Source organism: Haliotis rufescens, unplaced genomic scaffold, assembly GCF_023055435.1.
Source record: "Haliotis rufescens isolate VD_foot unplaced genomic scaffold, xgHalRufe1.0.p SCAF_16, whole genome shotgun sequence".
NCBI classification, from domain to species: Eukaryota; Metazoa; Mollusca; class Gastropoda; order Lepetellida; family Haliotidae; genus Haliotis; species Haliotis rufescens.
Genome location: NW_025963846.1, coordinates 16,248,435 through 16,499,612, shown reverse-complemented (window position 1 = coordinate 16,499,612; position 251,178 = coordinate 16,248,435). Strand labels below are relative to the sequence as shown.

At 40.7% G+C, this 251,178-nt stretch overlaps 5 protein-coding genes and 1 non-coding gene across 11 annotated transcripts; 4 read left to right on the top strand and 2 right to left on the bottom strand.

Annotated features, from left to right (window-relative positions):
• The first annotated feature begins 33,645 nt into the window (after positions 1–33,645).
• Positions 33,646–56,258, top strand: LOC124120987 (inner nuclear membrane protein Man1-like). 3 transcript variants are annotated; one of them, XR_006858952.2, is made up of 15 exons: positions 33,646–34,551; positions 35,569–35,609; positions 38,860–38,938; positions 40,014–40,123; positions 42,105–42,169; positions 43,031–43,173; positions 43,657–43,758; positions 45,635–45,740; positions 46,262–46,382; positions 46,925–46,961; positions 47,209–47,299; positions 48,754–48,862; positions 51,419–51,497; positions 53,169–55,904; positions 55,948–56,258. XR_006858952.2 is itself a non-coding variant. In XM_046483937.2 (14 exons), exons 1-14 carry the CDS (start codon positions 33,660–33,662, stop codon positions 53,318–53,320), a joined length of 2,112 nt encoding a protein of 703 aa, XP_046339893.2. In that variant the 5' UTR covers positions 33,646–33,659; the 3' UTR covers positions 53,321–56,258. The 3 variants fall into 3 exon arrangements, 2 of the variants coding, with proteins under 2 accessions (XP_046339893.2, XP_046339883.2); XM_046483937.2 differs by having other exon boundaries at positions 40,014–40,108; positions 53,169–56,258; XM_046483927.2 differs by having other exon boundaries at positions 53,169–56,258.
• An 11,149-nt stretch (positions 56,259–67,407) lies between these two features.
• LOC124120976 (pyruvate dehydrogenase E1 component subunit beta, mitochondrial-like) lies at positions 67,408–92,042 on the bottom strand. The gene is made up of 11 exons (XM_046483917.2): positions 91,960–92,042; positions 91,779–91,841; positions 91,254–91,361; positions 79,009–79,071; positions 75,525–75,560; positions 74,954–75,016; positions 73,905–73,949; positions 73,038–73,215; positions 72,116–72,226; positions 70,663–70,896; positions 67,408–69,808 (listed from the first exon to the last, which is right to left on the bottom strand). The coding sequence occupies exons 1-11, from the start codon at positions 92,029–92,031 to the stop codon at positions 69,660–69,662; spliced, it is 1,122 nt and encodes a 373-aa protein (XP_046339873.1). The 5' UTR covers positions 92,032–92,042; the 3' UTR covers positions 67,408–69,659.
• A 3,542-nt stretch (positions 92,043–95,584) lies between these two features.
• LOC124120963 (phosphate carrier protein, mitochondrial-like) lies at positions 95,585–101,837 on the top strand. Its single transcript, XM_046483900.2, has 7 exons — positions 95,585–95,725; positions 95,858–95,977; positions 97,276–97,580; positions 97,887–98,068; positions 99,850–100,022; positions 100,180–100,290; positions 101,350–101,837. Exons 2-7 carry the CDS (start codon positions 95,863–95,865, stop codon positions 101,508–101,510), a joined length of 1,047 nt encoding a protein of 348 aa, XP_046339856.1. The 5' UTR covers positions 95,585–95,725; positions 95,858–95,862; the 3' UTR covers positions 101,511–101,837.
• LOC124122691 lies at positions 100,827–101,030 on the top strand. The gene has a single exon (XR_006859202.1). It is a non-coding gene; the product is annotated as a small nucleolar RNA SNORA53 (small nucleolar RNA).
• Positions 101,838–104,237: 2,400 nt separating the features above from the next.
• Positions 104,238–176,198, bottom strand: LOC124120935 (laminin subunit beta-1-like). Of its 2 annotated transcripts, none has more exons than XM_046483849.2 (31): positions 176,113–176,198; positions 175,600–175,808; positions 137,867–138,420; positions 136,969–137,086; positions 135,839–135,984; positions 135,191–135,311; positions 133,924–134,112; positions 128,615–128,794; positions 127,472–127,581; positions 125,828–126,043; positions 124,980–125,138; positions 124,678–124,798; positions 124,066–124,193; positions 122,665–122,854; positions 121,688–121,831; positions 121,001–121,232; positions 120,204–120,367; positions 119,370–119,594; positions 118,572–118,771; positions 116,949–117,045; positions 116,386–116,577; positions 114,862–115,042; positions 114,552–114,736; positions 112,668–112,903; positions 111,717–111,899; positions 110,780–110,956; positions 109,730–109,905; positions 108,792–108,933; positions 107,828–108,004; positions 106,980–107,136; positions 104,238–106,240 (listed from the first exon to the last, which is right to left on the bottom strand). In XM_046483849.2, the coding sequence occupies exons 2-31, from the start codon at positions 175,646–175,648 to the stop codon at positions 106,107–106,109; spliced, it is 5,283 nt and encodes a 1,760-aa protein (XP_046339805.1). In that variant the 5' UTR covers positions 175,649–175,808; positions 176,113–176,198; the 3' UTR covers positions 104,238–106,106. The 2 variants fall into 2 exon arrangements, with proteins under 2 accessions (XP_046339805.1, XP_046339813.1); XM_046483857.2 differs by lacking the exon at positions 176,113–176,198 and adding an exon at positions 176,077–176,095.
• Positions 176,199–176,847: 649 nt separating this feature from the next.
• On the top strand, positions 176,848–234,142 carry LOC124120949 (5-aminolevulinate synthase, erythroid-specific, mitochondrial-like). Of its 3 annotated transcripts, none has more exons than XM_046483879.2 (13): positions 176,848–176,921; positions 215,735–215,805; positions 218,107–218,148; positions 221,300–221,462; positions 221,783–221,887; positions 222,892–223,104; positions 223,880–224,099; positions 224,671–224,855; positions 225,544–225,723; positions 226,512–226,676; positions 227,131–227,270; positions 227,849–227,977; positions 229,827–234,142. In XM_046483879.2, the coding sequence occupies exons 4-13, from the start codon at positions 221,300–221,302 to the stop codon at positions 230,160–230,162; spliced, it is 1,836 nt and encodes a 611-aa protein (XP_046339835.1). In that variant the 5' UTR covers positions 176,848–176,921; positions 215,735–215,805; positions 218,107–218,148; the 3' UTR covers positions 230,163–234,142. The 3 variants fall into 3 exon arrangements, with proteins under 3 accessions (XP_046339835.1, XP_046339826.1, XP_046339843.1); XM_046483870.2 differs by lacking the exon at positions 176,848–176,921 and adding an exon at positions 205,588–205,660; XM_046483887.2 differs by lacking the exon at positions 176,848–176,921 and adding an exon at positions 212,531–212,576.
• The last annotated feature ends 17,036 nt before the right edge of the window (positions 234,143–251,178 follow it).

The following is a 251,178-nucleotide window of genomic DNA, read 5'->3' as shown; positions in this document are numbered from 1 at the left end:
AGAGAAATAGAGTACTGTTTCTCGTCACTTTCTAAAAGATTTCGTAGATTTCTAATTATGATCGGAATGGAAACTTTCAAAAGCGGAATCTGAACCAATTTAGCATGCTAGGCATGTGCAAGCTTATTTGACGATGTTGGACCACATCAATGAATATCCATCAAAAGTATAAACAAATTATCACGCGCGTTTGTTTGGGGATGGTAAATATCCTGTATTAGGAATGCAAATTGTATTTAGCGAGCATTGGCTTAGTGTTTATTCCTCGTACAGGATATATGCCATTTCAAAACACAAGCGTGATAACCTCTTTATCATATAATGTCATGCTCGAAAAATCTCTCACAAACATTAACTAACATTTGCAAGCTTTACATGAATGTGCTCATTCATATATATTACGTCAGATGGTAAGTGACGTATCTTAGGACAGTGACAACAGTCAGTATTGTTCCAACTGAAGTCTGTTTCTTATACCGTGGCGTAACTACGTTTAGGCAAAACAACAATTGCTTACACAAATTGTTTCTACTTGCCTTTCGCGGCAATCCATCGCGTCAGTCCGCTAGAGTAACTGCCCTTATCAAAGGGAAGCTACTCTAACCCTAGTCTATGAGACGATTCGTCACCACTCGCCCCTTTCTGTAACCTGCAAGAAAACTCGTCCCCCTATCGATGAATGTTATGTGCGAAAATACGACAAACCGATCAGATTGCGCGTATGATTTCAAGTTCTTCGTCAAAGAATCCCTCAGAAACAATTTTTGATTTTACATATGTCTTGCATCTAAAAATATACCCAAGACACAGTAAAATGTGTTCAATCATACTGTATAAATCCGCATGTCCCGATGTGCTATAAATTGCATCTGAAATATATATAATATATGGGGAAATATTTGTGAACCATTGCGCAACGAGTTGACAATTGATTTAGGTATGCCCGTTTGCGCTAAGACGGAACCCGGTCGCACAAATGGCCATGAGAGGGGCACGAGTCGCTATTCGGCTTGTCCCGGAATATAACACGAGTTGGTCACGAATGCTATGAGACGTCACGTTTGTTGACCGAGTTTGCCTGTCCTGTCGTAACGTTACGACGTGCAGTTAGATGTACACATATCAACAAAACGAAACAAAGTAACACGTCGGACATATATGGGCCAAATCCAACTGTTTAAATCTGGGGAAAAGGTTCCGCAATTTATATCTCCAAAGTTGCCAAAACTTGTAAGTTAGCTACGCCACAGTTAGACACTGATTCTCAGTATATTAGACTATTCTTTTGATAATGATAGCAATTATCCCAGAAGTTTCTCCAGACTCCCGATGGTTAATTCAGACTCGATCCACGCCATGTTTTGGGGGTTGTTTTTTTTTTGGGGGGGGGGGGGGGGGGTTCAAACAATGAAAGTAGTCTCTACTTGACCTTTAATGTTTGCATCTCTATCCGCATATGACCCAAACGGATATCGTGTTTATCCGTTGGCTTTATCCTGCCGAGGAACCTACACATTGTATGATAAAGACAAGTATCAATCCCTGTTATGTGTACACCACATACATGTCTATCTGAAAACATCTTATTCTTAATAATTTATACATCCGACAAAAAATAAAGAACTGATGAAATCATAGTGAATGTGTAATGGCGATAAATGTCTGTAACATTAATTTCGGGCGTGTAGATCAATTTTTGGCGTGTCCACCATTTTTGGCGATCTTGCAAGACATCTTGATGACATACTGTTGATTAACTTGCATTTGGGTGCCCTTGGTATTGCCCGTCATTCCTCCTGAAGAGCTAATCCAAGCTGGGCCATGTTGGCAGGTGCTTGGTCTCTGGGGTACACACTTCGACCGAAAACATCCCACAGATGCTCCATTGGGGACATGTGAGGGAACTCAACAGGCAAGACCGTGTGCCTTTCCATCAGAGATAATCGGTGACGACCTGGGTGCCGTTGTACACTTAGCCTTAAGGTGATCGTAACTCACATACCTTAACATAGACCTACGACTGTCGTAGGTTGTTTTGTACAACGGCAACCTTGGCACGGTTTGGTCTGTCATTGTTATCTTGCAGTTCAGAATTTCTACCGACAATTCTAGCGAATGGTTGGTTGGTTGGTTTGTTGTTTAACGCCGCACTCAGCAATATTCCAGCTATATGACGGCGGTCTGTAAATAATCGAGTCTGGACCAGACAATCCAGTGATTAATATCATGAACATCGATCCACGCAATTGGGATCGATGACATGTATCAACCAAGTCAGCGAGCCTGACCACCCGATCCCGTTAGTCGCCTTTTACGACAAGCATAGTCGCCTTTTACGGCAAGTATGGGTTGCATTAAAATTGAGTCGCATTTTTGGATAAGGGTCAGCAGTCGTATTAATTTGGAGGCGCATTAATTGCAGGATTTACAGTATATATCAAGCATACGTTCAAGTATCAACAAAAGCCCGCTAAGTGTACACCACATTGTATACACAAAGAAAAAAGTTAAGCACACCCTAATATATTTCATTATTGTTTGCTCATGAAACATATAATTACGGGAAGAATTACGTTTTCTCGAGATGATGTAATCAGCCATGCGTGACGAAAGCTCACGTGCAATGCACGGTTTGCCCGTGCAGCATGCTACCCTCGAATATCTCTAAAAGCAGTATATCCAAACATTAAAATTGCTTTCTTAATCTCGGCTTATAAACAGTTATTCCGTGACATTGTGTGACCATGGCACGAAGGCGATTATCAAACGCCACAAGATGGCAAATAATCGGCATGCATAACGCAGGAATGTCTTGTAATGTCATTGGTCGGAATTTGGGGTATCATCACACTGTCGTAACCGTTTAGTCGAGACACATCCTCAGACCGGTGATGTACAGGACCGTCCCAGATCCGGAAGAGGTGGTGTGGTGAGGTGAAATGGGTTTTAAGTCGCGTCCAAGATTTTTGCACTTATATAGCGACGTGCATGCACGTGTATGTGTGTGTGTATGTGTGTGTGGCTGCTTGTACTAGATGCCGATTTATAGTGCTAGGTCACTGAGATACCATGCCGCAGTTTAACATGAATACATACCCCACTCAGACACAGTATACTGACTCCGAGCCGACCAGTCCTTGTTTTAGCCCCTTAATGCCGAGCGCCAGACAGGGTAACAACAAGTACCGTCTTTTAACGTCTTTTGGTATGACGCCGCCGGGGATCGAACCCCGGACCTTCCGCTCTCCGGGCGGACGCCCTACCTCTAGACCACGGAGGCGGCTAGATCCGGAAGACCTCCTGTGACAACACAACGCGAAGACAGGGACCTTCTTCGTCTCATTCGCCGAGAACCCTTTTTAAGAAGTTGCCCAATCGTCGTTTCAGCACCAGAACATTCAATCTTTTTTTTTTTGTCAAATGTTTGTTCTATCCGATGACATTGATATCGCCAAGTTCCTGTGGCCAGTCATCCCATGCCATGATTTTTTGCCATTTGTCATGGTTCAGTAATAGGTTGGCTTTTTTCTTTTTGTATAACTGAAAACATCTTCCTGATCTGAATAATACTTGACGTTTCCTTTAGCAAGATTGCCTGATAAACACTCAGAGTGGCATCTCTATTCGTGCTTGTTCTTATGGACCCGAGTTTTAGCGTAGATCGGGCATGAGAAACAATACAATATGTGTACGTGGCCTAATTAGTTTCAAAGTAGGGCTTGTACTGTAAAGTCGGCCATGTCAGTCAGTGAAGCCATCCTTCAGTTTAACCAAGTACACGCGTACGACCGTGCTTTGTAATAGATATATTAGTCGTACAACTTAATTTACGGATAACAACGTCTGGTTTATTGCATATAGCGACATTTCGATGTAGATTCTTACACCCTTTATCAGGCTCGGGTGACAACAACCAAGTCATGAGAGGTATTACAGAGCTACAGATAAGCAGCGTATTTGCGTAAAATTAAGAACTAATTTACTTTCCGAGTCAAGCCTATAGATTTAGAACAGTTATCATGGTTATATACATCTTAAACATTATTTCATTTTTTTTAAATCTTAAAATGGAATAGATGAGTGAAAAAATATTGGCTACCCAATGAAAAATGTAATAACCCAATTAATATAGAAACCCTAGAGTAAAGACGCAATTGCTCAAAAAGTTATCTGGAGCTCAGTATCCGTGTTACATCACGGCGTGTCAGCTCAAAGTTGGCGGAGAGTCCCAATTGAATGTAGGTTGTAGGTCCATGAGTATGTGTTTGGTTCAGACAGACCAGAGATCACAGAGATCAAGACACATCTTGGAATCGCACCACGGAAAATCCACCCCAGCAGATAAGGGATGCTTATGTGGGATACTCTGCTTCTTTATCAACATGACGTCGTGACTACTTTCGCCTTATGCCCGTGACGCCCGTGACGATCCGGGGTAGAATAGGTATTCAGGAACCCATGCTTGCCGTGAAAGGCGACTATGCTTGTCGTAAGAGTCGACTAAGGGTGATAAGGCTCGCAACCGCCGTCTTAGAAAACCGCAATTGTCGAATGATGTCAACAATCTTTAGTTATGAGTTGTTGCTATTGTGACGCCATTCTTACCTAAGTCACATTAAGATTCGAATGACGTCAACAATGCCATCCGGATGACGTAAACAATACACTGTTGCGCGTGAAGTTATTTTTATGAACTCGGTTATTACTAAAACTATGGGTAATAAAAAGTAGTACTGTCACTGCGGATGAATACAACAAGTACCCGTGTACCGGATATCACATGACAGTATATAAAGGAACAAGTGTTAAACATCATGCACCTGTGAATTATACTAGAGCGTCATTTACGTCAAACCACGACCCACATCCACATCTACAACCAAGACATCACCCTCAACCACGATCCACATCCACGTCCACATCCACATCTAAAACCAAGACATCATTCTCAATCACCTCTACATCTACAACCACATCAACATCTACTACCCCAAACATTCGAGGACCACTTATACAACACATTCACCCCTTCACCCCAAGATGACGGCTATATTCAAATACAGATACCAGAATTAGTACGTATATGGAATGTAAACAATCAACATAATTGCAATATCACAATGCGGTTAATGACAGTGACATTTCTTTGCAAAGGTCAAAAATTAATTTCAATAGCATTGCATATCATAAACCAGAAAACAATAATATAATAAAAAATATAGTTCCTTACATAAGTAAACAGTAACATTCTTCGTTATGCATCAGTGTAACACATATTTGTACTATCGTATCTGTGTACTGCCCAGCTTTTTCTTTCGGAGGCCAGTGTAAAAGCAGCGAATAATGCGATAATCTTGAACGCGGCGTTAATCCACATTTCACTTCACCTCACCTACCATTATGTATTGTGGATCTATGTCGTGGCGACCTGTAGATGTCAGTTACAAAAAAACGGAGCAATTTATACCTACGATATCCCAACTATCTAATACATAGCAACCCTAACCGCAGTAGGCTAAACCGAGATACGTGTACTGTTGTGACCGACTTAAAAGCAAAGCACAGTGTTGTCGTTAGACGATTTAAAAGCCGAATCTCGGTCAGTCGAGGCCATCCCATCATACCCCTATACATATTATAGTCTGCCCCGGAAGCTTGCGCAGGTTTTGCCTCATATCCGGTAAGTCGCATTGTTTTGATTTGGGACGATAACAGTGGGTATTGGTTAATAAACCTGTCGACCGACTTTCGCGGCTCGGCCCGAAAAACGGTCATTGTGTGGTAAAATAAAGCTGTGACCTCGCATCAGGGTTGAAACTGAGTTTAAAGGCTACGTCAGACAGTATGTGTACGTATTCATATTTATCATATAATTGGTAGGTTTCTCGGCAGGATAAAGCCAACGGATAAAAACGATATCCGTTGGGGTCATATGCGGATAGAGATGCAAATGTCAAAGGTCAAGTAGGGACTACTTTCACTGTTTCTAAACAAACATGGCGTCGCCCTCGTCATTCGGCGATCGAGTCTGAATTAACCATCGGGAATCTGGATAAACTACAGGGATAATTGGTATCATTATCAAAAGAACAGTCTAATATACTGAAAATCAGTGTCTAACTGTGACGTAGCTAAGGCATTTTATAAGTTTTGGCAACGTTGGATATATAAATTTCGAAACAATTTTGCGAGGGCACGAGGCCTAGCCAAGCGGGATCAGTAGCCATATCTGTGCTTGTAGACCTCTGCGGCTTGAAACCTTCTCCACAAATTAAAATAGTTGGATTTGGCCGAAATATGTTTGAATTGTTACCTTGTTTCGCTTTGTCGCTGTGTGTACATTTGACTGCACTTCTTAACGTTATGACAGGACAGACCGACTGTCAACAACGTCTGACTGTGGCCGCGACGTCTCATAGACTAGGGTTAGAGTAGCTTCCCTTTGACAAAGGGCAGTTACTCTAGCGGACAGACCAATGGATTGCCGCGAAAGGCAATTAAAAACAATTGTTGTTTTGCGTATATGTTGCTTCGCCACTGTATAAGAAACAGATTTCAGTTGGAACTATATTGGCTACTGTCATTGTCCGACTGACACAGCACTTACCCTGTGACGTAATAAATATTAATGCGCGCATTCTAGGAAATGTTTCGGTAATGTTTGTGAGAGAGGGAAAGCGATTTTCAAGCACAGAATTAAAGAATGACATTATATGATAAAGAGGTTATCACGCTTGTGTGTTTGGGGATGGTAAATATCCCGTATTAGGAATAAACACTATGTATTTAGCTCGCCAAGGCTCGCTAAATACAATGTTTATTCCTAATGCAGGATATTTACCATCCCCAAACACACTCGCGCGATAACCTCTATATACGTATACGCACGACTTTTATGAATAAGTGAGAAACGAGATTTTCATTGTGATAGTTTTGTTTCAGACAAGTTTCGATTCCAGAAATGGTTCGGTATAAGGGTCTACGGTGAGTTTTCTGAAGAAACTACATGATTTATGGAAAACAGCAACTTTATATTATCAGTTTACTTTGCAATACAACCCCCAGCTTATAATATTGTCTTCAAGCTTCGTAAATACTGTTTCCATGTACCAATGACTGTGCTGCTTGCAAATGTACCCGCGTGTCAATATACATGTCAATAATAATGTATATACTGCCGAGAAAAAGAAAGTATACACCAATGTTTGATAGTTCATGGCATGAAACAAACAAGAAATGGTTATTTAGTGGGGATGTATTTAATACTTGATATTTGAGACCTTATTATAAGTTTTCATCCTAGTAACGTTTTGATAACATTTGTAATGTTTTGGTCAAATCCTATTTCAAGTGTATGCTTTCTTTTGCCCGGAAGTTTATGTTCCCAGCCTTCGTTTTCCAAAATATAACTCCTAGTTAAACGAATGGATTTGTGATGAAAGTGAGTGAGTGAGTATGGTTTTACGCCGCTTTTAGCAATATTCCAGCAATATCACGGCGGGGGACACCAGAAATGGGCTTCACACATTGTACCCGTGTCGGGAATCGAACCCGGGTCTTCGGCGTGACGAGCGAACGCTTTAACCACTAGGCTACCCGACCGCCCCTGTGATGAAAGATTTGTATTATGTTTACATATATTCGGTTGCTCAATTTTATGTAAACGTAATTTAACGGTACTAGAAACGTTCGCACCCCTAGCTCAGAAACATCATATGGGTAGGGATGCGTGCGGTGCTCACAATCCGCAAGGGGGCGGTCGGGTAGCCTAGTGGTTAAAGCGTTCGCTCGTCACGCCGAAGACCCGGGTTCGATTCCCGACATGGGTACAATGTGTGAAGCCCATTTCTGTTGTCCCCCGCCGTGATATTGCTGGAATATTGCTAAAAGCGGCGTAAAACCATACTCACTCACTCACTCACTCACTCACTCACTCACAATCCGCAAGCAATTTGCGTTTACCGGATTACATATATTACTAGCATTGTTATTATATAAATGTCATGTCTTGTTACATTATATTAAACTTCTCTGATTTCTTGTACCCGAGTATATATGTACCTGTCAGTAAATTATGGTATGTTTAAAGCTTCCAAGAAAATGTTCCACATATGCTTCAAGAGGGTGGGTGGGTCACCCATCCCCCATCACTACGGAAAGGCGCCGGTTGTGAAACCACAAACCGCCAGTAGATAGAGCACGTCATGTTTTCCCACAGCGTATGCTAGTGTTATTACGCCCAACGCACTCAACATTGAAGGTTGTTTACAGTGAGCGGTGCGCCTGTGACGTCAAAGATCTGCTGACGAGACAGCCATCGCGCTTCTGTTGGTAACTTGATATGATGTAAATAACAAATCCTTGAGGACGATTTTGTTTATGTCGGATGTTCAAACGTGTTTATCTTTTCACGTGGTTGTTTGAAAACAAACTCGAGTTCTTATGAAATACTCGGGATATTAGTTGACATAGTGGCATGTTTACAAGACAATAATTAAATTTTCCTTGTGTTCATTGTGTTCCTGCTACGCGGATTCATACAGTTTGCACATCGGATTTTCGATTCATACCTCAATGAACCGAAAGAAATACACAGTCAATCCTTAAATTGTTTTTGGTTTTTTTGTTGCTTAAAAAACACACTCAGCAATATTCCAGCTATATGACGGCGATCTGTAAATAATCGTGTCTGGACCACACAATTCAGTGACTGACATCATGAGAATCGATCTGAATAATTGGGATACGATGACATGCATCAACCAAGTCAGCGAGCCTGACCACCCGATCCCCTTATTCGCCTCTTTAATACATCAAGCATTGGTTGCTGAAGATCAGGTCTAACCTGGATGTTTGATATATTCTGTACAATTTAAGTCGTGAATATATCGCTATAAATGTAAGCATCGTATACATCAGATTTACAGGTTGCTTCTGATGAAGCAAAACGACAAGTTTATGAATCAGTTTGTTTTCAAAGAAATGTACTAGGAGTCTATTTGAGATTTATTTACCTGATTAAGCTGAGACCATATCAAACCAACCATACGGTGAAGTTAAATGGGTTTTAACGTCGCGTTCAAGGTTATTACACTCACAGCGTCTTGCGCTTGGGTAAATATGTGTGTGTGTGTGTGTGTGTGTGTGTGTGTGTGTGTGTGTGTCCGGAAATTGCCAGGTTTATAGTTCTAAGTCTTATTATTATTATTGTTGTTGTTGTTGTTGTCCTACTGACATACTTCTGTCTCGGTCCTCATTCAATATCGTGGCCTTGATTTCGCAGTTTTACGTACTTCCGATATTACTCCATCAAAGCGATGACTATGCATACCACCGAAAAAAATTGATAAAATTGACAGTTACACCCGAGTCCCGTATTTTAAACCGTACGCGGGTCTAGAGGGGAGCATGCCGGTAGCCGGGGGTAATTGACTAATCTTCTCGCCACCAAACGCCATGTTTTCCCGAAGTATGTGCACTCATTCAGCATGTTGTTTATGCTAGGTGCACCCGAACTCTTCCCATGAGCTATATCCTCACTTGGTGAAGTGCATCGTCCCAGCACAGTGCACGCATCTCACATTTCAACAGAACATTGCTAATGTTTATGTTTGTCCGTTGTTGGTGTCATATTTCAGTGTGATCTTTCATCTCGGCGAACACTCCGTTGAGATCGTTTGAGTGCAAAAGGATAAATCATTCGTGACCAACTCGTGTTATTCCGGGACAAGCCGAATAGCGACTCGTGTCCCTCTCGTGGCCATTTTTGCGACCGGGTTCCGTCTTAGCGCAAACGGGCATACCTAAAACAATTGTCAACTCTTTGCGTAATGGTTCACATATATTTCCCCATATATTATATATATTTCAGATGCAATTTAAAGGACATGGGGACGTGCGGAATTATACAGTATGATTGAACAAATTTAACTGTGTCTTGGGTATATTTTTAGATGCAAGACATATGTAAAATCAAAAATTATTTCTGAGGGATTATTTGACAAAGAACTCGAAATCATACGCGCATTCTGATTGGTTTGTCGTATTTTCGCACATAACATTCACCGATAGGGGGACGAGTCTTCTTGCAGGTTACGGAAAGGGGCGAGTGGTGACGAATGAAGGATAAATGTGACGCATGTGCACTTCGGAAAGACTCGTTTCATTCCGTCGATACACGAAGGCCATTCCGACAGTTCCAGAATGCCAAATATTCACATGAATCGTTTTCCTTCATCCCTCATTTGGCTCCCATTGTTGTTTGTTATTTACCGTCTCTCGGCAATATTCCAGCGGCCGTCTGTAAATAACCGAGTCTGGACCACACGATCCAGTGACTGACGTCAATAGAATCGATCTACGCAACTGGGATGCGATGACATACATCAACCAAGTCAGCGAGCCTGACCACCCGGTCCCGTTAGTCGCCTCTTACGACATTAGTATAGTCGCCTTTTACGGCAAGCATGAGTTGCTGAAGACATATTCTACCCCGGATCTTCACGGGTACTAACCGAAGTAGGTCCTGTCCATTTAGGTCGAGGTCGAGGTCGAGGTCGAGGTCGGAGTGGAGAGATAACCAGTTTGAATATGTATTACAAATACTAGGGAGTTATTTCAAACCAACTGGTGTAGATGTTCAACCTCACAATAACTAGAATAATGTTATTTCATAAAGTTTGATAAATATATTTGTTCAGCTTTTTACACTATTTCTACAACCCGTCACCCTGTCATGGTGATTTAAAAGAAAGGTCTTAGTTGAATCCAAGAAGTGTAATATATGCAACAGGTTGCGGTGATAATATGAATAATATGTATTTGGTCTTTTTGAAAACATGTGTATTTTGTAACCATTATTTTTAACCAGTCAAGAATATAAATTATTTTGTAATTAATCTTGAACTAGATTGATATTTGTTACTTTAGGGAATGTTCTAAGATAGCTGACCTATTTACCCATGTCAAATTATGCTGTCCAAAAGAGTAACATTTATATAAGCGTTCTTATCGGCACGTAGACTGACATCGCGTCTCTGAAATGAACATATCTTACAGAAAAAATAGTTGTTAAATTATCTTGATAAAAATATACTAAAATGGAGCCCAGAGACTCTCTTCATTTTCAGATACTGATACTGCAGTAATTTAGACTTGCCAAACATTACAGACTTGCATAGGCTGTATTGGATATATTTGTTTCAGGGTCTGCATGACAGACTGATCGTTACGATAAAATGGAGATATAAGTAGCGTGAAATTTCAAAGTAAAATAAGTGTTATCTAAACTACAGTTACACAACGACAAAACTCTTATTATCTCCTACATGCAACGACCGCCTCCGTGGTCTAGTGGTAGAGCGTCTGCCCGGAGAGTGGAAGGTCCGGGCTTTGATCCCAGCCGCGTCATACCAAAAGACGTTAAAGGATGGTCAAGCTACTACTTGTTGTTGGTAAGTTGTTACCCTGTCTGGTGCTCGGCTACAACAAGGACTGGTCGGCTCGGAGTCAGTATACTGTGTCTGAGTGGGGTGTTAATGTTAAACTGTGGGGTGGTATCTCAGTGGGCTGGCACTTATGAATCGGCATCAGTCCGGACTAGTACATATATATATAGTTCAAGAGACTTCGCTTCGCAAGGGCGTAGAACAAATCGCACATTTTCAAAATATCTGTTTGAACGCCTTACACTTTATATATATAAGCGCAATAATCTTGGACGCGACGATAAACCCCATTTCACCTCACCTCCTACATGTAACACCGTATGGAATCGCTGACCGGCAGATGTGAATTACACCCTCCGTTTTTAACGGATTGCACCCGAAAAGAAGCAAACACGTGCGCACGTTAAGAGAAAATGTCATGGTTTTAGTATAAAAATGGCAGAATATACCAACTAAAATGTGCACGCTATAGATGCATATATATACGTAATGTACAACTGGTAATACCGACAATTCACTACGATGTTTACTTCAATAAATTCAACAATTTGTTGTTTTGACAATATCACAGTCAAATTACATTTTTAACATGCATTCTTCATTTAGATAGTTTCTATGATGTTTACTGCATTGATTAAACTAATTATTTTACCTGGATTATCCTTAACGTTGGAAGGAGGGACACCGAAAGTCAGCAACCCTGTGATCCTGTTGAATGGACTGCGCTGCGCAAGGGCGCAGATCCGCACATATTTCAAAATATCTGTTTGAACGCCTTACACTTTTGAGTAATTGCTTTTTATACACTATTTTGTACATAATTAATAAAGAAATAGAATCGAATTCATCCCTATACGTTCTTGAGAGTGTGGTTATCATGTCTCGTCTCGAGTTGGGATATCTTAAGGGTGTGGATAATTCGAGTTCCAATGTATATGACTTTCCAAACGGTAGCAGGTAATGAAATACATCTTGTCAGATGAAAAATCAGCTTTGAAAAATGATGCCGGTGATAGAACGTTTTCGGAAGCAAAACCTAACACGCACCCTAACGCACCCGAAACATGGCACGCACCCTAACACACCCGAAACATGGCACGCACCCTAACACCTCGAAAACGTGGCACGCACCCTAACACACCCGAAACATGGCACGCACCCTAACACACCCGAAACATGGCACGTACCCTTACACACCCGAAACATGACACGCACCCTAACACCTCCAAAACATGGCACGCACCCTAACACACCCGAAACATGGCACGCACCCTAACACACCCGAAACATGGCACGCACCCTAACACTCCCGAAACATGGCACGCACCCTAACACACCCGAAACATGGCACGCACCCTAACACACCCGAAACATGGCACGCACCCTAACACACCCGAAACATGGCACGCACCCTAACACACCCGAAACATGGCACGCACCCTAACACACCCGAAACATGGCACGCACCCTATCACACCCGAAACATGGCACGCACCCTAACACACCCGAAACATGGCACGTTGCCTAACACACCCGAAACATGGCACGTACCCTAACACACCCGAAACATGGCACGCACCCTAACACACCCGAAACATTGCACGCACCCTAACACAACCGAAACATGGCACGCACCCTAACACACCCGAAAAATGGCACGCACCCTAAGACTCCCAAAACATGGCACGTGCACCATGCACTTCCTCATTCTTGATGTTGACACTTTGGTGAAAGGTCGTGAAATACATTAGCATTATTGATTTTCAATATCCACGGTACCACGTAAGATTTCTACTGTTGCTTAAATGCAGTATTTGAAGCAAAACATAACACGCACCCTAACGCACCCGAAACATGGCACGTACCCTAACACACCCGAACACATGGCACGCACCCTAACACACCCGAAACATGACACGCACCCTAACGCACCCGAAACATGGCACGCACCCTAACACACCCGAAACATGGCACGTACCCTAACACACCCGAAACATGGCACGCACCCTAACACACCCGAAACATGGCACGCACCCTAACACACCCGAAACATGGCACGTGCACCATGCACTTCCCCATTCTTGATGTTGACACTTTGGTGAAAGGTCGTGAAATAAATTAGTATTGTTGATTTTCATTATCCACAGCACCACGTAAGATCTCTACTGTTGCTTAAATGCAGTATTTGTGATCAGATTGGGAATGTATCTTCTACAACGTGATGACTGCCTAAGGGCTATTGGTCTGCCTCATATGGTAGAACTCAGCGAGACGAAGCCAATATGTTGAATGAGTCTCAGTCAGTGATTTGCAGACTTTAGAACAGGTTTCGGCAGACACATCATGTTAATGATCGGCCCCGCACAGGGCGCCAAAGGTCAACAACACAAGTCAGGATCGATTAATTAGAAACCAGGCTATAAGAAATCGAACCCAAACAGCCAATCAAATCGCTGTTCACTTGCGCTAGGCCACCGGAGTTTAAGTTGATCAGACAATTAGAAATCGTCTGCATGAAGCCCTGACCTTTCCCTCATAGAGCAGACCTGGGTCATCATCGGGGGACGCCAAAGGCCACCAAAGGCCACCCGAACTTGGCCATAGAAGTTCAAATGTTGTCACTTGGAGATTGATTCGGACCATGCCACGCCGTGTAAACGAATGTTTGACCAATCGTGTGTGCATGACAAATTACTAATCAAGTCATCTCTAACACTATTTTTATTGTACTACACGCTCAAGTCGTCTGTCTTGGTTATTTGCACCCTTTCAGTACACCGCCATGTTCCGTTGATTGTCATTTTACACCTAGTCCTTCCCTTTTCTTGCCCATCCATTGCCATCACTGATACTCTTTGAATTTCTGTACTCATCTGTTATCGGGGTATATCCCCAAGGTTATTTTGACAGTATATAACATTTACTCTCTTTCCATACGGGATTCTTAATATTCCCTCATGAATATTCATGAGGGAATCGAAAACGAGGCTGACCCGGCGGGTACGCGGAAGTAAATTGTTCAAAATATGGCGCGCTCGCAATCGGACATGAACGATTTACGGCATCTTCCAAAGCCGACGTTCTCCTTCGTGGATTCAGTGGGCGGAGTTATGCATAAATATTGAGAGCTCCGTATAACTCAGATGTATTATCATTTGTTCACATCTTTTCTCAGAGATGGAAATCATTGGCATCACCTTCAAGTGCGTTAGACATGAGTTTTGAAACCGAAGTCAGCCCATAGATTGATTCAGCGCCTGATCACCGTGTTTATCTTGGTCACGGGTTTATTTTCTTTTGCAACTACAGTAAAGTACGGTTATAACGAACTCAAAGGGACTACTAATTTTAGTTCGTTATAACCGTAGTTCGTTATAAGCATATATACAGCATAACTACAGCAACTAGTCGGGACCAAAAAGTAAGTTCGTTATATCCGTAAGTTCGTTATAACCGTGTTCGTTATAACCGTAGTTTACTGTATAATACTTATCTTTTTGCTTATTTTCGCTTCATATTCTTTGTATGACTAACAGTGATGTTAATTACCATCAAAATTGAAATATTGTTGTACGAAATCGTTACAAATTGTCCTTGTACTGTCAGTGTTTGTACCATTTATAAATGATGTAATTCGTTCAGCACGTTTTTAAGTTTAAACCATCCCTATAGTTACTTGATGAGAACGAATTGAATTTTCTTACTTCAACATCTCTTTTAGCTTTGAATAAGGATTGTTTTTATGAAGAAAATATATGTTATTATTAGCAGTATCATTCTCATTTCCTGTTGTAAATATGACAACTTTCAGTGTATATTTTGCTCAGTTGTACTGGTCACTGTACCTTTATATTACACAAAATTGATAGAGTTCGTTACATTAGACAGTCAAGTACATATTTTAAGTCACATATAAGAAAAAGTTAACATGACATACCTGTGGGCCGAATTATTTACCCTGCAAGCATGTCATGCAAACTGCCGCGGTTTTCTTATGTAATCCGTTCATAATGGGACCCGTGAAGATTCCGGAGTAGAATAGGTCTTCAGCAACCCATGCTTGCCGTAAAAGGCGACAGTGCTTGTCGTAATAGGCGACTAACGGGATCGGGTGGTCAGGCTCGCTGACTTGGTTGATGCACGGTCATCGATCCCAATTGTTCAGATCGATGCTCATGATGTCAATCACTGGATTGTCTGGTTCAGACTCGATTATTTACAGACCGCCGTCATATGGATGGAATACTGCTGAGTGCGGCGTTAAACAACAAACAACCAACCAACCAACGTTCATAATTAATGGAGGGTGTAATTCAAATTTGCCGTTCAGCGATTATATAGCGTTTGTAAATGCCATAGCCCTCATACTAGTCGTAAGAGGCTACCAAATGGATCGGGTAGTTGATAACGCGTCATCGTACTTCGACGGCGTGGATCGGTGCTCATGATATCAATCACTGGATTGTTTGATCCAGACTCGGTTATTTAAAGGGCAATTGGTCACTTGGTCATGTCGTATGGCTGGAATATTGAGCATCGTTAACCAACAAACAAACAAACAAATCTAATTGCTTGGCATAGATTTACGCAATGCACACAATTGACACTTATCGTGAAGGACGTGGTGTACTCGTTTCATTATTTCAATGGCCGATGGTCATTGTCCTCATCTACTGATCCGGTGTGTGTGGTTATGGTGACCTGTGTCCGCTTTGTGTATAACATTATTCCACGGTCCAGTTTTGACCTCACCGAGTTCGCTGACCGCGGGAACTACGCATGTATATTACAGGTCAATATGCACACATATATTTTCTTGACTACCCCCAGGGCTGGATGATGGGGTATGGTTTTGTGATGGGGTGCGGCTGGGTGATGGGGTGTGGCTTGGTGATGGGATGAGGCTGGGTGATGGAGTGCGGCTGGGTGATGGGATGTGGCTTTGTGATGGAATGTGGCTGGGTGATGGGATGCGGCTGGGTGATTGGATGTTGCTGGGTGATGGGATGCGGCTGGGTGATGGGGTGTGGCTGGGTGATGGGATGTGGCTGGGTGAGGGGGTGTGGCTTGGTGATGGTGTACATTGCGGCTGGGTGATGTGATGTGGCTGGGTGATGTGATGTGGCTGGGTGATGGGATGAGGCTGGGTGATGGGTAGTGTCTGGGTGATGGGGTGTGGCTGGGTGATGGGATGCGGCTGGGTGATGGGGTGTTGCTGGGTGATGGGTAGTGTCTGGGTGATGGGATGTGGCTGGGTGATCGGATGCGGCTGGGTGTTGGGATGTGGCTGGGTGATGGAGTGCGGCTGGGTGATGGGGTGCGGCTGGGTGATGGGGTGCGGCTGGGTGATGGGATGCGGCTGGGTGATGGGATGTGGCTGGGTGATGGGGTGCGGCTGGGTGATGGAGTGCGGCTGGGTGATGGGATGTGGCTTTTTGATGGAATGTGGCTCGGTGATGGGATGCGGCTGGGTGATGGGATGTGGCTGGGTGATGGGATGCGGCTGGGTGATAGGGTGTGGCTGGGTCATGGGATATGGATGGATGATGGGGTGTGGCTGGGTGATGGGATGCGACTGGGTGAAGGAGTGCGGCTGGGTGATGGGATGTGGCTGGGTGATGGGGTGCGGCTGGGTGATGGAGTGCGCCTGGGTGATGGGATGCGGCTGATTGATGGGGTGTAGCTGGGTGATGGGATGTGGCTGGGTGATGGATAGTGTCTGGGTGATGGAATGTGGCTGGGTGATGGGGTACGGCTGGGTGATTGGATGTGGCTGGGTGATGGAATGTGGCTGGATGATGGGGTGCGGATGGGTGATGGGGTGCGGCTGGATGATGGGGTGCGGCTGGGTGATGGGGTGTGGCTGGGTGATGGAGTGTGGCCTTTTGATGGGGTGTGACTGGGTGATTGAGTGTGGCTTTGTGATGGGGTGTGGCTTTGTGATGGGGTGCGGCTGGTTGATTGAGTGTGGCTGGGTGATTGAGTGTGGCGTTTTGATGGAGTGTGGCTTTATGATGTGGTGCGACTGGGTGATAGGGTGTGGCTTTGTGATGGGGTGCGACTTGGTGATGGGGTGTGGTTTCTTGATGGGATGTGGCTGGGTGATGGAGTGTGGCTTTAAGATGGAGTGTGGCTTTGTGATGGGGTGCGACTGGGTGATGGGGTGTGGTTTTGTGATGGGGTGTGGCTGGGTGATGCAGTGTGGCTTTTAGGATGGAGTATGGCTTCATGATGGGGTGCGACTGGGTGATGGGGTGTGACTTTATGATGGGGTGTGGCTTTGTGATCGGATGCGACTTGGTGATGGGGTGTGGCTGGGTGATGGGGTGTGGCTTTTTGATGGGGTGTGGCTTTGTGATGGGGTGTGGCTGGGTGATGGGTTGTGGTTTTGTGATGGGGTGCGACTGGGTGATTGGGTGTGGCTTTGTAATGGGGTGCGACTGGGTGATGGGGTGTGGCTGGGTGATGGGGTGCGACTCGGTGATGGGATGTGGCTTTGTGATGGGGTGTGGCTGGGTGATGGGGTGTGGTTTTGTGATGGGGTGCGACTGGGTGATTGGGTGTGGCTTTGTAATGGGGTGCGACTGGGTGATGGGGTGTGGCTGGGTGATGGGGTGTGGCTTTGTGATGGGGTGCGACTGGGTGATGGAGTGTGGCTTTCTGATGGGGTGCGACTGGGTGATTGGGTGTGGCTTTGTAATGGGGTGCGACTGGGTGATGGGGTGTGGCTAGGTGATGGGGTGCGACTTGGTGATGGGGTGTGGCTTTGTGATGGGGTGCGACTGGGTGATGGGGTGTGGCTTTATGATGGGGTGCGACTGGGTGATGGGGTTCGACTGGGTGATGGGGTGCGACTGGGTGATGGGGCGTGGCTTTGTGATGGGGTGCGACTGGGTGATGGGGTGTGGCTTTGTAATGGGGTGCGACTGGGTGATGGGATGTGGCTGGATGATGGGGTGTGGCTGGTCGCGGCTGTCCATTGACTGTATACGTTGAACATTCTTCACTTTTATTACAATCAGATCGTTTAGAGCATGACACAATACTTCGCATGACAGAGTAAAGAATAACGAAACACAATAAAACAATATTAACACAACTTGTTTATGTTTCTATTTATTCTTTTAGATATAGATTAGGTCTTCAGCAACCCATGCTTACCGAAGCGACTAACGGGATAGGGTGGTCAGGCTCGCTGACTTGGTTGACGCATATCATCGTATCCCAATTGCGAAGACCGATGATATGATGACAAGCACTGGATTGTCTGGTCAAAACTCGATTATTCACAGACCGTCGTCATATAGCGGGAATAGTGATGAGTGCGGCCTTAAACAACAAACTTTAAGATATATTCACCAAACGGTTTCTCACATTAAGAATAAGTGGGTAATTTGTTGCGGCCCTATCGTAACACGAGGCCTGCAGCAGGCGATATGTGAAGAGAGAAGGGAAGTGAAAATGTCGCACTGGTAGCCACATCGAGGGTACAATACCGTCGAAACCAGCTAGTCCCAATAACCCCCCTCCCCCCTCCCCTGTACTCGAGCTCAGAATTCGGTTAATCATGACGCTACTCGAAGGCTCTCATTTACCGCGACCTGATTGACCCTAGAGAGCAGTGGCCATGACCTTCAACCCCTGAGCACCTGTAAGTCCGAGATGACCAATCGACTAAGACTTCATAACTTTTGGTTGGCCTGTCTAAAATAAGAAAAACAAAATGTTATGCATGCAATAAATCAAATATCTGATGCAATGAATGTCTTCAAATAAAAACGTGTTGAAACATACCCAACAAATATAAATGAAACAATACGATGCACTCAGATATAACACGCATGTATCTATTCATGCATCAGTGCAATATCCGAAAAAAGTGCCGTGCAATGACTGCAAAGGCTCAAAACATCGAATGAGAAACACAACGATGTAACAACTTAATAATCTAGTGACGTGCATGTCCCAGCAGCTATTGTTGGTGCTAAACTTTTCACAGGGTATAAGAAATGTTTTTGAAAAAAAGTTCACGAGGGAAAAAAGTCATTTCTATTTGGGGATTTATGTTATCATGGCTCCCCTCACCTAGATTTCACTGTGCACATAGGTACGACTGTGCCTTGGACCCACACCTGAGCTGAATATCGGTTAATGTAATAACGTTATCTTGCCGTGACATTTGTCCTCCGACAAACAGCTGATCACCAGCTGATCGCAGGACACGCGTTTTGGCTACACAATTTGTGTTCATGGACGTGCTTCTGGAAGCACAATTGCATCCGTATATTTTGCTTGTTTGTTTGTTTAACGCCGCACTCAGCAATATTCCAGCTATATGACGGGGGTCTGTAAATAATCGTGTCTGGACCAGACAATCCAGTGATTGACATCATGAGCATCGATCCACGCAATTGGGATACGATGACATGCATCATCCGAGTCAGGGGGCCTGACCACCCGATCCCGTTAGTCGCCTCTTACGACAAGCATAGTCGCCTGCATCCGTATACACCAGACATGAACGTACGTATTGGGTTGGAAGGGCTCTGATTAGCACACATATATCAAAAGGTGACCGACCCCGGGTTTTAGATCACTAGCAAGTACATTACACGATAACCCGGCCGTGACGGTTAGAGCATTCGGTACCAATCGGTAAGGTGGAATTTCTAGGTATGCGCTGAGCTGGGAATCTAAATTGTATACGAGTATGTGGCGACAGCCGGTGTCTGCTCATTTATTTGGGGAAAACGGTAGTCCGGTGGTTTGGGTGTTACAGCTATCAGTTGTGTCATTTAGCTGCAAGGGTCGGTGGGTTACGAGTTCGAATCCCAGATTTGGCGAGATTAGACCCTTGGTATGAAAGAACCATGCCTGTGGTTGCGGGTGTCATTTCACATGGAACCAAGTTCCTTTGCGTGACGCACGAACGCATGAACGCACTTACTAGAGGGCTACCGTGCCACACACATGGTCCAGCGAGTGACAGATCATTCTATCTTTATCTTACATAAGAGTGTTGTTGTCCTTGGAAAAGGTGTCGGACGTATTAATCTTTTCTGTGCAGTCATGTCTCAGGGGTTGAATACTGCAGAGCTCACCTCAAAACCTACCTGTTTACTAGCTGCGATGTCTAAAACGCCATTTCTCTTTCCTTTCGTAATTTGGCATACTCAAATTCAATGCATTTTCAATAATTGTTCATGAATTATTTTCATTATTCTTCCTTGTAGCGCTTTGAGCGGCCATCTCGTCTGGATTAAGGGCAACGTAATTTATTCTTTGTAGTAGTAGTAGTAGTAGTAGTAGTAGTAGTGCACACACATTGGGTGGGTCGTTTGGTTTGCGAATACGAATACTTTATCGCGGACGTCCCTCCATTTAAAAGCATTTAAGTGGACATTTGGTCCAGTTACGACGACATACTGACGTGCGTGACGCATTCGCCATACCTGAGTGGTTACATAATAATGCACTAATTGATGAAAAATATAAAACAAAAACTTAATTTTATTGCAATTTGCATTTTGTATACGCGGCCCATATATCGCATATGGCAAAATATCTAAACATAAAAAGGATAAAATAATGTCGGATATCTTGGGTCATGACTTCGGTGAGTGAGTTAAATGTGACAGCAATGGAAGAGAAAATCGAGACCACCAATACGTGAATACGAATTAAGAAGACAATCTTATCGAATGCGTACACATTTTACGGACGCTTCAAATAGTCCCGACGTGAAGCTTTACATATCATCACAGTGACCTGTATCCGAGTCTTAACCCGGCGAACACGTGACATTCATTTTAAAAATGAATAAAAGCACGTCCTTCTTCCTCATAGAAAACAACACATTTCATATTCAACGGCCATATTTAATACTGTTAATGATATTCACAATATGGAACGGGGCGGTCGGGTAGCCTAGTGGTTAAAGCGTTCACTCGTCACGCCGAAGACCCGGGTTCGATTCGCGACATGGGTACAATGTGTGAAGCCCATTTCTGGTGTCCCCCGCCGTGATATTGCTGGAATATTGCTAAAAGTGGCGTAAAACAATCCTCACTCTCTCACTCACAATATGGCCGAACTAATGCCGACGTGACGTAAATGTTAACTCACTCACTTGCTCACTCACTTTGGTTTCTTTTTGTTGGGTTTTGGTTTTTTTTCTTGTTTGTTGTTTGTTGTGTGTGAGTGTGGACACAGTTTCTACCAAACAATGCAAAATGTAATAAATGTATATACCAGTTCTCTACTTGTTTCTATCGGCATTAATCTTCGCATTTTAATAACTTTTAAAAGTAAATATGAGTTCAATCGCATATTTTGTATTTTAATAAGGTGCGACGGTCGGTGTTTTGTAGTGCATATTCGAACATAGTGCAGAAATCAACCCAGAAATATAACAGGTATATATTTATTAAATTACATTTTTTTTTTTAAATCTGTGTTCAATACCCATGAAATCGCCTTTGTTTCTGTGTTATTTACGTGAAGCATATTGAGGTTTCAGTATTTCTTTATGGTTCCAAACCTGTACGAAGATTCATTCAACATCACGGCAAAATTTGTTTGTTATTTGGAAAGTAAAGGCATGGAAAAACAAACCTGCACACGCGAAAGCCATGCATGCACTACACACGCGCTGGACATGCGGCAGTCATTTGACTTCCAGCCACGACATATATGACTGCATGGTAAAACTCTTGATTACAAACAATAAATGTTACGTCGGTAAATATCATAGAAAGCTGTGGAGTTTCACAGCACATCCATGCATTTATAGCCGTTTCACTTCACATTTTGTAATATCACCTGGTTAAAGTGAACATGACTGACATTTTAACAGAAATCTGTTCCAAAACGTTGATTTAAGGATCGAGGCAGGTCAGAAACTAGAATGAATATCCTCAGTTGGGGCTTATAATGACTACGTAACAGCCCGGTTGAGCCCATCAGACATCCACTGTGGTGGCGCGTGGTCACCACTGGCTTACCACGACTAGTGCACGTGAAGCACGCGCGGCTGGTGCACAGAGCAGACGATAATATCGTGGTCTGGGCAAAGTCTATTTCATGTCGTTTCTAATTTTGGTTTTACTACCACAGTTAAAACGTGACTCATGCTGCTTCCATAACCGGATCGTACATCTGTTACTGGCAAAATCTGGGTCTTTCTTGAATGTGTGGGATTCAGTACATTGGCATAGCCAGTGTATTTGAATCACAAAATGTCTCACTATGAACGTGAATGCAAACTGCGGTTTGAAAACAGGAGATCCTTGCAGATTGGCCATCATGTGTCGAACTGGATCCAATATGTCCTAAGACATACATCTCGGATCTCGGAAAGGTATCAGGTTCAGAAGACATTGGGAATATTTGTATTTATTTTGTTAACTTTGAATTTCCGTTCAACGTTATTCTGAAACCGAAATGTAGGCGCGTATTGTACAATAGATAGGTGTTGCACTTCAAGCTTGTAATTTCAAGAAAACTTAATATTAATGTAGTTAAATCGTGGTACTTGTTGTTACCCTGCCTGGTGCTCGGCAAAACAAGGACTGGTCGTCTCGGAGTCCGTATACTGTTTTTGAGTGTGGGGTATTCATGTTAAACTGTCATGGTATCTCAGTGGGCTAGCATTTAAAACCGACATTAGTCCGGACTAGTGCAAGCATGAAGTACGAACAACGTTTTCACATTATACAAGACCCGTGAAGATCCGGGGTAGAATAGGTTTTCAGCAACCCATGCTTGCCGTAAAAGGCGATTTTGCTTGTCGTAAGAGGCGATCAACGGGATCGGGTGACTTGGTTGATGCATGTCATCGTATCCCAATTGCGAGAATCGATGGTCTTGATATCAATCACTGGATTGTCTGGTCCAGACTCGATCATTTGCAGACCGCAAACAAACAAACAAACAAAACAGTATAAATAAGCGAGGACTGAGAACGTTCCAGTTGTTCCCGTCCACACGCTGTTGACACGTGCCAACATAGCCGCATTAACAGTAAAACCTGGCACCAACTGAACTGACTTGGTTGATACGTGTCATCGTATCTCAATTGCGTGGATCGATGTTCATGATGTCAGTCACTGGATTGTCTGGTCCAGACTCGATTATTTACAGACCGCCGTCATATAGCTGGAATATTGCTGAGTGCGTCGTTAAACAAACAAACAAACAAACAAACAAGACTATGGATCAGTCTCCATTATATTAGTATTACTTAGATAAAGGCTCAAATAACTTTAAAGCAAGCAAACAAACAAACTGTAAGCAAATACAATGGTTCCAAAAAGTGAGCTTTAATCGGAACACGCCAAGGGAGAGGAAGAAAGAACAGTAAACTACGGTCATAACGAACTCAAATACTACTAATTTTAGTTCGTTATAACTGTAGTTCGTTATAAGCATATATACAGCATAACTACAGCAAATAGTTGGGACCAAAACGTAAGTTCGTTATATCCGTCAGTTCGTTATAAGCGTGTTCGATTTGCCCGTGGTTTACAGTACATGTATATTTGGATTTTTTTTTTTTTAAATCTTATTGGAAACAAGGATTGCAAGTTCACAATGAAAGGTTCAGATATTAGGCTGATCCGGATATTGTTGAGGGTATAACTTCTTCAGTGGATGTTACTTTGTCTCATAAACAATGAATTTTCAAACCTTATCCGCAATGTAGCCGTTAGAATAGCAAATTCGCCTTGATTTGGGACCGGGAATTTGATAATCGAGGAACCGCCTGTGCATCTGTGTCACGTGATTGTGCTTATAAATGGCCTCAAATCCAGACAACCCGATGGGGAGAGTCGGGAAGGGTTAATCCGCCCACTCTGCATGTTTGTGTGTTTGTTGTATTCCATCTATAAATAATCGAATCTGGCCAGGACAATCCAGTGATTGACATCATGAGCATCGATCTGCATAACTGGGGAACGATGGGATGCATGAACCAAGTCAGCGAGGCTGACCACCCGATAGAGATAGGAGATATGGGCAGCTCTGACAGGGGATTAATTATGGGTCAAGGATCTCCCAGTAGGAGGCTGACGGGGAGGGAGAGAAGGACATGTAATGAGTGACAGAAGAGGCAAGTGGAGAAAGGGGAGGGTAGTTGTTGGGAATTGATTTATTCATTATGGATAGGGATATTATTATCAGGCTAGTACAACGTTGATTGAGAATGTGGCTATTGCTGCCTATGTGCATTTATGTCCAAATCAATAGTTCATGTGTTGGAAAGTCGCTGTGATAGAAACTGATTCAATGGTTCAGTTGATACTCCACTTACAGTGTCACAATATCTCCATAGTTAATTGCTGATTTCCTAAGAGACCCACTTGGCGAGGAGGGGCCCAGATGTCAAAGTTCAAGGGGAACCTGATCACGAGGTCAACAGCTGTCAGGAAAGAAGAGAATGAGTGAGTTAAACTTTAAAGTCACGTGTGTGTGTGTGTCTGTGTGTGTGTGTGTGTGTGTGTGTCTGTCTGTCTGTCTGTGTGTGTCTGTGTCTGTGTCTGTGTCTGTGTATATGTATTCAAACAAGTTTAAGTTTTAAGGGACCTATGTGAATACTTCGATTTAAGTTCGACACATCAAAGCTCGACACAACGGTGTTTGTCTGTATATATTATGTTAACTGGTGTGCGACAGTGAATCAATTCTTAACACCACGTACAAATGTGATTGATCACCAATAAGAAAGTATTGATCTGAAACAAGCTGTATAGATACAGGTGGTAGATAAAAGATACACTGTCAATGATGAGATACAATGACACGAACTTACACAACCATTTGGTAGATAATATACAATCGTTTTATTTGTCGACAAAACCTTTGCAATATTTAGATTTGCTATAAAATTATCACGATATGGAATTACATAAAACTACATTATCGTGTAGATTGTTTGTTGTTTAAGCACTATTCCAGCTGTAAGGCGGAGGTCTCTAAATAAATCGAGTCAAGTCCTGACAATCTTGTGACTGACATTATGAGCATGGATCCACGCAATACTGGGATACAACGACATGCTAAGTCACCGAACCTGGGCCCCGTTCCTCAAAGCGATCTTAGCACTAAGGTGATCGTAAGTCCCATACTTTAACATAGGCTTACGATCATCGTAGCGCTAAGATCGCTTTGAGGAACGGGGCCCTGACCATCCAATCCATTCATTCACCTCTGTCGGTCAACACAGGTTGCAGGGGACCTATATACTTTCCGGGATTCTCCACGAGGCTATCGTATATAAAGGGATGTACTACAAATGTAAGTCATCTTTATAAAACAAAAAAGAAACAGAACCATTAATTGATTCTTTTAGATAGCGAGCACCATTTTGAGTAATATAGAAGGAGGTTGGGAAAATATCAGTCACGCACTCAAAACAATGTGCTCTTCTCCCAGTGTTATTTATACGCAGAACATTACAGAAAGTTGGTTGGTTGGTTGGTTTGTTGTTTAACGCCGCACCCAGCAATATCCCAGCTAAATGACGGCGGTCTGTCAAGTAATCGAGTCTGGGCCAGACAATCCAGTGATTGATATCATGAGCATCGATCCACGCAATTGGGATCGATGGCATGCATCAAGTCAGCGAGCCTGACCACCCATCCCGTTAGTCGCCTTTTACGGCAAACATGGGTTGCTGAAGACCTATTCTACCCCGGAATCTACAGAAAATAAATGTGTTAAGGTTAATTCTCAAAAAAGGTTCTTTTTAACTCAGTGTGTACAGATTTCAATGGACCGTATGGCGTTCATTTAGAGGACAGAACTTGTTGGAACATGGTAACTTTAGATATTTTATGCAAGACTTTCATTGTTTATTCCAATGTCCTAGTCATGGCTTGTTTTGTGTTTCAATTAGTCAGCGAAGCAGTCGTAAAAGCATCATGACACAGTGAGGGCTGCATATGTTGTATCGTTGGTTGTACATGTTCCTGTCTATTTACATACCGGTAACGTGGTTATTTTTTCAGCAACAAAAATCCATACATATTATTGACAAAGGAAACACTGTCTTCACATCTATCTCACTTAAATGACCCGTGAAGATCCTGGGTATTATAGGTCTTCAGTAACCCATGCTTGCCGTAAAAGGCGACTATGCTTGTCGTAAAAGGCGACTAACGGGATCGGGTGATCAGGCTCGCTGATTTGGTTGATGCATGTCATCATATCCTAATTATGTGGATCGATGTCAATCACTGGATTGTGTGGTCCAGACTCGATTATTTACAGACCGCCGTCATATAGCTGGAATATTGCTGAGTGCGACCTTAAACAAAAAACAAAACACACCCTTCACAACCTTTAAATAAAACTGAATTTCATAGGTAACCTAAAATAGAATGGATAGCAAAGAAGCATTACTTATGTGTAAAAAGGTGGGGTTGTTTTTTAAAAAGTATACTATATTACAAAAGTCCAGTTCCCACCCTTGCCGAACTGGGCTGGAATTTCCAGGCTCGATCGTAGCGCCACCAGTGGCTATTTCGAGTTATGTACATTTCATGTCCTTCCATTGACTTAAAAGATTCCACCACTCATATCACTTGTATTTGCTTCAAGCAAATGACGGCGCCTGTCAAAACGATCTGATCGATAATCAAGATCTATATTGTAATAAAACGGGCCTTACCCTGCGAAGTGCATCAAATCACTTGAGCACCTTGATTTTTTAATCACATGAAAAGGTTTGCAAAATACCTGTCGAGGCCCAATTTGCAGTACTAATTGGGTTTGCAAATCCTGCAGCCGAGCGAAATCGGCAGGTTGAAATCCATGTAGTTCGTTGCGCGATTTTGATTGGACTATGCGTAGACTCGTTAGTCCAGCCAAAATGTAACTCCGGAATACCAGCCTAGTTCGGCAAGGGTGGGAACTGGACTTTTATAGTCAGTGAACGCGCTTGCCTCGAGAAGATGGGAATGAGGGGGATCAGGTCAACAATGACCAACGAGAGAATGAGCTCTTTGGCACTCCTCCACATCCACAAGGACATTGACAAAGTGACTGAAGACTTGGCTGGAGGAGTGAGTGAGTGAGTGAGTGAGTATGGTTTTGCGCCGCTTTTAGCAATATTCCAGCAATATCACGGCGGGGGACACCAGAAATGGGCTTCACACATTGTACCCATGTCGGGAATCGAACCCGGGTCTTCGGCGTGACGACTTGGCTGGAGGACGGAACCGCCGATTTGGCCTAATCATTGAATTATAACTGATTTGTCACAAACAGTTCAACGATAATCCAAAAATAAAGATTCTTCGATTCTGTCGATGACTTGGTGACTTTATATTAAGTGTGTAATTCATTCTTGTGTTCTAAGACATCGCGGTTCGCTGGGGCACGCCAGAAACCTATGATTGTGGGCTCAAATCCAGGTTCGCCCAAATTATGTTTCTAGGTTTGTCAGCACCATACCCGTGCTCGTGGGTTACATCGAAGTGGTAAACGTCTGAGACCTGCATCACTTCGGGCTTTCCTCCCACATTAAGCTGACACTCCGCAATATAATTGGAATACTGTTAAAAGCGTCGTTAAACCCAACACACTCACTCACTCATTGTTGTGTTCAAGGTCAAAAGGTGTGTTCACGCAGTGTTCATTTCAAAGTTGAATAAAAAAAAACATTTGTTGTTTTTTTAAGTTCATCTTTCATTAAGATATCAGTAATGAAGTAACGAAACCCTTGGGAAATAATTTGAATAAATACTAGATAGTATAGTTATATGAAAATTTCATACAACTATACTTACTAGTATTTTACTCAGGCTAGCAGACAGCCCTTTACACTAATTAAGTGTTTCACAAAATAAACGTACTTTGTGACGTAAGCAAACCGCGCTCTCACAATTATTTTCATTATAATGATAGGTAGGCTCGCGTAATATTTAGAAGATAAACCTACTGTGTTTTGAAATTTGATGTAGTCCCATCGTAGAGTAGATACCTCTTCATTTTAATTTGGAACCGAGCGCCCGAGGTATCTACTCTACAATGGGACTACGGCAAATTTTAAAATACACTATGGTTTAACTCCATTCTACCATGACGGCAACAACGGTTTAAAAAAGGGCGCTCTCTTGCAACGCGTAACAACACAGGTACACAGGTCCGCAATCTTAGAACATTCCGAAAAGTGGTCACAGGTAGTTATATATGTAACAATTATTACTAAAGTTCAAGATTAAAAACCCCATAGTCTTAAGTAGTTCAAAACACATAGTATTTTTCAAAAAGAAGTGGGGCGGTCGGGTAGCCTAATGGTTGAAGCGTTCGCTCGTCACGCCGAAGACCGACATGGGTACAATAAGTGAAGCCCATTTCTGGTGTCCCCCGCTGTGAATATTGCTAAAAGCGGCGTAAAACCATACTCACTCATTCACTCAAAAAGAAGTTGACAGAAAACTCTCCAAACTTAGTCCAAAGACAGATGTTTTAATTTCTACCATAATTGTATGGTCGCTGCTGCCAAGCACGTCTAGTTCAGTGTAGACAGCATCTAAGATTCAGAAGACAAGTCTGGGACAGTATACTGTTCATAGACGATTCCATGTTTCATCTGGACAGCTCTGGTGGTCGTGCGAGGGTCTACAGGGGTTAAGGAGAACGTTTACGTTGTGCAACGTTGTCAGTTTGGGGGTGAAAGTGTAATGGGCGTGGCATCATGGAGAACACAACTCATGAGTATTAATGACAATTTGAATATCGTACGCTACCGGGACGACTTCGTTCGAGATGTTCTACCGTTTGTGCACCTCCAAGGACGTAACGTCACGTTGCAGCAGGGTGATGTCCGCCCACACGTTGCACGTGTTGTGAGAGGCCTTTTGAGGCAGCATATAAGATACCAACGAGGAAAATCACAAAGAACAAAGAAGAACGAAGTGTTGATTAATTGATTGATTGATCATTTAAAGTTTTATAGGTGCTCGGGCAACTAGGCCCATTTACACCTTGCCCATAATAAAGCCCAAAGGTTTGCTAAGTTCCTAGATATTTTATAAAGTAGTAAAACTACCACACGCTTTAATATAAGCAAGAGTGCCATTCTGAGCGCCATGGCGAACGAAGTTCCGAGAACATAAAAGTCCAGCCAGTGTGAGGTCAATATCGAGATCTGTCAGAGACTCCATCATTGCCTTACGCTGATTGACCTACTTATGACAATGCAGTAAATAATGAGCCACATTACCAAGCTGATTACACACAGTACACTGTGCAGAAATGCCTTTATTAACAACATTGAGATATCCACCAGACCACAATGCCAAAGACGAAGTCTGGTTAAGAGAACCTCCTCTCTTCGGTTGTTTCTAGATGTTAAGTAATAAAAGGATCGATTCCATACTATTAGAGATGACGCCCTTTTAAGGATGTGCCCATCTCTGCTGCCATTTTGTTTTAGCATGGATCATACTGACGGTGCCCAATTCTTCAGAAGGTAAAATTGTCTCATCCTGTTCTGATTCATCAAATTCTAATGCAGCTCTTGCCAATTAATCAGCTTCCTCATGTCCAAGTAATCCAACATAAGCAGGGATCCATGAACATTCAACATCTAAAGGATCTCTACTTAATGCATTACAAAGGTCGAGAATAATGTTGATCAAGTCCTGCGTCGCTGAGGAAGAACCTACCTGAATTGCTTGTACTGACAGAGTCACGGGAAATTACCGCTGATACAGGCCTTAAAAATGAATCCAACGCAATGCTTCAGTGATTGCTCCACGTGCAGCAGAAAATGTTACAGACAGGTGATCAGCCAATCAGATAGAAAGTTCTCTCTCATTATTAACAATAAAGATGCCAGCACCAACACGATCGGACACTGGGCACTTAGATCCATCAGTGTACAGTAGTTACTAAGGCGACTAACGGGAGTGGGTGGTCAGGTGAATAAAAGTTTTCAAAGCCAACTTTGTCAAATTACTGCTACAGTCTTACAAGAATCTAGCACTGAATGAATGACCCAGCCGATTCATGCACTTACCATAACGTCTGAAGTTAGAGTGACCCTCGTGAAGATCCGGGTTAGGGTTGGTCCCTAGCAACCCATACTTGCAGGTAGAGGTGACTAACGGGATCGGGTGGTCAGGCTCATTGACTTGGTTGATGCATGTCATCGTATCCCAACTGCATAGATCGATGCTCCTGATGCCAATCACTGGATTATCTGGTTCAGACTCGATTATTTTCAGACCGCCGTAATATAGCTGGAATATTGCTGAGTGCGGCGTTAAACAACAAACAAACAAACAAATCGATGTCTCGCCAGGCCACACTTTGTTGGCTCCCTAGATTATTTGAAGATAACGTTTTGTGTGTGGGATTTTATGTACACTTCGGGCAGTCTTGTTCTTCCTCACCATAACTTAACAACTTACATTTGTCCAGTTTTGTCTATATGTAGCATCAAAAGGCTTCTAATAACCTTGTCCATCCTAAAGGGACCTGACGCCTGAAAGTTTATATGTGGCAGCACGCTTAAGGTTTTTTTCCAAATATAAAAGCGAAATTTCTTTAATGTTCGAAAAAAGTTTGATTTTTTTTTTCGACTGAAACAAAAATCACGTTTTATTGTAATAAGTGTATCTTTACATACAGTTGAAAGAACACTGTGGAACAGTTAAAAATGCTAAAATCGCTTGTTAATGAAACGTCAGCTTTGCATGTTATGTTAGTGAGTGATTGAGTTGGGTTTAACGCCGCTTTTAACAGTATTCCCGTTATTTCGCGGCGTGTCAGCTAAATGTGGGAGGAAAGCCCGAAGTGATGCAGGTCTCAGACGTTTACCACTTCGGTGAAACCCACGAGCACGGGTATGGTGCTGACAAACCTAGAAACATAATCGGGGCGAACCGGGATTCGAACCCACTATCATAGGTTTCTGGTGTGCCCAAGGGACGCAACAATGTACAGCGCCTTTGACGACTGGGCCACCCGTGCCCCCGCATGTTATATGAATATGTCATCGTATACTGAGTATCCTACCAGCGCACACCATGTGCAATGAAATATAACAAAAACAAAACGAAATTCTTTCAAACCAGTTCCCATACTTTTACAGGTATAGTTATTCACAATATTTCTACTTGATGATCCACCATGATCCGTAGCGGTCAAGTGGTCCAGTGACTGAAGCGTTCGCTCGTCACGCCGAAGACCCGTTCATTCCCTACATACCTGATGAAGGCACCCACTACAAAATGCAATAGAAATTATTTTTACTGATTTACTATTTTGAACCTATCGCTTTATAATATCTAAAGAACTTTTTTACCAAAATAGGAATGGTGGAACACGAACCCAAAACGCCTGGGGAGTTATGTGAGATAATGATTTTATTTCTTTTTTGTGTCTAGTTGTGTCATGTTGCACATCAAATGAAAGTTCTTATCATCTGCGTTTCAGAAATGTGTAACGTGCCAATGTCAGATATATAATATACATACATGTGTGAAGCATCTCTGACATCCCCCCTCCCTGATATTGCTGGAATATTGGTACAAGCTGCGTAACCATAATCCCTCACCAATGTCTCAGACCACAAAGCGATCTTGGGACTCTCGACTTTAGTAAAGTTTAGTTGTAGCCGGTTCCTGAAATGGTACTAAGATAATGGCATTTAGTTGTAACCGGTTCCTGGAATGGTGCATATTCTTTCCAGAAATGTGTCCGATCCGATTACTGCATATTGTCAGAACAAACAATACCCATGCGCATCAGGAGATAACATCATGCCATCATTATTTGGATTTGAAATCTCTGGACATCCACAAAGCGTATTTTGATCAGCACTGAATGGAATTGTTGTTTGGGGGTTTTGTTAAACGTGCTCAAAGAATTATCAATAAAGATATATTTCAAAAATGAAAAAGAATATTTCTCCTTTCTAGCACGTTTAGTGACATACAGACAAAAATGCGTGTCTAGAGTATTGTTCGAAACTGAAAGTATTGTTTTGGTCAGTCTGGAACTCAAGAGAAGTGCGAACATTTTAGATAAATGTTCTCGAAATAGAAAAATCTATTTTATAGAACATGTAGGAGCTTTTCCAACAGCTTATATGTACGTGTGCTTTGATAATATATGTATGCATGTTCTTGTCATGAATACAGTGAAGACTGCATATCTAAAAATACAAGCATTTAAATTTTCGCCTAAACTCTTAAGATGAATTTTTGGAGTTGGAACAACCTGGTTTTCAGGACACAAACAAGAATCCCGGAGCAAACTTTCCACTGAACCTATTGTTAGTTGTTTATCGCCGCACTCAGCAATATTCCACCTATATGACGCCAGACTGTAAATAATAGAGTCAGGACAGGATAATCCAGTGATTGGCACCATGAGCATCGATCTATGCAGTTGGGATACGATGACATGCATCAACCAAGCCAGTGAGCCTGACCACCCGATCCCGTTAGTCACCTCTACCTGCAAGTATGGGTTGCTAGGGACCAACCCTAACCCTGATCTTCACGAGGGTCACTCTAACTCCAGACGTTATGGTAAGTGCATGGATCTGCTGGGGCATTCATTAAGGGCTAGATTCATGTAAGACTGTAGCAGTAATTCAATTGATTTATTTGACAAAGTTGGCTTTGAAAACCTTATTTCACTTAGGTCAAACTTACTAGGACTGCGAATTGGCCCGATTTGATGCTAGTTCCTCCTTTAAATGAAACCATTTGTTAACAATTAATGAATGTGAAAGTCTGGATAACATACTTGTATGGTATTTATAGTCTACTTGTTTGTGAGATAATCGAACGAGTTGAAGACATAGAGGGAGAACAAGCTTGCTGTAAGATAGCAATGTGGGTTTATCGAAAAGACGAAAACGGTTGAAATCAATTGAATATCCTAATCAGTGAAGTATTATCAAATAGAAGTGAGCTTCTGTATCTTACATTTTCAATTCTGGTTTCGTTTATGGAAGGGTCAGCGTTTGCGCACACTTACTGACACTAATCATACAATCTTACTTTCATTGCTGTATATTCTATAACATTCGTTATTTTAATATCATATTTACTTCAGTTCATTGCCTATTTCAATAGGTTTTGTCAGACGGAAGATCTCCATTCTTCCGTTGCGAAAAAAATGTGCCCCAACCGGCATTGTCGCGCACGCGCACCTGCGGCATCCGGGCCGAGTCGGTCATCGATCAACATGGCGGAGAAGATAACGGACCGAGAACTCGTGGAGGAACTGAAGCGGTTTGGAGAAACAGTGAGTCTGCCATTTAAGCTGGGCAAGCGGCAGATATACATTAAAAAGCTGAATCATCACAAATCTAAGGCAAATAGTGGAGATCAGACAACCAGGAAGTCCTCAAAGCGTGCACACCTCGATGTTTTGAGCTCCGATGATAGCGACTTCGAAAGCGCGGGTCAGACTGACCGACAGAGATCCAAGATCGTTAGTGGAGTATCCAAGTCACTTAGACGCAGATCTACGGCAAACACACCCATCACACCCCCAAAACCTAAACCATCTAGCAACAGAGTGTCGTTAGGACGGCCAAGTTTGCGGTCCAGGAAATCCGAACAACAAACAGACGACTCGCCTCGTATCACGAAATTAGAAGCACGTCAATCTACATCACGATTGTATCCCGATTTGAGTGACCTGAACGCATCTGGCAGCCTTGGAAACAGATCCAGAATAAACGAGACATTTGAGTCGTCTGACTCCGATCTGGAAGAAAGTACATACGAGGTTGAGAACAAGTCTGTGAACACGACATTTACCATTGAAAGCAACAACAGTTTAAATGATGGCAGGTCGCCGAATAGGTCGCATCAGACAAAGTCCAACACAACTTACTCAAATCATGTCACCCCAGTCACACATGCTAACTCCAAACGTCACACAACAAATCATACATCATCCAAGCATGTGAATGACTCGAAGAAAAATTACAAACTCTACCCTGAGCATGTGTCTGGAGGTTTGCTAGTTATTGTTGGAGGGTTCTTCCTGGTCCTGGCTGTCAGTTACCTCTTTGTAAGGAAAGATGTCATCTTAGCATGGTACAGCGGGATCGGAGATGTGAAAGCAGGTACATATGTTTCAGTGTCTTTAAATGTGAACCTGCTTAATAATATGCATTGTTAGTTTCCCTTGGATATTTCAGAACGTCAACTGTTGAAAATTGAATTACAGATCCTTGGGTGTTATTGCTCTCATGTTTTTGGTTGTCATGCATTCCACAAAGAGGTGCCCTCTGGTGATTCCGTGTTTGAATCAGTCCCCAGCAACCTATGTTGGCTGTAAGTGGTGACCAAGTGGATCGGGTGGTCACACTCAGTGACATGGTTGATTGGGTGTCATTGTACCCCGAAGGCATTGATTGTTGCTCACAATATCAATCACTTGATTGTCTGGTCAAGACTCAAATGTTTATAGACCACTGCCGTATAGCTGGAATACTGCTGAGAGTGGAAGTGGTGCTTTTTGGAAGAACTTCCATATCTAAAACACAGATGAAAAATATGAGATTAGTTTTCATTTGCTACATCAATGTAAAAAAACAATGGCTGTGCTTATGCTGCTGTATAATTTGTACAGCCCCTTCTGTATTCTGCAATACTGTGGTCGCATAATATTTTGCAGAAATTCCCATGCACTCTGTGCAGAAATGTACCTATTTTGCAAAATGTTGCAGAAAATCACATTGTGTGTTATTTCATCATGTTCATAGCATAAGTGCATGTCTGTGTCACTTAAATAAGCTATTCTGGATGTGGATAAGTTTATCATTAAAATGCCTGTCACAAATCAACAGTCTGATGAAGTTCACGAAAAGTGAGCTTAAAAGTTTGCAGGATTGTGTGCAGAATTATCAAAATTTGGTTACAGAATTTTATACAATTTATGATAGAATTTATATCTTTTTGTCTGCAGTGGGCACTGATTGTAGTATTTGTTAGCTGTTTCTTTATCCTAATATATACCATTATTCGACAAGTAAGTTAAATCACAGATGCAGTTAAAATATCTAAAAGTTTGAGAGAAAGTTACTAATAAAGAAATTATTAAGATTGTTAATTTAATGTATGTTCTGTGTTTGTTTCAGCTCCAAAGAGTACTTATCTTCTTTGTCTGGACACAACTGAGGTGATTTTCATCGATAGCTCTGACATACTGTTGTTATTATTTTTAATCCCTTGCTGAAAAAAAGATTGCAGATAGTTTGTATGTGACCATGGTGACAAACACTAGCCATGCTAGCCCGAACTGTTGAATTCTGCAAACATGGCAAGAATAGCCAAGTCAAGTGAGCATCCACATGGAGTTGTTTCCCTTAGCTGCCTGGAATCCCAATCATTGGTTTGAATATCCAGAGCCACAGATAAGCTGGTTATTTACGTAAAATACCTCCCAAAACTATTCAAAACCAAATTACTTTCAATTAACTTGCGTACAGAAACACATGCATTAAATTGAAAACTCAATTGTTTGAAAACAGCACACGTAAACACCCAGTGTTCCCGTTTACTGGTAATTGCCAGTTTTTTTACTGGTAAAATTAGGCTTGGACCGGTAATTCATGTGACTGCCAGTCCCTGTGGACCGGCAAATAAAGTACCTTATAAATCTGTGTTGTTGAACAAAACATTGGTGATATTCATATAAGTATATTTTTCGAACAAAGTCAGCTTGTATGTTACCATCAGGGTTTCCTCTTGTCTATTTCTAGGTTAAATATCCATTTGTAGTGACTTGGTTTCAAAATATTAAAGAGGGAGAGAGAGAGAGTTGTGACTGAAGTTTGTGTAAATGACGTAAAGATCTAACTAAGTTACTTCAGAGATGAAATCTTTGCACTGAACATTATGTTGAAAGAATTAAAACCAAATAATTTTCATACATTTTTATATTTGTTGAAAGTTGGGACTGGCAAAAGTTAGGGGGGGTACTGGTAATTGTTAGAGTTGCCAGTCCACAAGGACTGGCAGTTTCAAAAGCCAGCGGGAACTCTGAACACCCATTGAAGCTTTTTCAGCACGCATACAACGGAGCTAATTTCTGAAACACAATTACGAGCTAATTTACTTTCCGGGTCAAGCATATATTTAGAACCGTTGTATTACATCTAAAACATCATTTTACTTTTATTTTTTTTACTCATTTCGTGAAAAAAACAATAGAGTGATGAATTGATGAGTGAAAAAATATTGGTTACCCAATGAAAAATGTAATAACCTAATTATAATAGAAACCTTTGAGTAAAATCTCAATTGCTCAAAAGTTATCTGGAGCTCTGAATATCAGATCGTATTCCAGTTATAATCCTTTGTCCATGTCAGTGCTCATGTGTCTCACAAAGTTGGGTGTCTAGGAGTGTACGACGTGTCTTTCTCGGCTTGCCGCCAACATAGATGCCAAGTGCAAGCTATATCTTTCTCACCTGTGGGAAGTCGTGGTTAGAATATGATCCCAGCAACTGATTCTCGTCATAAGTGGCGACTAGATGCTTCTGGTGTCAACTCGGTGACTTTGTTGTTAGCGTCCTAGCATACCCCAACAGCATGGGATGTTGCTCATGTCACTGGCGACTGCTGCGTTAGTCTAGTGGATAGAGCGTCTGCCCGGAGAGTGGTAGGTCAGTGGTTCGATCCCGGGCCATGTAATACAGTAAGACTTGTTGGTACCCTACCATTCCTTTGAAGTTAAGGGAATAAAAAAAGGACTTGTCGGCTCGAAGACAGTATACTGTGTCTGACTGGGATATCTTTGTTACACTCCCGCAAGTCTTCATCAGTCTTTCCTAAATTCTGCTGCCAAAAACCTATTCTGCTGAAACTTTTCACGAATTTCGCACAGTTCTGCTATCTTTTAATTTATTTTTTGTGAATTAAGGCCTTTTTTGGACACATTTATATATGATTTGTGAACTGACAGTCACAAAATGAAATCATAAGAAATCCATCCTGTAATCACAATGCAAAAGTTGGATTCCCTTCGAAACAAAACGGAAATTGTTTTTGACACTTTCATATGTTACATATTCAAAAGGATACAATGTAGAAGTCACAGCAGAAACCAATGACTGTTGATTGGAATCCAAGTTCAGCCAGATTATGTTTCTAGGTTTGTCAGTACCATACCCGTGCTTGTGGCATTCACGAAAGTGGTAAAAATCTGAGACCTGCATCATTTCGGGCTTTCCTCCCACATTAAGCTGACACGCCGTGACATAACTGGAATACTATCAAAGCGGCATTAAACCCAACTCACTCTCTCACTTAAAGAAGGTTATAGTAGTTGTATCTATTGAATGTGTTGGCCATGTACATGATATATGCTGTAGTTGATTTTTGGGGTTGGTTTGGTTTGTTGTTTTACGCCGCACTCAGCAATATTTCAGCTATATGACGGCGGTCTGTAAAATAATTGAGTCTGGACCAGACAATCCAGTGATTTACATCATGAACATCGATCCACCCAATTGGGATCGATGACATGCATCAACCAAGTCAGCGAGCCTGACCACCCGATCCCGTTTGTCGCCTTTTACGACAAGCATAGTCGCCTTGTACGGCAAGCATGGGTTGCTGAAGACCTATTTTATCCCGGAATCTTCACGGGTCTGCTGTAGTTGATGGTGACCCTGACCATTCAACATGATTCAGGTGTGATACTCCAGACTTTCATATGTAACACTGTTGCCTTGTATTGATAAGAATATCCTGTATCTTACAGGGCTCAATTTAAGGTACTTGATTTAACTTGCACCAGGTGCATGTTGACATGAAAACCTTGTTGCACCAGACGAAACAAGTTTGCACCCTGAACCGATATATGTATCAAACATAGATGCATAAACTAGACTAGTTGGAAAATATAATACCAAATCTCTGATGACTGTCCTGAGTTTACTCAAAGTAAACAAACAGTTTGATGATGTCAAGGCCAAGAAATCCTAACAAATTTCACATAACACAGGGATTAGTGATGTAATATGATAGATAAAACTCACAGGTATTGAGTGTGTTCAACATATTCAAAGGTCAATGTTGGGAGGAAAATTAAGGATTACAGCGTTAGAAACTGGCACTAGTCCTGTAGTCCTTGCCAAACTGCCTAATAGATAAGATATCATAAGGATAAGTAGAAATTTGCCATTATTAAGGGTTTGCTATATGTTGTCATTATAAGGACTAGTGGACTAAAACTGTTAGTTTCTACCGCTGGATTAGTCACAAGCTTGAGTTTTTCTTTGTCATGCACTTGGTGCATGTAGTCATTAATATTAGATTGCACTTTTCAATGATAGGTTGCACTGGTGTGTGTTTTGTATAACTAAATCGAGGCCTGTATCTGCATAATCACTTAAGATAAGAATTGGCGTTCTATTTTGCAGGGTTGTTATGGAGAGCCGGTTGTGGAGAAGACGATGATTGTCATTCGGGATTTGTATGACGTGTTAAGCAGTAAGAAAGGTGAAAATATTTGCTTCACATTTGTCATGGTTTTTTTTGTTTAAGACCATGCTTTTGAATTGGATCTGATCTTCATTAAGTATGTGTGAGACTGAGAGTAGTTGTGAGAAACATGTTTGAGAATTCTGTGGTTTATATTTGTGAGCCCTGCCAATACATTTTGCAAGAAACTTTCTAAACATATGCTTAGGAAAATATATTTCTGAAATTGATATATTGCAGGGGTTTGCAATAAAGGACTCTCATGCTTAAAGGGTTATAGCTGCAATTACCTTATCCTCACGTCCGTTTATCGGTTATACTCATATAAAACTATGGAACCGATACACACACGTTGTCCCGAGGGATGGACAATAATACTGATTGTACCTACAGCACATCAGGGGCGATTCTCTACTTGGGCACAGTGTGTGAAGCCCATTTCTGGTGCCCCCTGCCGTGATATGCTGGAATAATGCTAAAAGAGGCATAAAAAACATACTCACTCACTCACTCACTCACTCACTCACTCACTCACTCACTCACTCACTCACTCACTCACTCACTCACTCACTCATTACAGCACATCAAGATGAGTTATGGCGTCTTTCATTTCATCCATCAATCACTGTCCACATGATCATTGATTCATTCCAGGCTCTAAAGTGATTATCGAAACAGTACACCAACCATTTCATTACTTCACAGGACCCTCATATTGTCTGCAAGGGCCCCCAAAATTAATCAATAGGGGGCCTTTTTTGTAAGTCAAGGTAAAACCTGAAAACATCGCATCCAGACACATTCTACAGGCATACCAATGAATAAATCTTTAGATGTGTCCAACGTGTCTCTGAAAAGATAGAAGTGGATATATATATTATTTCTCTAAATTTTCAAACAAAAAGACCAAATAGCTGAAATATTCATCAAATTCTGACACAGACTGATGTGTCTGTTATGAAATAACAACACTCTTGGAAAATCAACAAACAAGCGCTCAGAAAGCTATGTATTTTACTGTTAATTGGTGTGCAAGTTTGACAAGTAGACTATGCATTTCTATCTCTTTTGAGACTGTTTAATCTCCCTACAGGGTTAGTAGTGTGTGGCTCTGCTGAGGAGTGGGAGAAGAACATGTCTGTGGAACAGTTCAGAACTTACGTGAAGAACATCAAGAACAATGATGTGGTACGTAAAGGCGAGGTGGGTATGGGATGAACGTGTGAGCGAATGTTCTTAAAGCAATATTAAACCTATTGTCATAGCAGCTTGTAAATAATCAAGTCTGTGCAAGATAAATTGTGCTTGATAAATATGCAGTAAATAACAGTCCATCAGTAATGATCAGGGTACCACATTTAAGCCACTGGATCCAAATTTTAGTCAGAAAGTAAACTGAAAATATAATTGTTATTTTGTTGTGCATATCAGTTTCCTAGATGAGAGAAAAAATCACAATATTCATAGAAAATATGTAAATGTCCAAGGGAGGGTGCTGAAATTTGGATTTTGCCTGTCATTATTAAACAAATCCAATTTGTGAAGGAAATAATGTATTTTTCCAAATTGCCTGCCAAGCACACTTAGTTTAGATACCTAAATAATTCCTTGATAGGATTGCTCCTAATAGGTATATCCAGGTAAACCTTGGATTATTTGTAGACCATGCATGTCAAAGTATACAACTTAGTCAAATTGTTATAGAGGAGGTACCTGTATGCATCCAAAGGATTAATTAAATATAATCCATTGTCAATACTTTATGGGTGTATACGCTGTTTCTCCATCATCTGTGAATAAAGATGCCTTTGCGGTATAGTTTCCATTTTTATCCAACAAATCCACAAGAGGTATACCAGTAAGTCCTCAGGCCAGTGATTTCTCAGATTACTGCGCACAAATGACAATATTTCTCAGCCATTGCCTTAGCCTTGTAGACATCTAGTGTGCACGTTATACCAATATGGAGTAAAACGGGGGGATACAGCAAACAGTAGAACTCCAATACCATTGAATATTTCTAGGTGAAACTTGCTGTACAGATCAGTCTAGTGGTGAACTGGTGCCTTTTGTTGATTTGGGATATTTGTTATTTTGTTGATATGTGATATTGAAAAATATTGAACAGTATTATTTTTTGTCTTTATTGAACTGGAGGTATCCAATGGCAATGAACCAAAAGTGGGGTATAAGTGGCCTAACTCCATTTCCGAATTGTACCAGACTGGGTAGGGGGGATATATCTTCTGATGACTCTTGTTTAATATCGGGTTGCACTTGTGCATCTATTATTTGGTTAAATCAAGCCCTGAAGACTGATTGAAATTCAGAAATTAGTAACTGATTCCTGTGAAGGGGAAAGAGAAACTAATCATGACCAGCTTCCTTTATATAATGTGTCTGTTGTCCATGAGGTGTGATCATAGCAACATCCAACAAAATGTCCGACGACTTCAAAGTTGTCAAAACTGTGCAGAGGAAGTCTTAGTTATTTTTATTTTGAAACAAATTACGCATTCAATATATCATAGTTCTTATCACAATGGAGTAAAGTCTGGCCAATACACATCACCACGGAATAGTGCTCTTTATATGACTTCATTTCTTTATATTCCCCGCCACAAAGTGGGATGGGGGATATAGTAACGGCGTTACTTAAAGCCAAAAGGGGCCTTTTGTATGTATTAATTTCACATTTAATCATTTTTTCGTATGACATTAAGTGACCCTAGTTCCTATCTCTTCTTAAGGCTTTATAGGACTCTTTCTTTAAAGTTTATATCCAAACAAATTTCTAATGTGGCAGGGCAGGGGATAATGATACGCTGTTATCTTGTTTGACATTAAATAGACTTCTTTACACCTCATATCATGCACATATTGTAGTGTCTACTAACCCGTGAACACGTCGCTATATAAGTGCAATAATCTTGGACGCGACGTTCAACCCCATATCACCTCACCTCACTAACCCGTGAAGTGTTGATTACATGGACAGAGGCTGTTGTTATGCTTCTAGGAAATAACTTGTAAATGGACAAAGCAAGGAGATGTTTCCTAACCCTTATTTTTGTTCCTGAATGTCATATGTTTCAGTATCTGGTTTATGTTTTGATGGCAGGAGCTGACATCATCCTTGGTTGTTTTACAAGGATTTCTGTAATGTTTCTTGTGACCTTTTCAGAATATTGAGGAGTTGGTGAAGTCCTGCCTGGATCACATTGTGTTGAATCCACACTGGAACATTAGGTATGTACACCTGGTGACTTTACTCACAGTATCAACCCGTGAAGATCCGGGGTAGAACAGGTCTTCAACAACCCATGCTTGCCGTAAAAAGCGACTATGTTTGTAGTAAGATGTGACTAATGGAATCGGGTGGCCAGGCTCAGTGACTTTGTTGATGCATGTCATCGTATCCCAATTGCGTGGATTGATGCTCATGATGTCACTCACTGGGTTGTCTTGTCCATACTTGATTTTTTACAGAACATGTCATATGCATATAGCTTGAATATTGCTAAGAGCGGCGTTAAACAACATCAAACAAACAAACAAAATTTACAGTATCATCATAAGACTCTGTGTGCCAGCTTTGGACTGGGAAATAGGACCTGGAAATTTCAGATGCTGTGACCGGCATGAATACCGTTGAACTCAGACTCATGGTTGATTTGAGGATCTTGATTTAACTTGCACCAGTGGCATGTTGACATATAAACCTAGTTGCACAAGAAAAAAACAGGTTGCACGCTGATCCTATGAATACATCATTGTTGAAATGTGCACAAATTCTTGAACTTCCCACAGTCTGATGACATCAAGCCACAAGAAGAATGACAAATGACACATAGCACAGATCATAACAGGACCATACAGATTATTTATGTTGTTTGGTAAATAAAGCTTAGAGGTGTGGATATGTAACGGTAAGACACAAATTTGAAAGACATACATCAATAATAGGTCAATAATAGGTTCTTCTGGTGCATTTTCTATATAGATATATCGAGCCCTGTCGAACACAACACAACATTCTAATAACCAGGAAGTCTTTTATTTCAAGGAAGGAAACAGTGAAAAAGCTATTTGATTGTTTCTGTGTTACAGAGCAGTGGACAAGGAAGGAGAAGACACCAGGACACGACAGTACATCAAGCACTTGGAATCAAATGTTGCCTCCATGGCGCTCCTATGTCGCCTTCAGAGGTCCTTCTACCGGGTCACAGGGGCTCTCACCATCTTAATCATTGGTCAGTGTTGTCATCCCAAGATAATAGCCAAGGAAACAAGAAAGTTAATGTTGTTATTTTGAGTGTCCTAATGCTTCCTACTTTGTTGCATGTATATTATGGACTCGTGAAGATCCGGGGTAGAATAGGTCTTCAGTAACCCACGCTTGCCGTGAAAGGCGACGGTGCTTGTGGTAAGAGGCGACTAACGGGATCGGGTGGTCAGGCTCACTGACTTAGCTGATGCATGTCCTCATATCCCAATTGCGATGATTGATGCTCATGATATCAATCACTGGATTGTCTGGTCCAGACGCGATTATTTTCAGACAGCCGTCATATAGCTGGAATATTGCAGAGAGCGGCGTTAAACAACCAACAAACAAACAAAGCATTATCTCATGACCTTTACGGTAGTGGAGTCCCTTAGTTACACCACAATCTGTCCCTAAAGAATCTCTAGAAAGAGTCCGACGATGATGTTGCTGCTGGTGTTTGTTGCAGGCTGTGTGCTGGTGTTCATGCTGCTGAAGTACCTCAAGTGGCGGAGTCTGGCGAAGGAGCAGGAACTGAGACATGTGTATGCCATGGTGGATGAGATCATAGGTGAGACAGCTGCCAGTGGCATGCATTTGTACACTCATAATGGCCGCTTGTCTCATGCCTGAGAGAGGAATATTTTTTAATTTTAATTTTTATTACTTTATTACTATCATGTCTATCTGAGTGTGTCTACTTGTTCTGAGGAGTCACTGCAGTTAGTAGGGTGATGGATGCCATGATTGATTGCCAAGATGCCACACAAGAATCCATGGCATTATGGCAATAACATGAAACACAAACATAGTTTCAGTTGGTATAACACTAGTCACAAGTTAATTTATATACTTTCAGTATAACACTAATCTCAAGTTAACATATATAGTTTCAGTTGGTATAACACTAGTCACAAGTTAATGTATATACTCTCAGTATAACACTAATCTCAAGTTAACATATATAGTTTCAGTTGGTATAACACTAGTCACAAGTTAATTTATGCCAATCTCAAGTTAACATATATAGTTTCAGTGTGGTATAACACTAGTCACAAGTTAATTTATATACTTTCAGTATAACACTAATCTCAAGTTAACATATATAGTTTCAGTTGGTATAACACTAGTCACAAGTTAATGTATATACTTTCAGTATAACACTAATCTCAAGTTAACATATATAGTTTCAGTTGGTATAACACTAGTCACAAGTTAATTTATGCCAATCTCAAGTTAACATATATAGTTTCAGTGTGGTATAACACTAGTCACAAGTTAATTTATAAAGTTTCAGTTGGTATACACAGATACATGGTAACCAATTTCAGTTGGTATAAGACCAATCTCAAGTTTAGATGATTGGTTTCAGTTGGTTTAACCCTGATCACAAGTTAACATATATACTTTCAGTTGGTATAACACCAATCACATGTTAACATATATGGTTTCAGTTGGTATAACACCAATCATATGTTAACGTATATACTTTCAGTTGGTATAACACCAATCACATGTCAACGTATATACTTTCAGTTGGTATAACACCAATCACATGTTAACGTATATACTTTCAGTTGGTATAACACCAATCACATGTTAACGTATATACTTTCAGTTGGTATAACACCAATCACATGTCAACGTATATACTTTCAGTTGGTATAACACCAATCACATGTCAACGTATATACTTTCAGTTGGTATAACACCAATCACATGTCAACGTATATACTTTCAGTTGGTATAACACCAATCACATGTCAACGTATATACTTTCAGTTGGTATAACACCAATCACATGTCAACGTATATACTTTCAGTTGGTATAACACCAATCACATGTCAACGTATATACTTTCAGTTGGTATAACACCAATCACATGTTAACGTATTTACTTTCAGTTGGTATAATGCCAATCACATGTTAACGTATATACTTTCAGTTGGTATAACACCAATCACATGTTAACGTATATACTTTCAGTTGGTATAACACCTATTGCATGTTAACGTATATACTTTCAGTTGGTATAACACCAATCACAGGTTAACGTATATGGTTTCAGTTGATAGTATGTACATGATGTAGAGCTCATGTTAGTTCAATCAATTGAATAAAATTTCAAAATACTAATAATCATCAATTCATTACAATCCTAAATAAGCATTATCACTCTATTATAGCTACCTGTCAACTAAAATGAGTACAGTGTTATACACTTTGTTTATCAATACAGATGGTCACTCATGCTGTCAGACACTAGTTAGTCAGAATTGGATGATTATTTACAGGTATTGTGATATGATTGGAATATTCTTGACTGCAGTGTAAAAACAACATTCAGCCACTAGTTAGTCAGAATTGGATGATTATTTGCAGGTATTGTGATATGATTGGAATATTCTTGACTGCAGTGTAAAAACAACATTCTCTCTTCCCACAGATATTCTCAAAAGACACCATGATGTGACACAAGGGGAGAACGGGAGTCACAATCAGTTTCTGGCCGTGCAGCACGTGCGAGACCAGTTGCTGCCTCCGTCTCGGAGGTAAGAGGATGTCAAGTGCTTTAAACACTCACTTATCTCTTTTTAAGATCGGGGCGGTCGGGTAGCCTAGTGGTTAAAAGCGTTCGCTCATCACGCCGAAGACCCGGGTTCGATTCCCGACATGGGTACAATATGTGAAGCCCATTTCTGGTGTCCCCCGCCGTGATATTGCTGTGATATTGCTGGAATATTGCTGGAATATTGCTAAAAGCGGCGTAAAACCATAGTCACTCACTCACTCACTCACTCACTCACTCACTCACTCACTCACTCACTCTTGTGTCCTCCGCCGTGATATTGCTGGAATATTGAAACCGTACACATTCACTCACTCACTCACTATGATACACAGTGTTTGTTTGCCGATGTGCCGTTAATGCACATACAAGATGTATTTAACATATATGATGAATGTGGAAACTTGTTTACTTGATCTGGAAATGTTAGATGGTGATGGTTATTATTAATATCACCGGGTATTATGCTGATGATTGTAAAGATGTAAGTGGTGTTGGCTACAGGAAGGAGCTGCAGCCTGTCTGGGATAAGGCGGTCCTGTTCATTGAGAAGAATGAATCTCGCATCCGTCTAGAAGAACAAACCATTGAGGGAGAGGAGTTCCGAGTCTGGAGATGGATACATGTAGGTTGCGGGGAAAGGCTGTTAGCCCAAATAAGAACATATTGCGAATTTGAAAATAAGCTATTCCATCACAAATAAACCTACTAGCACTGATGATACCTTTAACATTAAGTTACAGTAAACTATGTTTATTACGAACACGCTTATAAGAAACTGATGGATATAACAAATTGTTTCAGCCATTTGCTGTATATATGCTGTATATATGCTTATAACGAACAAGGGTTATAACAAACTAAAATTAGTGGTCCCTTTGAGTTCGTTATAACCGTAGTTTACTGTAATTTGTATTCCTAGCTCTAGGTATTGTTTGTCTAGGGTAACAGTTTTAAGAGATATTTTAACATAAAAAGACCAAGCGTAAATACATTTAGATATTTGGCCCATGTGCATTCAGCATTTTTAGTGGCTTTTATGCCACGTAAGATTGCATACTTTAATGTATGGTTTTGAAAAACCTGTGTCCCTCAACCAACCAATACTAAACTAAAACTAGACCAGAAAATTAAAACGAAAGCCTGATATTTTTTTCTCATCTTCAGAATTCTCCAAATGGCGGCAAAGTTTGGCAAGGTCAAGGTAGGTCAAGAGTAAATCCTAAGAAAATGTTCAACATGATATCCAGATGTTTTTGATCTGTGTTTTTGTAATCATGGTAATGTTACCTTGGTTACCAGATAAAATGAGTACAGTAGTGCTTAGTTCATCTATGTTGTTGTGCAATGGAGGGCATTATTATCGTTGTCAATATTTTAATACTGTTATAAACAAGATAACCCCACATTTGTAAACACTTCGGTTAGTTGTGAAATGGTTTTGTTCCCAGCCTTTGGTGAACACAATGACGACAGCTCCAACACTGTGATGTATTGTCCAACGCCATGTCTGAAGATCCGCAACATGTTTGATGCCGACGTGTAAGTCTTATAAATGTTAATTACAGTTTTTTCCCTGTTATCCTGTTCTCTGAAATTGCCGGACTGAGCAAGCTGAACTTGGGTTTGCATGTTCCTCCTGATGACATAATTTTTTGATCAAATCATTATGATTTTACTGAGGTTTTTTTTTTGAACAATTGGAAAAATTGTATGACTTTAGAAAAGGTATTCAACTTTGAAGGTTAATGGGGCTCACTGTTGAACGTTTGTGCAAAGTAAAATAGTACATTCTAGGGCTGGGACGAGTCAAGATTTACTTGCCGGGAACCCATCCCCCTATTTACCCTACCCTACCCAGGTACCTGCTGTAAGTCTCAAGAGATAGGTATAAAATGTACCATTAGGACTAGTTCGACCGTAGCCCAAGCAAAATGCACTTAGATACAGATATAGAACGATCTGGTCATGCATACACTTCAGTTGACTGAAGTTTTATCTTTATTCAAACATATGAAAGTCAGAAGGAATGGGTGCATAGTCAGAAAGAAATGCAAACATTAGAGACTTGTAGTGTAGCCATGAAGTTCTAGATAACTTTTGTCATTAAACAATATAGCACGTGACTAACCATGGGTCCAGGTAGTCCTGTGGGTACCCGGGTTCTACTCTGTACCAACCCGACCCGAGTACCCAAGTTACCCGTCCCAGCCCTAGTACATTCATTCTTGCAGATTTAGGAACATTGTGGATAGATATCTACACAATGATGAATGTGACCCTTTAGTTTATATGATGTAGGGGGCACGGGTGGCCCAATCGTCTTAGGTGCCGCGATTCGCTGTGCAGAGTTTTGTCCCGTGGGTTCGAATCCCGGTTCAGCCAAATTATTTTTCTAGGTTTGTCAGCACCATACGCATGCTCGTGGGTTTTACTGAAGACCTGCATCACTTGGGGCTTTCCTCCCACATTAAGCTGACACGCCGTAATAAACTGGAATACTGTTAAAAGCGGTGTTAAATCCAACTCACTCACTCACTTATATGATGTAAGGTTTAGGACATGCTTTTATCACCCAAGACTGGCTTCCACGGGACGTATATCCTAGGAGATATCGTTTCAATTAATTGTATCGCAATGCTTTGCAGACCATTGTGACATCAGTTACTGTGACATCTCTTAGCCACTGAAGCTGATTAGCTCGACTTTTTACACGCAAGACACTGGTTGTTTTTGGAGGATAAATATACTACTCAAAAGAAGTTAAGGATCACCTGATTCTTTCATATTACAATAGTTAATCTCTCATGCCATGACAGATTAACATTACCAATATGAAAGAATCGGGTGATCCTTAACTTCTTTTGGGTAGTATATAATCTCACTCCATCATCCTCATGGCTATTGATATCAAGCATATCGATTCATGTTAATATAATTGATATCAAAAGGCTTTTGGAAGAAATTCTCTCTAACTTATTGATGCTGGTGTTCAGTGAGGGCGAGGATCCTGCATGGGAGGTCAATATTCAGGACGCCCTGCTGGAGAAGTGCAAGAACATTGACAGCATCTTTCACATCTTTGTCGACAAGGAATCAAGGGAGGTAAGTCATTCACCTGCTTTAATTCATTGTTTATTATCGGGCGGTCGGGTAGCCTAGTGGTTAAAGCGTTCGCTCGTCACGCCGAAGACCCGGGTTCGATTCCCGACATGGGTAGAATGTGTGAAGCCCATTTCTGGTGTCCCCCGCCGTGATATTGCTGGAATATTGCTTAAAGCGGCGTAAAATCAAACTCACTCACTCACTCATTGTTTTTTATCATGTTTTATAGACATTAGTTAATTGTAAATGGAACACGTTATATGCCATGGGAAACTTTCCATATCATCTGCACCTACGCCCATATGATTAAATGCAAGCAGAGAAAGAGGGGAAAGATAAACCAATTTTTTCACCCCGGGCTTCAGTTTGTGTTTGTTCTGGAGTAAGTTGGCTTCTCAAAATCATGCACAGGGTATTTACGCACATGGTGTCATGCACAGGGTATTCACGCACACGGTATCATGCACAGGGTATTTACGCACACGGTATCATGCACAGGGTATTCACGCACACGGTATCATGCACAGGGTATTCACGCACACATTATCATGCACAGGGTATTCACGCACACAGTATCATGCACAGGGTATTTACGCACATGGTATCATGCACAGGGTATTTACGCACACGGTATCATGCACAGGGTATTCACGCACACATTATCATGCACAGGGTATTTACGCACACATTATCATGCACAGGGTATTTACGAACACATTATCATGCACAGGGTATTCACGCACACATTGTCATGCACAGGGTATTCACGCACACATTATCATGCACAGGGTATTCACGCACACATCATGCACAGGGTATTTACGCACACGTTATCATGCACAGGGTATTCACGCACACATTATCATGCACAGGGTATTCACGCACACATTATCATGCACAGGGTATTCACGCACATTATGCACAGGGTTTTTACGCACACATTATCATGTACAGGGTATTAACGCACATGGGATCATGCACAGGGTATTTACACACACATTATCATGCACAGGGTATTCATGCACACATCATGCACAGGGTATTCATGCACAGGGTATTCACGCACACATTATGCACAGGGTATTTACGCACACATTATCATGTACAGGGTATTTACTCACACATTATCATGCACAGGGTATTTACGCACACGTTATCATGCACAGGGTATTTAGGCACACATTATCATGCACAGGGAATTCATGCACACATTATCATGCACAGGGTATTCACTCACATTATGCACAGGGTATTTACGCACACATTATCATGTACAGGGTATTAACGCACATGGGATCATGCACAGGGTATTTACACACACATTATCATGCACAGGGTATTCACGCACACATTATCATGCACAGGGTATTTACGCACACGTTATCATGCACATGGTATTCATGCACACATCATGCACAGGGTATTCACGCACACATTATCATGCACAGGGTATTCACGCACACATTATGCACAGGGTATTTACGCACACATTATCATGTACAGGGTATTTACCCACACATTATCATGCACAGGGTATTTACGCACACGTTATCATGCACAGGGTATTTACGCACAAATTATCATGCACAGGGATTTCATGACACATTATCATGCACAGGGTATTCACACACATTATCGTGCACAGGTTATTTACGCACACATTATCATGCACAGGGTATTCACGCACACATTATCATGCACAGGTTATTTACGCACACGGTATCATGCACAGGGTATTTACGCACACATTATCATGCACAGGGTATTTACGCACACATTATAATGCACAGGGTATTTACGCACACATTATCATGCACAGGTTATTTACACACACATTATCATGCACAGGTTATTTACGCACACGTTATCATGCACAGGGTATTCACGCACACATCATGCACAGGGTATTCACGCACACATTATCATGCACAGGGTATTCACGCACACGGTATCATGCACAGGGTATTCACGCACATATCATGCACAGGGTATTCTCCCACACATTATCATGCACAGGGTATTCACGCACACATTATCATGCACAGGGTATTCACGCACACATCATGCACAGGGTATTCACGCACACGTTATCATGTAGAGAGTATTCACGCACACGTTATCATGCACAGGGTATTCACGCACACATTATCATGCACAGGGTATTCACGCAAACATTATCATGCACAGGGTCTTCACGCACACGTTATCATGCCCAACGGTCACCAGACAGAGGGCACCTCATGGGGATTCCGGGTTACAACTGGTCCCCAGCAACCTATACTACTGGCCATAAGAGGCAACGTAATGGATCTGGTTGTCAAGGATCTTGTAACTTGGTTGATTGCGTGTGATCGTACCCCAATGGCATGGATCATAGCTCACAATATCAATCACTGAATTGTGTGGTCCAGAGTCGACTATTTACAGTCCGCTGCCATATAGCTGGAATAGTGTAGAGTAAGACATGAAACTACAGGCATGCACGCGCGCCGCGTCTCCATTGTCACAATGCGCCATTAGAGGCTGTTTTCAGTGATGTGTGTGTTGGTATTGCAGGGCTGTGTCTACATGAAGTGTTCCTGTTGTGAGGCTGCTGGCCGGGCAAGACAGGCTCTGCATGGATGGTGGTTTGACCGTAAGCATTCCCTCAGTTAATCACAACCACAGTTTTTGTGTCCCTGGCATAGTGTACAAGACAGTGAGAGCCTGGTTGTCTGGTAGACCCTTCCAGTGACACACATGGCCCTTTTGGGGTTCATGAGTTACAAAGATTCTTCAATGAACTAGTTGGCAATCAGATCTATCTTGTGATCTGATAGTGATGAACAATGTATAACTATTTGGCTATGCCCTGTGGGCTTGCAAGGTTGTCTGTCCAAACCAAGCTTGTTTCTAGGTTACCTTCTCAGCTATGTCCAGTAAGGCCATATATAGTCATGTTGCTGGGTTACCCTCTCAACTAAGGCCTAGTATAGCTATATCTAGTCACGTTGCTAGGTTACCTTCTCAGCTATGTCCAGTAAGGCTATATCTAGTCATGTTGCTAGGTTACCCTCTCAACTTTGTCCAGTAAGGCTATATCTAGTCATGTTGCTAGGTTACCCTCTCAAGGAAGGCCTAGTATAGCTATATCTAGTCCTGTTGCTAAGTTACCCTCTCAACTAAGGCCTAGTATAGCTATATTTAGTCATGTTGCTAGGTTACCTTCTCAACTATGTCCAGTAAGGCTATATCTAGTCATGTTGCTAGGTTACCTTCTCAACTATGTCCAGTAAGGCTATATCTAGTCATGTTACAAGGTTACCTTCTCAACTATGTCCAGTATAGCTATATCTAGTCATGTTGCTAGGTTACCTTCTCAACTATGTCCAATAAGGCTATATCTAGTCATGTTCCTAGGTTACCTTCTCAACTATGTCCAGTATAGCTATATCTAGTCATGTTTCTAGCTTACTTTCTCAACTATGTCCAGTAAGGCTATATCTACTCATGTTGCTTGGTTACCCTCTCAACTAAGGCCTAGTATAGCTATATCTAGTCATAATGCTAGGTTACCTTCTCAACTATGTCCAGTAAGGCTATATCTAGTCATGTTGCTAGGTTACCCTCTCAAGGAAGGCCTAGTATAGCTATATCTAGTCCTGTTGCTAAGTTACTCTCTCAACTAAGGCCTAGTATAGCTATATCTAGTCATGTTGCTAGGTTACCTTCTCAACTATGTCCAGTAAGGCTATATCTAGTCATGTTGCAAGGTTACCTTCTCAACTATGTCCAGTAAGGCTATATCTAGTCATGTTGCAAGGTTACCTTCTCAACTATGTCCAGTAAGGCTATATCTAGTCATGTTGCTAGGTTACCTTCTCAACTAAGGCCTAGTATAGCTATATCTAGTCATGTTGCTAGGTTACCTTCTCAACTATGTCCAGTAAGGCTATATCTACTCATGTTGCTTGGTTACCCTCTCAACTAAGGCTTAGTATAGCTATATCTAGTCATGTTGCTAGATTACCTTCACAGCTGTGTCCAGTATAGCTATATCTAGTCATGTTGCTAGATTACCTTCTCAGCTGTGACCAGTATAGCTATATCTAGTCATGTTGCTAGATTACCTTCTCAGCTGTGTCCAGTATAGCTATATCTAGTCATGTTGCTAGATTACCTTCTCAGCTGTGTCCAGTATAGATATATCTAGTCATGTTGCTAGATTACCTTCACAGCTGTGTCCAGTATAGCTATATCTAGTCATGTTGCTAGACTACCTTCTCACATTTCTTCCTGTTATAACCACATCTCATTGTGTTGGTAGGTCGCCTTGTGACTGTCCGGTACCTGAAGTTGGATTACTACCATAACAGATTTCCAGACTCGGTCAACATGAAGAATCCACTCCTCCCATCAACCAATCAGATGTCCTCACTCTCTCAACCATTTTACAGATCTTCTCTTGAAATGACCTAATAAGGTCATTTTAGTGTCATGTGATCAACTGAAGTGTGCCTTCTGGGTTATTCAATGTGGTTTGGCAGTTGTGATTGGTTGACAGTCCATGTCTTATGTAAACAATTGGCCCAGTAATTTTCACAACATAAATTTATGGCCATTCATGGATCTTTGTGACATAGATGGATGTCTGGTCCAGTCTAAAGATCCGGACATGGTTGCCGGTTGCCAAGCAACCAATGAATCCCCGCCTATACAGGTCAAACACACTGATGTAGTTGTCGGAGGCAGAACATTTATCTATCTCTCCTTGTTACCATGGTTACCGTTAGAACGCACATTGTTTCCAATAAGAACTTTAAGGGGGACTAAGCTCGGGCAAACTAGCAGTCCTCATTTAATTCAAGTCAATTAAACACCATTCTAGTTATATGCTAACCCCAAGTGTATGATGTACATCAAGCTTGCAGTTAATGGGTACTTTAAATGCCCTCACAAGCACTGGTTACTTCGAGACCTAGAACATGGGTCCCAAGCCGTGGAGCATCGTCCCCATCTTAAGCCAAATACCATGATAGCTTAAATTCTGTGGATAGCTTATTTAATAGTGCCCTGGATTCTTACTGTCACAATATGGCTGGAATTGTAACTCACTCACCCTAGATTCTACCATGACAACGTGATTTCTTAGTGATTGTGATGCCGTGATATAACAGGAATACTGTTCCAAGCGGTGTTAAACATGATTTCTTAGTGATTATGACTCCGTGATATAACAGGAATACTGTTCCAAGCGGTGTTAAACATGATTTCTTAGTGATTATGATGCCGTGATATGACAGGAATACTGTTCAAGGCGGTGTTAAACATGATTTCTTAGTGATTATGACGCCGTGATATAACAGGAATACTGTTCCAAGCGGTGTTAAACATGATTTCTTAGTGATTATGACGCCGTTATATGACAGGAATACTGTTCAAGGCGGTGTTAAACATGATTTCTTAGTGATTATGACACCGTGATATGACAGGAATACTGTTCAAGGCGGTGTTGAACCCAACTCACATTCTCACTTTAGTGATTACGTTTCAATCATCATGTCAGGACCTCACTGTAGCTTGTATAATCCTGGAATATTTATCAGAATGTATATGTGAGTTTTTACGTGATTAATGCAAACGTGTATGCGAGGCAAATCGTCATCTGGTGTTGAGCCCTGTTTATTACAGCCATTTTAGGCGGCAACTGTTAAAGACCTGTGTTATAAAAGGATCATAGCTTGAAAACTGCTGGGGGTATGGGTGACCCAGTCATCTAAGGCATCACAATTCGCTGTGCAGAGTTCTGTCCCTTAGGCATGCCAGAAAAATGTGATTGTGGGTTTCGAATCCCGGTTCGTCTTTCTAGGTTTGTCAGCCCATATACCTACTGGTGGGTTTCACCAAAGTCGTAGACGTTTGAGACCTGCCTCTTTAAAGGCTTTTCTCCCACATTAAGCTGACACGCCGTGATGTAACTGGAATACTGTTCAAAGCCAACAGATTAACTTACTAAGATTGATTTCTTAAACAGAGCCTTCATTAACTGGGGTCAGCAGGTTTGTTAATATTGCACTAAGGGAGACAACTCACTTTACTGGGTAAAATTTGGCTGCAGGTGAAAGTGTGCAGGGTCTGAAATACTTCAATGCAATTTGTTTGCTTTGTCAGTAGCTGGTGTGTCAGTGTCTTGAGAGCATTCAAGGGTTCACGAAGAGTTCAAGACCAGTAGGGTTGACAGAAGTCAAGTCTAGTGGGGTTGACCATGAGGCCAGACCAGTGGGGTTGACTGAGAAATTAAGTCTAGTGGGGTTGACAGAGAAGTCAGTCTAGTGGGGTTGACCATGAGGCCAGACCAGTGGGGTTGACCGAGAAGTCAGTCTAGGGGGGTTGACAGAGAAGTCAAGTTAAGTGGGGTTGACCAAGAGGCCAGACTAGGGGGGTTGACCAAGAGGCCAGACCAGTGGGGTTGACTGAGAAATCAAGTCTAGTGGGGTTGACCAAGAGGCCAGACTAGGGGGGTTGACCAAGAGGCCAGACTAGGGGGGTTGACCAAGAGGCCAGACCAGTGGGGTTGACTGAGAAATCAAGTCTAGTGGGGTTGACAGAGAAGTCAGTCTAGTGGGGTTGACCATGAGGCCAGACCAGTGGGGTTGACTGAGAAATCAAGTCTAGTGGGGTTGACCAAGGATCCAAGTCCAGATTGCCCACAGCTGCAGTTATTGTGAAGTTAAAAACAACAAATACTGTTTCCTGAAATACAAGGTTGACAATAAAAACACTTTTCCAGTAATTATTCAACATGTTGAATCATTGGACAGAAAAATCAGATGTAATTGTAATTTCTAATTGAGACAGTAGTGAAATCTGATGAGGAACTGGTGAAGTTACATCAATTCCAAGATAAGCAGACGCCTTCAGTAAAATTGACCTTGAAAGATGAACAGGTTTAATACTTTAGCCTGCCTGGAGTCCCACCATGCAGTATGTCTCAAGGCGTGATACGCATGGCTGGGGCTATGTGAATAGAAGACCCCCTAGCCACCGCAAGACCCAACTCGCGGTTCCAATACTGTTGTGTCCGTCGTAAGACAAGTCTTGAGCAGGTTCCAATACTGTTGTGTCCGTCGTAAGACAAGTCTTGAGCAGGTTCCAATACTGTTGTGTCCATCGTAAAACAAGTCTTGAGCAGGTTCCAATACTGTTGTGTCCGTCGTAAGACAAGTCTTGAGCAGGTTCCAATATTTATTCAGGAATCGTGCACAGCATCTGAGATGGCTGACCCCGGCGAGCACATGTTTTGGTTTGGTTTGTTGTTTTACGCCACACTCAGCAATATTGCAGCTATATGACGGCGGTCTGTAAAATAATCGAGTCTGGACCAGACAATCCAGTGATTGACATCATGAACATCGATCCACGCAATTGGGATCGATGACATGTATCAACCAAGTCAGCGAGCCTGACCACCCGATTCCGTAAGTCGCCTTTTACGACAAGCATAGTCGCCTTTTAGGGCAAGTATAGGTTGCTAAAGACCTATTCTAACCCGGAATCTTCATGGGTAGCTTGAAGTTCCATACACATGACGCAGCTCGCACGTGTAGAGTTACCCAACAGAATATATTTTTCAGATGAATTTACTTTGTTGTTTGTATAATCAGATTGGTTCGAGATTGCAGACTAACGGAAAATCAATCAACTTCTCCCTTACATTCTTACTATATCAATTACATGATAGTTTTAATGACATAAAAATTCAAATTTACAAACAAAGAAAGTAATTCAGCAGGGGTAAGTGTATTTGGCGTCACGACAGTCGTCACTTGTTTGTAAACATAACGGTTATTCGGTTGCGAGTTCAACTCCAAATATGGTTGTGGTCTTCTATCACTGGGAAGATTTGACAGGTGGCAGCGATAGTATAGAGAGCTCTGCAAATGGGATATCACTGTGAGGAGCTTGACTATGTGCCCACATAGCACATATACCACCACTACACTCACCAGAGTCATGATGAGATCCTGACAAATCCAGGGTATAGTCTACTTGTAGCATGGGCAGATTGTGGTGGGTGACAGGGTGAGATCTTCCCTCCTTAGGCCATACGGATTCTTGCCGCTTCAGCAAAACACATGGTGTGAATCTGGGAAAAACATGGACAGTGGAACTCTAATATAATATTTCCAACTTGACTTGTTTAATAGGCATTTCTTAGAAGTTGACGGGTGACCAAGTAGACACAATTTATGGATAACAGCATCTATTTACGACTTCAGTAAATAAAGAAGTTGTCATAAATTGTGTTTAATTTGTTATTTCCAACTTGCTACAAGATCCTGGCATGACCTAGATTTATCAGTATTTGCCCCAAAGTTGGTCAGATGTGTCCATTGACGCGTTAATTAATGTGGTTTTCTAGCATCCCAACAGAAAACTACCGGTATGATGAATTGGCAAAACATCCCTTGCATCAGCTCTTGCTGGGTTTTACCGAGTACCATGTAGTAGGGCTGGGACGGGTAACTTGGGTACCGGGGTCGGGTGGGTACTGAGTAGGACCCATAGTTAGTCACGTGATATATTGTTTATTGACAAAAATTATCTAGAACTCTATGGTTACTCTAAAAGTCACTAATGTTCGCATTTCTTTCTGACTATCCACCCATTCCTTCTGATTTTTCATATGGTTGAATAAAGATATAACTTAATTCAACTTCAGTGTATGAATGACCAGGTTGTTTAGTACATGTTTCCAAATAAGTTTTTCCAAGGCTATTCTCAAAATGTTCCCAATCGGACATTTTGAGAAATCACCTGATACCTACAGTGGGTACCCGGGTAGGGTCGGTAATAGGGGGTTAGGTCCCCGGTTAGTAAATTTGGACTCGTCCCTGCCCTACCAAGTAGTACGTCCTATATGCATAAAACTTATGAATGGTAACTGTGAGTCCCCCTATCAACGCAAAACTGTATCAATATTGAAGTGAAACTACCGGTATATACGTGTTCTCAATGCAAATACAGTGTTCCCCCAGTCGGTTAGAGTTTTGTTTCAAATAAGGAAATTCCCATCTTACTTAAGCATAAGGCATCACACATACTTTGTATTTACCGTAACTGTGTTGGGTAAAGTGATCAACCTGGAACCCTCCCATTTAATGGCAAGGACCCCAAAATATAGTACCAAGAGTGCCCAGAACAGCAAATGTTCTATTCAAAAGAGCTTACAAAACATTTTTATTTTCAAATGACTATACTTAATCAGCGATGGCATCACAGATTAACTGTAGTCATGTGATAATATCTGATGTTCTATAACTTGTTTTGACTAGTATATGCTGTAGTATATAAACCCTGCATAGTGTTGAGGGTGACGGCTAGACTTGACTGGAGTATTGGTCATGATATACAGGCTCCTCTGGGCAACTGACCGACAGATGAACTCTTGTGACTGCTGTGTGAGCCCTGGTCATCTCTGGTGATGCTAGAAACAGAAATCCCCACTGGTCCTGAACTCAACCTTACACTACTGGCATTGGGACATTCTAGGACATTCTTGATTTTTTTCTCAGTTTGTAATGGGATATTGTATACAAGTATGAGTTTGGAAAGCAGTGTTCAGGACTTTTGGAATAACAATTGGTCCTGGAATGTCGAATTTGAACCAATCAGAAATCCAGCACAACAAATTTTGATATCCAGTGGTTTTCAAGTTGACACTGTTTTTCTGGAGTGAAACCTTGGTAACTTGAAGTCAAGATGACATTTACCAGATTCTGAGACAACCCGGTTTTACTGTACTTCTGTTTTGAGACAAGAAATGAGTTAGAAGTGGCACTGTAGTTACTTTTTCAATACCAAATAAATTCTGACCTGTTTCATTAGTTGGAGGATATCTGTTTATTTCTTAACCTGAGCTGCTTGTTTTTAAATCGTACTTAGGTGTACTTGTACAATATAGGTTCTTTCTTTTTCATGTTTGATAACAATTGTGCCATAAGAGAAAAATCAGATTTGCTTGATATATTCATATGTAGCTATCTTCTTTTCACCATACCAGCCCTGATAGTGGATTGTCATCAAATGTTTCCTTTGTTACCTGTGAAGGAGCAGCTGGTCTAGCAGATGATCCTTGTTAATCATGTTTATTTTTATAAAGTAATTATGATGTTGAACTGCTCAAGGAGTGTAGTGGTACCAAAGGTATACAAGTGCTTAACAAACAATACAAATCTATAGTCTATGCGATGTATATTATATTTTGTTCCTGAAGTTTATTTCCTCACAATTTGAAAGAGTTGCCTTGGTGACAAGGTAAGGCTACTTATGGGTGGATGGTGAACACATCTTGGTGCATGAACTGACCTGAGGATCAGACTATCACCACTCTCTGTCTTCATACACAGACTGGGGGGCACGGGTGGCCAAGCTGTCTAAGGCGCCGCGATTCGCTGTGCAGACTTGCGTCCCTTGGGCACGCCAGAAACCTATGATTGCTGGTTCAAATCCCGGTTCGCCCCAATTATGTTTCTAGGTTTGTCAGCACCGTACCCTTCTCATGGGTTTCACCGAAGTGGTAATCGTCTGAGGCCTGCATCACTTCGGGCTTTCCTCCCACATTAAGCTGACACGCCGTGATATGACTGGAATACTGTTAAAAGCGGCGTTAAACCCAACTCACTCACTCACTCACTCACTCACTCACTCACTCACTCACTCACTCATACACAGACTATGTGGATCAGAATATCAATCAGACTCAATTACTCACCAACTGCTGTGATATAGCTGGAATATTGCTGAATGTGGCATAAAAACAACATTCACTTATTGGTCCTCCCCTGAGCACCTATGTGGTGTCAAATACCTGTAATTTGCTGCCAAGCAGATTTGACTCCGTAACAAATAGGATACAAGCCAGTTCTAACCCAGAGGCCCCCATGAGTGGGATTATACACAGATTCCCCTGTAGAAACACATTTATTTTCCAGGATTTTCTAGAGTATTGCGGAGAACGCTTCCATTTCATACTTATTCCGATAAGTTTTTGATAACAAAATCTTATCCAGAAAGAAACTGAAAATTATTATTTTTGCATCATGTCAAGAACACATTTAATGTGGAATTCTACAAATGTTGTAAATAATTTGCTGTAGTGCGGAACCTTCCACCCTAAAGTGGTGTTGTAGCATTACACTCCTTGATGCAGACCTGTTTAGACCACACTTTGTTTTCTTGTTTTCAGAGTTCATTGGCAAACAGTAGGATAAAAAACTTACAAATATCACTCTTGGTTTAAGATATATTTTCTTTATAATTGTACCCACTTGAAATAAAAGTTATAAATAAAATTATGTTGAAATGTATAATTGAAAAGGAATTTAAATAATTAAGGTTTGCAAAACTTAGGGCAGAGTCATCTGAAAACAAGAAAAACTTGTCTGGCCTTAGTTAGAATAAACTGTTATCTTTTATAAGATCTCCGACCTGTGGTTCAAACTCAGTATAGGGCATATTGTTTGACATGGATGGATGTACAGACTCGTCTGGAATAGATTTGGATGACACATACCTTGAATCAAATATTTCTTTCAGCTTTACTGTTGTTAGTTATTTTATTTTGTATTGTACACTTCATGTCGATCATGCTTCATTCGACAGCAGTACTGTAGCAGATTGTGTTAGTATTGATTACCCAGGCGGATCCAGAGGGGGATGAAAGTAATATTCCTAACTGGAGAAGATCATAAAAAAACATTTTATAATAAAATATAAAGTGCTTTTGCATGTTGTCTTTCGGGGGAGGGTCATCAAAAATTTTACAATGACCAGGGCTGTCATCCAAAATTATGACAAGCATTAGGGGAGTGTTGTTATTTTCAGTACATCGGTGCATCAAAAACCTCTGAACACTGACCGTTATAACCAAAAGACATTGGTTTGCCATTCCACGTTAGGTTATGTGTCATTATATATCGTATTCGATGTAATAAGCGCCCTGCTCTAATAAGCGCCCACGGCGATATTTACTAATATATTCGCTAGTGAACAATACCAATTAGCACCCCTTCCGACTGATCAATGTACACAACACTTATTTATTCGTGTATGATACGCACTCGGGTGTTATATACAACCTTAATTATGGGCAATTAAATTCTCGAAAATATATCTATTGTGTATAATACGCACAGATTCTTCTTTTATATCATTTCAGGCTGTCAGCATAAACCACAAAATTTACAATCTTTCAACTCTGTTTTTTATCTCACCAAAATTATATTCTAATGAGAGCCCTCTATTTCTAAGTTTGAGAGCGCCCTTGGCGCTTATTACGTCGAATACGGTAACTGAAATATTGTTCAAAGCAGAGTTGAACCCAACTCCCTGAATCAGTTTTGGTTTTGTTTGACACCGCTGTCAACTATATACCAGTCAGAACACAGTTGTGTGTAAACAATAGAGTCTAGGTCTGCCAAACTAGTGGTTGATATAGTAAGAGGGCCCACCGTTGGTGTATGATGACACAATCACCGAGTCTGACCAGCCAAGCAACAAGCAGTGCAGGGGCCTATTTTAACGGGAGACCCTGGGGTAGCAGTAGCTCTAGTGTCTGCTTGTTCTGAAGGTATGTGTCATTTAGATGGATTTGTTTTCATGTTATTCTTTTAATGTTGCCTTGTCCGGGAAACATTGTGATATATTAGAAATATTTCAGAATGCTCATTTATTTGAAGGGAACGATGCATGTGTTGAGGAAATGACAGTGACAGTATGTTTTGACTCTGATTTGGGTTAATTTACCTCTGTTTTATGAGAGTGATATATAGCCGAAGATAAGACAAACATTAGCTATTACTTGTGAAGAAAGTTTGTGGATGACATTATCTTAACTACTGGTAACAATATCAAAATGCAGTTTGTGAACCGTGCAATGTTTTTTAATTATTATTCTATTGTATACTAGTGCTAATATAATCATGTTACTGTGCAGATGATGTGAATTAATGTGGAAATAGCAAAGATCAAATTAAGGACATTTCGTGCCAGTTCATGTACAGTTAAAATACTGATGTAGAATTAGAAGCAAATACTGTCTTGCAGAAGATAATTGCTCCAAATATATATTTTCTAAACTTGAATTTTTTTATGAGGTTTTTCGAAACCAAATGTGCTCATTCATCTTGGAAGTAAGTCATTGTTTCTCTGAAGTGTGTTGAGATAATTATCATTTAACCTTACAACTATTGGGACACTTGCAATATTTTCTACTATGGGTCTGTCAGTATCGTCTCCCTTTGGTGCCACTATTTGGAAATTCAACTGTCTATTGTTTATTCTTTAGAACCTTACAGACTTGGATTCATCAAATTTGATATGTCAAAATCAAACAATGATGAAAAGAAATATATCAAAAATGGAACTTACATAATATTTTGATCGAAGTGATTATTTGAAATCTGACCTAAAATATTTCTTTATCTCAAAATTAATTTCAAAAGTAGCATAAATCATTACAAAAGGCAGGAAATATCAAGTAAAAGAATTTCTATTTTTAAAATTTAATTAATACTGATTTTTATCATATACCTGGTATATTTTTATCTGTAAATTAAGTTAGTTTTGCATAATTGGTTAAAATTCACCTCGCCCTAGTTGTAAGGTTGTGTATGTTTGTGTATTTGCATAATGTTCACATAGGCAGCATTTCTGTATTCACCAAGTGAACATATGGCAATTTCATTTTATTTTCTCAAATGTATATGACTATAGAAGTTATAGCTGCTCTTAAATTATCCTTCTAACATCTAAGAGTAATTGCTTTGTAATGATATAATCAATCTCTTATGAAAGTTTGTCTGAAAATATGTTGTGTGGAAAAAAATATGGTATTATTTATTCTATTGTCTGATGCAAATTGCAACCTCCTCATACCCAATTTTGCACATTGATCAGCCATGTTTTATCGTTACATAGTTTTATTGTAAAGGGATGACTTATGAACATATTTGCTATTATGCTACTTAAGCTGTTTCACCCATCATAGTCTTTTTGAATTCAGTGAAATACTTCAGCCAGCCATCAATTTATCAAATAACTCCTCAGTTCGATTAATATCCTGGAACTTATGAATAAATCATTAAATAACTCACCATCAGCCAATCAAATTTCATGCACCGACACTCTGTTGCCCATTCATAATGTACCAGTGGACACGTTTTTAGAAGTTTTTGTGATGAAAACAAGATTTGATATTGGTAACATGATGTGTAGTTGATCCAGGGTATTAATCCCACTATTGATGAGATAACCTGCCCTTGATTACAGAGGATGAGGTTGAGTAGTGGTACAATGTGTACATATTGGCAATCATATACTCCACTGATTCACCAAGCCGTGAGGACTATACACCATGAAATGATGGGGTCTTCAGGAATAAAACAATTCAATTTCGGTCTCTTTTTTGTTCTTTGTTAACTGGTGGTTGCAGTGTGTAACCTGACTGACAGTGTCACCAATACACACCAGTGGCGTGGATCGTTCCTCATGCTGCCAACCTCTAGCCTGACCCAGACATAACTGTTTCCAACCAGTGAAGACCCAGGTTAGAATAGGTCTTCAGTAACATTTATTATTAAAAAGAGAGTGAGTTGGGTTTAATGCCACTTTTAACATTATTTCAGTTATATCACGGCATGTCAGCTTAATGTGGGAGGAAAGCCCGAAGTGATGCAGGTCTCAGACGTTTACCACTTTGGTGAAACCCACGAGCTCGGGTATGGTGCTGACAAACCTTGAAACATAATCGGGGCGAACCAGGATTCAAACCCACAATCATAGGTTTCTGGCGTGCCCAAGGGACACAACTCCGGACTGCGTATCGTGGCGCCTTAGACGACTTGGCCACCCTCGCCCCCCTATTATTAAAAGAAACATTCAAGATTGAAATGCATTGTGACAACTTCAACCACCTGGATCTCATACAAAGTAAAATAAGAAGGCATACAAAAGTCACGGAGAGAAGTTAGTTTATTGTAATCTTATATCAACATGACATGCCAGAAACTGTCATATAATACATGGACACGTCCGCCAGTGTCTCAACATACAGCCTCCACACACTCCAGGCTTACAAAAGCAGCAAATCCAAATTATACATAAGTGAGTGAGTACGGTTATTACGCCGCTTTTAGCAATATTCCAGCAATATCACGGCGGGGGACACCAGAAATGGGCTTCACACATTGTACCCATGTCAGGAATCGAACCCGGGTCTTCGGCGTGAAAGCGAACGCTTCAACCACTAGGCTACCCGACCACCCCAAATTATACATAACTATAACTATATATAGCTAATGTAGTTACGGTTCTTTTGATACTTGTGAATAGAGGAAGCACAACTAGTTTAGTTCATTTCAAATGGCAACATGAATTGTTTTCTCTTGGAAATCGAAAGAAGGATTTGTATATTTTTGTCAATAATATGCATCTGATAGAATAATGATGAAAAATATTGATCTTTATTCACTTTTACTGAACCTTAGCAGTGTTCCTTCTGCATCCCCAGTTTAAGAGCTGTATTCTAGTGAAATATAGCAACATGTTCCTAATAAGAATATCGCTGTAAGAAAGTGTCAACAAAGAATCAACTTGTGTGTGCGTAAAAGTAAGTAGAAAATAATCATAATCTTCAAAACAGTTGACCCACAATAAGGAGCTGTGAATGTATACTTCTCCACTTTAGATAGGGATTGTCAGATGTGGAGACAAAACTGTCCCTATCAAATGTTGCGTAGCATCATAAGTTTTCATGTGACAATACGATACACGATACGTTTTTCTCTGTATCGATACAAGACATAAACTCACTGAAATAAATTACTTGCTACTCGTTTAATGACCCCTGGTATTTTTATCAGTCCGATATATAGGAAAATGTTGTACTTAGCTTTCAAGTTCACCTCTAAAAATAGCCATTATGAACATGTGTCTACAGCTTGCTTTTCCTTTTAAACCTGCTCTCAAATATTTATTGTCAAAAAGTTTCCATGTGATATGACATAAATATGTGTATCGTATCGTATCGTGACTATTTACTGCTACTGTGATTCTGTTTGGGAGTAATCACTGCCACGTGTGTGAACACGGCCGACCTTGTGGTCTAGGGCTGGGACGAGTCCAAATTTACTACCTGGGTACCCCAAACCCTATTACATGACCCTACCCAGGTACACACTGCACGTCACGAGAAGGGAACAAAATGTCTGATTTGTAAATGTTTTACCGCAGCCCCGGCTGAAACTATTAGGTTACATGTATCAAACAATCAGATCATGCGTTCACTGAAGTTGACTGAAGCTTTATCTTTACTCAAACATTTACAAGTCAAAGGGAATGTGTGCATCGTCAGAAAGAAGTGGGAACATAAGTGACTTGTAGTGTAACCATGGTAACCACTGAGCTATAAGTTTTTGTCATCAAACAATATATCACGTGACTAACCACGGGTCCGGGTAGTCCTGTGGGTACCCGGGTCTTACTCAGGACCCACCTGACCCGAGTACCCGAGTTATCTGTCCCAGCCCTATTGTGGTCACAAATGATCAATGCTAACATTAGGACAACTGTCAGAATCTTACAAGACTTCTCAAAAGGAGTAACAATCACAAACAGCAAGGAAAACAGTGACAAGTTTAACGTAAACCTCCAAAAATTGTAGCATACACAAAATGTATTAGTAAGTAGATAGGCTGATATTGTTCTCTGATCATGTGTATTGTTTCTCAAGTTTTTAATAGATACATACTGATAATAAATATATCATGAGATGTTCGTTTCTATCCACTTCATCCAAAACATGTCCACTCTGACTGATAACATTAGCCATAGTCGGTGTGTACAACTTGAATGTTTAGGAACAATAGTACACCTTGGCCTAGAACGACACTGTCAGTTCAACAAACAAAATATGCCTCCCACATCAGTTTTGAAAGTCTAATAATTAATTCATTAAGAACAAAATGGATTGACAACTTTTATACATAACAGAACAGCCTTTCCACAAAGCGATCTTGGTGCTAAGACGATCGTAACTCCCATACTTTAACAGACTTAAGACAACCTGGAGACACCCTTTGTGGTCATCACAAAATGAGTGAAGCTACTGACTGGCATTCATATCTTAGAGTCTGCTTCAAATAAACATCATCATCATCATCATGACACAAAAATATTGAAAAAACAAACAAGGAAAATACGTTTCTGTCTATCCACTAAACTTGGAATTTGTCACTCGGGAAATACAGCAAATGAACAAACAAAAAAATAAATAATTACCGTATTCAACGTAATAAGCGCCCCGCTCTAATAAGCGCCCACGGCGATATTTGCTAACATATTGGCTAGTGAACAATCCCAATTAGCACCCCTTCCGATTGATCAATGTACACAAAACTTATTTATTCGCGTATAATACGCACTCGTGTGTTATATGCACCCTTAATTATGGGCAGTTAAATTCTGGAAAAATATATCCGACGTATATAAACATTTCAGGCTGTCAGCATAAACCACGAAAATTCATCCTTTAACTCTGTTTTTTTTCACCAAAATAATATTCTAATAAGAGCCCCCTATTTCTAATTTTGAGAGCGCCCTGGGCGCTTATTACGTCGAATACGGTACCTTGCATCTAGTTCACGGGTAGATTAACAGAGCAATCCTATCTACATTATCTTAACATGGCACACAACAGTAGGAGACTGGGGATGAAGGCTGTGACAACATGTAGTATAGAAACTACTCCAAAGAACACCAGATTCTTCAATGATACGGTAGTTAATCTGTCATATAATATATGAAGTAACTCGGTGTTCTTTAACTTCTTTTGAGTAGTATAGTGAGGTAGCAATGCCATACATGAAGCAACAAGAGACATCTCCACACTTGGCCATACTCTATCGTCACAGGGAATGGACACTGGGCCAACCACTTACTGAGATCACTTGTTTATATTGCCAGAAGGAATTTTACACAATCTCATCAAAATCGGATTTTAGTTTTCGCCAACCCTTAACAAAAATCTGAGGACATCCCATTAGGTTCATGTCAGAACGACCTCTCGCGAACTTTGACCGATCAATGAAATGACTGAAAAGAAATCGACATTAGCCAATCAGAAGGCAGCTTTCTCGAGCTTTACGATACTAGTTTCAAACTGGTGACTACACTTTGAAACATATTTTGACGTATTCTCGGTTAAAAAATTTAAAACTTATAAAAAGAACATTCTGAAATGGCTTACAGATGGCCTAGATTGTATGGATATAATCATAAAACCCGTAAGTGTCGTTCGGAATACCCTCTGTGAAATATTTCGAGGTTGTGTGATCAAAAAACAAATTCCGTCTGTCACTTTCATGATCTAGTAAGCAACGCTCTGATTGGTTGGATGAAAGGTCGTTCTGACGTGACCCGTAATGGGATGTCCTCATATCTTTGTTTAGCGATAGCAAGAACTAAGATCTGATTTTAATGAGATTGGAATTTTCCATTTCATTTTTCCTTATGCACACTACTATAATGAACACCTGATTCTTTCATATTACTCTCAATATCATGGCATGACAGATTAGCTGTAGTAACAGGAAAGTGTCAGGAGTTCCTAAACTTGTTTTGAGTAGTAGATACTGCTTTGTTTGGATACACAACTTTATTGTTTGATCCTCATCGTTGACATACAGTACCACAATGAGCTCTTACTTCGTCACAGCCCTACTAGTGGGAATGCCAACCCCCAATCCTTGAAATTAGAGACTGAAAATCAGGACAAGAAGACAATTTGAAACATATGAGTTTTGTTGTTGATCATATTAAAACGCTAACAGCCGGTATCCCAATAACAAATGATGACAACAAATTAGGACCAGATTCTATTTATTTGTTTCAAACTGTATATCAGTTGACTCAATCTGCCATGAAAAAGTCTCATGTGACACATTCAAGAAGTATTTCTCTGAATGGTACTAAATACATGAAAGGAAAGCCGTCATTGTGTCTGCTGCTGACTTAGAATCAAACCTGTTTGGTCATCAATTTCTTAATAAATATGTCATTTAAGATAGCAAATTCACTTTTTTGCTGCAGCATCAAAGAAGACAGGGTTGGCATGGATGTTCTTTCTTTGTTATTTTCATGTGATGTTTCAGTACAGGTGCCTGAACCAGTAGCTCTATCAAGCAAGTGATGTAGAAACCAACAGTGATCACTCCTTTGTGAAAGATACTAGCACCTCTATCGAAGCACTGCATTCAAATCACAAAGAAGTAGAAATCCAGAAGCTAACTGGGTCTTCATCTCTGAAATGTCTGTCTGACAGCGTTAGAAACTAACAGTTTTTGTCCAATTGTCCTCATAATGATAATATACATCAAAAACCCTTATAATACCTTAACTATTGGGCAGTCTGGCAAGGACTACAGGACTAGTGTCAAGTTCTAGCGCTGTCTGACATTACCTTACTGGAGTGTTATTACTACAAGAACTACCTCTAACACTTTACGCTTGGGGGTTTGTAACTGAGTATTTGGCAAGGCATCATTAAATATCAACTCATGACACAGGTACTGCTCACCCACATCAGGACGTTTCAAAATCCAACAATATTTTTAACAATGGGGCTACTTCATAACCAATCATGGCAACGAAATTAGAGAAAATGCATCAGTGAGATTCAATGTTTTTGTCTCAGTCAGTTCATATTATTGCCACTATGTTGTCTCTGATTAATATAATTTTGTTCATTATCAATACTGTTCGTAGTGTGGTGATTAGTTTCGGCTATAATTCTCCAGGATATATGTCGCCTGTGGTACTGTGGACCCACACACTCCATAACAAATGAGGTTTTCCTAATGATCAAATATCACCCGATATTCCCAGTTCAGGAAAATTCACTTCATGTCATGCCAGTCAAACTGGTAGTGTAACTATGTCGTAAAATAAACATCAACAACCATTTGGAACAAAAGAACTGTTTCACATTTACATATTCATGTTAGGAAAAAGTTATCTTGCCTCTTGAATTCATTGTAACTGAATTGTTATTCAATCAAGAAAATAAATTAATGACAATTATGTTTGATTTTGTCATTTTATAGACAAAGAATACTACTCAACTTTTGATAGGGATATTCTGAGTTCATAGTGAGTGAGTATGGTTTTCCGCCGCTTTTAGCAGTATTCCAGCAATATCACGGCGGGGGACACCAGAAATGGGCTTCATACATTGTACCAATGTCGGGAATCGAACCTGTGTCTTCGGCGTGACAAGCAAACGCTTTAACCACAAGGCTAACCGACCACCCCTCGGAGTTCATAAGGAGATTATATGACATACAGTTTGGAAATGTGTATGTATCTTTTGATAATTATTAGTTTAATTTCAAGTTATGATAAATATGTATATCCATAAGTTTTCTGATTTTCCAGGACAGTTCGAAAAATGTCTGTCTGATTTTCCAGGACAGTTAGAAAAATGTCTGTCTGATTTTCCAGGACAGTTCGAAAAATGTCTGTATCCTTATCAAAAGTTGAGTTGTATATATGTTCTCTGGGAGTGATAACAAATGCACATGACCACACAAATACTGAACACCCACTTTCAGCACACCGGCCACCTCCTCGATCGAGACACCAACTAACTAGCACTTTTTGAGCCTATACACAGTCTTTCATTGTATACACCAGACCTACGACCCTCGTTCTATTAAAATGGTAAAAGAACTGGTAATATCTGAACAGTTTCTGGAAAACATCAAGGGATGTTCAGACTCTTTTTGACAGCTCTTATAACATTGATGGGCTGAGGGAAGGCGCAGTCTTCGAGGGTCTTGGCATACGGTGTGGGGACATCGGCGCCAGACACACGCAGGATTGGTGCGTCAAGGTAGTTAAAGGCAGGACCTGAACAAAAGACCATTTAGTGAGTGAGTGAGTTAGTGAGCTGGATTTAAAGCCTATTTTAGCAGTATTTCAGTTATATCATGCTGCATTAGCATAATGTGGGCGGAAAGCCTAAAGTGTAATATACAGATTTCAGCCACTTTGGTGATACCAATGAGTACTATTTGGTGCTGACAACCTACAAGCACATGTTTGGTACAGACAAACCTTGGATGATGATAAAGGCAAATCTGGGATTTGAACCTAAAGAGAGCAGATTCAGGTAGGACAAGCCTTGACGTCCTACATTTCTACAAAGCATTTGTTCCTAGTCGTCAGACTGGAAGGCATCACTCCCATCCACTGTGCAGTTCTACTGGCAAGCCCCAAGGGTCTAATAAGACTCAGCTGACCAAACTTCACAAGGACATCACAAGACCTTGTATCTATTTACACCAAAATATAGATTCTCTGTGTTGCAGGAATCATAAAGACTAATACCTTCACTAATGCTCCAAAAGGTCAAAGTGAAGAAAATCATTTTTGGTTTAAAGATGGGAACTGCTCATACAAAACAGTGTTCAGGAAAATGTGTATTTCAAAAGTCTTTGAAGAATAATATAAAAAATCAAACACTTTTAATCCTTTCAGCCGATTTTCAAGGAAGACAAACCTCTTATTTCAAATCTTTTCCATGAATTGCTCAAAGTGTTTACGAGGGATGCAACTTAACCCGAAAACTTTACCAGCCCAAACAGTGAGGACAAATAACAACCCTAAAAAGCATGATGTTCTACTCACTCGGCCCAGAGGGCGAGTGGCAAGTTTTAAATTTGTATGCAACTTTCAAAGAGTTGCGTGAAAAGTGAACTTACTTTCTATCAAACGAGCACATATCTCAGATCCTACACCAGACTGGGGCCAGCCTCCCTCCACTGTCACCAGGTGGTTGGTCTTCATTACTGACTGGATAACTGTCTCCTCGTCCAGCGGCCGAATTGACCTCAAGTTGACCACCTCACACTCAACACCCTGCCCGGCAAGCTCCTCTGCTGCCTGTAGACAGGTACCCACACATCGGGAGTGGCTCACTAGGGTCACGTGACTTCCTGGCAATCAAACAATCGGAAGATACGTGAGAGGAGTCGGTGACTTAAGTCATTAGTCCGAAGTCAACTTTAGTAAAATTCGGTTCCGTCTTGTAATCTCAGCTAATAACCATCCATATCATAACATTAAAATTTACTGAAAATAAAGCAAAGAGCCAAGTTCCGACTCGTAGACTCAAAAGCATTTTGCACAGACAGTGTTTAGGGAGAATATTTTTTCAAGCCAGGGCCTCAACAAATACATTTTTCACTTTTACTTAAGGAGGAGCCTAAAACGATTGGGGAGATCCACATCACATTATGTTTCAGAACACCCAACATGTCAAGTTAATATCTTTTATCATTTATATATCTATTTGTTTTGTTTTTTTTGTTTTTTTTTGCTTTTAGGGTTTTTTTTGGTGTGTGTGTGTGTATGTGTTGATAAAACCGAGGACAATTGTTTTTTCTTATAAACACTACTGGCTGTTGTACCACTATTGCTAGGTTTCTTTGTTTCATGCCACATTCAGCAATACTCAAATCTTAGTGCCTTAATGTAATTGTCTAAATGATAACAGAAACAGTCAATCACACTCTATTGCACCACAGGCACTTGTTAAGACTTCAGTCAAATTCACTTATGTTTGTGTGCATTTTCTTCGCAAATGGACAAAAATACCTGCACATTTATATATTTGTTGCAAAACCTAACACACAGCGACGTTCCACTAATAATGGCAACAAATGCTGTGTCGTGAGTGAGTGAGTATGGTTTTACGCCGCTTTTAGCAATATTCCAGCAATATAACGGTGGGGGACACCAGAAAATGGGCTTCACACATTGTACCCATGTGGGGAATCGAACCCGGGTCCCTTGAGTGAACGCATGAACCACTAGGCTACCCCGCCGCCACTCAAGCAACATGACTACAATGCAGGGATGTAGCAGTAAAGAATGTTGGAAGGCTTCTCCTTCATGTAACAAATACAGGAATGAGGTCATACATCACTCCTAATCTTTAACAAATTGTCTCTTTGTCTATGACTCTGGGCTGCATCGCTTTGTATCAACAAGAAACTGACTTAAACCATGAAGCTGGAACATGGAACATCCACGACATAATTGCACGGTGATTACAAAAAGCATACCATCAGAATGCTTACTAAAAGACTCATGGCCTCAGTAGCGGTTGAGTGTAGGAACTGAAAACAGTTTCAATTAAACAAAATTACAAACCTGTTCTTTCGATTTTAGCTTTTCCTACAGGCAGGATGAAATCGGGAGATAATGCTTCATCGGAGATCTCGAAAGACGTGCCATACATCAGCTCGTTCTCCAAGAATACAACTACAAAATGAACAGAGTGACCAGGCAGACTTGTTGAAAGGTAATGCTGATGTTTGTCAGCGGCAGCAAATGACAGATGCTCATATATATATATATAAAGAGAGAGAGAGAGAGGGAGAGAGAGAGAGAGAGTGCTGTAGTGGCCTATCAGCACTGGAAGAGTGAAGAGTTGCCTCCCCTGGAGGAGTTTCATGATTTGACAAGTTCCAGAGACGAGGGCGATTCGAGGCCCTGAACCTGACTTGCTATATATCTGTTTGTTTTTTGTTGTTTTTACGCCGCACTCAACAATATTCCAGCTATATGACGGCGCTCTGTAAATAATCAAGTCTGGATAACACAATCCAGTGATTAATGTCATGAGCATCGATCTACGAAATTGGGATACGATGCCATGCATCAACTAAGTCAGTGAGTCTGACCACAAGATCCCTTATTGCCTCTTATCACAAGCATGGGCTGCTGAAGACCAATTCTAACCCGGAATCTAACTGCTATAAATCTTGTTGCCCAGTGCAAACGTTAAACCTATCTGAAAACACATTCCTGTCAGCTTCCAATATTATTCCAGATTCAAGAACAGAGCATGAAAGTGAAAACGCCACTTTGAAACTTGTTTCAATCATCATGGCATGTCTGCCTCATGTGGCAAGTAATGCAGATCCTAGACATTGACCACTTTGGTGTAACCATGAACATCAGCATAGTGCTGACAAACTTAGGAACAAAATCAGCTCAAATTGGGATTCAAACCCAAGACCAATGTTTCTCGGCCACCTGTGACCCCCAGAGTACAATGATGCTACCCTACCTGGGTTGGGGTCCCTGATAGCAGCCTTGAGCAGCCCCCTAGCATCTTCTGAGGAATAAGGGGAGAGAACTTTGAGTCCTGGACAGTGACTGTACCAGGCAGCGAAACACTGGGAGTGTTGGGCAGCCACGCCCATGGCAGCACCATTGGGGCCTCGGAACACAATCGGCACTTGCACCTTGAGAAAGAAAACGTGCAGAGTCACTTAAAGATGTAGCCTTTGTTTTACCATATTTAAAAACTACAGCTAGATTGTTCTCGTGGGTCACTGGAGACGTGATGTCAGATGACAACCCCCAAATTCAACTTAAAGTAACATGACTCAATTTCAACATGTTGAAAATATATACAAAATTTGCATACATTTCACCAAATCTATACTTGCAACAGGTATGACATAGTGAGTGAGTATGGTTTTCCGCCGCTTTTAGCAATATTCCAGCAATATCATGGCGGGGGACACCAGAAATGGGCTTCACACATTGTACCCATGTCGGGAATTGAACCTGGGTCTTCGGCGTGACGAGCAAACGCTTTAACCACAAGGATACCCGACCGCCCCATATTCAACAAGTAGATAACCAGATGTCCTAAGATTGCATAAGGACTCATTTCTCATTCAGGCCTTTAATCATTGTGATTATGTCAAATGCAATTTGCTCCAAATGTCTCAGATCAGGGAATGTAAGTAAATGCATGTTTTAATAGCTTGTATAATTTACCTGATATATCCCATCCTTAGAATATTGGACGTAAAATCAAAGAACAAACAGAAGCTGTGATATGATATTCATATTTCCAAAGTTTACTCTAAGGCTCAGATTTATTTTCCTCATTAATCTCAGCATGTTTTTCAGTCCTACTCACAGTGCCGGCAGACATGTAGAAAGTCTTTGCAGCAGAATTGATAACCTGAAACAGGAAGAACATCATATCTGTGTCAGAAGCCAGTGTTTTGTTGAAGAAAGACGAGTTCTATGGATGAACAACTTCTTTATTACAATTAGTGCGACGTTTCGGTGTAGATCCTAACACCTTTATCAAGCAAGTGATGAACAACTTCATTACAATTAGTGCAACGTTTCAGTGTAGATCCTAACACCTTTATCAAGCAAGTGATGAACAACTTCTTTATTACAATTAGTGCGACGTTTCGGTGTAGATCCTAACACCTTTATCAAGCAAGTGATGAACAACTTCATTACAATTAGTGCAACGTTTCAGTGTAGATCCTAACACCTTTATCAAGCAAGTGATGAACAACTTCTTTATTACAATTAGTGCGACGTTTCGGTGTAGATCCTAACACCTTTATCAAGCAAGTGATGAACAACTTCTTTATTACAATTAGTGCGACGTTTCGGTGTAGATCCTAACAACTTTATCAAGCAAGTGATGAACAACTTCTTTATTACAATTAGTGCGACGTTTCGGTGTAGATCCTAACACCTTTATCAAGCAAGTGATGAACAACTTCTTTATTACAATTAGTGCGACGTTTGGGTGTAGATCCTAACACCTTTATCAAGCAAGTGATTTGTTGTTTACAAGTTCCTGGACAGTCCAATGCACCACTATTTGTTTGGATGTCTCATGGGTCATGAGGTACGTCCTTCAAAAACTTGCAAAGACAAGTTAATAGATATCAGGACCATCTCATTTAACAATATCAAACCAACCAAATCAGGCAAATCTGTTTTCCAACGGGGATATTGAATTGTTTTCTTTCAAATGTGCTGCAGAACACTGACGAAGATGCTTGATGTAACCTTGTTAATTTAGCCTGCAAACAATACGTTTCATCTGTCTTTGACCTATCAAGATCTAAGCCTTGTCAAAAAGAAAAGCAATGTTCAACTATTAAACCTAATCTCCACAAGTTCACCTAAAGACATCATTACTTGGGCAGTACCTACCTGATCTATGGCTTGCATGGAGAAGTTGAAGGTCATGAATTCACACACCGGCTTCAGTCCAGCCTGCAAATCAAGGCAACCTTCATGCAACTCAACTCCACAAACAAATCAACCAATGTTCTTTGTAGATGTTAACAGTAATATTTCACCACAGCTCTTTCCAGACAGCAGTTCATGACATAAGAAACCAGAGCTAGCCCAAAGCTAGTAAACATCATTAATGAGCCTACATATCCTACAGGAAATAAAGCCAGTAAAATAAGGTTTTCAAAACCGACCCAGTGAGTTCGGCTTAATGCCACTTTGAACAATACTTTTGTTATATCTGGGAGGAAACAATACATATATATGTGTGAGGAAAGCCTTAAGTAATGTATGTCTAATACATTTATCACTTTGAGAAACCCATTAGCATGGGTACTGTGCTGACAAACTTATGATCACGATCATAAGTTTCTGGGTTTTGGACGCTGTCTCAATAAAAGTGTGTTACATTAATCTGCATCAACCAGTGTTTAAGTGCATCAAGCATGAGCTTGCATGAACATATTGTCCATACATCAACACCTACCATGGCAGCTCCTACAGCAATACCAGCAAAGCCCAACTGCAAGACAAGCAGGGCATGTATTAATAAGACAGCATCATGGACACCACATAACAGTGGACATGTACATCAACATATACCACTTAGAAGAAACCACCAGGAAAAGAAACAGTTTGCCTCATACAAAAGGTATCCAACATTGTGAAAGACATTTTGAGATGTTATTATCATTCACTGTCATACTTTCACTAGTTTCAGGTTAATGATTATTCTCCACATAGTGATAGCAATCCATTGACATTATGATAATCATACATTCACATAACAATCATCCGTTCACATTATCATAACGATGTACTAACATTTTGATAACCATCCATTCCTATACAGCCTCTGGTTGGGCCACTACAATCATACCCTGTGTCTAGACTCTCTGCCAGGAGGGACACTACAATCATACCGTGTCTAGACTCTCTGCTAGGACGGCCACTACAATCATACCCTGTGTCTAGACTCTCTGCCAGGAGGGCCACTACAATCACACCCTGTGTCTAGACTCTCTGCTAGGAGGGCCACTACAATCACGCCCTGTGTCTAGACTATCTGCTAGGAGGGACACTACAATCATACCCTGTGTCTAGACTCTCTGCTAGGAGGGTCACTACAATCACACCATGTGTCTAGACTCTCTGCTAGGAGGGCCACTACAATCATACCTTGTGTCTAGACTCTCTGCTAGGAGGGCCACTACAATCATACCTTGTGTCTAGACTCTCTGCCAGGAGGGCCACTACAATCATACCCTGTATCTAGACTCTCTGCCAGGAGGGCCACTACAATCATACCCTGTATCTAGACTCTCTGCTAGGAGGGCCACTACAATCATACCCTGTGTCTAGACTCTCTGCTAGGAGGGCCACTACAATCATACCATGTGTCTAGACTCTCTGCTTGGAGGGCCACTACAATCATACCCTGTGTCTAGACTCTCTGCTTGGAGGGACACTACAATCATACCCTGTGTCTAGACTCTCTGCTAGGAGGGCCACTACAATCATACCCTGTGTCTAGACTCTCTGCTAGGAGGGCCACTACAATCATACCTTGTGTCTAGACTCTCTGCTAGGAGGGCCACTACAATCATACCCTGTGTCTAGACTCTCTGCCTGGAGGGCCACTACAATCATACCCTGTGTCTAGACTCTCTGCTAGGAGGGCCACTACAATCATACCTTGTGTCTAGACTCTCTGCTAGGAGGGCCACTACAATCACACCCTGTATCTAGACTCTCTGCTAGGAGGGCCACTACAATCATACCCTGTATCTAGACTCTCTGCCAGGAGGGCCACTACAATCATACCCTGTGTCTAGACTCTCTGCTAGGAGGGCCACTACAATCATACCCTGTGTCTAGACTCTCTGCTAGGACGGCCACTACAATCATACCCTGTGTCTAGACTCTCTGCTAGGAGGGTCACTACAATCACACCCTGTGTCTAGACTCTCTGCTAGGGGGGCCACTACAATCACGCCCTGTATCTAGACTCTCTGCTAGGAGGGCCACTACAATCACACCCTGTATCTAAACTCTCTGCTAGGAGGGCCACTACAATCATACCCTGTATCTAGACTCTCTGCTAGGAGGGCCACTACAATCATACCCTGTGTCTAGACTCTCTGCTAGGAGGGCCACTACAATCATACCATGTGTCTAGACTATCTGCTTGGAGGGCCACTACATTCATACCCTGTGTCTAGACTCTCTGCTTGGAGGGCCACTACAATCATACCCTGTGTCTAGACTCTCTGCTAGGAGGGCCACTACAATCATACCCTGTGTCTAGACTCTCTGCTAGGAGGGCCACTACAATCACACCTTGTGTCTAGACTCTCTGCTAGGGGGGCCACTACAATCACGCCCTGTATCTAGACTCTCTGCTAGGAGGGCCACTACAATCATACCCTGTGTCTAGACTCTCTGCTAGGAGGGCCACTACAATCATACCCTGTGTCTAGACTCTCTGCTAGGAGGGCCACTACAATCACACCATGTGTCTAGACTCTCTGCTAGGGGGGGCACTACAATCACGCCCTGTATCTAGACTCTCTGCTAGGAGGGCCACTACAATCATACCCTGTGTCTAGACTCTCTGCTAGGAGGGCCACTACAATCATACCCTGTGTCTAGACTCTCTGCTAGGAGGGCCACTACAATCACACCCTGTGTCTAGACTCTCTGCTAGGGGGGCCACTACAATCATACCCTGTATCTAGACTCTCTGCTAGGAGGGCCACTACAATCATACCCTGTGTCTAGACTCTCTGCTAGGACGGCCACTACAATCATACCCTGTGTCTAGACTCTCTGCCAGGAGGGCCACTACAATCACACCCTGTGTCTAGACTCTCTGCTAGGAGGGCCACTACAATCACGCCCTGTGTCTAGACTATCTGCTAGGAGGGACACTACAATCATACCCTGTGTCTAGACTCTCTGCTAGGAGGGCCACTACAATCATACCATGTGTCTAGACTCTCTGCTTGGAGGGCCACTACAATCATACCCTGTGTCTAGACTCTCTGCTTGGAGGGACACTACAATCATACCCTGTGTCTAGACTCTCTGCTAGGAGGGCCACTACAATCATACCCTGTGTCTAGACTCTCTGCTAGGAGGGCCACTACAATCATACCTTGTGTCTAGACTCTCTGCTAGGAGGGCCACTACAATCATACCCTGTGTCTAGACTCTCTGCCAGGAGGGCCACTACAATCATACCCTGTGTCTAGACTCTTTGCTTGGAGGGCCACTACAATCACACCTTGTGTCTAGACTCTCTGCCAGGAGGGCCACTACAATCATACCATGTGTCTAGACTCTCTGCCAGGAGGGCCACTACAATCATACCCTGTGTCTAGACTCTCTGCTGGGAGGGCCACTACAATCACACCCTGTGTCTAGACTCTCTGCTAGGAGGGCCACTACAATCACACCCTGTGTCTAGACTCTCTGCTAGGAGGGCCACTACAATCATACCATGTGTCTAGACTCTCTGCCAGGAGGGCCACTACAATCATACCCTGTATCTAGACTTTCTCTAGGAGGGCCACTACAATCATACCCTGTATCAAGACTCTCTGCTAGGAGGGCCACTACAATCATACCCTGTGTCTAGACTCTCTGCTTTGACGGCTACTACAATCACACCCTGTGTCTAGACTCTCTGCTAGGAGGGCCACTACAATCATACCCTGTGTCCAGACTCTCTGCTAGGAGGGCCACTACAATCATACCTTGTGTCTAGACTCTCTGCCTGGAGGGCCACTACAATCACACCCTGTATCTAGACTCTCTGCTAGGAGGGCCACTACAATCACACCCTGTATCTAGACTCTCTGCTAGGAGGGCCACTACAATCACACCCTGTATCTAGACTCTCTGCTAGGAGGGCCACTACAATCATACCCTGTGTCTAGACTCTCTGCTAGGAGGGTCACTAGTCATACCTCAGTGATGGGTGTGTCAATGACACGCTTGTCCCCATATTTTTTCCACAGTCCACGTGTCACCTGTAAGTGAAGAAAACAGAGCGGTCATGACAAAGTGAATACATAGTTAAAACTACATGATGACTAGTTTCCAACACCATACAAACTCATCTACATCACTTACACCTTCATATGCAACATTTCTTACAGGTAAGATCCGTAACTTTTATCATATGCATTCCTGTCATTTTCTGCAAGCCGTCTGTTTGGCGTTTTTAAGAATCATCTTATCCTAACAACACCCATGTCCATTCACACATGTTCCAAAGACAGGTGTATGTGCCCTGGATCCCTTGCCTCTGTCATCTGTCAACACCATATTTCATCACTTGGGAATATGTATAGTCTAAATGATTTAGGTCAATACAATACCATTGCTCTCAATACAATACCACTGCTCTCAATACAATACCATTTCTCTCAATACAATGCCCTCTAAGCTGGTTTGAGTGAGTGAGTGAGTATGGTTTTACGCCGCTTTTAGCAATATTCCAGCAATATCACGGCGGGGGACACCAGAAATGGGCTTCACACATTGTACCCATGTCGGGAATCGAACCCGGGTTTTCGGCGTGACGAGCGAACACATTAACAACTAGGCTACCTGACCGCCCCTCTAAGCTGGTTTGAGAAACTGAATATTGTTTTACACCAGAGTCAGCAATATTATAGCTACATCACTGTGGTGTGAAGTCCCGACCACACAAACAAGTGGTCGGCAAGAATGATGATGACATACATTGTAACCAGAGCTAATTCAGCTCTTATGAACAGGGGGAGGGGGGTCGATTCTTCCTTGGCATCCTAATGGGCACATGAAAGTAGGTGCCAGTTTGAGTCCGACCATTTAATATTTGGAGGGGTTTCTGTTAGAGTAGTAGTAGTAAGTATGGTTTGACGCCGAGTTTAGCAATATTCCAGCAATATCACGGCGGGCGACACCAGAAATGGGCTTCACACATTGTACCCATGTCGGGAATTGAACCCGATTTGGCGTGACGAGCAAACGCTTTAACCACTAGACTACCCGACCGCCACTTCTGTTAGAGAATATGAGATTATTTTTTCCATCAAGACATGGAGTTTATCTCTCGAAACTCAGAACAATCTTCTTTTTTTTCTTTTTTTTCTCTTGATAGCATATTTTTTCCCATGACATGTCAAAAAAACATGTTTCTGTGGTGTCAAACCAGAGGCAATCATATACTTCCAGCATATCAAATGGTCGGCCCCATAACAGCTCCTGTATAATATATCTTGCAATTTGCATCAAGAAAATACTTTCATTGTCATATATTGTTTATCATTATAAGAAATATCTCAAGGCCAAAAGGTTTTCTTTATTCTTATTTGCCAGATATGTTCTATGTCAAAAAGCAACATTTCATCCATGATTGTCTAAGAAATATGACCCTTGTCAAAATTGAATGTCAATACTTGCAACCAATACAAAATACTTCAGCAATGAAGTTGAAGGAAATACTTACTTGTGAAATTGATGGGCCATGTATCAGAAATATGGGGCAAAGGGAAGCCATTTTATGGTGCTCAAGAATGAATGGTCTTTTGCTGGGCAATCAGAATCAAATGACCCATACTGAAGATTATCCCATGGCCAGTGCTATTTACATCACCTTCCCTGCACACAATTCACTGGCCACTGCTATTTACATACCTTCCCTGCAGTCTATTCACTGGCCACTGCTATTTACATACCTTCCCTGCAGTCTATCCACTGGCCACTGCTATTTACATACCTTCCCTGCAGTCTATTCACTGGCCACTGCTATTTACATACCTTCCCTGCAGTCTATCCACTGGCCACTGCTATTTACATCACCTTCTCTGCACACTATTCACTGGCCACTGCTATTTACATCACCTTCCCTGCAGTCTATCCCATGGCCAGTAATATTTCATATCAGCTTCCCCCTTTCCCTACAGACTATCCCATGGCCAGTAATATTTACATCACCTTACCTACAGACAATCCCATGGCCAGTGCTATTTACATCACCTTCCCTGCACACTATTCACTGGCCACTGCTATTTACATCACCTTCCCTGCAGTCTATCCCATGGCCAGTAATATTTCATATCAGCTTCCCCCTTTCCCTACAGACTATCCCATGGCCAGTAATATTTACATCACCTTACCTACAGACAATCCCATGGCCAGTGCTATTTACATCACCTTCCCTGCACACTATTCACTGGCCACTGCTATTTACATCACCTTCCCTGCAGTCTATCCCATGGCCAGTAATATTTCATATCAGCTTCCCCCTTTCCCTACAGACTATCCCATGGCCAGTAACATTTACATCACCTTCCCTACAGACTATCCCATGGCCAGTAATATTTAAATCGCCTTCCCTACAGACTATCCCATGGCCAGTAATATTTACATCACCTTCCCTACAGACTATCCCATGGCCAGTAATATTTACATCACCTTCCCTACAGACTATCCCATGGCCAGTAATATTTACATCACCTTCCCTACAGACTATCCCATGGCCAGTAATATTTACATCGCCTTCCCTACAGACTATCCCATGGCCAGTAATATTTACATCACCTTCCCTACAGACTATCCCATGGCCAGTAATATTTACATCACCTTCCCTACAGACTATCCAATGGCCAGTAATATTTACATCACCTTCCCTACAGACTATCCCATGGCCAGTAATATTTACATCACCTTCCCTACAGACTATCCCATGGCCAGTAATATTTACATCACCTTCCCTACAGACTATCCCATGCCCAGTAATATTTACATCACATTCCCTACAGACTATCCCATGGCCAGTAATATTTACATCACCTTCCTTACAGACTATCCCATGGCCAGTAATATTTACATCACCTTCCCTACAGACTATCCCATGGCCAGTAATATTTACATCACCTTCCCTGCAGTCTATCCCATGGCCAGTAATATTTCATATCAGCTTCCCCCTTTCCCTACAGACTATCCCATGGCCAGTAATATTTACATCACCTTCCCTACAGACTATCCCATGGCCAGTAATATTTACATCACCTTCCCTACAGACTATCCTACGGCCAGTAATATTTACATCACATTCCCTACAGACTATCCCAAGGCCAGTAATATTTACATCACCATCCCTACAGACTATCCCATGGCCAGTAATATTTACATCACCTTCCCTACAGACTATCCCATGGCCAGTAATATTTACATCATCTTTCCCACAGACTATCCCATGGCCAGTGATATTTACATCATCTTTCCTACAGACTATCCCATGGCCAGTGATATTTACATCATCTTTCCTACAGACTATCCCATGGCCAGTAATATTTACATCAGTAGAAATATATCAGTTGGTTTGGCAAGTCACATGCTTTAGAAAGTTCTGGCTGCATTTTAGCCTTGTTCAGGATGTAAAGTGTAATCTTTGAAAATACTTCCAATAATTTTAAAAAAGCATCTCCATACAACAAATATATTTCACCAATATTTGATTGTCTGACAACATCAACATGATCAATGACGCTTGTTAGCGGTCATGATTTTGTCTTGTCTCAATCATTCACAACATCGTTTGCTGCTTCACGCTGTACACCAGTATTCCAGCCATATCACAGAAGCCAGTAATGAAGTCAGTCCTGACCAAACGAACCAGTGACTAATTGTATGAACATGACTTGGTCATCACATCCTGATGACATGGATCTTTGTTCACAATATCAATCACTGGATTGTGTGGTCCAGACTAGATTAATTACAGGTCACAATCATATAGCTGTAATATTGCTGAGTGCAGCATTAAACAACAAACAAACAGACAAAATCAAGCAGGTCAAGGTCATAGAATGATGACAGACCATTTGGCCATTATGTGGTGCACGTTCCATGCCCCTGGGTTAATACATCCATTAAAGGGACAGAAATTATGTGTTTTCAAGTATGCCCCATGGCACTCTTAAAGAAGATTAGGTGTTCCCTATGGAATAAAGTGTGCCAACTAGAAGAACACTTTTGATCTATCCTAGAGTGAGTGAGTGAGTGAGTATGGTTTTACGCCGCTTTTAGCAATATTCCAGCAAATCACTGCGGGGGACACCACAAATGGGCTACACACATTGTACCCATGTCGGGAATCGAACCCGGGTCTTCGGCGTGACGAGCGAACGCTTTAACCACTAGGCTACCCGACCGCCCCGATCTATCCTAGAACCTGGTGATGTTATTTCACCAAGGCTAAGCAATAAGCAGTTGTACTGTAAGCGCTAAGCTTGTCCTATTCCTTTTCTTTGAGGCTGACAAAATCCTTTTCGTTCCTGAATACCCAAATATATCTTGTAAATCATAATCTTCATTAAACATGTTCATATGTTCATTAAGTGCGTTCATATGTTCATTATAGTGTGTTCATAAGTTCACTGAGTGTGTTCATATGTTCATCAAGTGTGTTCATATGTTCGTTAATATGTTCATTAAGTGTGTTCAAATGTCCATTAAGTGTGTTCACGTGTTCATTAAGTGTGTTCCTATGTTCATCGGTTTTCATGTGATTGTCATGTTTGATGAAAACTTAACATATATGATTTCCAAGATTCACAACCAGGCCATTTGTATTATAACCATATTGTCTGCATGAACTTATTGTCTGTTTTTCCATAGTTATTTTAAGGGCCATTTTTGGCTAAGTTTCTCATTTCTCGAAAGCCTGCACCTCAGGGTATAATTGGATGGTCTCCAGAAATCACTGTTAAAGATTCTTGTTTGTATTGGAAGCATGTGTAAAATCTTCTCCAAAACAACAAACATGTACAACATTGGCATGTTGAGGGTGTCGGTGTATTATGTGCAAACATTGGGACTGACAGTTTTAAGCATAAGCGGCCCGGGACTACACTATTGTTCTATATTTCTCACTAATAAGTATTTACCTAAACATAGTGACAGACAATATATGTTTTATTGCATAATATTGCATATCACAAATAATATGTCTTCATCTGCATAACAATATTTTTGGGATTTAAATAAGTGTAGTGTTGACAGTTGCCATCTCTCAAGACAGTCAGTCTCTAATCTGTGATGTAAATAGGTGCATTGTTAAAGTAATTCCAATACAATGCCATTTCTAATCAACTAAGATACAACCATTAGTCCAATACATTGTATTTACCCAATGAACACAGATATATAACCTTAAGTTCAGGTGAGTTGATAATTGGTCTATCCTAAATGCATATGTTAAGATAAATGTTTAATTACTACTACTAATTGCAGCGATGGAACTTGGCACTAGTCCTACAGTCCTTGCCAAACAGTCCAATAGTTAAGATATAGGACTAGTAGAAATTTGGCACTTTAAGGGTTTTGCTAAGGACTGAAAGCACTGAAAATGTTAGTTTCTATCGCTGTAATTGTATAAATAGTAATGTTTTTAAGCCAAAACCAAATATAAATGTAGTTCAACACATTTTAATACAATGATAAATACAGTGTTCAAAAATACACATGAAAGTCAAGGATCCATGTCATAGCACTAGTGTTAAATCTTAGAGGGTCCCTAGATTCAAGTACAACAGGAGAAAACCTCAAGAACCCAAGGACCCCCTCAATTGTGAACAAATAAATATACATCTAATCAGCGTTAGAAATTGGCACTAGTCATATAGTCCTTACCAAACTGCCCAATAGTAAAGGTATCCTAAGGACTAGTAGAAATTGGCCCATTTTAAGGGTTTTGCTATATGTTATCCTTATAAGGACTAGTGGACAAAAACTGTTAGTTTCTAACCCTGATTTAATACATGTTCATTAATAGAGTACACAATAAACAAACATGCAAGATAATAATATGGGCCGAGTGTTGACCAAGGACACCACACAGAAAAGTATTGTCAGATCATAGGTTTTTCGACATCATACGTTTTCAGACGGCCATGGTTATCGCGATTACTCGCAATATAACAGAATGTAGCATCACAGAGACATTGTAAATATTCAGATGATGGCTTGTTTTTAAGAGAAAGTTGTCTTTTATGAGTGAATGAGATGTCTTACTGTTGTTCATGGGATTAGAGAGAAAACTATGAATGTTTTTAAAGCGTCCTGGAAACCCATAACACTGGGACATATACACAACACTTTTGCAATATCTCAGACGTTTGCAGTTCAAAAGTTTGATGTCGGATAAAAATGCTAACATGTATACAAAGCAATTAAGTTTTATTTTCCAACATCAAACTCATCAACAGCTCCCTCTTTGATAATATCTGAAATAATAGGTAACTTCTGTGAAACTGTTAACATTTACAAGAGGGGTCTGAACAGGGGTGGACCTCTGCCCATGGAGTAGTGGCGCCATAGACAACCAGGCTGCCTGAGCTCCCTACAGTGCCTTGGAGTTCACTTTAGCCTGCTGTCTAAGTTGCCAGTAGATGCAGCCATTCCTTAATTTGGGTCAACAAGATAACATGTATTTTCAAAAATAGAAAATTAAAAAAAATATGTTTGTGCTCTCTTGAAGAAGAGAAGAAAATTGAAATGAAAGGAATGTTTCATTGTTTCTAGGATTGTATAAATGACAGTGGAGTTTTTCTATAACTTATATTAACGAGGCCCACCGGACACATGCTGGAAATGTTGAACTTCAATGTTACAAAAACAGTTTGAAATATTGTTATTTAAATAATTAAACATGTTCATATGACTGCCAACTAGACTTTTTTCTTTCTCACACTTGCAAGTTCTGGATGTTTGACATGACAAGTGTAGCTGACATGAGTGAAAAATGCCAATTTTTCCACAATCTTGGAGCAAAGACTAAGATAGTTTTTTTACAATACGACTGTTCCGTCCTTACCTAGACCACTTAACAAAATCAAAGACTTGTCAAACATGAGAATAAACTTCCTGAAAACCTCTAATATTAGCCTTTTTGACACCCTATATTCGGTTTTGTTATATGCAAAATAGGAGTTGAAAAGAAAAAAGTCTTAATTCTCATTCCTATGAACGGAAATGTGATAAATTTCATAACAATCTTCAAACAGTAGGATCTCCAATATTGAAGAAACGAGTAAACATTTTAGAAATTGTTATGAAGTCTTTGAATGGTTTGTTTGTTTGTTGTTTAACGCCGCACTCAGCAATATTCCAGCTATTTGAATGGCATTTAGAAGTGATACACATCAGGAAGAGAATTTATGGATGTCAACTTTGTTGTGGTCCTCATAATAAAATAGTTAACTTCCATATATTCTCTTCTCATGTGTATCACTTCTAAATGCCATTCAAAGACTTCATAACAATTTCTAAAAGGTTTGCTCATTTCTTCCATCTTGAAGATCCTGCTGTCCCAAGACGGACCACATCATACTGTTTCTTTTGCTTACATTTTGGCTCAGGAGAAAAACAAGCCAAGTAACAAAAAGAGGCCTAAAACTGTCCATTTCATTTTCTCAAAATTCAAACCATTCATTACGTTCAGTTAGTCTATACACATGCTACTTAACACAACATTTCCAATTCAAATACATGTTTACCAACATGCCATAGAAGCTGTACATTGGTAATGATTTCTGAATTTTTAAATGCAAGCTACAGGAAGCTGAGTTTTCATTCTTGTTGCAAGTTGTGCAAGGACATGTAAGAAGGAGCATGCAAAATTATCAACAAGTATTTGCCTACTTTCATTTATATAGGTCCAGAACGTCTTGATCTCCGATTGGAATTTATTCAAACCCCGTCCTGAAGAAAAATCTTGTTCATTTGATTAGTCTTCAACTGGTCCTTCTTTGGGCACATGAGGTAACATAAACTGTACATCTTCTGACTTGACACAGGAAGAATGTGATCAACCTTCTGACTCGATACAGGAAGTGTGTGATCCACCTTCTGACTTGACACAGGAAGTGTGTGATCAACCTTCTGACTCGACATAAGAAGTGTGTGATCCACCTACTGACTTGACACAGGAAGTGTGTGATCCAACTTCTGACTTGACACAGGAAGTGTGTGATCCACCTCCTGACTTGACACAGGAAGTGTGTGATCCACCTTCTGACTCGATACAGGAAGTGTGTGATCCACCTTCTGACTTGACACGGGAAGTGTGTGATCGACCTTCTGACTTGACACGGGAAGTGTGTGATAAACCTTTTGACTTGACATAAGAAGTGTGTGATCCACCTTCTGACTCAACACAGGAAGTGTGTGATTAACCTTCTGACTCGATACAGGAAGTGTGTGATCCACCTTCTGACTCGATACAGGAAGTGTGTGATCCACCTTCTGACTTGACACAGGAAGTGTGTGATTAACCTTCTGACTCGATACAGGAAGTGTGTGATCCACCTTCTGACTTGACACAGGAAGTGTGTGATCCACCTTGTGAGTCGACACAGAAAGTATGTGATCCACCTTCTGACTTGACACAGGAAGTGTGTGATTCAACTTCTGACTCGACACAGTGTGTGATCCACCTTCTGACTCGACACAGGAAGTGTGTGATCCACCTTCTCATTTGACACTGGAAGTGTGTGATCCACCTTCTGACTCAACACAGGAAGTGTATGATCCATGTTCTGACTCGACACAGGAAGTGTGTGATCCACCTTCTGATTCATCACAGGAAGTGAGTGCATGTGATCCACGTTCTGACAACAGAAAGTGTGTGATCCACCTTCTGACTCGACACAGTGTGTGATCCACCTTCTGACTCGATACAGGACGGGTGTGATTCACCTTCTGACTTGATGCAAAAAATGTGTGATCCACCTTCTGACTTGACACAGGAAGTGTGTGATCCATGTTCTGATTCAACACAGGAAGTGTGTGATCCACCTTCTGACTTGACACAGGAAGTGTGTGATCCATGTTCTGATTCAACACAGGAAGTGTGTGATCCACCTTCTGACTCGACACAGGAAGTGTGTGATCCACCTTCTGATTTGAAACAGGAAGTTAGTGGTTCATCCTCTTGAATGACGCAGAGAACTTTTGAGATTTTGTTTTACCAATAGGTGGTATAAAATAAGGATAAAAATAAAAATAAATACAAAATTCTTATTTAATGTGACCTCTTAAAACCAGCGAAGGACAGGCTCAATCATTATAAGGAAAGAAAAGGAAAGTTGATGTCATTTGTTATGTGTTCAATCCTCCCTCAGTGACCCATCTTGAAGAAGTCTTTTACCCTACTCAACAAAAGTAAGATAATTTGAATTTTATTCCACAAAGATGAATTATAGGTTGGAGGATCAGCAACCCAAGTAACAATAAAAAAAATAGTGCCACACCACAGAAGCTTACCTGGATATTTAGTCAACAGTTTAAAATGTTAATAAAAAAATGTACAACTTTGTGGATAACATCTTCTGATTTATTGCACATAGCGCTGTTTCGATGTAGATTCTTACACTGTTATCAAGCTAGAGTGATAAGCTTGATAACAGTGTAAGAAACTACATCAAAACATCACGATATGCAATAAATCAGAAGTTGTTATCCAAAAAGTTGTATGTTTTTTATTTCCTATTCAACTTCTAGAATGACAATCAAAAGCTAATTCAAAATTTTGCCAGCCACTGAAGAAAATGTAATGTCAGCTTTGCTCTTCAAATATATTCTACATAAATACGAAGGCCAAAAGTATGAACAAATATGAAACCAGTAACTTTGCAAATCTGCAAGAATGAATGTACTATTGTTGAACATTGTAACAATACTCAACAGTCAAATTTACAGTAAAACTCTGAGCCTTCAAGTCTTTAGCAACCCATGCTTACCGTTACAGACGGGATCGGGTGGTCAGGCTCGCTGACTTGGTTGAAGCATGTCATTGTATCCCAATTGCGTGGATCGATGCTAATGATATCACTGGATTGTCCGGCCCAGACTTGATTATTTACAGACCGCCGTCATATAGCTGGAATATTGCTGCGTGAGGCGTAAAACAACCAACCAACCAACCGAGCCTTCAATACCTTCTATTAGGTGAAAAATGTTTCTAAAGCTATATATATTTTTTCCAGTTGTATTGTTTGATAGGCATTTTTTAGAAGCTGACGGATGACAAAGCAGATAAAATTTGTGGATAACAACTTCTTTATTATACTGTAATAGCAACGTTTAGGTATCGATCCATGTTCATTGCTTAACAAGCATATAAGGAACTATGACGAAATGTCAGAACTACAGTAAAATAAAAAAAGTTGTTATCCAAAATTGTGTCAACTTTGTTTCGAACTGTATCACAAAAAACCCCACCAAAATCCAAATAATTTAAACAAAATATGTCATCATAAGATATACATGCCAAAGTTCATTATCATCAGTCTGCTCATATCAGAAATGTTGTTAAATGCATTTTGAGAGAAATTAAGAGCCTAACACTACATTTTAAACAGGAATGAGTGAGTGAGTGAGTGAGTATGGTTTTGCGCCGCTTTTAGCAATATTCCAGCAATATCACGGCGGGGGACACCAGAAATGGGCTACACACATTGTACCCATGTCGGGAATCGAACCCGGGTCTTCGGCGTGACGAGCGAACGCTTTAACCACTAGGCTACCCGACCGCCCCTAAACAGGAATGAAGGAACAGAGCCCAAAAAGGCTTTTTCAATACTGGTGCCAAGGTGGCCACATTTACTTCAGGTCGTGTGAAAAGTTAACTCAAAGAAAGATATAAGTTGATTGTCTCGATAGAATGACAACCGGCTGCTATTTTGTAATGTTGTGTACAACAACATCTTTATTGCTCATAAAAAGCCACAAAATGTGGTGATTTATTTTAGCAATCATATTGTCTTGCATTGATACAGAAAAAAAAGTTTCATATCATCGCATGAAAAATTACAATGCACCAGTGCACTGATGTATGGTTTCCCCCCTATTGTGTACAGACGCTGACAACAGAAGCAAGAAAGCCAGGCCATGAATTCAGCTCACTTGACTTTTAGTCAGGTGAGCCAAAACTGTGAATGAAGAATGTTTACTATTCTTCTTTATCAAAAAAGGATTGTTTCTGTCAGGGATGGGTATGCTCTCTTCATTAAATGTTTTCTGATGATATCATACATTCCATCAGAAATTACAGTACTATTAGGATTTCCTTTCTGTTTCATTTTCATATTTGTTTACTTCATCAAAAACAGCATACAGGCAAATAACAATAAATTATGTTTTAGTATGTTTTCACTTTGTTTTGTTTTTATTCTGGTCGGTTGAAGAGGTGAAGAGACACATCATGTGAGTGCTTGGTGGTCTTTTAACATTGTTTAACAGACAAGTATTTTATAGACAAATAAGTTGGGTTTAATTATGCTTCTTAAATATTCCTGCATCATCACAGTGAGGGATACCAGAAATGAACTTCTGTGGAGAATAGAACCTGAGCCATTGGCATGACAAGAGAACGCTTTGACCACCTGGCTACCCTACTGCCCTCATGGCATAGGTCATCGATAAGGGCCACTGGTTTGCCAAGTCCACTCAATGTATGTTGTGCATATCTGTAATACTGTTGAATGGCCTAAAATGTATTGCCATAATCTGCACCAGTCAACACTGTCAACTCCTTCTATTCAAATTTCAGTGATCCAACCATGTATGTTGTGGTTTGTACAAGAAAGTAGGTACTGTCACACATCAGCTGCATCAAGATAGCACCCATATCCACTGTGAAGCTTTTCTTAGTCAAATCAATGACAACTTAACAAAAAGCAAAACTGAGGCTTGAGGATGTTTTTGTTGTCACTTAAGTTGCATCTGGCACCACGTAACAAAGACAACATTTAACAGAGCATGCTGATTTCACACAAGCACACAACAGAAAAACATGTTCCCAAGAGTAAGGGTTACCGCCAAAAGCAAACAAAAGCCAAAGGCAGGCAAAAGCCAAAGGCAGGCAAAAGCCAAAGGCAGGCAAAAGCCAAAGGCAGGCAAAAGCCAAAGGCAGGCAAAAGGTTTCAAACAGAAAAATACTTGATGAAGCAGATTGTTACCTTTAGGGGAAAGACTACTTTCTACCATTGGTTGAAGGTCTCCAAATAACACTGAAGACTCAGCAACACAGCTTTCTTTACTGATACATTATTGCCATAAATCAATTTACTGGGTTGTCAAGACGATCCTATGGTTTGGCAAGCATATTTCTTATTCCCCTAAACACAACAGTGCAGGCAAAGATCTGTTGATTCACCTTGTATGCTCCATCATACTGCGCAACTTCTTCTCCCAACAGAAACACTTTGTCGTCGCGAGCTATCTCTTCATCAATTGCACTGTTTAAGGCATCTCGAACTGTCATCTATGAAAAACAAAACAGAAGAATTGTTTTAACTTCATCATATTATTAAACTACAATTCTCCCTAAACCACTGTTACAAAATTTCATTTCGAATTTGGTTAACTGTAGAGTGTAATTACTTTCAATACATAACTTTTACTTAGTCGTTGGTAAATAGGGCCTATATTCCGTAAGCTGTGAGGCGCCAGAGAGGCGATTCTTCGACTGACACTGTAAGAAGTTTGCGGGCCATTCGTCCCAAATTGAGAATCCAAGGTCAAATGCACATTTACAATACATATTCTATGCAGATATGTTCGTTAGATGCAGGCGCTTTTAACAAAAGTGAGACAAAGTGGAATTGCAAAACGGCAATTAAAACCCATAAAACAGAGGTTATTTCATTTTGACAGATAACACTAAGCGAACCCTACCAACCTGAGTTCCAGAGCGTGGAGCACTCAAACTTAGGTGTCGCCTCAAGACGCACCATGCCGTGTTCTGGAATGAAAGAGAAGCATGTGCATAGTGATGCATCATTCGAAAATGTAAATATCCATTTACCGTTATATTAAAAACATAACTTGTAAAAAAATATGACAATGAAACAAATGATTACTTTCAGCAGTCGACTGCTTGTGATAGCTGCCATGTTGATGGCCGTGCCGGACGCGATGTACCCCAAACACATTTACTGTTAGGAATCCGTAGTGATCTCCCCTTTATTTTAGTGTGTTCGGTTAGATTAACTAAGTGATAACCTGTTCCGGATAGGCGTCATTTATCACTAAATCCAAGCCACACAGGAAGGACAAGAATTTAGTTTACCAAAAAGGAGAATGTAAAAATATGCACCCATTTTATATTTTCTTTAAAGGGTGTTTAAAACTGGGAAAAGAAGTACCTACAAGTGGCGTTTTGTGCGAAGTTTGCCGTTAAAATATTTTTATAAACTATTTTAGTCGGTGTTTAAAGTATTGATGTTGACTTATTCGTATGAATCCTAAGCCTTACTCCATGCCTGTTATAAAACGTAAAATCATAGGGTACGATTGGGGCTTTAAATTGGGTTTCACACGTCAGGATGTTATTATTTCAAACAGTTTTTGCTTATGTCTGGATTGCACAGGGTTGTAGAGACACTGGGGGTTCCATAGCTATGTTTAATCAGATATGTGTAGATATTGAGATACAGAAACGGTTAAAAAAGATTACCAACTCAGATTTCCTGTCACATTATTATTCATACAAGTCATTACTAGAGCAGAGATGAATATCACATCAAGTGCTTTAGAGAAAGATTTAATCTGCGTTTGGAACTCTTCTCGTAGTTCAAAAATACAAAAACCGCGTTATAGCAAAACTAATGCGAAAACTAATGTAATTCTAACTGAATATTCATCTTATAAGAACCTTGATTGTCATGAATCGCGACCTAAGTATCTACCTACTCAACACAACTCGCCCCTATTGTATATTTAGATACAGGGGTTGGTTATAGCTGAAAAGGCGTTTGGCCACAAGCTAAAATGAGACTAATTGGGGAAAACGGCACCACCTTCATTAGATGTTTAAACGATTTTGAGTAAATAAATATAAACCATTAAGAAAGTTGTGTCACAGTCTAATTAAGTTCTTGAAATTCAGTAAGTTTCCAAGAGAGAGTATGATATATTCACTCTGCTCCCATTCCAATTATTGAACTCATATCTTCCGAACCTTACATTATTTATAGCGCCGTTTTCGCCAATATGGTTGACGCCAGGCAATTTTGGAGAGTTGCTGCTGACAGCCGTTTTAGCCTGATCCCAGACAGACATCGACAAATTGAAACTATGACCAGGTACAGATAACAGGGTAAAATCCATACCTTACTCTTTGATGACAGTTGAAATTATTCTTGTTGGACTGAAATAAGAGAAGTTGTATGGGATTTCGAAGAAGCTGTATCCGCCGTATGTATGCATATGAAAAGGACTGGCTGGATGGGAGGCAATATACTGTGTCTTTGTTGGGTATGGATGTTAAGCTGCGGCATGGTATATGGGGGAGCTAGATTGCCTAAGCTCTGAAATTAAGCATTGGTCTAGGCTCCAATTAGATTTTATCATTTCATTTTTGTAGATATGTATCTTTAAATAAGAAAACTTCTGTGACTAAATGTTAGGCCAGCACTTAGAGTACACTATGAAACAGGCTTGTATAAGCCTGCACGTCGCTGTTTGAGTGCAATAATATTGAACGCGACGTGTGATGAATAGGGGAGATAGTTCTATGGATATACAACTTCCTTATTACAATGACGTTTCGGTATAGATTAACACCGTTATCAAGCAAGTGGTGTCTGTAAATCTACACAGAAACGGCAGTTATTGTAATAGAACTATCTCCCTTGTCTCAAACAGCGACGTGCAGGCTTATTCAAGCCGGTTTCGGGGCACGGGTGGCCCAGTCGTCTAAGGCGCTGCGATTCGCTGTGCAGGTTTGCGTCCCTTGGGCACGCCAGAAACCTATGATTGTGGGTTCGAATCCCGGTTCGCCCCAATTATGTTTCTAGGTTTGTCAGCACCATACCCGTGCTCGCGGGTTTCACCGAAGTGGTAAACGTCTGAGACCTGCATCACTTCGGGCTTTCCTCCCACATTAAGCTGACACGCCGTGATATAACTGGAATAATGTTAAAAGCGGCGTTAAGCCCAACTCACTCACTCAAGCCAGTTTCATAGTGTACTCTAAGTGCTAGCATTTCCAGGTAAGATAATATATATATCATAAAATGTTAACGTGCCAGATTTACATAACATCGGTGTCGGCCACTTCGTCGGTGATCCTTTTCATTTCATGACTTATGTTGATACCAATACCTATTTGTCTGTAGTCTTTCTATATGACCTCTCTGAGTGTGACACTGACCCGGTCACAGGTCATTGACCCCAGTGTCGTCCAGACATTATGCAACTCTGAAAATCGCTGGCGGGCGTTGTACGTAACTGTTACGACCGTTGCCTACAACGGAAACTGAGTAGTTAAGGCAGGTGAGAATAATTCCCACTTTGCATGTGGCAGTTGGTCAGTTGAGATAGTCCAGTGGGTTGGTAGACACAGAGGTCTGGGAAAACTTAGTCGGGTGAGTGGTTTTCTTTTGAAAGTATGCATTGTACAGGCCTTTTTAACTCACAAGGTCATTTGATTTGGATCGGGAGGTGATAAAAAGCTGGCCTGGTTTGGGTCCATATAAATATTCTGAATGTAAATCTTACTTGTAATAGCGATTTAAAAATTCCGTTTTAGTAATAAAACATCCCTTGGAAATTTTTTATTTTCAAAGCGATTCTTTTCGTCGGCGGTACAAAAATACACAATTCATGTTCTGATTATATGTTTCTGTATTTTCTGTAATGTCGGCGGATCCGTAAACCAAACAAAAAACTATTTAGGCCTGTGTGGCATTCTTTAGCTGTAATATCATAAAAGAGTCGACTTGTAAATTCCAACTTCTGTCGCTTTGAAATAATAAAGAAGTCACTCGTTTCATCACAGTGGTAATTGTACAAAAATACATAGGTAAGTCAGGGAATTATATATCTCACTGGATAATCCAGGATTTACCTGTTCGAATATATAAAGTTTGAAACTGAAGATTACACGAACATCATTGAAATACACATGATGAAGTGGTAAGTTTAGTGAATAACTACTGATACGGAGTTGTGTAGACGAACTATTGTAACAGCTAATATAAGAGTAAAATATGTTTGTCATGTAAAACGGTTTGTGATGTTGATGACAATATTGTGAACTGTTAATATTACTTATTATTCCTTTAATATGTTTAAGGGAGTAAAACAAATGATTACCTTCCTAACTGTTCTAAATAACGAGTGTTGTCTATTTTGCACCTTCACGGCCCTGCTACATCACGAGTGGGAAAAGATGTACAGACACGTATTTTAAAAATAATTACCCTTAAACACTCACTGTAATGGTCTTATGTCGTTTTTGGCGTTTTCGTGGAGGTTTTATGAATAGATATAGATATGGACATTAGGTGTTTCTTCATGTAAAATCATAAATGTTACCTCGTATAAAGTATAAAGAATGCTGAAGACAGTGTTAACCGGTTTATACGTGTAACTCTAATCGAAAAGGCACATCTATTTTTGTCTTGGTACATCACGGAAATGTTTTTACAATAATTAGTTTTATTAGACAAATATCTTTTAAGTTAGCACTTCAGATTCCATGACTTATTAGGCTGAAAGAATGCCTGGTGCACTGGTGAAAATTAATCGAGTAACATTGGAAATGGTGAAATAATATGACGTCACAATGTTAGAAACACGTGACTTCCACCCGGTCTCTTTACGCCGAGCACGCCATTTTCGGTAGGTGTGAAGGACAAACGTGTCAAAGATTTCCATGAACTTCGTCTATAGTTGTTGCATCATCACCGAATTTCTTCACGACGTCCAAGGGTTCACTGCATTTGTAATACACATTTCTTGATTTCTTTTCAGGAAGGATGTTCAAATCATTTCTATCGTCCGCCCAGAGCGGCACTTTCAATAATCCGTTCCACGCGAAATGTGAGGGGTTGAAAGTCAACGAAGACCGAACAATTGCTGCAGCCAGTACCGGTAGGATAATATGTCAATTTGATAACTCTAGGGTTTGTTGTACATAATGCATTTGTGATAATGCTTTATGCATGTCTAAGCTATCTATACGTTTAGTTTACTTTATGATCAGCTGATGACAGTTCAATGTCAAATTGTATCACGAATATGGAAAGATGAAACATTGTCGACATATGATCTCTGTTTCTACGAGAATAAATGAGTATAAATGAAGAAATTCTTTTCTAAATGTCTTGATTGCAAACGCACCGTCTTTAGTTTAGTAGGCAGGCTGGGTTTGCCATGTAATGTAGCCTGAAGTGATCTTTTTCACATTTGATACGAAAGATTGTAGCCTATGGTAACAATGACCTGACTATACCTTTTTACACTCTATGCCGTGTATGCCTGGCTCATTCATGGGTAACTCAACAATAAGCTGAGATTGACATTTTGACTTGGACGTCTTTGTCCTTGAATGAGTGTAAGGTCCTGCCATGGCAAGGTTAAGTTGGGATGACAGTATTTGTCAGTTTTCTCCCCTTTCTTCCTTTGACTGTGGTAGAGTTGCATGCATAAACCATCTAATCTTACTTCCAATTATTTTAATGTTATTGCTTAGCCTGATGTCCAAGGATGTATGTTTAGTGTTGGAAATTTCACTAGTCTGCAATAGTGATCTGATGCAGAGTTGCCATCTTCCTAATGGTAAAGATGATGATATGCCCAAAATAAATGTCACAAGGGGCCTAGTCCTTAGTGAATTTTTATTAGTCGCGGACTTAAGTTAATTTTGAACCCTGATGTTTTGATGAAGGTAAGTTGATAAGTACCTGACCTGTATGATTTTATAGAAGCAAATGTAAAACTATTACGAATGAACTACAAATACTGACACCTTTATGGTATAGAGAGTTGCCATCAAAATAATTGTTATTAATATTACACACATAAAAATGCCCCTGTATGGATGCCAGGCTAGAAAAGTTTGTATGAAGTGTTTGAAAGAGGCTACAGACATGACAATGTGGCTCAGTTTTGGTGACTTAATCGATTGTGTGTAATCATACCCCAATTGCACAAGATGTTACTAGATTTGATTATTTACAGTCTGCCATGTTATAGCTGGAATATTGCTGATGCGATGTTAAACAGTTGATATTGTAATCATGGTAGCTAAATTGATATCTTTATATTGAATGCAGGGAAAAATTACAGACAGATGAGGGTTTAAATCAGCACAAAATGTGCATTCTGTGCATATATACACTTAGAATGGATGTGAATAGTGACTGAATTGTCTGTTAAAATCCTTTCAGATGAGACCAGCTGTGAGTTTGGCTCAGGCAAGTACTATGCCCTTTGTGGGTTTGGAGGTATCTTGAGCTGTGGTATTACACATACGGCTGTTGTGCCATTGGACTTGGTGAAATGCAGAATTCAGGTGGACCCAGAGAAATATGGAAGCGTCGTCAAAGGATTCCGTGTCACATTGGCAGAAGGAGGAACAAGGGCCCTTGGAAAAGGATGGGCACCAACATTTATAGGATATTCCATGCAGGGACTCTGCAAATTTGGCTTCTATGAAGTTTTCAAAATTTTCTACTCTGGACTCATGGGAGAGGTAATCTATGACATATACTAATAGCTTGTAAAAATGCCATCTGGAAGTGTTCACAGTTAAAATAAGAAGCTAGGTTAATACACATTGTAAATTTGTTCTTTCTATTATAGTAAACCATCCCTTAAGCATGTTATGAATTTAATGAATAACTGTACACGTATTCTTATGAACAACTGATAAAGTAGATCGAATAGTCATGAAAGGTATTGAGATTCAACATCAAACGTATTTTGTTGTGTAGTAGTGTATTTCTGTGCTTGAGTTTTCAAAACGGACATTTATATATTAATGTTTATCATCCTGCAGGAAAACACCTACTTGTGGCGTACCTCCTTGTATCTGGCTGCTAGTGCATCGGCAGAATTCTTTGCCGACATTGCTCTCTGCCCCATGGAAGCAGTGAAGGTCAGGATTCAAACTCAGCCAGGATGGAGCAACACACTGAGAGAGGGTTTCCCACGTATTCTTCGGGAAGAGGGTGTTGGCGGGTAAGCATGGTAGATTTAACAACATATTCGTATGTAGCCAGCAGGGATTGCTCCTTTCAACATGTTCAAAAGTTACTGACCCTTTTCCAAACTAGCTGACCCAAAACAAAATGTTGGGAGGCCATTACCCAGGGGCCTGGGAAAATTTTAGAACTCCCCACCAATAACACATCTATAACTGCACTCTGAGATCTAATCTTGGGCTTCCATTTTCCTCATTTTGCGGTGATTTTATGAGTAAATAAAGATGTTGTTGTACAGAACATTTCAAAATGGCTACCAGTTGTCATTCTGCCGAGATGATCTTTGAGTTAACCATTTACACGACGTCATCCCCCCCCCCTCCCCCTAAATGTGCAATTAAAATAATTAAACAGACGAACAAATGTTCACTAGCCAGACGAGCCATCTGCTTTGTTTCAGCAAGCTGTTCATAATTTTAACGGGTCAGCAGTTATCATGGTTATATCGACCCCAGTTAAGGACAGGGTTTTACCTCTCAAGCTTTAAGACTAAAGGAGAAACAAGAAATAACATCATGAAAATATTTTTGACATCCATTATACATGATATAATGAAAAAAGTTAAGAATTTCTGTTAGTCCCTGGGTTGTGTTTTTTATGATAGTACTGAGTGTTAAGGATGTTGTCATCGAAAATAGGATCAGGACAATTTTGGATGAAAATTACACCAAACATGCAAGATTCCTTTGTCAATTGAGACTCTAACATGTCTAAAGTGACAAAATATTTATCATTTCATTTCCCCGATATACCCAGATTAACTCATTTGTACATGTTGTATAATCACTGAACATTCTTTAAAACAACTTGCACACACATCACTTTGTAGAGAGCTGTTTTACTATTACTGGGCAACTTATTTGTGGCATTTGAAAGTTAGATTCAAAGCACATTAAACAAAGGAAACAACTGACAATAACTAAATCTTGCAAGGTCATTTAGAACTCTTGAGGAAATATACACAACTATCAAAATGTATCTGTGGGCATTCAGGGATATAATTGGTCCCCAGTTACCATGTAACCTATGCCAGTCATAAGAGGTGACAAAATGGATTGGTAGTCAGTTTTTGTAACTTGTTTTATCATGATGCCCCGACAGTGTGGGACATCGCTTATTGTATCAATCACTGGTTTGTCTGTTTTGTGTTGATTTTATTTACATGCCGTGGATTGTAACATAAGCAACCAACTGTGGAAATTGACATTAACGATAGTTATATTTGATTATCCTTTTCAACAATCATAAGTATGTGAAGGCTTGGCAAACAACTGAATAAAGTGCAGAGTGGAGCCATCATTTTATGTTTAGGAAAAAAGGAGGAATGGAAAGGGTATCATTGTACTAACAAACACACCAGCAGATACCTTCATGTTCAGTGTGCAGCATGGCATAGGTTCAGGTATTGATGTTTTCTTATTCTGGAATTCATCTCGCCTAACATGCAGTATGTAAGAGAAATCTCCCAACTGATACATGAGTTTATTACGTGTCCATTCCAACAATTACCTTGCCTCCCAATGTTTGAAATTTAGCTTGAAAGTTAAGGGGTCCATGTCATAACCCTAATGTTGAACGTAAGAGATTGAGGGAGTTAAGTGTTTAAATACATGTACTATAGGAGCAAACATCAAGGACCCCAGTCCTACCTTAATTTCAAACAGCTTGTGTTAAACACCAACATTCTTTAACACACACATAATGCATGCAGAGAAAAGTTATTGTTCTGTTACTTCCACATGTTCACTTGTTTTTCAGACTCTACAAGGGTCTTGTGCCACTGTGGGCCCGACAGATCCCATACACCATGATGAAGTTTGCCTGCTTTGAACGTACAGTAGAAGCTCTGTACAAGTATGTCGTTCCTAGACCAAGAGCTGAATGCTCCAAGAGTGAACAGCTTATTGTGACATTTGCTGCCGGTTATATTGGTAAGCTACTTTTTATTTTAAATACCACATTTCTAAATTGGAAAATGAATACCCTGATTATGTGGGAATAATCATGCTAATTGTGTGATGGATGTTGATAAGTTAACTTCTTTGTTGACATGTTTTCCCCTACTGTAGTGTTCTTAATGTTTTTCAGCTGGTGTTTTCTGTGCCATTGTTTCTCACCCCGCTGACACAATTGTGTCAAAGCTGAATCAGGATGCAGGTAGCAACTTTGTTGATGCAGCAAAGAAACTTGGATTGGGAGGTATGTCGTTTGTTTATCAGCTTATGCAGGTTAGAACTGAACTTAAAAGCTTCACTAGCTTGGGTAAAGATAAATGCCCTTGTAATGTTAAAACAATTTGAACATTTGTACTAGCCCACAGGAATTTGTAGTAGCCCTGGTTCCAGGCTGGTGTTAATCTCTAACCCTGGGCTAAGTCAGGGTTAAAACTAAGCTCAAATGCTTTACTAGCTCGGGTAAAATGCCCTTGTAATGTTAAAACAATAGGGGAATTTGGAAGTTTGTACTAACTTTCTTTGTGTGGTGATTCAGGGACAGAATAGGTTCACAGTACCATGAGTGTAAGAAACTAAGGATTGGGTCATTGTTCCATGGTGTAAGCATTGCTACTCATGCTATTAGCCACTGCCATGCAACTTATTAATGTATTATTGACAATTTTACTTTTCTGCTGCAGGTCATACAACTATGATTGACTATATACATGAGATAGTTTAATTAAATCTTGAATGTTTTGAAATGATTAAAAGTTAAAAAATTAAAACTCAAGCTGAATTTGCACACTCCTTAGATCCACTCTCGGGGCAGTGTACTACAGGCTCGTGTGTAGTGTCGGACCCAGCAACCTTGTGTTGTACAGTCGAGAGTGCTTGAGTCATTGGTGTGCTAGATCAGTATACCTGACATGGCAGACTTTGGATCTGGACTGTGCCGACAGTCATGTCGGTTTGTGCCACGATCAGGCTGTCACTTCGGACACATCAAGTGTTTATACGTCAGTATCTAAATAAAACATTTGGAAAGTAACTTACATTTTTAGTTTTAACTAAGATATAGTATTACAAATTACAAAGGTTATACATACAGTCAACCCCTTCCTCTAAGAATATAGTTTACAAACACCAGATCAGTGACGGTTGTGTAGATGAGATTCAAATTTGTAAATGCAAGTTTTATTTCTGAAGTAATGGCAGGCAAATATCATTATCAAGTAGTGTAGTTTTGACTGACATGCCATAATGTTTATCAGATATTTTTGTGACACTGTTTTATTCACACTGATCAATGCTGTTTTGTCAGGTATGTGGAAGGGCCTGTTCCCCAGAATCATCATGATCGGCACACTGACAGCCCTGCAGTGGTTCATCTACGACTCTGTCAAGGTGTACTTCCGTTTGCCACGACCACCACCACCAGAGATGCCAGAATCACTGAAACGTAAGCTGGGCATTACCCAGTGATGATGGCTGCAATTTAGAATGAGAGCTTGGACATTTAGAAGATCTGTTTACTGAACACACAATAGATACATATTGATAATGCCGTTGTTTTGTATTTGCCAAGATGGAAAATATTTATTCCATGTCTTGATCTTCAAAAATGTTTTGTTGTTAATCTACTTCATGGCTTTAACTGATTTTGGTCATGACTTTGGTCATCTGAGTATGTGTGCCATTTGAAGGGGAACCTGATAAAGCCATCTTGACACTATGTACAATACAGTGTGAATATTTATGAGGAATCATCTAGCATCGCAATGCAAGAGTGAATAAAAAATATTAAACCTTGGACACTTTTGTTTTCTGTGTGTTGGAATGTGACATCTCAAGACGTCACAGTTCAATAAGCATGTTATGTTGAGACACATGCCCTATCTGTGGGGAATAATGCCAAGTTATATACCGGTAACCCAAGCAGTTACAGGGAGTACTTCCAACTGGTTACAGCAGGGTCTGTAAAGTACCGGGGTATGCTTCTCCACTTTCGAAGGGATACTTTTATCTGTCCATGATACACAAAACTGATTCTCGTGTCAAGTGTTTATTGAAGTAGAGTGATGCCTGATTATCCCTATCAAGCTTAGTAGTATATTTTACAGTTTCAGAATCAAATCAATGACCTGGTTGAATTTGGTTAGAACATTGGACATTCTTTGAATCAATTGTCAACCCATTTCTTACACTAGCCAAATTCAGACGCTGTAATTCAGAATGGTCTGCACAAGGTATGAAATATTACTTTTTCTATCAATACTAAAGGTAGACACAATTTTATGGATAAGATAAGCATAAAGTGTGTCTACCTTGTCATCTGTCAACTTCTAAGTAATGCCTATCAAACAATTTATCAATACTAAAATTATTCAATATTAGTTCCAAACTTCAGTGGAATCAAAACCATTCACACTTACTCACTTGATGGGTAGCCCAGTGATTGTTAGCTTGTCATGCCCGGTGTTGATCATCACATGGGTACCATTTATGGTGTCCAATGCCTCGATATTGCTGCAATATTGTTTAAAATGGTGTAAAACTCCCTCCCACCAGGTTTTTATTGTTTCCACATCAGTAGTGTTAAAAGGCGACTGCTTGTTGTAAGAGGCGACTGATGGGATCGGGTGGTCAGGCCCGCTGACTTGGTTGATGCATGTCATCGATCCCAATTGTGTGGATCGATGCTCGTGATATCAATCACTGGATTGTCTGGTCCAGACTCGATTATTTACAGACTGCCGTCATAAAGCTGGAATATTGCTGAGTGCGGCATTTTACAACCAACAAACAAACATATGGTTATCTTCTCGAGAAGCTGAGTTATGGATTTTCCTTTCATATGACTAGACTAACAAAGTTGGAAAGTTAGTTTGATGAAAACTCTTGGACAGAATAGTTCCTCAGTACCACAGGCTTGCCTTAAGTAAGGGTACCCTCTGGCGATTCCAGGTCAGAGAGGTCCCCCGTACCTTGTGTCAAGGTATATGGGGATTAGGAAGTCAGACTTGCTTTGCCTGTGGGGATTCTTTGTTAGTTGGCCCTCAGCAACATATGCTGGTCGGAAGAGGCAACTTATTTGGTGGTATGGCTTGGTGAGTGGGATCATTGCTCATTTTGTTTTTAATGATATTTATTTCCACCTGGTACAGTGAAAGGGGATTGATAAACGGGCAGAACCTATATAAATATTGCTCATATCATTGGATTGTCTTGCCCAGACTCAAATATTTATAGTCTGCTGGAATTAAGCTGAGTTTCATTTTAACACAAGACAAACATACACACACCATTATATTACTCGCTTCAACAGACTACAGTATCAGTCTACCAATAGTACCGCCTCCGTGGTCTAGTGATAGAGCGTCCGCCCAGAGAGCGGAAGGTCCGGAGTTCGATCCCCGGTCGCGTCATACCAAAAGACGTTAAAAGATGGTACTTGTTACCGTCTGGCGCTCGACATTAAGGGGCTAAAACACACACGTCGCTATATAAGTGCAATAATCTTGGACGCGACGTTAAACCCCATTCCACCTCACCTACCAATAGTTAAGAAATGTCTCATTACACAAACAAGTCCTTTAGTTTGGAAGCCAAATACAGTCAAGTCTTGTTAATCCGCACGTTGGGTTTATCCGACACCAATGATGGGAACCGACTAAATCAGTGCTATTTAGACCCGCACTCCAACTACCTCAATCTCATTAAAATCAGATACAAGTTCTCACTATCACCGAGAACATCCTAATGATCTTTGCGAAAACAAGCTGAGATGCCATTATCCATTAGAGCTTGATGGCCTGCTGATATCTATGAAGTTGTACTATGAGCCTCTCTGGAGATTCCAGGGCAGGAGAGCATCTCTAGCACCTCATTTATAGTGAGTGAGTGAGTATGGTTTTACGCCGCTTTTAGCAATATTCCATCAATATCACGGCGGGGAAGCACCTCATTTATAGAGCAGACTGAAATTAGGACCGTCTTGTATTTCAACGTCCCTGTTGTTGCCCTCAGTTGCTGTGGTACCTGGCCTAGACTCAATTATCTGCAGGCAGCTACGACGCAACTTGAATATTCACTCACTCACTCATTCGATGTAAGTCAAGTCCTGTTAACAATGATCAACTTTGTTCTCATGGAACATGTTTGGAAGTTGGTCTTGTACAGGTTTTCAAATTATCAACACAACCAGTATAATATCAGAAATAGAAGTTTATTGACTTGTGATATAAAAATTACAAAATGGTGTAAGTCTGCTTTGGATATTCTACTTTTGATCACTACATGTCATTGGTTTGATGCAGTTGAGCAGTTGTCTCCCCTGGAAGGGAGGTGACTGGTCGACCTGAATAGTAAGGGAATTATGCAAGTAATAACTGAGACAACTTGTAAATGAACATGACAGACAAGCCACTGTTCATGACTAATATCAAAATACCAGCACGTACGACAAAATCCCAAACAGATGACAATATCCTTGCTACCCAAATAAACTTTTTGAAGATGACTGATTTGGGATTAGAATTGGTCATATCTGCTCCTTATTTGAAAAGTGTTCTTGCACAATTGGATACTTTTTGGCACTAAGATGCTTAGGGGCAGATGATACAGCTAATTCTATCTTGTATCTCGTAGACTGATAAAAACTTATGTACTGGTACAAATAACTTCACCTTTGGAAGTACCCAACAAACGAATCATTGAGTAAGGTGTTAATTTTACCTTGCATAAATATCCTTGAATATCAAATTGAAACTTCAGATCTTACATGAAAAATATAATAACCAATGCCCTAAAATACATATGTATCACTAACTGATCAAAGATCGCTTGGAGCCTGGTCAGAGAAAGTAACAGACAGCAGCATGAATATTGATATTCTACTTTTATATAAGTGAAATGCCTACTTGTCTAGTGTATTCTACATGGCATAAATATACACGCTGTACAGAGTATTGGTTCACACAGCACCATGGTAGTTTTTTTGCCAGCTGGGTTACCTCCCTTGCCTAGAAAACCCTGGATATCTCCCTTGCCTAGGCAGATAACGCCATATCTAAATTATCATGAATAACCAAAATGTAACAGTGATGGCATTTATATATAGGTGAAGATATTACAACATTTTAACCAATCATCAAGTCAAACTTGAAACAAATCCTGTATAAAAAATAGTTTTGGCACTTGTCTCTAAACTTGAAAATCAGACACCTCTTGAAAATTGATTTAGCTTGTGGTAAAAAATTTAATAATATACCAGCATTTACTTGTGAAAACTGTATCCCAGACATTTTCACCTGTAAGATATGCGGTAGCCTTATACAGGTAAACTTAATGTAAGGCATGGTTGATAGACCAGCTGGCAGGAAAGGAAGTAATTTGAACTTGTTCTTAACGACTGAATGATACTTGCTAATGAATATAATCAGATCATTGTCATAGCTGAGCAAAGTGAATCATGATTTTTTTTTTACTTTTTCATATGAAATACATGATCATATCAAAATACATCTACCATTAACATTAAAATGTTTATCTAAAATATCTCAGATCATTCTAAAAAAATATGTTTACATCAATTGGCAAAAATTCATGGTCGAGCGATTAACCTTAAAAAAGATCACGGATGAAAATTGCCATTATCAAAACTGATTAAAAACAGACACGTCTACAGGACTGGGTAGGTATGTACAATACAAAAATACAATTTCACATACAAAGATATAAAATGGAGTAAAATCACATGATATCAAACATTAAATATAGTACAGAGACCAGCGGACGATTGCATGCAGGGAATCTAGTCTACAGTAGGAGTGGAAGGGAGGCAACTCTTTCTTCCCTCACAGAAACAAAGATTGTCCCATACTGACTGAAGCACTGCTATTGGCAAAACAAGGACGATGGTTGTCCAGGGTAATGCTGCAAGCCTGATGAAGACAATCCAATCCTTGTATTGTTCCTTAGGGCTGCATCTACTTGAGAGATGACACCCTGTTAGTCAGCTAGTGGGTAACAAGCATGGCTTACGAGAAACTGAGTGACACGGATTGATAAATGATACAATTAACAGTTACGATAATATTTTGATTTCTCTTGTATTTTGTCCAGGTACTCCTGCATACGTCTATTCAGCTCGTCAATCATGTCTGACAGCTCGTTCAGTGTCTTGTTATTGTCCTCAAAATCTTGCTGCATTCCTGGAAACAAGAGGAATACCTAATTATGTAGAGGAAATAAATGGCATGACAAAAGGAATTGGTTCTCAGGCAATGTTTTTGAAAATATTGAGCGGGCGGGCGTCTTCCTTTTTTTTTGGTTGTTCAAACAAGTATGTAACCAAATAAACAGTTGCGTAAACAAATAAAAAGTTGTGTACAATCAACCTGGGAATACAGTAATTGACTACCGTTAGGCTTCAAATATTTAAGGATTTTTAGTATTTTTTAAAAATGGAGAAAAAAAACTAAACGTGCGGCAGACTTTGTGATGATGAGGGCGGTGCCTGAGAACCAATATTATTATTTTTTTAAGCCTAATGTGTAACAAATTTTTCTTTAGTAAACTACTTACACGTTAAAATGTTACGTGTGAACAAAACTAAAACATACCCAATTGAAAGCCTGTCAGTCACAGGGGTCCTTTTCAGATTAATGTTAAACTGGGATCCTGATCGCTTTTATTGTGACTCAAGGAATATACAGTAGATTTAGTTCTATCTTTATCTAATTATGTGGTCGTACTGCAGCGTTCTAAATTAAGTGGGTCCTGGAGTCCTTCAGATATTCTCTGGTGGTATTTGAATCTAGGGATCAAATAAATCTTTAACTTTTAACCTTAAGGTCATGACAAGGACCATTTTCACTGCATTCTATGTTACTGTGTGCCAAATTTGTACAGCAAAGCCTGTTTAATGTGAGATAAGGTTGTTTGACCTACGCTTCAAGTTCTGATATTTCTCCTGTGTGCCGGCAGCTAGTTCATCTGCTCGCTTCTTCAGTCGTGTTGCACGCTCGTTTGCATCAGACGTCATATTGAACTTGTTGTTCAACCGACCAGCTGCACTTTGATATTTGTTATCAAGGTCATTTGCATCCTGAAACAAGGCTAATATATTTATCAATAGGTCTATACAGGAAGTCTGAAAAACTTTTCCCAAGATAAAATATATATGTAGAGGGTGCCATTGCCCTTGTGTTAAGAATCTAAAATCACACAATTGGTAAAATGATGTATGTTTGTTTGTAGTATAACACTGCACTCAGCAATATTACAGCTATATGAGCGCGGTCTGTAAATAATCTAGTCTGGACGAGCCAATCTAGTGACGGATGTCGAGTATTGATCTACACATTTTGGATATGATGACATGCATCAACCAAGTCAGCAAGCCTGACCACCCGATCCCTTAAGTTGCCTCTTACAACAAGCATAGTCGCCTCTTATGGCAAGCATGGGTTGCTGAAGGCCTACTCTACCCCGGATCTTCGTGGGGCGGTCAAATGATGAGTGACACTGAGTCTATACAGTGGCACCTCACACAACCCTCTGTTACCATGGTTACTGAGTATATATAAAGCCCGAAGTGATGCAGGTCTCAGACGTTTACTACGGTGAAACCTACAAGTACGGGTATGGTGCTGACAAACCTAGAAACAAAATCAGGGCGAACCCACAATTATAGTTTTCTGGCGTGCCCATGGGACGCAACTCTGCACAGCGAATTGCGGTGCCTTAGACGACTGGGCCACCCGTGCCCCCAGGAATCCTGTGACACATGTACATACCCTCTCTGCCTGGTTGGCAAGATCCGTGGCTTCTCTGGACGCTTTCTCTGCTTCTTCTACTTCAAATTTGTTCTGGTTGTATTTCTTGCGGAGATCACTCAGACGTGCCTTCAGCCTGTCCAAGATAGTCATACTCCTGTTGGACGTATCTGCTGCTGAAGTTGTTTCCGACTCAATCTAGAAAACACAACATACTTCTTACAATGACTGTCCTGAACATCCGTGATGAGGTAGAAAGTAGGCAGATCAGCATCAGTGCAGGTCGTCGGAGTCTGATAACGTCAGTGTCTGTTAACGTCATGCCTGAGAGTTGGTAAGCCTTATGACCAGACCCAATGCCTCTTACCACAACAGTCTGTGCCCAAAACTTTTGAGTCCACTAGCCCAAACGTTGCTCTTAACATCATTTTCATTAGCTTTTAGTGTTGTCATATAGACTATTATTAGCTGAGCTTACTAGACTGAATAGAATTTAACTTTTGACTCAGGCTTCGGACTATTGGTTCATGTCGCAGACTGCTACATTAGGAACTAAGAACTGCCGGTGTCCTATCAGATTGTGTATTGTTTGTTTTGTAAGCTTGTGGATTTTTGCCTAACTCAGCAATATTCCTGTAATATGACTGTGGGCTGTAAATAATCAAATCTGGATCAGACATTCCATTGATTGATATTGTGAGCAACGATCCACACCATCAGGGAACAATGACACATCATCAACAAAGTCACTGAGTCTGACCACCTGATGTATTTGGTTGTGTCTTACGACCAGACCTTATAACACAACCTGTTCCAATCCGGAATCCCCAGTGATCCGACCATGTAACCTACTTGCAATCACTAGCCTACACTTGCCTGTGTTTAGGATGAAGCTGTTGCAATAAGACTACAACAGTTTATATCCTGGTATGTATGTGACAATGTAGGGGGATAATTATATCTTGACATCTGCAAGGTTTCCTACCATGGCCAGATCATCATTAGCATCGCGGATGTTATTCTCAGCGGTGATGATCTCCCTCTCAGCTTCTTCCTGGGCCTTCTTAGCTCCATCCAGGGCACTGAGAACATCCTCGGCTGTTTTCTGGATAGCCGAAGCATCCCCTCTGCAACATCAATGCCAGTTGGCGTTTGTCAGTGCATGTTACTGTGGCTAGTAGCAGAGGAACATACTGTGGTTTCACTGCAGACCTAGGTTATCTGTAGATTTAACCTCACTAAACTGAAACTTGAATCAAACATGCAGCTGCCAAATCAGAGGTGATTATTGTCATGTGAGCAGTGAATATTGTTATTTGAGGGTTGGATATTGTCACGCGATAGTACGATATTGTTACGTGAGAGTTGAATATTGTTACTCGAGAGATGGATATTGTTACGTGGATATTGTTACGTGAGAGGTGGATATTGTTACGTGATAGTTGGATATTGTTACGTGATAGTTGGATATTGTTACTTGACAGTTGCATATTGTCACATGACAGTTGGATATTGTTACTTGACAGTTGCATATTGTCACATGACAGTTGCATATTGTCACATGACAGTTGGATATTGTTACATGAGAGGTGGATATTGTTACTAGAGAGTTGCATATTGTCACATGACAGTTGGATATTGTTACATGAGAGGTGGATATTGTTACTTGAGAGTTGCATATTGTCACATGACAGTTGGATATTGTCACGCGATAGTACGATATTGTTACGTGAGAGTTGAATATTGTTACGTGAGAGGTGGATATTGTTTTATATGTACGTAAGCTCAATCCATTATGCTGTAACTACCAACTTTTGGCCTACCTCAATGACACTTGGGTTTTCAGAATAAGACAATGGAGAACAGCAAGAAAATACATCACCAATAGAACATTTATCAACTACTAGCACTTTGATAACTCACGATGCATCGTCCGCTCTCTGCTTGAGTCTCTTGGCCTTCGCCAAATCATCCCTTGTGTCATCCAGGATAGAGTCAATGTTTTGTAAACCTTGGATGGTTCTGTTGATCTTATCTGCCAGCTCCTCGATCTGAGCCGGAGTCAGAGATATGCTCATAGCCAGCACCTCCTGCGCCACCTTGACACAGAAAAGAGTGAGTGAGTGAGTTGGGTTTAATGCGGATTTGAACTATGACTCTACGCTATGTCTGGGTTGTAGGGTGGGTGATTTAACTGTACAGCCCAGACTTAGCCCCCAGTGACTATTTCCTGTTCCGGCAAATGAAATCTGCCCTACATGAAAGACACTTCCAGGATGACGAGGACATAAAGGCTGCCACAGAGGCGTGGTTAGAGGGCCAATCTGCGGATTTCCATAAAAGTGGCATTAAAAGCTTGAAGGAGAAATGGAATAAGTGTATTGAGGTGAATAGAGATTATATTGAAAAATAAAAGTGCAAAAGATATTCTGCGACTTGGTCTTATATTGAAGTTGCAAAACTTATTGAACGCCCCTCGTATATATTTTTTTGCAACCAACTGTGATCCCCATAATGCAGAAATGTTTGGTAGAACTATGTATATGGTGGATTTCATCAAATAAAAGAAATAAACACAATAAAATGATGTAAGTCGTGGGTGGAGTCTAATAATTAATTCATAATGGCCTTAATACGGTATACAATTAATTTGTAGGATCCTTATTTCCCTCTAGCTGAAATAGTATGTAGGTAACAACAATTTTCCTTTTGTATAGACACAGTATACTGACTCTGAGCCGACAAGTCCTTGTTTTAGCCCCTTAATGCTGAGCGCCAGACAGGGTAACAACAAGTACCATCTTTTAACGTCTTTTGGTATGACCAGCCAGGAGTCGAACCCCGGACCTTCCTCTCTCCGGGCGGACGCTCTAGCACTAGACCACCACAGCGGTCCAAAGAAATAAAGACCTGTCTGCCCAATGTCAAATACTCCAGAATATCCTGGACACCCTTGGACCAGCTGTAAGCTACCTTCTCAATGCTCTCTGGTGTCGCAGCCTCCTCAAGGAAGAACTGTCGGACCCTGTGGAGAAGGTCCTCGAGGTCTTCCCTGGCTGATTCTGATTGGTTCTTGGCAAGCAGGGCCTGGTCATACGCCATCTTGGCGTCCGCCTTAGCTTGCTCCGCATCCTGCTTGGCAGACTCCAGCTAGGAAGGAAATGAAAATTTGCGTAAATCTAAAAGTTGACAGTTTGTTTAGGCAACATTTCTTTTATTTCTTGGTTTACGGATTTCAAACTCTTTTCAAAAGTGAGGTAGGCAAAACAAAAACACGAAAAACCAAGCTCTCAAATCTGTTTTCCTTGACTTTTGTCCTAAAACGTTAGGTAGGTATAAATAAATATATAGTGGAGTAACAAAAGTAAAACAATTTTTCAAGAACATTAAATTATATCCCTTGCACAAATGGCAATATAACAATATTCATGTCATGGTGAAATGCATGAAAGACGCCACCATTTTGGCAGCATTGGAGACGATCAAACTGTGCTTTTTGTTGACCAGCTCTGATGGTATTAGAGAAAGATCCCTGCGAGAAATATCAGAGGGACCTCCCTTTGTTTTACGATCGACGAGTAAACAAAAAATATTTTGTTTGAACTTTTTATGCATTTTTTAAAGTAAAGATCGACGGCTGGGCCACCCATGCCCCAGAGAAACCAAGAAGTTATCATGAATTTTTGTCATTAAACAAAAAATGTTACCCGTCTCTCAGCACAATTTTGAGTTGAAGTTTCCTTCATTTAGTTTGCTTCTATCCATTTCAATAGTTATATGATACCCCTAAATAGTGTATTTCTTCTCAAAGTGTTATGTGAAAAGAGGAAAGTAAACATCTGTGCAGGGCCCTCAGTATGGTATGCTTTACATCAGTGACTTGTCGTGTCCTACTTCTCCATATACTCACATTGGTCACTTTGCTGTATGCTTCTGTTTGCTTCGAGTCCAAGATGTCGGCAGCTTGCTGGGCATACCGCAGAGCCTTGTTGGCCTTGGTGACTGCACCTGCTCCACAGCTGGCTCCTCCACAACGCCCACAGCCGCCACCCCCACACAGATTGTCACAGGGAGCTGCTTGACTGCCACACACCTACAACAGCCATAGTTAGACATGACTTGTCCTGTTTGTCAGCTATATATTGGAGTCAATTTCGGGATGGAGCAGAGATAAAGACTGTTGTATTCGGTTGCGCTTAAAGATGCGTTTGTTTGCTGTTCTTTGCACCACTCTGTAATATTCCAGCCATATGACAACAATATGTTAATAATAAAGTTTGGACCAGGCAATCCAGTGATTGTCAGGGTAAGTCACTGAGTCTGACCACCCAATCTATAAGGTCGCCTCTTCCGGCAAGCATAGGTTGCTGGGGCCTCCCTCTAAACTGGAATCCACCCAGGGTTGTGCTCCGAGAGCTATCGAGACATTGTGACGGTGCCATATCAAGAAAGGTCTGTTTTTTTGCTTAACGCCACACCCAGCAATATTCCAGCTATATGACGGCCTGTAAATAATCAAGTCTGGACAAGACAATCCAGTGACTGACATCACAAGAATCGATCTACACAAATGCATCAACCAAGTCAGCGAGCCTGACCACCTGATCCCGTCAGTAACCTCTTACGACATGCAGGGGTTGCATAAGACCAATTCTAACCTGGATTTTCATGGGTTACAATGTGCTGTGTCATAAAGTGAGATTATATTGCGCAGAGTTCAAATACATCCAGAACAAGCATGGACATATAGGGAACTAGTCTTCCTTGTATTGTACTTAGTGACACAATTGAATCTGATAATGAAGACTCAACTGATATTAATGACCGAGGAGAGAATCAACCGAAGCCAGTGTCTACCAACCTGCTCATTAAGATTAGAAAGCCTGCCTCCCAATGTTGACACCTTGCCATCCAGCTCATCAAGTGAAGCCTTGTTTTCTTTGAGGCGGTTGTTGAAGTCATCTCTTCTCTGGTCAATGAGGGCATCCACCCGTTGCCTGGTACTCTTTGAATCCTCAACAGTCCTCTGTGTTTCATCAACCTTCCGCTGGGCATCACGAGAACGACGCTCAGCCTCACGAGTGATGTTGAAGGCACCTATAGATGAAACATTCACACCACAATTGTAACAACTGGGGTAGCTCCTTGAAGAAACAATTTACATCAACAAGGGAACAACTCACACTCCACATCAGCACACCAACAAGGGGAATAACTCACTCTCCACATCAGCACACAAACAAGGGGAATAACTCACTCTCCACATCAGCACACCAACAAGGGGAACAACTCACTCTCCACACCAGTACACCAACAAGGGAAACAACTCCTTCTCCACATCAGCACACCAACAAGGGGAATAACTCACACTCCACATCAGCACACCCCCAAGGGGAATAACTCACTCTCGACATCAGCACACTAACAAGGGGAACAACTCACTCTCCACATCAGCACACCAACAGAGGAACAACTCACCCTCCACGTCAGCACACCAAGAAGGGGAATAACTCACTCTCCTCATTAGCACACCAACAAGGGGAATAACTCACTCTCCACATCAGCACACCAACAAGGGGAATAACTCACTCTCCTCATTAGCACACCAACAAGGGGAACAACTCACTCTCCACATCAGCACACCAACAGGTAACTCTCCACATCAGCACACCAACAAGGGGAATAACTCACCCTCCACATCAGCACACAAACAGAGGAATAACTCACCCTCCACATCAGCACACCAACAGATAACTCTCCAGATCAGCACACCAACAAGGGGAATAACTCACCCTCCACATCAGCACACTAACAGATAACTCTCCACATCAGCACACAAACAGAGGAATAACTCACCCTCCACATCAGCACACCAACAGATAACTCTCCACATCGGCACACCAACAAGGGGAACAACTCACCCTCCACATCCGCACACCAACAAGGGGAATAACTCACTCTCCACATCAGCACACCAACAGATAACTCTCCAGATCAGCACACCAACAAGGGGAATAACTCACCCTCCACATCAGCACACTAACAGATAACTCTCCACATCAGCACACAAACAGAGGAATAACTCACCCTCCACATCAGCACACCAACAGATAACTCTCCACATCGGCACACCAACAAGGGGAACAACTCACTCTCCACATCAGCACACCAACAAGGGGAACAACTCACCCTCCACATCCGCACACCAACAAGGGGAATAACTCACTCTCCACGTCAGCACACAAACAGAGGAATAACTCACTCTCCACATCAGCACACCAACAAGGGGAATAACTCACCCTCCACATCCGCACACCAACAAGGGGAATAACTCACTCTCCACATCAGCACACCAACAGATAACTCTCCAGATCAGCACACCAACAAGGGGACTAACTCACTCTCCACGTCAGCACACCAACAGATAACTCTCCACATCAGCACACCAACAGATAACTCTCCACATCAGCACACCAACAGATAACTCTCCACATCAGCACACCAACAAGGGGAATAACTCATCCTCCACATCAGCACACCAACAGATAACTCTCCACATCAGCACACCAACAGATAACTCTCCACATCAGCACACCAACAAGGGGAATAACTCATCCTCCACATCAGCACACCAACAGATAACTCTCCACATCAGCACACAAACAGATAACTCTCCACATCAGCACACCAACAAGGGGAACAACTCACTCTCCACATCAGCAAACCAGCAAGAGGAACAACTCACCCTCCACATCTCGGGCCTGAATGTCTGTGGCGTTTCCTCTCAGCTCCTCAGCCAGGTTCTTCAAGTCCTCCACGCGGCGCTGCAAGATAGCGATCTGGTTGTTCCCGCTCTGTACACGAGCTGTCGTGTTACTCAGCTCCCTGTCGACATTGTTCAGGGCCTTGTTGCTCTCGGTCAAGTTACGCCTGCAGAGACCAATCGTTAGATAAAAAATGTGTCTGATTATATTCTTGATTATCCAACTATGTATCTACATGTATTTACAAAGGGGAGCAGCACTGCTACATTACACGAGATTTGGGTCAGTCACCTGATTGTGTCCAACATGTTCTGGATGTCCTGCACGTCCACTCGTGTGACGTTGGCTGTGGACAGGATGCGACGGATCTCGTCAATGTTGTTCTGCATGTGCTTGAATTCATCATCAAATGCCTTGATGGCTCCCGTCACTGAGATATTGTTGCCTGTCTCCACCAAGCTGTGAGTCTGGTCTGGAACAGAAACATGAGTCTCACACAAATCCTTATCAACTCTGGTCTGGAACAGAAACATGAGTCTCACACAAACCCTTATCAACTCTGGTCTGGAACAGAAACATGAGTCTCACACAAATTCTAATCAACTCTGGTCTGGAACAGAAACATGAGTCTCACACAAATCCTTATCAACTCTGGTCTGGAACAGAAACATGAGTCTCACACAAACCCTTATCAACTCTGGTCTGGAACAGAAACATGAGTCTCACACAAATTCTAATCAACTCTAGTCTGGAATAGAAACATGAGTCTCACACAAGTCCTTATCAACTCTGGTCTGGAATAGTAACATGAGTCTCACACAAATTCTAATCAACTCTAGTCTGGAATAGAAACATGAGTCTCACACAAATTCTAATCAACTCTGGTCTGGAACAGAAACATGAGTCTCACACAAATCCTTATCAACTCTGGTCTGGAACAGAAACATGAGTCTCACACAAATCCTTATCAACTCTGGTCTGGAACAGAAACATGAGTCTCACACAAATCCTTATCAACTCTGGTCTGGAACAGAAACATGAGTCTCACACAAATCCTTATCAACTCTGGTCTGGAATAGTAACATGAGTCTCACACAAATTCTAATCAACTCTGGTCTGGAATAGAAACATGAGTCTCACACAAATTCTAATCAACTCTAGTCTGGAATAGAAACATGAGTCTCACACAAATCCTTATCAACTCTGGTCTGGAATAGAAACATGAGTCTCACACAAGTCCTTATCAACTGTGGTCTGGAATAGAAACATGATTCTCACACAAGTCTTTATCAACTCTGGTCTGGAACAGAAACATGATTCTCACACAAGTCCTTATCAACTCTGGTCTGGAACAGAAACATGAGTCTCACACAAGTCCTTATCAACTCTGGTCTGGAACAGAAACATGAGTCTCACACAAGTCCTTATCAACTCTGGTCTGGAATAGAAACATGCGTCTCACACAAGTCCTTATCAACTTAGGTCTGGAATAGAAACATGTCTAACCCAAGTCCTTATAAACTTAATGTTTCGAACTATTAACTAAAGGTGAGGTGAAATTGGGTTTAACGTCGCGTCCAAGCTTATTGCACTTATATAGCGACGTAACTATTAACTAAAGCATGCGATATATTGTGGTACGTATCACAATACATGAATCGTTATTACAATAAATTGCAATTAGAAAGTCAGGTCAATACCCATCAATACCATCAACAAAACCTAGAGGACATTGCTGGGGAATTCTTTCAGTCCTGGAATACCCCTAGGGTCCAAATGCTGCTACGTCGTATGTGTTGCTAAGCATGAACTCACCTCTGAGGTCACGGATGATTCTATCCCAGTTGTCGAAGCACTCGCCACATGGCACACAGTTGGGCAGATCTCCGGTTGTTCCACGGGCACATCGGTCGCACTTGTAGCCTGTGACACCCTGTTCGCACACACACTGACCGGTGCGGCGGTCACACTGCATGGAGGTAGATCCCTGGGGGTCGCAGTCACATGCTGCAAGGTACAAGCTGGGTTAACATTCTCACGTACGGATGGAAACAAGTGAGTGAAAGAGTGAGTGAGTGAGTGAGTGAGTGAGGTTTAACACAGCAATGAACAGTATTTACAGTCACATAATGGCATATGATTTTGATTGTTTAACACCGCACTCAGCAATATTACAGCTATATGACAGCGGTCTGTAAATAATCGAGTCTGGACCAGACAACCCAGTGATTGATATCATGAGCATCGATCCATGCAATTGGGATCTCCATCATGGCACTGTACAAAAAGACATCTAACTGTAATGATTCTACCAATTATAACAGAATCCTCTTTACATTTGTAATATTAAATGATTTCAACATATGACTGGTACTCACGGAAGCACTGGTCGAGGGGGTCTCCCCAGAAGAAGTCCTCACAGTCACCACAAGTCTGTCCCCCTCGCCCGGCTCGACACTCACACTGGCCTTCCAGCTGGGAACACACACATGGCACATTAACAGATGTAGGGAACACATACATGGCACATGAACAGATGTAGGGAACACACACGTGGCACATGAACAGATGTAGGGAACACATACGAGGCACATGAACAGATGTAGGGCACACATACGTGACACATTAACAGATGTAGGGAACACACACGTGGCACATGAACAGATGTAGGGCACACATACGTGGCACATTAACAGATGTAGGGAACACATACGTGGCACATGAACAGATGTAGGGAACACATACGTGGCACATGAACAGATGTAGGGAACACATACGTGGCACATTAACAGATGTAGGGAACACATACGTGGCACATGAACAGATGTAGGGAACACATACGTGGCACATGAACTGATGTAGGGAACACATACGTGGCACATGAACAGATGTAGGGAACACATACGTGGCACATGAACAGATGTAGGGAACACACACATGACACATTAACAGATATAGGGCACACATACGTGGCACATGAACAGATGTAGGGAACACACACATGACACATTAACAGATATAGGGCACACATACGTGGCACATGAACAGATGTAGGGAACACACACACATTGTAACCTGGCAACTCTCATGCATCTGGGACCAGACTCACTCTCTCACGCAATGCCTCAGAAACCTCACACCTATTCGCTCAAAACAACCTTAAAAAACAATCATAGTTTAACTTTTTGTCGATTTGCCTTGTTTCTCATCACAACTGTCGAAGAGCTTTTTTCATTATTTCTACATCTCTCTGTTAAGAAAATTTACTAAAAATAGAAAAACCAGATAGGGCAGATAGATAGAGAGCTCCAATATACTGGGCAAAAGAGTTTGGATTGGGGGTTTCGTCCCCCGCCCCAGCCCCCACTTCACCCTGGACCTGACCAGGACCTGCAGCCCTGTACCCTGGTCAATACACATCTCAGTCATTGAATACATTTAGGGTTGACATGGGAGGTCAGTTGATGTTGGGATAACAAATGGCAGATCAATAGACGTCATACACATCATGAGAGTCCTACAAGATTATTAAAATCATGGAACTAAATTTCTGAATTTAACTTTCTTTTGTACAATCAACATACTTCTATACCGATTAAAGAATGTTAATATTGGGTATTCATTTCTGTATAACAGCAAAGTCTAAACCAAAAGAACAGAAAGTTCCTGATAACATTATGAGTGAGTGAGTGAGTGATTGAGTGAGTGAGTTGGGTTTAACGCCGCTTTTAACAGTATTCCAGTCATATCGCGGCGTGTCAGCTTAATGTGGGAGGAAAGCCCGAAGTGATGCAGGTCTCAGACATTTACCACTTCGGTGAAACCCACAAGCACGGGTATGGTGCTGACAAACCTAGAAACATAATTGGGGCGAACCGGGATTCGAACCCACAATCATAGGTTTCTGGCGTTCCCAAGGGACGCAACTCTGCACAGCGAATCGCGTTGCCTTAGACGACTGGGCCACCCGTGCCCCCTAACCTGAAAGGAGAATTGTTTACCTGAGTGCACTCAGTGGAGAGAGATCCCTGGGGGTCACAGTTGCAGGCATCACATCCCTTCCCACTCTGCAGGTTGTAGTGGCCCGGGGCACACTGGTCACATCGGAGACCCACCACGTTAGGCAGACAGGGGCACTGACCATTGCGACGGTCACACTGACCACCATCAGCGTCTGTACCCAGTGAGAAGCAAACGCAACCTGGCAGAAGACAAGTCTGACATCTTAAAAATACTTATTACCTACGAGGGCAAACATATCGGAGTTCATAAAATTCAAATGTGACCTAGGGTCATATCACGTCACGAGACATCAGGGTATTGTTTTCGTAATCCGGACGGCATTTTTGACGGCAATCGAATCTTGTTGTGATGCGAGGTTGGAATGACGACACACTAGAAATGATGTCATAACTGAAGATTGTAAATTCCGGTATTTCCCTCACTTTGGCTTTGGAAATACCGGAATTTAGACACTCGTGCCGTAAACATAGTATGACATAAACACTCATATAATATCCTCTATATATTCTTATTTGAAAATGTATTGATGCTATCTTATTAATTCTGATGAACAAATGACCATTGCAATGGTCACACTGACCCCCCCCCCCCCCCCCCCCCCAGGTGTCTGCACCCAGTGAGACGCAACCTGGCAGAAGACAAATCTAACTTTTGTAAAAATAAATATCTATATTTGACAATGTATTTCTGCCGCCTCATCTCTTAGAACAATCAATTCTGATGAAAAAAAATTCATTTTGTTGTATAAAGTATATTCTCTAAAAGCTCCTTCTTACTCTTGCAGTCTTGAGTGGTGGCATCACCATAGTAGCCAGGTGTACAGTGTTCACAGCTGAAGCCCTCACTATTGAACAGACACTTGAGGCACTCGCCACTCTCGCGGTCACAGCTGCCCGCGACGTCGGGGTCAATGTTGTTGTTGCACATGCACTGCTCACAACTGCCACCAGGTGACAGAGGGTTGCCAAAATAGTTCTCGGAACACCGGTCACACGTGGGTCCTGCAAATATAACTCAAGGCGTGAGTGAGTGAGTCGGGTTTAACCTCGCTTGGATCAGTATTCCACTTCATGGCGTGTCAGCTTAATGTTGGAGGAAAGACTGAACAGATGCAGGTCTCGGACATTTCCCACTTGAAACCTACCAGTATGGGTATGGTGCTGACAAACCTAGAAACATAATCAGGGCAAACCAAAAACCTAAGGAATTATGAATGCACATTGTCATGTTACTGAAAACCCTCCTACTCATTTTATTATCAACTCTATTTAACCTTTGGTTTGTGTAATTGGAGTGAATACTATGCCATTTCAGATAGAACGTTCTTAAATCTCAATCCAAGTCCATGAACGATATATCTGTTGTCTAAATGACCTGCCAGTACAAAAATAAAAACAAAAGGTATCAAAACCTTATCATACAATGTTTTTCAACATATTTCTTTGTATTTTTGTTGAAGCATGAGTTTCAGTTGAAAACTATTCTCATATCAACTGGGATATTTATTTGAACTTTGAGTTGTGGCTCACCGACCAACAAAAGGGAAATGGATCTGACACAAGTCTGCCATCTATCATAAATCTTAACACAATTGAGTTATCCCCCCTTACTTTCGTATCCAGGGTAACAGTCACATGTTACAGAGCTGCTCCTTGGATCGAGAGTGCAGGTGTCGGCGTGCTGGTTCTCGGAACCTGGTCCACCGGGGCAGAGACAGGGGCGGCAGGGAATACGCACACCAACACGGGGGTCGCCATAGTAACCATTCATACACCTGCAACAGGGACATCAATATTCAAGGAGCAGTCCATTAAATTTTGAAGTCTATGTAATTTCAGTCCATCTGTCACAAATCCAGTCTCATTTTTCAGGCAATATGTATAATATGTACATTGCCTGAGTGAACCAGTCAATATACATGCTGACTGACATTTTCAGTCAATATACATATTGCCTGTTCATAGACATTGACTAACATATACACAGAGGTTATCATGCAAGTGTGTTTCGGGATGGTAAATATCCTGTAATAGTTATAAACATTGTATTTAGCGAGCCTTGGCTGAGAAACCTATCCATTATATACTACTCAAAAGAAGTTAAGGATCACCCGATTCTTTCATATTGGTAATGTTAATCTGTCATGGCATGAGAGATTAACTATTGAAATATGGAAGATTCAGGTGATCCTTAACTTCTTTTGAGTAGTATATGATCAAGACAAAGACAAAGTTGAACACTTTGATGAATGTTTTTCATTCAAGTGCACGATGTTTAATTATGAAATTAAATAATTGAAATAATGGCAGCTATGTCACAAAATGGCACCCTGAACACTGGTTCCAAGACATCCTGGCAACAGCCAGCAACTTTCCGTCATCAAATAAGTCATTGCGTACTCCCATACCTATCACAGTACTGTCCATCGGTGAAGTTCCTGCATGAAATACAGCGTCCGTCAAGGTTGTCACAGGTGTCGGCGTTGCCGTTGCACTGACACTGTCGACACTGGGGGAAGCCCCAGAACCCCACGCGGCAACTGTCGCAGGCACGTCCGTAGGCGTTCTGGATACACGTACACTGCCCGGTCTGCTCATTACAGAAGTTGTCCCGGGCACCGATGTTGTGGCAGTTGCAAGCTGGTGGCAGAAAAAATAAAACATCTTGAATCTCTTCTGGCGAATTGCATATTTTTAGCAATGAAAATACACCTTTTAGTTCAAGAATGAATTCTTTTTGAAAAAAAAACACTGCTAACTTTCTTTCTGGGTTTTGGGTCGACCTATTATTTGCAATTTAACATAAGAAGAGAAACCTATCCTCTGTTGTTACTGTTAATAAAAGTGTCCAGAAATCTTTAAAAACATATTCAAGATGCCAAAACTGAACACTCCTAGTAGAACACTTAAACAGATTTCCTCTTTCAAATAAAGGCCCAAGGTGAATGAGCGGCATCTATATTTTTTTACAATTTCTAACAGTGAAAAAAGCAAGAAAAAATACTAGTGAACTGAGGAATCGTTAAGAACTATTTTGTCGGTGCTGCAGTATCTGACTATCAACACATTCTTTATGACAGAATTCAGAAGCTCACCTGTACAGCCGTTGGGCCCGAATCCATACGTTCCGGGAGCACACTGGTCACATCTCCTGCCGACCACGTTGGGCTTGCAGGGGCACCGACCTCCCTCGGGGTTACACTCACGACTTACGGAGCCGGTGGGGTCACAGTCGCAGTCTGCACACACATATAGACGGAAATACAACATATATGTTTCAGCAGCAGTCGTACCATCATTTCTGGGTCAAACACTGGGCTTTGGGTCTTAGAAAGAGTCCACAAGACTTACAACTTCAAAAACGTACCAGGGCTCTCTTGTTTAACAGAGATGTAATGATACGGTGGAGCAACAATACCATATTTTACCCCAATACTACATATTTCATAAGGTGATATTTTTTTCTTCTTGCAGGTGAATCACAACCCTGAATCATGCTTTATTAAATTTCACAGAGTGAAGAAGGAATACGAAGGGCAGAAACATAAGGCTAGTGGGCACTGCGATCGTTATGCTATTTATAGCATATATATATTCATAATACTAGAGAATATACAAAAGCTACTTCTGGATCTGTTTATGGTATTTTTCACGTTTTTACACCAACATAACTTGTCATGTAATGTATTGCATGTATTGAGATACAGGGGTTGTAAATCAGTGCACTGTATCGTGAGCCTCGTATCGCAATACAATACTGTATCACCGTATTGTTACACCATTATTGTTTCAGGTGATTGTAAAGCATGCAGTGACCTGTAGATGCCAATTAGCAGAGTATAAAACTGATAGAAAACAGCACAATCAGCACAATAGGCATAATATAATGATCAATTTATGGCAGCACTATCACAAAACTACTAGTTCCTTCATAATGACATCAACATCTGCAGGATCTGTTCCACATTGTGGATGCAACATTTAGAAGTCCAAAATCCACAAAGCTAAAAAAATCTATAAAAAGGGTTTGTAATAAAACAGCATATAGTTAAAGTGATTGAAATCCACTGACCGATGGCTCCATTGTGAAGCACAGCGGAGATGCTGAAGATATGGCCCTTGCAGACGTCGGGCATGTCTGCCTGGATGGAGTTGAACTGCAGCTGACGACATCGGTTGCGCAGGAAGTCGTTCTTCATGTACTCGTGGAGCCCAGGGATCTGGTAGATGGGGATGGCATCCGTGTGGGGAACCAGGATCAACTAGAAACATACACAGGGTTGTGAGTGAGTGAGTGAGTGAGTGAGTGAGTGAGTGAGTGAGTGAGAGAGTGGGTGAGTGAATGAGTGAGTGAGTGAGTGGGTGGGTGTTTGTGTGTGTGTGTGAGAGAGAGTGAGAGAGAGAGAGTGGGTGAGTGTTGTGTGAGTGAGTGAGTGAGTGAGTGAGTGGATGGGTGGGTGAGTGGGTGTTGGAGGGGAGTGAGTGAGTTGGTGAGTGAGTGGTTGGGCGAGTGAGTGAGTGAGGGGTGGGTTGGTGAGAGAGTGAGAGTGAGAGTGAGTAAGTGTTTGCGTGTGTGTGTGGGAGGGGGAGTGAGTGAGTGAGTTGGCGAGTGAGTGGTTGGGCGAGTGAGTGAGTGAGTGGTTGGGCGAGTGAGTGAGTGAGTGGGGGTGAGTGAGTGAGTGAGTGAGTGAGTGAGTATGGTTTTATGCCGCTTTTAGCAATATTACAGCAATATCACGGCGGGGGACACCAGAAATGGGCTTCACACATTGTACCCATTTCGGGAATCGAACCCAGGTTTTTCGGTGTGACGAGCGAACGTTTTAACCACTAGGCTACCCGACCGCCCCGTGAGTGAGTGAGGGGGTGGGTTGTGAGAGAGTGAGAGTGAGTAAGTGTTTGTGTGTGTGTGTGGGGGGGGGGGGGGGAAGGTGTGAATGAGTGAGTGAGTGAGTATGTGTCTGAGCAGGATTACTGCGGCAATGTCACGGCAGTGTTACAGCAATGTTACAGATACATCATAAATCTTCTTTTGCACTTATATAGCGACATGCTTGCATGCATGTGCTTGCATGCTTGTACTAGTCCAGGGTTATGCCGATTTTAGAGTGCTAGCACACTGTGATACCATGCCGCACGTTAACATGAATTCCCCACTCAGACACAGTATACTGACTCTGAGCCGACCAGACCTTGTTTTAGCCAGGCAAGGTAACAACAAGCACAATCTTTTAACGTCTTTTGGTATGACGCAGCCGGGAATCTAACCTCCAACCTTCCGCTCTCAGGGCAGACGCTCTACCACTAGACCACAGAGGCGGTCGCAACATCATCACAGTAACATCAATAATTCAGCAATATCACAGCGATGTGACAGCAACAATACAGCAACATCATGGACTATATTGCAGCATCATGTGTACAGAACAGCCTAGAGTTTAGTTACACGAGGACACAAGTGTCTGCAACTCACAGAGTCAATGAACATGGTGGCATCGGGTGTCAGTTGGCCTTGCTTGTAACGCTGGAAGTCCAGTCGGATGGTGTACATCTTGCCGCTCTCCAGGCAGGATGGAGGGGTCACCAGCTGGTAGCGTGCACCTTGGGTAGATGGCAGATTACTTAATAACATCACTACACTGTATGACCAAACAGGCTTACATGAGAGGTGGTACAACATGGTACTTCAACTAGACTTATGTTTGTGAAGCCTGACCTAAATGTTGTGGTTGCAGTTACACTTCTAAAAAAAGGGTAGGAGTATTTGTTTTTTCAAAAACCTAGAAAACTATCTGGCACTGTTTGGCATATATTTCACGTGTGCGCTTTGTTTTGTCACAAACAGTGGGATCTACATAAAATGTTACTGTAAGCACCTTAGTTAGAGTTGGGTGGGTAATCGGAATAACATCAAATTGTTTAAATTGTTATTGCATGACAATGCCAATGTCACTCTGTTCACCAAGCTCAGCTCTCATCAGAATAACAAGACTTTTTTATAAAGGAGTAAAATACTGTTGAATCCCTTTTCAAAACATAAGCAAAGGTCATTTTTTATGCACGACATGAATCTTTGTGTCCTCACCTGGTTCAATGGTGACAGATTTGATGTCCTCCTGAGGGTTGAAGTCAGCACACAGACCATCTGGATCCACCTGATCTGGGCGTACCACCGTCACCCGAACATCCTCCCACATCTCCGGCATCTGAGGTCAAGATCAAGCATATTTAAGCTCAAATTCCATCTGTACAGTCCAAATTTACAAAAAGACCCTAAACACAATCAATAAACACAATATTCAAACCTCTCATATATGCAACAGACATCAATACCCATTTCTTGAAACATGACAAACACTTTTCACCAACAAAAGGAGAACTTCTTACCCTAGGGTCGTATCTGAGGACGATGTCGTAGTAGGTGGGGAAGCTGATGTCAGTGACGGTGAACTCGATGCTGTCTCCCTCCATCACTCTCATGTAACCAGGGCCGGTCCAGTACGATGGACCACCAGGGATTGGCTCACGGATGTACACTCGGGCATTCTGCGGAAATGTTACATTTCAAATTTATCATTTGTGACTATTTAAGTGACAATTCATTTAAAAGAACATTTAATCCAATCGAAATAAGAAATTAATGGTCAACAATTATAAAATTGGAGGGTTTTTAAAGCCCTCACAACCAATCCAACTGATTTTGTGATAATGAAGGAATGGGGTAGCCTCTGGGTCCACCTTATGACCCAAAATGCAATTCAGTGGCTTCGTGAGCAGATGTACAGCTTAGTAGTTTCGTTATATGTGGTTTAACATTCAAATCTGGCATTTAACAGATAGACAATCAGTGCCAGACACAATATTTGTCTTGACCATCGGCATGAGTTTTGTGGAAGAACTGTTCTTTTAAACCCATGTTGACCAGTAGGCTGTAATTCTTAAATTTACCCCTGTAACGCTTCTCTCTATCCATAGCAATGCTAACAAATTACCTTTGCCAAGCACACATGTACCATGCTTGCCACCAAGAAGACTAGACTAGACTAGACTAGAAGACCAAGAAGGGAGATAACTCTCAGTTTCCCTCAAGCTACGAGAAGTGCTATATTCCTAACACTTATTAAAACTGAATTTAAGTAACCTCAAATTACACACTGTAACCAGTGTAAAGCAATCAAAATAGGATTCCATGCACCGACACTATGACAAATGATAAAGCTGGATCAGTTACTCACCCCGGTGCCGCGGCCAAACTCCGCCTCGTAGATGTAATAATCCAAGCCAGCGAAGAAGTAGCCTGGCTCCACCTGCTTGCAGTGTTTGCCCATGATGTGCGGCCGACAGGTGCACTGTCCTGACTGCTGGTCACATGACTCGCTGAGAGAGCCACCTATGTCACAGTTGCAAGCTTCACATCCATAAGGGCCATCACTCAGACCATAGAAGCCGCGCTGGAAGAGTGACACACAGGTTATAGCACAAGAAAGGGGAAGTCCTGCTACATTAAACCTTTAGTCCTTAGACGTTCATGTAAACTCACACCAAATCAAAATCTTACATCGTTTCTAACTTCACTTGCTTATTTTAATGTCCTCATAAAATCTGAGCCCTCATCTGGTTCCAGGTACTTTTATACTGTGTCCGGTTCACCCTTTCCTGTGGGAGAGCTGTACTTACAAACACTGAGGTGATACACGATGATTCATGCTTATTGCTCTCAAGTGGCCTTCTGTCTTATAATTCATAGTGGGGCGGTCAGGTAGCCTAGTGGTTAAAGCGTTCGCTCGTCACGCCGAAGACCCGGGTTCGATTCCCGACATGGGTACAATGTGTGAAGCCCATTTCTGGTGTCCCCCGCCATGACATTGCTGGAATATTGCTAAAAGCGGCATAAAACCATACTCACTCACTAGAACTCATAGTATGTAAAGTTATCAATGATAATATCATAAAAAAACTTCAGCCTGTATATATGATTTGATCCATATTTAATGTTCAATGTTCTGGAGGCCATCTCTACAATGGGGAGGTGAGGTAGCCTAGTGGTTAAAGCGTTCGCTCGTCACGCTGAAAGCCCAGGGTTCGATTCTCCAGATGGGCAAAATGTGTGAAGCCCATTTCTTGTGTCCCTTGCTGGGATATTGCTGGAATATTGCTTAAGAAAAAGCGTAAAACTGAACTCATTCACTCATCTGTTAATATTAATAAAATAAGCCAGATAGATTGGGACTGAGATTGTTTAGTTTTCCAGTGTCGATTATAAATACTTTGTGCGCCAGCTAAACCATGATGATGACATCATGCTCGTGTCCTTGTTGATTATGAACAAGGAATTCACAGGCCACTCATTCAGGCCAAGTGGAATTGAGGCAAGTAAAAGTCATTGTGCCAAATTATAGAGAAATTATATATCAGCCATAACATGGTTCAAGTCGGAGAAATCACTCGAATCTGCCGATTCTTGGAGTTGAATCATCTCGCCTCAGGTCTTGATTCTCACTATTTCTCCATTACATAGACAGGCCTAATTCTACACTGAATGCCTCATATCTTAGACTTCTTGTCTGTATTGTTTCATTTTATCATGAATATTTTGTTGAATACTAGCTAATCATATGTACTAAAGATACGACTGAAACACTTTCAGACTAAAAAACAAAGACGTGGTCACACACAGAAACTCTGACCCCACACCAGCCATGTTCACAACAATAGCCACGGCAGTGGCACCAGGACAGGATGTTCATTGGGGGAATCAAACTCAGGTATTCGGCATAACGATCCACCACCTTAACCACTAGGCTACCTACCCCATTGGTCCCTATTAATGTGAGCTGGAAGGAACATGAGAATGATAAGTTTCGGCCTTAAGTACTCACATGGCAAGTGTCACAGTTCTGTCCGGTTACGTATCTCTTACACAGACAGAGGCCAGTGTGCTGGTCACACCCATAGTCTCCAAGTGTACCCAGAGGATTACACGAGCAGGCTGAAAAAGGTTTTTGTATTTATCATTTTTATTTCAACTCTAAGCAGGGTACATATTCATGAATTGAATTCATGAACATGAAGTTCAAATGTACTATTATTTACAGTAAGAATATGCTGAAATACACAATCCAGGTGTCACTAATCAACACATTAATTGAATATGTTTTTCTATATAGTTTTTTAACAGATACAAACAGTGTAATAAACACAGCATATTTACATCACAAACATGCAAGTGTTTGGAATGAATGAGATCATGTTTCTAAAGTAATAAATCACATAATATCTCGCAAATTAATTTCAATTTTTAAGTCCCTTGCAATACATGCATTATTTCTAAGATAGAAATTTAAGCCAGACTGCTAACCCAAGCCGACTTGATAAGGGTTACCTGAGGCATCAGGATTATTATCAGTGGTAAGTTATCATGTTTGTTTGTTTTTGTTGTTTAATGCCGCACTCAGCAATATTCCAGCTATATGACGGCGGTCTGTAAATAATCGAGTCTGGAGCAGACAATCCAGTGATTAATAGCATGAGCATCGATCCACGCAATTGGGATTCGATGAAATGCATCAACCAAGTCAGCGAGTCTGACCACCCGATCCTGTTACGACAAGCACAGTCGCCTTTTACGGCAAGCATGGGTTGCTGAAGACCCATTCTACCCCGGATCTTCACGGGCTGTAAGTTATCATGATTTGGGTAGTATACTTTTAAGATGTTTATTGTATTCAAGGCCATATGGCCAACATAACATGAAAATTAATAATTGTAACATGATGGAATATACAAAGTTAATATGTCACAAAAGTAAAATTTCTTCCTTTTATCTTTAAATGACCCATTGGTAATTGGAAGAATTTTTTAATGAATTTCAAAATTTATCTTTCACATCTTCATATAAAAATTGAAAATTTTTAAGTTGCATGAATGCAGTATTTGCCAGCCATGATTTTCAAAATGTGTAAGGTTTCATGGCTTTGAAGTAGTCACTGAAACACATTTGAAAACAGCGAAGCTGGACTCACCGTCACAGCCAAGTGGGTTGTCTCCCTGCAGATTCCAGTAGTTCTCTACACACTGGTCACATCTGGACCCTCGCACATGGCGCTTGCACCGACATCGGCCCCCCTCCAGGCCAAGCACCTCATCTGTATGACTCTCGCACTCGCCATTCCGCTCCGAGCCGGCAGGGTCACAGTCACATGCTGCAGTGTAAAGGTGGGACAATGTCATAAATGTACAGGTCGGTCACAATGTTATAAATGTACTAAACACCGTCACAATGCTATAAATGTCCTAAACACCGTCACAATGCTATAAATGTACAGGTCAGTCACAACGTTATAAATGTACTGAATACAGTCACAATGTCATAAATGTACAGGTCAGTCACAATGTTATAAATGTACTAAACACCGTCACAATGCTATAAATGTCCTAAACACCGTCACAATGCTATAAATGTACAGGTCAGTCACAATGTTATAAATGTACTGAATACAGTCACAATGTCATAAATGTACAGGTCAGTCACAATGTTATAAATGTACTAAACACCGTCACAATGCTATAAATGTCCTAAACACCGTCACAATGCTATAAATGTACAGGTCAGTCACAACGTTATAAATGTACTGAATACAGTCACAATGTCATAAATGTACAGGTCAGTCACAATGTTATAAATGTACTAAACACCGTCACAATGCTATAAATGTCCTAAACACCGTCACAATGCTATAAATGTACAGGTCAGTCACAACGTTATAAATGTACTGAATACAGTCACAATGTCATAAATGTACAGGTCAGTCACAATGTTATAAATGTACTGAATACAGTCACAATGTCATATATGTACTGAACACAGTCACAATGCTATAAATGTACAGGTCAGTCACAATGTTATAAATGTACTAAACACTGTCACAATGCTATAAATGTACAGGTCAGTCACAATGTTATAAATGTACTAAACACCGTCACAATGCTATAAATGTACTGAACACAGTCACAACGTTATAAATGTAAAGGTCAGTCACAACGTTATAAATGTACTGAATACAGTCACAATGTCATAAATGTACAGGTCAGTCACAATGTTATAAATGTACTAAACACAGTCGTTATGTCATAAATGTACAGGTCAGTCACAATGTTATAAATGTACAGAATACAGTCGTTATGTTATAAATGTCCAGGTCAGTCACTATGTTATAAATGTACAGGTCAGTCACAACGTTATAAATGTACTGAATACAGTCACAATGTCATAAATGTACAGGTCAGTCACAATGTCATAAATGTACTAAACACAGTCGTTATGTTATAAATGTCCAGGTCAGTCACTATGTTATAAATGTACTAAACACAGTCACAACGTTATAAATGTACTGAACACAGTCACAATGTCATAAATGTCCAGGCCAGTCACAATGTTATAAATGTACTAAACACAGTCACAATGTTGTAAATGTACAGGTCAGTCACAATGCAATAAATGTACTAAACAGTCACAATGTTATAAATGTACTTAACAGTCACTATGTTATAAATGTACTAAACAGTCACAATGTTATATATGTACTAAACACAGTCACAATGTTATATATGTACTAAACACAGTCACAATGTCATAAATCTACTAAACAGTCACAATGTTATAAAGGTACTAAACACAGTCACAATGTCATAAATGTACTAAACAGTCACAATGTCATAAAGGTACTAAACACAGTCACAATGTCATAAATCTACTCAACAGTCACAATGTTATAAAGGTACTAAACACAGTCACAATGTCATAAATCTACTCAACAGTCACAATGTCATAAAGGTACTAAACACAGTCACAATGTCATAAATGTACTAAACAGTCACAATGTCATAAATGTATTGAACACAGTCACAATGTCATAATGTACTAAACAGTCACAATGTCATAAAGGTACTAAACACAGTCACAATGTCATAAATGTACTAAACAGTCACAATGTCATAAAGGTACTAAACAGTCACAATGTCATAAAGGTACTAAACACAGTCACAATGTCATAAATGTACTAAACAGTCACAATGTCATAAAGGTACTAAACACAGTCACAATGTCATAAATGTACTAAACAGTCACAATGTCATAAAGGTACTAAAAACAGTCACAATGTCATAAAGGTTCTAAACACAGTCACAATGTTAAACTTTGACATATCTCTGGCTCCTGTCTCTAGGCCATCCATACCAGGGGTCCGGAAAATTTAAAATCCCAATCGGACATTTACATTTATGCCACGCCCCCTTCAAACAGCGTGTTTTAGTACGACCTTTTACACACAAATAACAAGTTGTTACGTATTAATAATATGATGAATTATGAATTGTTTCAATTTAAATTATTTAATTCACCGGACAATTAATAACAAATAATATCATTTTAGATATATATGGAAAACATACGTTTGTTTCTGTTATAATAACGATCTGTCAACGTTGTGAACGGTCTAATTAATATTCATGAGTCTGCTCAAGTGTACGCGTTGTAACATTTGGATCGAGACTATTATCCAATATTTGGTTATCACGTGACCTCACGGGAAAAGGTTTTTTTTAAAACTAAAGATTATTTAAAAACAAGACAGATAATATAATCATAAATCCTAAACTATCGTTGATAGCAATAGCAGACCTGTCAACCCTCCCGCATTTTGCGGGAGACTCCCGCAATTTGATGAAATCTCCCAGTCTCCCGCAAGATGGACTATTTCTCCCGCAAAACAGAATTTTCATTATTTAAAAAATTCGCCTCCATTGTCCCGTGAGTAAAAACAATGAACGGGAAGTTTGCGTCCCGATCTGTCCGGTAGGCTCCCGGATTAGCAACCCTTATCACAGCCACCCGCAGGGGGACCCAGATGGGCCTTTGTCCAGTAATCAACTGGTAATTAAATTCATATGGTGAACGATTGAACAATGTAAACTGTTAAGAAAACTCGGATAGTCCTAACAGGTGCCTGAAGGGTACGTTGAACTTGAAATGAAAAATCAGCCAAGTATTCATCACTTCATGAAATGAACTGTTGTCTTCATGTTCTTAGCGTGTTTATTCTTCCATAATTTAAGAACGTAGATACATATGGCCGGTCCAGTTATACATGACTTTATTGGTTATCAGATTTGTCAGAAACTTTGTTAAAACATCAACATACCTCAAAGTTACGTCATTGAACTCTTGGAAATGAAAACAAAATATGTCCTGCAAGCGCCGTCTTCAGAAACAACACTATGCGTGATTGGTTGATTCGGTAGTCGAAATAACAATGAGTTACACGATCAGGCTTCCTCACAGCTAGGATTTCAAAGTCAAAGTTTAAAGTGAAACTTATAAATTTCCTTTTGACTGACATCGTGACTTGTGTGCACAGAAAATATCAAAACAGAACTTTATCAAATTTCGCGAGAATGTATCATGTGATTATTTTACACGATTTGATTGGCTAATAGTTTGCTTGCGTCCCAGATCTGCAATCTAATTTGCATACAACAGTACTAGTCAACCAATGAGATTAATACACGTCAAGGTCAGAAAGGTCAACAACGACAACGAGACTCATTTCATTCATAAATAATAGTACTTCCAAATATGGCATACATTTCTTGGAATGGAATAACGTGAACATTTCTAGGAAATTTAAGAAGCGAAGTAATGGGACTGTCAACAGACTACCGCAGACAGAAAAAACCCAGTATATCTTATTGAAATTAAGGGCGCTGATGTTGCGTCAGGATAAATGCATTTGATATTTCTTTGGCGAATTTTGTAACTAACATCGCGCCAAATACTCAGAAAACCTGCATCGTAACGAAGCCTGACAACTGGTCGGATTGAACACAGACACACACGTCGTCAACTGGTCAAGCTACCGTTTGTGAAATTTCAATATCTGTTTGCATTTATCTAAGATGATCTCTGAACGAAAGTTATATGGGTAGATTGTCCTGGGTTTATTTTTGGAGGAGGAAAATGCAAACGGAAATTAAGCAAGCTGTACGTATAAGAAACTTATTGATTATTTATTGTTTCAAAATATTTGGTTTTCTTTGTAACATTATTAAAAATAAAAATTGGAAATTATCTTATCTTCACTATCTTAAAAATCTCCCCCTTTGGAGGCAAATCTCCCCCATTTTGAAGTCAAATCTCCCACATTGTCATGATGAGGGGTTGACAGGTCTGCAATAGTTATTTGAATACTTTTTCATCTGTACTTAATTATTGACCATAAAAATTTTTTTATATCGATCGTCACAGAAAGCAAAATGGCGGTCAAATCAAGATTCAATATACGACTAGCTACTGAAAACAATAAAATCTGCAAATCCTCATAGTATGTCAACCAATTGAAAGTCGTTAGCCACGACTTCCAAAATAATCATTCAGACTTTGAGGGTTGGGCAGATCCGCTCGACCGATCTGCATCGGTCGACTGGCTGTCGTCACGCTTTCGCTTCTTGTCTGAGGTTACGTATCGTAGCATTGTGAGGATAATGAGGTACATCAATGATGCAAGGTATTTATGTACAGTTGTAAACACATTTTACTCAAATTAACAAGATGTTCTCAGTAATTAATCCTCGATTAATCAGTTTCAACTCAGTTTATTGCCTATTACAGTGATTGACAGATTGGACTATCATTGTAGGTACGATGTATTTACAGCAATCAAAACAAACAAAGCTTGTCAGTGTAGATAATCTTAATTGTGTTACAACTGCAGACAGAAACGGCTCAGTCCTAACTGTTGATCATGTCCGGTCAAAATTTAAGAATGTCCGGACAATACTTTTTAAAATGTCTGGACAGAAAAATTTAAATGTCCGGTAAGCAATATTTTAAACCGGACATTTGACGGTTTCCGGACCCCTGATCCATACCCCTACATGCAGCACAGCTCATACTTACGCATACATATCTGTGGACCATCATAATCCTACATGCAGCACAGCTCATACTTACGCTGACATATCCGTGGACCATCATAATCCTACATGCAGCACAGCTCATACTTACGCTGACATATCTGTGGACCATCATAATCCTACATGCAGCACAGCTCATACTTACGCTGACATATCCGTGGACCATCATAATCCTACATGCAGCACAGCTCATACTTATGCTGACATATCCGTGGACCATCATAATCCTACATGCAGCACAGCTCATACTTACGCATACATATCTGTGGACCATCATAATCCTACATGCAGCACAGCTCATACTTACGCATACATATCTGTGGACCATCATAATCCTACATGCAGCACAGCTCATACTTACGCTGACATATCTCTGGGTCCCTGATGTCTCTGTTTGGGTCCTGGAAGAAGAAGGGTTTGCACTCCTGACAATTGCGGCCCTGTGTGTTGTGTTGGCAGTTGTCACAGATGCCGCCACTCACTTCGCCAGTAGCCTCAAACACCGCTGGATCAAAGTGACACTTGGCAGCATGATTGTTGCAGTTGCATTCTGGGGAAATAAATACCGGTTTGTCAATGAAGGTGGGTCTAAATACTGGCTAGAAAACTGATATTAGCTGGAATTTGGTACATGTGACAAGAGTGATAAACTGATTTGGGCTTATTGCCACTAAGGTATTCCAGCAAAAATGCAACGTCGTATGGCTAAGGTACACAACTTCAGCGTATAAGTTGACTGGGCCACATGTGCTCTATCTTCCCGAGGCAAGCGTCTCCACTAGCCCATATCAAAGCCTAGCTTCTACCCTTGCCACATTATGGCCACCTTTCTTGGCTCGACCCTGGCGCCACCTCGCGTAGATCACGAGGTGTCACCCTGGTATTGAAAACGTGATATCCAATCAGATGGCTGTTTTTACCCCATATAGCTTCACAAAGATGGTGACTACCATAGCAAAAACATCTACGATTTCATCTCTGACACAAAAACAGGCAATCGTTTGGGTTTGGGTGAGGGTGTTTGGGTCCGGGGGGTTGTTTAAAAGATGAAAAAGACATATTCGTGCCAACAAGAACAGGCAGCAGTAAATCACTTCATACGAAGGCGATTTTGTAAAACGTTTCCTGATTGGTCAATCGATATCTGTGATAGCCAAACCATATTTAGCACAGGAAAGTAGGCTTGATGTGGCAAGGATGGAAACAAGACTTTGATAAAAAGGCTAGGGGAAGCTCTTGCCTTGGGAAGATGCATGTGCCTCAACAAGGACAACAAAAGGGGAAATAACTGCATAATTCAACAGCTTTTTAAATACAATCTCTACATCTGTTGGCACCGTAAGAATTCAGACAATAATTGACCCTACTTCAGCGGTGAGAAATCAGGGACAACAATGTAGGATGCTTAGAACGGACTTTCATTTTATCTTTAACTTCAGATATGAGGCAGGAAACCAACTATATAAACTAATCAGCAACAGTTCTGATTTCTTTGTACAATGACGCACAGAATTTAGTGAAACAATTGACAAAATTCACCACATCCAACAGTCTGACATGATCTATGAAACTATTTGTGAAGCATTTTGATGCATCCCTCCATACAGCATAACATAGGAACAGCTTACTCTTGCAAGCATTTGGCTGGTTCTTCCTAGCTGGTTGCCATGGGAGATCATTGTAGAACTCCTCACACATCTCACAGTTGAGGCCCTTGGTGTTGTGAGTACACTCGCACATGCCATGCACCTGCAACAACAACAGCATCACGGCATTACATCTTGACTATGGGACATCTGCATTTAATTTTATCACAAGCGGTTTTGATGATCAAAATAAGCAAGTCTAGCTAGCAATATGCCACATGAAACCTGCATTAGATTTTAAGATTTTATAAAAAATCAGAGAAATGGATTGTGCAATAAAAGATTTCACAGACTTTGTCATAGTACATGTTAAGTCTACTTAATGACATGATACAGAAATAATTGGAAAATCGGTTTTCCAAGATGATCAGCAGTGATCAGACCAGGTACAGCCTTCAACAAGATCATCCATGCTAATTCAGATGCATTTATTTTTTTCGATAGTCAGACAATCCAGCGATTCACATTATTACCATTGATCTACACAATTGGGTCCGATGACATGCATCAACCAAGTCAGCGAGTCTGACCACCCGATCCCATTAGTCGCCTTTATGACAAGAATGGGTTGCTGAAGAGCAATTCTAACCTGAGTCTTCGAGTTGTAGCAATCTACTATAAGGGACGTACCATGTTTGGGTATGTGTCATATCCTGGCACTGGCAGACATCTGGAGGCGTGGCCATAACACGAGCAGCTACCTCTGACAGTCATGTCAAACAAAGAGTAATAGTACTTATCCTTGATCTCTGGACGGCTGTCAAGCTGGGTGTCACCTTGCAACACAAGAAAATAAGTATTAAAGAAAAAACATATTTCCAATCAAAACTGAAAAACTAACTGAAAATTATGTTTTCATGAATACATTGACTTGAATTTGATAAATTCTAACTAGACAGCTTGATAAATTAAGTTCAAGTTTTATTTGACAAGTATGTACACGTTTTGCATTTCAGCAAAAAATGCATTTACAGTATATCATGCAAGGTAAGACCCCACTGATCTGGAAACCTGCCTGCTAGACACCAACTGAGAACACTTACATACATATATAAACAGGGAAATTAATTAATGGGAACAATTTTTCTTGAAACAGTGTAACATTAATAGCTAAATGGTATTTATCCATACATCGTTTGGAGAAGAATACATATGCCTCAACACAAGAGCAGACACTAATCTAATCTCTACTTTCTCAAATGTTTTCTAATCAATAAGTGGGCGGTCGGGTAGCCTTGAGGTTAAAGCATTCGCTCATCACGCCGAAGACCCGGGTTTGATTCCCGACATGGGTACAAATTGTGAAGCCCATTTCTGGTGTCCCCTGCCATGATATTGCTAAAGCGGCGTAAAACCATACTCACTCACTCACTCTAATCAATAAGCATGTATGTATTAATTACTGTTTTCCCAAGTTGAATTCTTTAATAGTTTATCATACACTGACTTATTTCCAAAGGCAGTTGAACATTTCAAACAACCGCATGATAGGGCCACGGCATATCACGGCACGTAAGTTACAGTCTTACACAAAAGAATGTTACCATGAGTCAAGCAAGTGTAGTGAGTGAGTGAGCGGGGTTTTATGCCACTTTCAACAAAATTCCAACAATATGCCAGTGAATAACACCAGAAATGGGCTTCACACATTGTTTGCATGTGTGGAATCGTACCTAGGCCTTTGGCATGACAAACGCTGAAATATCCAGACTACCCACTTCCCCTCAAGCAAGTACAGTGAACATGGTTATGACGCTCACCTAATGTGTGGAGTTCAGTGAAGTTGATTCTCAAGTTGGTGAGTTTGAGCAGATCCTGCACCTGTTCGCTGTACGGGTCCTTGATGGGAATGAATGGTGGCAACACACGGAAAATTACCTGAAAATAAAGTTACAATGAAAACATAAGTGAGCCATGTCACCTGCTGAACAGTCATATCACAGAAAGTCAGGTAAATGGGGGAAGACAGACCAAAGTGACGCAGGTAGTGGATGTTTTGTTGGTTTGTTGTTAATGCCGCACTCAGCGATATTCCAGCTTTTTGACAGCTTCCAGTCAATACTCGAGTCTGGACCAGACAATGCAGTGGTCGCTATTGTGAGCAACGATTCACACCAATAGCATGAATAGGGGAATTAGGACAGACCATCAACCAAGTAACCGAGCCTGACCCCCTGATCCATTTGGTCGCCTCTTATGACCAGCATAGGTTGTTGGGGGCCAATTCAAGCGTCGCATATATGTACCACTCGGTAAGACCAATGAGTGCAGGAAGAGAGCTGACCGTCCAAGGATGATATTGTTTGTCTGTTGCACTCAGCAATATTCTAGCTTCAAGAAAGCCACCAGAAAATAATCAAGTCTGGATCATACAAGCCAGTGATTGATATCATGCACACCATTTCAGGCATTTGGCGTACTGTCATACAAAAAACCAAGTTGCCAAACCTGACCACCTGATAGATTTAGACTTCTTACCACAATGTAGGTTTTGGGGACCTTGAATACACCCATAAACCCGGAATACACCAATAAACCAAGGGTCATAATCAGGAGGAATCTGGGGTTCAAACCCCTGATCAGCAGTCCAATACGTAGACCACTGTGCCACCAGTGCCCCTTGGTGTAGATGTACTTGTACTACACAAAAACACTTACCTCTCCCTGAGTTGATGGTGTTTCTGCTGAGTATTTAGTCTGACAAATAACATCAGTCATCGACCGCACTGGTCCTCTTGGAATTCCGGGGAAGGATTTGCGACAGCTCTGAGCAAAATAACGATACACTTTCCAAGTTTTACCAAAATCATATGACCTTTCTATAAACATGGACTTTGGCCTGAATGTTTTAAATGTCATAATCAAGTGTGTAAAATGAAACTCTGCTTCAAGATCCAACTGAATTGAAACATTCTCAACACCATTTTCCGCCTGCCACCACCGATCTCGCCTATCTTTGAATGATGAGACAATGTTCTCGATACGGTGGCTGTTTTCGTGTACTCTCGACTGCCATGGCTCACGAGAGTCGCACTGAAAGCACTTTGTCCGCTTTTCTAGATATGACACAACACAGTATCTATCCGGTTTGACCATCCCGCATGTGGACGTCGCTCTTAGCTGCTTTCCTCGACCAATCAGAAGGTCTCCTGTTGCTGGGTAACAGCTGCCTTGTTCGCAATGACGCTGTCGTTGGGACTGACCCACAACATCTGCAAGAAGGGAGACAACACTTACATCAAATTATCACTACACACTGGTAACAAAAATGCTCAGATACAAAATTGTTTATCATGTTTATGTAGTACGTTTGCTTTTAACTCTGATAAAATCATGTCATATAACCTACTATAAACTCACAAAACAAATTCTTTCAATACCAAGATAGAATATTTTAAAAAAGCAAAAAAGCAAGCATAAATCGTAATACATTTTCAAAATGCATTTTTATTTCTTTATAAATTATTTTAACTTAGCCTTTATAGCAGTGGTATAAGTCAAATCAGTACAACCTTGATGCATCAACATGATCATTTTGCCATTCAAGAATCTAAATCAGACCTGAGTTATGATAGAACGACCACATAGGTGGAAGCTATGATTGTTATATTGTCCTTCACATTTCCCGAGGAGGCAATCTGACATACTGGTGTATAAGCCCGATGAGGCCATCTGACATACTGGTGTATAAGCCCGATGAGGCCATCTGACATACTGGTGTATAAGCCCAAGGACACCATATGACATACTGGTTTATAACCCCCAGGAGACCATCAGACATACTGGTGTATAACCCGGCCCAGAACACCATCTGACATACTGGTGTATAACCCCCAGAACACCATCTGACATACTGGTGTATAACCCCCAGAACACCATCTGACATACTGGTGTGTAACCCCCAGGATACCATCTGACATACTGGTTTATAACCCCTATTGACCTTCTGACATACAGGTGTATAACACACAATACACACACACCTCCCACACGTACACAGTTTCCCACACATGCACCTCCTCCCAACAACCTTGTCAGTGATCGCAGCAGCATCGTTTCAGGTAGGTAGCACAGGTAATTCTACAAACTGCTGTCTACATGGTCTGGTGATGCTAACGGGTCATACATGTACTCGCCTGTATGTTTGGTGAGGGTTTGTTACAACCATACATTAACAATAGCACTGCACCATGACTGTGGAATAAATGTATTTTATGAAAACTAAACCAATCTAGATTTGCATAAAAATAAGCCCAGCCAGCTCTATTCCACAGCATCAGGAACATTGTTGTTTTGAAATGTATAGTGTAATAAATGATTGCATAGACAAACTGTTCATCTAACATGGGCACTGCATACACTGATTTGTCATTTTAAAACACATAAATATGATAAATGTATGATCATATATTGATACACTAAAAAGAAAATACATTTTCTGTTTCTTGTCACTCGTCTAATTACTTTTTGTACTCTCTGAATATAAAAAAGTAAGTAATTTTGGAATTATGAATTCATGTTCCCAAGGGACATCAAGAAAAGGGTAAAAACCCTTTTTTGATCAGAATATATTCCAAGAAAGATGAATTTTGGATAACACCAAAATGGCTATTGGATCTTAAAAATAAATCATAAGGTAAAGCCAGTGGTTTACACACATTCCAATGATGACACATGGGCTCTGAGTAGGTTCAGTAATATGTATGTGCAAATATTTGCTTTAAAAGTTTCATTTTCTATACGGGTACATGTTCTTTGGCCTAAACTAGAAATCCAGTGAGTTGGTAATGGGTCTGAAATCTGACCTTAAAAGACGAATGAGTACATTGGTGAGGGTGGTACTCCAAACACAATACGTTTGCACAGAGGAGTGGTTTAAAAGTTAGTAAGTAGCTACACAGCTTAAAGCTTTGATCAATATCAAGGTGAGACACACCAGAAAGGGTTTTTTTTAGGAGTCGCTAACGGGGTTGGTTACAATGGTTACTTGTTAGTTTGATTTTGATGGGAATATTTGACAAATTGTTGTTTTTCAATCTAAAAAACAAATACAAAACAACTTTAATTTTTCAAGAATCATAATGTTGAACCTTTGTTAATGCATGTTCATTGTCTTTTTTTGTTTTAATTTAAGAGGAGAGAAATGTCATTTGTAATGAAAGATATCATGGACTATATGTTAATCTAGGTTCATGGATAACTAACCTCTTAACAAATCCTTATAAGAGGAGTGAGGTTATGGGCCGGGAAGGCAAAAATCAATCCCTCAGAGTTAGAAATTACGTTCGCCTTCCCGGTCATCACAAAAATTCTTATTATGGCAGATGATCGCCTTCCCGGTACTTGTTAATTACAAAGAAAACACCAATGAAATGAGGACACTATTTAATCTGGGCAACAAAGTCAATATATAACAAGTATAGTATAACATATCATATATCATGCATGTATTTGAAGATGTATATAGACATACATTTTATCATTTATGTAATAATTCAGTTCATTCCCAGTGCAGTAGATCTGCCACATCGTCAGTGTAGTCCACTGTTGTCGTCAATTGGTTCAACAGATCTTCTTTCAACATGTTCAAGGCACGGAGTCTAGCGTCAATCATTCTCTGAGTTCAATTTTAACAATTTTAGTAGACTATCTCTTTCTTTATTTTTCCGTCTCACGAGTTCAATGGAAGTTAGTAATCACATTCTCTGAGTTCAATTTGTTTTATCTCTTTCTTCACTTTTCCGTCTCACAACACCCCAGTGTCCTCAATGTATAAGTGTCCGTTGTATACATAACGAGGGTACACATCACTGATCTTTTCATTCGCCTTCCCGGTCCCCAGTCCCTTACCCCTCCATTCGCCTTTCCGGTACTACTGGTAAATAGATTTTCGACTTCCCGGCCCGACACCAGGAATGTTCTCATTTTGTAGAATCATGATAGTTACTCAAGTACTCCTTTCTTTAGGCCTTTAATCATGGCAATATTATAACATTATTGGGAATTTTCCTATCATCACTGCTCATCAAGCGCAAACACTGACCCTCCTGCAGTGAGCTGACGGATGGTGATATACCTAACACAACACCCCCACCCCCAACCCGTAATGACTTGTCCCCCACCCCCTGAAACTCCCTACACAACACTGTCCCGGATCTTGTGTACAACTGCTGCAGTGATATAATCCCTCACGCCGGAGAGCTAGCCACCCACTAGTCAACAGGACACGTCCCACACAAGCATGTCTGTCCCGTGACACGTAAATCACACCTACACATGGGTCTCAGCTACTACCCAAACTTGCTACAGCACATTACAATGGCAGTCTGATAGACATGCAATGTATTGTCGGTCATTGTACGGTAGCACATTACAATGGCAGTCTGATAGACATGCAATGTATTGTCGGTCATTGTACGGTAGCACATTACAATGGCAGTCTGATAGACATGGCAATGTATTGTCGGTCATTGTACGGTAGCACATTACAATGGCAGTCTGATAGACATGCAATGTATTGTCGGTCATTGTACGGTAGCACATTACAATGGCAGTCTGATAGACATGCAATGTATTGTCGGTCATTGTACGGTAGCACATTACAATGGCAGTCTGATAGACATGCAATGTATTGTCGGTCATTGTACGGTAGCACATTACAATGGCAGTCTGATAGACATGCAATGTATTGTCGGTCATTGTACGGTAGCACATTACAATGGCAGTCTGATAGACATGCAATGTATTGTCGGTCATTGTACGGTAGCACATTACAATGGCAGTCTGATAGACATGCAATGTATTGTCGGTCATTGTACGGTAGCACATTACAATGGCAGTCTGATAGACATGCAATGTATTGTCGGTCATTGTACGGTAGCACATTACAATGGCAGTCTGATAGACATGCAATGTATTGTCGGTCATTGTACGGTAGCACATTACAATGGCAGTCTGATAGACATGCAATGTATTGTCGGTCATTGTACGGTAGCACATTACAATGGCAGTCTGATAGACATGCAATGTATTGTCGGTCATTGTACGGTAGCACATTACAATGGCAGTCTGATAGACATGCAATGTATTGTCGGTCATTGTACGGTAGCACATTACAATGGCAGTCTGATAGACATGCAATGTATTGTCGGTCATTGTACGGTAGCACATTACAATGGCAGTCTGATAGACATGCAATGTATTGTCGGTCATTGTACGGTGTGAATGTCTAGTATATTAGTATTTGTACAGGGTGCAGGGTGAGATGGTTCATAGGGTGATACTTGTCCAGAGGGTGAGATAGTCCTCTGCAGGGTGATATACTCCTCTACAGGGTGAGATAGTTCATAGGGTGATACTTGTCCACAGGGTGAGATACTCCTCTACAGCATGAGAAACTCTTCTGCAGGGTCAGATACTTTCCTACTGGGTGAGAAACTCTCCTGCTGGGTGAGATACTCCACTGCAAGGTCAGATACTCTCCTGCTGGGTGAGATACTCCTCTGCAGGGTCAGATAATCTCCTGCTGGATGAGATACTCCTCTGCATTGTGAGAAACTCTCCTGCTGGATGAGATACTCCTCTGCAGTGTGAGAAACTCTCCTGCTGGGTGAGATACTCCTCTGCAGGGTCAGATACTCTCCTGCTGGGTGAGATATTCCTCTGCAGTGTGAGAAACTCTCCTGCTGGGTGAGATACTCCTCCTAAGTGTGAGAAACTCTCCTGCTGGATGAGATACTCCCCTGCAGGGTCAGATACTCTCCTGCTGGGTCAGATACTCTCCTGCTGGATGAGATGCTCTTCTGCAGGGTCAGATACTCTCCTGCTGGATGAGATGCTCCTCTGCAGGGTCAGATACTCTCCTGCTGGGTGAGATACTCCTCTGCAGTGTGAGAAACTCTCCTGCTGGGTGAGATGCTCCTCTGCAATGTGAGAAACTCTTCTGCTGGGTCAGATACTCTCCTGCTGGGTGAGATAGTTCATAGTGTGATACTTGTCCACAGGGTGAGAAACTCCTCTGCTGGGTCAGATACAAGTGTGCTACCAGCCCCAGCTGCAACCTCACCCTCATACAAGTGTTTATAGTTTATGAATCAATGTGTACGAGATGACAGACTAGAACTTCCTATGTTTACATCCCATACTTCAGACACACCATGAGGAACTAAAGATGGTTTCCATATACACGGCTTTCATTAAGACACACATGTTTTATCCATTAAATCTTTTTGCAGATGAATCAAACCTATGTGACAATTTTATGTCATTAGTTTCATATGCCAATGAAGCCTCTACATGAGGACTGTTGTGCTCACGGTGTAACTGTTAGCATGGTCAGAAAGGCATATGGCCAAACATAGAGAATATTTGAGGAATCTTGTCACATAACCATCAGAATCTCCTGGGTCAACATGACAGAGACTTGATAAAGTTGATATTTTCATGAGTAATGCACAAGTTAATCAGGACACTTAATGAGATATACATTATTGTTGAAAAGAAAAGCCAAATGTCCTTCTAACTGTGTAGTTTGTAACTGAACTGGAAGCCAGCGTCATTAATAAGCAGGGCTTTATCAAGACATGTTCAGAGGTCAATATTTGGCTACAAATTTGCAGTAAATGACAGTAAAATTCCAAATTCTTCAGAATTTATGAAACCAAGGGCACTTTTTTTTCAATCTTAGATAATTTCCTGACAATAAGCTGACTTAAAATTTTCACATGTAGTTAAACAGGTTTTCTGTGACCTTATGAAACAGAAATATAGTCAGTCAGGTGTTACATTGTGGCCATCCAGTCATCATAAGTCAACTTACTACAAGCACGTTTATGTTCTGGTCCAGACAATCATGTGATTGATATTAGCAATGATCCATGGCATCATCAAATATTCATTGACATGATTGATTTTTATGGCAATGTCTTCGAAAGAAAGGTTCACGGCTTTGTTCCTTCATAACTTATAGCACCAAACACCAGACATATAACCTCCCACTGATTCTGACATACCTGAGAAGTTTGTTGTTTTACCATTACATACAAACAAAACTGTTTGTCTGTGTCTGCAAGTGTACGGCACTCTGACCCAGCGACTGGTTGTAAATGTCATGTGTTTGTTTGTTTGTTTGTTGTTCAACGCCGCACTCAGCAATATTCCAGCTATATGACAATGGTCTGTAAATAATCAAGTCTGGACCAGACACTCAAGTGATTGACATCATGAGCATAGATCCACGCAATTGGGATACGATGACATGCATCAACCAAGTCAGCGAGCCTGACTACCCGATCCCGTTAGTCGCCTCTTACGACAAGCATAGTCGCCTTTTATGGCAAGCATGGGTTGCTGAAGACGTATTCTACCCCGGATCTAAATGTTGTGTGCTTTGAGCATACTCCACCATGTTGTGGAAACTTCCAAGTCTAATACTCAGCAAGTAGTGAATACAAAGGTCACCTTTCACAGCAGCGAATATAAATGTCACATCTCACTCAGACAAAAAACGGCATGAGGCAATTGCATCAAATTCTTCCATCTTTACAGTGTAAGACAGCTGAACATGTCTAGTGAATACGCATGACATTTAGTTTGACCTTCAAGAACGTGCAATACTTCATCTTCAGGATATGAGCTGCATGTTGTGGAGGTGCTTTGCAATGTCTTATCATGCAGAAAGAATAAATCCTGTTTACATACATATGAACATTTCAAGACAGTTTATTATCAAATAAATGATAAGTGATGAAGCTTTCTTATCAAATGACAGTCTGGTTAACATCAAGCAGCACCTTATAGTCCACATAATTCTTCAGTAGCCTCTAGGTTTAGCTTCCATTAGTCTCTCTTACAGATTCTGAAGAAAGATATCTGAACGTGAATGATTGTGACATGATTGTGACATGATTGTGAATGAGTCATTAATACTTTGGCAAGTCTAGATTTGTTCTGAAACCAAACAGATTCTCTCGGCTCCTTTCTTATATATATTTTTTTGCATGATATAATATGTACCTCTACAACATCGGTAATGTGACCGTATAATGTACATCAACTTTCAATAAGGTACGATAAGATAATATTTATTGCAGAAAACATTCCATTACGGAACAGATGCAATATTTAAATGACCATATTAGTTCAAAATTAGTTCAAATTATCACCATGATCACTGATTGTTATTTTGCCCAAGGTTTATTATGGCCAACAAATGGCCAATGAGTATTTATTGCTTGAAATTATAGACATGAGAACATGCAATTGATGTTAATGGGTTTTTTATTTGAGAGGATGTAGTGACTAGGACTGTGACGATACACAAACTGTGCAATCCGATACGTATCACGATACCTTACTCCCAATGATATGATCACGATACTTGCATGTGCTGTTATCGGCTGTGCGAAAGCTAATTCTTTCATAGACTAGATGGTCAAACACCTGGCACACTAATGATTTACAGTTGGCAGTGTCAAGTATGGCAGAATGGATGAAAATATTTACATTTTCCATTACTCATTTTCACTAGTAATTAGTGGTTGGTGTAAAATATATTAAAGAGTACTGGTATCGAGAAGCAAAAAGTAGTGTAGTGACATACTGTATTCGACAAAATAAGCGCCTAGGGTGCTCTCAAAATTAGAAATAGGGGTCTCTTATTAGATTTAAAAAGATTTGAAAAATCATCAATTTCATGGTTTATGCTGACAGCCTGAAATGTTTATATAAAACAGATATATTTTTCGAGAATTTAATTGCCAATAATTAAGGGTGCATATAAGACACGAGTGCATATTAAACATGAATAAATTACTCTTGTGTGCATTGATCAATCGGAATGGGTGCTAATTGGGATTGTTCACTAGCCAATATATCAGCAAATATTGCTGTGGGCACTTATTAGAGCCGTATATTACGTCGAATACAGTAATTTCTTTTCTCTTTGGTGGACATCTTATTTAAAAACAATTTCACAAAAACAAATTTCAAATATTTTCACTTCATTAAGCTAAATGTGAGTTTATGCTGACATACCCTGTCTCAGTGAGACGGGTGTTCTATTCATCAAAATACTGGGAGGCCAGGTAAGCAGGTACATTGACACACTTCCCTTCATATTGAGGTTAGTGATGTTGTACAGGTGGTCAGAGCTCAGAGCTCGGCATCCCAGAAGAGGAGATGACAGATGCTATGAATAACCATGCAACTGATAACAAGTCTCATTCAGTATGTCCAGTACATGACCCAACTGTCACGGCAGCTCTTGACTATGTCAATGGTAGCCCTGTGATGACAGGATGAGTGGAAGGAAGGGAGGAAGGAAGGAAGGAAGGAGTGAAGGAGAGGAGGAAGGATGAGGGGAAGGCTGTGGTTGCTGATGCTACACTCTCCAGGCACATTCCTCCTGTCAGCATTGGTCTGGGTCATCTCAGCTGCCGCCAGTTCTCACACTGACTGTAGATTACATGACCTTGCTATACCACTCACTGTTTGCCAGGAATATCAGCTGAAGGAGGAAATCAAAGACTAACACTATGAAAACATTTCTTTAATCTATAGCACTTTGTTTTAAGAGAACAAGATAAAAATATATATATATATTAGTCATGGCGCAGGACTAATGGAATTAAGGTGGGAGATATAAACTAGTCGCTATACTGAATCAAACAAAGACATCAAGTATTGATGTGAAACACATTCCTTGTTTGGAATGAAAACCAGGTCTTCAGCAAACACTTTACCCACTGGGCCACTTCACAGGTGCTTTTCAAAGCATTGAATGTGAGTGATTGAGTTGGGATTGTTGTTGCTTTAAACAGTGTTTCAGAAATCCTGACGTGATGCAGGTCTCAGATGTTTATCACTTTGGTAAAACCCCAAACCAGGGTATGGACTTACAATCATAAACATGAATTCCCTACAGCAAAACTGCACGATGAAATGCCAAGTCTAGGACGAAATGGCCTCCTCTTATCAAAGGAGGAAAGTACGGTGCATAATATGCTTAGGGAAGAAAATGTTTTTTCTGTTTCTTGCTTAAATAAATTCTGCATTAACTAATAGAGGTGATTACACCCCATGCAGAAAATCAGAGTCGGTAACAGCAACAGCTGCCATAATTTTTGCACATCATCAACTACCATGAGAAGTCACAAGTGAGATGGGTTTGTCAGCTAACTTAGGGAGAAAGCCCAGTGGCCAAGATCAAAGGCTTTACCATTTTGTTACAACCCACCACAGAGTATGTGCCCCAGACAGATCAATCATCAAAACCAACTGTCATGAATGAAACAGAATGAAACGTGAAATTCCTCTACAGCCATTTATAAATGACACCGCCCTCAAGTTCATCCTATATCCCTAGCATATGGTGAACAGCATGAGGCAATGAATGTGGCCTGCAGTCACCTGTACCGATGTAACCTACTTCACTAGTACCTCAGCCGCTGACCGGCTTCCACATTTAATGGAGTGTGTTTTAGGGGGCAGGTCTGTGATATGATGTAGATACAAGTCTGAATTCTCACCATTCCTATCAAAGAATGTGGACTTGTTCGGATGACATACATTTGAAAACATGGTAAAGGTTACTTCATCTTCTGGATTCCTCACCATGACATAATTACATCATCCTTGAACAAATTTGTGATAAGAGAAATATGTCTGCGAGTATTGCAAGATTTAACAGTTGAGGGCATAATTCAGACTTACTTTGACAAATTTGGTTTTGGACAAGTTTGGACAAACATGATTTCTGCCATGATTGATAACATAATAGAAATAATTAAATAAATTCTAATTGATTGGTTTTATTCAAACTTATTTATTCATTTAAAGAGTATTTTATATTTAACACAAAACTGGTGTTCAAATGTTCATTTTTCATGATGTAGTGGTCGTCAGATCTGTAATAAGTATCTCTGAAAATACATAATTTTGAAAGAAACCAAGTACTACATTTAACTGAAAAGGTGCCCCAGTGAGATGGGAGATTCAGAACCTAAACCTGAGACTTGCTTCATTAAAGGCTTTTGCAAAACAGTAAGGGCTGGGCGGAAGGGAAAATAATATGGTTCAGGGACTGTAAGACAGTATAGGATTAGACCAGAAACGAATCAAGGCCTGTTATCACTATTCTTGATAAGGAGCAGTAGGCTTTCCAGCAGGGACTGACTTAACTGTTGGTCAGTTGGCCCATGGCCAACAGAAATATCAAAGGGCATGTTATAACTAAAGTCAGTAGCCAGATAAGCCCAATAACCTACCCACACATGTGTATTACAGTAGTTAGATGACAGCATGTCAGACGTTTATCACTTGGGTGAAACCCACGAAAAATGTGTAGGGTGCTAACAAACCTAGAAACGCAATTGGGGCAAACTGGGTTTCGAACCCATGATAATAGGTTTCTGGTGCACCCAAGGGACACAACTCTGCACAGCAAACAGCAAACCTGTGCCCCCAAGCTTTCTGAGAGTGAAATAAAGGAGGTCGAAGTGTGTTCTGTACATGCTGTATAGTGGCATCTGAATGTCAACCAATGATGTATTCCTGTGTCATGCTACAACATGCACAAGCCAGCCAGTGCATGCAGTGATGGATGCTGCTGCAGGCACAAGGAAATGCCGCTGTTACATGTTGACAGTATGTGTTTCCTGTGTTAGTCAGATCATTGAAACATTCTCATGTTAGCACGTTCAAGTGATTATTTCCCATCTACACATGCTCTATGACATTTCCAGGTGGGCACGGCCATGGCTTAGTGATTAGGTTTCGTAATCTATGGTCGAGATTGGCGAATGTTGCTGTAATATTACCATGCGAAGGACCTGAAAGCAATTACGCTGCTATTTCAGCCTTATTTGTCTCATGGCGTATTACCAGTTCAACAAGGGTTAATTGCTGAGGAACTGGATTTCCCAGAGTTTTTTTCAAACCTAATGTATATTTTGTGCAAACCCTATTAACTACAACATGTGAGACATGAGGTTAATTCAAATGATAGAACAAGAAATACCAACAAACAAAAACTATATGTATGTACTTCAGTTTGTTTGTTGTTTTTATACCACTCAGCAATATTTCAGTAATATGATGACCATATACATAACCAGGTCTGGACCAGACAATCTAGTGACTGATATCCACAACAGTCCACATCATTGAGGTACGATGACACACTACCAACCATGACACCGAGTCTGACCACCTGAGTCAGAAAGTTGCTGTCTTTTACCTACTTTACCATGTTTACAGTATTTCAAATACATCACTTCATCAAAACCCAAAGAGAGCTCATAGAGCTCACATTGTTGGTGAATGACGGGCCAAGGTCCGAATCCTGGTATAGCTAAGGGACACCACTCTGCACAGACAGTTGCGTCACTCAGAGAGTGCTGGGCCACCCATGCCGCTGGAAAACCAATGCCATGTCAGAATATCTTTCACCCCAAACTATACTACGACCCCCATCCAACCCATCCCCCCCCCTCCACATGTTTCAGTCTGATTTCAGCCATGCCTTCTAATGACCACACCCATCCAACCCACCGCCCCTCCACAAGCTGAGCCATGTTAGTATACAAACTTCTGATGACCCTCCTCATCCTATTCCTCCAAGTAAAAAAACCTGCCCTTATAGCACATGTTCCAGTCTTCTACTGACCACACCCATCCAACCCCTCCAACCCACCACAAGCCAAACCATTTTAGTAAACGATCCTGCCTTCTAATGACCACACTCATCCAACCCACCCTTCCACAAGCCAAGGCATTTTAGTACATGATCCTGCCTTCCGATGACCCTCCTCATCCTATTCCTCCAAGTAAAAAAACTGCCCTTATAGCACATGTTCCAGCCTTCTACTGACCACACCCATCCAACCCACCACCCTTCCACAAGCTGAGCCATTTTAGTAAACGATCCAGCCTTCTACTGACCACACCCATCTAACCCCTCCAACCCACCACAAGCTGAGCCATTTTAGTACATGATCCTGCCTTCCGATGACCCACCTCATCCAATTTCCCAAAATACTGTTGCCTTTACAGCACATGTTCCTACCATCAAATGAACCCTTCCGCAAACCAGGGCTTATCATCACACCACTACTTCCAAGAATTATACACTGCTTATCATGTTTTACCACAAGATTCCCTCCAAACCACAGAAAGCTGCTATATATCAGTGTAGGAAGCTAACACCGGTCCCTCCCCATGGTTTGCGGTCACTGCCACTTGGAGTGCTACTTGTGATGAAAGGTCACAATGAATTGATTGAGAGATAATCAGTGTTTGCTTGCTGTATGATGTGTGCCCACTTTGGGGTTCTTAAGCCGCCTATCAGGAGCTGAAATCATGACAAACGAAAGTTCCTCTAAAGCTTTAGTTTGTTTCAAACTGTATGTTGTGTGTTATACTGTCAAATTTGAAATTTGTAAATTTTACAGTAAATTGTATATTAATAATACTTATCCTAGCTCACACAAATTATGTATAGAGTGAGATAAGATAAGTTTAAAAATAGTAATTTTTCCCAAACCATATTAACATTTTATTGGTGTAATGGCTGAATATCTGGAATCAAACCTTGGGTACTCCATCCACTGGGCCATCCTTATCAGCTGCCAGTTATGGATAAGAACAAACACTGTTTTTAATTTGCTTAATGACGCAGTCAGCAATATTCCAGCTATATGATGCAAGCCTGTAAATAATCAAGTCTAGACCAGGCAATCCAGTGACTGACATTGTGAACAACGATCCATGCTGTCGGGGTTCAGAGGTATTTGGTCACTAACAAACCGAAAATAATTACCCTCACCTAATGGTTGTCATATCCAACCACGTCCACATATATTTTCTTCATGACCCTCCCCGAAAAGACCAAACAGAAAAGCAGTTTATGTTTTGTAATTAAATGTTAAATTTTTCACGACTTTTCCCAAATATGTGTATGATTTTTTACGACCCTCTGTTTGAGATTGTCATATTTTCCGGTGACCCCCAACAATAAATGACAGGTTCCCAAATTGTAACAAGGTTGTCCGTCTGTAATGTTGTGGTCATGACAAGAACGTGTGAATATTATTATAATTGTCCAACAACTACTCAAGGCCTAGTCAAAGTACAAGAAGCCAGCATGCTAACAAATGTACAAGAAAAGAGAAAACTTGAAAACAGTTGCCTGTCAGATGTTTCTCACAAATGTTGAACAGCAATATCAGCATTCACATGAAAGAGCCTACCCAACTCCAAATAAGCTTCAAAAGAACCTCATGAATTCTTCTAAGGTAAGGCAACATATTGACCAGTAAAATGACCAGTCCTTGTTGAGTGACCAACTAACCACCGCCCCTCATCTCACCCCACAACACATTCCTTTATACTCCCCCCACTGATCTCATTTACTCTAGTGGCTGTTCCTTTCTCCTCCCCTGTTCAGGTCAGTGGTCAATTACTGACTTGACCCTTTGGACACTGTCCCGTGTTTGTTCTGCCCATGGTACACCATTGTAAATATAGTTTCATTCAAGAGCATGCTTCAGTCTACAGAGATACACATTCTGCATTCTGATTGGGGTCACTTTCAACCACCCCAAGGCGTATGAGGCCATAGTCTGCAAGGTGGTCCCTTTCTTAATTTCTTAATGTCCAATAAAATATTTATATCTTAAACAATTCAGATTGAGTGTCACACTTATCAGCCATTAAGTCATCTTTAATTCATGTTACTGAAACACTTGTTAACATTGCTATATGGCTCAAATATTGTCGATGCAAAGTACAATTTAAACTTAACTTTAACATATTATCATTATGCATATGATCATGATAATGGTTCCTTTTAACATGTTTAAAAAATAACAACACATTATTACAATAATCCATCTCATTCAATAATATGCAAAATGTCTTCACTACTATATTTAAAATCCTTTCCATATTCAAATATAGTCTCTCCCAGACCCTAGAGAATAAATTTAAAAACTTAAGTCAAGAATGACTGAATTTAAGCATTGTTCTGGGCTCCATTTGGAGTTTACCTATTATTTTGTAGATATATATTATCAAGTAAGAGAACTTTATTTCTGGGACTAAATGTTAGTCTAATTCTTATACAGAATATTTCAAAACACGCTAAACCCGATTCTTTGACAGAATTCTAACAACCAAAACACATGGGCTTGAACATGATGAAAATAGTCACTTTTCTTTAAGTTTCAATTTCTTTTCCATTACAAAAAAACCCCAAAACTCCTGAGAGAGGGAAAGCAATCCAAACTTGATCTCTGGTCTGGCACCCTTTGAAGGAATTCAAAGCATGTTCAACAGTGATACTATTGGAAGACTCGAGCACTCTCAGACAGCCTGGTGTGTGTACATAAGATAGTCCAGTCTCTATGTACTCTCAACAACAATCAATGGATATCTGGATGGTTATTAAGACACAACATAAAAGGCTGGGGTTCTGTTAATACTTTCTTCAGTAACATTTTCTTTTTTAAGCCTTAAGATCTTTTTTTAAAATTTTCAACATTTTCAGGGTCCAATAGGTAAGCTCTGATATGTCTGGAATTGCAACATGGGTATCAGTCAGAGATCATATGGGCATCAGTCAGGGATCATATGGGCATCAGTCAGGGATCATATGGGCATCAGTCAGAGATCTTATGGGCATCAGTCAGGGATCATATGGGCATCAGTCAGGGATCATATGGGCATCAGTCAGAGATCTTATGGGCATCAGTCAGGGATCATATGGGCATCAGTCAGGGATCATATGGGCATCAGTCAGGGATCATATGGGCATCAGTCAGGGATCATATGGGCATCAGTCAGGGATCATATGGGCATCAGGCAGTGATCATATGGGCATCAGTCAGAGATCTTATGGGCATCAGTCAGGGATCATATGGGCATCAGTCAGGGATCATATGGGCATCAGTCAGGGATCATATGGGCATCAGTCAGGGATCATATGGCCATCAGTCAGGGATCATATAGGCATCAGTCAGGGATCATATGGGCATCAGTCAGAGATCTTATGGGCATCAGTCAGGGATCATATGGGCATCAGTCAGGGATCATATGGGCATCAGTCAGGGATCATATGGGCATCAGTCAGGGATCATATGGGCATCAGGCAGTGATCATATGTGCATCAGGCAGTGACGGCAGTGATCATATAGGCATCAGTCAGGAATCATATGGGCATCACTCAGGGATCATATGGGCATCAGTCAGGGATCATATGGGCATCAGTCAGGGATCATATGGGCATCAGTCAGTGACAGCAGGGATCATATGGGCATCAGTCAGGGATCATATGGGCATCAGTCAGGGATCATATGGGCATCAGTCAGAGATCATATGGGCATCAGTCAGGGATCATATGGCCATCAGTCAGGGATCATATGGGCATCAGTCAGAGATCTTATGGGCATCAGTCAGGGATCATATGGGCATCAGTCAGGGATCATATGGGCATCAGTCAGGGATCATATGGGCATCAGTCAGGGATCATATGGGCATCAGGCAGTGATCATATGTGCATCAGGCAGTGACGGCAGTGATCATATAGGCATCAGTCAGGAATCATATGGGCATCAGTCAGGGATCATATGGGCATCAGTCAGGGATCATATGGGCATCAGTCAGAGATCTTATGGGCATCAGTCAGGGATCATATGGGCATCAGTCAGGGATCATATGGGCATCAGTCAGAGATCATATGGGCATCAGTCAGAGATCTTATGGGCATCAGTCAGGGATCATATGGCATCGGGATCATATGGGCATCAGTCAGGGATCATATGGGCATCAGGCAGTGACAGCAGGGATCATATGGGCATCAGTCAGGGATCATATGGGCATCAGTCAGGGATCATATGGGCATCAGTCAGAGATCATATGGGCATCAGTCAGGGATCATATGGGCATCAGTCAGGGATCATATGGGCATCAGTCAGGGATCATATGGGCATCAGTCAGGGATCATATGGGCATCAGGCAGTGATCATATGGGCATCAGTCAGAGATCTTATGGGCATCAGTCAGGGATCATATGGGCATCAGTCAGGGATCATATGGGCATCAGTCAGGGATCATATGGGCATCAGTCAGGGATCATATGGGCATCAGTCAGGGATCATATGGGCATCAGTCAGGGATCATATGGGCATCAGTCAGAGATCTTATGGGCATCAGTCAGGGATCATATGGGCATCAGTCAGGGATCATATGGGCATCAGTCAGGGATCATATGGGCATCAGTCAGGGATCATATGGGCATCAGGCAGTGACAGCAGGGATCATATGGGCATCAGTCAGGGATCATATGGGCATCAGTCAGGGATCATATGGGCATCAGTCAGAGATCATATGGGCATCAGTCAGGGATCATATGGGCATCAGTCAGGGATCATATGGGCATCAGTCAGGGATCATATGGGCATCAGTCAGGGATCATATGGGCATCAGGCAGTGATCATATGGGCATCAGTCAGAGATCTTATGGGCATCAGTCAGGGATCATATGGGCATCAGTCAGGGATCATATGGGCATCAGTCAGGGATCATATGGGCATCAGTCAGGGATCATATGGGCATCAGTCAGGGATCATATGGGCATCAGTCAGGGATCATATGGGCATCAGTCAGAGATCTTATGGGCATCAGTCAGGGATCATATGGGCATCAGTCAGGGATCATATGGGCATCAGTCAGGGATCATATGGGCATCAGTCAGGGATCATATGGGCATCAGGCAGTGATCATATGTGCATCAGGCAGTGACGGCAGTGATCATATAGGCATCAGTCAGGAATCATATGGGCATCACTCAGGGATCATATGGGCATCAGTCAGGGATCATATGGGCATCAGTCAGAGATCTTATGGGCATCAGTCAGGGATCATAAGGGCATCAGTCAGGGATCATATGGGCATCAGTCAGAGATCATATGGGCATCAGTCAGAGATCATATGGGCATCAGTCAGGGATCATATGGGCATCAGTCAGGGATCATATGGGCATCAGGCAGTGACAGCAGGGATCATATGGGCATCAGTCAGGGATCATATGGGCATCAGTCAGGGATCATATGGGCATCAGTCAGAGATCATATGGGCATCAGTCAGGGATCATATGGCCATCAGTCAGGGATCATATGGGCATCAGTCAGAGATCTTATGGGCATCAGTCAGGGATCATATGGGCATCAGTCAGGGATCATATGGGCATCAGTCAGGGATCATATGGGCATCAGTCAGGGATCATATGGGCATCAGGCAGTGATCATATGTGCATCAGGCAGTGACGGCAGTGATCATATAGGCATCAGTCAGGAATCATATGGGCATCACTCAGGGATCATATGGGCATCAGTCAGGGATCATATGGGCATCAGTCAGGGATCATATGGGCATCAGTCAGGGATCATATGGGCATCAGTCAGAGATCATATGGGCATCAGTCAGGGATCATATGGGCATCAGTCAGGGATCATATGGGCATCAGGCAGTGATCATATGTGCATCAGGCAGTGACGGCAGGGATCATATAGGCATCAGTCAGGAATCATATGGGCATCAGTCAGGGATCATATGGGCATCAGTCAGGGATCATATGGGCATCAGACAGTGACAGCAGGGATCATATGGGCATCAGTCAGGGATCGTATGGGCATCAGTCAGGGATCGTATGGGCATCAGTCAGGGATCATATCGGCATCATTAATTAGTCGGTGCAATCATGAGAGTAACTCCCCACCCAACAAGGGAGGTCTTTACATTTGACTCTCAGGAACAGTCCCTGACTACAGTCTGTCTCGGCCCATAGGGCAAGCAGTGTATACAATAAAGCACTCTATCCCCATCCAGGGGACAGGTGGCGGTGGACATTGACTCCACCATGCTGTTCCACTTGACATGGTTTACAACTACCCCTGCCCCGGCCATGTGAGGGTGGACATTACCATAAAGCAAGCCAGACAGACACTGGTATGTCAACACTGCAGACCATCAACAAGTAATGGTTATGGTAAAGGAATGCTATAAGGACAGGAGGCTGGGTCCCCCCTGCTAGTGCTGTTGGTAGTTTGTGAGACCAACGCTTAGTCTCTCACATATATAAGGGCTGGGTGGAAGTAAAAATAATATGGTTCAGGGGTTGTGAGACAGGCTAGTAGTCTGCAGATGGTCACACTTCTTTTCATTTCAAAAACGAAACTGGTGTCACAGGTAAATTTCATGATAGACTGTGTGCATGTTGTATACTATACTTTTTGGTTTCTTTGGGTAGTGGGTGCATGTATACATTACATAGATCTCTTGGTAATAGTGCACTGGTTTCCAGCAAGGGTGAATTGGTAGACAGTTATATGTCTAAAGTGTCAAGCTGAAATTCAGGTCAAAACCATCTTGATTTGTCATGTTTTTCATAAACATGCCAATTCAATGGTAAGAATCATTTACTGAACATAGCATAGGGCCTGGCCCTGTTTAACAAAACTACCGAAGTATCTTTACGACTTTAATTCTTTGTTATAGTACAGGAGTTAGGCAACCCTCTACCTGGATTATTTACCAAAGGTGTCTCAAAATAATTTATCCAAAACTTTGTTATAATGTTAATCCTACACTGAAAACAAACATTTTTTTATCTAGAACAAAGGATATGTGTCCAAATCTTAGGTGAACATTTCTGTAGTAAATTACATTCTCATAAGACCCGTGAAGATCTGTGGTAGAATAGGTCTTCAGCAACCCATGCTTGCTATAAAAGGCAACTGTGCTTGTCGTAAGCATCATGGTAAGAGGCGACTAACGGGATCAGGTGGTCAGGCTCGCTGACTTGGTTGATGCATTCATCGTATCCCAATTGCGTGCATCGATGTCAATCACTGAATTGTCTGGTCCAGACTCGAATATTTACAGACCGCCGTCATATAGCTGGAATATTGCTGAGTGTGGCGTTAAACAACAAACAAACAAAACATTCTCATAATATCCATTGCTTAATACATTCTGTCAGTTTATTTTTAAGTCCATCTTTACAATGATGTAAGAAGACTCCCACTATATATCCTGACACTGCTCCCCTGCACTCCCCCACCCTGTTGACATCCATAGCCACACACGGCGCACATCAGACACGTCAAATAGGACACAGACCTCATGCTTGATAGTGCGTAAAAAAAGTTATTAATCCTGCTCTCGAGGTTAAGGAACGTCAAAGTGATTTGAACAATGAACAATGATAAATCTGAGAGACACATGGGTATTATAACACTCAAAGCGTAAACAACACAAAGCACATTTGTAAGCTTACATGCACATTAGGCTGTTGGTCTGGGTTAACCGACTAAATCTACATTTACAGTCTGGTGGTCGAGACAGGCAGCTGACCCTTGACCTCAAAATAAACATGTCAGGGTACGTCTGTTGATAATCTTCTGTGACACCTAGGGATAGAATGTATTGTGTATATGGTATCTTGTATGGTAGATCATGTCTACCTAGGAGGTTCAGCTTTGATCCAAAGAGGCGTGATATGATTTGATAACGCCTAGATAGCAGATATCCCATATGACATGGGTGTATACACGGTATACATGACAACATGATACACCTGCTCATGTCTGGCAGTGATGTCTGTAGTGACGTATAGCTGGCTGTGACAGAGGATAAACATTATTTAACCCTGGCATTGTAGTCTCGTTTCTAGCCATCAGCTCAATACCTCAGCCTTCTTTCATCTCATTTGTATATATCATGACAGCCTGTAAATATCTAAATTTAGGCCAGATAAATCAATGGTTGACATTATGAGCAATGTCCAGGTATGGTCACATGCAATCAATGAAGTTAAGATCACCTGATCAAACCTATTCCCCTCTTATAACAGCAATATATTACTGGGGACTTACCATCATGTACCATGCTTACAGTTACACGAACCTCGTTCCCCTACATCTGTATGATCGGGTCAGTGGAGTTTTACACTTCTCATAACAATATTGAGTGAGTGAGTGAGTGAGTATGGTTTGACGCCGCTTTTAGCAATATTCTAGCAATATCACGGCGGGGGACACCAGAAATGGGCTTCACACATTGTACCCATGTCGGGAATCGAACCCAGGTCTTCGGCGTGACGAGCGAACGCTTTAACCACTAGGCTACCCGACCGCCCCTCATAACAATAATGATAATTTATTAACCCACAACAATCTGCGACTTTAGCCCTTTGTCTGAATTCCGAGGCTACTAAAATTCTGTTGGGTCTAGTAGTAAGTGAGTCAGTTTGGTTTAACACCGCTTTTAACAGTATTCCAGTTATATCACAGCGTGTCAGCTTAATTTTGGAGGAAAGCCTGAAGTGATGCAGGTCTCAGACGTTTACCACTTCGGTGAAACGCACGAGCACGGGTATGGTGCTGACAAACCTAGAAACAAAATCGGGGCCAACCGTTGGTCTAGTAAGTTCAGCTAATACTATCCATGTGTTAACTCTAAACTGTACTAAACATGATGCTAAGAGCCAACTTCGGACTAGTAGTAGTAGACTGAAGTGTGGGAGGGGGTTGGCCCATAGGAGGAGACACTCAAAAGGCATTGTTTGTTTGTTGTTTAAAGCCTCACTCAGCAATATTCCAGCTATATGACAGTGGTCTGTAAATAATCAAGTCTGGACCAGACAATCCAGTGATTGACATCATGAGCATTGATCCACACAACTGGGATACGATGACATGCATCAAACCAAGTCAGCGAACCTGACCACCCGATCCTGTTAGTTGCCTCTTATGACAAGCGTAGTCGCCATTTACGGCAAGCATTTGAAATCAAGCTATCCAAAATTTGAAAGCAATACTCTACAATATTTATTTGACATTAAAAGACAATTTTCACCATCATATATTACAAATAGTTTCTTCTCAGAGGCCAAATGTTAGTCTATTTGATATATAATGCATTCATATTCAAAACATTTTCCTAAAATGCACATTGTTATGAGCCTAGGAAAAATTGTTAGCCATATTATAAGGATGCACTCCAAAGTCACTGTACGAGTCTTACAAACATGTCTATTAATGCCTATTATTGTGAATCACAACACATGACTGTGTATCTTGTGTTTGTTGTGGCACAGCATGAGAGAAAACAAAGTCCAGTTCATTCAGTTTTTTCCAAGGTGGTAATGAAATCAGCTTAGACTATGTGCGGAATTTCCCTGCCTGGACATTAATCTCGTGCAGGTGCCTCTCTCTGACATGGCCACAGTGCACTCACTGACCTCAACATGACATGTGCAAACACTAGATGTTTCTTGATTTTGTAGCAATTGTACCATGTAACATCTATTTTTCCTCCGTGTAAAATATGAGCTTCTTGCCAGCTTTTAGCAGTTGTGGTAAATACAGTTGTGGTGCAAGGGAAACAGGTTACCTGAAACACAAGTATTTCTTGTGTGCCTTATGGGCCAGGTCTTTCACAGTCCTTATGAGAAACATACTGTTTTAGCATTGTGCATTGAAATACCATTATTGGTTACTATTTTTGTGAACTATTTCATCAGTTAATGCACCTGGCGGCCGTTTCCACAATGGGGATTCTGGGGCAGAGTAGGATCCCAGGAACCAATAATGGTCCAGGGCCACAATGTGACCGGGTGGTACGCTTGCCTTCAGTGATGCAGAGGGAGGGACTCGGTAGGCATTGAATGATTGATAGAATTGTATTACTAAAATTAAACAAAACACCTAGTGCAGTGTTTAGTGCACCATCAAAGCATGCACTGGTAGACAGCTATGACTGGTAAATCAATGGTAGTTGGTGGCATGTACTGTATGACTAGATGAAGTTGTCACTTGTACACACAACAGGTGGCTAACCCTGCCAGTAGGGGAGAGAGGCATGGTGAGGTCAGTATACACACATGGTCAAAAGGTGCTTGGTCCATCCTGAGTGCGTGAGTTTGTGAGTGGAGTGGAGTTTCGTGAGTGAGCCACTTTGAACAGGTTTCCCATCATTCCATGACATGTCAGCTTAAGTGGGAGGCAAGCCCGAAGTGATGCAGGTCTCACACATTTACCACTTTCAGTGAGTGGGATTCATATGGTTTCAACATAAGCTGGTTAACAAAAGTGATTTTTTCACACCCTACATCATTGCTGACATAACTGACAATAGCTTACATAATACAGACATAATACCATTGTTGAAATGTTATGTTGGTATATGCTGACATCTCAGCCTAGCAGATCCTGCTGACATTGCAAACTTCTCAACATAATATTCAACATAAATGACCATATTTCTTTGCCACAGCTAGTCAAAAAGTATGGATGATAGAGACAGATGTTACATGTGTGTCACAGCGTGCAGTGTACACTTAACATAGTGTTACCATCTCTTGTGGGATTTCATGTGACATGGGTGCATACTGATTTTATTTATTTTTCCCCATTCATTTATTTATTTACCTTGCTCTCACTCAGCACTCTATGAATCCACCAAAAGAATGGTCAAGTCTTGTTGCCCGGACTATATACCACATGTTCAAGCTGAGGCCATAAGAAAATTCTATTATATTCAATTCAATTAAGTGTACGCTGCCAGCAATAACCTAATATACACAAATGTTTGTATGATGTAAATGAAATAATGCCTCTATACATAATGTACATCATATACATATACCTGTCATATCTATAATTATATACATGTTCATATGTAGATAGTCTGTACCCTGCCCTATGAGGGTGTTCAGTACAATAAAAATTCTATTCTATTCTATTCTATTCTCAGCAAATACATTAATTCTGAAAAGTCATTTTGTTAAATTAGTACCACTAACACTCTTTTAATAATTTCTACAATTCTCATAAAATCTCAATGGAAATGGGAATACGACATTAGTCATGAAACCTCCAGAGTTACGTAAATGCCTGTACGATGTTTGCCCTGTCCCATAAAGGCTTTTTGTACACTACCCTATTTGAATTAGTTTCTCAATATTAGAAATAGGGGGCACTTTTAAGAATATAATTTTGTTGAGAAAAAAAACAGAGTGGAAAGATTGTAAATTTCGTGTTTGATGCTGACAGCCTGAAACGATACAAAAGAAAAGTGTGCGTATTATACACGACAGATATATTTTCCAGAATTTAATTGCCCATAAATAAGGGTGCATATAACACACGAGTGCGTATTATTCGCGAAAAAATAAGTCTTGTGTACATTGATCAATCGGAAGGGGTGCCAATTGGGATTGTTCACTAGCCAATATATTAGCAAATATCGCCGTGGGCGCTTATTAGAGCGGGGCGCTTATTACGTCGAATTCGGTACTTTGTGTTGTTATCCTGACTTCTTGTGTATCTGTTTATATAGTTTATAGAATATTATCACTGTTTCTCCTTGGAATGTTTGCGCAATAAAATTTTGTATCTTGTTTCTTTTAGGCAATGTGGACTCACTAGATATGGGTTGGTATTTTTAAAAATATTTTTCGAATTTTTTTCTTTTAAATAACTGTAGCACACATGGTTTGTTTAGAGACGGCAAAGTTAACTGCAATGTTTCTTGATTTTGTAGCAATTGTACCATGTAACATCTATTTTTCCTCCGTGTAAAATATGAGCTTCTTGCCAGCTTTTAGCAGTTGTGGTAAATACAGTTGTGGTGCAAGGGAAACAGGTTACCTGAAACACAAGTATTTCTTGTGTGCCTTATGGGCCAGGTCTTTCACAGTCCTTATGAGAAACATACTGTTTTAGCATTGTGCATTGAAATACCATTATTGGTTACTATTTTTGTGAACTATTTCATCAGTTAATGCACCTGGCGGCCGTTTCCACAATGGGGATTCTGGGGCAGAGTAGGATCCCAGGAACCAATAATGGTCCAGGGCCACAATGTGACCGGGTGGTACGCTTGCCTTCAGTGATGCAGAGGGAGGGACTCGGTAGGCATTGAATGATTGATAGAATTGTATTACTAAAATTAAACAAAACACCTAGTGCAGTGTTTAGTGCACCATCAAAGCATGCACTGGTAGACAGCTATGACTGGTAAATCAATGGTAGTTGGTGGCATGTACTGTATGACTAGATGAAGTTGTCACTTGTACACACAACAGGTGGCTAACCCTGCCAGTAGGGGAGAGAGGCATGGTGAGGTCAGTATACACACATGGTCAACAGGTGCTTGGTCCATCCTGAGTGCGTGAGTTTGTGAGTGGAGTGGAGTTTCGTGAGTGAGCCACTTTGAACAGGTTTCCCATCATTCCATGACATGTCAGCTTAAGTGGGAGGCAAGCCCGAAGTGATGCAGGTCTCACACATTTACCACTTTCAGTGAGTGGGATTCATATGGTTTCAACATAAGCTGGTTAACAAAAGTGATTTTTTCACACCCTACATCATTGCTGACATAACTGACAATAGCTTACATAATACAGACATAATACCATTGTTGAAATGTTATGTTGGTATATGCTGACATCTCAGCCTAGCAGATCCTGCTGACATTGCAAACTTCTCAACATAATATTCAACATAAATGACCATATTTCTTTGCCACAGCTAGTCAAAAAGTATGGATGATAGAGACAGATGTTACATGTGTGTCACAGCGTGCAGTGTACACTTAACATAGTGTTACCATCTCTTGTGGGATTTCATGTGACATGGGTGCATACTGATTTTATTTATTTTTCCCCATTCATTTATTTATTTACCTTGCTCTCACTCAGCACTCTATGAATCCACCAAAAGAATGGTCAAGTCTTGTTGCCCGGACTATATACCACATGTTCAAGCTGAGGCCATAAGAAAATTCTATTATATTCAATTCAATTAAGTGTACGCTGCCAGCAATAACCTAATATACACAAATGTTTGTATGATGTAAATGAAATAATGCCTCTATACATAATGTACATCATATACATATACCTGTCATATCTATAATTATATACATGTTCATATGTAGATAGTCTGTACCCTGCCCTATGAGGGTGTTCAGTACAATAAAAATTCTATTCTATTCTATTCTATTCTCAGCAAATACATTAATTCTGAAAAGTCATTTTGTTAAATTAGTACCACTAACACTCTTTTAATAATTTCTACAATTCTCATAAAATCTCAATGGAAATGGGAATACGACATTAGTCATGAAACCTCCAGAGTTACGTAAATGCCTGTACGATGTTTGCCCTGTCCCATAAAGGCTTTTTGTACACTACCCTATTTGAATTAGTTTCTCAATATTAGAAATAGGGGGCACTTTTAAGAATATAATTTTGTTGAGAAAAAAAACAGAGTGGAAAGATTGTAAATTTCGTGTTTGATGCTGACAGCCTGAAACGATACAAAAGAAAAGTGTGCGTATTATACACGACAGATATATTTTCCAGAATTTAATTGCCCATAAAAAAGGGTGCATATAACACACGAGTGCGTATTATTCGCGAAAAAATAAGTCTTGTGTACATTGATCAATCGGAAGGGGTGCCAATTGGGATTGTTCACTAGCCAATATATTAGCAAATATCGCCGTGGGCGCTTATTAGAGCGGGGCGCTTATTACGTCGAATTCGGTACTTTGTGTTGTTATCCTGACTTCTTGTGTATCTGTTTATATAGTTTATAGAATATTATCACTGTTTCTCCTTGGAATGTTTGCGCAATAAAATTTTGTATCTTGTTTCTTTTAGGCAATGTGGACTCACTAGATATGGGTTGGTATTTTTAAAAATATTTTTCGAATTTTTTTCTTTTAAATAACTGTAGCACACATGGTTTGTTTAGAGACGGCAAAGTTAACTGCAATGTTTCTTGATTTTGTAGCAATTGTACCATGTAACATCTATTTTTCCTCCGTGTAAAATATGAGCTTCTTGCCAGCTTTTAGCAGTTGTGGTAAATACAGTTGTGGTGCAAGGGAAACAGGTTACCTGAAACACAAGTATTTCTTGTGTGCCTTATGGGCCAGGTCTTTCACAGTCCTTATGAGAAACATACTGTTTTAGCATTGTGCATTGAAATACCATTATTGGTTACTATTTTTGTGAACTATTTCATCAGTTAATGCACCTGGCGGCCGTTTCCACAATGGGGATTCTGGGGCAGAGTAGGATCCCAGGAACCAATAATGGTCCAGGGCCACAATGTGACCGGGTGGTACGCTTGCCTTCAGTGATGCAGAGGGAGGGACTCGGTAGGCATTGAATGATTGATAGAATTGTATTACTAAAATTAAACAAAACACCTAGTGCAGTGTTTAGTGCACCATCAAAGCATGCACTGGTAGACAGCTATGACTGGTAAATCAATGGTAGTTGGTGGCATGTACTGTATGACTAGATGAAGTTGTCACTTGTACACACAACAGGTGGCTAACCCTGCCAGTAGGGGAGAGAGGCATGGTGAGGTCAGTATACACACATGGTCAACAGGTGCTTGGTCCATCCTGAGTGCGTGAGTTTGTGAGTGGAGTGGAGTTTCGTGAGTGAGCCACTTTGAACAGGTTTCCCATCATTCCATGACATGTCAGCTTAAGTGGGAGGCAAGCCCGAAGTGATGCAGGTCTCACACATTTACCACTTTCAGTGAGTGGGATTCATATGGTTTCAACATAAGCTGGTTAACAAAAGTGATTTTTTCACACCCTACATCATTGCTGACATAACTGACAATAGCTTACATAATACAGACATAATACCATTGTTGAAATGTTATGTTGGTATATGCTGACATCTCAGCCTAGCAGATCCTGCTGACATTGCAAACTTCTCAACATAATATTCAACATAAATGACCATATTTCTTTGCCACAGCTAGTCAAAAAGTATGGATGATAGAGACAGATGTTACATGTGTGTCACAGCGTGCAGTGTACACTTAACATAGTGTTACCATCTCTTGTGGGATTTCATGTGACATGGGTGCATACTGATTTTATTTATTTTTCCCCATTCATTTATTTATTTACCTTGCTCTCACTCAGCACTCTATGAATCCACCAAAAGAATGGTCAAGTCTTGTTGCCCGGACTATATACCACATGTTCAAGCTGAGGCCATAAGAAAATTCTATTATATTCAATTCAATTAAGTGTACGCTGCCAGCAATAACCTAATATACACAAATGTTTGTATGATGTAAATGAAATAATGCCTCTATACATAATGTACATCATATACATATACCTGTCATATCTATAATTATATACATGTTCATATGTAGATAGTCTGTACCCTGCCCTATGAGGGTGTTCAGTACAATAAAAATTCTATTCTATTCTATTCTATTCTCAGCAAATACATTAATTCTGAAAAGTCATTTTGTTAAATTAGTACCACTAACACTCTTTTAATAATTTCTACAATTCTCATAAAATCTCAATGGAAATGGGAATACGACATTAGTCATGAAACCTCCAGAGTTACGTAAATGCCTGTACGATGTTTGCCCTGTCCCATAAAGGCTTTTTGTACACTACCCTATTTGAATTAGTTTCTCAATATTAGAAATAGGGGGCACTTTTAAGAATATAATTTTGTTGAGAAAAAAAACAGAGTGGAAAGATTGTAAATTTCGTGTTTGATGCTGACAGCCTGAAACGATACAAAAGAAAAGTGTGCGTATTATACACGACAGATATATTTTCCAGAATTTAATTGCCCATAAATAAGGGTGCATATAACACACAAGTGTGTATTATACACGAATAAATAAGTGTACTTTGATCAATCGGATGGGGTGCTAATTGGGATCGTTCACTCGCCAATATATTTGCAAGTATCGCCGTGGGCACTTATTAGAGCAGGGTGCTTATTACGTCGAATACAGTATATTCTACTCTATTCTAAAGTTAACACTAAACTACTATTGCACAAACAGGACACAATGTTTATCTTATCAGTATTTTAATTTTCAAAACAAAAGTGACGTCAAGGCTAGGATAATGAGTCATCCCTATTTAGCCACAGACCACCCTTATCAAACATTCAACCCCCAGGATGACTTATCTGGGCATGCTCCTCACAGTCTAGCATATTCCAATCACACAGGCCAAATGTTACTAACCGCTCAAAGAATGCTTGATAAGCAATATTTCTCACAATCTCTTTGTGGTCTAATCACATAAGCATAATGGCTGTTAATATCATGATTACATAATGCTCAAATTGTTCCATTGGGCAGATTTATGTTATCAGAATAATCCACATTGACCCCTACAACAGATTTGCAATGTAAAGGGTGTATCAAGGGTTAGAGAGTATCTACTCTACAGATATGGGTCAGAGGCTATATTTATCCTCTTTGACAAGTGGCAGGCTGAGTTGTGGGCACTTCTAGTTATCAGCATCCAATCAGGGCTATCAGCACTGCTTCAGCAGTACACATGGTGCTTTGGATCGCCATGGAGTCATAGACTTGCTTATAGTCTTCCATTAATACTTAGGGTCATTTAGCACTGTTTTAGTGGTAATAACGGTGTTTCTGATTGCCATGGAGTCTTTCATAGGCTTTAAATCTTCGATTCAAACACCAGAGTTATTAGTATCATTCCTGCAGTAAATATGGTGCCCCAGACCAACATATTACTGGATGACGAGCAAACACTTTACCCACTAGGCTACCCCACCGCCCCTTACTTTGGAGGAAAGTAAGAACCACGATGTGACAAAGATGTTCAGGCGTAATCCTGACAAACATCAAAATCAGGACGCAGGTATAATTTGAATCCATGACCAACGGACCCTGGCAGCCAAGAGAGATGACTCTTTTGAGCGAGTTGTGGCGCTTGGCCAACCTGTCTCCCTATTCATTATCAGGAAGTTACTGAACTATTTTCTACTTAACAGTTAGATCCTGAGAGAAATGTCTTCCTTAAAACTGTTATGAAAGACATTTGTGTTTAATTTCATATTGTAAAAAATAATATCTGACATCTTAATTCTTGAAGAAGACTGAATGCTCCCATTCTCGTGAGATGGAAGTGATGCTGACTGCCATGACTACTGCTTGTATCTGCCAATACCAACCTGCTTCAGATACAAGTTGCTTGGAAAACTGATGCTCTGTTTTCTAGTTTTTATTACCGGAAACAGCTCCCCACTGTGACAGACGTTTTGTAAGTCAAATACCTCTCACACTACAATTGCCCTCAGCACAAGCTTGAGACTGACAGGATTAAAATCCAATCACACTAGCAACTTCAGAAACACGTTTTCTTACTACAGATAAAGTGACCAATGTGAGGTAGAAATCTTTATCATGAGGAACTGAGAGGAACATGTTTGTTCCATTTCTTGAAACTTTTGGGATCCCATGTGGACTACAAGCCCATTCATGCTCACCTCATGTGCAAGACATTGTCCTAGACTTGCTGCAAGTTCTCCCTGACAAAATTCATGCAATGAAATACTTCTTACATGAGACAAGTACTGGAATGATACTAGGAACATTGTCTGCTTTACAGTGTATGGGTTATTAATTATTTCTCCCTGTTAAAAACAAAAACCCTAAGCATATTCTAAGGTTATCTCGGGGTTTTCCAAGATGTCTGATGCATTATTTCCCAAGAGAACAAGTGCCACATAAATATGTCCAAAAAATTGCAAAATGTACTATTTTTTACATCTTAATTTTGAAAATAACCAACCTATTTCATGACAAGATATGAGGAGATTGACATGCCATATGTTCATCAAACTAATGGGACCATTTCAAATAAAAATCACAGGTGCTGATTAACATTTACTTACACAATCAGACATAATGAATCAAAACCCCAAGATTCATATCTAAGTTAACATGTATAAGCACAGCTTAACTACAGGTTTGAAATTTCGTGTATATGTGTTTAAGTTTTCATTTCATTCATTCAAAAATTTGAAAGGAAGTGTCGTAAGTTATTAGCACATGATTAGAGAATGTTGTTTTTCCCACTTCATCATGTTCATGATACAGACTCCTTATCTGCAACAGTCTGTACTGTTTGACGTGAAGTTTATCAAAACCCCTTCAGAGTCAAGACAGGAATTGTATTCCATCATCCAGCACGAGGTTGGAGGCGTGTACCCCCTGAGTGTCATCAATTCTAGATCTTGCAGGGTTATCAATAAACAGTCAGTATACAAAAGATGCGGTCTGCAATGGTGGTCGGGATTTATCCCTCCAGGTCAGAAACCCACATTATGCAAATGGACATCTAAAATCTACTCTTCAACGCCCCTCCAATTTAGTGGGGTGTGTTTTGTGAGGAGCAACTCAGTCATGACACAATGTGTTTCATTCTTGAGAATTCATAAAGCACTACCTTTTTGATAGGGAAGTTTTATCTTTCCATGCCACACAAAACTGATTCTCGTGTCAAGTGTATATTCAAACAGAAAAACATATTGGAATATTCCTATCCAAAGTTCAGTAGTATATACGGGTTCAATGACACTTCATCTGTGACAATGATGAGCCAGGTTATGCAAATCAAGGACCAGGGATCTCCTACTGCTAAAACTTGAAGGACATTGTCATATTGTGTTTCCTGGAGTCTCTGGCAATATATAGTTTGTTGGTTGTTTAGAGCCACACTCGGAAATATTCCAGCTACATGTCTGTCAATAATCGAGTCTGGACCAGCCAATCCAGTGATTTATATCATAAGCATCCATCGATGCAATTGGGATACAATGACATATGCATCAACCAAGTCTGACCACCCGATCCTGTTAGTCGCCTCTTGTGGTAAACATTTGGTTGCTGAAGGTAAATTCTAGCCCAGATCTTCACTGGTAGGCAATACATAGCACTGTTTGAGCTTATCATTTCCAATAACTTGAAATCTGATATATTTGCCAATTTCTTATTTCGCTAACCTATCATGAACATATTCATAGCACTGCCATTGTACATTAGAAAAGGACTTTGTGGGGAGCCTAATGATATACATTCCCCATCACCTAGAACAGCTTGTGTGAGCTGTTGTCAATTACTGCAATACACATCCAATTAACATATCATTAACACTTGTTTTTTACTAATATTTCGCCCTGAAGCAAAGGAGCGACTGAGTGACTGCTGTGTTAACTCTAGAGATAGCACTATTGCAATTTATAAGTTATAAGATACTAATGTGTAAAATCAATTTTGTTTATAATGAATTAAGCCTACACAAGATGAAGCATGTATGGAGCAAACGTAGCCCTCAAATATTGTCAAGCTGCCATTCTAAGAGACTACCATTCTATCATGTTGAAGTTCAACCGGGAAATACCATAGGCATCCTTGCAGCAAGTCTAGGTTTCTTTGAGAAAAGAAACCCTACTCCTGTTTCTAACATAGCATGTAGTTTCATACTCAGTTGCGTTTTTCTGAACAGGCACATGGGAAAAGTTGAGAGCTGGATTATTGTTCGAGAGCATTGGCTTACATCTTACTCTGTTGATCTAATACATCCAAATAAACAGAGTTGTATGTGCTTGTGGGCTGGTTCAATAGCCCAGATACCTGCACTGCATGTGGGACCAGGCAGGTCACAGGCCATTGTTTGGATTCAACATAATGGTACAGCATCTCTATCAAACTTAACCATTTTTAATTCCGTGTTTTGTCTACAGGAAATACAAAGAGCTGAGCTGTCAACTCGATTTCAGTGCACTGTGACGGAATGTTCAACTGTTGAGGTGGAGGGATGGAAGGCACAGGGAATGTTCCATATCCAGCTTATACCAAAGGAATACAGCAATAACACTCTCTTGAATTTAGTAAAATTAATTTAATGATCATAACTTGTAACCATGGTTACAGAGAAAGTATTGCCAGATACACGACTTGGTGCTTTACATTTCCATGGCCAAGGGGTCATTGACCCTTTAACAAAATCTTATGACACCATTTTCAACGGTTTGGAAACTTGCTTGTATATTTCCTTGCCAGGCCATCAGTTCCATGAATAATGGATCACTTGACCCATAAACATTCCCATCAATCTGAAGGCCTGACATATGTGTGTACTATCTACTATAAGGACTGATGATCGAGAATAAGATCCACACAACTCATATCATGTAAATTATTGCCTCCATCTCCATGACTGCTTCAAAGAAATGGCACAATACTTCAAACACAACCCATAAGTACAAGAAGCATTGATATTTTCACATTTGTCAAGTGGCCAGTGAACTAGAACAAGATTATGAACCTAACCGTTTCTTTTAAATATTGTACTTAGTGCATGTGGCATTTTTACACAGAAAAAAGCATCTGGTCTGTGACAAAGTAGACAGAAAGCTGATGGATAACAACCTCTTCATAATACTGCAACAGCAAAGCCGCTATCACAGTACAACAAAGAGGTTGTTATCCATTAACGTTTGTCTACTTTGTCATCCATCAACTTCATTGTCTGCCTATCAAACAGTTCATCTGGTCTGTGGGTGTGAATGCAGGAAGTGAATACACAAGATAACAGGGAGTGTACTGCAAATGTCAAAATTTAAGATAAATCTAGAAACAAACATTGTGTCCATTTAGGCAGACCCTATTTTTTTAAAATTCCTACCTAGTCTATTGATCTTCAGAACTGTAAGCAATGGTAAGACAAGAATCATAGTTTTTACAATTCATACTGTTTTATTTTCTCAATTTCAGTTTCCTATGGTGCAGTTTGGGAACCATTAAATACACTGTATCATGTTTATTACTTTGTGTTGGTACATGTATTGCTTGTATATCGTATTTCGTGGACAAATATGTTAAGTTCTTTCTTTCACATAATAGGATAATACAAGCATGGCATTTTTTCCAAATAATTTAATTTTTTCGTAAAATGGTTTCCTATCATTGGGTAAATACAATGCAAATTTACCACTCCTTCCACAACTTTCTAATCATTTTGAGAAGAAGGAACACATGGTACAGTGTACATGAAGATCTGGAAATATATTTACCATATCTGTAAACATGGTAATACACTGACTCCATAGCTCATGTATTGAGGGTTCCCATTATCTATTATCATAATGCAGAGTATGCAAATAGTCACAAGATCGGACATTTCCCTTTGTAGTTGAACTTTATCCCCCATAAACCAACTGAATGGCGCATCTAGATTCAGGTGGTTGAAACAATGGCCACTTACACCATCTCATCCTTGCAGGGTCAGGCTCCCAGCTACTTTTCTGGCTTATAATCTCATAATGGCGTAGACTTAGTCTAAATGTAAAGCATAGTCACTCCCATCCCACATGTCCCAAGTACCTTGAACCTGGCAGATTTGATCAACTTCAGCATGTTCAGTAACAAGACATAACCACTAAACAACACACAAGTTGTAGGGAAATGTTCAGTTGCAATTTGTTAATTCAAAATCAATTTCCTGAATTATTATTTTACAAATCTTGAAAACCAATACAGCTTACATTCAACCATTACATTAGACTAACATTTAGTCTCTGAAATCTTATATTACACAATATCCTTCTTGACTCTAAAAATAAAAACAATTCTCTATGCTGATTTCAGAATAGAGCTAGCTTGAGATGGCTAGACTTGCTTTTGTATGCATTTCTAGATTATTATTTTTTCATAAAATAAATATATTCCACGGTCATGGTGCAGGACTACCATTACATCAATGATTGTTAATACAGAATCTCTTCATAGATCCAAAGAAATTAATGCTTGTCCGCTAGTTCAATACTATACTAAGTTGTGGCGAGGACAAGTACATATCCAATAATTAACTGAATATAAATGTAGTAAAGATTTTTGGCTCGTTGAAGCCGGACTTGCTACAAATTTTGAGGACTTGTGCAGTGTTCTGCCAAGGCAGCGGCCTTACATGATTCTCGCCAAAATTTATTGATTGGTGCATGATAAAAAAATTTATTGGTTGGTGCATGATATTTCCGCTCAGTGGGACATCAGGAACATTCATTTAGATGGGTTTGTTTTCTATAAATTAATTATGGGAGTCACTGTCTCAAACATATTTAAAATCACTTGGAAAGCTGCTTCATATGGCTCAATGTATATATCAGTGCCTTTCATTGGCTGAAAGTCACAAATGGTCCGATCAGAATTAAGCTTACACATTTTTGAAAATATAGGTGTCATAGTTTTGATTATGCCAAGGATGGTTCTGCTTCAAATGACCCTGGTATTGCAGAATCGCAGAACACAAGTAATGTTAGCGATACACAGAATGTTTGCATGACACACTGACACTCACCTGGGGACAGACTAAGAAAGGTAGAAAAACTGAAAAAGGGAGAAAGTTACAATGAACCTGGCTTTGTGACCTCACATGGTTGCAGCATAACTCAGAAAGAAATACGAAATATCAGCTTTGTATAAATCATCAGAAATCTAATTCAATGACTAAGCCAATCTAAAACTAGTACCTTGAGGAGACATGCTTACGGCAGTGATTACAAACAAGCTATTAGGATAAATAAGTGACGTCGGACGTTTGTTGCTGCAATATGTTACATCTGAGAAAGATGCCACGAGAAACAATCGATGCACTGGTGACTTTACTAGTTGACAGTGATTCTGCATCAATAACCTATAGGATCTCTCAGAGTGTGGCCCTATAAGTGTGGAAAATGACCCCATGTACTTATGCTGAAGGGGTCCCTGTCCCCACTTGTTCTGCTTGTGAAATAAGGTCCTCTGGACTGGTATAAAAAGAATAGCATTTCTAAGGCAGATATGGTACATATAGTATACCATAGTTATCAGTCACAGGAATTTGCACATTGTAACATTTCTCGAAAATGTAACTACATGTTTAACATGTTAAAACCCATAAGGCGTTTGTTAACCATGTTAACTAAAGATCATAGTGAATGAAACAGTTCGAAACTTACACACACATTTGTAACACTTAGTGCATGTGATATAAGATAAGTGATTTAAACAACCTTTAAAGTCGATCAGGTGATGTGGGGGCAAGAAGCGGCCCTTAAACGTTGTAATGACAGCAAAGTTAACAACAATAAAAGTTTCAAGTCTTTATCAATGCTCATGTCCTACAACTTTAAAATGCCATTTCAAGACAAGACCTTATTTATATTAGCCTATCCTAATCCATGTAGACTAACATTTAGTTGAGAAAAAAAGTTATGTTTCTTTAAAAAACATATCTACATAATATAAGAAATAGATTCCAAATGGAGCCCAGAACAATGCTTAATTACAGCTTGAGCTGAGGCATTCTTAACTTGTCCTATCATTCTAGACTTGAGTTGGACTCCTTTTTTATTTATTCTCTAGGGTCTGGGAGACAGACTATAATCAAGTTTACCATCTTCAATGTCGCAGAACAACACATTCATTGAATCTGTACTCTAGATATAAATAACTTAAACCTGTCCTCACTTTCTCCTAATCCACAAATCAACTAACATACATCATACAGACTCAATAGAGTTAAAATGCTTTAAAATAACAATAGCTTTTATTACTGACAGAGAAAATTGCATATTCAACCATGCTAAACATCAAGGACAATAAAAAAATAATAGAATTTACTTCACAATAGTCTCAGGCGTAATTTAAGCGTTTTTGACAGGAAGATATCAATTCATAAAATGTTCAGCTTCCAGACCAGGGAAGTGTTGCCGCATGTTTAAGTACTCTTCAATGGGCTTCTCAATACACAATGCGAAATGAGACTGGGGACAAAACATAGCGTCTAGCCAGTCATCAGACCATGTCAGACCACCAGGAGAAAGACGAGCCTCTATTTCAGTCCATGCATTTAAGGGTGGTGTGATAATGTCACCAGGTACAAATATCATATCAAATTTAATGAAGGTGTGTGAAAACTTCCAACACCCATTCATGAAATCCCCAACTGCACAAACCAGTAAGGACAAATTTCAATATGAAGAGACGCTGACATGTACATGATGTATGGAACTCCAAAAACAGGATGAAATGGCAGCATTTATTTGACCTAAATAATGTTTCATTGTTTGCATTCTTTCTCAAACTTTTTTTCGCAATTGACATGCTTGGAGAAATTGCTTCCTTTTGCCGAGTTGTCACATGCTTGTTGAGTAATGTGATGATGATAGGTGGGTGGAGGAGGTTGGGAAAGTCTGATAACTTATTGAAAGAGTTCCCAAATCCATGTGTTCAGGATTTTTTACACATAAATATTTCATAAGGTTAAGTTGACCTAGCTATCATTCAGACTCTTCACAACCAAGTCTGTATGGGCTTTGTTTCTTTGTTTTAAAGGGGCAGATACCACATAGCCATGTTACTGATAAGGACTTAAAGTAATAACATGGATATCAGTGTTCTCATCATTAACATTGACAATTAGTGGAAAGAATTTTTCAAACATGTTGAGAAAATTATGGATGGAAGTTGTACTTCAAATGTCCTAATTGTTGGTTCAGGCTATTAAGCATGTTTTCCATGAATGAATCTCTGTTATTATTTATTGGATAAAAAGAATATCACAGCCTTATTCATAAATACTGTCATCAGGATTAAAATTTTACTATGATTCCATCACAAATGAGGGATTTATCTAAGATTCCAGACCAAGTGACTTTGGCAGGCACATTTCCGAAAAAAAATAATTATTTAGTTCAAAATTCGGATTTTTTCTTTTCTTTTAGTTCTTACTTTAATAGAATTATTCATATTGTAATAAACCTTTAATTTCAGCCAACAATTCAATTTTTCTGCATTATCTATTGGAAACCTCACAGAATGCTGATGATGTTAATTCTTATCAGCTCTGCCTGAGACACAGAACCCAATGTGTACCAGGAACCAACCAGGGTTCCAGCATCAGCAGCTGGCTGTCAGATCACACCAGATAAGTGCCCTAGTTGTAAATTAGACCAAGAGAGAATTCTAGACATAAGACTGGCCCACTTGTAAATTACACCAAGATGGTAACCAACACCAGTAGCCACCTCCTATAGCTTCACCAGGAGGCTGTCACTGGGCAGTGGACAAAGGTCAGACAGGCTACATGTGGTCAGTGAAATCTGGTCAACCAATTACTTACAATGGTAACACTTAAACTTTCTAAAAGACAAACTGCATGGGACATGGTTAACAAATCACTCTATTTTGATGTCATAATTCTGCAGTTAGTAAGAGCTTAATCACAGAAGAGAATCTAATTATAATAATTAGATAATACACGAATATTCAAATATCTTATACAATGTATTTAAACAACGGCACCAGATTTATTCCTAATTAGTTTTCAGTGAATGAAAGTTGAGCCTTCCCAGAACTGGGTCACTTGGCACATAAAGAAAGCTGCCTATGCCTGCAACAAGTGGACCAGTCATGTCAAAGTTCTAGAAACTGTGCTTCGGTAATGGAAAGACTTACCTTTTAAAACTATACAACATAGTGTGACGTAGAAGAGAGAAAACTCCATGTTGGCAGTATAGAAGTATGTCACACTAGCGGTCGTCCATCCATAAATATATATATGTATATATCAAAACGTATCCTGTGAGTCACTCGGATGTCTCGCTTCTGAAGCCGGTTTGGGGACTGTCTTTAAATCCCCACCATCGTATCCGACTAGATTTCACCTGCAAGATAATGATAAGTCAAAATAACGCCGTGTTTCATTAGTCCTACAGAAGCACTTCTGAGAAGTGCCGAGTGCATTGGCAGACAGACGCACGGGTATGGGGCCTGACTGGGAAACTAGGCCCCTGAAAGTAGCAAGTTTGCAACTTCTGTAAAAAGTACCTCGAGATGACAAAAACACCACAAACGTATTATCTATTAAGACCGTGAAACTAGTAAACAAGATAAGATATGATTTTGCACTTAAACCTCACGGTGTTTACTTACACAACGTCTAAAGATCACGCATTGTGGAATACTTACAGGAGATGTCAACACAGACCTCACACCATTCTTGGCGGGAGGTAAACGGAAAGGCTACCGGAAGTGAGCTCCTTCACAAATTCCTAAACTTTTCTGTGTTCATGTCTATTAAACCTGGTTCTATATTGCAATATTTCTTTTAAGTATTATACTGAATACATTTCTGTGGAACATCCCATGCTGAAAAATTGGGATAAAGTATAGAAAACATATAAATATAAACGATATTAGATTGCACACATTATTACGGAGGGAGCAAGTTTTCTTACCGCAACAGCCAATCATGTGGAAGAAAAGTTTGTGAAAGGGGAATCCATGGTTGAACTTCTGGCGCGTATGAACAACTATCACATCGATTCTTCTTTCTATTTCCTCAAATACAAATGATTGAAATTACAAACTGTATTATTAAAGGCTAATTATTAACACGTTTTCGATGACAGAAGATGCCAAACTCTTTGATCGACAGGAGGTCAAAGGTTACAGGTCAACAAGGTCAATATTTCAAGAGGTCAGTGAACCGGAACGTCATTTCCGTAATCGGCAGTCGGCACATCGTCGAATATTCTGTTCGGTTATAAGAAGTATTAGCAAGCGTCTAATTAAACATGATAAATTCACATCTATTGTTGTATAAGTTATTCCTCATCATGACATTGTCAGAGCTGATATGCGGAATGAGAATCGGTATAAGGGAGCTAACTCTTATCTGACGTAAACAAATGACCTCTGATGCCGAGAGACGTGCCGATTGACGGGTAGGATGCTGAGGAACATATAGCCTGTCATTTCATTCTCATCATCTCCTGGTAAGACATTTATTGTCTGATTAGTTAGTATTGTACCAAGGTAGCTAGTCTATCACATTAATGGATACATGACAAACTTCAGTGGCGTTAGAAAAGTGAAGTTTCTGAAAAACTGACATCTCATCGATTGACATTGATCGTCTATTGATGATCGCTGCCAATAGTGGCGGCGGCATGTCGGTTACATGCTCGTGACTGATGTGTGTATCAAACTGTTGACTTGAAATGTCTGACACTAGACTGACATCTGCGCCACCCTTACTATCCTCGTGGTGTCACGAAAGAATACGAAACTATAAAATATTGGGGAATATTGATTTTTAATTTATAAAACCAGCTGATAAGATCGACTTATACTGATACAGATGAAAACGAAGTGTAAGTTGAAATAATTCTTCTGTACTGCAGGAGCACGTAGAGAAATTAAAACAAATAAAGGATTTTCAAGCTTCCTTGGAAATACAGATCCAGAATTTACCTATTTCACTTATTTTTACATATTGTTCATGAATAAGAAGGTCCAAAAGAATAGGATTTCATGATGGAGATGGATGGTGTCATGCCAATTGTGATCTTTCCTTTGTTGGTATGTGTACATACCTTAAATTGTCATGATTTTATGGATGTTTTATAAGATCAGATGTCAAACATATTTGAAGCGCTACTAAAATCCTTACCCTTGTTCAAAATGTAGACAACAAACATGATCAAATTTGTTTTTTTAACTTTGTACTCGGCAGTATTCAAATTATATATTAAATGGCGACCTGTAATATTTAAGTCTGGAGCAGACAATCCAGTGATTGACAACATGATATCAACCAAGTCTCTATTTTGTCACCTGTTACAGCAAGCCTAGATTGTTGATGATCTATTTCAACTTCACATAAAGTTTTCGAACAGTCATGAAACTTTGCAAGTAAAGTTGATCATTACTTTGTCTAGCTGTGCAAGTGTATTATCAATTTTGGTTCCCCCTTTACAACGACCTGAGCTGGTTGCTGTGTGCAGGTTTTGTATAAGGGTATGACTACTGATTCTTTTAGCTGACTTCTATCAAACTTACTGTATTACAAAGATGTCTCTCACGATACTCTACAAGGTAACCTCATGATTTCCGTTACCGTACTATCCTAATACATGTACCTCTGGCTGGTTGAAATGTAGATACTGTCTGATTTGGTGCAATATGTATACTAGGGCTCTGACGGGTAACTCGAGTACCCGGGTCGGGTGGGTACTGAGTAGGACCCGGGTACCCACAGGACTACCCGGACCCATGGTTAATCACATGATATATTGTTTAATGACAAAAAATATCTAGAACTCTATGGTTACACTACAAGTCACTAATGTTTGCATTTCTTTCTGACTGTGCACCCATTCTTTCTGATTTTTCATATGGTTGAATAAAGAGATAACCTATTCAACTTCAGTGTATGAATGACCAGATTATTTAATACATGTATCTAATTATGTTTTGTTGGGGTTATGCTAAAAATGTTCCCAATCAGACATTTTGAGACATCTCCTGAGACCTACAGTAGGTACCCAGGTAGGGTCAGGTAATAGGGGAGTGGGTACCCAGGTAGTAAATTTGGACTCGTTCCAGCCCTAATGTATACCGGTATGTGTTATGGAACTCTGATCACAATGCCATAGGTTCAGAGAACTTTAGTTACCGTGGCAATGGAATGGAGGCCTCTGAATGGTTAAAATTGCAGTATGTAAATGTATAATATAATAATATAATCAATATTTATCCAATTTCGTTCAAATTTGATTCAAGTATATGTCTGGTAAGATGACAAGGGTATGTTTGAGCATGTAATGGTCCCATTGCATTGAACACTTGTTTCGTTTTGGCATTCACTGTCTGTGTCCATCCTGTGACTAGCGTATATGTTAATAATTACATTTTCGTTGTGTTCATTGAAATTCCTGCATTCTGATTAGCTGAATTGGTCACGTGTTATTGCATTCATTTCCCAATGAATGTAAAAAATTAAGCCACGCCCACCAAGGCGCACTTCTTTTTTTACTGCGGAATGTCAGGTAATCCCAACATTACGGTCGAGGGAACTCCCTTTCTGCTCACGTGTATCGTTATGCACAGGACATTTAGCAACTTTTATGCATATTCATTGTCCAAACTACCCTTTTAAACTGATGGCCGAGAATGAATGAAACAGCAAACATGCAGGCTCGCTCGCCGGTTTTTCCCCCGCTCGCCTCGGTTCAACTTTCATGTCTTCGACTACGCGGATTCATACAGTTTGCACATTGGTTTTTCAATTCATACCTCAATGAACCGAGAAAAATACACAGTCAATCCTTAATTGGAGATGGTGTTTAATGAGTAGGGTCTAACTGTATACTGATTAGTAACATTTTTATATTATTATTATTTCATTTTAAATGAAAAAACACTTTCATTTGTTAAGATTCTTAGATTATGAGCTGATAAACCAACATCATCTGTAAAGTCACTTTGTTATATTGGTTGTAATGTAAGTTACATAATATTTGCAAAAGATTCCTTTCTCTTTTATCCCCAATCTTATGTTTTTGGAAGATTGTAACAGGGTTCGCCCTGACGCAGAAAACCTGCGTATTTGACGCATAAATAATTGAAAATACGCTAAAAATATTTTCTACTGCGTCAGTGTTGACGCAATGAAACAGCCATTACAATTAGTAAACTGAGACCTTTCCGTTTGTCAGAAAGAAAATACAGTGATCCCTCGTTACAACGCTACCTTCGGGGTCCAAATAATTGATGAGCGTTATAGATGATCAGCGGTTAACTCTTTCAACACCGTAGGCCGGTTTTCGGCCAAGAAGCATCGAGTCCCCAGACACCGTAAGCGGGTTAACCGGCCAAGCCGTAGTCACGTAAAAATAGTATATATTTTTATGGACCTACCTGTAATATCATTCATTTATTAAATCTATCACATTTCACAATGTCTGAAATACGTATTCCATTTCAATTTATAATTTTTTATCGATAAATTAAAAAATTATTCACTATTTCCCCGCGATGTTATTGAAAATAACATTCTCGGACACACATTTCGACAACGGGTCTACATCGAACATGTCAAAGAGCAAAATAAAGGCGTGTTAAACAAATCTTTAAATATATTATACGAAGTAATAAATAAAATCAACAAAAATATATCTAAAAGTAATCAAGCTTACATCTAAGTTATTACTTCCATCGTTTTGTGCGATCGCGTGTAATATAAGACATCTCGGCTTTCGTCGCCTTGAATTCTCGGCTCTGACACGATGTTTAATGCAAAAATATATGCGTGAAAAATCTTTGTCACAGCTCGTAACCTAGCACGATACATTCACGAAGTTCCATATTTTTAATATTTATCGTGATTTCCTGCTTAAAACGTTCAGAATAACGATTTAACAAAAACCTTTCGCCAACTTCTGAAATTTATCAAACACGAGCTTGGTATTACAGCTGTAATTTGATTGGCTGCCTTAGGTCACGTGCTCAAAATTGACTAATCGCGAAACTTGTAGCAGATTTCGGCAAGAAAGCGTCATTGGAAATCAATTTTATTCCAATGAAATCGCTTGTTATAACTACGAAAAAAAACAGCCGATGTTACGAGCGTGTAGATAAAGTAATAAGCTTTCTAACGATGTGTCATTTGCCATTCTTCGACGAACGTGTTATTCATACAAAGCCTCGAAAACGGGGGTATTTCTTCATGTTACTGAGCGGACAGCCGCTGTTATCGGGAAATGGGTATAATTCTTTTTAAAATGATTTTCCAATTACGTAAACAATGAAAATAAAACAGAAATAGGTAAGTGGATTTTATGAAATCTTATATTTGCCGAAAATCGTCAAGTTTTCGCTTCCTTGGTCCTTAATCTGGACGTTAACAACGCATTAGCTTACATTTTTTATTTACAACGAACTTAATTAAGTTGTAAATGCATTATTTTATATAATGTGAAAAACATAACTTTCATATTTATAAACCATAGGATCAGACCTTTCAAATGGTGTATAACATGTAGTGGCAAATATATTTTACAAGCAGGTATTTTCTTTGATAAATGTTGGCTTCATCTATCACACAAGAGTCTCTTGGAACTCGGTGTCCCAGCAGTAAACACTTCTGTTTGACTGGTGTTGAAAGAGTTAACGAAGGTCGAGTCGCAGGTGGTAGACGACCAACACAACAGTATACATGCTCTGCCTAGTACCCATCACGATCTACGTTGCACTTTTCACAGTTTCCAAAAAGATTAGAATAGAAGTTATTTATGATTCATAGTGTAAAAAAAGATTTATCGAGTATTAGGCCCAATATACTTGACATTGTGAATCAAAGATATTTATGTTACAGTTAAAATAATGAAGAATATAAAAAGTTAAAATCTTACCTTGTTTATGTTTACTTAATTTTTCATCCTGATAGCGAGATTCTGAGATTAGTTAATATGACTCCCAAAAATTGATGAATGACTCCTAATCTGAAAAGTTGGGGGTCATAATGACTCCTAATTTTTAATGTCTAGGGCAAACCCTGTTGTAATTAAATTGTGATGAGGATTAATGTAAATGATTTGTTTTGTTTTGGTTTGGTTTTGCGGTCTATTAAGAGTGCACTCTATTCATAGTTATCACACCATAATCTAACAAATCATTCAAGTTACTCCTTAGGTCTTAAAAATGCTTTTCTTCCACGCCCTGAAGGCGGGAAGTATAAGGGTTAGTTTAATTTTGACTGAAGAAGAGCACCATTTTGGTTTCTCTAAAAAAATGAAATGAGAGTGACTTAATCTGGACATGTGTTAACACTCTGTCACATTCTGTGACTTAAGTCATGTTTCAATGTAGATAATGGATGCAATTTGTTCATTTTGTTTTTAAAAGAGCTAAAAATGTTTAGGGGAAATGTATCTCCTTTTCCTGAAGTTAACCGGTCTAGATTTCGTAAGAACTATTGTGCATTGAGCCATTTTCTCCTTTAGCAATTGGCGTAGTATAGAGATTTTTCACGCACTGATCTTGCAATGCTATACATCGTATCTTATTGAAGCTTGGAGTGAATGATTATCTCCCTTACCTGATCTCTATTGCGCACTACCTTTGCAGTGTATCGTATGTTATTTTTCAGGCAGCCAACGAGAAAGGTTCCAGGATTAAATGAGGTCAAGAAATGTGTCTGGAACACAACATACATAGTAATAGTATAGTGATAGTATAGTGATGCATAGTGATAGTATTCATTTATGCCAGGTACTTGTTGTTACCCTGTCTGGCGCTCGGCATTAAGGGGCTAAAACAAGTACTGGTCGGCTCAGAGTCAGTATACTGTGTCTGAGTGGGGTATTCATGTTAAACTGCGGCATGGTATCTCAGTGAGCTAGCACTATAAATTGGCATCAGTCCGGACTAGTACAAACAGCCACACACACACGTGCATGCACATTGCTATATAAGTGCAATAATCTTGGACGCGACGTTAAACCCAATTTCACCTCACCTCATTTATGCCATGAGTAAATATTTTTCTCAGCGAAAGGGACAATTGCGCATTCACATATTCACTGGTTCATCCCAGGCTCTAAGGTAATTATTTAAACATACAGCACATGACACCATTGCATAACTCTACAGGACCCTCATATTACCTGCAAGGACCCTGTAAAAATTAATTAATGAGGGTCCCCTGTATGTCAAGGTAAAACCCTGCAGTTATTATAACTTGTCCTTTTACCGCTTCCACAAGACATATTATTCCTTGGTGTTGTTTTTGAATTCCGTAAAGTCTATACATTCCGAGCTGTACGTGTTACATGGTTAAAGTTAGACACATTATTGTTGTGAATATACCCAGTATTGAATATACTTTATACAAATTATTCATATACAGTAGCATGTAAATGAATTGCAGTAATACAAAACGAGGCAGGCGACAAATGATTAAGTCTATGCAACCATGACATGGGCGGATACAGCTTTTTTTAAAAGGGGGGGTGCACAATTAAGATCTATTTATTGTCTTTGGTGGTAATTTATACAGAAATAAAGATTTTTTTCGAAATAAAAAGGTGTGTGTGTGTGTGTGTGTGTGTGCACCCCCGCACCCCCCCCCCCTCTGTATCCGCCCATGCATGATGTACAACAATACAGTGGCGATATCACTTTTTTGTGAAACTTAATCTATGTCACATTATCCAAATGGAATGCATTCGCTATGTGAGGTGAGGTGAGGTGAAGTGAGGTGGTGTTTATTGCTCTTGTATAGCGACATGCATGCATGTGTGTGTGTGTGCGTGCATGTGTGTCTCCTTGTCTCCGATTTATAGTGCTAGCCCACTGAGATACCATACCGCAGTTTAACATGAATACCCCACTCAGACGCAGTATACTGACTCTGAGCCGATAGTACTTGCTTTAGACCCTTAATGCCGAGCGCCAGACAGGGTAACAACAAGTACAATCTTTTAATGTCTTTTGGTATGACGGTGCCAGGGATTGAACCCTGGACCTTCCTCTCTCCAGGCGGACGTATGTCTATTATTCATAGAAGAAATGTGTCGTAAACCCAACACAACTACTTAATACTTAAGATATATTCACCTGGAAATAAATGAAGCACCACCCATATTTTCATGCATGAGTCAAGTTACTTGTGGCGTAGTGCAAAAAGCGTTTGAGCTCACAGTATTCAAAGATGTTTACTGCTTACCAGAGTCATCAATCATGAAGAAAACAAGGGTTTGAAATGGAACACTGACCTTTAATTGCAACAGTTGGCATTTTTAAGAAAGATGTTATGTTCACCAAAAACAAAGTGGAAATTACTAACAATAAATACTGAACTGCTTCAACCCAGTTGTATCTATTGAATCTAAGAAAATATCAGTAGATGCAACGAAAATAGTTCTTGCCAATACTTTGTGTAAACACCCTGTACACGAACGACTGCCGCCAGATGCCTCTTCATTGCATGAATCAGATGTTGCACTTGATGTTTGGGCATTCTAGCCCATTCCGCATGCTTTGTTTGTTTGTTTGTTTGTTGTTTAACATCGCTCTCAGCAATATTCCAGCTATATGACGGCGGTCTGTAAATATTCAAGTCTGGACCAGATAATCCAGTGATTGACATCATGAGAATCGATCCACGCAATTGGGATACGATGACATGCTGACCTCCAGATCCCGTTAGTGGCCTCTTACGACAAGCATAGTAGCCGCTTACAGCAAGCATGGGTTGCTGAATACCTATTCTAACCCGGGTTTTCACGGGCCCATTCTACATGCAAAGCAGCAACAAGTTCACGTAAATGTGGGACAGGTAATGGGTTCAGATCTGGACTTCTTGCTGGCCAAGGCAGTGTCCCGACATTTTAAAATTGGGTCAACATCAATCATCACAGGCACACTGACCTACATCCCGATGGGTTGAAATTGTATATATTAGATCTATGTATCTATCGAGTGTTGTACGCTATTAACCACGTCGTAGATCTATCCCTTCAGCGAATTCAGGTGAACGAACAGGTATATAACAAATATTTGATGATTTACCATTTAAATTGTATTTCTTGCTCTCCAAGGCATTGTTTTATATGCTGAGATTAAGATTACCGTAAGTATTTTCTCGTAAATTAAGCCAGAAATAGCAATCAGCTGTGCACATGTTCTTGCAACAATCTACCAGTGATTCAGGCAAAAAAATATTCAATGTTACAACTTCAAAGAATTTTGATGCAATGTTCGGATCAAACTGTATCTGAAATTATTATTTATCAGGAATAATATATTCAAAAATTGTGATTTGTGAGGTCTGCCTTGACAAATATATACCTGCATTGTTCACAACCAGTATGTGTTTTTAACATTTTATGGGTATTGTGCTTCACATGCAGTGAGTGCAACATCAATCTCGTTGACAGTGGTGTTGGTCTGGTGTGGAAAAAGGGCCATGATGTCTAATGTATGGATACTACTTACTCATTTTCAAAACTTATCATTCTGTGTCATTTCCATTTTGGTCGTGCCTAATTAATTTCTAGGTGTACATATTTTAGTTATACTTGTGCATTTCCATTTGTTAGCCAATACACTCCCCACAAGACTGTATGACAAGAGGGAGGACTTCAATTTACCATTGCCAGCTTTCCTTTGTCAAGCAATATTCCTGTAGCTCCAGCCTATGGTGTCTACATTTCACAACTTCTGAGATACAATTGAGCATGCTCATTCTATCAAGATTCAATGAGTGTCATACGACTCTTGCTCACAAGTTGTTTGATCAAGGTTACAACATTCAAGGCCTCGGTAAAGCTTTAAAAAAGTTTTATTGTAGAGATGTGGAGGACCAAATATGACTCATCAGTGACCAAAATGATGTCTGATGCAATTCCCCATTTTGACTTTAACCCATGTTCCTGTGTTTTTTCAGTTGAACATTTGACTTGCCTTTGCATGTGTTTGTGATGGATACCACTGGTGGGGCAGGATACGCTCACCTTTTCGCGGACACCTGGTCTCATCACTATTTGACTATCATCACTATAAACACTTGCTCATGATGAAGTCGGTATCATCTGAGACCATAAAATAATATATTCTCTCTGGAATCGTACAATCCACTCTGCTTTTGGCAGAGATTTCTATTGGATATGGAAAGGGTTTTGTTGCTGTTGTTTCTCTATATATCATTCTTTGAATATGGAAACAGTTTTATTACTTTTAAAAGGGAACTGAAGTTATTCAAATCAAGGGAAACGATAAATGAGGAAATCTTCAAACATACTTACAGTGACGATATACTATCATTTTGAGTCTATGAGGCCATACATGACTGGTGCATAAGATAAGCAGCGTATTTGCGTAAAATACCCCCCCAAACTATTCAAAACTCAATTACTTTCAATTAACTTGCGTACAGAAACGCATGCATTGAATGAAAAACTCAATTGTTTGAAAACAGCACTAGTAAATACCCTATGAAGCTATTTCAGCATGCGTACAACAGAGCTAATATCTGAAATACAATTACGAGCTAATTTTCTTTCCGAGTCAAGGCTATTTTTAGAACCGTTATATACATCTAAAACATTATTGATTTTTTTTAGATCTCAAAAGGCTTACTCATTTTGGGAAAAACCCAATTGAGTGATGAATAGATGAGTGAAATCATATTGATTACCCATTGAAAAATGTAATAACCCAATTACAATAGAAACCTTCGAATAAAAGCTCAAATGCTTAAAAAACTATCTGGAGCTCTATAGATCACAGTAAAGAAAGTCACAGGTGTCGAAGTGGTGCAAATAGTAAATAATATATGTTCAGTAAGAGAATAATGTATCACATATACTTGTCCTATGTCTATATTATATAGACATAGGATTGTCATGATCTTACGTAAGGGTGGGTTAATTAAAATCGGCGATTATCTAATTATTGAATACAATTCCACATCTTCATACGGATTATATTTATCTGTTATAACAGTCTCGCGGGAAAAGGCAACAACAAGATTACAAGTCTAAACGAAACCAGTCTGCCTAAAAAGTGGTAGCTCGTTGATAATCCTGACCAACACATTATTCCAGTGCAGCCTGTGCTCGACGAAGGAAATACAGCTCTGTCTTTGTTTACTGTATGCAAACATTGTCCAATGTTAAGTGGTTTGACTTATAATTATGTTATGAAAATGAAGTGCCATGATAGATTGCTAAATGACATGTTGGTAATGACCACCATAAGAAAACCAGTAAATAATGACCAGGTGGTCATTGTTGAGAGGTACAGTAAACTACAGTTATAACAAACTCAAATAGACCACTATTTTTAGTTTGTTATAACCGTTGTACGTTATTAGTATATATGCAACGTATATACAGCAAATGGCCGGGACCAAAAGGACCAGTTTGTTGTATCTGCCAGTTCGTTATAAGCATGGTCGTTATAAACGTATAAACGTAGTTTACTGTAGAATGTGAAAGGTGCAGTGCCCTTACACCAGTTCCATGGCTTGACTACTTGTAGTTTCTCAGAAAATGCACCAATAAATTTTATGACAAATAATTATCAGAATCTGAGCAACAACAATGAAAAATGTTAAAATAGCAAACAGTAACCTCAGTGTCCAATCAAACTTCATTCCTAAGAATCTTTTGCAATGAGGGGTGATACATTCGATATTAACCCTTAATGTAATAAAATAAATTTTTACAGTACCGTATTTTCTTGAGTATAGTGCACACTTTTTTTCGAAAAAACACAGCATTGTAGAAGGGGGTGCGCATTATACACGAATTATGAGTTTGGATGTTTTTTTCCCCCATGGAAAGACATTACCGTGAGCACAAAACACAGGGAATACCATGTCAACAAATCCATACTGAAGTACGCAAAATAATTATGTAATTACACTGTCTGGCTATAAAAAGTGTTCTTTGTATATCTGAACTTATGTTTGTATCTTATGTCATTGATTTTATTCAAAATTCCTTATAATATTGTTTTTATTAATTTCGGCGAAATCGTGTGTGAAGCGATCGGAAGATCGCACAACTCACCGTTATTAACAGCAACCACGGTCAGAATACCGCTATTGACGCCTTGAAACAAACTTTAGTTGACAGAGAATGGATACATATATCATAAATGACATACTTTGACTCGTTAAAAGTCATATTTGTTTTTGTTTGACGATTCTATGTCAACATGAAATTCTCGCGATCACGTGATCATGTGCGCGTGAGCCTTGACGGTGACTGGTCAGACATGTTCCATGTAAAAAATAATACCCGGGAATAGCGATCAGCTGCTTCGCTTAGGGTTATTATTATTTTAAATATGTTTATTAAAGGTTGCATATAATTAAGAAAATAATGGAATATATTATTCCTGATAAATAAAATAGTTTCAGATACAATTGTTGCCGATCCTTGCATTAAAAATCTTATAAAGTTATATCATTGGGTGTGTCTTGACCGAATCACCGGTCGATTCCAAGAAAACGTGTGTACAGCTGATTGCTGTTTCCAGCTTAGTTTACGAGAAAATACGCAAGGTAATCTTAATCCCTAAATATAAAACAATGCCTAGCAGAACAATAAATACTATTTAAACGGTAAATAAACATGTCTGGTGATTTTTTATCTCAAATTTCGAATTTGTACTGACGAAGTTTCTCAGCACCCGGACTTCGCTGAAAGGGTACGGTGTAAAAAATTTCTGCGCATAATATTAAAATTTCTTTTTTTCCAAAATATTGAAACCGCTAGAGGGGGTTGCGCATTATACATGGGTGCGCACTATACTCAAGAAAATACGGTAAGTGTTGCACATGTTTCTATTAATGTATAAAAAATGACATTAAGAATCCACACATAACCCTTTAATAGTGTAAAATGGTTTACATTTAGAGTAATTTTTACATTAAGGGTTGTAATAAGGCACCACTGATTATTTTCTGACAGAAAGTTTGAATGGACGCTCACATTTCCCTTCAAACAAGGTGTATTTTTAATGAAAATGAATGGTAATGTAATTGAGTAACAATATGAATTCATTTTATTATGTATGTCACTCTTATTAAAGAAATAAAACTTAATTACACATTTATCAATGCAACATTGTCAATGTGTAGGAATGTAGGCCCTGTAAATCTCTCACAATAACTTTTTGAGCAATTGAGTTTTTACTCAAAGGTTTCTATTTTGGGTTATTACATTTGTCATTGGGTAACCAATATTTTTTCACTCATATGTTCATCACTCTATTGTTTTTTCCCCAAAATGAGTAAACATTCTGAGATTGAAAAAAAATAAAATAATGTTTTAGATGTATATATAACAGTTCTAACTATAGGCATGCGTTACTGTAAGCAAGTTAATAGAAAGTAATTTGGTTTTGTACATTTTACGCAAATACCCAGCTTATCTGTAGCTCTGCAACACACTGGGTTGGTCAGGTAACCTAGTGGTTCAAGCGTTCGCTCATCACGCTGAAAACCCGAGTTTGATTCCCAACATCGGTACAATGTGTGAAGCCCATTTCTGGTGTCCTTTGCCGTGATATTGATGGAATATTCCTCAAAGTGGCGTAAAACCATACTCACTCACTCTGCAACATACTTGTGATGATTCAATAAGTTCACTCCCATCAGATGAACTCTCAAATCAGTTCCGAAGCTTCTTACTTCTTAGTACAAGTGACCAAAGATTTCAGACGAGCACATCTGATTTCTGTATCACAAAAATGAATATAATCAGGGAGTTCCAAATGCCACAAAAATAGTTGATACATCCTGTCATTCCTGGGCACCATTGCATCTACAGCCAAAAGGGTGAACAATGAAGGGTATATTTGTGTTCTGTGGCTGTTTCGCTAAGATCTAAATTTCTAAATCAAGGTGATAAAGAAATGAAATCAAATAGTTTTGGAAAGTTGATGTTTGATTGGCTCAAACAGTCCTTCATTTAGATTGGTTCAAATACACTCAGGTTTTCCCCGACATAGGTGGCTCCAGAGGGGGGTCCAGGTGGGTCATGACCACCCCCCTACCCCCTTTTGAACCCCTCCCATTTAAACATGCTGGATCCAACCTTGCCTGACACAACCTTCTAGTGAGTGAGTGAGTTAGGTTTAACGTTGCTTTTAACAGTATTCCAGTTACATCACGGCCTGTCAGCTTAATGTTGGAGGAAAGCCCGAAGTGATGCAGGTCTCAGACGTTTACCACTTCAGTGACACCCATGAGCACGGGTGTGGTGCTGACAAACCTAGAAACATAATTGGGGCGAACCAAGATTCGAACCCACAATCATTGGTTTCTGGCGTGCCCAAGGGACGGAACTCTACACAGCGAATCGTGGCACCTTAGACGACTGGACCACCCGTACCCCTGACACAACCTTCTATAGAGCTGTCATCAGATCCTCACAATGAGTTAAAGATCTAACTTTACTGACCTTTGTAAATATTTCCATATTGTAATTTCTGAAAGCAAATTATTACAATTTGCATAAGTTTGCTTAGATGATTTGTGTTTTATTAATAGCAGGACCAATAAGGAGAAGCAGAATCAAAATACCTCGGACATTAAGAAATTAAGGACATTAATACATTCCTTATTTGGGACAGGATGTTGGTCATTCTTCAATTTGCCTGCTGCGTGGGTGTTGTTGCAGAGTGTATTTCCTGGATTAGCCCCTAGTGTTTTCTGGCTTATTGTGTGTCACCTCACCCTGATGGTGTTGATTATCCATCACTGGTTTGCCTTGACGAGATACCCACGAAGATCAAGGTTAGAAGTGATCTTTATCAACCCATGCGTGTCATTAGAGGCAACCAACTGGATTAGTTGGTCAGACTCGCTGCCTTGGTTGATGCATTGTAATTGTATCCCAATTGCATCTATCGATCCTCATAATATCAGTCACTGAATTTCCTGGACCATACATGTTTATTTACAGACCGCCACTGACCCGTTAAGATAGAATAGGTCTTCAGCAACCCATGCTTGCCGAAAAAAGGCGACTATGCTTGTCGTAAGAGGCGACTAACTGGATCGTTGGTCAGACTTGCTGACTTGTTTGATGCATGTCATTGTATCCAAGTTGCGTGAATCAATGCTCATGATGTCAATCACTGTATTGTCTGGTCCAGATTCGATTATTTACCATCACTACCATCATATAACTGGAATATTGCTGAGTCAGTATTAAACAACAAACAACAAACAACAAAAACAAACCACCATAATATAGCTAGAATATTGCAGCTTAAAGCAATAAACAAGACAACATATAGTTTGAATATTGCTGACTGTGGAGTTAGATAGCATTTTTTCATAAGAACAAAATTCAAAACATCAATCAGAAAAATGTGGATGACACATATCGATTATTACAAGCACAGGTGCTACAGTAGCAGTATAGTATATTAAATAACACTTTCAAAGGAAAATATTGAATATTATACAACTGTACATACACATCTAGAAGAACAGCTGTGTATCAATTGGGGTAGTATTAATAAGCCAGCGTTCAAGGTGAGTTATGAGAAATGACTGATTAACAAGCGCACAGGCAGTAACACATTGTAGGTAATCAGGTCTTATCAGCAAGGGATTGGCTGAGGACAATCCACCATTGTGTCATGAAAGTACATTAGGATCTATTGTACCTGTTGTGTGTGGTTTATCCGTCTCAGTAAGGTAGGGATGAATTTTATCACATGTTTTGCAGAGCTTATTGCAGTGTTGTGTGCAAGATTAAACCATGTTTTGGTTGAGGCCTATCACGGTTGGTAGGATAGCTTAGTTGATAAGGTGTTGCCTTGTCATCTTGAAGACCCTGGTTCACATTTGTGAAAGTCATGATGCACCATGCTGTCATTTGGCTGAAGCATGGTTGTGTTTACGTTTTACGTTGTGTTTTCATTGTGTTTACATTGTGTTGACGTTTGAAACTGAACACCGCCTCCTTGTGAGCTATTTATAGTCAGGATGGGGCTTTAAGATGTGCCTGCGTGTCTGGACTGATTGGGATTTATTGTGCCAGCTCACTGAGATACCATGCTACAGTTTGACATGCATACCCCACTCAGACGCAGTATACCAACTCCGCGCCGACCAGTCCTTGTTTTAGCCCCTTAATGCCAAGCGCCAGACAGGGTGACAACAAGTACCATCTTTTAATGTCTTCTGGTATGATGCGGCCCAGGGATCAAACCCCGGACCTTCCGCTCTCTGGGCTGACGCTCTAGCACTAGACCACGGAGGCGGTCAGATTCTCACAGAAAACACATTGACCTCTGTAAACCTCTCTGAAATTACCAGGTTGAAGCAACTGAACTTTGGCACGTATCATTCGTTACCACTCGCCCCTTTCCGTAACCTGCAAGAAAACTCGTCACCCTATCCATGAATGTTATGTGCGAAAATACGACAAACCAATCAGAATGTGCGTATGATTTCAAGTTCTTTGTAAAAGAATCCCTCAAAAATAATTTTGGATTTTACATATGTCTTGCATCTAAAAATATATCCAAGACACAGTTAAATGTGTTCAATCATACTGTATAATTCCGCACGTCCCGATGTGCTTTAAATTGCATCTGAAATATATATAATATATGGGGAAATATGTGTGAACCATTCCGCAACAAGTTGACAATTGTTTTAGGTATGCCCGTTTGCGCTAAGACGGAACCCGGTCGCAAAAATGGCCATGAGAGGGGCACGAGTCGCTATTCGGCTTGTCCTGGAATAACATGAGTTGGTCATGAATGTGGCACTTATGTCTCTCCTTATGCTGACATTGTATTTTGGTTCAGTTCATTAGATTTTAGTGTTAGTTTTTTCTTAATGCAGAAAATGTTTGAATATCAATGGTGACAGCAACTTTAGTTCTATCTTTGGTTATTAACTGTTGCCTACTATCCAGGTGAGCTACAGTGCCAGGGCACTATTTTATTTTTTTTCTTTCAGTGAGAACAGTTTGAATCAGTTGATGGTTGAATGAAAAGCATTTTCCGAAAAAAACTTTCTAAAAACTGCAGTTGGCAAATATTATTAAAGTTATGAGAATTAACATGGATTTCATTGTCTCTACATTTCTTCTACATCCCTAAATAGTTACAGAGCTTGAAACTAAATCTAATTTCTGATTGTTTTGCATAGTTAGTAAGATTAGAAGACCAGGAGATGAACCATTTCAAGATGACTGAAAATGTTCACTATAAGGCCATAATAAATTCATTCCTAGATTATCGTCCCCGCCAGACTCCAGACTAAACAACCCTCCATTTGCACAGCCATTACATAACTACAACATGGCTTGAACTGGTCTACAAGGGACTCTTAGTGTGTGCCTGCCTATGGTGTGTGTCTGCCTATGGTGTGTGCCTGCCTATGGTGTGTGTCTGCCTATCAGCTGCTTGCTGTCAGTTGTCAAGATGGTGCTCCCTACTGTGAAAGTACCATAGGGTGTGCAAACCATTTAAGACTGGTATGCCTGTCCTTGCCAGAGTCTATGAGTCTTGTGAAAATTTTCAACAAGTTTGCTTGTGGGGAACTTGCCAAGTTAACGTGAATTGAAGATAAATTCATAAATGTACAAGTATGAGTCAAGGCAGGGAAAACCAAAATAGGTTTGACACAGATATATCCAACTGCTACTGTTGAAATCAGTGTTTATTATCTTTGTTATTTAAGTCAGTCTTCAACTTGACAACTTTATTGACAGCTTAAAATATTAAACCGCACTCCCTACTTTTTTTGTTTTGAAAAATGGATGATTAAATAGCGGTTAATTTATTATGGACTAAATATTTTCTCTCAGATGACATGAAATAGTTACGAGCAGTAATGTGCCGTGAAATTAGTGCTTAAAGTGGAAGAATTGGGCTTGTTATGAACGTTATATATATACAGAGCTCAAAGACCAGGACCTGTTTCGCCAGAATGAAGACAGTCATGAAGTGTAACGCTTGTATATTTAACAATGTCTAAGCCATTAAGTTCATTCCAGGACATCAAATGCATATATTTACATCATTAATTGTGAGTGCTCCTGAAGAAAGCACAGGGGCTTGTAACGCCAAAATTAGCAGCAAGATATATACGGTCACTAACGGGGTCATAGTACCATATAAAAGGAGTGGGATGTAACGAGGTCGACACACCAAGTTCATTCTATGATGAATTCAACAATATTCACTATAAATAACCCTAAAGAACTTACACTCATTTCAAGACAATACATTTAGCTACAGAATAAGAGATAGATGACAAAATTACCGGTAGAAGCCGTTCTTTGGGAGAGAGCATCTTCGAAAGCTCTAACCGTTATGCTTTTTTTATTCCGATCCAAAATCCCTGCTAGAATTTGTACTGCAAACTTACCGAATTTCTTGTTCATTGTATCATATACACAAACCCCACGCATCAAACACACTGAATCGATGGCACCTGTCAGCCCATCCATCATCTTTTCGAGACACCTAAATCTAAAAGCCATAATGGCATATTGAGTTTATCTACATTTATTCATCTCAATCGGGCCTGTGCCATGCCCTGTTTGCCATTGACGACCTTGGCCTTTGATATCCCCCAACTGAAAACAGATGGCAATCTGACTGGCTATAAATAAAATATTTTTTTGTCAACAGTTAATTGGTAAGTTGTTACTTTCTTTCCATGCTAATGTATCATGTTTTATGCATTTCAAGAGATTTGCCATCTTTATGATCTAAGTTAAAAACTTGAAGTCCTGTAATCTGTTTTGTACTTTTCCAACTGCGGATAATTTATGATTTAGATCCACTGACTGTATGATGAATTTAATTAACAGAAATTAAGTCATATCATGATATAATTGCTTGATTGTTTGTTGTTTAACGCCGCACTCAGCAATATTCAAGCTATGTGACGGCGGTCTGTAAATAATAGAGTCTGGACCAGACAATCCAGTGATTGACATCATGAGTATCGATCAAGCAATGGGGATACGATGACATGCATCGACCAAGTCAGCGAGCCTGACCACCTGTTCCTGTTAGTCGCCTCTTTTGACAAGGATAGCTGCCTTAAGGAAGTTAATACTTGTACCTAATGCATCAAACACAACTCCTCCATCAAGAATCCTCAAAATAACTGTTGGACCAAAATCTGTTCTGTAAACCTGCTTGATATTATAGACAGTGCGCCAGTGCAGTTACCGAGATATACTACTCAAAAGAAGTTAAGGATCACCCGATTCTTCCATATTACAATAGTTAATCTCTCATGCCATGACAGATTAACATTACCAATATGAAAGAATCGGGTGATCCTTAACTTATTTTGAGTAGTATATAAGAAATAATGGACAGCTGTTACTTCCATCACAATCACTCCTTCTTCTTTAGAAAAACTCCATTGAACAAGGGGCAGTGTTGTCTGATGAAGTGTTTCTCTGGATGCACAATGAAGCAGAGAGGTTAAAGATACCTGGTTCTGGAAGAACTGGGGGGATTCTGATTGATGAAATGTCAATACAGTCAGACATCCAAATGGTAAGAAGTGGCACAAGCATACAGTTTGGTGGCTTTGTAGAAAATTTTCCAGAGTCTGGACACATGAAAACAACCCAGAGTGGAACCAAGAAGAAGCATTTGGTAACTCATGTATGTCAGATCAGGGTATGAAACTCCCAAACATTTCAGCCAGACCACAGGACTGGCTAGCTGAAATACTTGCCAGCCCTGACCAAAACCTGCCTGCCCACTATAATCATATGTTTCTGAGGATAATTTAATTAAAAATATGAAAACTGATTGCTTGTAGCATAAGCGCATCGCTAAATGTTAGGTTGTCTAAAAGCTAACGGGGTTTCTTTTTGGTTACATTTTATCATTCATCTTTACATGTGAATTAATGCTTATCATCGGGAAATATTTAGAATATTTTCGCCTATGAAATATAACCCGACCGTCGGGCAGGGGGATTTGAAAATCTGACAGCCCGAGTTGAAATCAACCCGTCTCGGACCATCGGGCAGGCAGGTATTTCGAACGCTGGTCAGATGCTGTTCATAGGAATGGGAGGTCTTCGTTTCCAATTTGCTCACTTTCCTGTTCAGACAGCCAGTGCATCTGAAACTCGCTGCATGTTTCCTGAAGCTGTTGATACTCACTCTTGCCATGTGGAATTTTAGAGTGATGTTCGTGACCATGGATGGAGTGGGGTCATACCATGCTTTTATGAAACTAAATGTTGACATTGACAGACTGTCACTTACTGCATGTTCTGAATCCAATCCAGAAAGAAAAGTACATTTCATTATTGATGTTTCACACTGCATGGAAGAAATCCAGCTCCCTTAAAAGTGCAAAAAGCAGTGAGGTGTGCTGTTAAGATTTTATCATGTGGCTTTCTAATTTTATGGCAGTTTTGGGAGGAGGCATACAAGTGGGACAAATGCAGTTCATTGAAGTTACATAGAAACCTCCACAGAGATCATGTTTACCCTGATCAGTCACGGGGGCACGGGTGGCCCAGTCGTCTAAGGCACCGCAGAGTTCCGTCCCTTGGGCACGCCAGAAACCTATGATTGTGGGTTTGAATCCCGGTTTGCCCCGATTATGTTTCTAGGTTTGTCAGCACCATACCCGCACCGAAGTGGTAAACGTCTGAGACCTGTATCACTTCGGGCTTTCCTCCCACATTAAGCTGACACGCTGTGATATAACTGGAATACTGTTAAAAACGGCTTTAAACCAAACTCACTCACTCACTCATTATTCAGTTTTGTTTGACAAGGGTATAAGGATGTATAAAGAAATGTCGCGATTACAGCATGATTAAGTTGTTATCCATCATTTTTTTTGTATACATTGTCAAACGTCAACTTAAAAGAAATGCCTATCACTCAATTCATAACAGCTGTAGTTTGGGAGTAAAAACAGGAATTCTTAGTCATGATCAAAATGGAAATGAAGGTGAAAATACGAAATGCATCAAAATACTTTAACCTGCAAGCTGTGTTATACTTTATGATGCCCAAAGACTAAATTTGACTTTATTGCCAGTTAAAATATGAGACCAATGGCTGTGTGTAAGTTATGTTTTTGAAGCTCGTGTGAGATGTACAACAATGACAGACCCTGTGAGGTAAGAACCAGGTCGTAAGAGATGTATGGGCAGTAAAGCCACAGTGCAGAAAGGATGTGTGCATACAGTCGGAATTAGGGCTATAAAGTGGAACTTGACACAGGCAGCTGGAGAGTAGAACGGACCGCTGTTGATGGTTTCTGGAGTATGACCATATCTGCTGTGACCCTGTCAAACCTATGTGGCTTCTTTTTGCCCTGTTATAACATAGGATCAAAATCTGGTTCAGATGTCTTAAAGCATGTCATCAATGAAATTAGGTTATATCTGAAACTAGGTGATGTCTTTAGGTGCTTTAATTTGATGGACAATTGTCAATTTAATAATGTTGTTGAGAAGGTTAAATTGGTGCAGTTCTGATCAGTAATATATGATAAATCTTGCCAGAAAAAGTTGGGGGCAGACAGGGGGTGAAACTACCATTGTAGTGGAAAATCAGTTGCTTACTGCCTCCAAAAGCACAATTTTTTTCCAAGAAAAAGTAGACCTCAATTTACCATCTACGCAGTAAATTATTAATCTAAACTCTAGATGTCGGACATGATTTTATGGTCTAACTTGAAAATGGGAATCTCTCCACACTTTAGGACTTTAGTGGTAGATGGTTTATTAAGTTTTGAGAGTGATGTCCCTTTGTTGACACAATGCACATTGTTAATATAGACTGTCAACGAAGATTGAAAGGCTATTTTAGATCATCATGACAACCCAGCGACAAACGAATAGTCTATTAGAAGTCTACTAGTAACTTGTTTCCGTTTAATATGATATTCTGAACTGTAATATCCTAAAATGAGCAAGAAATTAAAATCAGGGGTGCATTGTAGAACAATCAATTCCTTTTTCAAGGGAGGAAGTGTTCAAAATGACCCATGCTGTACATACTGAACCTAGTTTCATGTAGCTATACTTACAAGTATTTCCCTGAGGCAAGCAGAGAGCCCTTTAAAGTAACAGTTTCACAAAATATAATACTTTGTGACGTAAGCAATCCACGCTCTCACAACTATTTTTATTATGATGATAGGTTGGCTTGTGTTAAAATATGAAAATGAAAAAAATAAAACCATCACATACTACGAATGAACATGTAAAAACACATGAAAGAAATGTTATCGATTTGTTTTAATGTTCATATTTCATTTGTCATCATAGATGTTTCTTGAATGAAAGTCAAAGATGTGTTGGTGAAACACGTATATATATATATATATATTATTAATAAAAAATTATAATAGATAAATTACCTATATTTGTAGCAAATAAGATGTAACATAAACAGTCCCAAAATGCAGCAAATAGAGTTTCAGATTATCTAATTTTGTATGGTATAACAGGCTACCCACTGTATGGTACAACCACCAGGCTACCCACTGTATGGTGTAACCACCAGGCTTCCACTGTATGGTACAACCACCAGGCTACCCACTGTATGGTATAACCACCAGGTTACTCACTGTATGGTATAACCACCAGGCTACCCACTGTATGGTATAACCAGGCTCCCCACTGTATGGTATAACCACCAGGTTACTCATTGTATGGTATAACCACCAGGCTACCCACTGTATGGTATAACCACCAAGCTACCCACTGTATGGTATAACCACCAGGCTACCCACTGTATGGTATAACCACCAGGCTACCCACTGTATGGTATAACCACCAGGTTACTCACTGTATGGTATAACCACCAGTCTACCCACTGTATGGTATAACCACCAGGCTACCCCCTGTATGGTATAACCACCAGGCTACCCACTGTATGGTATAACCACCAGGCTACCCACCATGTGGTATAACCACCAGGTTACCCACTATGGTATAACCACCAGGTTACCCACTGTATGGTATAACCACCAGGCTACCCACTGTATGGTATAACCACCAGGCTACCCACTGTATGGTATAACCACCAGGCTACCCACTGTATGGTATAACCACCAGGCTACCTGCTGTATGGTATAACCACCAGGCTACCCCCTGTATGGTATAACCACCAGGCTACCCACTGTATGGTATAACCACCAGGCTACCCACCATGTGGTATAACCACCAGGTTACCCACTATGGTATAACCACCAGGTTACCCACTGTATGGTATAACCACCAGGCTACCCACTGTATGGTATAACCACCAGGCTACCCACTGTATGGTATAACCACCAGGCTACCCACTGTATGGTATAACCACCAGGCTACCTGCTGTATGGTATAACCACCAGGCTACCCCCTGTATGGTATAACCACCAGGCTTCCCACTGTATGGTATAACCACCAGGCTACCACCATGTGGTATAACCACCAGGTTACCCACTGTATGGTATAACCACCAGGCTATACACTGTATGGTATAACCACCAGGTTACTCATTGTATGGTATAACCACCAGGCTACCCACTGTATGGTATAACAGGCTACCCACTGTATGGTATAACCACCAGGCTACCCACTGTATGGTATAACCACCAGGCTACCCACTGTATGGTATAACCACCAGGCTACCCACTGTATGGTATAACCACCAAGCTACCCACTGTATGGTATAACCACCAGGCTACCCCCTGTATGGTATAACCACCAGGCTATACACTGTATGGTATAACCACCAGGCTACCCACAGTATGGTACAACCACAAGGCTACCCACTGTATGGTATAACCACCAGGCTACCCACAGTATGGTACAACCACCAGGCTACCCACTGTCTGGTATAACCACCAAGCTACCCACTGTCTGGTATAACCACCAAGCTACCCACTGTATGGTACAACCACCAGTCTACCCACTGTCTGGTATAACCACCAGGCTACCCACTGTATGGTATAATCACCAGTCTACCCACTGTCTGGTATAACCACCAGGCTACCCACTGTATGGTATAACCACCAAGCTACCCACTGTATGGTACAACCACCAGGCTACCCACTGTCTGGTATAACCACCAGGCTACCCACTGTCTACCCACTGTCTGGTATAACCACCAGGCTACCCACTGTATGGTATAATCACCAGGCTACCCACTGTATGGTATAACCACCAGGCTACCCACTGTATGGTATAACCACCAGGATACCCACTGTATGGTATAACCTACAGGCTACCCACTGTATGGTATAACCACCAGGCTACCCACTGTATGGTATAACCACCAGGCTACCCACTGTATGGTATAATCACTCGGCTACTCACGTCGTGACTTTAAGGTTATATGATGTGAAGTATAATTGTAAGATGTCGCCCACCTTTATATTGAATGAATATTGTTAAAACCTTATTAAAACCATACTCACTCACTGTCGGGGGCATGGGTGGCCCAGTTGTCTAAGGCGCCGCGATTTGCTGTGCAGAGTTGCGTCCCTTGGGCACGCCAGAAACCTATGATTGTGGGTTCGAATCCCGGTTCACCCCGATTACGTTTCTAGGTTTGTCAGCACCATACCCATGCTCATGGGTTGCATCGAAGTGGTAAACGTCTGAGACCTGTATCACTTCGGGCTTTCCTCCCACATTAAGCTGACACACCATGATATAACTGGAATACTGTTAAAAGCGGCGTTAAACCCAACTCACTCACTCACTCACTGTCATTTAAAATTATTGTCCAGATAATTTCAGGTGAGCTACAGAGTCTTGCATCTTTATTTTTTTTTTACCCTTTTTTATAGAAAGTGAGAGAAGGTTCACGCATGATGTTATTACCTCAGAGTTAGTTTTATCAGAGCACTGCATTAATCCACCCAGGTTGGCAGTGATTATCCTTGCCTTCACTGTTCTGGAGATAGTACATCATGTTTTCAGTGATTAAACTCATTAAGAAGCAATTGAAGGGACTGAGCCAGAAGTGCCGACTTAACCAGAATTCTACTTAAGCAACCCAAACAATGTCACACGATTGCATAAATCCACAGCCAGAAAAAATTACTTTCATGATTAATCAGCATGGGATGTTTGTTTGTTGTTTAACACCGCACTCAGTAATATTTCAGCTATATGACGGCGGTCTGTAAATAATCAAGTCTGGACCAGACAATCCAGTGATTGTCATCATGAGCATCTATCTATGCAGCTGAACTGGCTCGTGATGTTCACGAACATTTACATAATGTACAAAGTGTCGATATCTCATGTAAGAAGTAAACGACTTGCGGTCGTTTATCGTACAATGAAACACTGCAGGGAGAATAAACCATAAGGGGCACAGTTTTTTATTGTACGATAAACAACTCCCACAAATTGGTTATTTCTTAAATAAACATAAAACCTGGTGTGCACACTTTGCATTAATGACTGCTACAAGGATGTACACAATGTGCACACCAGGGCCCACTTGCACAAAGGCATCTTAGTGCTAACACAGGCTCGCAATAGTTGTAGCACTAAGATCACTTTGTGCAAGTGGGTCCAGATTTTACCTTCAAAGCTCCATAGCCGCCTCCGTGGTCTAGTGGTAGAGCGTCCGCTCAGAGAGCGGAAGGTCCGGGGTTCGATCCCCGGCCGCGTCATACCAAAAGACGTTAAAAGATGGTACTTGTTACCCTGTCTGGCGTTCGACATTAAGGGGCTAAAACAAGGACTGGTCGGCTCGGAGTCAGTATACTGTGTCTGAGTGGGGGTATTCATGTTAAACTGCGGCATTGTATCTCAGTGAGCTGGCACTATAAATCAGCATCAGTCCGGACTAGTACAAGCAGCCACACACACACACACACCTGTGCATGCACGTCGCTATATAAGTGCAATAATCTTGGATGCAACGTTAAACCCCATTTCACCTCACCTCAAAGCTCCATAAATGGAGTTGACTGCCTTATTTCTTGCATTTATGGAGGTAGAAACATCAACAATAATAACGTCAAACTGCATAATTAATCATAAACACAATAAAACCTGTAGGCAACAGTACGGAATCAGTGACATTAATCAGCGCAGTAATGCAACACAAGCCCCACCCATTCTATTATCAGGCAATCAGAAAACAGTTGTCCGTTAGTGGGTGTGGCCTACAAATTTTTTTATTTATGGAAACCCAAACGCATGCGAGATTAACCAATCAGATGCCACGGAATCACTTGCATTTTATTTATTACAACAAAGACTACTGTATGATGTGCTTGTGCTTGTACCTTGGATCTTATACTTCAATTAAATAGAAGCTCACAAATTGAGGGACAATCTGACATTAGTTGCCCATTCATCATGTATAAATGCTGATTATAATTGCCGTTCTCTGGTTTGTGTTAAAGGTTATTGTGGTATATACAGCACTTCTATTGTTAGCTAGTTATGTCAAGAACGTTTGAACTTACACTTGATTGACAGTGTAAAGTATGAGAGGTGAGTTTGTTAAAGTGCTGAATAGGTACAGTGTAAAAGGGTATGCATTCAGGGTGTGTAGCACAGCGGAAGTTCATGAAGGAAGCATCTGTAAAATACTTGTTAAGACTTGTTACAGGTGATCAGTCAACGTGATGTGAAATCTTGCATTTCAGTTGTCCAAGGACATTTTCTTCTTCAAGTGATAGGTATAGTGTGGTAGCCTCCCTACCCCAGTCCCCACCCTACCCCAGTCTCCACACCTTCCCCAGTCTCCACCACTTCCCCAGTCTCCATTTCTACCCAAGTTCCCACCCTACCCCAGTCTCTATCCCTACCCCAGTTTCCATTCTACCCCAATCTCCACCCCTACCCCAGTCCCCACCCTACCCCAGTCTCCACACCTTCCCCAGTCTCCACCACTTCCCCAGTCTCCATTCCTACCCAAGTTCCCACCCTACCCCAGTCTCTATCCCTACCCCAGTTTCCATTCTAACCCAATCTCCACCCCTACCCCAGTCCCCACCCTACCCCAGTCTCCATCCCTACCCCAGTCTCCACCCCACCCCAGTCCCCACCCTACCCCAATCTCCATCCCTACCCCAATCTCCACCCCTACCCCAGTCTCCACCCTACCCAAGTCCCCACCCTACCCCATTCCCCATCCTACCTCCTTCCCCACCCTACCTCCATCCCCACCCTACCCCAGTCCCCACCCTACCCCAGTCCCCACAACATCCCTAGTCTCAATCCCTACCCCAGTCTCCATCCCAGTCCCCACCCTACCCCTGTCGCCACCCTACCCTAGTCTCCAAACTTTCCCCAGTCTCAATCCCTACCCCAGTCTTCATTCTACCCCAATCTCCACCCCTACCCAAGTCCCCACCCTACCCCTGTTGCCACCCTACCCCAGTCTCCAAACTTTCCCCAATCTCCATTCCTACCCAGTCTCCACCCGGGTCCCCACCCTACCCCTGTCCCCACCCTACCCCAGTCTCCACCTCAGTCTCCACACCTTCCCCAGTCTCCACCCCTACCCCAGTCTCCATCCCTACCCCAGGCTCCACCCCTACCCCAGTCCCCAACCCACCCAGTCCCCCCCCCTCCCCCTACCCAAGGCTCCACCCCTACCCCAGTCTCAATCCCTACCCCAGTCCCCACCCTTCCCCAGTCCCCACCCTACCCCAGTCTCCAATTTTCCCCAGTCTCCACACCTTTCCTAGTCTCCACCATCACCCAGTCCCCACCCCTAACCCTAACCCACCCCTAACCCTACCCCAGTCCCCGACCTACCCAAGTCCCCACCCTACCCTACCTCAGTCCCAGCCCTACCTCAGTTTCCAGCCTACCCCAGTCCCCACCCTACCCAAGTCCCCACCCTACCCCAGTCCCCACCCTACCCCAGTCTCCATTCCTACCCCAGTCTCCATCCCAGTCCCGACCCTACCCCTGTCGCCACCCTACCCCTGTCGCCACCCTACCCCAGTCCCCACCCTACCCCTGTCGCCACCCTACCCCTGTTGCCACCCTACCCAAGTCCCCACCCTACCCCAGTCCCCACCCTACCCCTGTCGCCACCCTACCCCAGTCCCCACCCTACCCCAGTCTCCATTCCTACCCCAGTCTCCACCCCTACCCCAGTCTCCACCCCTACCCCAGTCTCCATCCTACCCCAGTCTCCACCCCTACCCCAGTCTCCATTCCTACCCCAGTCTCCATCCCAGTCCCCACCCTACCCCTGTCCCCGCCCTACCCCAGTCCCCACCCTACCCCAGTCCCCACCCTACCCCAGTCCCCGCCCTACCCCAGTCCCCACCCTACCCCAGTCCCCACCCTACCCCTGTCCCCACCCTACCCTAGTCCCCGCCCTACCCCAGTCCCCACTCAACCCCAGTCTCCATCCCAGTCCCCACCCTACCCCAGTCCCCACCCTACCCCAGTCTCCAAACTTTACCCAGTCTCAATCCCTACTCCAGTCTCCACACCTTCCCTAGTCTCCACCATCACCCAGTCCCCACCCCTAACCAAGTCCACACCCTACCCCAGTCCCCACCCTACCCAAGTCCCCACCCTACCTCTGTCGCCACCCTATCCCAGTCCCCACCCTACCCCAGTCTCCACCCTACCCCAGTCCCCACCCTACCCCAGTTGCCACCCTACCCCAGTCGCCACCCTACCCCAGTCCCCACCCTACCCCTGTCACCACCCTACCCTACCCCAGTCCCAGCCCTATCCCAGTTTCCAGCCTACCCCAGTCTCCACCCTACCCCAGTCCCCACCCTACCCCAGTCCCCACCCTACCCCTGTCGCCACTCTACCCTACCCCAGTCCCAGCCCTACCCCAGTTTCCAGCCTACCCCAGTCTCCACCCTACCCTAGTCTCCACCATCACCCAGTCCCCACCCCTAACCAAGTCCACACCCTACCCCAGTCCCCAACCTACCCTACCCCAGTCTCCACCCTACCCCAGTCCCCACCCTACCCCAGTCCCCACCCCAGCCTCCACACCTTCCCAAGTCCCCATTCCTACCCCTGTCTCCCAGTCTCCACCTCTGCCCCAGTCCCAGACTCTACCCCAGTCCCCGCCCTCACCCAGGTCCAACCCTACCCCAGACTCCATCCTCACCCAGTCTCCACACTTTCCCCAGTCTCCACCCCTAACCTAGTCTCCACCCTACCCCAGTCTCCACGCTTTCCCCAGTCTTCACGCTTTCCCCAGTCTCAAACCTCACCCAGTCTCCACACCCTCCCCAGTCTCCACCCCTAACCTAGTCTCCACCCTACCCCAGTCTCCACCCTATCCCAGTCCCCACCCCTAACCTAGTCTCCACCCTCACCCGCTCTCCACACCCTCAGCAGTCTCCACACCTTCCCTAGTCTCCACCATCACCCAGTCCCCACCCTACCCCAGTCTCCACTCCTACCCCAGTCCCCACCCTACCCCAGTCTCCACCCTACCCCAGTCTCCACCCCTACCCTAGTCTCCACCCTACCCCAGTCTCCATCCCAGTCTCCACCCTACCACTGTCCCCACCCCTAACCTAGTATCCACCCTCACCCACTCTCCACACCTTCAGCAGTCTCCACACCTTCCCTAGTCTCCACCATCACCCAGTCCCCACCCTACCCCAGTCTCAACCCCTACACCATTCCCCACCCTACCCCAGTCTCCACCGTGCCCCAGTCTCCACCCCTACCCCAGTCTCCACCCTACCCCAGTCCCCACCCTACCCCAGTCTCCACCCCTACCCCAGTCTCCACCCCTACCCCAGTCTCCACCCTACCCCTGTCTCCACCCTACCCCAGTTGCCACGCTACCCCAGTCTCCACACCTTCCCCAGTCTCTTACCTCACCCAGTCCCCACCCTACCCAAATCAGTACCCCTATTCCAGTTCCCACCCTACCCAAATCAGTACCCCTATCCCCAAATATGACCTTCCCTCAAACAATTTGATACAACTATTAAAAAGATGAATGGCAAGATACTATCCCTCACCCATGAATGTTGGTTGGTCCAGAGACACGTTACTCCCCCACCCCCTCCCAGGCATCATCCCCCAAGCTCATTATTTCACCTGTTTCTGCCTTAACACTGTTGATAATGTGACACCAGTGAGGTTGGAGCTTAGATACTTTACAGCTGTGTGATTGGCTGAACAGGTAGGTGATTGACAAGGCTGTCTACATATAAGGGATGTGTTACACATTCCCTTACCCACTTTCCAGGCTCCATCGTTCCTGTTTATATCCAGGTAAGCCATTATCATTCATTTCATGCCAGGTATTTGTCAAGTCAGTGTCACATATAACTTTACTTTTTTGCTCTTTATGGGTAAAACAAAATTTATTTCTAGATCTGTAGATTCTTTTCTCATGATTTCCACATTTTTATGAGGCCTGAGTCAGTGATGAATTAGTTGGACAAGCTGTTAGTCAGAATTTCATGGTCTTTACTGGCAGAAATTGCATTGCATCATTTTGTAAAGCTGATGAGGCACAATAAACAAGCTCAGTTAAAACCATTATTTAATTGCCAATCTTATGTCTATTATTATTAACATAAATCCAACTGACATTAGGTTGATTTTTAAATATGAAGACTAATCAATTGTTTCCACTTGTCTTGTTTATCCTAACGATGTGTTTTCAGATGCACAATTAAAATGAAATTATATTTAAATAATATTTGACTTATTTGAAGTACATTCAGAGAATATGAGATGTTAGTTTGTTTCACTCAAAAAGATATGCTAGCTGGGAGAAAGCTTGCCACATATGTGGGAATGTACAGTTGACGTGTAATCGGCCAGTTGGGTGTCTCCAACTAAACGTTTCTGCTTCGCTGATCAGCTGTATACGTAGGTCCTGTGTTAAGGTCGACCACACTTTGTGTCGTGTAGACCTGAGATGCGGGAAAACAATATTGATGTAGACCAAGCTGATATTTTTAAGGAGCAGAAATATACTCTGCATTATTTTTGTTTTTTTATTCAATTCATAATTTATTTTAGTCATATAAAAGAATCTTTTATGATTTTGTCAATATATGTGATTTCTATTCATTGAAAACTTAAGTGTTCTCATCATTTTTAATGTATAACATGTTATGTTAGTGAATAGATTTTGTGTAGCTTTCACAAAGAGTTGAAATCAATGCTAGATGACTGTGTAATTAATCATTTGTACTTGCAGTAAAACTGACATGTTTAGTTTGGTTAGGTAGGGTTTTGTGACAAACACTGGTTTGAAAATGTTTATTTCAATTAAATTGTTGAGATGTTATTGTGGTTTGCAAATCTAACACCAAAACTCCCTGCAGTATCATAGGTCATCATCGTCTCCTCATTCCATGGTTCACACGATTTGTCCTCCTTCTCCGGAACTGCCTTAATCATTGTTATACTTGTCCGGAATCTGTCGGGAGAGCTCAATGTCGGTAGTTTACTCCTGTCTTGGTCACACCAAAAGACTTTAAAAGATGGTACTTGTTGTTACCCTGCCCGGTGCTCGGCATTAAGGGGATAAAACAAGGACTGGTCACCTCGGACTCAGTATACTGTCTCTAGTATCCATGTTGAGTGGGGTGTTGTTGTTAAAACTGTGGCTGCATGATGGTATCTCAGTGTAGCCAGGCTAGCACTATAAAACTCAGGCGTTAGTCCGGACTAATACAAGCAGGCAAACACACACATCTGCATACACGTAGCTGTATGAGCGGAACAATCTTGTTAGGGAGAATTTCACCTCACCTCACCTCACCTCACCTCACCTCACCTCACCTCACCTCACCTCATCCCACCCCAACCCACCTCACCCCAACCCACCTCACCTCATCCCACCCCACCCCACCCCACCCCACCTCACCTCACATACAAATCTAAGTCAATACTGATCAGTGGTGGAGTTTATGCAAATCATACCTCTACACTGAGTGACTAGTAGTGACACAGTTAAAATCTTTATTGCATGGTTAAGGGCGGTCGGGTAGCCTAGTGGTTAAAGCGTTCGCTCGTCACGCCGAAGACCCGGGTTCGATTCCCGACATGGGTACAATGTGTGAAGCCCATTTCTGGTGTCCCCCGCCGTGATATTGCTGGAATATTGCTAAAAGCGGCGTAAAACCATACTCACTCACTCACTCACTATTGCATGGTTAATGTAAGCTCCTGGTGCCTTAAATAAATAAGCATGCTTTGATTTAATATTTTATCACAATATATAAAATCAGTTATCAGTCCCTATGAAAATTAAATAGAAATTATCTGCCACACAAAAAATACATTGTAGCAAGATGTCTTTTAATTTTTTATTTTGGCTTATAGTAGTTTTAGTTACCCCCCATTATTATGTGACCAGGCCCTCATAATTACGTCAATTATAGAATTATTGTGCATGTATTTACTTTCAACTGTCAATGACAGTTGGTCATGGGTATGTAGGAGGGTGTGTAGAGTAGACTGGTATTGACAATCACCTCACACAGCAGCTCCAACACTCAGTACACACATGTTCTGTGTGTACAGAGAGATTGTACTTGTGGTATTTACAGTCTGGTGATAGGGGTCTGACTCTGACTCAAAGATATATATAACATACACATATGTTGAAAGACATATACTCAGATAGGCTTTGGCCTAGGCTGAAACTTGTCACATGGAAACTTTGGCCCAGAACAACCTGGGTAAACTTTGCCCAAGTTTTCTGAATAATCTTTGGCTTTTATTGAACATTTCCTGTGGACACTTTGGCCTAAGTTGAACTTTTCACTGGGAAATTTGTGCTTTAGGAGGAACTTTCCCAGAGTAAACTTTGGCCAAGGCTGAATTCTTTAGTAATCTTTGGCCTAGATTGAACTATACCTGAAGAAACTTTTCCTAGACTTGACGCAAGAGCCCCTGGACACATGTTTCCAGTAGAAACTTTGGCCAAGGCTCATTTTTTAAATGTGGAAACATTGGCCTTATGCTTGATGCTTGATGCTTGATGCTTGATGCTTGAGTCTTTGGAAACCTTTCCCAGAGTAAACACTGCAGGCCTAGACTGAACTTTCACAGAGAAACTTTTAATGCAAACTTATAAGGGCCAGCTTTCCCATAGGAGGCCAGCTTTCGCTGCTATTTTGGTGATAATGTGTTGCAACATTAATGACTGATTACAACTTATTACATCAGGGTGAGATGTGCCCAAGTCCAGTTTCAATGTATACCTTAGGGAGCCTTGACTGTTACACTGGTACGCACAATACTTGTCAACGTTTAAGTTTTCCGGTTTGTCCTGGATATTGACCTGTAATACATGGCTGGGCTATGTTTTATGTGTTCAAGGGCTGTTAGTCTCAGTGTCTGACAGTGTTGATAAGCACCTCTGACGTGTTACATTATTTGACTACAGTATATTAAGTCAGCTGTCATGGATCACAATGAATATCCACAGATGCGCAATGAAAATTGCATCACATGCAGGAATTTCCATTCTGAAAATATACAGACAGATGAAGCTAGACTTTCATTATGCCCCTGACCCAAAACAGCAGGGGCATTTAGTTGGACCAAGGAATTCTGTCCGTCCTTCCAAGGACATTTGTGTGTGACCTATAACTTGAAAACTACTACATCGATTCTTTTCAAACTTGGTGAACACCTTTTATGCCTATAGGAGAGGTGCAGCGTGAAGTTTGATGTCAATGTGTGAAATTTCTGAAAAAATACAGATATTTTCCTTTTTTTACTTAGGATTTATTTACTTCAACATTTGTGCAGCCTATGACTTGAAAAAGACTAAATGGATTTTTTTTCAATTAGGGCACAGTTTCTACACCAGTAGGAGAGATGCAGTGTGAAGTTTGTTTTCAATATTTCGATTTTCTGAACAAATACAGCTTTTTTTCACTTAGAATTTTCTTATTAAAGCGTTTGTGCGAGATATAACTTGAAAACTGCTGCATGGATTTTTTTCAAATTTAGGGAACAGTTCCCATAACTCCTAGAAGAGGTGCAGTGCAAGGTTTGATTTTGATATGTGTATTTTCTGAAACAAAATGATGTTTTTCATGTTGTGAACTGAGAAATATTTTGGAGTCGGAGTCCGGGGTATAAGTGAGCCCTGCTTACTCTGTGTCTTGTTGGAGTACTATTAATGATGCTGAATGTCACCTTGACACAGAAATAGCACACAGTGACTGGCAACAAGCAGATAACTCTGTTTTAAGAGTGAAAGATTGACGTGAAACTGACTGACAAAATGTAGTAAGGGAGAAAGTATTTGATTTTCATTAGGGAGCCGGGAGTGGGTTTGAGGTCAGCCTGTTTTGGTTGTTCCCCTATGACCAGCATATTTGAACTGGTTATGCATGATGCTCTTGGTACAGCAAAACTAGCTCATAAGAACTAGCCTCCAAAAAACAATTACATATCTATTTCTGACATAATTTTAACAGCCATCAATCATGTGTCAATCAAATGAGTCATTTGAAGCCGCATGACCAATCACGTTGCTTGTTTTGTTTCTGTGGACCAATGAGAACTCTCCACCTGCTACAGGACACTGCTGAATGACACATGTTTACAAAGTAACCCACTTGCTTGATACCTCCAGCCAAGCTGCTGTCAGCAAAACACATGGGATCAGATTCATGTGAAGAAATAAATCCTGATTATGTATATGTGATTATCTCTATAACTCAAGATGATTTAATCTAATTTCAAATTGAAAAAAGAGGGGGGTTTAATATGTTTTCATTATGTTGCACAGGGCTCCCAGCCATGCCAAATTCCCCGTTTACTATAGCAGCTTTTAGGGAAATCACTTATTTTATTGATGGCTCTAAAGTTATGTCAGAAATAGAAAAGAAAATGTATTTTAGTTCTGCAATAAGGTATAATAAATAGCAATTAACTTTAAAAAAAATAATTTAACATCTGGATAAAACTTTAATCTGTAAACCACATCATAAATATGAGTGAATTATTTGTAGCATATGGATAGAAATGTGCGCATTACATACTTACATACTGGTATTTCCATTAATCTTGAAGTGCAGCGACATTCCATTGATGATGTCATACAATGATATGACGTCAGAAATGCAGTTAACTGCTGTGGCGTAATAATTTACAGAACGTTGCGGTACATCTCCCATTCCCATACCCGACCAGTCGTAAAAGTTGAATTATTTCACTTTTTGTTTGGTATATTAGACAATATATGTTTGACCTCTAGATTTATTGTTTATCAATTCTGAGTTGGCAAACTTACAAAGATTTGAATCACATAAGAACTACCATTTTGTTTGCACCTAGTCCTTACATGTTTCTACAGGTTTATAGAAAATATCATCCTTACATAATAAGGGTGAGAATATGTGATTGAGTTCCACTTTCTGAACTTTTTTCCCCCAAACTGATAAGAAATTACCTTCTAAAAGGCTTGGAAAATTAGTATCGTAAACTTATACATTCTTCATGAATTTGGATCCTGGTGCATTTAGGTGCATTGAGATTAGAGACTTATCTCAATATGTGAAGCGTATCTAGGGGGAAGAGTTTGTTCATTGTGGGCAGACTGCCTTGGTGGGTCATTGGCAGTTAAGGGGGGAGAGGGGGGGGGGATGATAGTCAGAAGTAGGATGGTGTATATTACGTGCGTGCTTTAGTAGAGGGGATTGTATAGGAACTGTTTTGAGGTACAGTTGGTTTGTAAGAAAAACAGCCTGTGTATATGTCCGTTAAGTCAATACATAACCCTTTTTGAATCAATAAGATATGTTCAAATATCTATGTAAATAACCACGTGAGCATGGGACTTACGAAATCTTGAAATGCAAACTATGGAAGACAATCTGTGCCAAAATTACATTATGCTTGTGTCAGATAAGATGAGAAACATTGGAAACTACAGTCTCCTTGACAGATGTGGTTATGCTTGCTGTAAAATGATATTATTCTGCTTGGTAGATTTTCTGCATCTAAAAGCATATATTACGTTAAAAAATTACATTTTAACACAGATCCCCTTCCATAGCAAACACGTATGCAGCCATGCTGACAATCGGCTATTTTTACTCTGTGGTTACTCGAACACACTGTCAATTGTCTTTTGACCAGATTTAACCAGAGACATTTATTCTTTATTGTGTTTTTGGGGAAGTAAACAAGCCATCACACAAAACTGGGAGGAACAAAAGCTGTATCCCCACTTAGATATTTGTCCATGCTGATACACTCACGGGACTCCGCTTTCCTTTGGCTTTACGTGATTGGACAGTTTCAGGAGGAATTACGGTACCTCTCTCTCTAACTACCCTTCTAATACTTATGAAAACTTTTTATTATTCGTTTTCTTTTATAAATATTTTTTAAAATATTAATGTATGTTTCTTAAACCTGCTTTTTCCCAAAAAATATTTCTCTTATTCTAATATTGATGTATGTAGTGTGTATGTCAGTGTCCCAGAAGCCAATATTTAGCTGGGTGTTAAACATCCGATTTAATGATCTGTGAGTAGTATGGATTTTGCTTTTAGCAATATTCCATCAATATGTCGACAGGGCTTCACACATTGTACCCATGTAGGGAATCGAACCCGGGTCTTCAGCGTGATGAGAGAACACTTTACCACAAGGCTACCCCATTGCCCTCAAACTAATGGTATATGTGCTCCTATCTATATATGTTTAACAATCTGACAATTTCATAATCTATTTGTGTCTGTGTCTGTAGCTAATGTTAGCAGTACAGGCCATGTCTTAAGAGCTGACAGTTGAATTAAGGCAGTGCAGTGAAGCCAGCTGAGATATGAATGGAGCTAGTCTGTTTTACACAGTATTGATTCTGGTCTGTCATTGACTATTGATAATATTTCCCTAGATACATGTATATACACAGCATATACAATACACAGGCTGGGCTTTAGTTTGTATGATACCTGCCCCAGTTAAGCATACATCATGTTACTGTCTGTCTGTTGTACCAATTCAAACTGAAACATTTCATAAGTCTGTGGCTTATATATAACTCCCTTCCATGAACTAGTTCCAGTTCAGTTGCACCCAAAAAAATATTCATACATGTCCAGGGCTAAGCTGTCCACTCTTGTGAGCCCTAAAACAGGCTAACGTAATCTATTCCGTATCAGCTCAGCATTGAGAGGCCAACAGAACCTATTGACGGGTAATGTATTTCATTGTCTCTAATTGAAACAGTATGGAAATATAGATAGGCCATGTAAGATCTGATTCTAGATTTACGCGCTTGTGATTGAGAACTGTCACAAAGTGGCCTTGTAGACTAGCCGGATGTATTGGGCTGTCGTGATACAAGTGAATTGTAAACAGATATAAATAGCTGAATCATGCTAGGAGGAAATTAGGTTTGGGTGATGTAGTAGATGTGGTTCTGCTTCAACTAAAGCGCCCTGCTATTATAACACTGAGGTCACTTTGACTATCGGACATATGATCGGCTTTTTTCGACTTATCTTTACGTGGCTTTTTAGAAGTGGTAGTATCAATGAAGTTGACTGGATTTATTCTTTCTTCTTTCTATCCATGCAATGTTTAGGAAGCGGTGTTAGATTCAAGCCTTTATCAAGCAAGTGCTTGCCCGTGTTCCAAAATGTTGCACTGATAGAAAAGTTGAAATCCAGAACGCATGTTCAATAACTGACTCAGTAAATTTTCATGTCAAGCCCAAATGAACTGTTTTTGCAGAACATAATATTGAAAAATTGAGTTTTGCTTTTCACTTTTTGACTGTATAATAAAAATATGATTTATTTTGCTGTTGCTGTGTAAATGGTATTTTTGGATATTTCATTTTCATGGTGTATTTTTAGCTGAATGTAAGTGCATTTATTTAATTTCAGTCTTTTCAACTATATTGTATATGGTTGTACCTAGAAATCTAAATATATTATTGATAGCAATTTTTCAGAATGAATATATACACAGATCCATCTGTTGCATTGTAGGCAACATTTTTTTATTGTCATGTTCTTCATTTTTATTACAAACTATCAATGTTGTTATAAAATACATGTTCACAGTTCAAGTCAATAGGTAACTGTTTAAATGGAGAAATACGTCGGGGGGGGGGGGGGGGGGGGGGGGTGGGGGTTGGCTGGGGTGATTACGTTACACTTGAATGTACTCTTACTGTAATTGATATATTCAGGTTATGACGTGTGTGTTTTGGATGGTAAGTAATACTAAGTATCCTGTGTTGGGAATAACACTGTGTTTACTGGGCCTTGGTGAGCTACATACATAGTGTTATGTAATAGTAATGTCATGACAACTTTATCATATAATGTCATTCTTAAATTCTAGAGTTCTAGACGAGTCTAAATTTACTACCCAGGGTACCCTACCCCCTATTATACCCTACCCGGGTACCCACTGCAGGTCTCAAGAGTTGGGAATGTCTGATTGGGAATTGTGTTACCACAGCCCTGGCCAAAATTATTTAGATACATGTGTCAAATGATCAGATCATGCGTACACTGAAGTTGACTGAAGCTTTATCTTTACTCAAACATATACAAGTCAGAAGGAATGTGTGCATCGTCAGAAAGAAATGCGAACATTAGCGAGTGTAACCACTGAGCTATAGTGAGTTTTTGTCATTAAACAATATATCATGTGACTCACAACAGGTCCGGTTAGTCCTGTTGGTATCCGGGGCCTATTTAGGACCCACTTGACACGAGTACCCGAGTTATCCGTCCCAGCCCTAGTTCTATCTCTCACAAAGAGTATCATGACATTGCAAATTTATCCCAATAATAATATAAATCATAACAGCGGCAGAAACTAACATTTTTAGTCCACTCGTTCTTATAATGAAAAACATATAGAAATACCCTTAAAATTGGCAAATTTCTACTTGTCCTTTTGATACCTTAACTATTGGGCAGTTTGGCAAGGACTACAGGACTAGTGCCAATTTCTAACACTGCACTGCAGTGATTGGTCAGGCAGATAGTGATACCAGGAAATATAGTTCCAACTGAAACATGATTTTCCCTATCTTAGACTATTAATTTGATGATGATAACAAACATAGTATGAGATAACAGTATTACCCTAATAGAGACCGTTTTTATCCTGCCAAGAAACCTACCCATTGTATGTTAAATTCATCATTTCAGGCATGTTACTACTTGAGAGGCTGAAAGATGTTATTGGTACTCAGAGCTCAAGATAACTTTTTGAGCAATTGAGTTTTTACTCTAGGGTTTCTATTATAATTGGGTTATTACATTTTTCATTGGGTAACCAATCTTTTATCACTCATCTATTCATCACTCTGTTGGGTTTTTCCCAAAATTTGTGAACATTTTAAGATTTAAAAAAAAATGAAATAATGTTTTCGATGTATAAAACTGTTCTAAATATATAGGCTAGACTTGGAAAGTAAATTAGCTCATAATTGTGTTTCAGAAATTAGCTCCTTTGTATGCATGCTGAAAAGTCTTTATTGGGTATTTACGCATGCTGTTTTTATACATTTGAATTTTTCATTAAATGCTTGTGTTTCTGTATGCAAGTTAATTGAAAGTAATTGGGTTTTGAATATTTTTAGGGGGTATTCTACGCAAATACGCTGCTTATCTGTAGCTCTGTGGTACTTGGATTAATATGAAGGGTGGGGATGCTTGTTAGGAAACAAGCTTGGCAGTGTATATGAAATATTTCTCATTCAGAATATCCCCACACTATGTCCATAGAAATAACAAGTAAATCTGATCTTTCACTTTTAATTATATATTAGTCCTCTGTGATATATTTCAGGAATAAAACGCAATAAAAAAGCAATAAAACTAGGGACAAGATTTATCAATAAACATTTAAGACTAATTTCAAAATTTATAGTACTCTTAGACTAAGTGTTCCTGTGTCAGTTGGGAACCTTATAGGGCTTGAGTAAAAGTTTAAGGCCTTTGTTTCTCTTTGTAGATTTTTTTAGAAGGGCCATATTGTTAACTTGTGTTTTCATCATCAAATATGTTCTGTATTGAACCATGTCAGGTACTTGTGATTGTATGTGTTAATGCCTTGGCGGAGATAGAAACTAAAAGTATTAGTCCACTAGTCATTATAATCATAGCATACAGTAAAACCCTTAAGACCGGCAAATGTCTACTAGTCCTTAGGATACCTTAACTATTGGGCAAGGACTATAGGACTAGTGCCAATTTCTAACGCTGCTTGGTTTGATGTGTGTCATTGTATCTCCATACATGAAGAGTTGCTCATAATGTAAACTAGTGATTTGTTTGGCCAGACTTGATTATTTAGACTTGAATTAATTGTTGTCTTGTTTTCCAGACTGTGTGTCGTTTCCAGTGAGAAGCACACCTGAACACCTCTGCCCACCTCACCGTGACTCTCCTGACCAGGTGAGTTGTCTTCTCCATGTCCTACTTGTCCCACAACCCGTGAGGATCCGGGTGGAATAGAGCTCAGCAACCCATGCTTGTCTTATGAGGCGACTGTGCTTGTCGTAAGAGGCGACTAACAGGATCAGGTGGTCAGGCTTGCTGACTTAGTTGATGCATGTCATCATATCCCATCTGCGTGGATCGATGCTCATGATGTCAATCACTGGATTGTCTGGTCCAGACTCGATTATTTACAGACCGCTGTAATACAGCTGGAATATTGCTGAGTGCAGCGTTAAACAACAAAGACCTCAGCAGAGTTCAATGCGGTAGATGTTTAAGTACCCAATGGGGAGGTGGGGTAGCCTCGTGGTTAAAGCGTTCGCTCGTCACGCCGAAGACCCGGGTTCGATTCCCAGCATGGGTACAATGTGTGAAGCTCATTTCAGATGTCCCCTGTTGTGATATTGCTGGAATGTTGCTCAAAGCAGCGTAAAACCATACTCACTCACTCACTCGTTAATTATCCAATGAGACCTGAGACATGAGACACTGATTGCTGTTACGTAAACTACACTTTTCTAATTTAGCCGGTGTGTTATGATGCATGCTCATGACATGCTACATGCCGTGGTGGGGTCATGAGATATAAAACTGTCTGTCAGTGTCATCTCTAGACACAAAGGTGTCACCTTGCTCTTTAAGCACATTAAAGAGAATTGTAATACAAAGTATCCTTATCATGCACAAATGCATCTTCCCAAGGCAAGGGCGTTAACTGACCATAAAAGTCCAGTTTCTTATCTTGCTGAACCAACCTGGAATTCCGAAGTTCCATTTTGGCTGGACTAAGAAAACAAACCCCATGAAGATACGGTTTAGAATTGGTCTTCAACAACCTAGACTTGTTGTCAGAGACTTGCATGATCAGAAGGTCAAGCGCGCTGACTTTCCAAATGCCTAGATTGATGCTCATCATGTCAATCACTGGATTATCTGGTCCAGACTCGATTAATTACAGATTTAAGTTATATAGCTGGAATATTGCTGAGTGCAGCGTTAAACAACAAACAAACAAATAAAACTTTGAAAATGACTATTCTATTCCTGGCATCTCTGTATAGACCTGACTCTACCAAATTCATAAAAATGGGAAGGCCTTGTATGAATCATCAAGCGATATTAAGTGATGCGTCATTGTCCAAAGATGGAGACCATTATGGTGACTTGGCTTTAAGCAACCTTTGTGGGCCAGTTTGAGAAAATGAAACTTATTTTCCGAAACCGAGTATTTCATAGAAAAGCTAGTTCCTGGTGTGACACTGATGGATCAATGCACACCAGCTATATAAGTGAGACTGTTGTGGCACTTTGTATCACATGGACTGGAACACGACAAGCCTATACAGTGTATTGGGAATAAGCTGTTCGTGTTGGTGATACTAGCAAAACCTAAAATGAAGATGGTAAGAGTTCCTATTCTGATCTTTTTTTAGCTTAGATTGATTAATTTTCACAGACTTCTCTTTTTTTCACAAATTAAAACTAAACAATCAAAAATGAACTCTTTGAATGAAAATAGGCACGTGATGTAAAACATGCCGAACTATATTTTTGCTCGTAATGCCAGACGAACTGTTTTCCTGGTCTTTGGAAGAGTCTACCTTACATTTTGAAAGTGTTTTTAAACAAAAATTAAATCAGTATATTTGAATGAAAGCCTCATTATTTCAAACCCTTCTTTTGGGTTTAGCTATTTTCGTGAATTTTATGATGATTTTTGGTCATGAAAACATTTATTTATAATCAACAGGCATTTTCATAATACCCTCATTTTGAGTGTTACTTTCTTGAACACCAGTAGAAAAAGAAATAAAACAAAAAATTCGAAAATAAGATGCTGGTCTGGAGTTTTAACTGGTTGAAGCACTGAATGAGAACACAAATATTGTTAGCTTTTGATTAACTATATAAATGAGCATAAAAAAACAAATAACTATACATATCAGTTCAGGACAATAGATGACCTTCTCTGCAAGTCTTATCTGAAATGTCCATTTACAATAGATGACCTTCTCTGCAAGTCTTATCTGAAATGTCCATTTACAGTAGATGACCTTCTCTGCAAGTCTTATCTGAAATGTCCATTTACAATAGATGAATGATCTGTAAGTCTTTTCTGAAATGTCCATTTCACAAACACCTTTTGTGCAATACAGAGATATGTTCAGGTAAATGATGTTTATCTGTTATATTATGATGTTCATTAGTGCCGCCCACCTTGATATTATGTTATTACAGGTGTGTTGTATATTGCAGATTCGTTGTATACCAGCGTCACCAGCTGTTTGCCTTATCAAGGTGAGATTAGTTGTATTGTGGCTAGTATCATCGTGACCACTCAATACCATGAAGTCATTTACTCATATCATGTTCATTAACGACCGTCACGATCAATCTGTTTATTGTCAGTGTAAGTGGTATTGAAATACACAGCTTTGAAATAGTCAACATGCATGATATGGCACAACAGTTCTATTCAGTGTCTTTGTAAGTGATATTAAAAAATGGAGCTTCGTATTGCCAATGTGGCACGTTTCTATCGAACAACATTTTGATAAATGATTTCTTAATTACAATTTTCATATGGCTGAATTAAAAGGGTTATGATACTAACCTCAGGTCTGGTTTAAAAAAATCCTGTTATATTTGCTGATGTGGCAGTTTTATGTAAGTATAACAACATGTGTTGTCATATGTGTTCTATACTACTCAACATTTGCTAAGGACCAAACCTTTGACTTTAAAGATGAGTGTTTTGATCCTTAACAAATGTTGAGTTGTATATTTGAACTACATAACAGTCTGGAAGAACAGTAATCGAGGACTCAACTCTACACTCTTGTTCCCATTCTTTATAGGGGCGGTCGGGTAGCCTAGTGGTTAAAGCGTTCGCTCGTCACGCCGAAGACCCGGGTTCGATTCCGACATGGGCACAATGTGTGAAGCCCATTTCTGGTGTCCCCCGCCGTGATATTGCTGGAATATTGCTAAAAGCGGCGTAAAACCATACTCACTCACTCACTCACCATTCTTTATATGTTCCTACTTGTAAAATACTTCAGTATTATTGGTCAATGATGACTTGCTTGATAGGCATTACTTTGAAGTTGACGGATGACAAACTAGAGATAATTTATGGACAGCAACTTTTTTCTTCTTCTTTTTTTAATTTTTTTTATTTTTTTTATTCAGTCATATACCACAGGATACAGATACAGTCCTTTAATACTGTAAAGGAGATGTTTCGGTATAGATCCTTATCCCTGTCAGGCAAGACTAACAACGGTATATTGGTATCTATACCAAAACATCACACTGAAATCTACCTTGTTGGTCAATGATGTTTTGGTAAATTTCTATTTACCCAGTTGTACAGTGGCGTATACTGGAGGAAATATACCTGGCTGTCATGGCAACAGACATGTTCCTGATCTCAGTCTGACCTCTGTAATCCCTGATTCATGGTGTTATGTAATATATAGTAACACTGACTCTAGATGTATGTTATTCAGAGCCTTAAATTAACACAAAGGAATTGTCATTTGGGAATATGACGACCAACAGACTCAGAGTTACTTGTTTGCACTTGTTGGTGGTATTGAGTGGATAAACATTCAACTGTGTCAAGGCGATCACACCTCCTCCAACTGCAAATATCAAGCATGTCTCACTATTGTGATCTGAATTCTTTCAGCAGACATGTCATAGTAAAAACCAGTCTTCGGCAGCCCAACTGGTTAATATCAGTCAGGTACAAAGTCACATGACCATGAGGAACAGTGGCCCCGAGCTTGTTTCGAGATCCTATAAAACAACTTGTTTACTGATTGACTCAATCTGGAATATAAATAGTTCTCTATATGATAAGGATAAAACACGACTCTGAGGTTTTGCTTAAAAATGAAAAAAAGTGAGTAAGGAAAAAGCCAAAAGTGTTTTTTTCTCCAACTCAGGAACCGTCTAAATGCAAGAAATACCAGAAAAAATAAGAAAACAATGAGATACCTTATAGTGAAACAATACAGTGTGTCGCGGTATAAAAGGAACCAATCAAATTGGTCAGTATTAAAGAGGTCAAAGTTAAGATGGCCATAACTTAAATGGGCTTGAAGATGTTTTTGTAGGATAGTATAAACAACTACTGATTGATGTTTATGTTTTTGAAAGAGGAGAGAAATGCGTTGCTGCTTTACACAAATCGTTTAGTAGTCCATGCAAAATGTTGTATCTGTTACTACATCATCTGCATAGCCCATTAACAGTAGCTCATTCATTGAATGCTGACTATTTTTATAAATATTGCCCTTGATGTGTAGAAGATGAAACTCACTTTCCCCTCCACTGCTCACTTTATGATGATATCCGTGTTACCCACTTTCCACAAGTATTTAACCCCACAAATGGCAACTTAAATAATAATACTGAGCTTGTATATATTTTAAATGATTATAATATTATTTCAACACCAGATAGTATGTGCTACAAAATGGCTGTCCGGAGAAAATCTTACTACCAATAACACCATATATATTTATATTGCTTTTTATATGTTTTAACTCAATTTGTTTTACTATGTATTATGTATGGTCTCTTATAACCCACATCGTGGGAGGCAGAGATACTTTATAGTGTACTTTTATAATAATGTATGTGCCTATAATCTGTATCTCCGATGAGACAATAATAAACAATTTGTCATTGTCATTGTCATTGTCATTGTCATTGTCATTGTCACTATCCACTGTCTGGTGCTCATGCTCTGCCGTTCGCCCCAATTATGTTTCTAGGTTTGTCAGCACCATACCCGTGCTCGTGGGTTTCACCGAAGTGGTAAACGTCTTAGACCTGCATCACTTCGGGCTTTCCTCCCACATTAAGCTGACAGGCCGTGATATAACTGGAATTTGTTAAAAGCGGCGTTAAACCCAACTCACTCACTCATGCTCTGCCTAGGCCTAGACATTGCAATTAATCCCATGTATGATAATATTTTCAATTTCTGCTAAATTTTTACAGGTAATATAATTTTAACAGACCAAGAAAATGTTATTTGAGGGACGTGATTAAATTTGCCAGGACTGCCAATATGCCGAGCCTAGTCATCCCCCTTTAAAATTCTTTTATTTTTATTGTACATGTATTTTTATTCACAAACATGACTTTGTGTATGAATACATTGTCTTAATAAACAAGTGATATGCAGCCGGAATCACTCAGGCATCGGGAAGGCTCTGTTAAGATTTATTGGAAACATGTGGCAATAGTTTGTTGTATGCCTAGGACTCACATACTTTAACATAGACTCATGACAGCTACATCACCAAGATACAACACTATAGAACAGGCTGCTGGTGAGGTGGGTCAAGGTACAAGGTCTCACTATACGCAGATGTATCCTTCATCTGTACAATAATTTGTTGCCTGGGTTTGAATCCCTGACTATTTTCAGATGAAGCGTCTGGCATGTCCGTTTCTGACAAAGATCCCTGTCAACAACCTGAGACAGTTCCCCCAACAGCTCCTGAGCTATGCCAACCGCTGCCCAGTGATGACCCATGCCTTCCAGTATTCCTCGGCCAGCATGATGACCACTGAGGTTGACGCCAAGGAAGGTGAGACCCAAACAAAATTTGAAAATATTTATTGAAAATATTTATCTTCTTTATGGAATTATCTTGTTACTCAATTATGTCAACGGTTTCTTCATCACTGTTTTTAGTGACCTTTAATTTTTTATTCACCTGACTGAAACTTAAAATAAATGCCATAACTCCTACTCTGCTGTTAAGTTCAAATCTGATTTTCAATATGGCAACCAGAGCAGCCATATTAAAAAAAATATATTCATGGCCCTTGTGCTATGATAGAAATTCTGTACAAAACCTCACTCACTCACTTCTCCATATCCACATCATCTCTGATGTTATAACAGCGGATGTTGCCGGGACAACCAAGTGTCCTTTCCTGGCGAATGAGCTGCAGGTTCAGGAGGCTAGCCCAGCCATTCAGGGAGACATCATCACTGTCAACAGAAAAGGTCAGATTCATCTCTCAATTCGGAAGGGAATTTATGTTTAATCTTTGGTTTATAGGCCTGCCACACCAAATTTTAACAAAATTTTCAATTATTTAAGGTATTTAGAACCAGTTGTTAACTGAATTTTTGTTTCATTTTTCTGTTGGTGTGTGTACATTGCATGAAGTCATGGATGGATACTCATGCTGTCAGCCTCTAGTTTGCCGATTCTGGGACAGGCTGGCTGTAGTCATAAATGGTTGCTGGTTTCCAGACTCCATGGGTGATTATACACATGTGGCTGTGATATGGCCAGCATATTGCATCCTTAAACCATATACACTCACTTGGGGCGGTCGGGTAGCCTAGTGGTTAAAGGGTTAGCTCGTCATGCCGAAGACCCGGGTTCGATTCCCAACATGGGTACAATGTGTGAAGCCCATTTCTGGTGTCCCCCGCCGTGATATTGCTGGAATATTGCTAAAGGCGGCGTAAAACCATACTCACTCACTCACTATACACTCACTTAAAGGTACAATGAATGAAGCTATGTAATGGTGCTTCCCCTCCCCTAAACACACACACAAACACTTAAACATCACTAACTAACTAACCCACTCACTCACTCACTCACTCACTCACTCACTCACTCACTCACCCACCCACCCACCCACCCACCCACCCACTCACTCACTCACTCACTCACTCACTCACTCACTCACTCACCCAGAACTCACTCACTCACTCACTCACTCACTCACTCACTCACTCACTCACTCACTCACTCACCCATCCACCCACCCACTCACTCACTCACTCACTCACCCACCCAGAACTCACTCACTCACTTACTCACTCATTCACTCACTCACTCACTCACCCAAAACTCACTCAACCAGCCACCAAGAACTCACTCACTCACTCACTCACCACATAGGTATGCCACATGTCAGTGATCCTTGTTGTGATATGGATACAGGAAGAGGTGTAAAAGCATCCTCCCTCACTCCCTGCTGATGTTGTAGATGACGCTGACAACATGACGGCTGCCAAGGATCACACCGGACTGAGCAGGGATGTAGCTCAGCATGCTGCCACCACTGCTGCTGGTGATGTGAGTGTGGAGATGCAGGGGGAGACGAACGTGGAGAAGGATTCGGGGTTTGGAGGAGTACAAGGCTGGAATCTAGGAGAGACCCTCAAGATGCTGAGAGGGAAAGGGTCTGGGCCACATGGGGGTGAGTAGACAGGGCAGCTTCAGGGGAAGTTCAGGGCAGCTTCAGGGGAAGTTCAAGGCAAGGCAGTTTTAGGGGAAGTTCAGGGCAGCTTCAGGGGAAGTTCAAGGCAGTTTTAGGGGAAGTTCAGGGCAGCTTCAGGGGAAGTTCAGGGCAGCTTCAGGGGAAGTTCAAGGCAGCTTCAGGGGAAGTTCAGGGCAGCTTCAGGGGAAGTTCAGGGCAGCTTCAGGGGAAGTTCAGGGCAGCTTCAGGGGATGTTCAGAGCAGGTCAAGGCAAAGTTCAGGGCAGCTTCAGGGGAAGTTCAGGGCAGCTTCAGGGGAAGTTCAAGGCAGCTTCAGGGGAAGTTCAGGGTAGCTTCAGGGGATGTTCAGAGCAGGTCAAGGCAAAGTTCAGGGCAGCTTCAGGGGAAGTTCAGGGCAGCTTCAGGTGAAGTTCAGGGCAGCTTCAGGTGAAGTTCAGGGCAGCTTCAAGGGTAGTTCAGGGCAGCATCAGGTGAAGTTCAGGGCAGCTTCAAGGGTAGTTCAGGGCAGCATCAGGGGAAGTTCAGGGCAGCTTCAGGGGAAGTTCAAGGCCGCTTCAGGGGAAGTTCAAGGCCGCTTCAGGTGAAGTTCAGGGCAGTTTTATGACTCTCTACAAGAGACTGTAATACTTTTGGTGATTCTCCCCCGATTCTTCTGGACTCCCCTCCCCCCGGTCCCTTGAGCAGACATGCACTTAATACTAAAAACCTGTTGAAAGCAGTGAAACCTCAGTTACCCAACCACTCTTGTCTTTCAGGTGATCCTCCAGGCTTCTTCAACTATGAAGCATTCTTTGCCAATGAGGTTGACAAGAAGAAGAAGGATCACTCATACCGAATCTTCAAGAAGGTGATGCGGAATGCAGATGCATTTCCCTTTGCCCAGGAGCACTCGGATGGCAAGAAGGACATCTCTGTGTGGTGCAGCAATGACTACCTAGGCATGAGCTGGCATCCGAATGTGTGCAATGCTGTCAGGTTAGTTTCTAAGACATCTCGTCTTGATCGTGTACATGAGGTGAGGTGAGGTGAAATGGGGATTGTCGCATGCACATATATGTGTGTGGCTGCTTAATGACTTATGCCGATTTATAGAGCTAGCCCACTGAGATACCATGCTGCAGTTTAACATGAATACCCCACTCAGACACAGTAGTCTGACTCCAAGCCGACCAGTCCTTGTTTTAGCCCCTTAATGCCGAACGCCAGACAGGGTAACAACAAGTGACATTTTTTAGCGTCTTTTGGCATCAAACCTCGGACCTTCCGCTCTCCGGCGAGCGTGTGTGAAATCAATCAAGACAACAGCTTTTATAGTGTTGCAGACTCTATGCATCAGATCCAGATCTCTGAAGGAAGGCTTCTGGTTTCGGGGAATGGAGCATCTAATGCTGTTGTTTGAGACACAAGTCTGTGAGACTTAAAGGACAACATGAAAGTCGGTTATTTGAAGACTGTTGTTTAAGAAATGCCTACATGATTTACAGGACAGTGTGGGAGGGGGTGTATTTGATAAATGCTGTTTGAGACACGTCTGCATTACTTACAGGAAAGCGCTGGAAAAGCATGGGGCAGGTGCAGGGGGGACGAGGAATATCTCCGGCAATTCCCCACTACATGAACGTCTTGAGCGACGTCTGGCTGATCTACACCAGAAAGAGGCTGGCCTCATTTTCACCTCCTGCTATGTGGCCAATGACTCAACACTGTTTACTCTGCTCAAAGCACTTCCAGGTACAGTGGCTAAGGATTTATCTTAAATGTCCCTACAGGTTACCTCAACTTATTGTTCACCCTGATCATGATGTAGGTTTGTCAGCACCATACCCGTGTTCATAGGATTCACACAGTGGTAAACACCTAAAACGTACTTAGTTTTAAAGCTAATACACTGGGATATGACTGATATACCGTATTCGACGTAATAAGCGCCCCGCTCTAATAAGCGCCCACGGCGATATTTGCTAATATATTGGCTAGTGAACAATCCAAATTAGCACTCCTTCCTATTGATCAATGTACACAAGACTTTTTTATTCGCGTAAAATACGCAGTCGTGTGTTATATGCATTCTTAATTATGGGCAATTAAATTCTGGAAAAATGTATCTGTCGCATATAAACATTTCAGTGTGTCAGCATAAACCACGAAATTTATCTTTCAACTCTCTTTTTTCCACCAAAATAATATTCTAATAAGAGCCCCCTATTTCTAATTTTGAGAGCGCCCTGGGCGCTTATTACGTTGAATACGGTACTCTTTTTATAACTTACAAAATGTAACTGATGCGCTGACTCACACAAAAGATGAAATATTGTGATGTCAAAGGTTCATATCATTTAATTCTTGTGAACAAATCAATCAATAGCTTCAAACAAACCTTGCATATTGATTTTGAACAAAACTAATTTTTCCGTTCCAGGTTGCCATATATTCTCCGATGCAGGTAACCATGCGTCCATGATCGCAGGGATCAGGACAAGTGGCGTCCCCAAGCACATATTCCGTCACAATGACCCTGACCACCTCGAGCAGCTTCTCAAGAAAGTGGATGTCAACGTCCCCAAAGTTGTTGCATTTGAAACTGTGCATTCCATGGATGGTGAGTGGCCATTGCTGTCTCTATGACCACAGTTAATGTGTGAGTTCGTGTTTGCGACAGAATTACAGGACATTGTGTGTTTTGTGAGACATTTGACGGTCATTTAATGTGTGGATGTCATGCTTGTTGCTGTTCATGAAACCAACATCTACCTCATTAATTATGGGACCGCCTCTGTAATCTAGAGTAAGAGCGTCCGCCCAGAGAGTGGAAGTCAAGGGTTCGATCCCCAGCTGTGTCATTCCTAAAGACGTTAAGAGATGGTGCCTGTTGTTACCCTGTCTGGTGCTTGGCATTAAAATGGACTGGTCACCTCGGAGTCAGTACAGTACTGACCAGTCTATTTTCATTTCCAAACTTAACTCAATAGTTTTGGAGAAAAAAAGGTTATATATGCTGTGTTTCATTTAACAAAATTGATGCTCTTTTGAAAAAATCCTGTTGTGTGAATTTGTGGAGGGGGGCGGCAGGGGAGGATTTAATCTCAAATCAAACCTGCAACAGTTTAGGTTTTTTTTTTGTCTCCTGCCTTCATTAAGACCAATAAACTCCATGACCAATAGTGAGTGAGCGAGTATGGTTTTACGCCGCTGGGACACCAGAAATTCGCTTTACACATTGTACCAATGTCGGGAATCAAACCCGGGTCTTTGGCATGACGAGCGAACACTTTAACCACTAGGCTACCTGACCACCCCAAATGATCAATAAATGACTTTATGAATATTGTCATGAAGCACATGACAAATAGTTTCTTAATATGTGACAAACTTGTCTTATTTCCACAGGATCCATTAGCCCTCTGAAAGAACTGTGTGATGTAGCGCACAAGTATGGGGCCTTGACCTTCGTCGATGAGGTGCATGCAGTGGGTCTCTATGGTGACCATGGTGCGGGCGTTGCTGAGAGAGACGAGTGTCTTGATGACCTTGACATCATCTCAGGAACTCTTGGTATGACCTTCATTTTTAGATAGGAAACATGTTTCGACATGTTTAGGTTAAGGCCGCAACAAATTATTATTTGTTTGCTGTTTTGTTTTTATCAAAGGCAAGATGTTGTCTTTCGGCAGGATGCCAGTCAGATTACAAAAAATATTGAGTAAACTGTCTCACACTGTTTCAATATTATTAAGCTGAAAATATGATTCTGAGGTTATTGTGGCTGTGTCTGCAAAAAATGGTACAACAGTGTTCATACAGTCTCTTAGCAATTATTTGTCTTTCATTTAACATGCTTCATAACAACAGTTAGTGCCAAAGCAGTAACTTTGTTCAGTGAAAGAATGCATGAAGTGCTTGTCAAAATATTTCTGTCTTTATACTTTCGATCACTCACATGTTGTTCAGTCACAAATACATCTGTTGATAACTTGACATCACATCATGGAGTGTGATCTGTTTCCAGGCAAGGCATTTGGCAATATGGGTGGTTACATCGTCGGTACTGCCAACACCATCGACATGGTTCGGAGCTACGCCGCAGGGTTCATATTCACCACTGCCCTGCCTCCTACAACACTGTCTGGAGCTCTTGCTTCAATCGATGTAAGTCAATCTCTTGCCACACTGTCCGGAGCTCTTGCTTCAATCGATGTAAGTCAATCTCTTGCCACACTGTGTGGAGCTCTTGCTTCAATCGATGTAAGTCAATCTCTTGCCACACTGTCCGGAGCTCTTGCTTCAATCGATGTAAGTCAATCTCTTGCCACACTGTGTGGAGCTCTTGCTTCAATTGATGTAAGTCAATCTCTTGCCACACTAAGTGGAGCTCTTACTTCAATTGATGTAAGTCAATCTCTTGCCACACTGTCCGGAGCTCCTGTTTCAATCGATGTAAGTCAATCTCTTGCCACACTGTGTGGAGCTCTTGCTTTTATTGATGTAAGTCAATCTCTTGCCACACTGTGTGGAGCTGTTGCTTCAATTGATGTAAGTCAATCTCTTGCCACACTGTGTGGAGCTCTTGCTTCAATTGATGTAAGTCAATCTCTTGCCACACTGTGTGGAGCTCTTGCTATGACAGATGGCAGGTACTTGAAGCATGTGGACTCAACTTCGTCCCAGATACAACCTTGTATGACAATGTGTAACAAATATGAATATGGTATTTTCATAATCAACAGGTGTTGGCGAGTGATGAGGGTCGAGAGCTTCGAGCACGTCATCAAAGCAACGTCTTGTATCTGCGGGAGAAGCTAACTCATGAAGGAATCCCAGCCATGCACAGCCCCAGTCACATCATACCTATACATGTGAGTGGTCCTGGGGAATTAGTTTGACATGTCATCAAAGGTCAAAGGTCAAAGGTCAGAGTCGTGAGATCTCACAAAACAGTTTGTGGTTATGCTTTCTAAAAAAATATTCGTATTTTTAGTATTAAACTTGATATCCCAGTATATACCTTCTCTTTGGTGGGACCTTGCTTTGAAGTATTTTTGGGCAAGTTTAGTCAAATGTCAAGGTGAGTGTTAAGGTTTTCGTAAAACATTGGTTATGTCAATGTCAAATTCTGAGGAATGGTCTACCAGTACAGGCAAGGAACTATATACCTACATGTTTCTTAACAGATCTTACTTCATCAATTGTTCCTTGCATTTATGTCAAAGGTCAAGGTCATCTTTCAGGTTATTTTGAAAAATGTTTGTATCATTCTGTCTCATGACTGATGCAAAAATGTGTTACATTATTGGACATCCTACTGTGGAATTATTGCATATGGACCTTTTGGGAATATTTATGAGAATGTCAAAGATCAAGGTCACGAGAGAGAGAAATCGCACAAAATGTTTCTTGTTACACATTCTGAAAAATTATTAATGCATTTATCATTAAACTAGGTATATACCTTCTTAAGGTTGGAGCCCTGATCTGAAAAGGTTTGGCCAAAATATGTCAAAGGTCAAGGTCAGCAATCAGGTTCTGACATTCAGCAACAGTTTTGTCATTGTCAGTTTCTTAAGCATGATTACCTTTACTTGTACAATCATATAGGAGTTGGGTAATTGTTAAATTTTAAGTTGTTTTTATTAAGGTCAAGGTCTGGGAGTACATTAATCTCATTCAAATCAGATCATAGTTCTTGCTACCGCTAAACAAAGATCTGACGGTATACCATTATGAGTCTTGCCAGAGTATTGCTTAACAGATCAGGAAAGTGACGGCCGGAAGGTGTTTTCTGATCATGCAACCTCGAAAAGGTTAACACAGGGTATTCCGAACGACAGTTACAGGCTTTACGACTGAATCCGTCAAAACCATCGTCTATTCTTGCTTCAATGAGATAAACATTTGAACCAAAGAGACTTTGCGTAGCCCTTGGGAAATACTGCCGTACAATCTTGGACATAGAAGTATGTTGTTTATTCAGTTTTCAAAATTTGAATCGAGAACTTTGTGAAAATATTTTGCAAAGTGCAGTGTGGAATGGAGGATGCCAGTTTGAAGCTAGTGCCGTATGACTCGAGAAAGCAGCTTTCTGATTGGCTAATGTCGACTTCTTGTCAGTCATTTCATTAGTCAGTCAAAGTTTGCGAAAGGTTGTTCTGACTTGCCCTGTAATGATCTTTGTTTAGCAGTAGCGAGAACTAAGATCAGATTTTTAATGAGATTGGGAAACACATGTATATGAAGACTTTGTGAGTTTGGGGACTAAGGTCGTGAAGGGGCTGCTTCTGTTTTTGCAAGTACTTGCGAATATCTCATGTTTAAAGAGGATTGTGGTGCTACTCTTCTCAAGTTATACTGAAGCAATACGCAAACTGTCGTACAATGAAAATTATTCACTTTGCGATGATATATAACAGTGTCTTTGATGATTTGACTTTCAGTCTATCATTCTATCACTGCTCATGTTCGTAATAATTAATTCATACATTTGTGTATGTGTCTTTCAGATTTGACAAAACTTGTGTCTCCTTTGAGAATTACAAACATTCTGACACTCAATCCGTAATATCAGTCCAACACTTACACGATGCATGAACTGATCTTTTGCCCAATGAAGCCACCAGTAATCTCTGTGTTTGAACACATTGTCAGGAGGGCTTCTGGCAAACTGTGCAAATATTCTGAGAATGTCTATATGGTTATTGTCTCCTGCAGGTTGGCGATGCTCTCACATGTACCAAGGTGTCCAATGAGCTGATCAACAAACACGGCGTCTATGTCCAAGCCATCAACTACCCTACTGTTGCTCGCGGCAGTGAGAGGCTCCGCGTTGCCCCGACTCCCCATCACACTCGTGAGATGATGGACGTCTTTGTCAAAAACGTTGTTGATATCTGGAAGTCAAATGGCCTTGACCTTTACAAACCTATGTGTCCAAAGACTTGTGAGAGTTGTCGCAAGGATTTGGACATACAGGAATTCTATAAACGAGAACCAGTTTGTTCCCGTTCCAACTGTACCTACTCATCCCTCCAGGCGGCGCTAGCGTAATTGCAGCCAATCAGAAACAAGCAAACTATTCAAAACATTATTCAATCTGTTTAAAATTTATACTTGTTAAACTATATAAAATTTGATAAACATGACATTTGGTTGTCAATGGAGAGATAAAATGTGTTTGAAGAAATTGAAAACATAATGCTATAATACTTAATTTGCCATTTGGGGAACTATTATTTCAGCTAAGAAGCTAGTGTTTATTGTCAAACAGCAGACTAACCTCAAAATCCTCATATAGAAACTTGTGTCTGAATTTTGGTTTGGCTGAAGGGTTTTGTTTAGCTGTGCTGATGTAAGGTGACAGTTTACTAGCAAACAGGAAACTTCAAATAGGATAATGTTATGTACACACAAAAAGGAAACAAAAAAATTATGCAACTGCTTCTCCCGTGAAGACTTTTGAGAATAATTGCTCTGATGGTTAGCTTTTGTAGGTGTGGGAAAGTGTGCCACCTTGCTAAAAGAAATTGTTTGTTTTTTAGGTATCGGAAATTTCGGCTTTCTTTGGTAAAAAATAAATTGCTGTGTGTCGGAATGTTTGGCATGAAACAGGCATACTAGGGAACCAACACTATCGGTGTTTTCAGCCTGATTTCATCTTGGGATGCATATAAATGGTATCTGTTGTCATTAGGCGTTCTTCATTTTTAGCTGCTTTTTTAGTTTAGTTTGAATTTATTACCACTTTCAGAAAGGGTTCAATTCCATCAAATATATTTCTTACAGTTCTATAAACCTATGCTCTAATACCATCACATCTCCAAGGCTATACCACCCTTTCTTCATCTTAATGTATTATTTGGTATTTGGTATTTATTTTATCAGATGTAGACAACATTATTATTGGGGCTCATATTGGTAATTAGCCATGACCTATTAATTTAGGACAAGTTTGAAAACGTTTTGATAAAGTTACTACTGTTGATAAATATATGTTTATCTCAATCCCATACTTACCTTATAACTCATTTTATGAATCATTTTGAGAAATATCAGGCAAGTTGTTTCATGGAAAGCTTTTTTAGGTAGAAAATGGTACAAAAATGCTGGGGTATTGACCTAAAATTAAAATTTTCATAAAAGTAAAGTTTGTGTCATTGTTTATATTTCAAAAAGTATATCTTCCTGCATGTGGAAGACCTAACATACAGGAAATTGATTTGGTCTGGCGAATTAATATAACTAAATATTATTTACATTGTGTAATGGGCTATACATGTATACGTTTGGGTAGGTGTATTTTTATGGTAATAATATTGTTTGATGATATTGTAGTTATAGGGTCTACTATGTAGGGTATGTATCTGTAGCGGCTATTTAACTAGGTAATCACTACATGCTTCTCGGCCACATTCAATGTATGCTATGCTTGGTATTTCCTTCTGCCTAGAACTGCCTGTTTAGACTGAAGCTGATTTCTGAGAGTAGTAACTTGACCTGGCGTCGGTACACATACTCTTGGTTGTTTTATTTCTCATTTGTCAATAAGGAACAGATATGAGACATTGGAAATTAGAAAATGGGTCGAATGTGGAAATCAATATTTCTAATGGGAATGAAGTTAAAGGTTGGGTTAAAGTAAATATATTGTCAATCTATCGACTGTGTTCGTGTCTAAATGTTAGCTTAGGGATTGAAAAACAGCTTTTAATGATTTTAGATTATGTGATTAAGTTGTTCCTGATAAAGGACTGACTTAGGGGGACTGGGATAATTGTTGGAGACAGAAGATGTTTTCAATCAGAACTTCAAGACACGACTATTTTCTCTTAAGGAGGAGCTAAAGAGGTCTCCAGACAGCAATACTTTTGGTGTATAAAATTTGAGAATAAATTATTTTTATCAAGGATTTTTTTCGGAAACAGCTTAACTGTTCTCCCCCTCCCTCCCCCCATGATATGAAATGATTAGCCCCTAGACAAAACTTATTGATAAACACTGTAGCTCTGACAAGGCAGTTAATGTTTACCATTTCTGCAGGTATACCCGGGTAACTATTGATTAAATGACTCAATGATTCAATTTTTTTTATTTCTTGGTTTATGGATTTCAAACTCATTTCAAACGTGAAGTAGGCAAATTAAATGCAAAAAAAGAAAAGAATTGTTTTTACTTGATTTTTGTCCTAAAAAGTTAGGTACATATAAAAAAAATATATTTTGGATCACCAAATGTAAAACAACTTAATTTTTCAAGAACATTTTATTAGTTCCCTGGCACACAGCTTGTGCAGAAATGGCAATATAACAATATTCATGTCATGGTGAAATGCATACAATCCTATTTGGCAGCATGGGTGACCATTAAACTGGTCATGATTGTGCTTTGCATTGACACCTGGTATTAGAGAAGAATCCCAGCAAGAAATATCAGAGTGACTTCCCTTTGTCACCTTTGTGTGAACATTTTATGCATTTTTTTAAGTAAAGATCAGCAGTGAAAAAAGGAGTAATTTGTATTTGTATATTTTTTCAACGTTTGGACTTTGAAAGAGTGACCCATCATCCATAAACCAAGAAATAAAAAAAAAATCACACCTAATGGTTCATACAAAATAAACAACCAAACAGTCATGCACAGTTTAGGTCATACTAAGAATAAAAAGAAAATGTATTTGTGAGACTTCCCTAACCTTTTCAAGAATGAACAGTTTTAGAAAAGTTGGAACAGTTTGATTTGGGTTTCTGCCATTTTGTCCGACGTCTGCTCTAATATTGTGATGAAAACTGAATGCAACATTTTGTGAGTCCAGTCAGTGATCACCAGAGTTTCAGGAATAAAGCACGCCTGGAGGGAAACTATCATGTGAATTTACAAATGCTGCAAACGCTGTGGTGCAATATTTATGTAAGAGCATCATCGTCATATAGATATATCTTTGTTTTGAGTTATACCGGTTATTCATGTCGTCAGGGAACAAACAATCTTTATCCATTATTCATGGAATGTCATTTCAAAAAGATTGTTTAGAATTGTGCTATTTTCCGAACAAGTATATTTTGTTATCTTGTTTAGTCACTGTGTTGTTCCTGGGTGTTTTACCTGTATAATGTAGTCTTGTCTGTCAACAGTCGACAAGAGGGCTATTGTTTGCTGTTGAGCTGAAAATATATTTTCTTTATATCTCTATCTTTGTTGGTGATTTTAAGTGCTAGCTTTAGACACACATGACGAGGTGATTTAGATATAATGTCATGTAACTTTAAAGGGGGAACTTATTTTTGTTATTGAAACATTTTTAAATGAATCTTTAAGTTCATATGGATAGGTTGCCATAGCAACAATCCATCTCAAAAACTAACTGAAGATTTGATGGTTCCCATTCAATGATGTTGGGATTGACACAATGTATTGATGTGATTGACACAAAGTGTTGATGGAATTGATGCAACGTGGCGATCGGTGGAATTGACACAACGTGTTGATGGGATTGACACAACGTGTTGTTGGGATTGACACAACCTGTTGATGGAGAAATTGATTCAATATTAGCTTTCATTTATTGATTTATTAAAAGTGTAAAATAATGTCTTGAAACAACTACGAAGATCAAAACAGTGCAATATTCTAAGTGCTGGTATTAAACATGATTTTGTTGGAGTTTGAAGTTGGAACAAACATTGAAAACTGACTTAATGCAATAGATAAAGTGTTATTTTGTTTAAAACATATTTGTGATACAACAACCAACATAGGATGATCTGATATGATTTGTGCAATGCCTCCTTTAATGACAGAGTCTACTTAAGCATGTCCCTATTCATGTTCTCAAACATCAGGTGCCTTATGCCTAGAGCTGTGACCAATCTTGTTCACTGACCACTGCCGGCAACACATTGTAGCCATATGTTACACAACATACTATAGAATACTTGTTATTTATTAGAGTCTATATTGTTAGTTATTGTTGGAGATTATTGTAAACTGTTGTGTTCTGTGACAAAACAGAAATAAAATGACCAAGAATATGATGGAGTGTTTTGGTTGATTTTACAGTTACCGTATTCGACGTAATAAGCGCCCCGCTCTAATAAGCGCCCATGGCGATATTTTCTAATATATTGGCTAGTGAAAATCCCAATTAGCACCCCTTCCGATTGATCAATCTACACATGACTTATTTATTCGTGTATAATACGTATGTTATATGCATTCTTAATTATGGGAAATTAAATTCTGGAAAAAATATATCTGTCGTATATAAACATTTCAGGCTGTCAGCATAAACCACGAAATTTACGATCTTTCAACTCTGTTGTTTTTCACCAAAATAATATTCTAATAAGAGCCCCCTTTTTCTAACTTTGAGAGCGCCCTGGGCGCTTATTATGTCGAATACGGTACTTTTGGAGTGTTGTCAATGCTTGACGTTATTAGCGACTTTCGGGACTCAAAACTGCCAACGCCAGACAGTATCTATGAGACCCGTGAAGATCTGGGGTAGAATAGGTCTTCAGCATCCCATGCTTGCCGTAAAAGATGACTATGCTTGTCGTGAGAGGGGACTAATGCAGAGCTCCAGATGACTTTTTGAGCAACTGAGTTTTTACACTAGGGTTTCTATTTTAATTGGGTTGTTACATTTTTTATTGGGTAACCAAATCTTTTTCACTCAGCTATTCATCACTCTATTGGGTTATTTTCCAAAAAGAGACTCAGTGAACATTTTAAGATTTAAAAAAAATGAAATAATGTTTTAGATGTATATAACTGTTCGAAATATATAGGCTTGACTCGGAAAGAAAATTATCTCGCAATTGTGTTTCGGACATTATCTCCTTTGTAGGCATGCTGAAAAAGCTTCATACATGCTGAAAAAGCTTCATTGGGTATTTACGCTGCTGTTTTTATACATTTGAGTTTTTCATGTAATGTGATTATCACCCACATTACCCCTACTAGGTCGCTCACCTTTTCACGAAGATAGCGGGGCGGTCGGGTAGCCTAGTGGTTAAAGCGTTAGCTCGTCACACCGAAGATCTGGTTCGAACGAATCCCGACATGGGTACAATGTATGAAGTCCATTTCTGGTGTCCCCCGCCGTGATATTGCTAGAATATTGCTAAAAGCGGTGTAAAAACCAAACTCACTCACGAAGATAGCGACGGTCTTATTTCCCGTGGCGATATCGATATCGCCAAGAAATTCGGGTGTTGGAGGACCAAAGCCACTCAAATTATCAAAGAAAAGTCTGGCACCTGAGGCAACAAAACTGTCATCATGACAATCTTGTGGTAAGGCATTCTTAATTCATGCATGATTAAGTTACTATGGGTAAATAATGGATAATACGGATTTTTAGAAGTGGTGGTACTGGTGGCACCAACTGAGGGTTGACACTTATGATTTCACAGATTACACTCACGACGACATGTGACTAACATGATCCTAACCGTCACGACATGAACGTCAATGTGTTAATAATGTGTATGGCATTCGCGTGCAAACATGCAGGCGTGTGTACACGACGTCGGACACAGTTGGGCGTCTAATGCCCGCCATTCTTCTCTCGTTGCCTTTACCATCTGATCTCTGTTTCCTTAAAGATTGGGTCGGCATCGGATGTTCTGGTCAAGATCCCAAAATGTTCTATGGGTGTCACGTCTGGTTAAGGGATGGTCATTGGTGGTGGTCAGAGCTATCTGTGTGACGGTTAATGGTTCGCCTTTAAGAACGCCGCCATATAGCTGGAACATTGCTGGGAGTGCGGCGTTAAACAAACAAACCTAGTGAAGTGTGTTGGCCTGATTATTATTTTAACAGACGCAGTAATAATGTCCGTATTAGTGTTCGTGGGTTTCAAGAAAGTGATCTGTGAGTAACCCATCCCTTGTCTTTCGGTATGCTAAGCTGTCCCTATGATCGTGGGTTAGAATCCCAGATGCCCTTGATTATGAAGTTTTCAGCACCATACCCGAGTCAGCGGATTGTACCCAAGTGACGAACGTCTACGTTCTGCATCACTGCGGGTTTTTCTCCCACATCAAGGTAACACACCTTACTGTTCAAAGCGGCGTCAAACACACCTCACTCACTCATTAGTTGCCGTGACCAGAAGCATGCGTGGGTTGGCGTTCATTGCAACTATGGCAAGAAACATTCATACGAACTTGCAGTTTACTCTTTAGAAGGTGAACTAAGAATTTTCAAATACTAAAGATCTTAAGGTGATGTGTGTAGCTTTTCAAAAGCCCGGACCCTTTGAGCAAAAGAAATCCTCGACTGGAGCCATGAAGTTGGTCAAGGGCAAGGTACGTATGCTGGCGTCCTTCAGGTACATGTAATAAATTATAACCGACTTCACTCGTGTGTGGAGCGATCTGTCTTGTGGTGTGACTATAGGCGTACTGATACAACGGTAACGCGAAATTTACAGTCGGTGTCGGCCATGAAGCATCAAATATGATAGGTTGGAAAACTCCTCGTGGCGTTCCCCGGGACCAGTAAGGGCTCAGACTCGTTTTATTGACACGGAATTTGGCACTCCCACTACCTGGCAAATAAAACAAGAACAAAATGAGAAGTACCGCTCATCAATTTCATTACCGTATTTATGCATGTTAAGTTAAAATGTTTAAAATATTAAAATGTACATATTCATATCAATGTCAAGTCCAGGTGAAGAAGCTCCGAACCATGGTTTGTATGTCAGACAGATGGTGGCTGACGAGGTCGTCCTTCAATGATCTGAGGCGGGCGTCGATCTGGCGGTAACGTCGTTCACGGGGAGGTGCAGAGGGATTGACGTTCAACCTCCAGGATGTGGACTTCCGCGTTGAGTTGCTTTCTCTGGAACATCAGCTGCACCACCTCGTAGATGTGAGGGTTGCGCTACCTGGCTAGCTGTTTTATCTTATGGTGCCACCCTTCAAGATTAATGTTTGTTTGATGACCAGAGTTGCCAAAGTGGTTCCAGTTGTCAGGACTGAACTGCCTCCCTTCAACCCAAGATGTTGTGACGTAGTCCACGAAGGCGGTGATCATTCGTCCTGCAGGGCTATTGGCAGTCGTCTCCAACCACACATCTTGTACCTTGTCGAGTGGCACAAGGGGCCGGACAGCGGCGGGCCTGACTACCTTCTTCACGTCGGGGTCTTCCTTGTAGTAGGGCACCAGCCCTTCTTTCTGTACACGGCTCCAGATACATTGTGTTTAATGGAAGACACGCTTTGGAACCACGCTTTGGACGACAAATCGATTTAATTGGATTTTTGCTTTATGTATTTGTATTTTTTCTGAATAAGTTAACTCGTTTATATCATAAAGAGTATTTCTACTAATAAATTTCGGTATGGCTCATTTATATCATGAAACGGTACGTATTCACGAAACACCTCATTTACCTCAAATCAATCGATTTGGGGCACTCGGTACCAGCAGCAGAATCGGTGTTCTGCTTTCCCGGACTATCTGAATATTCTTACTTGGCGTTCCCGGTCCATAACCTTACAATCGATGGAAATGTTGTTTTCGTGTGTTCAGCATTACACGAATGGATTGTGTTATTGTATACGTCTGCAGTAACTTATCTAGCTCTACATTGAAACAGTATGTGTATCTCCAAATTTTAAGTCGCACCGACTGTTATATGAGGAGAAAATGTATGACGTGACTGATATTTTCTGCCGTAATACCATATCCAAGCATCTGTTAGTGAGTGAGTTGGGTTTAACGCCGCTTTTAACAGTATTCCAGTTATATCGCGGCGTGTCAGTTTAATGTGGGAGGAAAGCCCGAAGTGATGCAAGTCTCATACGTTTACCACTTCGGTGAAACCCACGAGAACGGATATGGTGCTGATGAACCTAGAAACATAATCAGGTCGAACCGGGATTCGAACCCACACTCATAGGTTTCTGGCGTGGCCAAGGGACGCTTCTCTGCACAGCGAATCGCGGCGCCTTAGACGACTGGGCCCCCCCGTGCTCCCAGTACCCAAACATACAGAAAGCAAGCCACATCAACCAAGGTCACAGTCTCCAAGGGAAGCGTTGGTGCCAAAGAAATTACGTCTGTCACAGGTCACAGGAATGAGAAATCCTTGAACTGTTGCATAGCCACACCTTCTGTTGCTCAGCATGGGACATTTAGCAACTTACTGCAGTCAAACAACAGTCTGTGCACGCAATTGGGATACGGTGATATGTGTCAACCAAGTCAGCGATCCTGAGCACCCGATAGTTGACTAACGGGATTGGGTGGTCAGGCTCGCTGACTTGGTTAACACATGTCATCGTATCCCAATTGCGTGGATCGATGCTCATGATGTCAATAACTGGATTGTCTGGCCCCGACTCGATTATTTACAAACCGCCGTCATATACCTGAATATTGCTGAGTGCGGCGTTAAACAACAAACCAAACTAAACCAAAAAACATCCTCCGCCACGTTCGCCCCACTGTGACGTCATTTTACGTCAGGTCACTTCGCCCCAAGCCGTCGTTTTACTTCAGTTCCAGTTAATGGGTACGGTATCCTATGTACCTTTAATGATGAGTCTGTACCTCTGTTTGATGTTGGCTTTCTTGTCGTTTTACATACAGTAAATAAATAAATTGCAGCTTTGTCAAGCAATGGGGCACATTTTAACCTCTAGTAGTTATGCATTGTAGCCTAGTGCTTCTACTGGCAGCCATTGTGTATTATATCTAAGGTCGCATTTGAGGCTCTATATCGGGTACCGTCTTCAGTTATTCTTAAATTAACGCAGGTTAAGTCAAGTCGATCCGAATGAGCCCTGGTAGCCAGAAATGTGTTACTTCGGATGACTCAGAATACTCAATAAATACCCCCCCCCCCCCCCGGCTACAATAGATGTGGTCCCCTGCTGCAGTGTCCCGGAAAGGCACGAGCAGCCACGTACTATAGAGCTCGTCAATTTGAGTACGTAAACATATTGATGACCTCCTTACCACCCTGTACAACAGCCACTCTCGTCATTGTGACTGAGACACACTGTCTTGACACGTTTAGTGTTAGTTATATAACAATTGTATAGCCGCAACTGCGGAGATTTTTCATTCGTAAGAAATATTTATTTCATTTCATCTGATGACATCCCATAAAACAGTTCCTTCAGTTGTCTGGCATCCGGGACGTAATTTATTACACCATTAACTGAAAAATAACCTATACATATGCACATAAACTTGAACATTGTCACCGCCCTAGGGGTCGACAGCTTCGTGCTCGCGTCACGTGGTCTCAACATGCTATGTTTTTTTTAAAACAAGTGATGTTTGTTTGTTGTTAAATATATTCAAGTCGTATCACGACAGTCTATCAATTATCAAGTCTGGACCAGGCAAACCTGTGGTTGATAGCATGATCAACGCCCCGCCGTCGGGGTACGATGACACACAATCAGCCAGGGTCGCTGAGTCTGACCATCCCATACTCATTTGTTGTTTGTTTTGTTAGTTGTTTAACGGCACTCAGCAATATTCCAGCTATATGACGGCAGTCTGTAAATATTCGAGTCTGGACCAGACAATCCAGTGATTGACATCATGATCATCGATATACACAATTGGGATGCGATGACATGCATCAACCAAGTCAGCGAGCCTGACCACCCGATCTCGTGTGTCGCCTCTAACGACAAACATGGGTTACTGAAGACCAATTCTAACCCAATCTCATTAAAATCAGATCTTAGTTCTCGCTACCGCTAAACAAAGATCTTAGGACATCCCATTAGGGGTCACGTCAGAACGACCTTTCATCCGGCCAATCAGAGCGTCACTTACCAGATCATGAAAGTGACAGTCGGAATGTTATTTCTAATCATACAACCTCGAAAACTTTAACACGGGATATTCCGAATGATCGTAACGGGCTTAACGACTGAATCCATACAATCTAGACCATCTATTAGCCATTCCAGAATGTCCTTTTGTTCAAATTTGTAATCGAGAACTTGTAAAAATATGTTTTGAAGCGTCGTCGCTAATTTGAAATTAGTGCCGTAAAGCACGAGAAAGCTGCCTTCTGATTGGTCATTCCATTGGTCGGTCAAAGTTCGCGCAAGGTCGGTCTGACGTGACCCCTAATGGGATGTCCTCAGATCTTTGTTTAGCGGTAGCGAGAACTAAGATCTGATTTTAATGAGATTGATTCTAACCTGGATATTCACGATCTCGCATTTGAGTAGGTCCTAACGACAAACGAAGATACAAGCGATGTATTCTGATCCGTACTTCTAACATTCCTCCATAAAGCTGGCCGTGATATAACAGAAATTCTGTTCAAAGAGGATGTTAGAGGTATATTGTATCGGAGCAAATGATCTGATTTTAATGAGACCTGGAGCCATTCGGTGTATTAGCTTCGTTTTGAGTCCGGCACGAACGACACAACATTAAATTAGGCGTCCAATCAATGTTCATGATGGAAGCAATTAGCGATATCACCATCATGACTCAACTCGCTTTGCTGCGTTCAGTCCCAAGTATACCTAGGAACGTCTTGTAGGAAAACGACTTCCCTGTCTTAATACCCAGGAAGCTGAATGTTCGTACATATACTCAACAACAAAAGTTTCCGTGACACCAATAGTTTAGTGTATTTTTCAAACAAGTTTGGTTTTCAATATTGTAGTACATGTATGGAATCAAGTAACAAAAACGCAACTGCTACAGAAAAGCATGCATTCCATGCAAAAGTTGACTTTTATGCAAGCTCCATGCATTTCACTACCCAAGAATGGGTATAAAAACATGTGCGTTAACAGGATTCCATATGCATTGTTTAGCATCGTGCTGACAACAACCACTCAGAAAAACAACAAAATTACGCAATTATTCAACATTACGAAATGCCACGCTAGTCCGAAAATGATCGTCTGCGAGCAATTGGTATGCTTGAAGCATGATCGAGTCAACGTGATGTTGCAAGACAATTTAACGTCCACAGAAACACCATTTGATGTTTATGGCAACGTTGGCAACAGACGAATGTAGTCAGAGACCATCCTCGGAGTGGCAGGCCACGCGTAACCAATAAATCGACAAGACAACTGGATTCGAACAACACACCTACGGAATCGATTCCAGCCAGCAACAGTGACTGCAAGAAGCACCCTAGCCTTCGACGAATATCTTCACAAACCGTACGTCGTCGCCTCAGATGTGCAGGGATTGTCGCCAGAAGACCCGCCAGACGTCCCATTTTGACAGGAAACCACCGTCAAGCACGTCTACAGTGGTGCAGACAGCGTCTACGCTGGACGGCCATGCAGTGGGGACAAGTTCTGTTCACTGACGAGTCTCGTTTTCACCTCAGCCACAGCGATGGACGGATTTGAGTGTACCGACGTCGAGGTGAACGTTACGTCAATCATTGTGTCATGGAAGAAGATCGGTTCGGTAGCGGCAGCGTTATGGTATGGGGTGGGATTACAGCAAGACAGAGGACCCGTTTGATAGTGGTAGAGGGAAATCTCAATGGACAGCGCTACCTCGACAAGATCATCGGCCCTGTTGTTCAACCGGGTTTTTTTACCTTTCAACATGACAACGCCCGGCCTCATATTGCTCAACTTGTTCAACAAAACAACGTGAATGTTATTTCTCATAAACGAGTAAGTGTTTAGCTTTCTTGAGGGGTACAGGCGTCTCTGTGCAGAGTTGCGTCCGTTGGACACGGTTCGCCCCGATGATGTTTCTAGGTATGTCAGCACCAAGGGCGGATCCAGCTTTTCGAAAAACAAGGGGTCCAAAATAACAAAATCATCTGGATCCGCCATGTGACCATATATACTCGAGCTCGTGGGTTTCACCAAAATGGTAACCGCCTGAAACCTGCATCACTTCAGGATTACCTAACACGTTAACCTGACACGCCGTGATACAACTTGAAATCTGTTCAAAGAGGCGTTACCCCAACTCACTCACTCACTCACTTAGATGTTTGCCAATCGGCAAAACCTTCGAACAAATAAGCAGGGCGAATATGGGATTTGAACCCACGATAATAAATTTCTGGCACGCCTTAGGGACGCAACAGCACAGCAAATTGAAACGACTACCCCTAACGCCATTGATGTTTCGTGAAAGGTTCTTACACTTTACACAAGGCTCGGGACGATTTGCAGTTCCAGCAAATATGTGTCATGTCCTTCAAACACCGCTTTCTTTGTCTTCTTGTACAACCTTTAGGGTGCATGTGCAACGTGCAGGTAATAATAACCCTTACACAGTAGCACAATCCCAGCTTCACACGGCGCCTCTGTGGTCTGTGGAGAGAGTGGAAGGCTCGGGGAGCAGAAGGTCCGGGATCGAACCCCGGCCGCGTCATACCACGTCACATGATGGTACTTGTTGTTACCCAGCCTTGCGCTAGGCATTAAGTGGATAAACCAAGGACTGGTCGGCTCGGGGTTAGTAATCTGTCTCTGAGTTGGGTATTCATGTTATACTGCGGAATGGTATTATAGTCGGCTATCACTATAAAACTGGCATTTGTCCTGACTAGTACAACACACACGCGCATGCACGCACACACGCACGCACGCACACACACACACACACACACACACACACTCTCTCTCTCTCTCTCTCTCTCTCTCTCTCTCTCTCTCTCTCTCACTCACTCACTCTCTCTCTCACCCAGTCACTCATTCACGCTATATAAGAGAAATAGTCTACAACGCGACGTTAAAACCCTCTCACACATGACATTGTACTGAATGTCCAGATCCAGGCTAAAATGCTTTCCCGCCATGACGTAGCAGTAAAGTCGCCCTTTAAGGGCCAAAGGTCAGAACGAGCTCGTGTCATCCCTGCACCAGTGATCCGTGAGTGTAGGTAACATCCCTTTAGTGTATAACGTGATACAAATACAACCTCGGCATTGACAGCTTTTTCAAAGCCAGTGGAATCAAATAACAGTAGATATGACAGCCCCCACCCTAAGCAGCGTGAGGCAACAAATAGGGTATTTAATCTATCAAACAACTCCCCATCGGACTTCCGGAGTGGAATACTCTCTTTTTGATGATTAATACTTATGTCACGTGCGTCTTATATCTGGATATGAAAGCAGAACGAAATTTATTACAAACGATATCTATGACATATTTTTATTGCGAGCAAAATTACGTAATTTCAGATTGATATATGAGAGGAAATTAGTTTACAATCGCATTAATTCAGGGCCCCGTTCCATAAAGCGACCTCAGCGTTACGATTGTCGTAAGTCTATGTATAAGTATCGCCATCAAGCTCGGCTTCGAATCTGTGTAAAAGATCTAATTTTTATGAGATTGCGTGCGTATAAATACATGTGGAAATTGGCGTGTGTCCCTAATGCTGACCTGTTTCTTTAGCAATGAATAGGAATTACTACTCGCGTTGAAATTTGGCCAAGAAATTAAACTGAAGCTTGGGTATGTCGATGATCTGATGATATGTTTCCAAAAAGTCAGATACCAAATTCCGTTCCACTGGTTTACCCACCTGAATGGACCCGTGAAGATCCGGGGTAGAATATAGGTCTTCAGTAACCCATTCTTGCCGTAAAAGGCGACTAATGGGATCGGGTGGTCAGGCTCGCTGACTTGGTTGAAGCATGTCATCTATCCCATTTGCGTGGATCGATGCTCATGATATTAATCACTGGATTGTCTGGTCCAGACTCGATTATTTACAGATCGCCGACATATAGCTGGAATATAGATGAGTGCGACGTTAAACATAAAAAACCCCAAAAACCCCACCTGAACAAATAATAATAGAGATCACTAAAACCGACTCATCTGATTCTTTCTAGATCTATACAAACTATCCACAAGACATATAACTTCAACTTTCCATAAGTAGACTTTCTCCTTATGTCGAGCAATATTCCAGGAGCTCCAGCCTTTAGTGTCTACATTTCTCAAATTGTAGTGTACAATCAAGCATGTTTTTTTCTGTGAACATTTCATGTAAACTGGTTCGGAATTATAACATTCAAGACCTCAGTAAAGCTATGAATACACAATGCCATTTAGAAAGTGGTCAAATGTAACAAATGTTATATTTGGGATAACACTTTCTTAGTAAAGTACAGCTACTCGTACTTTTTTACACTTGTCAGAGGGGTACTCAAAGTACGTGATCTAGTCTACCAGTTGTCGGACTTTCATTTTTTGTGGAAGCCTCGGTGGCTGAGTGGGTTAGATCATTGACTTTGTGTGCTGGCGATTAGGTGCCTCACTCTGGCAAGTGTGGGTTCGAATCCCGGACGAAACTCAACTCAATCTGTACTTAACTAAGAAAGTGTTATCCCAAATATAACATTTGTTTCACTCAGTAAAGCTTTCAAACCGTTTTGGTAATGTGAAATGGAGTTTAACGTCTTTTGGTATGACGCGCCGGTGATTGAACCCCGACTTTCCGCTCTCCAGGCAGACGCTCTACCACTAGACCACGGATACGGTCTTCAAAGCGTTTTGGAATACTGATGGAAACAACCTACAACTTATCGACTAAGTGATGACGTATTTCCTCAAGTCCCTTGCCTTTCACCTGTTTCCAATGCTAGACATGTCTTCAAGGCCTTAATAAAGCCCTCTAAAAGTTTTATGGTAGACATTTGGAGGACATTTCCAAATCATTTGTTTGTGGTTCATTCGGCAGACGCCCTACCACGGAAGCGGTTTATTTGTTCATGTGAACAGTTGACTTGCCATTGCATGTGTTTGGGACGTGTGCAACCTGTAGGGGTGGATACGCTCACCTTTTTGCGAACACCTATCATCACTATTTGAAAGTAATTCATAAACACATGCTTATGATATAGTCGGCCAAGGAATGTTAAAATGTACTCTGCTTTTAGTTTATATTAATAATTTGGTAAAATGCATATGACATATAAATATACGATGAATAAAAGAACCCCTTAAAAGTTGACATAGTTTGTCATGTGATGTCAAAAATCGAAACACCCATTGACAGAGCGTACCAAGCACAATATTCTGTGGTGGTTGTATTAATATTAACGTGCTGCTGATTAAAAAATAACTATTCATTAACTTTTCTTCGTGAGATATACAAATCTACAGACCCTTTAAACCTCAAACCACACCATAGGTGTATATTGTTCATGATATGGCTAAAGGTGACAAAGGCCCATATGCATTGCCATCATTAATATACGGGAGGCTGTCTTAAAAGCAGACACATAGCGTCACGAGGTGTCATTAAAGCGTCTGCTTATTATACAGCGAACTGCCAAAGAGAGATGAATCTACTGTTGAAGTCAGAAACGTTAATGGCGTAATTTAAGTGCCTCTAATATGTAGTATCAAATGTACGAGGGATCATATTAACGATAACTTACATCTCAAAAGAATAGATTATGTAAATGTGAAACTTCCTTTACTTATATGTCATTAACAACGTGTTCAGATGGGCGTGTCAAAGGTAAATGACAAAGACCTGACACTGTATAGGAAGTGTTTGACACTGCCTATGTTAAATTTTGACATTGTGTACTAGAGATGTTTGACCCTGTGTATGTGACGTGTTTGACCCTGTGTATTTGAAGTGTTTGATCCTGTGTATTTGAAGTGTTTGACCCTGTGTATTTCAGATGTCTGACCCTGTGAATTCCAGGTGTTTGACAATGTGTATTTCAGGTGTTTGACCCTATGTATTTGAAGCGTTATTTGACGTGCTTGCCCCTGTGTATTTAAAGTGTTTGCCCCTGTGTATTTGAAAGGTTTTATCTTGTGTGTTAAAAGTGTTTGACCCTGTGTATTTGAAGTATTTGCCCCTGTGTATTTGAAGTGTTGATATTGTGTATTTAAAGCGTTTGTTCCTGTGTATTTGAAGTGTTTGACCCTCTGTATTTGAAGTATTTGCCCCTGTGTATTTCAGGTGTTTGACCCTGAGGATTTGAAGCGTTATTTGAAGTGCTTGATCCTGTGTATTTGAAGTGTTTTATCTTGTGTATCTGAAGTGTTTGACGCTGTGTATTTCAGGTGTTTGGCCCTGAGTAAAGTATACTTCTTAATCGACACATGCTGATATAGTCGATTTAAAATAGTCCCTATTTATGTAACCATCCTTTAATAACGTGCCTATTTTCTTCAGGTGGTTTGAAGTATTTGCACCTGTGTATTTGAAGTATTTGCTCCTGTGTATTTGAAGTGTTTTATCTTGTGTATCTGAAGTATTTGACCCTGTGTATTTCAGGTGTTTGACCCTGTGTATTTGAAGCGTTTGACCCTGTGTATTTGAAGCGTTTGACCCCGTGTATTTGAAGTGTTTGACCCTGTGTATTTGAAGTGTTTGATCCTGTGTATTTGAAGTGTTTGACCCTGTGTATTTCAGATGTCTGACCCTGTGAATTCCAGGTGTTTGACAATGTGTATTTCAGGTGTTTGACCCTGTGTAGTTCAGGTGTTTGACCCTGTGTATTTGAAGCGTTTGACCCCGTGTATTTGAAGTGTTTGACCCTGTGTATTTGAAGTGTTTGACCCTGTGTATTTGAAGTGTTTGATCCTGTGTATTTGAAGTGTTTGATCCTGTGTATTTCAGATGTCTGACCCTGTGAATTCCAGGTGTTTGACAATGTGTATTTCAGGTGTTTGACCCTGTGTAGTTCAGGTGTTTGACCCTGTGTATTTGAAGCGTTTGACCCCGTGTATTTGAAGTGTTTGACCCTGTGCATTTCAGGTGTTTGACCCTGTGTATTTGAAGCGTTTGACCCCGTGTATTTGAAGTGTTTGACCCTGTGTATTTCAGGTGTTTGACCCTATGTATTTAAAGCGTTTGACCCTGTGTATTTGAAGCGTTTGACCCCGTGTATTTGAAGTGTTTGACCCTGTGCATTTCAGGTGTTTGACCCTGTGTATTTGAAGCGTTTGACCCCGTGTATTTGAAGTGTTTGACCCTGTGTATTTCAGGTGTTTGACCCTGTGTATTTAAAGCGTTATTTGAAGTGTTTGACCTTGTGTATTTAAAGTGCTTGATCCTGTGTATTTGAAGTGTTTGATCTTGTGATTTAAAGTGTTTGACGCTGTGTATTTCAGGTGCTTGGCCCCGAGTAAAGTATACTTCTTAATCGACTCATGCTGATATAGTCGATTTAAAATAGTCCCTATTTATGTAAGTAGTATAGAACGGGTCCGCAGGAACCCCTTTTGGTTGATCCGGTTGATCCAGGCGGATGCGAAGGTGATTGGTTGATCCAAGTCACGTGATCGGATAGGATGACTCATGCATCAACAGCGCGTCACAGGTGAGGGGGGAATGAAAGGTGTGTGTTTATAAGGCAGAAAAGAATTCATAAGAAAACAAAAGTAAAGGGTTATGAATAGAGCTATGTGTATGGCGTGCTACCCTAAATAGACAGACCGTACCCGTCAGCCCAGTTTGAATTGAGCGCGCTTGACAACTCACGTGACCACATATTTGTAAAGAATTATTCAGCCCTGTCCCGACTTGCATAGTTGATGTTTCAACGCTAGCTTTTCCATTCAACGCGATGACAAATAAACCGTGCGGTTTGAGTTTTAACCGTGTAACATGATGTGCACCGTTTTACTTCAGAACGTGCTATTTTGAAAATAGATAGTTACAACCTTGTCTATGTTCAATAAGAAACTGATAAGTACATGTAGCAGTGTGACGGCACGAAGCTAGGTTTGTTGGGAAAGTGATGGAAGCAATCTATAGGACATTTTCATGTTTACAATACTCACCCTTAATTCGAAGAGAGAACAGAGTTTATCATGGAAAAATGTTTCACGAGGAAAATGTTTTATTGGAAATATAGGTTTATTCATAGCTAATGTATAGCAGAGAGACTAAGCCACCGACCGCCCATAACAATGTCAACATACCCCGGCCTTACAATTAATGTCAACATACCAGCCTTGCCTGAAGCTTCCCATTCATAAATTGTGTGAGCAGTGTCCCGTATTTATGATACGTTAGGGAAGATGTGTTGTACATTTGTTATTTTAAAAGCGAGTTATTTCAGAGAGGATATATATGGGTATTCCCCCCTCATTAAACTTTTCTTTCGTTGGTGTCTATTAAACGTATCCGGTAGTTAATACATTTGAATGATGTAGGAAAAGTATGTGCGTGAAGATGTTGTACCTATAACCGAACACGAATGTATGACACAGGAAGGGTGTGTGGAATGCACTCGTCCTTGTAAGGGTAAAATACGCGTTTAAACTCACCATTTAAATGATGATGACATTACTTTTTAGATGTATAATTGGTATCAGTGAGTGAGTGAATTTAGTTTTACGCCCCACTCGGCATTATTCCAGCTCTAGGACGGTGGTCTGTCAATAAACGAGCTTTGACCAGACAATCCAGTGATCAACAGCATGAGCAGCGATCTGTGCAACTAGGAACCGATGTCACGTGTCATCCGAGTCAGACCAACCGATCCCCGTCAGTCGCCGATAAGCATGGGTTACTGGGCCTGCTGCCTGTGGAAGCAAAAGGTGAAGACCATCAAGGATTATTTACCAGTGTGTATTGTAAAACCAAATTAAAATACACATACTGATCGCTTTTTTAACATACTCACAAGTGTGCTGTGGAGAAAAGAGTTTCTTCCAAGATTCCCTGCACGTGTAAGACAGTATAAACTCTACAGTAGTGTAGCCCGACAAACAGTTTTACTCTCGCCAGCAAACGTATTGGACGTGAACAACATGAAGAAAGCATCAGAGATTAGACTTGACCCTAGAGTTATATTTAGGAAGACTACGTTGAGAAAATCACAACAGAGAAAGAAACCACAAGCAGCCAAGAAGTCGACGCTGAAGACAAAGAAGAGACAGGTAACACCTAAAATGAAAAAGATGACAACCCAACAGGGATCGAAGACAACACCCGAACCCGTGAAAATACAACATGTGTCGGAGGTGAAGGCTGTGGTGGAACGGGCAATTGCTGCCTTGAAGCGTCAACAGAGTCAAGGGTATAAAAGAAAGCTTCATACCCTCTAATCGCACACCGTATTGGATCACCATGGGGGTTGCCACCTGTCCGGACTGTGAAAAATGTTTTCAAGGAGAGATGTCATGTTACGACACAGGAGAAATAAACATAGCATACCGCCGCCGCCGTTACAAGCCCACCCGCCGCCGCAAGTCCACTCGCCATTACAAGCCCACCCGCTAACGCCGCCGCCGCCGCAAGCCCATCCGCTACCGCCGCCGCCGCCGCAAATCCACCCGCCATTACAAGCCCACCCGCTAACGCCGCCGCCGCCGCAAGTCCACTCGTGGCTGCCTCATTTACCATGTATATCTGATCTTCGAGAACAATTCAAGTTCCTGATTCCCTCAAATGCGCTCGTTGTGGGACCCAGTGGTTTCCGGAAAGTCTGTGTTTACCTCTCATGTTCTCCGGCATGGCCTGATCCAACCCCAACCTACCCCGCATCGTTTGGTGTTATACTCAATGGCAGCCATTATATAAGGACCTCGGTGAGCAGCTGCCTCAGCTGACCTTTGTAAAAGGAATTCCCTACGATATCTTGGACGAGGATTACTTTGATGCTCGTCAACAGAACGTGTTGGTCCTGGATGATTTCCTGGCCGAAGCAAAGCACGACAAGCGTATTTCGCGGCTGTTTACTCAAACCTCACATCACAAGAATGTATTGATCTTTCTCTTGATACAAAATCTGTTTCCGAGAGGTAAGGAATCGAGAGACATTGCTTTGAACGCGCATTATGTCACCCTGTTTCATTCTCCCATAGATAAACAGCAAATCAAACTCTTCGCTCGTAGAATTTTCCCCGAACATATGGATCACTTTATGGCTATGTATGAAAAGGTTACTGAAACACCCTATGGACAACTCACCATTGATCTAAAACCTACCACCAAAGATAAGGATCGACTGCATGTTAACCTCATAAATGAGGAAAACAGGAGAACAACAGCACAGTCTGAACCTGATCTGCGTAGGGAGAAGTTGACTACAACAGAATCTCTGGATCGTCCTCTGACACAAGAAGAGAGATTGCCCCAACATCAGCTCACGCCAATTGAAACCGATTCAGACAAGAGTAGTGAGACATCATTGACTATGGCCACGGCTTGCGCAGATTGCGGGGTGCTGATAGATAACATGCACGATCTACAGCGACATATCAAACACTGGTGTCCGGCCAATAGCCTTCAACCTAAGAGAAAGCGTGCCAGACTCGAGAGTGATGACGATGACAGTGACTTTGACGACCTAGCCTCTTCCCAGAAAGGCAGTGGTCTTGCCGTCAAACCTCCACGTGGGAAGTCAACATTCACTAATATGGAAGCCGAGGAGTGGCAAAATGTAGGCTTACAACGCATCTGGAAGCAGGTGTACGATACGTTTCATGACAAGATGAAACTGCAGAAAAAACAGTACGAGCGACAGGGACGAACGCAAGAATGGATTGAGAGAAGATTGAAACTGAGGTGGGAGGATCTAGTGCGTAGTACTCTCAACTATGCGATGGAATATACCACGTACTTTAAAGAGGCACCTCTGTTTCAAAACATGCTATACAACCTGGGAGACATGAATCCTTCCACGGAACAATCCGTTCTCAAAAATAAAATCAAACTCCTCCTAAAACCCAAGATGAAAGAGATCCTGCCTTTGATGGATATGCCGGAAATAGAAAGTGAGACTGAATCTGATAGCGTTGCAGAGGATAACGACGGTGATGACGAGGAGGAGGATGATGATCGTGAGCAGAACGATTAGGCATAAATACCCATCACTACTATATCAGTCTAACAGTCAGAAGAGAATGCCGAGTCAACGCCACGCGTCTAGTTTGATTCATATTTTGAAAACACCTGGTAAACTGAGGCGTTTGAACGATAAGAAACGCCGAATTTCCCTCTACGTGAGAGGAATGGTGAAACTGGGACCTCCTGGACGGAAATCGTTACAAGCAATGGATAAAGCATAGACTATAGACAACCATTCAACCTTAAAACAGCGTAGAAAAGGAAACACTCAACAGTGCGAAATGTGTTTCAAAACATG

Bases quoted from the DNA above. Each gene is read 5' to 3' on its own strand.
- LOC124120987 (XM_046483927.2), top strand. From the start codon at position 33,660: ATGGCGGAGAAGATAACGGACCGAGAACTCGTGGAGGAACTGAAGCGG. The intron at 43,759-45,634 runs GTGAGACAGCTG...CTCTTCCCACAG, and splicing joins CATGGTGGATGAGATCATAG to ATATTCTCAAAAGACACCAT. The intron at 46,962-47,208 runs GTAGGTCAAGAG...TTTTGTTCCCAG, and splicing joins CAAAGTTTGGCAAGGTCAAG to CCTTTGGTGAACACAATGAC.
- LOC124120949 (XM_046483870.2), top strand. From the start codon at position 205,603: ATGTGTTACACATTCCCTTACCCACTTTCCAGGCTCCATCGTTCCTGT. The intron at 205,661-215,734 runs GTAAGCCATTAT...CTTGTTTTCCAG, and splicing joins TCGTTCCTGTTTATATCCAG to ACTGTGTGTCGTTTCCAGTG. The intron at 224,100-224,670 runs GTTAGTTTCTAA...CATTACTTACAG, and splicing joins AATGTGTGCAATGCTGTCAG to GAAAGCGCTGGAAAAGCATG.
- LOC124120935 (XM_046483849.2), bottom strand. From the start codon at position 175,648: ATGGAGTTTTCTCTCTTCTACGTCACACTATGTTGTATAGTTTTAAAA. The intron at 120,368-121,000 runs GTATGGGAGTAC...TCCCTGTTGCAG, and splicing joins GATGGACAGTACTGTGATAG to GTGTATGAATGGTTACTATG. The intron at 108,934-109,729 runs GTGAGTTATCAA...TTGATGTTGCAG, and splicing joins CAGAGAGCGGACGATGCATC to AGGGGATGCTTCGGCTATCC.
- LOC124120976 (XM_046483917.2), bottom strand. From the start codon at position 92,031: ATGTGTTTGGGGTACATCGCGTCCGGCACGGCCATCAACATGGCAGCT. The intron at 91,362-91,778 runs GTTGGTAGGGTT...TGTTTTTCATAG, and splicing joins CTCCACGCTCTGGAACTCAG to ATGACAGTTCGAGATGCCTT. The intron at 75,017-75,524 runs GTAGGTGTTGAT...CTTGATTTGCAG, and splicing joins TTGCTGTAGGAGCTGCCATG to GCTGGACTGAAGCCGGTGTG.
- LOC124120963 (XM_046483900.2), top strand. From the start codon at position 95,863: ATGTTCAAATCATTTCTATCGTCCGCCCAGAGCGGCACTTTCAATAAT. The intron at 95,978-97,275 runs GTAGGATAATAT...AAATCCTTTCAG, and splicing joins AATTGCTGCAGCCAGTACCG to ATGAGACCAGCTGTGAGTTT. The intron at 100,023-100,179 runs GTAAGCTACTTT...AATGTTTTTCAG, and splicing joins ATTTGCTGCCGGTTATATTG to CTGGTGTTTTCTGTGCCATT.